General features: G+C 59.0%; 9 protein-coding genes across 26 annotated transcripts; 4 read left to right on the top strand and 5 right to left on the bottom strand.

The window, feature by feature from the left end:
* Window positions 1-12,061: 12,061 nt before the first annotated feature.
* Window positions 12,062-28,923, bottom strand: RRM1 (ribonucleotide reductase catalytic subunit M1). Its single transcript, XM_086739852.1, has 19 exons — window positions 28,707-28,923; window positions 27,835-27,923; window positions 26,143-26,320; window positions 25,548-25,648; window positions 24,842-24,901; window positions 23,242-23,281; window positions 22,841-23,003; window positions 22,126-22,267; window positions 21,456-21,539; window positions 20,672-20,833; window positions 20,012-20,091; window positions 19,295-19,496; window positions 18,581-18,730; window positions 17,395-17,616; window positions 16,921-16,997; window positions 15,924-16,059; window positions 14,624-14,719; window positions 13,611-13,799; window positions 12,062-13,294 (listed from the first exon to the last, which is right to left on the bottom strand). The coding sequence occupies exons 1-19, from the start codon at window positions 28,723-28,725 to the stop codon at window positions 13,106-13,108; spliced, it is 2,379 nt and encodes a 792-aa protein (XP_086595978.1). The 5' UTR covers window positions 28,726-28,923; the 3' UTR covers window positions 12,062-13,105.
* A 9,930-nt stretch (window positions 28,924-38,853) lies between these two features.
* On the top strand, window positions 38,854-42,886 carry LOC147602442 (sodium-dependent proline transporter-like). The gene is made up of 13 exons (XM_086761333.1): window positions 38,854-38,974; window positions 39,206-39,354; window positions 39,490-39,539; window positions 39,751-39,889; window positions 39,968-40,102; window positions 40,216-40,319; window positions 40,472-40,596; window positions 40,773-40,885; window positions 41,257-41,391; window positions 41,527-41,626; window positions 42,110-42,228; window positions 42,489-42,662; window positions 42,740-42,886. The coding sequence occupies exons 1-13, from the start codon at window positions 38,869-38,871 to the stop codon at window positions 42,884-42,886; spliced, it is 1,596 nt and encodes a 531-aa protein (XP_086617459.1). The 5' UTR covers window positions 38,854-38,868.
* Window positions 42,887-45,442: 2,556 nt separating this feature from the next.
* STIM1 (stromal interaction molecule 1) lies at window positions 45,443-127,897 on the bottom strand. 5 transcript variants are annotated; one of them, XM_086739823.1, is made up of 13 exons: window positions 127,639-127,897; window positions 94,650-94,783; window positions 87,378-87,492; window positions 82,641-82,752; window positions 81,354-81,469; window positions 71,065-71,242; window positions 65,504-65,681; window positions 61,331-61,498; window positions 60,162-60,262; window positions 59,474-59,709; window positions 57,418-57,498; window positions 54,596-54,995; window positions 45,443-46,411 (listed from the first exon to the last, which is right to left on the bottom strand). In XM_086739823.1, the coding sequence occupies exons 1-13, from the start codon at window positions 127,745-127,747 to the stop codon at window positions 45,865-45,867; spliced, it is 2,475 nt and encodes an 824-aa protein (XP_086595949.1). In that variant the 5' UTR covers window positions 127,748-127,897; the 3' UTR covers window positions 45,443-45,864. The 5 variants fall into 5 exon arrangements, with proteins under 5 accessions (XP_086595949.1, XP_086595952.1, XP_086595950.1 ...); XM_086739826.1 differs by having other exon boundaries at window positions 54,929-54,995; window positions 127,639-127,892; XM_086739824.1 differs by lacking the exon at window positions 57,418-57,498 and having other exon boundaries at window positions 127,639-127,895.
* A 2,418-nt stretch (window positions 127,898-130,315) lies between these two features.
* RHOG (ras homolog family member G) lies at window positions 130,316-137,232 on the top strand. Of its 3 annotated transcripts, none has more exons than XM_086739846.1 (2): window positions 130,316-130,433; window positions 136,111-137,232. In XM_086739846.1, the coding sequence occupies exon 2, from the start codon at window positions 136,149-136,151 to the stop codon at window positions 136,722-136,724; it is 576 nt and encodes a 191-aa protein (XP_086595972.1). In that variant the 5' UTR covers window positions 130,316-130,433; window positions 136,111-136,148; the 3' UTR covers window positions 136,725-137,232. The 3 variants fall into 3 exon arrangements, with proteins under 3 accessions (XP_086595972.1, XP_086595974.1, XP_086595973.1); XM_086739848.1 differs by lacking the exon at window positions 130,316-130,433 and adding an exon at window positions 135,260-135,379; XM_086739847.1 differs by lacking the exon at window positions 130,316-130,433 and adding an exon at window positions 135,448-135,529.
* A 2,137-nt stretch (window positions 137,233-139,369) lies between these two features.
* Window positions 139,370-156,399, bottom strand: PGAP2 (post-GPI attachment to proteins 2). 8 transcript variants are annotated; one of them, XM_086739835.1, is made up of 7 exons: window positions 156,312-156,377; window positions 153,574-153,748; window positions 152,087-152,339; window positions 148,820-148,926; window positions 141,134-141,242; window positions 140,794-140,891; window positions 140,070-140,424 (listed from the first exon to the last, which is right to left on the bottom strand). In XM_086739835.1, exons 2-7 carry the CDS (start codon window positions 153,736-153,738, stop codon window positions 140,209-140,211), a joined length of 948 nt encoding a protein of 315 aa, XP_086595961.1. In that variant the 5' UTR covers window positions 153,739-153,748; window positions 156,312-156,377; the 3' UTR covers window positions 140,070-140,208. The 8 variants fall into 8 exon arrangements, with proteins under 8 accessions (XP_086595959.1, XP_086595960.1, XP_086595961.1 ...); XM_086739836.1 differs by having other exon boundaries at window positions 148,832-148,926; XM_086739833.1 differs by lacking the exon at window positions 148,820-148,926 and having other exon boundaries at window positions 139,370-140,424.
* A 308-nt stretch (window positions 156,400-156,707) lies between these two features.
* On the top strand, window positions 156,708-194,471 carry NUP98 (nucleoporin 98 and 96 precursor). Of its 4 annotated transcripts, XM_086739811.1 has the most exons (34): window positions 156,751-156,808; window positions 157,704-157,901; window positions 159,986-160,089; window positions 160,790-160,891; window positions 161,141-161,320; window positions 162,034-162,173; window positions 163,221-163,328; window positions 163,970-164,153; window positions 165,702-165,865; window positions 166,621-166,758; window positions 167,309-167,396; window positions 169,095-169,187; window positions 169,596-169,736; window positions 172,560-172,693; window positions 174,001-174,188; window positions 174,949-175,065; window positions 176,479-176,783; window positions 177,625-177,738; window positions 178,446-178,584; window positions 178,858-179,035; window positions 179,383-179,547; window positions 183,361-183,537; window positions 184,303-184,456; window positions 185,707-186,127; window positions 186,940-187,169; window positions 187,481-187,750; window positions 188,366-188,523; window positions 188,778-188,921; window positions 190,407-190,549; window positions 191,097-191,318; window positions 192,243-192,484; window positions 192,724-192,878; window positions 193,319-193,430; window positions 194,010-194,471. In XM_086739811.1, exons 3-34 carry the CDS (start codon window positions 160,017-160,019, stop codon window positions 194,225-194,227), a joined length of 5,397 nt encoding a protein of 1,798 aa, XP_086595937.1. In that variant the 5' UTR covers window positions 156,751-156,808; window positions 157,704-157,901; window positions 159,986-160,016; the 3' UTR covers window positions 194,228-194,471. The 4 variants fall into 4 exon arrangements, with proteins under 4 accessions (XP_086595938.1, XP_086595936.1, XP_086595939.1 ...); XM_086739812.1 differs by lacking the exon at window positions 157,704-157,901 and having other exon boundaries at window positions 156,708-156,808; window positions 169,602-169,736; XM_086739810.1 differs by lacking the exon at window positions 157,704-157,901 and having other exon boundaries at window positions 156,708-156,808.
* Window positions 194,472-195,494: 1,023 nt separating this feature from the next.
* CHRNA10 (cholinergic receptor nicotinic alpha 10 subunit) lies at window positions 195,495-199,698 on the top strand. 2 transcript variants are annotated; one of them, XM_086739829.1, is made up of 6 exons: window positions 195,495-195,585; window positions 197,036-197,110; window positions 197,349-197,494; window positions 197,871-198,025; window positions 198,390-198,922; window positions 199,078-199,698. In XM_086739829.1, the coding sequence occupies exons 2-6, from the start codon at window positions 197,050-197,052 to the stop codon at window positions 199,560-199,562; spliced, it is 1,380 nt and encodes a 459-aa protein (XP_086595955.1). In that variant the 5' UTR covers window positions 195,495-195,585; window positions 197,036-197,049; the 3' UTR covers window positions 199,563-199,698. The 2 variants fall into 2 exon arrangements, with proteins under 2 accessions (XP_086595955.1, XP_086595956.1); XM_086739830.1 differs by lacking the exon at window positions 197,349-197,494 and having other exon boundaries at window positions 195,501-195,585.
* A 10,490-nt stretch (window positions 199,699-210,188) lies between these two features.
* Window positions 210,189-212,697, bottom strand: LOC147602439 (uncharacterized). The gene is given in 4 exon segments (XM_086739851.1): window positions 210,189-211,851; window positions 211,853-212,093; window positions 212,229-212,459; window positions 212,587-212,697. Coding segments are annotated over 4 exon segments (1,629 nt in total). The 5' UTR covers window positions 212,692-212,697; the 3' UTR covers window positions 210,189-210,799.
* Window positions 212,698-223,692: 10,995 nt separating this feature from the next.
* On the bottom strand, window positions 223,693-225,136 carry LOC147602438 (uncharacterized). Its single transcript, XM_086739900.1, is given in 3 exon segments — window positions 223,693-224,438; window positions 224,440-224,899; window positions 225,032-225,136. Coding segments are annotated over 3 exon segments (1,311 nt in total).
* Between the last annotated feature and the right edge of the window lie 637 nt (window positions 225,137-225,773).

Genomic DNA, 225,773 nt, shown 5'->3' with positions numbered 1-225,773 from the left:
GCTGAGCAGAGGGGAAGGATCCCCTCCCTCGACCCCCTGCCCTCGCTCCTCCTGCTGCAGCCCGGGACACCCTTGGCCACCTTTGCTGGTGGTCGACACGCTGCCCGTCAGGACCTTCTCTGCCGAGCTGCTTTCCAGCCACGTGGCCCCAGCCTGGGCTCCTTCCTGCAGCTCCATCCGGTTCCTGCTGGCCCATTTCTCCAGGTCCCCAGAAGTGAGGGCTCTGCTCTCTGCCCACAGACGTAAACTCAGGTCCTGACTAGTCAGGGGGTCCTGGCTGCTGGTGGGTTTAGGGGACGGCATTTGCCCCGGCACCGTGCGAAGGTGGACAAGAGCCCCGCTTGCTAACGAAGACGATGGGGGGACCCAGGTTTGTCCACCGCTGGCTACAGGAGCCCAAGGAAGGAGGCACTTTTCCCTTGTTTACCTGCAAAGTAGCCATGAGCCAAGCAGAGAGAGGTTGGGGCTGAGTAATTAGCCTCAGGAGCTTCCAGCCATCAGCCATTGCTCACTTGCTAATTTTTAATCTCTCCTTCGGGTGAGGTGTCCAAAACAAACAGCAGCTTAACCCTGTGAGTGCTGGGCAGGGGCGAGTGCACCGTCCCAGCGCCTGTACCCCTTCCCACCACAGCCCGTGCCCCAGCCCACTCTCAAATCCGTGTATATTTTAATCCCAGCTCAATCCACACGCTTTGGCAGCGTTTCCCTACGCGGCTGTAGCGTACAGCCCCTGGGGTCCGCAGCACAAACGTTCCCTTTCGGAAACACCAACCCAAGCTCCAGCTCCGGGCCCCAGTCCCTAAAAACGTCCCAGCCCTGGGGCTGGGTTTGGGGAAAGGCTGGCTCTTGATTTTTTTACAAACCCCTGAAAAGTTTGGATTCGGCTGCTGGTGTTCGCGCCAGGCAGCTGCCTCGCGGACCCAGGGGAGCTGCACGAAGCCTGCGCCCCCCCCTCCCCGACCGCGGGGCACTGGAGTGAACCCCCCTCAGCACCGGGAGGGAGAGTGGGGGTCCCCAGAGACGCTGGCCACGGGGACCCAGGGATAGCACAGCTGCCCAAACACACATCCCTCTGCCAAGGGGACAGCCCGCCGCGGGGACAGAGGGGTCCCAGTGCCACCAGTGCCCCTGCGCGGAGCCGGGGCTGTGGGAGGAAGGGGCCCTCGTGCACCTGAGAACTGGCAGGGGCTCTCGGGGCCTCGGGAAGGAGTTAATTGGGAAGGGGAGGGCTGGAAACAGGGACCTGCGGCCGGGTCTGTCCCCGCGGTGCGATGGCCGAGGGGACCTGGGGACGGCCACCCCACCCCAGAGCCACCGGCTCTGGCTCCAGCCGAGAAAGCGATGCAAAATCCCCAGCGCAGCATCCCCGGGATGCGAACCCACTAATTGGCCACAGCCCGGCCACCAGCAATCAATCCTCCTGTGGCCCCGTGCTGTAATTACCATCCAGCTCGTTAGCGCTAATTGGACTACTCCCAGGAAGGGAGCCTGATGGAAAAAAATTAAACAAAGTTCAGTTGCTTTTAACTTTGGCTTGTTCGAAAGCCCAGGGAGGAAGATAAGTCAGCGGGCCCGAGATGTCTTGGAGGGATGCTCCTGGCTCACGTCACCGGCCCCACCGCCCGAAATCTCTGCCCAGGGTGAGGGGGACGGTGCGTGGGGTGCGTGGGTCACCCGCCGGCACGTGCCCTTCCGCAGCCAGGATCGGGCCCGCTCCCCGGGGCACGGTGCAATGGGCTCGCCGCCAGCGCAGCGACAAATTCCAGTGCCTGGCCCTGCTGCGGGGGGTGCTGGGGGGTCCCGAGCCCCCGAGCAGCTTTTCCCCGAGCCAGGAGTCCATTTCCCTCCCTGCGTTTTCACGCTGAGCGCACCGGATGCCAGAGCCAAGCCGTGCTCCGGCCTCTGCTGGTGGGGGTGCCCCGACGTTTGTCTTCACTGCCCCCTCTTTTTTGGGTGCTTGTGACCGACAGCCCCCATCCCAACCACCGCCCTGCTGCCATTGCAGCGTCGCCAGCGTCACCAGGCCTTCGCCAAGCGGGTTTGCGGCCAGGTCCCAGCAGAAAGCGAGGTGGGGAGCAGCCCAGGGTGGGCTGCTTCAGGGCGATGGGGGCCGCAGCAGGAGCCAAGCGCGGGGGTGAGTGGCCGCTTGGCCACCTCGCCCTCCCGCTCCCATCACAGTTGGTGAACTGGGGCAAACCCCAGCAGGTCTGGGGTGGCCAAGGGGACGGGACTGGGGACGGGCGGCAGCAGACAGGGAGAGTCCGGATGGCAAAACACCCCCTTCCCCAGCGTCCCCCTGCGCAGGCACAACCCCGCAGCAAAACACCCGGGAATGGGGCGTCCCGGGTACCCCCAGCATGTCACCCTGGGGACATGGGGACAGAGCGCAGGGTGGTCTGAGCCCCCGGCCCCCACAGAGCCCTGCACGGCCGGCTCACGGCTGCCAGAGCGGAGCGGGCCCGGGGTGTGTGGGGTGGCCCCGGGGTGCGTGGGGTGGCCTCGGGGTGCGTGGGGTGGCCTTTCCAGGTCCCTTCCAGCCCAAACCCCTCCAGCCCCAGCCCCGCCGCGCTTCTGTGGCCTCCAGCACCGCCCGTGGGACGGGGCCCCTCCGAGCGGCTCCGCGGGCGAGGGGCGGCCGAGCGCAGGGCGGGCTGGCGGGGGACGGGGGGACGGGGGAATGGGGGAATCAGCCAGCGCCCCCCCGCCCCCACCTCTTCCCCTGCTCCGGGCCCGGCTGCCCCGGGGACATCGCTGTGCCACCGGGCACGGCACCGTGGAGCGCGGGGGGCACCTCCTGGCCGGGAGGGGACACTGCCACCCCCCACCGCCACCCCCCCGCACTGTCCCCCCGCTCCCGTCCCCCTCCCGGTGCGGGGCTGCCAATGCGGTGCATGTCCCGTGCCGAGCCCCCAGCGCTGCCCCCCCGCCCCCCGGGGTGGCTGTGCCACCCTCCCCAGGCGGACACCGCCCCCGCTCCGGTTTGGGCAGCAGCTGGGGGGGGGGGGGTCCTGTTTGTGCGGGAGCTTTTAAATTGGCGAAGGGGGGTCTGGTTCGCCCCCCCCCCCCCCCAGTCCCGGTCCGTCTGCGGGCGCGGGGCTGCGGGGGGCGCGGAGCTGGGTGCCGCGGCCAGGGACAGGCAGGCAGGCGGTGGCCGAGGGCAGCCCCAACCCGCCCCCGTTCCTGCCGGTGGGGCCACCCTGCTGCACCCCACGGGGCCGCCCGGGAGAGGCCCAGCGAGGGTTGGGGTCCTGTGCCCCCCGCGTTGGAGGGGAACGGCGGACAGCAGAGCCCCCCAGCCCCACGGCTTCACCCAGCGCCGCCGCGCTCCGCAGCATCCTCTGCCCCCTTCGCGTCACGGGACCACAGGAGGGTTTGGGTGGGAAGGGACCGTCCAAGCCCACCCAGTCCAACCCCCTGCCAGGAGCAGGGACATCTCCAACCACATCAGGTTGCTCAGAGCCCCGGCCAACCTGGCCTGGAATGTTTCCAGGGATGGGGCATCCACCGCCTCTCTGGGCAACCTGGGACAGGGTTCCACCACCCTCAGCGTAAAAAATTTTTCCTTATGTCCAGTCTGAATCTGCCTCCCTCTATTTTGAAACCATCACCCCTCGTCCTGTCACACCAGGCCCTGCTGAAGAGTCTCTCCCCTAAGATGCTGTTGGGTTCCCTCTTTCCTCTCAGCCACATCTCGGGGGGCTGCGTGGCCCAGATCATCTCCCCACACATCGTCATGCTGGACGGCAACACCCTCCTCCTCATGGCCACAGGTACGCGGCCCTTTGCGACCCGCTGCACTACACAGCCATGACAACCAGAAAATACCTGTCCCCGTTATCCCTGGTTGCAGTGGTGAGCGCCATCTCCTTTGTCAGCCCCGTGGTGATTCTGGCCTCCAAGGTGCACTTGTCCTGCTCTCATGTCATCAAGCACTTTGTCTGCGAGCAGACGGCCCTGGTGAGCCTGTCCTGTGGGGACACCTCCAGGAACAAGATGGTAGGACCAGCCATGAGAGCCATCACAATCGCCTTCGATTTAGGCTGCCCCCCAACATCCCACCACAGGAAAACCCACACAGCCCTGGACATTACTGCTGGGAGAGTGCAGCACAAAACTCACCACACAAGTGCTACTCACCTCCCGGTCATCTTGGGGACTCACTTGTCTTCCTCGACGGTCTATCGCGTGGGGAAGTCTGTCTCTCAGGACAGGCACAACCTGATCAGTGTGACGTACCTGCTACAGCCACGTGCCATCAGCCCGATCATCCGTGACGTGAGAACCAAAGAGATCAGGGAGCACCTCCTAAAGCTCCTGAAAAGAGATTTGGGGTCAATCCCCTGGAGGCAGCAGCCACCAGCAAGTGGAGGTAACAGCCCTCGATGTAGGTACACAACATCCTGCGCATCGCCGTGGAAATGGAGCTCTGAACACCCGCTGTCGCCCAGGGGAAGAGAGTTCGATGACACGTGGCAAGAGTTAATGACCAGCGCAAGTCAAAGAAAAAGGAAAGCGTTAAAAAGAGGCTGTATGTGCCCAAACCAGCACTTTCCAGCCCCTCTGGACCAGCCAGGCACTGTCGAGCCCCAGAATTTCCCCTCCGCACTCAAACCACCTCCCACGAGGCCCAAGCAGCCATCGCTACCTGCGGCACACCAGTTCCAGGCGAGAGACCCAGGCTGCCAAACCACAGGCTCCCTCCACAGACCATGGGGACCATCTAGGCTACGGTCCAGAATAAGCTCCCAGAAAGCACCCTACGGATGTAGCACAGCACCTGGGAACCGTGGGCTTTGGATGCTCTATGCTGTGGCTTTTCTCTGTCCCAGCGCCCGGTACCAGTTAACAGTCCATGCTGCAATTAAAATAACCTGCCTCTTCCCAATTATCCCTGCTGGAGATCCTGCCAGTTGACCCAAGGTCAGCAAGACAGACCTCCCGTGCTTGTGGAGGCCCTTCCAGACCAGGGGCTGACTGGAGGAGGGACTATATCATAGAATCATGGAATGGTTCGGGTGGGAAGAGACCTTCCAAGGCCATCCAGTCCAACCCCCCTGCCAGGAGCAGGTGCATCTCCAACCAGATCAGGTCACTGGTAGGTGTTCTCCTGGTTGGTAGATCCAAGCGTCTGATTCCCACACACCCCATCCCAGGTTATTCAATGCACAAGAGCGAGAAGATCCCCATCAAGGCGTGGTGCTTCGAAAGCTCCTTTCAGACACAGATGATAAAAATGTTGCTCTCCATATCAGGTGAGGAAGCTCACCAGAAGACTCTTCCCTCAAGTCTCCTTGCCCAGGCAAATTAGAAAGAGTTGGGAAGATGTAGAGATGAGTGAGAGGTTCAACCAGCACCCAACACCCCTTGGTTGCCGCAGGCGCCCTGCACGCACATCCATGGGGCTGCAGGGCTCCTTTCTGGGGGGACCCTCGCTTGCCCCAGGATGGCTGCACCTTCCTGTCTTCTGAGAACACCAAACCAGGTCAGACCAAAGGGCCAGCCCGCGCCCCAGCTCCAGGAGCAAACGCACAGGGGAAAAGGGAAGAGACAGGAGGGCAAGCGGCTGGCAATCGTCAGCTCATGGGTTTGTTGAATCCATGGTAGCGCCGGGCCATCTTCCCCCTCTTCCCCAGGAATTGCTTCGTTCTCCAAAGTGACCACGAGACAAGAGATGCTGCAGAAATAACCCAAGTTACAGCGGTAATTCCCGCAACACCCGCAGCAGGAAAGGAACAAAATGCATGGCGTTGCTGACGCCAAGTCCGTGCTCAAGGTTTGAATCGGTGGTGAGGACACAAGCGCTGGGCGTCGTTCAAAGCCAAAGGGACATACTTCTGCCTGGTGCAGCCGGCCAAGAGGGAGATCTCGGCAAGATCCTGGATCTGTCCTGGATCTCTGCTCCAGTCTGGGATCAGACCCCGTTTCTCTTCTTCCCTTGTTTTCCAGAAGAGCGGCCAAGGACCGAAACACTCACACTCGTCCATCTGGAAGTCAGGTACCCATCAGAGAGGAGAAAACATTTCTCCCTGCACCGAATCACCCTGAAGGAACCGATGCAGGAGCGAGTGGGTAGTCAGGTCCCCGGCGCCTGGGAAGGAGGGGAGCAGGGGACCTGCTGCCAGCCGGGTGGTTTAGTGCAGGAACGCGGTATTTCCATTCACGTATTCGCTATTTTAACTCCATAAAGTTGCCCAGTGTCCTCGCAGCCTTGCTGGATCTCTTGGCTGACACATCACGGGGCACCCAGTTGCAGCCTCGGAGAAGCCAGTGCTTCCAGACCCAGCCCAGCGGCCGCCCACACTAGGCACCACCTTCCCGCGGGAGCCTCAGCCTCGCGGGGTGCCTCAGGCTGAAAGCCAGCGGAAGGATCTGGCCATGGTTGCCCAGCTTTCTCTTTGCAGCTGTGAAAACCTTTGAATTCTTGGTGTGTGCTGTTTTTCCTTTTTTTTTAAAAAAAAAAAAAAAAAAAAAAAAAGCTTTTGCGTTTTTCATCTAAAAAAGTTTCCGATCAGTGTTATAAGAATCTCACCTACTGTCCCACGGTAACACAGCCCCAGGCATCCACAGGGCCACAGGGATCTGTCCAACGCGGGCAACCACCTCTGGAAAAACAAAAAAAAATTTAAGGAAAACCAAAACAAACCCCACAACCCTCTACACCGTAACGCGGGTCCTGACGCAGAGCCAAGGCACGGTAACGGCAGCTCGCAGCTCGCACTGCACGGGACAGCGGTACAAACCGCAGAGGGGCAGCTCGGGGCGCAAAGCTGCTCTGGGCGCACGCTCGGCGTCGCGGCGCGATGACCCTGCCCTGGGGAGGGAGTCGACCGGGTGGTCCCTCCCGGCTCCGTCCAGTCCTCTGCTCTGCAAATCTTGGATTCAAAACGCAAATACCACCCCCTCCCCGCGCCGTCCCTCCACTGCAGCACTTTGGGCGAGGACCGAGTCGCGGTGCTCTCCTCCCGCCGGCTCAGACCGCTGGAGCGGAGGTTGGGAGGAAACGTTTAACACCTCTCGCGGACGCTGAGGCTGCTCAGGTACCTTCTACATCGTTATTTCATTTCCACACAGCCGGGGTTTGTCGAGACACTGCCAAAGGGCCCAGGGACAACCCAAAGAAAGGACGCTGTGCCCACAGCTGCTCCCCTCCAGCTGTTTCACTCAGCTTTTACGAGACCCTTCCAAGCCCTCCATCGTTTCATCCCCGCCGGGCCTCCAAACCTGGGCTGAACTTAACGAGAAGTTCCACCTCTAAACACCGGCGCGCGGGGAGCGGGCGTGTGCGGGAGGGACAGAGAGCCGGAGCCGAACGAGCTGCAAATGAATATTCAACAGAAACAGCTGCACAGCAATATTTTATGCTTGTTACTGCTTGACTTCAGCGCTGCTGGAAAAAAAATCCAGGGCGATGCAAGAACTCTGGGGAATCAGCGTCTTCCCCCCGCACAAACGCCTCATTTTTCATGGAGCGCAAACGAGCCCTGGGCAGAGCCGGGGAAGGCTGCGGGTTCATCTCTCTGTTTGCCATTTCTCCTCAGCGTCTACGAAAAGTTGGGAGGACGCTTTCTACGGCAAGGAAGTGATACATTAAAAATTGTAATTTTAAAAATAGGAAAACAGAGAGGAAAGAACCCTGGGGGGGAAGGATGAGCTCCTTGTTTTCCTGCTGCATTGCGGCTGCGGAGTCAAGAACCTCAGTTACGTTTTATTGCCATAAATTAAGCAGCATCAGCTCAAACACACACAGAGGCAAAAAGGAAAGGAAAAAATAAATCGGGGCTCTTACAGCTCTGCGTGGCACAGTTGTACCAAGCTGAGCCCAAGCGATGGCGTAAAACCTGGGGCCAAAGCCAGCGGAGGGCCACACTCGCCCCGGGGACAGGAGCGGTTTGCGTGACCCTGACAACGGGACAGAGCCCCAAATCCACAGGGTGGAATCCAGCCAAAGCAGGGGAAGGCTCCACGCTTCACGGGGAAAACCAGAGCGTGGTTTCCAAAAGGGGAAGCCCCTGGGTACGCAGCGGGGCAGCAAGGCCGGAGCTGAGCTTGGAGCAGACCCCAACCCTGATGAGCGGGCGATACAGCCCATCTGATGCCGAAGCTCGACAGCAGCGTCGCACACAAACCAGGGCTGGTGCGATTCAGCTCTGCTTGACACCGGCGCGGTCTCAGCCCAGCACCGCACCGGGCTCGGGCACTGCGGCCTCCGACGGAAATGGAAGCAATCCCCGTGAACCAGATCAGTACGGAAATAATGACACGAGAGAAAGAGCCTGGGTCTGTTCTCCTGAGTAAACAGGGAGCTGGAAGGGGCAAACACACCGCTGTTGCCAGGAGGTAGAAGGCTTTTCTAAAGAGAGGGGATGTGTTTCTGTCCGCGAGCACCAAGGGAAGGACGAGGAGCTCAGCTCGCAGCAGCGATAATTCAGCCGGGATGCAGGGGAACGCTGGGTGACAGCAGTGGAACACCAGAAGCAGGGAGGTCCCGGAGCATCCTTTACCGGAGGCCTGGGCGGGCGAGCCGAACGAGCAGCTCTCAGAAATCGCCCGGGTCCGAGCTCCCAGCACCCGTTCCCGCGGCCACGGCGCGCTGCAGCTCGACAGCGAGCGGGTCGTGCCCACACCAGCGAGCGCGTTCCCTGCCACCAGCACCCGGTCGCGAACCGCGGCAGCAGCTTGGCACACACCGCTCGCCCCCGGCCCGCGTTCGGTCACCTGGCAGCGTGCGCGGCACACGCACCCCATGTGCGGCTTCTGCACGGGCGCCTGCGCTCGGCTTTTCTGAGCAACACAGCACACTGCGAAATCCCATCCCGGAGCCGTGAATCGAAAGCTGCGGGACAAAATACACACCGGAACGGGGCACCCGGCGGGGGGAGGCGTGAGTAAGCTTGCTGTGAATAAATGCACTCCCTTTGGCTCCAGGCTGACTGCCAGACACTGAGAGCCCGGATCAGCCTGCCTGTGAAAGAAAGGAGGACAAAAATAAGAGGAAGGCGGCTTTATGATGGCACACGCCGCGTTTAGGAAGCACACAGGAGCCAGGTCGCCCTGTGACCGCAGGGGATGGGGCCCTGTCTCCCAGACGCCCGGCCAGCTTCACCCTGGGTCCCCAAACCCCCAGCGACCACCTCCTGCTGCGGACCCCACGAGCAGACGCCGGCAGTGTCCCGCGGAAGCTGTGGTGTGGGACCATGTAGGGTGATGCTCTGGGATACATCTTGAAAACTGGAAAAGCGAAGTCACTAAGCAGGGTTTCCCGACTCTGGGATCATTTACCAAGGAATGAGTTAAAGCGACGGCACATCAGAGATCCCGTGTTAGGAGCAGCAGGGGAATAAAGAAAGATGCCCAAAGTTACCGGCTTTAGGGAGAAAAACCTGAGAAAGCCTCTCCAGCTGGTGTGGTAAAGAAGTCGGGGTTAATCTTTCTGCAGAAGGGGGCTGGAGAGAACAGAAACCTCCCGGAGAGGAAGGGAGGGCGGTGAGGGCAGCAGCCTGGGACAGCTGAGACCCAAGCTCGCTGCTCCAGCACGGATCCTTATGCACGACCACGGGCAGGGCCACAGCTGCAGCCCCCAAATCCGCTTAAGCCAGCCCGGACTCGTGCTGTGGCGGAAGGACGGTGCGCTCCCCGGCTGCTCCTGCCCACCACCTCCCATCTGTTGGCACCAGCAGTCGCAAGGCGGCACAGCACGCAGCTGTAAAAGCGATTCCTTCTCTGACCAACAAGAAGCTGGACAACAGCTACGCCAGCGCGCGGGCAGCAGCGCGAGCGGCAGCCGGACGCTGCTCTTAAATCAGCAAACATGCCCTCCTGAATTTAAATTGATTATGGCCCAGCAACAAAGCTCCTGCAGGAGTTTCTCACCAAGAAAGTTCTGCACAGGCCCAGACTTCGCTAAATCGCTGCTCACGGGCAGCCACCCCAGACGCAGCCCCAGAGAACCGGCGCGTTAGGGGTGCTGCTGCGGTGGACGGACAGCTGGACGCTTACAGACGTTATCGTGGAGGCGGCAGGTCCCGGTGCTAACGCTCACCCAGATGTGAGGAAGTTCAAGCCCACAGCCGCCATCGCTGTGTCTCACACAGCTGAAGACGGGATAACTCCACCTTCCCGAGGCGGGGCTGCACCGCTGCTGATCGGTCACACCAGCCTGAGGAAGAACGTGCCCAGGTTTGACGCTTTTGGTTTGGGATTCAGCTGGGAACAGGGAGGGCCGCCTGTGCGCCAGGAGCGCAGCCCAGGCAGCTGCTGTCCTCGCTGTGCTTCTGGCCTGGCTCGCATGAATTTCAGCCTTTTGGCTGCAGTGTCCCATCATCAGCAAGAGGCATGCGCCCCTTCCAGGCTGCCTCTCTTAGGACACAGACAGTCGCTGCAGAGGAGCACTTTGGGCCAAGGCAGGCGCTGGTCCCTGCCTCGTGGCCTTGCGTGGTCTCACCATCTCTTCAGCTTTAACAGGACAAAAGGGCAGCGAGCGTGGCTGGCTGGAGAGGCCGCCACTGCGGAGTGCTGCAGGGAAGGGTCTCAGCCTGGCTCTTTGCTCAGGACTCCATCGGACAGCCTGCGCTCAGCACGTCACCGCTGTGAACCCATCAGCCTCCCTCATTCTCCCCCAGCTCCAGGAACCACACGCAGTCAAGCCGCCACCACTCTGGGTCTCTAACATTTAAATATCTCCCCCCCCCACCCCCTTTGTGGCTCAGAGCTATTTCCTAGTGAGCAGCAGCACCTTGCTGTCAAGTGGGGAGACGTTCAAGAGGGAAACCGTCTGTTTAGTGTTGCTCTAGCCCAGCCACAGTGGAGGTAACAGAAACCTGTTTCAGAAAAGGAACTGCGCAGAACTGACCCCACTCCAGCACCGACAGCCCGCTTCCCCAGCTAGCGACAGCAGCTGGGGACTGGGGACACAGCAGCAGGAACAACCGGGCGGCCTTTAAAGCAGTAACAGGGTTTGTACAGGCAGGAGGAGACAGCCCAAAGGCCAGGCAAGCAGTAGCCAGGATTAATTACGGATTAACTGTGCGGGGGAGAGGGATGGTGGCTCCACCGCCCAAAGGGAGCATCAGCACGCAGCGTAACCCTCACCCCGCGCTCCAGCCCCTCTAACCGCCGCGCCTCTCTCCAGCAGGAAGCGTAACCCCTCCTTGCTCTTCCCGCAGACCAGAGCGGGCAGGAGCACCGATTTCCACGGCACTCGTGTTTAGGAGCGCCTCAAAGACAGGCGGCAGCAACAGCAAACTGCAAACACCGGGAGCACAGACTGCAGGGTCGCCTGGGAGCTGCTGGCCCGGAGCAGCAGCCCAGGGGAAAGGACCTCACCCATCCCACCGAGAGCAAACAAGCGAGAGCGCAAGCATCTCCACACCTTCACTAAACCCACCGTTACGGCCTAAACGCAGCTCCTCAGCGGATTTTCGCCTCTCGCCTGTACCTCTCGCACACACCTGCTGACAGCCCGACACGTCGTTTTTCAGTTCTCACCAAACTGTGCCCCATCCACCAGCTGAGGTTAGCATCTTCTGGTGGGGCTTCTGCTTCCCCATCAGCCCTGCTCCAGCCCTTGCCACTCCTGAGCTTTCCAACACTCGCTCAGAAGAGGACTCTTCTAGTCCAAAGGCCCTGTCCCCTCAGAATCTTTCTGGTGAAATTGCTCGGGTGGCACAGCTGCCAGGCGCAGCGATTAGACACGAGTCTTCCCCTGCAAGCAGAGGCACTTCCCAAGGAATTTGCGGTGCTGCCTTGTAACAGAAACCAGAAGCAGAAGATACAGGGCGAGTGCTGGACTGAAAAACCAGACACGAGTTCAAGCCTTACCTCTGGCACAGCCCCGGCTTTGCCCTGTGAACTCAGCACACCTCCTTCGCTCGTTAGAGAAACACAGACCTGGCCCGACTGCAGCCCCGCGCTCTGCTCACAGCCCTCACTTCTCACAGCAAGAGCCTTCAGAGTTCTCGGAAGGAACCGTGTGCAGGAGGCGCAGGGCTCACAGACAAGGTCCTCTCCGGCTGCTACAATCCACTTTCAATCAGAAAAAGCGCTCCCCAGACACCACTGCTCATTCCTCTGACATTCCACAGTTTATTGAGTTCGGCTGGAAGAAAGCGTTCGCTGTATGGTACACAAGTTCAATAAATATTTAAGAACTGGATGACGAAGCCCCATCGCATTAGAGCGGGGAAGGAGGTACACGGGTAAGTAAAAATGTGTTATATTTAGAAGATCACATAACTAGCTGGGGTGGATAAATGCAACTCTCAAAAAAAAAAAAAAAAAGATGGTGTGTGCACTTCAGCAGGCTTTCTGGCCAAGGACAGCACGGAAGCCCTCTACCAGCAAAGCGAGGGATAAATTAGAGTCGGTTTTTAACACAGAACAAAACGCAGGGCAGCAGTTCTGCCATTTCCTGGCCAGAACTGAAAGGGAACATCCACCCAGAGCAACGCCCTGGCAGGCTGGATGGAGACGGACTCTCCAGGTCGCAATGCACCTACCAGTCTGCACCTTTGCAAAGCGTTTTGGAAAGGGAAGAGGAGGGGACCAGGAGAGGACGAAAGTGGGAGACGGGTCTGACTGGCAGAAGTGCACACACTCCAGCTTTCTCAGCTGAGCAGAAATGGTTCCTTTGCCGTGACAGACAGCATCGCGAGCGTACAGCTCCCCTAGCCTGGGGATGTTCTGCTTCCTGTCACAGCAGAGGAAGAGCTATCGGCCAGGGCTGCTTCCTCCTCTGAAGACACAGTAACAGCCTTCAGCAAATGAAAAGAACGCCTGAAGTCCCCAGGACAGGTCTTTAAGGCAAGTGGCCCCAGCACGTTCCCTGTCTGCTCAGGAGAAGTCCTGCCTATGGGGTTCGGCGTAAGCCCACGAAAGAGCACTTCAGTTTGGAGAAAGCCCAGCTACTAAAGCAATGTACAAACTTCTGCACCCTACCCAAACCTGTGCACCACCCCCGACCGGATGGGGAAGCTACAACACACTACTGCCATCACCCCTCTGCCACAGTCCAGCAAGCCTCTACATCCTGAAGTCAAACCAGATGCTTCCATCTTAGCGGGACTCCAGCCAGGGGGAACGGCTTTGCTGGCACTGCAGGGCGGATCTGTTAGGAGCCACACATCATGCACTCCTCCCGGTTCTCCAGGGAGCACACCATGGCTGCTTTATTCCTCTCCTTCTCTTCCTCCTCCTTGGAGGCCTTCTCCCGCTCCCTGAGCTTCTCTTTGTTCAGGGTGAACTGGATGGGGTTCGCAGCGGGTTTTGTCCGCAGATAGTACATGCCGGTCTTCAGCCCCTGCAGAGCGAAAGCACAAGTGTGAGAGCTGGGACCAGCTGGAGGTCAGGCAAGCCGCACGGCCGAACTCCGAACTGCTGCGGCCGGCCTCACAGGGGCATCTAGCAGTCCGGATCAACGGGAGCAATGCTACAAGCACCCGCAGCTTTCTTGCCCAAGAAAGAGATTCCACCAGCAGGACTGGGTTCTTGGAAGGAAACAACCGTTTACCCTTCTAAGAATCAGCGAGACCAACTTTTCATGAGAGAACTTATCAGCCCCCACTCGCTATCTGCGCCGAGCAAGGCCGCCCGCCCGCCCCGCCGCTCCCAGACACCTGCTTCCAGCCGTAGAAGTGCATGCTGGTGAGCTTGCCATAGTTGGGCTCTGCGATGTGGATGTTGAGAGACTGGCTCTGGTCGATGAACGCGCCTCTGTCTGCTGCCATCTTGAGGACAGTTTTCTGGGAGATCTCCCACACTGTCTTATAGAGCTGCTTCAAGTCATCCGGAATCTCGGGTATATCCTGAAAGGAACAGGGAGAGTTTGCCAATGCGGTGCGACCAGCGACTGCCCAAACGTTCGTATTCATAAAATTCTTCACCAGTTGCTGAGACTTCAGCAATCCTGACCAGAACTAAGGCTTTCTGCAGCTGAGCTCTGTCACTGAATCCAAGCTCTCTGTACCGGAAAGCACCCACGCATAGAGAAACCGTCCTTGCTGAACCAGGAGAGCTTATTCTGGGGAATTTGAGAGTAAGAGCTGTTTGCAAACAGAACACTACTGTTTCGTCCTAAATAAGCAATCCAACAGCTCGTACCTGCCCCAAAACTCATGCCAAGCGGGACGCACACGTGACTCCAGGCACAACAGTCACGGCGGCATTTCAAACCCCGCAGCACAAACAATTCACCACACAGAGACCCTTCTGCACGTGACTTCCGGATCGGAACGCCATATACTCGGCTCCTGTCTCAAGCCCGCTCCCTGCTCTGAAATCACCCCTTTAGAATCGTGATGATAAACGGCAATGCAAACATTTGCAGAATCTGCACACAGTGGTGCAGCCTGACCCGGTATTTGCTGCAGCAATAACTGGTAGGACATTTCCACTGGGTTTCTCCACGACACGGGCAGGCTCCAGCAGGAACGAGTTACCACTGCGGTCAGACGCATCCCCTCGTATTTCTAACGGAAATGTCACACACTGCAGCTTTCCCTCCCCGGGCCAGCTGAAGTCACTCACATACAGCAGAAACCAAACGCACCCTGTGGCAAATCAGCCCCCAGCCAGCACTTCCCAGAGCAGCAGGAATCCCTGCGCCCCTCTCCCGGTTTTTCACACGTACCTGGATAGAGCCGTTGTGGGCAATGATCTGGTTCTTCATCTCCTCGTTCCACAGGCCCCTCTCTGTCAGATCTTTCAGCAAGTGCGGGTTCACAACCTGCCAGGGGCAAAGGCCAAAGAATGAGAGCACTGCGCATTCTGCTCAGCTGTACACCCTGCCTGAGGCACAGATGCTTCTTCCACCCCAGTACGCGTAGGTTTTTAAACAGCTAAACGAGACCTTGAACAGTGCCGACAAACCGTCACTCTCCAGTCAGCCTGCGGTGTGCGTGCAGATGGCCAAGGCTAAAACAGCAGGCTGACAAACGGGAGGTGCTGCTGGCCACTGCAGAGCACAGAAGGCTGGCTGACGCCCGGCTGACACCAGCCTGGGGCTGAACTCGTCGGACACCAACGGGACAAGTTACTGGGCATCAGAAATGTGAAAGGGGGCGTATGGAGCTCCCCTGCACGAGGAATGACAAAAGACGTGCGAGATCTTGGCTTACCAGGGCCACTGACCACAACCTGGATTACCAAACACGGGTGAAACAATCAAGACTGAGGTCAGAAGGGGAAAGAACAAGATAGTGCAGGCTGTTTGGGAAGAAAAAAAGAGCAAACTTTGGCTTGCTGGGACGGAGGGTACCTGTCCAGCAGCCCTGCACCTGACCTACACAGCGGAGCAGGTTAATGACGGCTGTTCTGACCCCACCACGTGTCCGATTCAATCCTGCAGGCGGGAGGAAACGGAGCGCCTTCCCTCACATCCATGAGGGGACGGACAGACCAGAGCTCCCCAACAGCCAGATGTTCCCCTTGGCTCACACAGAGCTCCTTGCGGCCTCCAGCCTCCAGAACTCAGATCATTTCATACTCTTTATCCTAAACGACAGACCCCTCTGGATCCGCAAAGCTTTTACACGACCTCTTCAGATCTGTTCAGTGCTTTGCGTACAGCTCTTTCCTCAGGCCTGTGCAAAGCAGAACGGTGGTCTCAGTTACCCTTCCTATAGCACGCATGCTCCTTCAAATCACTTCACTAATCCTTTAGCAAGTATTCCTGCTAAATCCTGAGGCCTCAAAGGTTTTTCCAGACAAAAGCAGCACTTCTTTACAATTCTGCATATTCCCCAGTGACTCCAGTGGAATACGCGAAACTGTGCCACTACAGATGTTCCCCTTGGCGCTTTCGGCCTTCGACACAAACATCTAACGGAACTGAGTTACCAAGGGTGTGGCCTGCCTCCTGTCTTTCTTAGCAGTGAAAGTCATCAAAGGTATGAAAACAGAAAGCTCTTTCCCACAGCTGCCTCGCTTACCTGAAACTCTCCCGAGAGGACTCTGCGTGTGTAGATGTTACTGGTGTAGGGCTCGATGGACTCGTTATTGCCCAGGATCTGAGCAGTCGACGCAGTTGGCATGGGGGAAAGGAGAAGGCTGTTTCTGACGCCGTATCTAGCAACAACAGCCAAGAGTCAGAAAGCTTCAACCAAGGGAGACCAGACAGAAACGACCCAAGAACAGCACAGTTCACACACTGCCTGCAAAGAACCGAGAGGGCCGCTATAAGGAGCTCTCAGCTCAGGCGCTCAGAAACCTCACCTTCTCCGGGTTGGCAAACCCTCAGACTACCTGCAGGAAACACAGGGAAGCTCCACTAACACGGAGGTCAACGTGGAAGCATAACTAAAGCCTTTGCTGTTTTCATCTTTAACCACAGGCTTTCCAAAATTATTTAGCCACGAGAAAGGGTGCATAAGAAAAAAAAAAAAAACAACAAAATCTGTCAGGCACTCCACAACTCCACGGCACCCAGGGAAAACCAAAACAAGGAGGCTGTGAAGAGCCTGAGACCTCTCTGGACACAAGACAGTAGACAGATTTACTAAATTCAAAAATTAGAGCCAAACAAATTGAACAAATTCATTACAGGCGCTCTACGCTTCATTGATTCCTGTCTTCAGGATGTTCAAGGCTCAGCTGCTTTTCCCTGTCAGTGGGGAAAGAGCTCCCAAGCCTGGCTGACTGGTTCACCCATCACCACACCTGTTTAACGGGAACACAAACCATTCCGCTGGTGCATCCGAGAGGAAGTAAGAGCTCAGCTAAACCAGAGTCTAGGGGGGTGCTCTGTCTGGCTTGGAAGAACAACCATGAAACCAAGCCACCCAGAAAACGCTTTTGAAGAAAAATCTCCCGGGGCGGGAGGGGAACACGTAGGGCCATTTTTACACTTGCCCCCTATTTTTGTTGTTAGTCAGACAAAACATACCACATCCATCTGACACCTAACACAACCTGGGCAAGAACACTCACTTAGCAATCTTCTCCTTTAGAGCCTTCCAGTCCCAAAGATCCGACGGGGTGACGTTCCACATGTCGTACTGAAGAATCTGAGGAACAGATTAGGTGCAGATTAGGCAGGGCACGCTTTCCTTCACGTTTCATAAATCACATTGCAAACTGACCTGTTACTAACTGTTCTCTACAATTCAGCCGCAGCGAAGCTCCTGTATAATCTTCCAAACGCTCAGTCTTTTAATCTCAGCCAGAACAGGCTGAGTCTTGCTTTGCTTTTATTGCTCTCTGCACCTCAGTTTAACTTACGCATTTCTTACGGAACTTAGGCGGCCAAGTGACGGAGGAGAACTCAAGCACCGTTTGTACTGCTGCAGCGTTATCGGCCTGAGGTGTTCAGTCACACATCTCCTTCCGTGTCAAAGACAGGCACAGTCACACTGCCCGCTTTTCACAGCTCTGGCCCTGACCCAGGACAGTTCTGGTACTCACTCCTTTGCTGACAGGAGACCCCTCATACGTCTCGTACGGTCCTTGCTTCTCAGCGAGCTCACAGCTGGCCTCCAAAGCACCGTAATAAATGGTCTCAAAAATCTGCTGGTTCAAGCGCTGGGCCTCGGGGCTTTCGAAGGGGTACCGCATCAGGATGAAAGCATCTGCCAGGCCCTGCACACCGATGCCGATGGGACGATGGCGTCTGTTGGAGCGTTCAGCCTGCATGGCGTGCAAGCAAAGAGAACAACTACCTTTAGCAGAACTACACAGAATCAGAGGCTGGAAGGGATAAGGTTGGAAAGGACCTCCGAGAGGAACTCTCATCTGTACCATTGCCTTAACTTTTATGGGCCACCCATTCTGCTGCAACAACCCACGTTCCAATTCTGCCCTGCTCCCCACTGTTTGTTGTTTGCTGGGGAAGGCGTTTGAGGACCCAGATTAAGTTTGTTAGAAGCGATCACCGATTTTAATTCCTCAACCTGCCACACAGAGGGAGCCATGACTTAGAAATGAACACTAAGAACTTCCTGAAAAAAAACAACAGGCCCGTGAGGACATTTAAACTCACGTATTCAAACTGGACAGGCTAGAAAAATCTGATCCTCATCAGGTTTGGCTTCACACTTTGGGCATTTGATTATTTCCTCCTGCAACGCTCAGCTCTGCTGCTTGCCTTTCTATGTCCTCGCAATGCAACAAACCCTGCTCCCCCTCCTCTGCAACAATTACCAACCCTCTCCCTGCTTTCCTTCCAGAAAGCAGTCTACACGCCCTCCCAAAAACAGATAAAACCAACAAGACTGAGTTACACCTTCTTCTTGGGATCTTTCCAGGATCCTTCTCCCTGTTCCACTTTCCACTCCGCTCCTAGCGCTGTTCTGTGCTTTACTGAAATCCTCACACATTAAAAGATTCCAGCTGCAGAACCGTCTCAAGGGGAGGCTTTTTCCACGACTGCTTCACTAAGGAACCGTTCTGAGCTGAAGAAGTCTCTAACAACAGGTCACATCTGCAACCAGGCAGTCAGTGGAACTCCCAACCACCTGCCAAAACAGGCTTACAAAATCCCCGCTGATTCCTTCTGCCCGAGACTGAACTGAGATTGCTCCAGGACAACAGGCCCTGTGTCGCCAGCGCTCGGCACGCCGTCAGCCTCGCACCAGCTCAGCGCGGCGCTCACCTCTGGCACGGGGTAGTAGTTGATGTCAATGATTTTGTTCAGGTTTCGGACAATAACTTTAGTGACTTCAGCTAGCTTCTTGAAATCATACGTGTGCTCTGAAGTGACATACATGTTTAGGGCTACAGAGGCCAAATTACAAACTGCAACCTGTGGAGAAAACACAGCGAAAAGAGGAACGTCAGCCAACACCCCATGCAGAAACCACAATCTCAGTCCCAGAGCACACTCTCTACATGGAAAAGAAGAACCAACACACAAGGCTGGAAAAACGCACTCCTTTTTTCTCCTTTGAGTTGCAAAAAGGGTAACAACAATTCAAAAAGGTTTAGTAGGTATCAGTATCACCATAAAAATGCAGTTCTCTGGCATGGTCAATCCTGTTGCCCGTAAGCCATCCTTCCAGAAACTAAGCCTAACCATTTCTTGTGCTGCCAGAACCAGCAGCTGATCTCAGTGAGATCCAGGCTATATTAGGGCATTTTTGGAACATTTTTTAACACTAACATTACTTCCAACTCCAAGATAATTTAAACAAACAAACTAACATTTCTTGTGGACTGCAGGCAGGCAAGACGGCTGTCCACCTCTTTCAGACTACTCAGGATTTTATGAATACAGCAAAGAGTGCGAGCAAAGCACAACTACCAGCTCAGGCAGTAGAAACTGGTACCTTCATTTACAACAGCCTGGAGGCTGCTGTTCTCCACCCACCTCATCTTTGCTGGTGTACTCCACGATTTCTGTACACAGATTGCTGCATTTGATGGTCCCCAAGTTCTGCTGATTGCTCTTCCGGTTGCAAGAGTCTTTGTACAGCATGTACGGTGTGCCGGTCTCCGTCTGAGACTCAATGATAGCGTACCAGAGCTGCTGGGCCTTCACCACTCTGCGCACACGGCCTTGCTTCTCGTAACTGCAAAAGGGCACACGTTGCTTAATAATTCCCAGGCTCTCAAAAAACAGCAGTGAAAGACAATAATTTTGAACGCAACATCAGGTTCTCAGGCAGGCAAGACCCAGTCACCTCTGAACTGTGCGGACTCCGAACTAGCCACGAGTCTTAACAGCAGGATATCAAGACTGTCCTCATTTAAAGGAAAGCGAAATCTTCCACTACGGCATCCTAGTTGTATGTTGTTTGTAGTTCAAAACAAAGCCATCAACTGCTTTAAGTGGAGATCACTTCAGAATTTCCCCCTACCAAGCTAAAGCAATTGTTCATGCGCAGTTCTACCTTGAGCAGGTCACCGTTTGAAGCAAACAGTAAGCAGACACTCCCCACCTTTGTCCTTTTGTCAGTCTGTCACTGGAACTCACTGACCAGTTAGGAGCCAGCACCACAAACCGGTGCTCTGGCTCCCGGACACCACACAAGGGCAGTTCTGTGAATGGATGAGCACTATTTAAAAGCCTAGTCGCTTTTCTTACCTTTCATACAGCTTCTCAAACTCCTCTCCCCAAACCTCTTCTAGGCCAGGACACTCATTTGGACACATCAAGGACCAGTCCTGCAAGAAGGACAAATATTCAGAGAAAATCCTTAGGCACCCTGTTAATTCAAGGCACTCAATTTCATCAGCAGACTCTGCTGTAAACAGGAACACGCAAACCACACTTCCCATCCTGAAAACCTGGGAACCAGCTCTGCCGGCAGACGTGGGGAAGGTGTTTACCAGACTAGTCAGATTTATTTTAAAATTATGTGAACATTTATGATCAAACTGCATTTTTAGTTTTCAAATGACTGCTTCTCAAGCTAGAACCCATTTTAAAGCAAACGCAAGCAGTCATATGAAGATCAATTCACTGAGGAGATTTTGATGCTTTAAGGAAACTGCAGAGTAAAAATTTAGTGCAGTAGTATCAGTGCGGGCTGCAAGATTAAGCACGGAAGCGAAGTATCACACTGGAGTTCTCCAGCTCCATTCTCTACCTGCCCAGCCGTTCTCAAGTGGGGTGCAGCAGCACTTTCCAGAAGTTCCTTTGCTGCCAGGAAGACGGCGCTGCAACCCTTCGTGAACCCCATCCCAGGGCTCGTCACCCGTTTCACCGTTACCAGGCCTATTCTGCAGCAATCGAGCTTCTTACCTGGTTGGTTTCCACTCGCTTCATGAAGAGATCAGGAATCCAGAGGGCAAAGAAAAGGTCTCTGGCTCGCTGCTCTTCCTTCCCAGTGTTCTTCTTTAAGTCAAGAAACTCAAAGATGTCCAAGTGCCACGGCTCCAGGTAGATGGCAAAAGCCCCAGGTCTCTGATCCATAAAATATAGTCAACATCAGAACAAACTTCCCTTGAGAATAAAATCTCCTGCACTGCTCCTGAGTGGACGCAACACCCTGAACTAACTGGAGCTTAGTTTTAAAGTCTCGTTAAGGCAATTTCAATATGCTTTTTTGTGTTACTTATTGGAACTGGGCCACGTTACTAGTTCCAGACTCTCAATTAAAATTTTTTACTACCAAAACTGTATTTCCTCTGAGTCAACAGGAGCTTGACAAGTCTTAGTTTTACTTACTGAGTCATGCCTCCATTGACCTCTGGGCTATCTGGAGACAAAGGATACAGATCAAGAAGCTTTCTACAGTCTGACACCGGAATTCACTATAGGGCATTCAAGGAGTGACCTCTAACCAGTGCAAGAGGCTGATCTAACACGTGTGTATCAAAAGATACCCCCGCAGGGCAAAATGCAGAGGGCAAGGGGAACACCAGAATATCAACAAGCAGGGAGAAAATGCCCTATTTTAGCTGTGTGTCACCTACAACACTTCACCACCTCACTGCTGTTACTGGGCCAGCCTTTCACAGGGGTGGAAGCTCTGCGGCTGACCTGAGGCCACCCTCCCGACCCCAACTGCACGCAGCGCCAGTACCTTGTTACCACCTTGATCCACGTAACGGGCAGTGTTGTTGTACACCCTCAGCATCGGAACGAGCCCGTTGGAATTTCCGTTTGTCTGCAAAGGCACGGGAAAACCGTCAATACTGAAAAGCAACGGCCTGAAGAGATGGGCCTACATTCTCTGCATGTCTTTCAGCAGCCTGCAAAACTCTTACGCCGAGAGCTAGGAACTGACCGCCCCAATCAGTTCTTTGGTAGTCCCTCCCCCTGCCCTTTTTCTTCTAATAGACAAAAATATATATTAGCAGTCGATAAAACATACCTCCTAACTTCTTTCCTCTACATTATGTAATCTAAAGGCTTGCAGAGGTTACACACACTGTGAAGCAGACATTCACAGAGGATTTTAAGCAGTCAGACATACAAAAAGGAAAAAGGCTAATGCGTGCATGTCTGAGCATATTCCTAGGTTGTTAATACACAAATAGGTTGGAATTGTGCGATCAAACAATGGAATGTGATCCTTTTGCAAGGACTTCTATGAAAACCAACCTTTTTACCTTAGAGCACACTGAAAAGGGAAGGACTACTGCTGTGTCAAACTCACTCGGCAGAAGCAGCATTGATCTGGCAACAGAAATAGAGACATTTCCTGAAACCAGAAGGTTAACCGCTGCCGGGAACACCATCTGCACACTCACCCCAGCAATGTAGCTGCCCGTGGCGCGGATACAGCTCACAGCAAGGCCGATCCCACCCGCAGACTTCGAGATCAGCGCGCACTGCTTCAGAGTGTCATAGATTCCCTCGATGCTGTCATCCTTCATGCACAGCAGGAAACAACTAATGAAAACAAATAGCTTTAGCACACAAAGATTAAACCAAAAAAGTCAAGAAGCATTTCGCCAGGGCTGCAGAAAAACAAGGGTAAATACTGAATCTTTAACATGCAAAAGAAGCAAAACCATAGGTTGCAAAGTGGAATAAAGGACAGTTCTAGAAAACCTAACGGGCAGTAGTTGTATTACTGATACCTGTGTTATCAAAGCAAAACATTTTTAAAATCATACCAGTTATGCTTGCTACTTTCAGCACGTTCTAGAAAACAATTACCAGGATTCATTTTGTAACCTACAGAAGACTGTGCACACAAGTAACCCTTAAATAAAATGAACCATGTCAAGATTTCCATTACCTGTAGAAGCTTACAGACACCTGTGCATTTTTCCCCAAAGACTACACTATATGTCAAGTTAAATTTGACAGCAGCTTCTCAAAACTTCATTAAAAAAATCAAAGAGACACAGCTACTAATTTTTTAAGACATTGTGAAAGGTTTTAATTTAAACAGACCCGATCTCCGAAACCTTATCTTCATCCAGTTATGCATTAAGCAAACTTGGAAGGCAAAGGTACCTGGAGAGCTGAGGCCGGTTGGTGCCTGCGTTGAATAACGTGGGGGAGGCATGGGTAAACCACTTTTCAGAGAGAAGATTGTACGTTTCAATCGCAGCATCAATGTCGTTTTTGTGGATCCCCACCGACACCCTCATCAGCATGTGTTGAGGACGCTCAGCAACTAACACAAAAAGGAAAGGGGAAAAAGAATGTCAGCACGACAGGCAGGATCAGTTCAGACCGACGGGGAGGTCATAGCAGTAAGCTACTAACAGCGTGCAAAGGGCCACTCGAGAGCCAGAGTTTTCACAGAATAAGGCAGGTGGGAAGGAACCTCAGGAGGTCTGTAGTCCAACCTCCTGCTCAAAGAAGAGTCAGCTAAGAGAACCACACTTTAAGCTGATACAGACAGTTCTTACCTTTCGAGTTGATTTTCAGCAAGTAGGAGCGTTCTAGAGTCTTTAAAAAGAGAGAATGCATTTCAGTAAGCATGTCGATTTCAGCTTAAGAAAAACAGCCTATTAACTCCGAAACCCAGCATCTTCATGCCCCTCATCCCACGCTCCAACAGAAGCACCTACCCTGCTCCCCACTCCTCCTCTCGTTAGTGGCACAGGCTATTGGTGACTAATGACTAAACAAAACCTGAAGTGCACTGTAAGACTCCAGCACGGAGGACTCTACGCTTCGGATTACGGAGCGGTGGTGGAGCACGCAGCTGCACGGCTCAGCACTACCTTTCAACCCACAGTGAATCGAGGCCAGAAGACAAGGGAGTGCTTGTTCTCCACACCCCCACCCCCCCTCAAAGGATTACTAGTTATACCACAACAACGCTTCCCAAACAACCTGCACCGCAATCCGCAGCGCTGGGTGTTGGACACACAGAACGACCGACACGGTAAGCCTACACCTAGAGCAGATGCCTTCCGAGCTCGTGCCTAACGGATCACAGCAGAAACTACAGGAGGGGCTGTCAGGAATTGCAGATCTATGTACATCTAGGAACGGGCATCCCCCTTCAAGGTCCCCTCTTTCCCCAGCTGTTGCCACGGCTGCTCTGCTCTTTACGCACGCCAGTTCTTTCCTCATTGCAAACTCCGTCCCTCAAAACAGAAGGCACCACGTGGGGTGCGCTGATGGAGACTCTAGGCAAAGACCCCCAGTTCTTACAGAGATTCACAAGAGCTATCTGCAGCACCCTGTGCTAGGGAAAAGCCAAACGCTCTCCAGCTAACCCTCCGCACAGAACAGCCCGTGATGGGGGGAGCAGGAGGAGATGGTGGGGGCGCAGTAGACTGGACTGCTTGTGGGGGAGATGTTCCGGGAGCACGGCGGACGACAAATGCGTGGGATGACACACCGAAAACAACTGTTACACAAAACAATGGGGAAACCAAAAATCCCTTTTTTGCTTTATTAGGAATCAGATTATTTCCTTGAGGAATGGTACGAGCTGGGAAGCTTTCAACAGCACTCAGTGCTACCTGCTGTGAAACAGTTAGAATCACAGAATGGTTAGAGTTGGAAGGGACCTCCAAAGCCCACCCAGCCCAACCCCCCTGCATGGAGCAGGGACATCTCCAACCACATCAGGTTGCTCAGAGCCCCAGCCAACCTGGCCTGGAATGTTTCCAGGGATGGGCATCCACCACCTCTCTGGGCAGCCTGGGACAGTGTTCTACAACTCGCATTGTCAAAAATTTTTCCTAATATCCAATCTAAATCTGCCTCCCTCTGTTTTAAAACCATCACCCCTCGTCCTATCACAACAGTAAAGATATTACAGCTGCCAAGGGTACGCAGCGAAGCCAAGAAGAAAGAACATGATTCATCCAGTCAGGCAACTGCCTTGTGCAGGTACTCTGTTTCCATAAACCCACTGACGTCCCACCTACTCCGGTGCCCTCCTCGCCCAGATCTAGATGACTCTGCAAGCGTTCCCACCCTTCCCAGAAGCTCAGCTCCAGAGCAGTACCAAAACAGCAGTCTTCACTCTCATGAGTAACGTGATTTTACCTTAAAACCAAAATAGTTGTAGGAGAAGTCTCTGTCATAGATAATGGCGGAATTCAGGCGCTGAGAGGAAATAATGCAGAGAAAAACATTTACAATCAGATTTTTTGTGCCTCACATTAAGGTATAACAATGCTATCACTGTTTGGCACTTCTGGCCTCAGAGGTGTAGTGAAACAGACACCAGATCAGTGGGAATAGAGTAGGGAAGAGCACTTCGCTTGAAACAACAACTGCACAGTTTTAACAATCTTTTTTCCAAGTACAATGCACAGTTGTTGGCTACCTTTTACTGAAGTGTAACTAGACACTAAGAAACACAAGATAGAACCAAAATACGTGACTTCCCCCTAAGAACATAGACCTGGAACAGCTTGAAATCAGAAACCAGACCCCATCTCTCCCTTCTGTGCATACACAACAGATTGCTGCATCAAAACGTACTTTTCTCAAATTAGTCAGTTGTGCTGATCACGGCTACGAGGACATCCAACAGAACAGATTCCACTACAGAAACACCCTTACATGAAGGGGGTTCCTACATCCTCTCTTTTAAACTCTCCAGAACAGAGCAGTTATCACCTGTGCTGGTTTCTGCATCGGCTTTTTGTCCCAAAACAGACATGGCTTACTTAAAAATAAGAAAATAAATTATCTGAACTGGTTTACTGAATTTTTAAAACACAGAAGTGAAAAAAAAGTTACATACGTCTTTGTTGGCCAACACTATGTCTAGAGTTTCTCTGGAGATCATCGGCGAGTGCTTCCCGTTGTGAGGGTTTATGTAGTTGTAGAGATCATCCATCACATCTGCAACAGAAAGGGATTTAAATACACGGACATCCACGGGCCTATACACACAGCACTGCCACGCGTTTCAGGGATTTAACAGGCAGGACTGCCCATCCCCTAAAATACCCCCCTCCAGCACCCATCCCCTAAAATAACCCCCTCCAGCTCCAGAAACGTACAGATTTTCTTCTGCCTGCTCAGTACTATCACTCATCTGTTAGCCCTAAAAACGCACTTCTCTTACGATGGTTTTAAATAGCATTTATAACACATAATAAGCGGGAAAGAAGGTGGGCGCAAGCTAATTTCAATCAGTTACGCGTTTCATCAATCTACTTACACAGGTACTTTTCACAAAACAGGCAATTTTACTTTCCTTGTGACGTGCCTAAAACTCATGTTCTTTCATCTCCACGGCATTTTTAGTTAGCCTGGGCAGTTAGGAACTTCTGCTTAAAGCTCCTACCCCCTTTCTGACTAACCGCTATCCAAGCGCCCCCAAAGAGACTTACCACTGAACACTTTCTTAGTTTCTTTGTGCAAATTGGACACTGCAATCCTTGCTGCCAGGATAGCGTAGTCGGGGTGCTTGGTGGTCAGGGTTGCGGCCGTTTCAGCAGCCAGTGTATCCAGTTCCACCGTCGTGACACCACTGTACAGCCCCTGAATCACTTTCATGGTGATCTGGGCCTGAAAAAGGAAAATTCTGAAGGTTAGCTACCTGCTGTTGCAGAAAAAAAATCCCTTTTCTACTCCGAAATCCCGTTTTAACCCTTTAACATCCAAGACATGCTTCACTATAAGCAGAACTGTTTGCTCTGTTTGAATAGAAAAGCAACTTAAAATATCAAACAGTCTTGGGGAAGTACTGACTCCCAAATTTAAGTAACACTGGGGCAGAAGGGAGAGCGAGGAAAGAGTGAAGAAAGCAGAAGCTGTCAGTCCGGGACCATGAACAGTTTTTTCCCCGCAGACACTTTCCTACAGGCTAGAACAGAGCAGCAGCAAAGTTCACAGGGAGAGAAGTCGGGCTAAAGCAGCACTCGCCTGGAAGTTTTGAAACTCCAAATGGAGCGTGACTTTGTAAATGCCTGATGAGATATGCAAGTGCTACACTTAAAATCACTTCATGACAAGAGCAAAAAATGCCAACCCTGGAGGAGACACGATGGCTTTTGCTCCATGGCTTAACCTAATCTTCATCTGCCAGCTGGGACCTTTCCTGGGAAAGGACTTTTGCACCCATCATCTCCGAAATATTTTCTTCTTTTCCCTCGAGCAGTTAGCACTGATCACAGGAAAAAATAAGAATGCAGTGCTTCACAGAAGATTAGCCTCACTATGAGGACAGGGGTATTAAGAGTCAGGAGGACTAGGAATCTTGCTTCTGTCCTAACATCAACTCCCTAAGTCACTGAGATGAAGTCAGTGTACTTTGTGTTTCAGCAACCACGTCGCTAATGCTCCTCCTCCTCCTCTCCATCTACAGCCGAAGAGCACTACTTTTGGGGTCAGAATAAATGTCAAATATTTTAGAGACGCAATTTAAGACACGAAAACAGATCATTAGATCCTGGAGATGGAAAGAGCCTCAGTTGGCAACTCCAAATGAACAGACTGGGTGGGCACATCCGTGTAAAATTCTCAGAGATCAACGGATCCACGAGGGAGTCACCCTCCGCACAGGCTTTGGAAGGAGAAACCCACACGGGTGGGATCAAAGTGCACTCAAAATGCTACGCAGCTCAAAAAACCAAAGTGGGGACATTATAATGACAGGGGAGATCTGTCAGACAGAAAGGGCACCTTGTTTTACTACAAGAGGATCAAAAACTGCTTTCTGCTTTGCAGATCAAAACTGCAGATCAATCTACCAAAATATGAGAGTTGGAGCAACAAACAACTCTTTTTTAACTACAAGAAGCTTCAACAATGTTTGAGGTAAAAGCAATCTACAGTAGGTAAACTGATTTTCCCCCACCATAGTCTCAGACTCTGTATCTGTGAAGGAAAAAAACCTCAAAATGCAAACAATTAGAAGAAATACATTACAAATGCATTTGCCAAGAGTTCCTGCACAGGCCACCGTGCTTGGCTTTCGCTACGGACAATAACTGGGTAACAGCTGCGCACTGCTGCTGGCTTTTAGCAGAGATCAGCATGGGAGGCAGAGAACAGGACAGCAGGGAAAAGGACAGACTCACAGGATCGACAAAGTCAGCATTGAGCCCGTAGCAGAGCTTCTGGATGCGCGACGTGATCTTGTCAAACATGACACGCTCCTGGCGTCCATCTGTTGGAGAAGAGGTCACTGTCAGAGCAGCTCCCGTTACGACAAAGAACCAGTTCAGCACAGGATCCTCCTACCCAGCTCCTCACGCGAGGAGCCAGCCCTCTTCTGGGGGAACCTGGGGTGGGAGTCAGCAAGGACAACCCGTTCAGGCCCAAGGAGAAGACCGGCTACCCCTCCACCCGGGCACGTTCTTGCTGCATGGTCTGCTCTGCGCAGGATCCCTCACTCAGAGGCGCAGGTCTCGGTACAGTGAGGAAATAAAACCAGGGAGCTCACGGCGCTTCAGGAGGGGCAGCAGCACCCGCTGCGGGGCCGAGCAACTCCCCCCCCCCCCCCAAACCTTTGCGTAAACCCGGTTCTCAGGGCCACCCCCGCAGAGATGGGAACCCCGCTGAGGGCCAGCCCCCCGCGGAGGCGGGGGACCCCTCCTCCGGCCGAGCGCTCTCCTTGAGCCCGAGGCTCACTGCCATGGCGGGGGGGGGTCTCCCAAAGCGAAGTGAGGGGTCTCGTCCCCCACGCCCGGTGTCATGGCGGGAGCTCCCTCCCTCCGCGCTCCCCCCAGTGCAGACAGGGCGCTACTCCCTCGCACCCGCCGCCGCGCAAGCTGCCCCCCGAGCAGAGGGGCTCCCGTCCTTCCACGTCCCGTGAGGGCCCCTCACAAAGCGGGGGGGGGGGGCATCTGCTCACTTGAGGTGCCATGAGAGGGACCCCCCAAAGCAGAGGCAGGGACGCCCCCTCCCCCGGGTGCCGCGGGCAGCCCCCCGCCGCGGCGGCCCCCCTCACCCCGCTTCACGACGTGCATGGCGGCGGTCGGCGTCTCGGCGCGCGGGGCTCCCAACGGCTCCTGCAGCGCCAAGCGCGGTCTGAGCGCTTCCCGCTCCCGCCAACTGCGCTGACCCCGCTGCGCCGCCGTAGCGCTCCACCCCTCCGGCTGAGGCTGCGGGCGACATCTTGTCTCCGGGCACTGCCTCCTTCTTTGCCCGCTTCCCCCACCGCCGCGACTTCAGCGCTGCCTTTCACCGTTACCGGTGAAAGGGCCCGTCCCCGTTCCCCATCCCCATCCCCACCTCTCCCTCTCTCCCCCCGGGAAACACCACCCCGCCAGGGAAGCGCACGCCGCTTGCCCGCTTCCAAGATGGCGGCCGACAGCCCCCCACCCCACGGAGAGAGGCGGCAGGACGGGAAAGGGCGGGTCACGCCGGCGTCAGGGGGCGACGTACGGAGCCCGCCAAGGGACAAAACGCCCTCGTCCTGCGCTAAGCTGTATAACAATAACAATGGCAATTATAATTATACTAAAGCAAGGCCCAGACGTAATGTTTAGTGCGATCCGACAAACGAGAGGCGGTCCCACAGCTCCCCTTCTGCCCTCGCCCTGCACAGAACGCCTCTCCCCTGGTGCAGAGGCCCGTAGGGGCACGGCGGCCTGTGCAGCGACATGGCCCCTGTGAGGGGGCTGGGGTGGGGGACAGGGGGGAGCTGGCACTCTGCGAAGAGAAAGGCCCCAGGGGACACGCAGCCCCCGGGGGGCTCTGAAGGCCGGGACAGGGGGACACTGTGCTGCCATCGTCAGCCAGGGCAGCGGGTGCCATAGCCGAGGGTGACGTGAAGGGCACACAACTCACCATAGAGACCTTTTGGGACCTCAGAAAAGCCCATGACCGCCCTTAAAACATCAATGTCAATGGCATCATGCGCATAATCCAACCCAAAATAGTAGTTCCTCCTACTAACCTACTCTGAACATCTTAGAAATAGGCAGCCGACCAGCAGCTGTGGCACTTGTGAGTCTGAAACAGCGTGGCAATATCTTGTGTTCATGGTTTACAGCACCTTCCATTTCTGCACAGAGCCCGTGAAGTGCCTCTTCGGCCCCCGAGAAGCACGCCCGCCCGCAGGGGACGATGCTGGCCAGCTGAACGCTACACAGCGCCGACTCTGCACGTGGGAAACGGGCAGCTGGGGTGAATACAGCACCGCAACGGAAACCGCAGGTTTTGCACCGCGAGAGTATAACCATCCGATGTGCAAGTTACCCTCTGGCTGAGACGAATCATGTGAGTCTCAGCAAGAAATCCCAGGAGCTTTGGTGGCACAAAGTGGCTGGAAATGCAGTTATCTGTCTCTTCGGGATGGACCACTGTCAGTTCCCACATGAGGGTGTTGATTCCGTTCAGACTCGGAGCAAAAATGGCAGTTACAGGTTCCTCAGCGCCGAGGTTTGCTCAGCCTGATCCCGCTCAGCTGCAGCGAGCCGAGCAGGAGCACTGCACAGAGCCTGGCAGCCCAGAGCGCTCTTAGCTCAAAGGTGTAGCACAGGGAGTTTTTTCAGTTGATCACAAAATGGAAATAAATTCAGGGTTATTTCTCTATTTTATTGGAAAGCAGGCCTACAGAAGGAAAAAGCATGACATTTTGAGCCGTTTGAAGCTGTGCTCACAGATCTTTGCTCTCAAGTTTCTGTTTTATTAACTCTTTTTTGAAAAAAAAAAAACAGTAGTAGGTGGAGCCGTTATTTCATTTCATGAGGATGTGACTGTACGCAGGGTTAAACTGCTGCAGAGGAAAACCAGCCTCCTCCCCTCCGGCATGGCTGTGGTGAGATCAGAATGACCAAGATAAACCCAGCACTGGAGAGGTGACTTTTGGAAGGAAATGTAGCAATGAAAAACAAACTTCCTGAGGCTGTGCAATACTTCACCTCCACCCAGCGCCGAGGCAGCTGTGGCTGGAGCGGAGCTCCTGTGCCAGCAAGTTCCTCTTGTTACTCCTTTTCTGATTCCCACAGTGACTTTTCCTCTGAGCAGGCTGCTTCGTTCGAGCTGTCAGAGCCACAGCGTTTGAGCCAGTCCCAGCGAGGAACAGGAACAGGGACAGCACTCAAAACCGAAGCAAGGTTGCTTCCGTACCTTACATTCACGCAATGTGAAGCCACGACACAAAGGGTCTCATCCTGTCGTGGATCGAGGGGACTGTCGTACCAAGGAAAGCGTGGCTCCCACCGCTTGCCCACATGTTACCTGGTGTGAAGGGAGCTGGGGGTCTGCGTGTGAGTCCACCGCCCCGGCATGCTCTGCAGGGAGCCCAGGATGCTGGCCCAGCAGAAAGCTGCAGGGACTTGCGTGTTCCCTCACTCCAGAGCTGACATGCTGTGTGGTGTCTTGATGCTGATCCCTTTTCTGGCCCAGAAGGTCCAACCTCCCTTCAGCAAGGTTCAGTAGAGTTCAGGCCACTCTTCCAAAACAGCCGTTGATGATGCTGATGATTATGTGTCTGACTACATAGCTGGTAAATGTGGGCAAGTCTCGAGTTCACATCTTCCCTTTGGAGGAGGGGATTCACACTTGTGCTCCCCATCACCCAAGGAGCACTGGCAGGCTGCAAGTCTCCTCAGGACAGAGGGTCTCTCCAGCTCTCCTCATGAAGATCTCCTCTTCTTCCCAGCTCTGTTGGCTTGTGCTGTGCGCTTGTAGGCCCCATACTGGACTGAGGGGAAATCCTGAAGATCTTGACAGTGCTGTGGTGCCAGGCTGCCCAGCTGGCAGCCCTCCTGGTGCACATGGAGAGCTGTCGGCCTCGAGGAACATTTCTGGGCAAAGCACGGGAAACCATGACAGTGAGGGGGAGGCCTTGAGTCATGCACTGAGCTGCACAGAGGTGTCTTCATCCTGCCAGGGACAAAGGCCCGGGCTGCTCTGTGACTCTGGCTCTGAGGGCCTCTGGGCTACAGTGGAAGTTGTGAGTATCTCACATACTTGGGGGTTTCGTATGGGATCCAGTCTGTGAGGAGAAAATACAGATGGAAGAGTCTAATCCTCCGGTTCCTTGTTGTTTTGTGGGTCAAAGCGCACTGTGCTGGTTCCCCAGCTCTGATTACTGCTCCCTCAGCTGCCCCGTGGGACAACTGCATGAGAGCTCTACTGTAAACAAGGCCACCAAAATCACCCAAATCAAAAACACTTCTTCCATTCCCCGCTTCCAGGTGGGATCACGGTTAATCCCCTGACCCAGAAACATCTGTAGAAATGCTGTTCGTTGGCAGAGACTGCTTGGTTTTGATTGTTTCCCTTGCAAGCTCTAGGACTTCGCGCTGCCCCAGGGCTACGGCGGCGCTCTGGCAGATGGCGTGAGATGGAGCCAACCACAGTCCCCAAGCAGAATGACTCTGTCTTCCTTTGGTTTCGTCCCGTGACCAGCTTCCTTTTTGCTCCTGACTTAAGTTTGATTGCAGTCCCCTCACAAAGACTTTAGTCTTTCGGAGGGGGTCACCAGCTTAGCGGGTCACTGGCCAGTTCACGGCCCATTCCCATCCTGCAGAAGTGTCCTCGGTCGGAAAGAGCTGATTCTGCTGAGCCTGTGTTGGAAACCTGTCCCTTCCTCCACTCTCCCTTCCCTGCCGCAGTGGCGGGGGATAGTCCTGGTTCAAGGGTTATTTCCTTCTTCTGAGGAACCTGCTCCGTTCAGAGGTTAGAAACAGCTGACTCCAGCTGCAGCGTGATGGCCGTGGCCAAGGAGAGGCAGGGCCGGTGCAGCGGCCGTGGAAAAATAATAGTGAGAGACAGGCAAAGCTGGTGTGCGGCAGAGGACGGGGGATCTGGCCCAGCGTCCCCTGGAAGATGCAGAGGAAAGGAGGCGGAAGCGCTGACAAGAGCAGAAGATGACTCAGTGCCTGGAACGGGGGAACTGGGGGGAAAAACTGACTCTGCATGGGTGGCTCACAGTTTTAAGCTGAGCTCCTTCAGCAGCTGCTACTACTGCCGACGTGGAGCCTGCGCGCAGGCGGCAGCGGTCTGTCTCCCAGAACAGCCGCACCGCTATTTCTGCTCCTTACTTGGCTGCCTGGTTTGCCCAGCAAACGGGCCAGGAGAGCACAGGAACGAACTGGGCAAAGAGGGTGACAATAACGTGTTTGGGGGATGCAGCCGCTAAAGATAACCTGGAAAGGGAGATGGAGCAGTTCCTGTCCTTCCTCTGCCTGGACACCGCTCAGCTCAGGGGGGACAGTGGACCCCTCTGTGGCCCTTCGCACCGCTCCCCACTCTTCCTCGTGCCTTTATGCCCCTGGCCTGCAGCACCGGGTGGGAGCCTGGCACCCTTGTCCGCCTCCTCACGCTGCTCTGCGGCGGGGTCGGGATGGGCTGCCACGGCAGTGCCCCGGCCCCGGCGCCCCGGTGCCCCTCCTGTGCGGGGCCGTGGCTCAGCCATGGGTGTCCAGGGAGCCCAGCACGAAACCGCGTCCCAGCAGAGGCTTGGAGCTGAGCGGGGCCGCCCCAGCCTGCACCGAGCTCTGGGTGAGCAACGGGTCCTGTCTCACCCCACTGAGCGCAGCCCGGGCCCCAGAGCTCGTACGGAGCAGGAGTGATGCCTCTCGTCCCTCCTGGCTGCAAGAGCAAGCGGGACGAACCGTTTGCGGGGGGCCGTGCCGGCCGTGGTTTGGGGGAGCTCGCGGGAACCTCGTCGCAGCGGATCCCGCGCCCCACGCCGGGGCTGGCCAGGGCGGAGCTGCACCTGGCGCAGGTGAGCGTCCCTCCCTGCCGCCTCCCAGCAGGAAATGTCGTGCAGCGGGCACCTCGACACGCCGGGGCCCCCGGCCCCCGCCACGCCGCCGGAGCCCACGGTAGGACCGGGGCCCTGAGGGGACGTGGCTGCCCTGCCCTGCGCTGCCCCGGGCTGCAGGAGCCCCCGCTCCTGGTGCTGGCACCCGTGGGGTGCCAGTCACCCTCCGCAGCCCCGTCAGGGATGTCTGGATCCTGCGTGGGTCTCCGCGGATCGCTGTCCCTTAGCCGCCCGCGTGCCAGGCCGATGGCCAGCCTTTGGGTCTCAGCCCCGCTGGGTTCCTCTGCGATCCCCCCGCCGCGGGGCAGTGCCCTCCCTCCGTCCCCACGCGTGGACGCCTCCTTGCCGTTTGCCCCGTGGCGGCAGTTTGGCAGAGCTGCCGGCGTTTCTCAGGGTGCGCGAAGCAGCCGGAGCGCGGTGTCCCCCTGGGCGCGGGGCAGGTGTCCCACCCGTCTGGAGGGCCCTGGCGAGGCCGTGGCGGGCGAGGCTGGCTCTGCTCTCCAGGGCAGGTGGGGCTCGTGCTTTTCAGAGGCCAGAACATCCCAAGCCCAGGGGGTCTCAGCTCCCAGCTAAGCCCGGGGAGCGAGGGGACGTGAATGGTGGGGGAGCTGGGGCTGCTCAGCCTGGGGGGGCTGCGGGCTGCCCGCAGGGTGCCAGCCGTCTGGTCCAGCCACGGGGGCGTGGGACGGGACACGGCTTGGTCACAGTGCCAGCGCCGGATGCTCTGGGCTGGGCTGGAGCCCTCACGTCCCGCTGTGCCGTCTCCCCGCAGTGCTGCTGGCTGCTGAGCACCGCTCTTCCTTGGCCCCGTCCTGCCTCTCCTTCCCGAGCCCCCGCGGCCACGTTTGCCGGCGTTTGGGGTGGGGAAGGAGGTGAGGAGCAGGTCCTGCTGAGCCAGCGGGGCAGGACGAATTTCCATCGGGGAAATTCCATCGGTCCCTGTAAACCCGATTGGAGGTGGGTGGGGGTGATAATCACATCAATTGCCCAGCAGTGCCCGTGCCCGGGACGTGGGCGCTGCGGGTGCCTGCGCGAGGCAGCCCTGCGGGAGAAGGGCAAGAGCAGCCCCCTGGGGACTTGATCGTCCCGTGGCAGGTTTACCGCATTCCCTGGTGGCATTTTAACTCCCCGTCCATCATTGCTGACCCCCCGGGGAAGGCGCTGCGCATTTATCACCGCCTGCATTCAAAGCAGCAGGGAGGTGGGTGGCGTGGCCCCTTTTGGAGGCACTTTTCACCACCTCTCTGGGCGATGGGGGACAGGGATGCTGGTGGCAGGGAGCCCCAAGAGGCGTGAGGATGGCAGACGCTGCCGGAGGCACAAGGCAGCCCCTCAGCTCAGCCGGACGTGCTAGGTCTGCGCTGGCCCTGCCATGCCCGGGCTGGCTCCACAAACACACCGGGCATCCCTCCGCCGTGCTTCCCGGCCGGCTCTGGGAGGACAGGCGGCTTTGACGCGGTGCGGGACGCGGTGCGGGACGCGGGGCAGCGCCCGCTCAGCCCACAGCAGAGTTAATCCGCACCTTGTCTCAGGCATCCGCAGACAGCGGAGGGCTGATAGCCGGTGCCTCGCGGGGAGGTGCACGCTGAGGCTCACCCCGCTCTCCGGCATAAACAACTTCACAGGGTGCCGGCACTGCCGGCTGCTGTCCCCTCGGATCAGTGCCTGGAGGAAGCTGCGCTGCGCCCGCGGACTTTGCACGAGAGCAGATATCTCGGTGTCCCGGGGCCGCATGCGGCCGAGAAACCATTGTCCCAAAACGCCCAGGTCCTGGGGCGCCGGTGGCACTGCCCCGGGAGAGCCGCCCGCAGCGCACGCTCCGTCGGGAGAAAGGGACGGGGCTGGGGAATGGGTTTCAGGGTTCCCGCAGCCTCTGCAGAGCGTGGGGCTGGAGGAGCCGCTCTTGGGCTTTGGCGGGGTTTGCAGAGTGCTGTCCCGCTCAGCCGGCCCGTTGCCTCGGGAGCGATGGCGCGAGGCGAGGGAGAGGATGCTACGGGACGGTCACCGCTGGGTCAGCCCCCTCACACCTGGGAGGGGCACTGAGGCACAGGGGCGTTTTCAATTTAATTCAAAACAGGATCCTTTGCTAAACCGAGCCCTCGCGCCCCGGTGGGAGTGAGCCCCGGGCAGCCCAGCCCTGGGCTGGCGTTGCGCCCGAGCTCAGGTCTGGTCTCAGCCGTCCCCTCTGGCTCCGAGCTCTGTGGATCACAACGCTGCTTCGTCCCTCAGCGACGCTCCTCTGCCTCAGCGGTGCTCCCCACGGGGTCCCGCGGCTGGGGGAAACTGAGTCACGGCGGCGCTGGCCTTGCTGGAGACAGCGCTGGGACCAGCGCCACGCGCTCCTGACGCCCTGTGCTCCGTCCCTGCGGGCTGCGTGCGGTCGGGCTGAGAACGGTCGTTTGCATCTGTTGTGACACTGATGCTGAAGAAATTCCCCAAGCAACAACGTCCCCGAGTACCATCGCACCGCTAGACCCCCCCGGCCATGGGCTCCCCTCGCTCTCGTGCCAATCCCCTTCTCTCCCAGGATCTGTCCCGGAGGGATGGGGGAAGCTGCGGCCCAGGTGGCAGAGGGACCTCCAGGCAAGGACCACCTGGCCGGAGCAGCCTTTGCGGGCTGGTTTGGGGATCCCTCCATCCCAACCGGGGTGGCAGGACCTGTGCCTGAGGAGGCTGGTGCTGGTGGAAGGGCTCACAGCCCCAAAGTCTGGCAAGCATCCCTGCACCCACCCTCACCTGCCCGGCACAGGTTTTGGGGAGCCCCACAGCCCCTCGAGGATCCAGCTGCGTTTTTGGGGAGAGCTTGGCCGTGCCCAGCGCCGCTGAGGAGCCGTGCAGGGGTTTCAGGCCGCAGCCAGTGGTTCCTGACGCTTTGCTCCCCTCCGCAGGTCAACATCTTCCAGACAGAGGGTCCGACCGCCCACCCCGCCAGCCCGCCCTGGCCGGGACCCCTGCCTCAGCCTGAGATCCCGGCCCCCAGCCCGCCCCGCCAGAGCTGGGCCGGCAAGTACGAGTTCCTGCTGTCCTGCCTGGGCTGCTGCGTGGGGCTGGGCCACGTCTGGCGCTTTCCCTACCTGTGCTACCGCAACGGAGGAGGTGGGTCCCTGCCGCGGGCACCCGGCCCTTCCCTGGGCACCCGGGCACCGCTCGCTTCGCCCTCGTGGAGCCCAGGAGCACGGGGGCTGCGTGACGGTGCACGGGGTCTGTGCGCTCCGGGACACCAAACATGGGGGATTCAGAGATCTGGGGTCCTGTGTTGCCAGCCTGGATGTCACCGCTGTCATCCCACCCTGAGGACCACAGGGATGGATGCTTTCGGAGTTCAAAGCATCTCCCCGTGCGTCTCCCGGGGGATTTCTGCTCCCGCTGGCGTTGCCCCGTGCTGCAGGGGATGCGTCTGCCTCTGGGGTGAGCCTGCAACACCGGCCCGGCCGGCTTGGGCCAAAAAGAGCCGGTGCCAGGCAGAGCCCCTCTGCAGAGCCCCAGAGAAGGGGGACCAGGCCAGGAAGGCAGCGACCCCCCCGCAGCGCCGGCAGCCGCCCGGCAGCAGGGACCGTCGGGTGCCAGGCGCTGCGGGCTGCGGTGCCGGAGGTGCCCAGCCGCTGTGATCCCGTTCGGTCGGGCAGGAGCGCCCGGGAAGGCGGCCAAGCGGGGACAATGACCCGCCACGCTTCTGGGGCAGGACAAAGGGCGGGCGGCTCAGCGCGTAGTGGTGCCCGCTGACAACACCCTGCGGTGATGCGGCGCCGTGGCCTTGGGCTGTGGGACGGGAGAAACTCCCCAAAGGTCGTTCCTGAGCCCCAAAGGTTGTTCCTGAGCCCCTCACTCCTGCTGCCGCCCTGACGTCCCCCCCTGCACGTGGCCGGAGTGCCCACGTCTTCTCGGCTGGCCCTCGCCCACTTTGCCGAGCCTCCGACCCGCCTTGCTCAGCCCCCTGCCATCTCCCCTTACGCCGGGCATGGCGGAGATCGGCACGGCTCCGCTGCCGCCTCGGGCTCGCCGGCGCCCCGCAGGCTCGCAGCCCACCCAGCCCCGCAGCCCACCCTCCCCGGAGCGCTCTGCCCGGCTTTTACCCCACGGGTTTTCTGCATTTGCTCCGCGCTGCCCAGTTCAACTGGGGATTTGCCCCGGGGATGCTCCTGAAACCGCTGTCACCGCGGTCGTGTGCTAACAGGGGCTGGTTCGGGGCACGGCCCGACGGCAGGCGTGCTTGTGCGGTGGCAGCAGCGTGGGACACGGGACCGTGGGACTCCGACTCGTGTCCCGTGGCCCCCGAAGCTCTGCCCCACGCTCCGGCCATCCCCGACGCCGCAGGCGTCCCCCAGATGAGCCGATGCGAGCAGGCCTGGTGCGGGACCCCCCTGTGCTCGTCCCCGCTGCCCGCCGGGACCGGTGCTCGTCCCTGTGACACCTTGGCGGGGCGTGCCAGGGCTGGGCTGCGCCGAGCTTTGCGCCGAGCTTTGCACCTCGCCTCACTGGCGAGGAATTTGGCCCCTGGAGCAGGGCCGGCTGCTGTGCCCTGCGCTGGGGCTGGGGTGCAGGAGACGTGGGGATGCGGGGCGAGCCCCACGGGATGGGGGGACAGGCAGTCGCGGGGGTTTTTATCCCAAGCCTCGGCCAGAGCTGGGCAGTGATTCCCCTGCAGCGTGCGCAGCGGATGCGGCGGCAGCCCAGTCCCCGAGCGCTGTGCTAACGAGTGTCGGGATAACGAGGAGTCAGCCCCACAGCTGCTCTGTCAGGGGGTGCGGGAAAGCAGGCTTTGAATACGGCATCGCGGCTGGAAAATGCCGCTTTCCAACAGAAACTGGGCCTGGCTGGGGCTGCAAGGAGCAGGATTCGCACCAGAGAGAGGGCGGTTGGTGAGAGGAGCTGTGTAAAGATGGAGATGCAGTGTAGTGCCGGAGGAAACACCGGGACCTGCTGGGGGCACATCCCAGGGCCATGAGCATCCCAGGGCTCAGAGCATCCCAGGGCTCCGAGCATCCCAGGGCTGTGAGCATCCCAGGGCCCTGAGCATCCCAGGGCTCAGAGCATCCCAGGGCCCTGAGCATCCCAGGGCTCAGAGCATCCCAGGGCCCGCAGCACGACTGCAGCACCCACAGCTGCACCCCAGCGCTGCTCCCACTGCCCACCCCAAGCCAGGGCCAGTGGGATCCCGCCAGCTCCCAGCTCCGGCCCCGGCTGCGGGGCTCCAGGGGAACTCGTCTGCTGGAGCCAGCAGCCCCGGGAGCTTTCCCTGCTCCGCTGCATCCTGCCTGGACACGCGTTCCCGCTGCGAGGCCGAACCACGCACGTCCATCCTCTGGGGAGCCTGGGCTGGTGCCAGCCACCCCCCCGACCCGCTGCCCCTCTCCTTCTTCCAGGCGTCTTCCTCATCCCCTACTTCATCATGCTGCTCATCGCGGGGCTGCCCCTCTTCCTGATGGAGCTGAGCCTGGGCCAGTACGGCGCTGCGGGGCCCATCGCCGTCTGGAAGTGCTGCCCGCTCCTGAAAGGTGGGGCTGGGGCCGGGGGCACCTCTCCTCCCTGGCCCCACGGCCACCGGGGCCGGCTGGGCTGCGGGGTGGGCACGGGGCTGGGACACCCCCTTGGCAAGGCCCCAGCCTGCACCCCGAGTCCCGGGGCAGGTCCCCTGCCGCCTCTCCGGCCCCTCGGACCGGTGCCGGGGGTCCGGGGGTGCGCACAGGCGTGGTTTCGCCCCCTCGGCAGCGCCTCCCATCGCGCAGGCGTTGGCGTCGCCATGCTGATCGTGTCCTCCCTGGTGTCCCTCTACTACAACGTCGTCGTCGCCTGGGCTCTCTACTACCTGGCCTCCTCCTTCCAGAGCCCCCTGCCCTGGTCCTGCCGAGCCCCCAGGAACAGGGACCTCTGCCAGGTCGGTGGCCCCGGGCGGGCGGCGCTGTGGGGTCCGGTGCCCGGGGTGGGATGCTGGCGCCGCACAGAGGGTCCGGCTGGGGCCTGGGCGGGGATGGCGGCGGCGGCGGTGACCGGCCGGGGCTGTGCGTTGCAGAACACATCGGGGAGCACCGGCTGGGTCAGCGCCAGCGAGGTTTTTTGGAAGTAAGTCCCTGCGCGGCAGCATCGCTGCATGCCGCCCTCGGCCCGTGTGCGGGGGTCCGGCCCCGGCTCCGTCTCCCCTGGTCCTGGGGGGCCGGGGCTGACCCCCGCGGGCAGCAGTCCACCACGCTGGAGGCTTCGTGAAGGGCAGGGGGTGGGCGAGGTGGGGGTGCCCCATGTCCCCGTCCCACTGACCCCCGTCCCCACGCCGCAGCGAGGAGGCGCTGGGGGTGACGCACAGCTCCGGCCTCGGGGACCCCGGCCCCGTGCAGTGGCCCCTGGCCCTGTGCCTGCTGGCCGCCTGGGCCCTCATCTTCCTCCTCATGCTGAAGGGCATCCGCAGCGTGGGCAAGGTGAGGGGCAGCGCCGCGGGGGCGGCGGGGGGCTGCGGTGCTGGCGGAGCGGGGCTGAGCCCAGCGTGTCCCGCGCAGGTGATGTACTTCACGGCCACCTTCCCCTACCTGGTCATCCTCATCCTCATCATCCGGGGAGCCACGCTGCAGGGCTCCCTCAGCGGTGTCCGCTTCTACCTCTCCTCGGACTGGAGCAGGCTGCAGAGCGCCCAGGTAACCCCGCGCCGGGGCCGGGGGTCCCTGACGGCACCCGTTCCCCCCGAGCCGGGGGCAGTGGGGCTGGCCGGGCCGGGGAGTCCTGCAGCCCCCCGCACCCTGTCCCCCAGGTGTGGAGCGATGCGGCCTCACAGATCTTCTACTCCCTGGGCATCGGGTTCGGGGGGCTGCTCTCCATGGCCTCCTACAACAAGTTTGACAACAACGTCATCCGGTGAGCGGGGCCGGGGCGCGGGGGGCGCGGGCTGGGGAGGAGCGGGGCAGTGGCGGGCAGGTCGGAGCCCCACGGGACCGTGCAGCCCATCAGGATGCCCCCACCTCCATCCTCACCCCGTGGGTGTGGGGCTGGGACACCCTCCCGGGCAGGGACACCTTGGTCATCGCCATCGGGAACTGCTGCACCAGCCTCTTCGCCGGCTTCGCCATCTTCTCGGTGCTGGGGCACATGGCCTGGAGGAAACAAGTCCCCGTGGGCAGCGTTGTCGACTCAGGTGCGGGCTCGGGGGGGGACCCGTGCCGTGCGGTGCCAGGGGACGTCCCGGTGCCCGGCGCGGGGATGGGGCGGGGGGCTGCAGATGAGCTCCCAGCCAGCCTGGTCCCAGCGTGCTGGGCTCGGCCGTGGCACCGCGTCACGTCCTCTCACGCTTCCCTGCGCCTCACCCCGCAGGCCCCGGGCTGGCGTTCGTGGCGTACCCTGAGGCCCTCTCCCTGCTGCCCGGCTCCCCGTTCTGGTCCATCCTCTTCTTCCTGATGCTCCTCACGCTGGGAGTGGACACTTTGGTGATTGTCACCTCGGGCAGCTCCCTGTCCTGCCCCGTGCCTGGCCCTGGGGTGCCAGGTACCCCCCGCCTGGGGCGTGCGGATGGCAGGACGCGTGTGGGCCGGGAGCACGGGGCCGGCGCTGGGGTGGGGGGGGTGCGTGGCCCCGTGCGTGTGGGGCTGCGCTCGAGGCGATGGGGCAGGAAGGCAGCCCCATCCCGCTGGCACTGGGCGTGGCGTGGCGTTCTCCACGTGCCCGGGGGTCACAGGGATGGGGACGCACAGGGGGGCAGTGCCCTGCACAGTGCCCTCCGTGAGGACCGTCCCCTGTGCCCAGTCGGGGGGAGGCAGGGACTGGGACATCGCCGCCACTGACATCCCCCGTCCCTCAGTCCAGGAACATCGAGAGCATCGCCGCAGCCGTCCTGGACGCGTTCCCAGCGCTGCGCGACTGGAGGAGGAAGACGGCGTTGCTGGGCACTCTCTGCCTCTCCTTCTACCTGCTGGGGCTCCTGCTGGTCACCCAGGTACGGGGTCCGCTGTGGTGGGGGGACGGAGGGCTGCGCGTGGGCCCTGCCGTCGGCGGTGCACGTGGCACGGGGTGCCCTGCGCCCACCCCGCCGCCCTGCGCTGTGCTGACCCCGTCCCTCCCCTCCTCGCAGGGAGGCATCTTCTGGTTCACCCTCCTTGACACCTACAGCACCGGCTTCGGGCTGCTCATCGTCACCCTCTTCATGTGCCTGGGCATCGCCTTCTGCTACGGTGAGCGGGGCGGGCCGTGCCGGGGCACGCCGCAGCCGGCGCTGGGGTGTGTAGTGGGGTGCAGCCGGCGCTGGGCTGCGGTGCTGCCGGCCCTGGAGCACTGCTGCAGGGGGCTTACGGCCCGGGGCAGCCCCCGGCTACCACGCTGCCAAGGTTTGGCGTTCTTGGGGCTCGCGGCAAACCATGGCCGGGCGCTGGGAGCTGTGGAGAGCTGGGAGCTGGGGTGGGCAGGGCGTTACCCCCGTCCTGCTGCCCACGCCTGGCTCGGCCCTGCATGGAGATGGTGCAAAGCCGCCATGCGATTTTCCGTGGGCGTGAGGGATGCGATTTCCTCTCCACCCACCAAAGCGTGGCCGATGCTCAGCACCCAGCACCACCACCGCCGGTGCAGCTCAGCCCCAGCACGGACTCCCGTGGGTGTCCGGAACAGGTGCACCCGTGCCGGGGGCAGGCAGGGGCCCGGCCCTGACCCTCTCCCCGCAGGCGTGGACCAGTTCTGCCGGGACATCGTGGACATGATCTGCCGGTGCCCGCCCTGGTGCAGCCACATGCTGGGCTACTTCAGGGTCTGCTGGGCCTTCTTCACCCCCTGCCTGCTGCTGGTGAGCACCGAGCCTGGGGCTGGAGGTCGGCGGGAGAAGAGCTCCTCTCCCTCCCTCTCCCTGCCCTCTCCGAGGGGCAGCTCTCGCCGTGGGTTTGGAGTGGGGCTGCCCCGGCCCCAGTGCCCTCTCGGGCCTCTCTGTGGCTGCTGGAGGGAATTTGGGGCGGCCCTGGGGGTCCCTGCGGCGCCCAGCCCAGCCAAGACCCCCGGGGCCAGGCGGTGCCGTGGCGTCACATCGCACCTCTGCGCTCTGCCCTGCAGTTCACGCTCATCTACACCTTCCTGGACATGTCCAGCGTGCCCCTGCGCTACGGCACCTACGAGTACCCGGCCTGGGGCACGAGCCTGGGCGTCTGCGTGGGCGTCCTCACCTGCCTGCAGATCCCGCTCTGGGCCGCCGCGGCCCTGTGCCGCGAGTCGGGGACGCTGAGCGACGTGAGTGTGCGAGGCGGGACGGGGTACAGGGACGGGGACGGGACGGGGGCTGAGCTCTCACCCTCGCCCGCTCCCAGCGCTTCCAGAAAGCCACCCAGCCCCTGCGCTCCTGGAGGACGGCCACCGCCCGGGATGTGGCCGAGGACGTCATCGATGTCCCGTTCACCATCACCCTGGCCAGCAGCGACTTCACCGTGCCGCCCTACGGCAGCAGCGAAAACTGATGCCGGCCCCGGGGCACCCCCCGTCCGAGCCCCCCGGGAAGATGGGACCCGCTGGCAATGGGGACACGCGCCCGCGGGCCGGCTGCTGGTGCACGTGGCTCCCCTCCTGCCGCCACCACCACCCGTCCCGGCGGACGGCAACCACCGATCCCACCGTGCACTTTAATTCTTTCTCCTGGACACGTTTTGCCCACTCCAGAGGGGTTTCTAGGGGACTCTCCGGGAGCAGCCCCGGCTGCCCGGGCCGCGCGCCAGCCCTTCGCCTGCCCCCGGGTGGGTGCCACGTCTCGTTGAGCGCTTTGGGCGTGGCTGCGTGCGACCCAGCGCCCTCCCGGCGAGGCAGGGCCCAGGCTGGCCGAGCCCACCGTGCCGGCAGGAATGGCACGCTGACCCCCGGGGTGGGCTCCGGGCCCCGCCGCCTGCTCCCGGACGGTGCTCGGGGCCGGCAGCTCCGGCGTGGCTGCTGCCGCTGCGGCCGGGCTGGCTCGGCCCCTTCGCACCCCCAGCCCAACCAGGTCCCCGCTCGCCCGTCGCGGGCCGGGTTTGCAGCCTCGGGCGGCTGCGAGCGCGCAATGCGATTGCTGCTGCTGCAATACATCTCCGTTTTCCAGAGCGCCGTCGCTGCGCGCTGCCGGTCAGGCCGGGCCGAGCTGGGGATGTGCCCACGCGTGGCGGTGCCTGCGGGATGCGTGTGCCGGGTACCCCGCTCGCCCCAGCGCTGCAGGGTGCCCCCAGCACCCCGGGCTGCGCGGCGGCTCTCGTGCAGCGCCAGCCAGGAGCGATGCAAGGCCGGGCTGGATGGGGCTGTGAGCGACCTGGTGCGGTGGAAAGGGTCCCTGTGAGCACCGGGGCGTCCGTCCGCGTCCGTCCCTGCGTCTGGGGCCAGGCCGGGGCAGGGGGGCTGGCGGCTGCAGCACCCACCGCCCCGAGACCCCCTGCTCTGCAGCTGGGGAGGGGCAAGGAGAGAGCAGTAGACAGGGGCTCATAAAATAGACTACATGCTTTATTGGATTTAGAATTTTTATGAAAGGACAAAAAAAAAAAAAAAAAAAATCAAGATTTGGCAGATGCGCCCACAGTTGCCGTTTGGTGGATCCCCAAGCCCTTCTCCCGAAGCGTCGACAGCTCTCTGCCACCGCAAGCAGCGTCGCTGGCCCCCGGCCCCCGGCTCCCGCCCGGGCAGCCCCCGCTCGCAGGGCACCCGCGGGTCCCCACCGTGCCGGCCCCGCTCCCGGGGGTGCCCGCGGCCGCAGACCTGACCCTGGGGGCCGAGCGTGGCGTCCCCCGTCCCCGCGCCGCGGAGCAGCCGCGGGGGAATGCAGGCACTTAGTCATTTGGAGGAATTTGTCACTCATCCCAAACAGCGTCCTTGCCCAACTACCGCCTACCGACAAACCCGCCGTGACAGCCCTTCCCGTGCTCTCCCCGCACGCGTAGGTGCGACGCTGCGGAAAGCAAGGCCCCGGGGGCTTCAGCATCCCGCCCTGCCTCCCCTTCCTCCCCTGCCAGCCGTGCATCCTCCTCCTCCCTCAGCAGGCGAAGCAGCCGGGGACGTGCCGGGGAGCGCTGGACGGGGGTTTGGGACGGCGGGGGCGGCAGGGCAGGGACCCCGGCCTTGGTGGGGAGCTCTGGGGGTCACGCCGCGCGCTGGGGACGGAGCGGGGCTCGGCCCAGTTACTGCCCCGAACTGGGGGCTGCGGCACAGCAGCCCGGGCAGCGGCGTGGGCCGCACCGAGAGCTGCGCGGCACCGAAGGGCAGCAGGGCTGCGGGCTGGCACAGCGGGCAGACCCCCGCCGCCGGCTGCAGCAAGCAGGGAGGACGCTGCCCGCGCAGCCCGCAGAGGCAGCGAGCACCCGGACGAGCCCCCCCCAGCCCCCGGCCCCCGGCCCCAGCAGTGGGAGGGCGTTTTGAGGCTCCCGTCCCCACGCACGGCCTGCCTGGCCCCAGCCAAGGAGAGCCCTGGCCCACACCACTGCTTCCCTCCCGTCCTGCCAAACTGGGAACAGGGACGGGCCCCACACCCCGCGACCTCTTTGGGTGGATGCGGCGGCTGGACCCGGCTCTGCACCCGCACCCCTCGGGACGCCCCTTCCCTCCGCGCTCCCCCAGCACCGCGGGGTCTCCGCTCCTCGTCCCGCTGAGCCGGGCTCTCGGGGCGCCTCCGGGTTCGGCCCCGCTGCCCCCGGCAGCTGCAGGGGCTCGGGAGCGAGGATGGCGCCCAGAGCAGCCGCCCCAGCACCCAACCCCCCAGCGCCCAGGCGCCGGCTCGGCTCCTGGAGCAGCCGGGTGGGCAGCCCCGTCCCACCGCAGGGACCCCGCGGCCGAGCTGCGCGAGTACCGCCACGGGCCGGGCCTCCCTGCCGAGGGCGCTTGGCTCGCGCTTGCGTATCGAGAGCGCACAGACCGGGGTCCCCCCTCCCAACTGTCACGGCCACGGGGCCGAAAAGCAACCGGAGAAACGAGGGGAGAACCGCCAGCGGGGCGCGGCCGGGCTCCCACCGCCCCGACCCTCCCCACAGCCTGGGCAAAAGGTGGAAGAGGCAGAAGAACCGGAAAAAAATAAAAATAATAATAAAAAATAAAATTAAAATAAGAAAACCACATTGAAACCAAAGGCAAAGGCCGCGTGGGCAGCAGAGGCAGGAGTAACTGGAAGCCATGCGCAAAGCCAGGGAGCGCCGCGGCCGAGGGGAAGGGCGGCTGCTCGCTTCGCGGGGAGCGCTCGTTGTCTTCTTTTTATTCTTTTTTTCTTTTTCTGAGAGATCAGGAAATAAATAAGTTTAAATAGCCCCTCCCGCTGCCGGTGGTGGGTGAGGTGACTCAGCGGAGGGTGCGGAGGGAGGGCAGCGGGTGCTGGCCAGCACCCGAGCCGCGGGGTGCGGGACGGGCGGGTGGGCTGCGCCGCGGGTGCGCGGCCGCCCCCGGTCCCGGCCGGTCACGCTCCTGGGCGGGTTTCCTCTTCCCCCGGCTCCTCTCTCTACTTCTTGGGCTTCTTGAAGATCTTTAGGGGGAACTTTTTCTTGCTCTGGCCCAGGTCGACCTCGTCGCCCGTCAGGCTGCTGTCCTCGTCCCCCGGGCTCTTCTTGGCGGCCAGCTGCGGGATGCGGGTGCTCTTGGCGCCGGGCCGGCAGTCAGAGATGGGGGAGGGGGTGTCGGGGTCGGTGGAGCTGGGGCTGTGGGAGCGGGAGGAATCCGAGTGGCTGTGCTTGCCGGCCGTCGGGTGGCTGATCTCCCCCAGGCTGGAGGACTTCTCCATGCCGTGGTTCACCATCATCATCTTCTTCATCACCATGGGGCTCTCGGGCAGCCGCTCCGGCAGGGCCCCCAGGGCCGAGGCCTCCGCGTGCCGGCTGCCGCCGTTGGGCGTGGGCGCGGCGACGGCAGGGTGGCCGGGCGCAGCCTCCTCGATGGACCTGGTCAGCAGGTTGGGCCGGGCAGGCAGCAGCTTGGGCGCGGAGCTGGGGGCGCGCTGGTGGTCGCTCAGGTGCGGGATGGAGGAGTCGGAGTCGCAGCGAGTCAAGTCTCTGGGGTGGAGAGGGCGGAGGGGAGAGAGAGGCCGTTAGCGCCGCGGGCCCGGGGACGCGCGCCCCGGCCCCGCGCACGCACGGATGCAGCGGCTGAGGGAAGCCCCTCGCCGCCCGCCCCGCTCCCGCCGCCCTGCCCGCCGGTTCTGCCCCGCTGCGCGGGTGCCAGCGGGACGGCGGGCGGGCACCCCGGGGACAGCGGCGGCGAGGGGCCGGCGAGCAGGGCTGGCCGGCTGCTGCTGGGGCTGCTCGGAGCTGGCAGCTCCCTGGAAATCGACCCTGCCGGCCCACTCCTGGCCCCCGGATCCCAGCGGGAGCTGGGCCAGGGAGCTCACGGCATCGCCCAGGCCCCTGGGGAAGCGGCGCGGCTGCGAGAGCCGATGCCCTTCCGAGGAGCAGGACTGGGGTGACTTCAGGGGGTTCCTCTGCGCTGGCTCGGCTGGCATCGGTGTGCGCGCATGCTCACCTCGCCCCCGCGAGCCGCGAGGCCGTGGCCTGACCACAGCCCCGGGACAGAAAGCACCGGGCCGACTGTTTCCCCCTTTCCTGCGTGCGAACCTCTAATCCCGGCGGGAGGAACGCGAGGTCGGGCGTCCCCGCGCGAAGCCATGCCCCAGCGCGCGCCTGCCCGCGGCCCCTCTGCGGCACAGCGGTTTGTGCTGCCCGCTCGCGACTGCAGAAGGCGTCGGAGCGCCGCCGCGCCGGCCCGAGAGCTCCGGGTCCCTTCTGAAGCGGAGAGTGGGAGGTAGGAGGAGGGGAGAAACGGGGAAGTCCCGGCTGACTCCTTCCAGCCAGGATCACCTGGGGGGCGCGAGGCTGCTGCGCCCCGGCCCGGCATCCCCGCGGTCCCTGCCCAAACCCGCTGGCGTGCCGTGCAGGCGGGCAAAGCTACGCTGCTCTCGCTATCGCCCACCCCCTCCAGACTGGGAGGCCGCACGGCCGCCCCTGGCCTCTTACCCGGGGCCTGCGCCAGCGGGGGGCAAGAAACACGGAATGGGAGAGGCGAATGGAGAGGAAAGGCGGGAAGAGGAGAGGTGAAAGGGCGTGAGAAGAGACGGGAGGTGCTCACCAGTTCCTCGGCCCTGACCCGCGCAGCCGAGCCCCAGGACGCGGGGTCACTGCGCCCTGCTCAGCACCAAAGCCGCCCAGCACCGCGCGTGCCGGGCCCCCAGCTCCTCTTCTATGACAGCAGCACAAAGAACATGGGGGTCTGGGGGCAGCACGAGAGGCGAGGCGAGAGAAACGCCCTCGCTGCTCCGCACGGAGACTCCCAGGCGGAACCGGGGAGATGCTCGGGGAAAGCGACCGCAGCAGTGCCCCACGAAGTCACCCAGTACGACTGCGCCGGCACCGGGTGCTTGTGAAAGGCAGGAAAGGTCCTCAGATCCCCGCCCTCCGCAGGGCTAACGGCTATTTTCCAACAAAACCCGCCGAATCAGCTCGGGCCCCGTTCACCAGCTCCTCGGGAACACGAGGAGGAAGGGTACCGAAAACCTCGCGGACGGCTAGGGCACAGCCCAAGCTGCGAGGGCCCTGCGGCGGAGCGTCCCTCATCTCCTGCTTTAACAAGACGAAAGCAGCCGCAGGCGTTGCTGGAACAGCCCTCGCCTGCCGCGCGCGCAGCCGAGCCCAGCCGCCGTCCGAGCGCCGGGAGCCGCAGCCCCAGGGGCAGCGGCCGGCAGGGCGAGCGGGATCCGAGCGGCTGGGATGGCGTCAAGTCCCCGGCTGTTCCGAGCCAGCGTCCTGGAGCCCGCCCAAGGGAGACAACTGCCCTCCCACGCGCCGCGCGGAGCCACGGGAGCTCCCGTTCCCCAGCAGATACCGCGGCTCCGCGCAAGGTCACCGCCACGGCTCACGGCCCGCAGCTTTCACTGGGACGACTGGGGCTGGGGCGCGCGAGACCTCGGGCTGCTGCCAGCGAATGTGGAAGCACAACAGCGCGACTCCTCTCCCTGGAGAAAGTTGGGAGCCTCCTGCTCTTCCCGAACGCTTCTTGTCCACGCCAGTGCTCAACGCGCCTGCAAAGCGGGAATTGCTGCCAGGCCGCTCCTTGTGTCACCTCTCTCAAGGGCGGCAGAAGCCATCGCACGCCCAGAGACGCTGCGAGGGCGAGCGGCGCTGAGCACCTGCTCTCAGGGGTTTATTTCCTCCACGGATACCTGGAAAGTGCCCCCTTTCCACGAAAACACAGCCGACTTTGGCCGCGTGGTTTGGCACCAGCCGCGCAGGCCGACGCCAAGTGAGGGGTGGCAGCACCCGGCGCGTCCTCCCGGCCGGCGCTCGCTCCCGGCACACCGAGGAGAGGGAGCGACGCTGCTGCGAAGCTGCTGCCCGTCCTGCTGCCCACGCATCCGCCGGGGGAAAGGCTCTGTCCAGAGCTCAGCCACCTCTGCTCAGCCACCACCGCGCGGGCAGAGGGGCGAGGCCGCGCGGGACGGCAGCAGCGCAAAGCCTGGGAAGGACGCCGAGCTGAGCCAGGGCTCCTCCAGCAGCACGGAGGGGTCCGCAGCGCCCGCTCCGGACTCATTCCGGCCGATCCCCGAGGGCTATGGCGCACAAGCAGAGCGCCCGCTGCTGAGGTTCACCTGACGAAGCCGCTGAGCATCGTGCAGATGCCGCGCGCCTCGGCCAGCGAAGGCAGGTTCAGACAGTAACGCCCGCTCGCTTGAAATTCAGCGCTGTAATTCCACCAGGAATATTCTTTTCCCGTAGAAATGAAACCAACCTCTCTGCTGGCTGCCAGCATCAGAGGTGTCTGGGTCAGAGAAAAGAAATCCTTAAAAAACCCCGGAGATAATAGCAAATACAGCAAAAAATGATTTTTTAAACTGAGGTGACTTTAAACATGGCTTGTCCGTGAGGAGCGAGAGCGTTCTCCCAGCTGAGATCTGCACGCGCCCGTGAGCTCGGGGGCCATCGGGCGAGCCTCTCCCGCTCTGCGCAGTTTTTAAATCCAGAAGAGACAAAAGCGAACCCGCGGCTGCGGCAGCGCGTGGAGCGAATGACGACAGCAGGTGGAGAAACATCCTCTGCTCCAGAAGCATTTTCTTCCGCTGAGCGCAGGCGCTGGGAACCCGATCCTCGGACAGCTGGTCCCGCGCCGCGGCGACGCGGAGGCGAAACGCTGGCAGCTCAGAGCAGGTCCTGGGTGCGCGCCGCCGCCGCCGCGTCTCCTCCTGGCACCGTGCTCACCGCAACAGAGCGTCCCTGGGAGCGAGGGGTCGGTTTGCGGGGTCACTGCCCCGTCGCAGGCTGTTCCCTGGGGATGTCCCGTCCTGGAGCAGGTGGCCAGCACCGCGCTGGGTGCCGCGCTTGGTCCAACCTTCTTGGACCCCAATTTTTCCTCCCTGGGGGCGCTGGCCTGCTGTCCATGGCAGGGAAACAGCCTACGAGCACACTCTGCAAACATCCCAGCGGTGCTAAGCTAGCCCGTTTTATTCACAATCCGTCCAGCTGCACCTCAGGAACACGTTCCCAAAGAGCAGAGGGAAGAGCGTGACCGCTGACACCGGCACGCCAAGCGGCGCGGCAGGGAGCAGAGGCGACCCCGAGCAGCAGCAGCCGCCCCCACGCTCCTCTGCGAAGCCGCGGTTCGGGCAGCCGAGACGCAAGCACGACGTGCCGGCACACGGCAGAGCGCTCAGCACGCCGGGCAGCGGCCGGGGACGACCCACGGGGGCGGCTGGGCCGCTATCCCACCCCGACAGCCGGGGGAGCAGGACACCGAGGCACAGGCAGCGAGGGATCGCCTCCGACCGCTGCAGCGCCCAAGGGCAGGGGCTGATTTTCCAGAGAACCGACCAGCAGCAGCCGGAAACTCGTGCTGGGACTTTTTGTACGGCTTCTGGCAGCTCCCAGAGGCGAGGGGGGAAGGTGGGACGCTCGCTGGCTTTGCCAGAGGGAGCAAGGAGGAGGGGACACGCCCCAGCCCCGCGCCGGGAGAAGAGGGGAGGAAAGAACATCACCAGGATACGGCCGGTGGCCCTGGGCGAGGCTCAGCCAGAAGGGACAGCGTATATCCCGCTGGTTTTCCTGAGGCTCACGCTCTGCGTCGGTCTGGCACATTTCGAGAGGAAGTGCTGGCCCCAGGCACAGCCGGGCTCCATGGTGGAGTCACCTCCATCACAGGAAGGTGCCCGCGGAGAGAGAGCTCCTGCGGTGCAGCAGGAACTGCCAAACGCTCGCCCCTCCCGAAAACCTCAGGCCACCAACTGAGCGTGAAAATACCCGGAGCCTCACGTAAGAGCGCGGGTTTCTCCATCCCGGCCGCGCTGCCTCGGGGCTCACCGCTGGCTTTGTGACCTAGCTGGGCACATGACCTACGGAGAGCGAACCGACGGCATTAACCTGCGCGAGGGCAGGACGCGCGCCGCTGCCGCCTTATCTGCTCTCACCCGCGCTTCCTGCCGTGCCTCTGCAAGAGCCCGCGCCCACCGCAGCGAATGAGAGGGTGAGAAGATGGGAATGGACTGGCTTGGCACGCAGAAGGAGCAGAGAGCAAAGCATGGGGTAAAGAAAGGCCAGTAGCGGTGGAGAGGGGAGAGGGCAGGGGGATGATACAGAACGATACAGTTGGTTTTCCTCCACTCCGCAGCCCGCTGCAGGGTCTCTCCCGGTGGGCTCCCGCTGCCTGCGCAGCGCAGGACGTGCTGCAGGACAGCTCAGGGTGGCTCCAGGGTGCCTGGCGCTAAAGCAGGGCCTGGTCTCCCGGCCTCGCACGGACCTCGCTGCCCCCACCGCTGCCTGCCGTTCGCCGAGAGCACCCAGCGCTGCTACACCCAGCAGCACGCAGCGCCGGGGCCGCCAACGCTCCCCCTGCGGCAGAATTAAATGTGCTGCAGGGCTCAGCTATTCTGCCGCGCTCAGGGCGGCACAGTCCGGGGCTGAGAAAGCCCCTCGACGCAAATCCAACAGCGGCCTCTCCCCTCCCGCCCTGTGAGAGCTGGGAATCACCTCCTCTCTGGATTACTGACGCTCCCCTCGCTGCGGCTGCCGCCTCCGCTCTCTGTTGGAAAAGGGGGCTCTGCTCCCAGGCTCCCCTCTCGGTCAGGCCGGCCGCGGGCACCACTTGGAGCAGGCGTGGCAGCAGAAACCCCTGTGCACGCAGCACCCTCCAACCCCTCTCCCCCCGGGCGCCCTCCCCTTCGTTAACATTAAAGACCACACATCAGCCTTCGAAACCGGAACGGCTCTGACCTTATTTGCCGCGGATCCTCTGAAGCCAATTGCAAAAGAGAAGCAGACAGTGAGGAGTTCGGGAAAGCAACTCGCCGGCCACGCGCTGGCCTCGCCCGGAGAGAGGGGCCCTACCAGGTTAACCCCCCGCAGGCTTTAGCGCAGAGAGGAGCGAGCCCCGAGCCCCTCTCTGGGGGAACGGCTTGTTTGAGACGATTTCCCTTGCGAGGTCTCGCCAACATTGGCACCTGCTGGGTACGAGAGGCTAACGCCATCCAGCAGCCCACGGCACTCAAGGTTGCACTCTCCTCCTACCGAGGGAGCCAGGAATTTTTTGGGTTCCGTTTTCGTCCTTGGCAGTGACTCCCTGGAAGGCCTTTCTCAGCCTCAGCTTCCCCATCTGTTCTGCCTGCCTCTCTGGGAGGCTGCGGAGCTCGAGGGATGCATGGAAAGGCCTCCAAGACTGGTTACATAAAAGAGAAAGAGCAATATGTTGGCTGGTGCCGTGGCACGCCTCGTGGCAGCGCTCCTGAAGACGCATCGAAGCGGGAGCTGCTAACGATGCAGTCTGACAGAAAAAGCAACACATTTGGGCACGCGCTTCTTCATTTCCGTGTTCTGAAATGAACAGAGATGGATGAGCATGGAGTCTGGAGTCGTCCGCTATTGCGTAGCTGAAGCGAATCTCAGGGGAAAAGCTCTTACTCTGCACAACTCCGCTGCCGAATCAATTATCCGGCGTCAGCCGGCGGGCCTTGCTGCGGGGACAGGGAGAAAGCAGCCCTGCCCCCGCCGAGGGGTGACCTGTCAGGTTCCGATACCCCGCTCGGTGCCCGCAGGGAACGAGGGGACCCCAGCGATCCTCTCCTAACGACCTCAGCACCACCGCCTCTTCTGACCGGGACCCCGGAGCCCCACCGCATTTCCCTCGGCCGCTCTCGGGGGAGCCTGCAGGGTTGGGACTTTACCCGGTCAGCGATTCAGCGCGCCGCAGGCCTTGGCCAGAAACCCCAGGTTTACACAGCTCTTCCCGAACCAGCACCTCAGCCTCGGGCTCCGGGACAAGGCCTCTCTACAGAGACAGGAAGGCCGCCGGTAAACAGGGCCTGCGCGACGTCCCCAGCAGCATTCCCAGCTTCTAGCACCCAGACCAGCACAGCCGCAACTGAACTCACGCTGGCAGTAATTAATCTAGATTTTAATTACGCTGCTTCTCGCGACCCCCAAACAAAGGTTACTAAACGAGCCAAGACGCTGCTCTTTAACTGCCCGTTGTGGAGCAGGCGCAGTAACACCCCCCACCCCGATGCTCCAAATCCGCAGTCTGGCTGGAGCCCACAACGGGGACTGCGTAAACGCGGTCCGGAGAGAACCGACGGCACAGACCCACAACGGGGACTGCGTAAACGCGGTCCGGAGAGAACCGATGGCAAAGACCCACAACGGGGACTGCGTAAACACGGTCCGGAGAGAACCGACGGCAAAGACCCACAACGGGGACTGCGTAAACGCGGTCAGGAGAGAACCGACGGCGAAGGGCAGTGGCACCCGCAGGTAAAGGCACAGCGGCACCACGCGCCGGGAGGAACGGAGATGTGGTGACCTGGAGCGTTGTCCTGCCTGGACAAGTAAACACGAAAGGACATTGCCCCTAATGACTTCCTCACGGAGAGACTCCCAGCCCTTTCCCAGAACTCTGCTGCTGACGCTGAGGATAAGGAGACTATTTCTAACTTCACCCAGGAGAACGCACAGACCAGAGCAACGACCTGGCCTGGCCACGGCCACGGGCAGCGGCCTGGCGGGGCCGGGGGACGGGACTGCCCGATGGCCCGTCGCGGCCCTTCCACCGCCCGCGTCAGCGCCGACTGCCTTGCACCCAGCGCCTGCAGCGCCCGGAACTGGAAACCACGCAACCACACACGCTGCTCGCCCCTCGGCCCGGGGCTTACAGCAAACGCCTGAACGGGCGCAGGCTCAAACAGCGTGCCGGAGCTGGGCGCAGGCTCAAACAGCGTGCCGGAGCTGGGTGCCTCCATGGCCCGCGCGGGGCGAGCACCTCCAACGGCCGCTGCCCTGGTCCTCGCTCCGAGGAAAGCCGCCCGGGGCCGACCGAGGAACGCGTCCCTCTGCTTGGGCCGGAGAACACTTCTGAACTCGGGACGGCTGCCGCAGCCTCCCTCGCAGCACGCCAGCTGACCAGACGGGACTCCTGCACCTTCGGCCCACCAGTCCTTCCCTCTCCAGTGCCAGCGGGGGGAACCGGGAGAGGTCAGGGATTCAGGGATGCGGACGATAACCAGCCCCTCGGATCCCGCCGTACACAGTCTCCACAGAGCTGCCACTGAACGGGACCGAGTTAAAGCTGTGATCCAGCAGCAAAAAGCTCCAGCTCCCTCCTCTTCCCGTTATCCAGCCCTTCCTCAGCCAAAACACACCTACGCTTCATCCCCTACCGAAACCGAGGCAGGGAGCCACTCTGAAACACCAAATCCCTAAATCCCGCTTTCTGTAACCTCTTAAAACCAGCGCGAACCTCAAGCCCTCCGGCAGCGCCGACGGCGGGCTCACAGCGCCTGCCCGTCGCGTTCCCTTTGCAATTCGCTTGTGAAGACCCCAAACAAGCCAAGGCTTCAAACAAGGTCAGCGCGTGTTTGATCAGCTGCGTCACCTCCGTTCTCAGGGGTGCATCACCCAAGGAAGGACCAGAGCCACTTATTTAGCGACAACCGAGCGCCCAGGGATTCCAGTTCGCTTAGCTACAGCGGAACAGCAGCACCTCCTCGGTTCACGCACCCACGAGCTGGCAGCTGTGGGAATGGAGCGCGGAGACTCCTTAGAGGGTCTGCTGGCGCGGGAGAGCGGATGGAGAGACAAACAGGTGGATAAATCATGGAGCAAAGGCCCAAAAGGAAAGGGGAATGGAACGCAGGAGAAAGAGCACCCGAGCAAGCACCAGCTCCGAGACACAGCAGGCAAGAGGGAGCTAGAAAAGAAACGGCAATATACCCAGAGCTCTCAGTGCGACAGCGAACTCCAGAGGTGACATCAGGAGGGGGCAGGTCGGGGATGGAGTCCATCTGAAGGAAATAAGAGGAGGTGGTGTGATGGTAATAGGTGGGGTGGACATGGCAAGCAGGAGCAGGTGCGGTGGCGGTGGATGAGGAGCAAGAGGTGGAAGAGGCGGCGGTGGCGGCAGACGACGGGCCGGTGCCGGGGAAGTCGCAACTGAAAGACTGTCCAGAGGAGAGGCTGTGCAATCGACGGAGAGAGACTCTGCCTGCCCGGTACAGGGCGGGCTGGCCCGGCTCGCTCTGGCCTGGCGCGTAACTCTCTACCAACCTCTGAGATCCGTGGGCGTGCTGCGGGTCCACCAGGCGCTGGCGAACGGTGCCGGGCAAGGCGGGAGCTGCAACGAGAGAAAGGGGAGAGCGCTGAAGGCAGCGGGAAAGAGACCGCGCGTCGCATCAGCAGGGAGGCACCGCGACAAAGCCGCCCCCCACGGCCAGGGCCCCGCACCGCAGCACCACGCCTCCCGTTGCCGGACTGCGTGCGTGGGCCGCTGCAGCCGCCCCACCTCGTGCCGCGAGTTACGCTGGTTTGGTGCGGGAGAAGCGATGCGCTGCCGCTGCCGCTGAACATGCCAGATTAACGCCCAGCCGTGAAAAACGCCGCCTGACGTCCCGACACAGGTGCTTTCTGAACACCTTATCTGGCCGTCTGCTCGGAGCAGAAACCGGCTGCGCGATTCATCGCCCAGCCTCGCGTCGGAGCCGCCGCCCCGGCTCCCTCGGCAGCGGGCAGGCGAAGTCGGTACTTTCGGGCATGAATCATTTCATCCCAACGCAGACGTCCCATCGCTCAGGCGCCCCGTGCCTCGGCAGCGCTATCTCCCTGCGCGGCTGGGAAAGGAGCCTCCAGCCATCAGTTCGGATGTAGGCACCGAACGCCGGCGAGGCGCGCTCCGCTCCCGCTTCCAGCGTCGTGTGCCGGCGCGGCTCCCAGAGCTGGGACTGGTGTCAGCCGTACAGTAATTACGATATTAATTGGGTAGCGCAGGCTCTGGCCAGCAGTCCACGCCTGGAAGCGCAGCTCTGGTCCAAAAGCGGTACCGTCTGCTCCCCGCCCGGTCAGTAATTAGCTCACTGATCACAGGGACGCTCAATTGGAAAAATATTTTTCTCTAATTGCAAATTCATCTTGGTTTGGAGAAGCAAATTGGACTGCCTCCCTCAGCGCACTGTCACAGCTAATTAACGGCTTTTAATAACCATAATGATCTTTCTGGCCATGCAGTCCCGCCTGGCAGGCAACAGCGGCCAGGGAGCTCGGCCCGCTCCCTCCGCACCGAGCCCACGCTACCTGCGCCACACCTACACACCCAGCCGGAGCCTCCGGAGCGGGGACGGGGGCACCAGCACCCACACGGAGCTCTCCGCACGCTCGTGCCACCAAGCGGAGCATCCCACACGGAAAAGTAAGGAGCGGCACCCCGCAGAGAGCCGGGCCGGCCGTTTCAGCCCGGCTGTAACTCCCACGCAAGGCGTTCCTCCTTTTGCGGGAGATAAGGTGTTCAGGCGTGTTCAGGATTTCGTGTACGCATAAGCGATGAATGGAAAAATGGGTTAAAAAGGTGAACAGACAGGAAAGCTAAGAAATGGAGAAGGAGAGCTCCTTCGGGAATGGAAGAACCAGCAAACCATGGCTATAAAATCACACAGCCAGGGAACAGGAGGCTCCCGCAGCTCACCTGGTGCTGCAGGATCACTGCCCGGACAAATTCCACGTGGAAGGAGGAACAAGCAGGAATAATTCAGGGAACCTTGCTGTTCCCACAGCCCCAGGGTCCCCCACAGGGCCCCACCGCTCAGGTTTGCTGCACTGCCCATCTGTGAACCTCGCGCTGGAGCTCCTCACACCGTCCACTTGCTGTTTCAACATTTTTTTTCTCTTAAGAGCTCAAGAGCTGAAACGAAGCGGAATCCACTCACACGGAGTCAGGGTGGAAAAAAATCCCTTGCTGCAGCAGAGACTTGTGGTGAATCACCTCCTCTTTTCCGTGATCTACCCCACGGCAAGCGCAGGAGCAACGGCCGAGACCTGGCCTCGCACAGCCACAGCAGACCCTCGCGTCCCACGGACGTCACCTCCAGACACCGCACACGTTTTTATCAGCGTTACCCGAATAACCTGCTCGTCGCCTCGACGGAGACCACCGCCCAGCGAGCCCGAGCCCATGACGGCCGGCGTTCAGCAGCACTCCGCCAGCTGAAAACAGGGGGCTCGGCGTGGCCGGGGCTGGGCACGCCATCCCCGTGGCCCCGGCACAGGGACCGGGGACAGATGAGCATAACTGGCAACAGCGCTCGGTTTACGTAAGGACACGGAGGGAAGAAAGGCGCGGCTGCGGCGGCAGCCCCGCGCTGGGATCGGGGTCAGCCTCGGCTGGCAGCGGAGCGGCTGAGAGCACAGCCCGCGCGGAGAAGGAGGTGGGATGGGAAAGGGAACGCTATCCCCTCCTCGGAGCCTTCCCTGCGTCCTTCACCTCCACCCCAGGGGTAAAACCCTGTTAAAACAACCCTGCAGACTTCATAACTGGATTTTCTTTTAAAAAGCAAACCCCCAGAGCACGTGAGAACTACAGCAAACTGCGATTCTTCTTCATCCCGCCAGACTCTTCCCGGGTTAGTAAAGGTGCCGATGGCTCGGTGGAGAGAGGTATGTTCGTTAGTCTGCCGTGCCAGAAAGGTGGAAAATGTGCGTATGCGTTTTAGTCCAGAAAAAGGGCAGAGGGCAGAAGAAAAAATTCAAATAATTGAAGAGAACCAAACCAGGGTATTTCCAGAGGGACTGATCCTCCGAGGACAGGGACGAGCGGTCACTGAACCTGCGCCCGAAAAGCCAGGCTGCGTCTGGGATGGGCCAGCCGGGCGTGAACGGGAGAGAGAAAAACGTGATTTACTGGGAGAACCATCACACTCAGCAGCATCCCCAGCACATCCGTGGAGGAGAACTCCGTGCTTCTCTCCTGAAGCAGTTTTTGTACACAAAGGAAGAAAAATCCTCTGGGAAGGGCAAAGGCTCCCCTGCTTTGGGAACCGGGGTGCCCAGAGCCTGTTTACACGGAGTCACCGCCCGCAGAGACGCAGATCTGCGCTGCAGCACGGAGGCAGGCTCGCCGCCCGTCACCGCACCGACAGGAACTGCAAGTGCAAGCATCTCGCTCGAGGGGTCCCAAGCAAGGCTCAAGGAAGCTGAGGCCTAAAATCCCGGTGAAGGCTCGTGTCTGGCACAGCTGACACCTTCCAGAGCGTGCGCCAGGCGTTACGGCGCGACTTCGCGCATCCCTCCCGCTCACACCTAGCCTGCGTCTTTGCGAGTGTTGTCTCAGAGCTGTCCGGCTTCGCTTCTAACGTAACTGACGACCACAGGGAGCAGCAGGACATCACCGTCTGTCCGAGGCTCTGCACCTTCCCTTCGCACGCCCGACCCCACAAACCGCCAGCTCCAAGCCCAGCGTTCGCTGAGCCCTGGGAACGCGCGGATACCTCGCTCCTCCTGCCTTAACGTCCTGCAGGCACCCCAGCGCTCGGTGCTGCGCCTTCATCCCCGCACCGCCCGGAGCCCGGCCCCAGCCCTCGCCTCCAGACCTTCACAGCACCTGAGCAGAGCCCGAAATCCCAGGGCAGGGCTGGTGACGGCACGTACGGGCACCTCCTGCAGCGCACGCTGCCAGCCCCGGGACTCCTCTGCTCCTCCCCCCACCCAGTTAAATAGACCTGGTTTCGACTACATCCTCCAGAAAGGGACCCCAACCGGAGGTCACTAAAGAGACTGCTGCAGCAGATGCCGCCAGCGCAGGCTCGCTCTCCCGGCCCGAGCTCAGAAAGCCGTGCTCCAGCCACGTGCTGCTCCCGGTGCCACCCAGGCTTTGTCACAGCGTGTCTGGAACTGCTCTCCAGCTCTCCCATTCTCTTGTGCAATAGCTGGAGATAGGAAACGGGACTTGAAAATGCATTTTTTGAGAGAAGCGAGGCCAAATCTGGGTCAGTTGAACATGGGAACAGCAGGCAGGACTGATTCACAAACCTTTGCAGGAGACCCAGCCTTCGCTGTGTCGCCTTCAGCAACCGAGAGCGATGGGCACAGGGTGACCCAAGCTCAGCCCCTTCCTCCCAGAGCTCCGGGCTCACGGGAGCGGGACCATCCGCCTCCCTCCCCAGCAGCCCCGCTCCTCCCTGCAGGGGTGAGGCAGCTGGTACACCAGCAGTCACCAGTGAAGGGGGAGAGACGCCCACCTCGGTGACCACGACACGCCCAGGAGACGGGTGCTGGGGTCCCGGTCTGTGCTCCGGGCGATGTTTAACAGCTCCTTAGGGGAGGCAGCATCACCCAACACCGCTCCTCGCCACACACAGCGGCAAGAGCCCAAAGCCGTGCAGGAGGAGGGGGCGTCTTCAGCCCCTTTTACACCCCAGACAAGTGCTCAGCCAAGGGGAGAGCGGAACGATGCACTTCGCTTTCCTTTCTCACTTTTGCGCGTCTGGCCCATGCCTTTGGCTTCTTTTTTTTTTTTTGTAAATGCTTAAATTCCGTGAGTTGAACAGAACACCAGACATGATTAAATGATGACTAATAACATCCATGATGACTAATAAATTACCAGCTCTGCTGGAGTTACCAGGCTCCAAGCAACCCCAGCAGCCGTGCTCTGGCACTTACGGACATTCCTTAACGACTAACTTTGCCTTTGGTGGTTTAAAAGCCAGCTTAGACACCTTCACTCCCCCCAGCACACCTGAACTCTGTTCCAGGCCCGCCCCGCGCTGCAGCACCTGGCAGCACGGCAGCCGCCCTCGCCGCGCCCGGCTAGCAGGGACTACGTACATTGGATGGACATGGGAGACACCAGCTCTTCGTCCAGATCGTCCACGTCATCCGTCATGATGAAGTGCGAGGGGTTAGGGCGCGGCGTGCCCATCCAGCCGGGGTCAATGTTGAGGGCTGACGCCAGGCTGTGGATGCCCGGGTTGTTGACGATCTGGAAGCCGCAGAGCAACTCGATCTGCTGCCAGCGATGCAGGCGCTCCCGCAGCGCAGCCGTCACTTCGCTCAGCGCTTGCCTGGAAGCAAGGTTCAAACAAGGAAGGATGTAGGGAATGAAGGAAAGCCACAGCACACATTGAAACAGGGAGACGAGTGGTTCAGCTCCGTATCCTAACACTCGAGGTAACATTCATCCCGTTTGCAGGAACACAGGAATGAAAAAAACCCAGCAACAACTGAAATATCCAGGGATAATCACTTAACAATACCGCAGCCTCCTGAATCCTCATTTGAGAGGGCCAGACCTTTAATTGCTCCACATAACTCCTATTTCCCACTTCCCAAAGATAAAAGCACAGGGCTATTGATTAAAAGGAGCAGGTCCAATCCCAGCTAGCTAACGTCAGCAGAACAAAAGTTCAGCAAAACGAGGCCAAGAGCCCCTGTACGGGCGACAGCACGCACGTGTCCGTAACAGGAGAGGAGGGAGGCAGACAGAAATGAGGGAAGGCATTCCGCAGATACTCACTTTGCAGTTAAGATTTTATGATCCACGTCGTCTAGAGACGAGCTGTGAGCAACGTGGAACGTTCCAAACAGGGTGTTTCGCTTCTTTTTGATTTTTTCAGCCTGGAACATCAACAGAAAAAGGTCACAGGAAGAAGACGACCTTCTGTTTCCTGCAGGAGAACATCCTGGACGGGCTGAGACTGAAATAGTCCGGCAGCTGTCTGCACCCGTGTAAACGGCGCGAATGGGGTTTGTACTGAAGGATGTTATTCTTCCTCACGCGGCGGGCAAGGAACGCGCCAGCAGCGAGTACGCAGGCTGCGGGTTTCGTGCTCCTCCTTGGCTCTCCTCTCGATTTCCCCAGAGTCGGAGGGAACCGAACCAGCTACTGCCCACGGCGAGCGGCTCTCTCACAAAGCCTTGTTCTGCCTTCCCAGCAGCCAGCTATCTCAGAAACACCGTAAGGCCCGAGGGGGGTCAGTTTGGGGAGGTTTTTTGTTCTGGGGCTGGTTTTTTTGCCTTCCCTTTGTGGCACAGTGTATATTCAAAATCAAAGTCTCCAGACACAGCTCTCTGGTCCTTGAGACTTAGGGAAGACAAACCAAGGATGTGGCCATGAGAACCGACACAGCTAAAGGAAAACCACTGAAATGTTAAAACGTTCTGAATAAAAACATATTAAGGCAGATAAAAATTTCTACGCTGTGAGCTCTGACTGCTGCGTACGTCCCCAGAGCCCAACACACGTTACCACAGCTTCCCTGCAGCTCAGCGCTTTTCGGTTGGCACAGAAAATTTTAAGCAACTGGGAACACAGAAATGATTCAGCGCTACAGACCGCGTGCACGTGGTCGAAATCCTGCTGCCCGTGCACATAAATCACCTGGAGTGAGGATTATGCCTAACGGCCGCAAAACCTTCCGCCCATCGGCTGCCCGCGGTGCCGTCACACACGGTTCACACGCCGCGCCGCCCCGCGCTGCCCTGGGCGGCGACTGCTCGGTACCGTTCTCAGCCCCTACTCACACCCCTAGGGAGGTCTGTGCTGCACTTTAACAAAACGCAAATTTAAGGCATTAAAAGGGAAACAAAGAAAGTGCAGAGAAACCAACTCTGCAGGTTCCGTTCCCCGAACCTTTCCCCGCGGCTGCGAGGGGAGGACCCGGGACAAGGCGCTGGGATTCTCACCCCTTCCTTGGCCACCAGCAGCTGCCTCTCCGCGTTCTGTTTCTTGATGTTGTAGTACTGGACCTCCACCTCGTGCGTCAGCTGCAGCCACTTCTGCAGGGCCTCGGGCGCGGCCCAGCTGCAGTGGGACTCCAGCTCCTTCTCGGCGTTCTTGAGAGCCATCCGCACCTGGGAGAGAAGCGGCCGGCATTGCAGCGGCGGCAGGGACAGCCTGCCCTCCTGCAGCGTCATCCCAGCCGCTGCTGCCAACCCCGCTGCTCTGGCACCAGAAAATAGGGGGAAAAAAGACTCCATGCAACTTAGTCTTGCTCATGACAGGGTCATTAGGAGGGGAGAGCAGGACGCACAAATTAGCTAAATGAGAATTAGACTTTAGGTAGGGACATCCCCGGTGCTGCCTCAGCCTCCAGAAACCTCTGCAAAGTTTGCTGCCAGCCGGCGGGTCTGCAAAGCCCGCAGATGTTCCTGCCCAGGCTGAGCCGCTGACAACGCTGCGCAGGCAACCGCCTTTCGGCTCCAAAGCTGCCGAGCCAAGCAGAGGGAGCTTGTCAAGAGACAACCTTCACACTGGAGTGCGATGATAAAAATATTTAGACAGAAAACATGTGCTGCTTGGTCAGGAAAAGAAGTGACGCGTCTGGAACTGGCGGTTTCTGTGGCTTTCTGGGGGACGGTCCTTCCCCCCAGCTCAGTCTCCTCCACGCTCACTCATCCGCTGGAGATGGGAGCAATTACAAAATTAGAAGAAAGTGGGTGACAGGCAAGTTGAAGATACCAGACCTTATATAAAAGCTTTTAGTACTGGAGACCACAGAGAATTAGCACTTCTCGTCTATTTTTACGCTGAGGGTGGTGGGGCACTGGCCCAGGGTGCCCAGAGAGGCGGTGGATGCCCCATCCCCGGAAACATTCCAGGCCAGGTTGGCCGGGGCTCTGAGCAACCTGATGTGGTTGGAGATGTCCCTGCTCCTGGCAGGGGGTTGGACTTTAGAGGCCATCCAGTCCCTTTCCCACCCAAACCCTTGTGTGATTCTGTGCGGAGGGACTGTAACAGACCTGAAGCCTGACCCAAGCCCTGCAAGGAGCTAACGTGTTCCACACTGGAGAAACAGGAGGATGGGGACTGCAGCTCGGAGCGGCTGCGATCCAGGGACAGCACAGTGGCGGTGGACTGGTCTACTCCTCAACCACAGCACCTTGGCACCCAGGAGGGGTAAACGTGGTCATCCGCTCTACAACAGACAAAAGCCAACCCTGCGCACCGTCAAGCCCCCGCCCCCCAACACAGACCTTCGCTGGGAGGAAAGGCCCGGCTACGGCACGGCCAGCTACGCAGCCAGGGCCGCGCACGTCTCGCTGGGACGGTGCCTGCATGATGTCTGTCCCGTTTTCTCTTTCTGTTCTTTAGCACAGAGGCGGTGGGAGCACCCAGCGACCCGCTCGGGCTCTGCGCCAGACCCCTGCCAACGCCCAACGCACGCTCCCCACATCCGTGCTCACACCCACCCACGCCTGGTGCCGGTGCCTGTTCCTTTCCCGCAGAGCACAGCCACCATCAGACCGAGGAAAAGCACTTTTTTTTAAAAAAGATTGCTCAAACTTGGATCTTTTCCCTTAATGTGTTATTTAACTCAGTCACGTCTCACCAAGTCTGGCACAGGCGTAACTTCTAGGGAGCCAAAAGCAGCAGGTTACAGGCAGATCCTCTGAAATCCCGTATTTTATCCTGGAGGACATCTGCACAGCACATCTAGAAGCAGCCAGGTGGCACCAGAAGAGGTCAACTACTTCCATCACTTCTGTGTGATTTAGTCTCGTTGAGCGTAACATTGCCCAAATCATTCAAGAAGTTACAGTTCCGAAGTGGGGACCCCAGGAAGGGCTATTGCTCCCCTCAGACACCAGCGGCACCAGGCACAACTCTGACTACGATCCGCAAGCATCTGGGATTTAGGATTTGGAGAGTAAGCGGGCAGGAAATCTGCCACGAGGTGTTTGGGGTAGAGGAGTGCTCGGAACATTGACAGGAACAACGCTTTTACAGAGCGCTGGAACAGGGAAGCGGTGCAGAACAGCAGCCAAGGACCAGGGGTGGAGACGAGCAGTGTCCAAAACACAAACCCTCTCAGTTCTGCAGCGGAACCAACGCAAACAGGCATTACTGGTGCGTCTCCATCTGCCTGCGAATGTTTCTGAGATCACATTGTGATCACTAAGAGCAACAATTCAAGGAGGAACGGCCTCTGGGTCTGCAGCCCCGCTGGGGTCGTGGTCTGGGGGAGGAGGACCTAGTGAGGAGAGGGGGTCGGTGTGAAGAACCCAGTACCAGAGGGTCTCATCCCAGAAATGCACCGCTTCTCCACCTCACACGCCCGCCTCCCGTAGGAGCTTCCAAACCCTCCACTGTCATTTCAAACAAGGTCTTGTTTTAGTATTCCCTGGGACATAAGAGGATATTAAAATCAGGTGAGGTTTACGGTCAACGGGAGTGACTGGTTAATGTTATCCGTGGTCTACAGCTCGCTGGGACGGTGATCGTGTTACCATCACACGGTGTGGGTCAGGCGGGTAAAACCAGTACTCACCAACGCCGCCCTCCCGAAGGCCTCTGAGGAACAACAGAGCGGTTAGGTCACCTCCGGCTTTCTGAACAAATGCAAAGTGGAGGGGGAGGAGGAAGGGACGAGACCCGCCTTCTCCAAAGGCCAGGAGCAGGTCGGGTGCGAGGGCTGGGGGTTGGAAGGCCGCACAGCCCGATTCAATGGTCCGCACCACAAACCGACCGAATTTCTGGGTGCGTGAACGCGGGCGCCCCAGCGCGTGTCCTGAAATGGAGCCCCCGGTGACTTTGTGGAGAGGCTGGATGAGCCGTTAGGAGGAAGGACGCTGCATCACGGGACCGAAGGTGGAACCAGGCACCTGCCCATGACGGGGCTGTCGGCGTTCCCGGCAGGAAGGAAATTTGCTGTTTGCTGCCTGTTTGCGCGCCCGGGCTGCGCTCCCCTGGGTGCCTGGTTACCTGCCGCCCGGGACCCTTGTCTCTCCCTTGTCAGGGGAAACCCCGGATTCCTGCTCTGTTTTCTCCCCCATCCCCCGAGGGAGCGCAAAGATTGGGCACACTCGGGGTGGGAGGACACGCCGATGGCCTCAGAATATCCATGGGTTGCTCTGCTCACACAGTTCTGGCTCCCACCACTCCAGTTTAAACTGGTCGACAAACTGAAGGCAGATAAGAACTGTCCCTGGGGGGAAACAGGAAGCAGCGACTGGGACTGCTGGGACCTCCGACTGGGACTGCTGGGACCTCCGGCAGGTTTGGGCAAAGGGCCGTTCTGAGGTGAATTCCCAGGTGCTGCTCTTCGCCCTCCAGCACTGCCGGCAGTGCATGAGCAACCTCCTCCTCGACTTCCCTTATTCCCCACAGCTTTGTCAGAGGGCTCGGGCTTTGGGGAAGGGCTGGGAGTGCTTTATCTGACCGGTGACAAATTATTTTACAACTGCTCTGTGTATCCCGGGCAAAACGCGTTTCATTTCTGCCAGCAGCAGCATTATACCAATATTCTGTCTAGGCCTACGTTACGATATATAACCTGGAGACATGTTTTTCTGCTAGTCTGAAGTTAAAACTAATGTTTTTGAGAACGGCATACAAACTCTAACTTTGCAGTCCAGATTCTCAGCTACTGCTACACTTCCTTGGAAGGAAATTTCCCTTGTACGCCTCTCTGATCCACGAGAAAACGTGGTAAGCACAACCAAACTCATCATGAATCTCTCCTAAAACCAGTACAAAAAAAAAAAAAAAAAAAAGAGCGAGCTTATGGTTTGGAGGGGGAGCTAGAAGCCAGAGGGGGGGAGGAGTCAAGTTCAACACCTCTCCTCCCGCAGGGCAGGCCGGGCGCCGCGGAGGCAGCGCATCGCTGCCGAGACAGCGCCGGCGCAGTCCCTGTGCACCAGCAGCACTGGCACACGGTACGGGGGACGCGGAGCAGCGCAGGAACACTCGGATCTTCTCCTCCACAAAGGAGAGCGCAAAAGCACAGGCGGAAGAGCACTACAAGCAGGAGATCGCTGCATTGCTCAGCAGGGTGAAGAGAGTGAGGAACTGCCTCCTGCTCTGGCTGCCACGTCTCGTGTGTAGGCGCCTGCATCCGCGCCTGGCTGAGCCCTTACCTGCTCCAGCTCCTGCTCGGCGTATTTCTGCCTGCTCAGCTCGTTCTCCGTGCCCTCCCGCAGCTCTCGCAGCCGGTGCGCCTCCTGCTTGGCGATGCTGATCTCGTCCTGCAGCTTCTTCTCCAGGTGCACCTTCTCCACCTCCACAGAGCGATGCTCCTCCTGAGCCTTCTGCAGCCTGCAACACACAGAGCGAGAGCCCAATGCCGCGCATGTCGCGCTGCCCGCACGCGGCCGGAGGAGACCGCAGCGCCAGGGCCGGCCAGCCACCGCCAGACCAGCCCTGCTCTCGTTGAGTCTGTGCTGACGGCAACGGGGATCTGCACGGGGAAAGCCAAGGAGAACGCTCACCCTGCCCGGGGAGAAATGAAATTGTCAGCTCCACAGTCTCAACTTTATTTCATTTATTAAATACTCAGTACGCGTTGTCTTAATTTCCCACAGCACATCCAGATTTCCTTTATAAGCCTCAAATTAATTTGAATTTCAGAGTTTCTACCAAAGTTTTGCCTTTAATTAAAAAAAGGAGGGGAAGATCTGCCCGAGCAGGTACGACCACCCAGATGGGATGTCCCCGTGCTCCCCTTGCAGAAGCCTTCAAATTTAGGCAAGTCTTCGTCTTGCCTGGAAGCTATTACTTTTCCCCATGACAGAACTACACCAGCAGGAACGACACAGGGAACAAACCGTAACGCCAGATTCTGGGTACCCACGCGGGACGGGCCGGCCGTGCAGCCCGGAGAGCTCAGCCTCTGAAGGAGGCAGCACCCAGAGAGGTTCCAGGGTTTCTGCGACGGCTGCGTTTCAGGGAAGCTGCAGCAGTGTAAAGCCAAACCTCGCACAAGTTCAGGGAGCCCAAAATTGCATCATGAACGAGCCTGGACCACGAGGGACCGAGCTGTCCCAAAAAGGAGGGGAAAGCCTCTGGTTGCTGCCACCCAAGCAACCTCTCATGCCAGCAGTGCCTCTTAAATACAGTGCCAGACCCAGGCGCTTCGAGAGACACAGCGACCGGCAAGGAAAAGGGGGAAAAAAGATTTGCCAAACGTTTGGTTGAAATGGAAGGAAGAGATTCACTTCACAATGAAAAGTCGTGTTGGGCAAGCACTACCAGGGAGAGAAATGAGAGTATTAATGGGCTTCTTGCAAGAAGCAGCCTCGTGATTCAAATGACAAACACTTTTCTGCTTGTTTTTTTTAAATGGTGGCCACAATGAAACCCTGGATCATATCCTGAGGAATGGGGTGCCTCCACCTCTGGGTAACATCTAATCGAGATGCAATGAGTTTCCAGAACAGGTACTTCCGCTACTGGATTGAACAGAACGGAGCGCTGCGGCTTACGCTGCCAGAAACCAGCATCAGTCTACCAGTCCCACCTCTTAACCATCAGCTTCTCCTCCAAAAGTCTCAGCTATCGCCGTCTGAGATAAATCAATAAAACCTGGACAAAACCACAGCAGAGGCAACGCTGTTTTTAACTCAGACCGACCTGAGACAACTCCTGTTTTCTGCCACGAGGAGCAAAGCTCTGCTCCCACCCAAACCAGCCCCTTCTCCCACACGCCCGTCCTGCCCTGCCCAGGCAGCTTCCCTACGGATCGGTGGGATCGGATAAAGTGCCCATCTCCGCTGAAGCCACCGGCACCGTCTGTGAGGTCAGCAAGGCAGCAGCTTACCCAGCAAAACCAGCAGCAGCTTAGGGCAGACAGATTTTCAGTGACCAAGTAGAACTATCTACAGAATGAAAAGAAAAAAAACCCATCCTAAAACCCCAGACTGAATCATCTTAGCCAGGAAAAAACATTTCAAGGTCATAAAATCTTCTCCCACTCAAGATCTTCAAGGTTCCAACTGGAGAGCAAAGCCACGGAGCGACGTGTGGGCAGACAGACGAGCCGGGGCAGGAGGGCTGGCTCCGCGCGTGCCGAACCTGGGCTGTAGTGACACGCAGCGTCTCTCCGGAGGGCGCCCCGGGCGGCTCCTGCTCATCCGGGCCGGCCGGGGCCCAGCAGAAGGGGAAAAGCTGATCCTCGGTCGCTCCCCGCAGCGCACGCAGAGGTGTCTGTTGCCCTCCAGCCTCGGCCGGGCTCTTGGCGAGACGGAGCACAGCCCGCGTGCGCGCAGACGTCCCGCGGTGGGACCTGCGCGGTGGGGACCCGCCGCTGCCTTTCAGGTCAAGAGCGAAGCCGCTCGCTGTCCCAGCCACGGGCTCCTCTTCCTCGGGCCCCCCTCGGCACACAGCGGGCCATCCGAAACGGATCGGGCGGGCTGGCCTCTCATCAGCCAAGGGCTTGGCTCCCTTCTTGGCAACGGCTCGTCTTTAATTTACAGCTCTGCTGAGAAACTCAAGTGTTTTCCTCCCAATTTAGCAGACCCTTGCCAAGACATTCCAAGCTTTCAGATAAACCCACGCTCTCTGCCCCATGCATCAGCGCTAAAGCTCTTCCACGCTCGGGCTGCAAGAATCCCAAACCACCAAAATATCAGTTTAAAGGAGAAATTCCGCTACACTGTGAGGGAAGAGGGAAGGAATTTTACCCTTCAGATCATTCCCAAAGGCACTGTAATATCGTACTCTCCCTCACCACCATTTTTTCCTGACAGCAGGGCCCGTATTTCCTTATGTTCGTTATGGACAAGACGACGTTTTGGCTGTGCATTCCCGACCAAACCCAGCCGATTCAGCCACCCTGGCTTCACGCGCGCCGAGCTCCACGAGACGACAAAGCCTTCAGAGCTGCACCTGCAACGAGGGCAGGAGATCCAGACCCATCCAGGGGCTTCCCAATTCAGGAGCAGATCTTCAACTCAATCCGCAGGTTGGCCGTCGTCAGTAGGATGCCCCAAGACACAACCTTTTTTATTTCGATGGTCATTTAATTGACTGGAAAGTGTCACCGGTGAAGGATGTTTTCAAAAGGTTTTTCAAAGACGAACAAAAAATGGGGTTTTGTATCAATCTTCCGCTCCCAGCTCTTCACGAAGGGTTGATGTATGAGCGTTGTTCATCAAGTAACCGCGCTAGCAGCCAGTAGGCAACTGGAAAGGCATTGCCCGCCTTCTGGGGTCTGTTCAGCACTGAACTTCAACGAGCCAGGAAAAACGGTGACTTCAAGCTCTACAGAGCAACTTCTGGAAAAGAAGTTTCTGGGCAGAACTTCAGAACAAGTCCATGGGAGCTGGTGCTGTGGGTAGCTTTCCCCGCTTCTACAGTGGCAGAGGAGCGCAGCGCAACCTCACTGGGGCTCAAGGATGAAGAAGCAAAGGTGTATTCCCCGCTTCGGAGGAGAATTAGATCAACCCCCTGCCAAGAGGCCCCACAAGCACCAGAAACTCACCTCCCACCTCTGGAGCTCCAGCCCGGTGCCCTCCGCAGAGGACAAACCCCCCAGCTGCCCACCCTGCAGAAACATCGCAGGCTGCTCCGGCTTAGGACTTGAGCTATGCTTAGCGCACAGGGTTTTGTGTTTCTTCCTCTCTGGCTTTAGAGCATTAGCTGAGCTTCCCAGGCACCTCCACTTGTTTACGGGGCTCTGCCCTCGGCAGCGGAGCCCAAGGTCGTTCCCCGCACGGCACGGTCACCGCAGCCGGCGTCTGGACCTCTGCTGTGATCTGCTCTTCAGTGACCCCAGCAGAGACCTCCCGCCCAGCCCTTCCCAGATGTTGGGAAGGGATTCCTGTGTCCTTCTGGCTGCAGAAAAAAAATAATTCTTTTTCTTTGGGGTATTTCCAGCCTGTAATGTAAAATCACAGAAAGCTGTGTGCAACCAGCTGTGCTTTGGAGCCGGCTCCGCGGCGGGCAGAGGGGAATGCGCTTTATTCTGTCTGTGCCAAAAAGAAAGCCGGTCACGTAGCCGAACCACGGCACGAGAATGTGCCCAGCCTGGCACCATCACCTCGGTGCTCTCAGGTGTTCGTCCTCCGCACGGACACCAGCTGGCACAACCATACTGAAGAAGAAAGGCTTTCAAGCAACGCCCCGAAGCTCTCAGGAGCACACACCAAGAAGCCGGGCAGCACTTTTATGGGTACGTTGTGCGGTTTCCAAAGGCTCAGCTGCTTGCAACAGTCTCCACGGCACATTCACCTCCTCGGATCCTGGTGCGCAGGTCGCTCGTCACACCGCCCGTCAGTGGCCAGCACGCGGAGCTGGGGCCAGGCGCCGCTTTTGGAGAAGCCACTGGGAACGGAGCCATCAGCCAAATTAAGCTTATCCTCCCCAATTACACTTACAGCTAATGAAGAATCGTTACAGCCCAAGACTACTGTGCTCTGGCATTTGCTAAATCTGCCCTTAGAAACCTTATTGCCAAAAAACCCCACCGGTTTGTCACCAACAGCCGTGGATGCTCATTTCTTCCCTAGAAGACCCCTGTGTCTACAGAGGCCTCTCTGCAGCCCGTGAGCAGCTCTACTGGAACCATTACAATCCCTTCTGGGAGCAGAGGTCACATTCCTGAAGCTACAGTATTTTGCCCGAGTGCTTAAGAGTTCAACTACTCGTGTGTGACACTCCAAAATTATTTCTTCGTTCTTCCCAGGCAACGCTCCTGGATCTAGGTACCACCGTGCGGGCAGGGAGGCAGGGACTCCTACACACAGCTCACGGAATCCGAGAGGGATGCAATTCCGCCGTTCCAGCACGCGTTTTCCCCGTCAAAAGCCAGAGAGAACAGGCGATCAGCCGGGACAACAAACTCAAAGCCAGCTGGATCACCTGACGCTGCTCCAAGAGGCTCTGCCTCCCCTCCAGGTACAGCCGGACGCTGGCATTTTGGAGGGTCGGGATCCTGATCCACTTCCAGTGTGAGTCAGACTGGCAGGAGAAAGCACTGCCCCTGTATCATTAAACGTGGTAAATGAACAGGAAGCACCTATTTGGAACACGACAACGCGCTCAAAAGGAGGAGCCCCCCATCCGTTTTGCTCAGCTGGATGTTTGGCCTCTTAACGCAGCGCAGTTCTGAGTGTGGGGAGGGGAGCTCTCACGCGCCAACAGCAGCAAAACTAAGCAGAGTCGTCTTCCCAGAAATTCCAAAACTATTTTGTGAACCAGTAATGACCATCTGAGCAGAACTGGAACTAAACAGACAAAGCACAACATAAAAACAGCGCGGAAAGGAAACAAAACTGCATGGGAGCACTTACGGCTGCGCCCGACCGCGCGCCAGCGTGCGCTGGAGCCCCTCTCACAGCGGGAGACGCTGCTGTCGGCCACTGTCACCTCGCTCGGGTGGCTTCACCGCCACGCTCCAGGACTGCAGTGAGGCGAGGGAGTTTTTAGCACCCAGGCCTTCACGCAGCACAGCACAGGTACCAGTAAGCAGCACGTCAGCAGCAAAGCGCAGGTCTGCGTGTCGCCTGGTAACGAGCAGGGCCCCGCTGGCGCTGCTCAGACGGCTGGCAGGTTTGCTACGGTCGCGCCGGAAGTCACTGACACCAGGTGACTGCCACACAGAAGCCCGACGGCTGAAAAGAAAATCTTTCTCCAACCTACATGAGGAATAACCTCGTGGGAAAGATCCACAGTTGAGGGCTTCACGGACGCATGAACCTACCTTTCCTGAAGGTCGTGGAGAGACTGCTCAGCTCGGTGGAGTCCCTCCAGGTCCTTCATCATCTTCTTCATGTGCTCCTTCGAATAGCGGTTCTGGATGTAGGCGAACCAGCAGCCGCCCACGCCGATGACGATGGACACCACCAGCATGAAGTCCTTGAGGTGGTTGTGACGAGTCACTGGAAGAGACCAGAGAGGTACTGAATTCTAAAGAGCACGATGACGCGCTGCTTCACCCGCACCAGAGCTAGGCGTAGGAATTTCAGAGCGTGTCAGACCGAACTGCGAGCCAGGCTTCACACAGGGAAAAGATGAGCTATGCTGATTTTCAGGGGGCAAAAAAGAACCTTGCCAACATTTGTTCCATTTGAACGGGGAAGGCAAAAAAAAAAAAGTCTAGAAGGAAGATTAACTTCAAAATCTTACAGACACAATTTGCCTGGCAATATACGGTACACGAGGGCCCTCCCACAGGAACCTCCACAGCAGCTGCGCGGGTTTTTAAGGCAATAGAGATAACATTGAACATAAAGATATAAAAACTAAGAAGAAAACAACTTCATTGGAAAAAAAGAACAGGTCACAGAGATGGAGCAGATCAAGCATGAGATTGTCAAGCCGTAAAACTTTCCATCAGAGCCACAGCTCAGTGTGGAAACCCCCTTCGGCAGATCGCACACCCAGCCACTCAAAACCCTGCGGATGCATGTGAGAGAGCGGAAGTAAACAAGCGGGGGCTGAAGTGCTAAACAAGAACCAAAACCGTGATTCCAGCAGAAATATTTCACTGTTTACAAACTAGCAAATCCCCAAACAAGTGTGTGCTGAGAAAGCTAAAAATGAGAACGGGCAGCTAAGTCAAGCTGGCTGCGACTAAACGTTCACTGTCCGCTGGTTTTAAACTAAAGGAAGCAGATTCAGACTGGATGGAAGGAAGAAATTTTGTACCCTGAGGGTGGTGGAGCACTGTCCCAGGGTGCCCAGAGAGGCGGTGGGTGCCCCATCCCTGGAAACATTCCAGGCCAGGTTGGCCGGGGCTCTGAGCAACCTGATGTGGTTGGAGATGTCCCTGCTCCTGGCAGGGGGTTGGGCTGGGTGGGCTTTGAAGGTCCCTTCCCACCCAAACCCTCCTGTGATTCTGTGAAACGAGGAATCCACACAAATCAGCACAACCAACAGAGGCAAGGCAGCCCGGTATCCTAGCTTCACCGAAATACGCTGATGCGACACCATGGGCGTTCTGCACACAGAAATGTGAGATCTTCTGGGAAACGTGAGAACTTCCGGAGCAGTGCGACTGCCTGAAGAACACAGGGGAAACCCACAAACATTACGCACATGCTGGCAGCGAGGCTGGCTCCTCTCTGTAGCCGCATTTCGGCGAAAGGCGCAGTACCGGGGTGGTGGCGGGAGGGACGGGAGCTGCCCCGCGTGTTCACCCCGAGGTCGTCGCGGCTGCTGCGCCAGGGCATGAGCAGGCTTCCCCACCACACCTGAGAAACGTTTTCCCTTAAGGCACGATGGCCGTACAACCCCGGGTGGTGCAGCACATCTTCCTGCGCTTTCCATCCGAAGTGTGGCTACGACGAGAGAAGTCACCCGGGAGAGACACGAGCGAGGCCAGGGACTCCTCGGAGCTGCAGGCCGGCCGGTTAAACGACACCCCACTGCACCGCTCGGCACGTGCTTCTGAGCGGAGCCTCCAGCTGAAGCAGGCTGGCACCGCGGCGTGTTCTGCGCCAGCCTCCCACTGCCCTGCCTCCGCCCGCGCTCTTCTCCCTGCGCATGGACCGACAGCGAAAAGCGTTCATGTCACCCCCACAAACAGGCGCTCGCAAGCAGGTGTGCTGCACGTGAAACGCAGAACGCTCCCCAGTTTCCCGTGATGGCAATTCTAAGCTGCTGCTCAATCCCCTCTGCGCACCGGGCTCAGGGCTGAACGCGGCTGGCTGCTCCAGCTCAGCCCCAGCACCACCAGTTTATCACGGTACTCACACCGCTTAGGCCACCTCTCCCCAGCCTCACGCTGCTTCGCTCCATTTTTCTCTTCCTGACCGGCTTTCTAGGCCGCGTTAAACTTCAGGCTGGCGGTGACCAGCACACGGCACGGCTGGAGCGAGCCGTGCCGGCGCAGAGCAGCGGGTAATCGCTGCGGGGCCCAGGCTGCGGCCAGGGACCGGAGCTGCTCCCGTTCTCCGGGAGCGGTGCTGGGGCTGCCAGGGAACCCCCCTCCACTGAACCTGCAGTTCCTGATGCCAAGGAGCAATCACCTCCCCCTTGGCAGGAGCAGAGGAATAGGGTTTCACCAGAAATTGGTTAAACGAAAATCACAGCTTAGCAATCCTGCTACAGCTGATGAAGAAGCGTGGGATATTTTTACCTTAGGCCAATATATATTTTTTTTTAAGTGTGCCATTTACCTCTGGAATTTTACCGAGTGAATCTAACCTACCGCTGAAAAACAATCCAGAAGCCACCTGCCGCTTGCAGAGTCTCATCCCCAGGCAGCCATGCCCCTCAGCTGCTGCTCTCCCAGCCCGCCAGCGCTCGGCTGCGGAATTAACGGCTTCAACGCAGACAAACAACGCAAACCCGTAATCCCAGCGCGGGCAGGAAACCCCGCGCGCGGTGCGGGGACGTCACGGCTGTTTGCACCCTGAAACGCAAACTGCAGCAGCGCACACACCTGAGGAAGAGGAGGAATGGCGTCCTCGCTGGAGACAAGCGCTCCTGCAAACGCGGACCCCTCTCAGACACCTGTGCCAGCGAGCTCCTCCGGGAGCTGCATCTTTTTCAGAAGCACATGAAATAGCTCAGAAACCCCAAATATCTCAGGAACTCGGAAATATCCCGAAGCTCAACCCTGACTGCTTCTCAGGGAGCCAAGCTGCTCCAGCTACAATCCAGGTAGCACCGCTCCCGCTCCCACTCCCCTCCCTCGCCGGCTCTGGTCTCAGCCCTTTCCACCAGCGCTCGGCAGCGTTCTCCCAGCACAGCCAGGTCCCGCAGCAGCCCAAGCCGGGCTCTCCGTGCAGCTCGGCAGCAGGCGGGAGGGCATCCGGGGCAGGAGCAGAGCCCGGCAGCGTCCTCCCGCCCGCGGCACCCCCAGCCCAGCGGCTCCAGGGAGACCCAACCCACCCCGGAGCCAAACGGGGAAAGCCAGTACTGGGAGGCAGCACTGGGCAGAGAGACCGAACAGCTGGGGTACGGGGAGCTCCCCGGCGTGAGGGGTGACCAAAGGGTGACGGATGCCTCAGCAGGTCACTGATCACGACAGGACATGGGGTAATGGCTTCCAACTGGAAGAGGGTGGATGTAGATGAGATGTAAGGAAGAAATTCTTCCCTGTGAGGGTGGTGAGGCACCGGCCCAGGCTGCCCAGAGGTGGTGGGTGCCCCGTCCCTGGAAACATTCCAGGCCCGGCTGGAGGGGGCTCTGAGTGACCTGGTCTGGCGGAAGGTGTCCAGTTGGAACTGGATGGTCTGTAAGGTCCCTTCCAAGCCAAACTGTTCTGCGGTCCCACCATCACAGCTAAAGCACGTGTGTCACATCAGCAGAGCTGGGACCAACGGGGAAGAGCACCCAGGGAACAGGCTGCTCACCTGGGAGGTGGGAGCCTGAAGATGTAAGGTAGAGCACATCGTGGGATGGGGGGGCTGGGGGGCTCCCCAGCAGCCCTGCACGGCGGAAGGACAGCGACGCCTTTCCCCTGACCACAATGGAGGGGCTTTCCCTGCGGGGGGAGAGGGACAGGGCCTTTCTCCAAAGGTGCAGCAGACACCTCTTATCACCACCGCCTCCCCTTATCTTCGCACGCGCCGCCATGCGATCCACCACCTAATGCACCACAGAAGAGTTCAATCGTCCTTCGAAAACATCGTAAATTCAACACTAAAGAAATAAAGAAGATTAATACTGGCCCGGTTTCCCATTCCGGACGGATTATCACAACATCCTCTTCCTACGGAGCAGACTCTGGCAAGTCGCTGCACAGACGTAATTGTGGATGTCTTTTATTCCGCGTTTGGGGAAGATTGCTAGGCTGACTGGTTCAGATGCTTTGCTCTCCACCCACCCACAGCCGTTACAGCTTTTCTGCCCTGGGCCGTTTCCTCCACCGCTGCCGGGGCCCGCTCTGCCCAGCGCAGCCGCCTCCCCAGCCGCGCAGCGCAACGCCCCGGGCCAGGGCAAGTTCAGGTGTTGCTCAGAGAAACGGCTGCCAGCCCCACCTCCAGCTGAGCCACCTCCCGCCTCCGTTCCCAGCGCCAGCACACCAGCACTGCGCAAACACCCGTCCTCTCCAGCAGCGTTCGCTCGGAGCGAGCGGGTGGAAGCCCTGCGAACACTCAGCCTGGGTGCCAGTGCAGCCTTTTCGCTCCCTAGAACTTCCCTCTGTGAGGTACAGGTTGGCCAGGACGCAAGCCTTCACTCCTGGGAAGAAATGCGTGGGCAGCAAAGGCCAAACAGCCCAGCTGGCTTTTCTCCGCAGGTCTTCTCCAAAGAGAAGGGAAGGGCTCCCAGACCGCGGCAGAAATCCGGCTGCTTTGAGCCAGGAACCGGCCTGTTCCCGCCAACTGCAACCAGCGCCAGCACGCCCGTCTCTAACGCGCACCTCGGTCACTGCCTCCAAGCGATCCCCAGAAGGGTAAATGAAAATCCAGTTGGAAACGCAACTACCCTGCCCGCTGCTCGCCTGCTCTCCCACGCTGTGATAGCTCCCGGGGTGCAGCAGGTTCAGCACGTCGCCTCGAGAGCGGGCAGGCAGTGGGATGAAGCGCTGCAACTTTCCAAACGGACTTTGGGAAGATAACGAGGAGAAAAAAGGACAAAAGAAAAAGTACAGCTGTTACATCTTGTCGTAAACGTCACCACTCAAACCCCAGTACTTGCCACAAACTACCAGTTACCGATCCACAACCGCAGCTCTCGGCACCATTAACCCAGCCGTTCCACACGCCGGCGCTGCCGTGACGCAGCCCTCTAAAGCGGGATGCAGCGTCTCTCCCGGCCTGCGCTGATCTCTGCTTTCCTCCCAGGTGCCAGCACAACCGGAAGGCCTCGCTCAGATCCCAGGTACTGCGCCCGCTGCGCAGATGGGAAACGAGGTCGCAGCAGAGGAGCCTGCAGCCGCAAGCGGGAGCCTGGCCCGCGCACCGCACGTCCCAGCCTGCCACAGCCAAACCCCGAACGATTTCCCCAGCCCTCGGCGTACGCACGGCACGTACCGCTCCAGCTCCACCAGCCCCCCGGGGACAGGAATCGCGCTGTCTGATCCTCGTGGCGTGCACCGCCGCCGCGCGAGGGCCGGACAGGCGCTGCCGACGTACCGGTCTGTAACACGCGCGGGGGCTCCGTAAAGCGCTGTGACTCACGCGGGGCTTGTCGCGTGGGGAAGCGATCGAACTACTGCTCCCGCGTGCAAAAGCCCTGCAGAACAACGGCTGCGGGACAGGGCACGCGTCTCCAGCGCACCGAGGGCCCTTCCAAGGCAGAACAGCGGGAAAGACCGCAAGCGATGACAGCAGAGGGGTTCTGGCACCAAACACCTTTTCTGGGAGAGCTCCTGCCAGGCACAGCCCCACAGCGGCGCTCGGGCCAGCCCTGCCCGCCAGCAGCCACGCTCGCGCCCCGGGCTCCGCGCACGCCGCGGGTCAGGAGAACCGGGACGCGCCCAGCTCGGCGACCCGCTGCGCAATCGCCGTGCGCAGACCTGCGTCAGGCAGGAAAGGATGGCGTCTTCCACGCGTAAGGGCCGTCCGTCACCGCCGCCTGCGCAAGGCACGGGAGGGGTCGCTCCCACCGCGGCTGGCACCGGGTTCTCCCCCCGCCCGCCGCCCAGGCTCGTGCTCCCACAGCGTGTACCGGCTGCCGGCGGGGTGACCCTTTGGGGGTTGCACCACCAAGGCAACGCGAGAGAATCCTTCTACTCTCAGTTTCCCTGCTGCTTTTCAACTTGTCGCACGAGAACTTTGCGTTACGTTAGCTCTTTAGCCTCGGTACCCAACGCCCTGGGCAGGGGCAAGGCGCACAGCGAGGCTCTGGAGCTGAGGTTTTACAGCCGACGCTCAGATTGTTTGCCTCTCGTTTATTGCGACTTAAATCAGGCTGCGTCCCGCCCCCGCCTGCGGCCGGGCGGGCACGGCCTGTTCTCCCCGCGCGCGGGTGGCCTGCTCCGCTCTGCGGCTCCTGCGCCGCCTCACCCTTCGCTGCCGGCACCCGCCACCCGGCCAACCCGGGCGCGCCCGCGCTTGGAAAAGCAGCGGGAAAAAGCAACGCACAGCAGGGCAAGCTGATTTCTATACCTGTTTTCTTTTCTTTTTGGGGGAAAGAAGGAAGAGCAGACACAGCTTTAGCAAAGCAGCAGTTGTTACGCATTGACTGCAAGATCATTCATGTCACGTCGGGTGCGCAGCCCTGCCTTCGTTTTATGTTTTAAAGAAGCGAGGTAAAAAGTCGTACGGCAGTAAAACTTAACAGCAACCTCAGGTTTGTTAACTGAGGTTAACAGTTAACAACTTAAGTAAAGTGTCCCACCACAAAAGCTACAAACTCAAAGCCTCAATTTTCCAACAAAAGGTTTCCCAAAGTTGTACTTTGCGAAGAGAAGCAGGTTGGATTTCTAGAAAACGGGCAGTTGTACAGCGACTCACACAAGCATCGCTAAAATCAGAGACAAACCCACACACCCGGTAAGTTCTGTAGGGGTTACTTACAGTCAAGTTGAAATGTCAGAAAAAACACCCAGAGGAATTGCTAAGGTTTTCACTTCCCTGTGTGAATTAACTGGAGCGGTGACGCCCCGTTCCTCGTTCCGCAGCAGAGGGTTTCAGACGTGGAGAGGGCAGGGGAACCTCAGGGTCCAGCACTGGGACAGGCACCGCGCCCGCCGCAGCAGCCTGGGGGGGCTGCTGTAAGCACGACAGCATAAAGCCAAATACAAAACCACCCCCGTTCCTAAAAAACCCAGCCAAGCTAACAGCTCTGTACATCCCCTCGCGCACCCACAATTTTCTGCCCATACCAAGCCCCAGTCCTTTCTCCAGTACTCGAACCCTCTTTTTGCCGGCTAGTGGACCCGCACGATAATTGTGCAAAGAAACTGTCAAAAACGTGCGGATCGGATTGTCCGTGGCAGCGGGACGCCGTCACACCAGCCAGCCTTCTCCACGACTCCATTTCCTGGCTCCGCAGGGTCGGAGCGATGGCTCCTCAAGCAGCGCCGAAGCCACGGAGCGAGAAAGCGACGCGGTGCCGCTACCGGGCCTCAGGGAGTCTGCTAACGGGACAGAGCCGCTCCTCGCCCCGGGCGCAGGTAATCCAAACACAATCCAGCTCACTGTAAATATTTAAAGTGGATGGTAAATCTCACAGCGATAAATTAATCTGGTATTTGGTTAAGAAATTCTATTGCGTTAAACAAATAATGATTCAACGGATCTCAAAGCACTTGTCAAGCGCGCTTTTAATTCTAACCAAGCGCTCGATCGGAAGGCACGCGAGGAAAGCCCTGCTTTGTCCACGCGGAGAGCAGGCACCCAGGCACCTAAGGAAAAGCAGCCCAGGTCAAACCGCTCAGAAACACCCAGGGAGTGCCACCTCCCGCCTGGGAAACAGCTCCCTTGCCAGGCACTTTCCACCAGAAGTATCTATTGTTTTTAATTTTACTGCTTGTTTTCGTAAATTCCCCTCTCCTGTTCCACCTGAAGCTGTGGTACTTTGTGCTGGATAAACTCCCGGGCCGCAGGAACAGGGGACACAGACACAGAAGCAGCAACGGCTCCATCCTGCGTGGATTGTAACTTCCCCGTACTCCTCTGCGCTTGGACTGATTGCAGAGCTGCCGCCCTGCAGCGGGGCAGACCCATCTGAAGGAGGACACGGCACGTCCGGAGCCTGGCGTAGGACATCAGACCTCGCGGGATCATAGGAGCCCACCATCCGCAGGGAAAGCGGGCAGGCGCCCCACTCACCTACCTGACGCTGGGTGGAGGCTCTGCAGGAGATGGGAACGAGCTCTCTGGGCGCGGGGTGGGACGGAGCTTCGCCCAGCTTCACGTGTCAGAGCGGGGAACTGTACCTGCTACGGGCGCTACAGCCCTCACCGACTAGGCGCCTCTGGTTTTAGGAGCCTGCAGGAAGCAGCCACGGGGCTCCAGCCCAGGCTGCTTTTACGTTAATGCTTTTAGACCTGCGCCGGGCAGAAAGTTGCTTCAAGAGAGAAGACAAACCCCTGAAATCCTGCACCTGCGTGCCCCGTCCCGCTGCCAGCGGCTCCCCTCCCTCACCCGCAGAGCTGAGAGCAGACCGCCTCGCTGGCCATCTGAAGAGAACCGCGGGAGGAACAGACCTGAACCGAACCACTAAATCTGTCACTGTGCGAACGCTGCTTCTGCAGCTCAGGAGGTCACCCAGCACTTCCCGAAACGCTGACTGCTAACGGCTGCTGAAGCCGCTGCTGCGCAATCCATTCCTTACGGGATCGGTTTGGATAAACAACTTCTCGCCATGCACCGCAGCATGAACTGGAGAGAAATCCATCCAGTTAACCACAAAACAGCAAGCGTTACCTTCTAAAAAGTGTTAAACCTGTACTCCAGCTGAAAATTTAAAGCGTATTTCCCCTCTTCACGCACCCGATACGAACGCAGATCGCAAAACCTGCACCAAACCCTCACCGGCCTGAAGCAACCCCAGCAGGACGGCTCGCCGCACGCTTTCATCTGCCTGACCGGGGAGGTCACGTTCCAGTGCCGCCACAGCCGCGCGGCGAACAGAGCGCCTCAAACGCGGAGCACGGCATTAACCTCCAGCCGTTACGGGCGGTTTGCCTTGCCATTTACTGGGCATCCAAGAATGGCCTGGAAAACGCCCTCTCCCAGCACAGGCGTTACTGGGCTCGAGCCTTTGTCGGGTGAGCTGCGACTCACCGAAAAGCTTTGCTTGTAACACAGGCTAAGTGTAAATAAAAAATAAATGTATAACCTAGGCTTCCATTCACTGAGCTCTCACCTCTGCCCAGCCCCACAAATCTCACGTGGTTCACTCTGCACAGTCAGTTTTCCCAGGATTTGCCTCGCTGCACCTTTTCTCAGGAATCTGGACACAGACTGAAAACAAGAAACGACTGTGCTAACAGTTGGATTTAAAAAAAAAAAAAAAAAAAAAAAAAGAAGAAGAACTAATGAGCCTTATCGCTCTGCACTGGCCGAGTGCTCGGCAGCCTGGAGGCAGGGCTGGAAGAAGGCCAGAAAGCCGGAACGTCTCCATCAGGTTGTTAGCACGGCCGCGTCCCGCAGAGCAGAGGCGCATCCCATCTGCTGCTCCAGCAGCGCGCTGCCGCAGAGGCTCACAAACATCCCGTGAAGAGCAGAGGGAGCGCCGAGGGGTATTTTTGATGTGGAAAGCTCCAGCCGGCAGCAGTCAAAGCCGGGGGAGGTCCTGGGCCAGAGTGCGCCCAGAGCGTTGTGTTCGCACCGGGGTAAGGAGGCCGCCCTGCGCGCTCCTTCCAAACGCCCCGCTGCGGGGACACAACGGAAAGAGAAGGAGCAGCGCCGCGTACGAGGGCTCGGATGGCGTACAGGCCACACAGTCTGCTTTAAAAACCTGTCTCACCTGCACGGTGCCACGCAGCAGCGGGCCCTGACCGAGCAAGGCTTCTGCTCGCCTCACGCAACAGCTAAAGCCCAGGCAGCCGTGAGCAGGAGGGAGAGAGATGAAAGTACCTTTAATAAAAGGCAGCAGACGTGAGCCAGACCGAACAAATGCACCAGGAGCACCCCGAGCAGCGCCGAGATAAACATCAGAGGCTGCGAGACCACGCCAACAGACGCCTGTAATCAGCATCAAAGGAACGCAGTCCCTCCTGCTCGTCCCAAACGCCTTCCCAGCCCGCCCACGCTGCTGCTCTTTGTCCAGGGGCAGGCAGCCCGCGTCACCCACGGAGCCCCGGGCCCCGCCGGCAGATCCCTATCGGGGCCGGCACAAAGCTCCCAGGCGCTCAGCGCCACAACGAACAGGAAGGACGGGGAGGTTTCGCCCTACGGACACGGCAGATCCCAGAGATGGAAGCACAAGCCCAGCGGGCAGGACGCCTCCGGGCTACGGAACTGCTCCCAGAAATCCAGCGGCAACCTGTTCCTGCTTCAGGGGAAATGCGTCAGGGATGGTTCACCTCGGCGAGGCGGCGGAGGGCAAGGTTTGGCTCACACAGACCCATCTCTGCTGTGCGATACTGAGCAGACGCAGATCCTCCTGATGAGCAGCCAGAGGCCCTGGAGTTTTGGTACTCACGGAGAGGAGGCCCGAACAGCACCGTGTCCAGAGCTTTCAGCTGCAGCTTCTGCCTGTGGCTTCGATCCGTCATCTTCAGAACGCTTCCCATCATGGTAACGTTGTTCACAGCTAGCCTGTAAAAAAATAAAACTATTTAAAAAAAAAAGAAGCAGGCATGGTCGTATCCATGGGGATTAATAACTGACCAAAAATAGTGACATGGAGACTAAGGAGGAGAAATGCAACAAGCAGGACCTGAAAGCTGCCTGCACAGGCTACCAGGACAAAAGAAATCCCCCAGACATTGTCAGCTCTGCTGTAGGGTATCTCTGTGAGAGGCAAGCAGTAGTGTCTGGCTTTACCTGGAGAGAGAAGAAGCCAAGGCCACGCCTATGTCATTAATCCTGCAGCCTAAGGGACTGGTTTCATACCGGAACTGATCTTTCGGTGTCCCACCAATCACTATTTTTATTTTATTTTTTTTTTACTCAAACCTGCATCGCCAGCCTTTGCCATCTCAGTACGCAGACCGCGCGACCATACCTCTCCCTTGGAAGGAATGTGGGCACACCATGCACTGCCTCGAAAACTGTATTTTGCTCCCAGTTAATCCTGCCCAGTCAGCGGACCAGCCCCTTTCCAGCATCAATAACCTTTACCCAAAAATTGCGCTGAGTTTTTCAAACCTGTTACGAGTTTAGGCCAGCTCACAGCCAGGGTTTCTCTTGAGGAACACAAGGCTTCAAAGCCTCCTTTGGCGGAGCATGAAGGGCCGCGAATTAACACCAGCACACCCCAGTGCTGGGTGGTGCAGAGATACACAACCAGCAGCCGTTGAACTGGGAATTTAAATGCCATTTAGATGCAAGCCAGAGAGCAGAGATGCTCTGAGGACGACGAACAAGGGCAGAGAAGCTCCCCGACCGGGCTGGGGCTCTGAAGGAAGGCTGTGCCAGAGCCACACAGCCCAGGCCTGCTCTGCTCCAGGGCAGGGTTGTGGCTCCACACACGCAGCTCCAGGCGTGGGCAGGTGAAGCCCAGCACACAAACCAGCAAGGCCAGCATTCACGACCACGCAACTGGGAGCGTCGCCCACAGCAGGCACACACTCGCCTGCAGCTCCATCGCTCCCTCCAGACAGGGCTGCAGCAAAGCCGAAGCCTCTGAAGGGAGCCGAAGCGGAGCAGGAGTCCCATGTGGCTCTGTCCACGCCGAGGAATCGCACGCGGTGCTGTGAGCCGCCCCCGATCGCTTGCTCCCTGGCACGCACCCCAGGGGAACAGAGACAAGGCCGCGCGCACTGACCTGGGCATGGCGTGTCCGCTCAGCTGCAGCTTTCTGAAGGTCTCTTCGTACTGCGGCAGCTCGACGTAGGTGATGAGCCACTGAACCACCTCGTCTACCGTCCAGTTGTACACTGCAGGAGAGGCAGAAAACAGGCACGCAGCTTAACATTTCTGCAGCGTTTGAGCACATTCCTACCCCGTAAGCAGCGGGCTGGGCTGGGGACACTGAATCCCTGTGGCTCTAGGATGAGAAATAATCCCCCGGGATATCCCGGCAATCCTGCAGGTCCTCAGCCTCCACCTGACTGCCTGCAGGATTATCTTTGCTACTCTGTTCCACGTGTGACGGGCTGCTAGGGACTCAGCGCGGACACCACGGGCTGCCGCGCGTTTACCCTTACCAGGCACCATGGCGCCGCGCGCGAGGAGCGGGGCTTGCCCGGCGGCAGCCCCTGACACAAACGTGTGGAGGTTGATTTTACGCTGCGCTTCCAGCTCCCGAAAGAAAGGCACGCAACGAGGCCACCAGACAAAGGAGCGGCCCCAGCCAGCGGGCACGGCCTCACCGGCAACGCCACCAGCAGAGCCCGCGGCCGAGATCCTCCGCGGGAACCCCCAAAGCACTGGCAGACAATCACTGGAATCCCTTCATTTTCTGTCATCCAAGCGACGTTCTGTCTCCAGACTCCCACAAAGCACGCTCATCCGCACCGCACGCCCCAGCCCCCGGGGCGCCGAACGCGGCTGGCGTACCTGGCCACACGCTCTGACCGCCTCGCTCCCTCCTCCAGACCCGCGGAGCGTGTGGGCATCAGTGAAAAAACCGCACGTGGAGAAACACTGTGAGAAAACGGTTGTAACAGCTTGGGAAAGCGAATCGCGGGAGGAGGTGGAGAGGTGAGCAGCCCAGGCCGGCCAGGGGAACTCTCCTCCTTAACGCCTCACCTGCGCAGCTGGGATTATCTTTGGAGCTGACACACGGCTCCAAGGCCACAGACAAAGCCTTGGAAACAAAGCTTCTGCCTTTGCCACTCACTTTTGGCATACTTATAGCAATGCTATGAAGGTGAAGGAAAAAAATCAACGTATTTTCAAAGAAAAGCAACAGATTTTTTTCACAGGACAGAGTGGGGGTTGCTGGGCTTTCATTTATCAGCTTCTGGCTTTGCTCAGCCCAGGCCGAGCTCTGGCCGCACTCACCAGAGCAACCAGAGCGCCGCGCTGGGCATCGCCCACCGCTGCCGGGCACCGCCCACCGCTGCCGGCCACCGCCTCGCGCGCCTTGGGCCCAGCATCCCTCCGTCCCTCTCTCGCAGGCCCGTTTTCCGCTGGCTCCGAGGGCTGCAGTGCCGCCGCGCTCAGAGCTGCACCGCCGCTTCTTAAATGTCAACAGTGAGTCGTCTCACAAACATGGGAAACATCCTCCCGCTCACTCCAGCCCCTGAACGCTTTCAACGGAAAGGCCAGGAGCCACAGCCAAGCTGAGCAGGGGGGAGGAAGACTCGAAGAGAAGGTGCCATCTCCACGGATGCTGGCACCATGACTCACGGGTGCGGGCTGGCAAAGGCACGGCCAGCAAAGCGCCCTCGCTGACAGGAACTCCCTGCGGCTGACGGTCCTGGCCCACACACCGCGGGAAAGCCCTTCCGTGGCCAGAAGCGAGGTGTTGGCGCTGAAAGGGGCCAGGGAAGCCCGGTTCCTTGGGCGGTGGCATCACCGGCGCCCGGCCGCAGCGGGACAGCAGCGCTGCAGGGCACGGGGTGGGACAGCCCGGCCACCGCACACGGCCATGAGAGCCCGCCGAGCGCCTGCCAGCTGGGGGGGGACCGGTGCCCATGGCGGGCAGGACGCAACGCGGGGTGAAGGCCTGGGGGCGGTGAGCTGGGCCCAGGAGGGGCCCAGGCCTGGCAGGGCTCCTCCGTTCCCCGCCAGTGATGCAGGCTTTGTCCCGCGAGGCTGCTCCGTGTCCCCACGCCAACAGCCGCCGCCCCACAGCCCAGCCCTGCCAGGCCCCGGTTCCTCTGAGGCTCCCAGCTTCTCTCTCTCTTTTTGGATCTTCCATCTCCAGCGGTCCTTACTTTGGGAGGAAATCACCGAGAAACAAGCCGGCAGCAGCAGGCAGCATGCCCCGGTGCAAAGAGGAGCAGCTCCTCTGCTCTGCATCCTTGCCACAAAGATCTGATCTGCTGCTTGTGCGCTCGCAGCCCACAGAGCCAACGGCGGCCTGGGCTGCACCCCCAGCAGCGTGGGCAGCAGGGCGAGGGAGGGGGTTCTGCCCCTCTGCTCCGCTCTGGGGAGACCCCAGAAACTCTGGTTTCATGTTGAGGGTGGAGGAGCACTGTCCCAGATTGCCCAGAGAGGCGGTGGGTGCCCCATCCCTGGAAACATTCCAGGCCAGGTTGGCCGGGGCTCTGAGCAACCTGATGTGGTTGGAGATGTCCCTGCTCCTGGCAGGGGGGTTGGGCTGGGTGGGCTTGGACGCTCCCTTCCCACCCAAACCTCTCCGTGGTTCTATTACACTTCCGTGGCTTTGGTAGAGCCGCGCTTACTGAGGGCTTTATCTATCAAATCCCACACCTGGTAAGAACATCACAACAATTTTTGGAAAACCAGGGGGCAGAAGCAGCCTTTTACCTTACACAGCTGACCAGGAGCAGCAGCAGGGCCGGCAGGAAAAGCACTCGCCTGAAAACGGACGTGGGAAACGGGCACAGCTGCCCCGGGCTCCGGTCCCCGTCAGACCTCCCGTGCGTTTTCAAAGCTGCGTTTCACACCCGCACCAAGGCGCGGATCTTTTCTACAAGCCTGATCTTACTAGTTTTGGGACTTGGGTTCAAAGGCCAAGGCCAGGCTCCTCACGAGGCCATCCTTCAGAAACCGGAATTTATTTTCTCAGCTAGACGCGCAGAGCGATGAGAAAGGGAAACGGGCGCGGTACTAAACCCGAGCCAAGTAAAGCCGCTGCGCCGCAGCAGCTCTGCCCAAAGACGCGGCAGGTCCTGCGCGTGCCAGAAGCAGGCAGAGAGCAAAAGCAACCCAGCAATTAAGGGACCTGGCGAGTATCATGGGATGTTCTCCTCCATCCCTTAATGATTTCTGCCCTTTCCCAGCCGACATTACAACATACCTCAGGCGAAGCCGGCTGTAAACAGCGTGCGACAGAATAAACACGTCTTACAGACGGCTTCCCTCGGCGCAGGAGACAAGCGGCTCGTCAGCACCGTCCCAAGCTGTGAGAGGTTGGCACAAGGCCTTTCAACGCGTGGCTGCCCATCTCCGGGGGACAGAGGGGCTGGTCCTGGATAAACAACCCCAACCTCAGAACCACCGTGATTTCAAAGCGCCTTTCAAACGCTGTACCCACGTGTTCACGTGATTCTGGGATCGTGAGGGGGTAAACCATTCCTTAGAACGTATCTACACAGCGCTTCCAAAACACCGAGCACACCCTACCCCACGGGATGTGCAGGCTAGCACAAAAAAATCAAATACAAACGGAACAGGACACCAGTGGGAAATGGAAAGCTTTGTCATTTATGAGTTGATCACAAGATTAAAATCCCATTTTTCATGTGATGGGAGCTGATAAAATCACCTGACCTTGGAGGGCAGGGGGAACAGAAAAGACTGTGAGTGAAGGGAGGAGCAGCAATCAAAAGTATCAGGAAAAAACGATGTTCCACGTCCGGAGAGTGACGTAACGACTAGCGGAGTGGAGAGAAAGGGAAAAGCGCAAGAGGAGGAGCAAAGGGCAGCCACTGACAGAGAACGGTCCATGCCACAAAGACCCGAGACACCAACCTGACCTGCACCAACACAGCGCTCACCACGCGGCGAGTAAACCGAAAGGTACCACACGGTGACCCCTACAGCTCCGTTTCGCTCTGTACCCCCCTTTCACCCCCCGAGGACATTTCTTAGCAGTACTTCTGCTCTTAGGATAAAATACCTTTCTGTAATGAAGCCTCAAATTTGAGAATAAACAGTTTCTTAACCAGAAAGAAGAAAGAAAAATCTGTTTTAAATCTCAAAAAAAAAAAAGAAATTTCACAATTCTGGTCGGGGGAAAAAAGTGAAATCGTGCCTTTTCCCGACCACCCGCGACACCGCTGATGTCGGGGCAGCCCGCGCGCTGCAGCCAAGGCAGCAGGAGCAAGGTTAAAAGTTTCTTCCCAGACTCAGAAGTTTCAGGCAGTTTCCCACCCGCGACGGAGCTTCCACCACCCCCAGGTTAAACGTTGCGATGAACAATCCTGTTTCTTAGCCGCTTGCAGCTCATTTCTACCCTGAGTGTAGTTATGCACACTTCCAGTTTTAGGAGCTTTTCAGGCTCAGCAAATTTCATCTCAGGAAAACAGGACGTGTAGGAGAACTCCCACACAGCTGTACCGAATATTTAGGAAGCTATTGCTGCACAAAAACACCGGCACAAATCGGGTATTTGAAGGAGAACCTGGAATGGGGCAGTGGTTGGGCTACGCTGACAGACATTATGGGGCAGAGAAATGAAACAACAATTCATGCTCTTACGGCCGTACCCAGATGCATCAGCAGTTGGGAAGTAGCAAGACCCAGGAAACCCTGAAAGGCCCCCAGAAAGGAACCTGGAAGACACTTGTACAGGGCAGCACGAGCAGCAGCGTGGTTCTCCTGGGAGGTACCCACACGGCTGCCAAAGCTAGAGGAAATCCCAAGGGTTTATGGCTTCTACGGCACAGGGGGCGGAGCGGGCTGTCCTGTTCTGCTTGGTTTTTACCTTCAGATGTCTTCCAGGCCTTCCAGAGATCCTCCACACTAATGAGCTTGTCTTCTCCGTGGAAGGTGCTGTGCTTGACTGTTGGGTCATGATAATTCAAGTCTTCCCTCAAGAACTAGGAGAAGAATAAACAGCGGGATTATTCTCTGGTTCATCTTTCAGAGAGACGAGGAACATTAAAAAGAAATCTTTCACCTGTCTTCCTCATTATTACATCCACAGACTGTCACACAATAATTTCTACGGCAAAGTCCTAATAAGTCTGAGATGCAGCATCTCTGGTCTTTTAATCTCTGATTCAAATCACACGATTTCCCTAGTTCACAGAGTCACCGGAGGCTTTGGGTGGGAAGGGAGCGTTAAAGCCCACCCAGTCCAACCCCCCTGCCAGGAGCAGGGACATCTCCAACCACATCAGGTTGCTCAGAGCCCCGGCCAACCTGGCCTGGAATGTTTCCAGGGATGGGGCACCCACCACCTCTCTGGGCAACCTGGGACAGTGTTCTACAACCCTCAAAGGAAAGATTATTTTCCTAATATCAAGTTTGGATCCACCTCCCTCTATTTTGAAACCATGACCCCTCGCCCTGTCCCAGCAGGCCCTGCTGAAGAGTCTCTCCCCACCTTTCCTGCAGCCCCCTTTGGGCACTGGGAGCCGCTCTCAGCTCTCCCCGGAGCCTCCTCTGCTCCAGGCTGAACAGCCCCAGCTCTCCCAGCCTGGCCTCGCAGCAGAGCTCCTCCAGCCCTCTCAGCATCTGCGTGGCCTCCTCTGGGCCCTCTCCAGCAGCTCCACGTCCTTCTGCTGTTGGGGGCTGCAGAGCTGGACGCAGTGCTGCAGGGGGGTCTCACCAGAGCAGCTGAGTTGCGCTAACACGTAACACCATCTCTTACAGACCTGCACCTTATTCCTAGCTGAACGCATTGCCAGTTGCAGGATTTTATTCTGCCACCTTTTGCTCAGTAGCCCTCGGCCAGCAGATCTCTGTGCCGGGCCGTGCTGACAGTGAGCAAGTCAGCGTAGGAGCTGCAGCCCCTCGTTAAGGGAAGGATGCTTTCCAGCATCAGACCGTTCCGCTTGTTCTTCGCCTTCACCGACACACCAGCGTGAGCAGCCACAGCGTTCCCCCAAGGCACGGACACACGTATGGCAGCGATAATCCTTCTCCCCTGCCGCTCCCGCTCTCTCGGCGCAGAAATCAAACTCGCCTTGTGCCGCCTGCGCCCCACCTTGGGGAGACCCCCGGCCCCCAGAGCGCCCGGCGAGGGAACGAGGGAGCACTGCTGAGCCCGAGCACGCCGTTAGGAATCCCCCTCTCCGGGGAATAACGCCAGCTGTACACCTGGGAATAAGGGGACAGGCGCTGTTACGAGGAGTGAGCGCTCCGAGATCCACCACAGGCAGGGCACAGCGAATCACGGCGCGCGACAGAAACAGTACGGCGGCGCTGGAGAGAGGGGAAGGCAAACGGCAGGGTCCCCGCTGCGCCGCTGCTCTGGGGAGAGACGGGTACGGGTCAGCAGGCACCGGAAAGAGGGAAAAAGCTTTTTCCTGAGGAGTCAGGGCAGCAGGTGCTGGCGTTCCCAGAGGGGTCTCCGGGTTGGGAGAAAGGGAGCGGGCTGGGCCGGGCAGCAGCCACCGCCGTCCCACAGGGATCTCGGCCCGGAGCCCGGGGATCGCCCGGGGATCCCTAAAGGTGGAATACAAAAGCCACGTCAGACAATAAGGGAGGACATAAGCTGTTACGTACAATCACAGCGACGCTTTTGAATTATCACTACTTCAGCTTTCTGTAACTTTGCTCCCTCACTGCAGACACCTGCCGTGGGGTCGGCCTCCCCATTCCACCTCTCTCCCCACACGGCCGACCCCGCGCGACCGGACGAACACCACGGGCTGCTCCTCGCCGCGCGGCGGAGCCCAAAGCGGGTTCAGCGGGCTGCAGCAAACCTCCCCTCCCGACCTCGCGGGGGTTCGCCAGCTGGAAAGCGCCTTTGGGTTCCGTCAGACCTCGTACTTGACTGCACTAAAGAACAAGCTGTAATTTTATATATACACACATACAGCTACAAAACACACACAAGGGCACTTCTGTAAGCACACACGCACGTTAAAGCGTTACGCAGGGGTCAGCTCCCGCACCAGCCTGGCAGATCGGGCTGTGCAGCACCTCTCTGCAGGACCTCTGCGGACTTCTGCTCCTGGTAAGACCAGCCAGGACGTATTCAGTATTTCTGCTCAATTCATTTCAACGCAGATAGAGTCTAGTCAATTAATAAAACCTGGGCTTTTAGGGTTCTAAACCTTTCTTGGAATTATAATATCACAAAAAATTCAACTAAACGGCACAATGGAACCAACTTTATGTCAACCGAGCAAGAACGTAAAAAACCGTTACTAGATTCGGCCTGCAGCTCTGAATCAAAGCTGGAACAAATGTCATCTACAGGAGGCGAGGCATCTCCACCGCAGGCTGAGCCACGAGGGAAAAATCGATCTGTATCATCAAGAATCGATCTGTATCATCTGCATCATCATCATCATCAGAACAAACAGCTAAGGGAGAGCGCGAGGAAGACCGAGGAGACCCCGCCGCCGCTGGGCCCGCGGGCAGCAGCGAGACGCCGGTGGGCCGCTGTGCCAGCCCGCGGCGGGGGGGGGAGGCCGCCGGCCCCCTGCACGTTAACTCGTGACTGAGAGGGAACGCGGCAATGTCACCGGCGCTGCGCGTCGCGGCTGCCAGCGCCCGCCGGCCCGCGGGACCAGCTGCCGCTCGGTATATTTAGCTCGGGGAGCAGAGAAAGGAAAAGTGATCTCTGCTGCTTCCCCCAGCGCGCCATCGCCACTGCGAACCCCCGCGACTCCACGGCGGGGACGGCGCTGGCTGCGGGGAGAACGTCTCTACGGACACGCGGGGAGGACGCAGGACGGGCTCTGCGGGCTGGAGGAGCCGGGCTGCACGCACCAGAGCCCAGGAAAAACCCAAAAACTCGATTTTCCCTTAGCATCTTCTGGGGAAAAGGCAAAAAAGACGACCAGTGCAAACACAGCAGTTAGCCAAGCTCTGCTGGGCACGGTCTCGGAGGCGAAGGCTTCGGCCGGGCTGCCGGTGCCGCGTGGGCGCCTCGGCTCCGCTCCTGTGACCCCAGCCAGGAAAGGGAGGTGTTTCCAGCTGACCGTGACCCACCAGCTCCATGCCTGGTACCTCGGACATGTACCACTGCCAGCCACGCTTTCGCCAGCCTCCGCACGCCGCCAGCCAGCACAAGCCCAGAGGAACCCCCCTCGCGCAGACCGCAACGCGCCCCGGCCCCACGCCAGCGGCGCCTACATCGCTCTCAGAGCCCACGTTCACACCTCCACCCACCGACGCTTCTCAAGGCCTACAGCGCTCCAGCCCCGATCTTCTTCCCAGCGGAGGACGCTCCGGAGACCTCGCGCCCGCGGCTAACTGCTGAGCACACACACGACACGCATGCTAACACGCACAGACATGAAGTGGCCACGGGATCCCAGATGTCCAAAACGCCAGGCACAGGAACCACTACACAAAACCAGTGACCTAATGGTGAACCATTAAAAACCAGCACTGCAAGGTGTTGAAGATCCTGCTGATCCCATCCCTGCAGACACCCAAAACTGAGAGTCCTGGGCAGTGGGCTCTGGGGGGCCCTGCCTGGACAGGGGTTGGACCCAGACCGTCTCCAGAGGTCCCACCAGACCATCTCCAGAGGTCCCACCAGACCATCTCCAGAGGTCCACCACAGACCAAAGAGGTCCCACCAGACTAACTCCAGAGAACCACTCTGACCAGCTCCAGAGGTCCCACCAGACCAGCTCCAGCCTCAGCCAGTCCATGAATCCACAACGAGAACAGAAGGAAATGCAGCCACCCAAGAGTCTCACCACCAAGTTCAGAGAAAGACAAACCGTGATCACGCCATCCAGAAGCAACGGGAACAGAACCACCGCTACAAGCAGAGGTAATACACCCAGTCCCGGCTGAAGCCACCCACAGCTCTGACCCCCACAGCCGCCTGGGGCAGAAAATTGCCCGTTTTGGGATGAAAACACTTTTTATTGGTGCCCTCTGCTCACGGGCGCTCCGGCCCCAGGTTTCCAGCCAGCGCTGGAGGCTCTGGGAGGGACCCGCACACCCCCTTCAGAAAAAACAGCTCCCGAGCCTTCCAGGAGTACACAACCCCGTTGGACACAGGGGCCTCCATTCTAACTCCCCACCTGCCGCGCCCCGTGACCAGTACGCTCCTCTCCACCCCGGAAGGGGTGAGGAGTTTGAGGCGCAGGGGTCCCTCGGTTAAGGCAAACCTGTTGTCTCGGTGCCTGAAAGCAGGCTCAAAGACGAGCAGGTCCATGAGGCACGGTTTTCTGGAGGTTTTTAATCCGCAGAAACCCCAGCTTCTCACCAATCCCCGTGTTTCCCCCCGAGCCTCCCTCGCTGCTGCCCCGGTGCCACCATCCCTCCTGGGCACAGCTCCCAGACCACTGCTCTGAGGCGCTACGGCGAAAACCCAACCAAGCGACCGCGGAGCTCAGCATGCACCGCTTCGCTCAGCTCACCGATCTCAACACCTGCTCCGAGCCACCCATTTCCAGTGAAGCTGCAGGAAACTTCTGTCTCCGAGCCCTCTTTCCCGCTAACACCCCGACCGCGGGCAACGGGAGCGGAGGGTCGGCGGAGGCAGGGGCTGAGCGAGCGATAACGCAAACCCTCTTTCTGTAGGACCCGGGCTGACGGCATCTGAGAGGCTCGTCAGCGGGACCCCGCCCCAGAGCTGCCCCTACACAGCTGGGGCCGCGCTGGAGCGAGGGCGAGGAGCGGAAATAGATCGCTGATTAGCAGATGTCCCCGTGAGGGACTGCTCTTCCATTTCAATCGAGGTCACTGATGTCATCTCAAACTTCATTGAAACTTCGCTTCCAGCAAGGAAAAACACAATGATGGTCGCTGGACATCCCTGGCCTTCCTCTTATCCGCGACGTACCTACAGAAGCTTTTCTTGTTGCCTTTGATGTCCCTGGCCAGATTTAATTCTGTCGGGGCTTTAGCCTGCCTCACCTGATCCCTGGCTGCTCAGACAACATCTCCGTATTCCTCCAGGCGACCCGTCCTTGCTTCCACCCTCTGCAGGCTTCCTTTTTGCTATTTAGGAACGTTTCTAACATCTTGGGTGGTTTTTAGTCAGAAGCATCTCTGCTTGAAACCGCAGGAGAGCTGCTGGGACCACAACAAACGACGCAAGGGGCTCGGAGATCGCTCTGGTCCAACTGCGCGGGGTGTGAAGACGGCCTGGCAACGGCAGCCAGGCAGCGATCCGACGCCTTTTCAAAAAGTACATTTTGTTACTCACAGGATGGCAACATCTGTACTGTGAAACGAACGGGTAACGCGTCCCTGCTCGTACAATAAGGTCTCAACCTGTCCTCCGAGGGACAGGGCAGTGTTTGCGCAGGGAGACATAAAACGCCCAACCCTAAGGGCGCAGGCTCAGCCTCGGTTTAACAGCAGGCAAGCGGGGCGCACGGAGTGACGGATTGCCTGAGGGCACCCCGGGAGCCGGGGAGAGGCAGAGCTGCAGCTCCAAGGCAGTGCTGAGCAGAGAACTGCCTTCAGGGAGAACAGCACACCGTAGGAAATGCAACTGAAAGCTTTTCATTTGTTTTAATTACCCCGTGAAGGGGGATTTAGGCAGAGGGACCGGCACTGCAGCCCAGGAACAGCCAGCCAACGCCGCTGGCTCCTGACAAACAGGGTGCCCAGCTCCAGGCTGCCGGGCCACGGCCCTGGGGACTGGCACCGCCCTGAAACCGCGGGGCCCTTGCGATGCCTGGATTTGCCCAGGAAACCGAACCGTTGTGTTAGCTTAGGGGGAGATGTAACCTCCCTGCATGGCGGTTTGTCTGAGAACTGGGAATAAATCCCCCTGGAGAAGGGCTCGCCAAGGACTGCCTGTTGCGCTGCTCTCGGAGGACAGTGCTGTGCGGGCTGCCACGCGCTTTCACCTTGCCATCCGCATCACAACGTGGGGACAAAGAGGTGTCGTTTGGCCCAGAAGCAGCAGGTGACAATGCTGTAAACTCTCAGCCCCGCACAGAGATATCAGGCTCTCCCACAAGGCGTACAGAACGCATGCCGCCATCTTCATCAGGCCCGAGGTGTGGCGGGCGCGTTCCGCAGAGCGCCACAGCGCAGCACGCGTGACTGCCAGCCCCTCCGTCCTCCTCCGGCCGGGCGCACGCTGGGTACCGCCTCACCCCTCAGCCGCTCCTGCCTCGCCTCCTTCCACCTCCAAGAACCCAGCCCATTCCACAGCCCCCGCTCCCGGCCCAGGTGCAGGACGCCGGTACGAGACCTACACCGCCGCCCTTCGAGCCACCCGTCGCCCTCCCGCGCCCAGCGGCAAGGCCAGGACCAGCAGCACATCCCAAGCTGGGCAGCGGTTTCGCTGTGGATCGAGGGATGGGGAGAACTGGGATCCTGTGACTGGCAGCAGGTCCCTTCACCAGCCTGCTCCCTTTCAGCTTCCAGCACTTTGAATTTCCTGTTCAGACGCCAGCAAGACAGAACTGCTCACCTTGAGCGGGGCCTTGGAAACGAGCACCCACTGACGCCGAGGCAACATTACAAACAAACAAACAGCTCTCCCCTCGCCAGTAGCCACTTGTTTCCATCGGTGCTTATGTAAGGAAAAACAACGGTATTTCTCCTCAATAAAGTTATTAGCTGGTATTTCCAAGGCCAAGGCAATACAGAATTGTTCCTTTCTGCAGCAGTTTGAGCTAGGTTGGGGGAAGAACGTTGTAAAGTCTGTAATGTGAAGGAGGCAGCAGCCAGTGTACGTGCTCAACAGTGGCAGAGAGGCTCGACCAGGTTTCAGAGGTGTTTCCCAACCCCGTAATTAAAAAAGGAATGAAATAATAACAACGATCATGTAAACTATTCCAATACTGGAAGGAGGTTAATCTTCTTCTACACACAAGGTATTATCAATTTAAGTGGCTCGAAACCCCCAGAACAGAGGGAAAGCCACAGACACTGAAGATTAGAGTACACTGTTGGGTCAGAAACTTGGCTCAGGATGGGACACTGCCTCCTCTGCCAGATGAGGAGCCAGGCAGCCAACAGCCCAAGAGTTTGCACACCTGACCGTCGGGCACCCCGCCACACCGGCACTACCCGCGAGGAGAGCGCTGCGCAGGCTCCCTGCGAGAGCGGAGCGCTGCACGGCAGGACGGCACAGCCGCCGAGCACTGACCTCGTCGCTCTCCTCCACGTCCACGTTGCCGTTGGCATCATCGTCCATCTGCTTGTGGATGTTGCGGACGGCTTCGAAGCTGAGCTGCTCGTCCTCATCGTGGCACAAGGGCTGGTCGATGCGGCAGAACTCTGCTGAGGAAGAAAATACCAGCGTTAGGCAGCCTGTCCCAAAAACATCGCCGCCGTGTTTTCTCACCAAGCTTCTCGTGTTTGAAAAGCCCTTGCTGAGCGCTGGAGAAAGCAGCCCAGTGCCGTCACTCGCAGCAGGGCTACGTGCAACAGCCAGTCCTGCGAAATCCCCAAGAGCAAAGGGCAGGCCACGGCCTCAGCCAGGCCGCTCTTGCCCGGATCAGCTTCTCCGGCATCTCCGCCGCCCCGGCGCTCCCGGCACTCCCAAGGCAGGTCTCGCAGCCGGGGCTGTCCCGCGCCCCGGCGTGCCCAGGACGCCCCGCTGGCAGGGCCGCGGAGGGCTGCAGCTCCCGTACCTCTGCTTCACGGCTCACCTGGAGCCCGAGAGTGCCGGCACAGCCTGCAGCGGGGGCACGGCGAGAGTGAGAGCTGGATGTTCGTACAACACGGCAATGTAAAAAGTCAGCCTCCTTCCTGACTATCAAACGGATTTTTCTGGCTGGCTTTCACATATTTTTCTACATTTCAAGACTGACGCTTTAAATTTTGCTGCACGCCTGAGCCCACGTAAGCACCATGATCCGTCCCTTGTACAGCACGGCTGTGTGGCAACACGTGACTCACCACAATGACCGCAGACCAGCGACAGAAGCGCCAGTGCCACCAGTGCCAGGTGCTGCAAACATCCCCAGGGGTGAGCTCTTTGTGTGACGTGCATTAGGAAAAAACCCTTTTCTTTCACAGAGGCTGTATCAGACTCACTGTAAGCAGATAACGATTATAAATTATCGAGGGGTGACCACTCGGAGATTGCTGTGAAAGCAGTTTAATAGCCCCGCGCCAGGAGCAGAGGCCATGGGCACGCACTGGAACGCAGGAGGGCCCCTCTGAGCGCCAGGAAACACCTTTCTCTGTCAGGGTGCCCGAGCCCCGGCACAGGTTGCCCGGGGAGGCGGTGGAGCCTCCACCATGGAGACGCTCAAACCATCTGGGCACCGTCCAGCTGCGGGCAAGCGGGGGCCTGGAGCAGATGGACCCTGGAGGCCCCTTCCCACCTCAGCCAGTCTGGGATTCTGTCACAGCCCCCATCTCCACACACGCAGGAACCAGACCGACCCCGGCTGATGTCATCATGCGCATTTCCCGATTCCCCAGTGGAAACCCATCCCTCGGCCCTCCTGGACTGGGAGAAAAAGGAAAACCAGCCCTGACCGTCACCACACGCCTAAGCTAAACGGACCACACACAGGTGCAGCCCGGCCTCAGCCCTGCTCCACGCGCAGGTTCTGCTCCACGCGCAGGTTCTGCTCCACACACACACCCCGCGGTACCTGCCAGCGCAGCTTGAGCTCAGTGCAGCCTCAGCCACAACCCCACCTGCTCCTAAACATTTGTCAGAATCAGTAAAAACAAAACACAACACAACCCACTCCCCCCAAAACCAGCCCACCACCAAACCAACCAAAACCCACACACGAACTGGAACGCCATGCAAAGGTGAGGCTGTTTCCTGCCTTCAGCTGTTGCTTCTCCTCATCTTACACCGAACGCGCGGCTCACACCCAGCTCTACTCCGTGTATCCAAACCAGGAGACTGACTAAAACACCGGGGCTCTGATTCTGAAGAACGTAAGCCAAGGGTCAGGAATGTAATTTTAACTTTACCTGTCTGCAGGAGAACAAATTATGGCCTTCAAAGTCACATTCCGCTTGAAACAACGTCACTCAAAACGCTCTTCGATGGGTGTCAGCACCGCTCACAGCAGACCACGGCCTCGTATCACGCTCGTAGCCGTTATTTCTGGGGTGCGTACAGAAATGTATACACCACTGCATTCAACATCTCACCTTAGATCTGCACCAGCACGTTTCAAATACTGAGCTAACTTCATACACCGAGGCATAATATCGTACGCCACACATTGCCGGGGTTGTGGGGGCGGTGTTTGGTTTTTTTGTTTTTAAAAAAGGTACCACGCTTGTGTGCAACGCCAGGAGCACTGCTCGTCCCTCAGCGCTCAGAGAAAAGTGACAGTCTGAGGTGCTTGATGAACCATCCCCAGGAAACGTACCTTGGGTACGCAACTGCGCCTTACTCCCGCGTGCTAAACCGCCATCGTGAAACACCCAAACGCATTCACACCGCGCTAACGACAACGGGTAAGTACGGGTCACTGTCACTGTCACACCCCCCCTGTGCCCCAGGGGGTCCAGAGCACCCATCCCCGCCCCAGGGAAGAGCAAAAGCCCTCAAAACTGCAAAGTAAAAAACCTTAAAAACCAGAATTGCCCTGAAATTTCATGTCTGGTCTGTCCTTTAGAGTTTTTAAGAAGAACACACTGCTGATCTCCATCACTGGGGTCAAAATTGGTCGACAGGCCCGTAAAACCTGAGACACGGGTACAGCAGGCAGCTACACTGGTGGAACCCGCCAAGTTTCTGGTACGGCTTCTGTGTGCGCCCTGCTCGTGCACAGAGCCGATCAGAGTTCTGTTCATACCTAGAAGTCTCTCTTTTACAAATCTTGTGAGCAAGCCGTCCCTCTGGTTCTCCAGCGCCAGGTCCGTGACTTGGGGCGGCTGCAGGCCGAGCCCCGGCAGCCCACGGCCCGGTACGGACAGCCTCGGCCCTGCCGCTCCTACGCGCAAACCATGGGGCAGCCAGCCCCTCAGACACAGCGCTCCCCTGCAGCGGCCTTTGGCACCCCAACAAACCCTGCTTACCGAGGGGAGGCACCCAATCTTGCCACAAAAGCAGGATTTTACAAACAGCCTCTCTGACGTGAAAACTTCGTCGTCTTTCAGGGACGTGCAGAGGCAAGCGGACTGCGGGCAGGACTTAACGCCGGGAGCGGACGTGCTGTACACACACGGCTGCAGAACAGCACCGAGGAGAGACGAGGCCCTCGCGCCTCAACCACGAGCCCTCGCTGAGGGATCCCAACGAGAGACAGGGGGTGAGAGATGTACGCAGACCTCGGGGAGTACGGATGGCGTAGGTAACGCCACCGCAGCGGCCTGCCCTTCCACCCACCCCGTATGCGGCCGCTCGGGGCGCAGGGTCGGGTCTTCTTTGGAGACTTCTTTCTAGGAGGTTGTGATCAGTGACAAAACATCTTCCTACCAGAGCACTTCTGCGAGTTACAAGGACGGCCAGGCCCAGAACCGGCACAAGTTAGCGGGAATTTATAGGTTTAGTTTCATTATCTAGAAAGAGAACAATGATGATGATGATTATGATGCACAATCTCCTTCTACCTTGTTTAGTTGTGGAAAAAAAACCCAGGAGAAAAACGTAAAACAGTTTACCTTCGGAAAAACCAGACCCACTGCGCCTCCCTGCAGCGGGGCACCCTAAGAGGCCTCGTGCTGCTTTATTTCCAAACACAAAGATTCATCCACCTCTACCAAATTTCTTCACATTTAAAGAGCCGTCTTCTCTCTCTCCTGTCCAAACCACCCCACACACTCCCTGCTGCCCATTCACCCTTTGCTGGCTTCAGTTTAAAAAACAAAAACTTACGCAGAACTGAGTAAATCAGATCATTTCAAGTTTGCCGGCAAGAGCACCCCACACAAAATGTTTTAAGAAACAGAAAAATCCATGAAAGGAGCGACTCCCCCTCTGCTGACAAGGGGCTGTGCCCAGTCGTTGGACACGGAGCTGCGTCCCCACAGCAGCTCCCTCGGCCGGGCCAGGGCCTAAAGGAGACCCTTCCCTTCGGGTCCAGCACGGCAAACACCGCGCCGGGCACGCGGCAGCAGGCTCTGGCGGAAGTTTTGGTTTGCCACCTTCATTAGCTGGAAAAGAAGGAAACAAGCGCCAGAACACGCTGCTCCACCTGATCGATGTGGCAAGAGGGCCTGGCCCATGAGGGAGGCCGCTTGTGTGTTCCCGGAGAGGCAGCGCTGGTGTCCCGCTGCTCCGCAAACCTCGGGAGTTCATTCCGCGCTAAGCCGTGGCTGTCCGTAGGGCCAGAGAGCCCAGCGGCCTGCGAACCAGTGACCCGAACCAGCCAGCGAGCTCTCCCTCGCCCAGCACACGGGGCGTCCTCTCCCCCGCGCTGCTCCTGGCCAGCTCCCGTCAGAAGCCAGCGGAGATACGGGACGCCCGGACTCACGGAGCCTGCGGCTGGGCCTGGGAGAAACCTCTGGTTCAGCATGGCACGGCAGGCGAAGCGGCAGCCACGGACCACGCCGCGGCAGGCGGGGGGGTTCAGGAGGCGAGGTCAGTGTGGCAGGCGGGGGGTTCAGGAGGCGAGGTCAGCGTTTCCCTGCCCGGGCGCGCCAGGAAGCCTCCGCTCTTCCATGGCACGTGGGCTGGCAGCGGGACTAACGGCACTGTGAGGCGTGGCCACAACATCGGCCACGCACCTCACAGCAGCCAGGGCGAGGCGACTGTTCCTCTGTGTAATTCTTGTTGATTTTAATTGGCAAGGGAGAGGAACCTGGCAGAACTATTTTCAATATTATTGCGTGCCCTAACGTCAATTTGTACAGATTTTGTCTTCCTCTCCTACCCTGCAAGAGTCGTCTCCATCGTCATTGCAAAACCAGCTCAGAACTCGGGGCTGGGCCGTGTCTGGCACGGTTTGCGGCGCCAACCTCAGGGACAGAGCCAGGACAAGGAGTCAGTGTATTTGTACTGCCCTTGGACTCAGCTTCAGAAGGAAAAACGAAATCAGGCTGAAAGATATCTCCCAAAATATTAAGGGATCATCTTGTGCTGAGCCTGTGCTTATTATCGCAGCACTGAACGCAGCCAGGCTGGGCCAGAGTTCAAGCTGTAGGAAGGAAAGGCCGTTGCTGTAAGAGGGGCGTTCGTGCTCAGCGACGCTCTCACAGCCGCCTAACCCCTGAGCCCCAAACCGGGTCTGTCCGAGGGTCCCTCCAGCCCCCGATCTCGTGCCAGCACCAGGACAGTCTGTAGGTATCTGCAACACAAACGCTGGGCATGAGGCCCAGGGGAGAGCAGCAGAAAGGGCAATAAAGCAGCGAGGGCTGTGCTGATAACCACGCACACAATCCCAGCCATCACGCTGGTAAATAGCGAGGAATTTGTTGTCTGCATCAAGGCCAGGAAAAGCCTGGATAACACACAAGAGATTTAATCGGCAGAAGACCCTGCAGTGATAACAGCATGGTCATGAGGGTTCCCGGACAGCACGGGCCATTCCCTCCTCCCCAGGGGCCATTCCCTCCTCCATTACCATCTCAATGCCGGAGCTGTAAAAACGCCCAAAACAAAGAGCGGCGCCAGCAACCTTGCCCAAGATTTACGGAAGATTAGGCGAAAAGATCCTACCACAGGAGCCCTTGTCTCCTAAAGGCAGACAAAGACGACCCACCCAGAAGCCAGGGCATGTCCTGGCTCCCTAGACCGGGTGACAGTGTAAGTGCGGGTTTAAGAGCCTGCAGGCCTGGCCCGCCATGTCACACCCAGGGACACCCTGCGTCAGGCCGCTCGGACACAGCGCCTGCGACGTTCAGCGAGGGAAGGCCTTGAAACGAGAGAGAAATCGGTTTTGTCTAACGAACACCCTCCAGACGGCCGGCACTGATTTTTCACTTTCTACAGAGACGCTTTGCAGTCTGGTCCCCGTCGCCTGTTCTTGGGTGGCAGAGCACACCAGGATTTAGGGGTGTGGCTGCTGGACCCCTGAGGCACCACCATCCTGACTCCCACCCCACCTCTTGGAGTCATCAGGAGTCTTTTGTCTCTTCATCCTGCTTTGTGCCTCCAGTCCCGTTCTTATCTGCCCACTACCATCTCTGAATAGCTACAGCCTGTCCCTCCTTTCAGGACAAAAAGCCCTTTCTGCCCCATGGGTGTCCTGACGGCCTGCTAACCTGCGGGCTATCAACCCAGCCTTCCGTCCCTTCTCCCGCCATTGTTCCGGATGGCACCCACCCACCTTCGCCCTCGGGGCTCGCTCTGCCCAACGAGGGTATTTTGCAATCTCCACTGCAATCTCCAAGGAGCAGAGGGCCGGGGGCCTGTTCCCTCCTGGACGGTGCTGTCATCCCTCTGGGTGCCGCCACCTAGGAGATCACGGACAGGCACTGCGGCCGGCCTAAGTGCTACAGCAGACCAGGCGGAGCTGGAGAGACGTCCACCATGGAAACAGTTCGGGCTGGTTTTATGAACAGATTAGAACGTCCTACGACATGTCGTAGGAGAAACGATCCTTTCCAGTCCTCTCCCTCCGCCTGCTGCAACCGCCTTGTCAGCCCCAGCCCACTCCGAAGGGGCTCGAGGCAGGGACCCAAACTGGAACACCAGAAAAGGCACTTTGCCTCACATTTATTATTTTTCAGGTGGCCAAGCACTAGCACAAGTTGCCTGGAGCGGGTGTGGAGTCTCCATGCACGGAGACGGTGGAAAGCCAGCCGAGCACGACCCTGGACAACCAGGTCCGGGTGACCCTGCTTGCGCCGGGGCGGGGAGGCCATCTCCAGAAGTCCCTGCGAGCGTCAGCCACTCTGTACTTCGGAGCATCATAACCCAGATCTTCCCTTTCTCCCAGGAGAGTCTAACGAGGACTCAGCCTGTTTCATCCCAGGTTCTCTCCATTTTCCTCTTCGAGGTCCCACGATCTCTAATAACGCTGAAAAGCTGCGTTAACGCCGTCACAGCCCACTGCTCCCAGTAGCACTGGGCTGTACAGCCAGAGCAGCCACCGAGATAGGATTAGATAGTGGTTTAATTACAAGAATTGTCATTTACATAACTCGGTTTTATAAACACCGGAACGGCAGCCAAAACAAGCCTTACATTAGGGGAAAAAATAATTGTTTACATATTTTACTAATATAAACAAGGACTCAGCTTAACTTCCTTGCTCAGGGTTCCTCCCCTAAAACTCTCGGTTTCAATTAAAAAAAAAAGCCAAGGACAACGTCAACACTGTTTAATGCTGCTGTTAAAATTTATGTAAGGAATGCGCCCAGATTCCCACCCGCCTCGAGGGGTGAGGAGAGGGAGCAGCAGCACAGTGAGCGAGGCAAAGAGGGCAGAGGCACCAGCTCTCCAGCGCTAATTACCAAAGAGCAGAGTTTGACGAAGCCATGAGCGTATCCGACCATTCCCAGGGTGGTAAAAGTAGGCAGAGGATTTTTATACCACAACGTCACACCGCACGGCTGGGTGGTGGTTACCACAGAGAGCTGTCAGCCTCCGCTCCGTGTTTAACGGCAATACTCGTCCACAAACGCATCTCAAAATTCACACAGAAACCCTTTTTTTTAAAAAAGGTGAATTTGTCACAGAGAACGGGGATTGCAACACACGCTCGTTCCCTGTTCTGTCTGAGCCAGCTCCCTTCCCTGCGAGGCGCAGAGCGTGTCTTGCTCCGAAGGCAGCAACGCGCGACTCCTGTCACATCACGGAGTCACCCACAACCCACTGGCACTGCAAACACGGACCTGACCCATCCTCCCGCCGCCCCCGGAGCCCAGGAACGGAGCGTAGGAATCCAGCCGGGTATCTCACAGCGGCTTTTGCAGGTGGAAGATTCCAGCGGGAGGGAGTTTCACTGGGAGCAGACAAAGGGGAGCACTCAAGCAAGCTCACTCAACGCCACTGAATTATTCACATCCTCCCGCTGCTGCGTCCCTGGGGTCTGTAGTGGACAGTTAAATGGAAATTCACTGGAGTTTTTCACTTCACTTCACTTCACACAAAGCACCTCCTCAGGTCACCACCCATCACCTTAAGAAGGCACAGGAAGGAATTAAGCAGTGAAGTGGCATTGATTTACAGTTGCTAGCTCTTAGTCCATTAAAAATGCAAAAATTCTTCCACAAATGGGCATCTCTCCTCGGCACAAGCTCAGCATTCATTTACTGCAGTTAATTCCCTCATCACCGATTGCAATTAGCCTTCGTCATCCCCTCCACGCATCAATTTACTGGTTTAATACAGCAAAGTTTCATCCCATGCCTTCCAAACATAAGCTAGCAAGGGTCGGTTTGGCAGCACCCTGTAAGGCGCGGCGGTTTTGCCCCGAGTCAGCTGGAAAATACCCGGTCGGGTCCTTCTGCACGATGAGCGGCAAAAGCCAAAAAATGCCACAGGCAGGAAAAAGTTCTAACGAGCTTAAATAACCAGAGATTGGGTTACTTCGTAATAATAATAAAGTGAGTAATCTGACCGCTCACACACACATATTCGGGGTAATTAAACCGGTACCGAAGGGTGACGCCAGCCAGAGCTGACTTTAGGGATGTTCCCCGCCCAGCCCGACCGCCCGTTCACAGCCGCTCTTCTCAGAAGCACCTCCACGGGAGACAGCTGACGTCTCTCTGACCAATTTACATCTGCTCATGGTGTGCCTTACGGGAAAACTGCAGCAATGGGCCAGCTGGGGACGGAAAGAGCCGATACCTGCGCTAGAAAACATCAGCCACCGGCTAGATAACCTCTCCTGCCTCAGTTGGCTGACGACACCGAGCTGTGTGGTGCCGTCGACGCGCTGGAGGGGAGGGATCCATCCAGAGGGACCTGGGCAGGCTGCAGAGGTGGGCCCGTGCCAACCTCACGTTGGTCCTGCCCGTGGGTGGGGGCAATCCCAGCACAAATCCAGGCTGGGGGGGAACGGATGGAGAGCAGCCCTGAGGAGAAGAACTGGGGGTGCTGGGGGGCGAGGAGCGGGGGGTGCCCCGTCCCTGGAAACATTCCAGGCCAGGTTGGCCGGGGCTCTGAGCAACCTGATGTGGTTGGAGATGTCCCTGCTCCTGGCAGGGGGTTGGACTGGGTGGGCTTTAACGGGCCATTCCAGCCCAAACCCCTCTGTGACTCTAAACGCGGGGGGTACAGCTGGAGAGCTGTGCAGAAGGACCCCGCAGCAGAGGGAATCGAGGGGCTGGCAAAGCCTGCGGCACCTGCTCCCGATCTCCAGGACCAACACCCCTGCTCCGCAAAAGGACAAGGAGATCGTCACACTGCCAAAACCCAGCCTTGCAGATCTTCTGAAAGACAAAGTCAGGAGGAGTGGGAAGCAACGGATGCCAATCTGAGCACCCCTGAGACACGAGTCAGCGGCTCCAGCCAGCCACAGCCCACGGCACGCGGCTCTGAACGCTGCGTGCCGCGCACCGCGATGCACAACCAATAATTATTTTGTAAGTGAAAAAAAATTTGCTAAAAGTCAGGAAACCACATAATGCATGAGTGAGTCATTCCTGCCTGAAAAATTAGAGACGCCAAGGAAAGCTAAGAAGAAACCAAAGGAAAACCCGCAATCTTTCTGCCGTTCCATCCAACCGTCCCTGACCCACGCGAGCCGGCGCCGCAGCAGCGCCTGCCCAAAGCCAGGGATTCCCAGTCCCCAGCTCTTGGCACTCCAGTACGTGACACACGGTGCAAAAACTACTGGGAGCAAGAAGAGCTCAGGGTACATAATCTCATGTTGCAGCAGAAGCAAAATTTTTGGTAGCTTTCAGAAGGCGGCGGAGAAACAGGCGATTCCCCTCCTGCTCCCAGAGCGTTGGTGACAAACGCCTGACACCCAGGCAAACATTCCTGCTCCCCCTACCCAGGCCCCAGGCCAGTCAGCACCCGCCCCAGGCCAGTCAGCGACCCCAGAACAATCCGCTGTGCGGTAACGGCGTCAGTTAAACCTGCAGGATCACAGAATCATGAAATCACAGCCACGGAATGGGGCTGGGAAGGGACCGACTCATCCGGGCTAATCTCCGGCCCGAAGCGGCTCCGATCAGGGCAGGTCCCTCGGGATGGAGACCTCACCGCCTCTCTGGGCCCCTCCGGTATCTGACCACTCTTACACACATTCTTCCCCCTACATCTGGCCGGGGCTCCCCGTGCTGCAGCCCCTGCGCGCTGCTCTCCTGCCAGTGTCGGGCACCCCTGGGGCGGCTGCAGACAGCGGCAAGGTCTCCCCGTGCCCTCCTCTGCCCCCATCCCAGTCCCAACCATCCCAGTCCCAACCATCCCAGTCCCCCCACCCACCACGGTGGCTCTGCCAGACTGGCTCCAGCACATCCACACCTTTTCTGTACTGGGGAGCCCCAAAGAGGGCACGGTACCCCCGGCGCAGCACCAAAGGTGCCTGCCAAAGAGGAGGAGCAGCTCCTGGGACCCCCTCCCACCTCCCTCACCACAACTTGTCTAAAAGTGGCGCAGGTGTGGCGCGTGGGGACGCGGTTTGGTGGGGGGCTCGGCAGTGCTGGGTTAACGGTTGGACTCGATGACCCTGTAGGTCCTTTCCAACCTAAACGACTGTGATTCTGTGATCCTCTTCTGCAAAGCTGCTTCCCAGAGAGTCGGCCCCCACCCCGCGCCGTTGAGCGGGGTTCGTTTATCCCAGATGCGAGACTTTGCGCCTGCTTCTGTTAACCTTCAGGTTCAACCAAGGATCCCGGCAGTCCAGGTCCCTGAGGGACACCTCTGCCCTCCAATGCTCCCGCGATCTCATGTGACCTGCATAGACGACAGCAATTTGCAGTCAGCTGCTTCCCAGGTTGAACCGTGCTGCTGCCCAAAGGCACAGAGTAACGCTGGGGGCACGGGGAGGGACCGGGGGGACACCACCCCGCACCCGTGGGCCTCAGAAACAAAGCTGAGAACTGCTCTGGCTCCATCCACCCCGACCACAGCTCTCTTCTGGAGGCCAACGCTAGGATCAAAGGAGATGCAACACTTCAAAGACCCTAGGAAATTAAGGAGAGGTTAAACGAGGCCGAGGTATTCTGCAGGCCTGGAAGAACACAACGTCAGTGCTGTGGCCACGTCTCCAAAAGCAAAGAACACGCCAGACCAGCTCAAAGCAGAGCCATTCGGCTTCTGAGCAGCGTGGAGGTGGGACCCCGTGTCATCCTAGATCTAAATGAACCTGTACCACCAGCATCCACCTAACCACAAATCATTTCACCCCCTGGTTTTCGGCTTTGGCTAGGATGTGGTGTTTCGGCTTTCTTGCCTGGCTGTTTTTCCTGTAGATGTGCTCCTGATTACTAACATTAGGATTGCTTCCAAAAGTCATCTGCAAAGTCTGGAGGCTGTTTATTCATTCTAACTGGGTTCACAGGAGAAAGTGTTCGCTTCCTTGTAGACCTGCATCAACCTCACCAGGAAAAGCAGCTGCAAGCAGCAGCAAGCTCAGGCACCACGAGCAGCTTCTGCGTTGCAGCTACTTGTGTTTCTAAATCTTGGCTAATTTTACATTTGAATACCGAAGGGTGTGTCACTCACTTGTACCTTCATGCACAGAGCTCCTACACAGAAAGAGGCACCAACGGCACCACGGCCGTGCCAGCTGAGCGCTGGTATCTCCAGGCTGCAGGTTCCGCCACCTCTGAGCCCCGGTTTCCACGTCCGACTGCCTCCGTTAGGAAAACACAGCCCTAACACCCAGCCGGAACGTCCCCTGCTGCGACCGGCGCTCACCGCCTCTCGCCCCGTCCTCGCAAACACAGAGTCTCGCTCCGTCTCCTCTGTATCCTTCCACTGCATCAAGCAGCGACCTGCTCTTACAATTTACAGTATTTCACCCTGACGTGTCACAGTGAGTGACTTCTGACAGGAAAAACATCACCCTTACTGCGAGAGCTTTCTGCAAAGGGGTTGCTCTTCGAGGCTGAACTGGTTTCTTGCTTATCCGTACCTCACTCGGCCCCGTGCGGCTGGTGGGACCGGGCAGCTCCCAGCCCGGCACAGAGGAGTTGTCAGTCACGTTGGTAACGCTGGAAGGAAGCGGTTAAGTCACCCAGTCCATAGAAACATCTTTCTACTCTCCTTCTCTTCTCTCTTGCTTATTTTTCACAGGACGTGAAAAGAGAGAAGAGAAACAGCACCCTAGGCCTCTGCACCCCGAGCGGATGCCCGTGTTCCCAGTGCCACCAGCGACTTTTCCCGTGCAGCTGGACACTCGTAAGCTGTAAAGCTGTAAAGACGACGACTTCAAGCAGAGAAAACCTCCCTGGATTGCTCCTAAAGCCGAGCGCGCCTGCCCACGCAGGTACCACAAACTGAAGGTGCCGAGGGAGATTTAAAGCAGCTTTCAGTGAAACGTGCTTGCTTCAGAGAGGAACGGCGGGTGCAGGCATGCTGTACGGGCGACGGATCGCTCCCAGCCCAAAGCGCAGCTCCCTCAGCCTTCCCGCTGCAGCGAGGAAAGGAGAGGGAAGGCGAGCCTGCTCCTCACGAGGGGAGGGCCAAACCCTTCACTCGAGGTTATCCGTGGTCGGGCCAGCAAGCAGAGCCGCAGGCAGCGGCTCCAACGCGCCAGCCAAGCCTGCCTGCCTTTCACGGCTGGATCTCTGCAAAGATTTGACATCTTGAGGACAAAGCGCTCCAGACCCAGGCAGCTCCTCTGCCCAGAGACGGTTCATGCTAACAGACTCCCATCACGCTTTATTGAATTTTCAACTCGTTGCTTTGGGGAGCTTCCCGAACCCCCAGCCCCTGAGCCGAAATCCCGTCTGCCTCGTCTCACGGACTGGGACAGCTGAAGGAGGAACAGCTTCACGAGTGTGAACCTCCTGCTCGCACCGCCTGCCCTCCCCCTCCTCTCGCAGCGGCCTGGGACTGGAGGACCCCCCACAGCCGCTCTGCAGACCAGCTTCTGCGTAATTAACTCAATTGCAGCAGCACCGTTCCCCTGCTGCCATACAAGGACAGCTTCTCCCAATTTTACCCTTATTTATCCCTCATGTGCCTCACCAAGAACTGATGATTTACATGTTCACAGAAACTCTGAAGAGCAGAAGCCACGGTGACAACAGCCCTTGCTCCGTGCCGCTGCAGAGACGGCGCACGCTCCGCTCCGTGGGCCTTCGGTACAGCGAGAGGGAATCGGCGGCTGCTCACAAAATAAACCAAGCGAGGGAGCGTTCCTCGTGTGGGATCACTCACTGCCGCATCCAGCGAGCTCATCGGAAACGTATTCCTGTAGCTTAAAACACTTTTGCATTTACAGGAAAGTGCCGCTCCGCAAAAATACCCAAGAACAAGACCTCAAGAACAGTATGCAACTACTCGCCTGACTTCTTCAGGGAGAAAATCCCTTCCTGCTCACCCCGTTATCCCCCCACTTCCCCAAACTCAAAAGTTCTCCAACGCTTCCCGTGAGCATCAGGCCAGCGGCAAAGGGGGGTCCCGAGGGTGGCAGGCAGCCAGGGTCACCCACGGTCCCAGCAGCCGGGGGAGGAGAACGCCGACAGCACGGGGTGGGAAGGGGAAGAGGGCGGGGAGAGGAAAGCAGGAGGAGGAAGTGGCTGGGCAACAAAGGACGCAGATCTGCAGAAAGCCCAGGTTTCGTTACGCCGGGTGCTCGCAGACCCGTTCGGTTCTAGGCGCACGATGGCGACAGTCGGGAGCCCTGGCACAAGACCGGGACCCGGGAGGTGCCAGGCGCAGCCTCGGCAGCGCGCTTACAACGCGATCCCACCAGATCTCACGTTTACCACGTCAGAGGTGACAAAAGGAGCGAGGGGTGAAGGTACACGAGGGGAAAGCGGCACCATTCGCACGGACGCTGCAGGAGAGCATTCACCGAGCTCCCGTCCGGCGAGAGGGAGGATCCCGACCTCGCCACAGCAGCCCTGCACGGCAGGGAAAGGCTCTTCCCGGGCAAGCCCGTCCATCCTTTTTCTGCTAGCTGTAACTCCAAAAGCTTAACCTAGTCCCCGTGTGCTCCACTCGCCCTGTGACAGTCCCTGCCAGGAGACAACGCGCAGTGCTCGGCGCAGCAGAACGTACAGAGCAGCAATTAGGAGCGGCAACAGCAGCAACATTAAAACAAATCTCTTTATTCGTAGGTAAAGACTGTTCACATGAGGGAAATAAGATTATTTTTTTCCTTTTTTTAACTCCTTCCTCCTTATCAACCAAACCTGTTGCCCAAGCAAATAAGACGCACTTCGGGCTACGTCAGCTCCGAGGCCGGCTTCCCCACGGACCCGACCAGCGCTCGCCCAGAGGAAGCAACGCAGGGAGGGAGGAAGCCGCCTGCCAGCCCAGCCTCCGACCAGCAGCGATCCACGGCTGGAAAACACCGCGCCGGCGACCGGCAGGAAACGCGGACGGCCCGGGAGGAGGCAGAGCCGTGCCTCCCTGTCCCTGCGCGTACTCTCCCCGCTCACAAACCCACGGGTAACGAAAATGAGCACAGCGATGACGACGCGCGAGCAGAGCCAGGAGAAAAGCAGCTGTTGGACAAATTATTGCAAACAGCAACAATCCCAGGCATGCCGTTCTGAGGCTGGCCTTCCCAAATTAGAATTCTCCTGGCCCTAAAGCAGCCACCTTTGAGTAGAGAAGCAAAACAAAAACTAAAACCCCAGCCGGGGCAGTACCAGTGCACAGGCAGGGAAGGCGTGCGTGGTGTCGGCACAACGCCGCCGAGCTCGGCCACCACGCTGTCGGTAAATCTGGCTGCCCGGCTGGAAGCTGAGCTGATGCCGCCTTACTAATAAAGGTTGTTACTAAAAATAAAAAAGGAGGCCATCTCAGTTCAAGCCAAAAAAAAAAAGAAAAGTCTTGAAATGACGCAGTGTGGAACATGGGTGAAGCTGGGTATTTTATGCCCTGGTTTGCCATGCTGGGAAACGGAAACGCTGCTCTTGGAGGCCAGAGCGGGGGATTCACACCCGCAAAGCACAAGTAATACATTTTATAAAGTCACTTTTTTTTTTTTCTGTAGGTGACCACCAAAAGAGGAACTTTATAGAACAGGATGGGGAGAAGAGCACTGAAACCACGAGGCTCGTCATTCCGGAGGCTCCCAGCAGCACTGACGGCACCCAGCCCGGGGCAGAAGGGGACACCCAGCCCACGAGACGCCTGCGCTGCCGCCTCCAAGTTACCGAACCGGGACCGCGAGGCTGGCTGGCTGCTTTCCCCGATCCAGCGTCCACACCAGGCACGCAGAGCTCAGTCGGTTGTCGGGAGCGAACCTCAGCAGCCCGCTCACAGCCCCAGCGCCACCGCTCACAGCCCTCCCCTGGCCCCGGCGCCGCGCGAGACCGACAGCTTCTGCCAAGCGCCAAACCGCCGGGAGCGCGGGAGCAGGCGCTGCCAGAAGCGGGAGGAAAGGAGGAAACACTTTTCAGCAACGCCAAGCTGTTATTCAGTCAGCTCAGCATCTTTGGAAACCTCGCCCTTCGCTTGAAAAAACGCTCCCGAGGCTCCAGGGGCCAGCTCCCAGGCCTGGCGTGCCGGCAGGTCAGAGGACGCGTGGCTATTAGCGCCTTCCGGAACAGCGGCAATTTCAGAGCGATCCCAAACCGCTCTGCTCCTGCCCCGAAGACGCTCCTTCAAAAAGCATCTGCAGTAGTGAAATGGCTTTAAAAGGCAAGCTGACAACTCATTGGACAATGCGCGCCTCATCTTCCCCGCACAGGAAGGGTTCCAGCGTGATGCAATCTGTGTTCCTCTCCAGCATTTTAAAGCAGCGTTCTTGTAGAAGCGGCCAGAAAATGCCAAATTTTTCCTCGACCAGATACCAGGGGTCACCCCGGGCCGGCAGCTCACCTCTTCCCGCATCCCTAAGCCACCACGTAGCAGCTGGCTGCACGAAGCGACTGGAGAGGACCACCACCGGTTTTAGATCACGCTGCTGTCCGAGCGCGGCCGCGCTCCCGCGGAGGTGGGCAGACGGGACGTGGTTTTAGGGGAAATCAAAGCAGAAGAAGAGAGAGGAGGCAGCTTTCCACGTCCCAGTCAGCCGGGGCGCGGGGCTGGAACGCGCACCAGCTGCAGGGCAGCACGTTAACGCGGCGCTCGGCGTTAACCCGGACCGTGCGCGTGCCAGCCGTTACCGCCACGCCTGACCAGAGAAAGCCCCGTCTGAGCGCACCGGCAGCCGTCCGGAGAGGTGCACCACCGCAGGAAACGCCAGAGCAAGCGACAGACGGCAAGGCTGCAGCCAGGCAACTTCACAAAGTCGGTGTGAGCTCCCCCGGGACAGGGAGCATCCCACCCCGTCACCACCTCAGAGCACCTCCATCCTCCATGCACCCCGCAACTCAAACCACCCCCCCGCAGCCCCTGCAATCGTTTTTACCTCGTTTGCTCCCCCGGTCTGACGGCTCCCAGGTAACGCAGGCTGTCAGAGCAAACACTGCGTGCTGCGCAGAAACCCTCCTTTCACCTTCCCAAGGGGCTGAGCATCACTGACAGATTTCCCCCGTGTCACAGCGTGGCAGGACACACACGTTTACGTTTTCCTGCGCCTCAGCAAAGCGAACACTAACGACGCACGTGCTGTACGACACGCGTTAGGTTTGCTATTCAAACCCGCACAATGGTTAACGTACCTCCCAGCTCCTGACCTCCCAGCTAGCTTTCACGATCAAAACGGCGCCATCCATCTCTTCGTTATTTCTAGGTGCCACGGACGGAGAGCACCATTCAAAGCCACCCTGGGCACAATGCCAGAAGACTGGAGTTGAGTTTGACCCCATTCGTCATGATTTCAGCTGAACAAACAAAAATCTTTTTTGTAACTACTTATGCGCTACGAAACTCGGCCCGCAGAGTTCCGAAGGGAAGGATAAGTCACATATGAGTTGGGAAGGGAACGGGAGTGTCTGGTCCGAGTCCTCGCCCCGCAGAGTTCCGAAGGGAAGGATAAATCCCATACGACTTGGGAAGGGAACGGGAGTGTCTGATCCGAGTCCCCGCAGCAAGCGGCCCGGGTGTGCTTCCACGGCACAGCGGGTGCTTGGGCGCGCGGAGCGGCACGCGGAGGACAAAAATATTCAGACTTGTTCTTCCTCACTCTTCAGTCCTCCACGGAGTCGGGTTTACAGCTCAGGTGCGAGCACCGCACGGCAGCTCCGCGAGCAGAGCCTCGCGTCACTAAGCGCTGGCCAGGCTCTGGTTAAAGAACGATTCCCGGCAGAACTTTACACTCGGTTTGGGATTAGGGAAATTGTTCCCCCCTCCCTCACGTACCTTCCCAGACGCGCGGGTGCCTGCAGCGCAGCTTACGGCTGGCAGGCCGCTGAATCAGAAATTAGAAATGGAAGAGACGCTAGCGCCCGCACTCCGCGTCCTCCCGGCCACGCCGGCCGTAGCCGCCCCAGTACCAAGGGCTGGATGGACTTTAACGGGAACCTCGCGGATCAGAAGAGGCTCCTTAGAATGGCAGTGTTCTTATCCAGGAGATTTGTCCCTACAGCCAAGCACTTCAAGTGCTGAAAAGACAGAGGTCAGAATATAAATTTCAAGTTGAATCCAACGGCAGCTTATAACAGCTTCTGACGAACACAAGTAATCAACTTAAGTGTCCATTAACTGCGTCCAGAAGCAGAACACTTAATTTATGTTTAACTGAATTATAGACTACAGCAATAGGAGAGGCTATTCAAGCTACGTACTTCTAAATAGTCTTGGCTTATTTTTAAAAATTATTATTCCAAAACACTTACAGGAGGGACCACGACTTTCTGCATGACTTAAACCACCAAACTGGAGAAAGATAGCAGCTTCCAGTGTCCACCTTAAAAATACTGTGATAACGGCACAAGTATGGAGAGACTAGAACACCACCACTATTGTCACAGACCGCTCAAAAATAGTTACATCCCAACAGAAAGATGCTTCTGGTCTCTTGAAAGAGACATGAAGAAGGTAATTACGACGACACGGCCAATACAGCAAGTGCCTGCCCTGCTCTGGTCCGTAAAGAGTGAAGATTTTATGGATCTGGGGCTGGACAATTCCACGGAAAACGTACCCACACTGCTGAACGAGTTTCAGGGAGCTGCAGCAAACAAAGATTTCAGCCTGCTCAGTGCCCGTGCCCCAGCAGCACGTAAAAAGAAAGAAACGCACAAAATCTTAACCCCAGCCTCGGTAATGCCAGCCTGCCAGCCCGTGCTGCAGCGGCTGGCTCTGCTCAGCACGGCCACGGTTCTGAAAAACCTTTGGGCAAACGTCCTCAGCTCCCCCGCGGCTCCAGCATCCGGCGATCCCCCGGCCGCGCAGACGGCAGGCGCCTGCCGAGGGGAGGCCCACGGCCCTTGCTGGCCTGCTGAAGTTGGCCGCAAGAGATTAATAACTGAGGGGGGCACCTGAGCAGACCCTCGTTCGCCTCTCCTTCGGGGAAAACTGCTGCTCCTCAGCCGGTATTTCTGCGGGGACGAGAGCCGAGTCCTGCCCCGCTCACCCACCGCAGGGCTGGCGGGACTGGTGCTGTCATGGGGAAGCTTGCACTTTTTGGCAACTTCACTTGGGGGGAAAAGAAAGCATGTATGCTGAAAAAGTTTGTTTAAAAGTTTGTCTAATTTTTTCAGGCTACAACAGCTGATCTGGGAAAAGAAGAAAAAAAGAAAAAAAAAAAAAAAAGGATGTATTTTGTTTCTCTCTATAAACTGTGTCCCGCCAGCGCCTCTCGACCGGTACAAGGCCAGGAGCACTGCCACTGGACGCGCTGGTGATATTTCCTTCCCAAGAGCAGGACTATCACCTCTACAGCATTTCCGCACACGCCGAGCCAGGAAACGAGTGCCTAAGTTTAGCAATCGCTGGCTCCGGATAAAGCTCTCCTAAGTCCCTTCCATCTGCTAGAGCCCTGCCTCGAAGGCAGCGGGTCGTTGAGCATCTGAGGCAGAAGATCAGCACAGCAAAACTACGACAGTTTTAGCGGCTTTTACCCTCTGGGCTCTTTACCAGCTACTACGGCTACGCAGGAGCGGAAGAGAGCTGTAGTGCTCATCTTCAGGCCGCCGCGTCGCACGCGCAGCTCGTTGGCCTCCTCACGGGAGCACGCGGAGGGAGAAGCAGCATCCTCGGCCTGGCCGCGCTCCCTCCGCGCAGCCTCCGGCCCGGCTCGCTCCGACGGGCGACGTCCCGCTCTCGACGGGCTGAGGCTGCTCCTCCCTCCCTGTGCCTGTCTGATGAAAACAGAGCTGCTTTTTTTGTTAACTGGTTACATTTGATGGTAGGAGCTCTGGAAAAAGACTGCTCGGTTCACGATGACCTACAAAGAACTATGCCTTTACCCCGTATCTGATTTTTCTGAAGTCGTCACCAGCGAGCGGCGATTCCTTGCAGCTCTCCCGGGCAGACACGGTCTCTGCGGGGACTGGCGAGGCGGCAGCACCAGGATCAGAGCAGAGAATTGTGTTTGCTAAAGGCGTAACTTTGGCTACCAGTAAAATTCCCCGCCCAGTCCTAACACAAACACAGGGGTGTTTGAGGAACACCGGGCTGGACCCTCTGAACCTCCTTTAGTACCTCACTGAACAGAGGAGACGCTCTCGTCTCCGAGTCCTCAAGCAGAAAATATTACTTCCAGCATCGGCAGAAAGGGGAAAAGGTGCAGCAAGCTCTCACCTCTGTTCCAAACTGGGCGACCCTCCTGCAGCTTCCCGATCCCGTATCAACACTCCCCGCCACCACGGCCGGTCTCCTTCCTCATCTTCAGCACCAAAGCCCTCACGTGCGCTTTACCAACTTCCATAAACACTCTAGCGAACAACAAAACCCTTTTCTTCCTCCTTTCCAATGCAAATTTTCTCTTTTTGTTAGGACAGCTGTATTCTGGTGAAACATCCAGGAAACCACACAACTGGATTTGCATCAGACGCTGGGTTCGGCACAACAGCAAACCTTCATTAAGCGCTTGGTAACTCCAAAATAACGTAGCCAATATCAAAAAAGCAGACCTCACGCCAACCCCAGACACCGCTCCCATGCAAACGCCGCACGGCGACGAGCACGGCGACAGGGCGGCTGTAAAACGGGTTTATAACGGCAGGATCTGCCGTTCATTTACGTTTCGGATAAATAATGGCAAGCTACCGGAAGGAGACTGCAATTAGAAGCAACGCAATGCACTCTCCAGCATTAGGTACAATTCTTCGGAATTTTTTTTTTTTTTTTTTTTTTAAATCTGGGACTGGTATTGCCACTAGCCAGCTCCCAAGCCTGACGGCAGGAGACAGGTCCAGAGTGCGAAACAAAGGCCTTTTCTCCAGACCAGCTGCAGGCACCTCCGGTCCAGCCGACCGACAGCCCACGCACGTCCCGAGGCACAGGTTTGCGTGCCGGGAGCACGGGGCAGCCCCGCTGCCGTGCCGGAGCGAGGGCAGCCTTGGCAGCGGGTGTGAACCAATGTCTGTTGGCTTTTCCTTCGGTTCTCATCCACAGACACCCGCTAAAGCTACTACGGATGAGAACTTACATAAAAAAAAGAAAACGGATTTACCTCGCACCCCACTCTCATCAAACACACGACCCTCAGACGCGCGTTTAAAGGGCTGCCCGGCTCTGCAAAGCTCAAACCCACACACAAACCGTTTTCCACAAACCCTCTTTGTATGAGGGACCAGGAAAATAGGTGTGGAAAAAGTTATCGAAACGAAGGGAAACCGTTCCTCTCAGAAATCCGCATCCCGGCGGGACACACAGCTGCTGCCCACCTCACCAGTCTGAGCCCCCCACCCCGGCCTCCTTGCTGGCTGACGAAGGCTTCACCCCCCAAACCAAGCCCTTCCTCTCTTTTATCCTCTTTGTCCATTTAGCATAAACGCAGCGGCTCTGAGACGCCCAACGCCACGAGCGAGGGCCTCCAGACAGAGACGCGGCGTGTCGCCGGGCCCCGCTGCGAAACCCAGGCGCAGGGCGACGAGCAGAGCACGGCGTGCGGCTCCCCCGGGAGCACAGCCTGGGAAACGCCGTTCGTCCACCACCACTGGCTGCCTCTCCATCTGGACGTGGTTCTGACGGTGTGGGAGAGATCCTGGGAAGGGAGCTGACCTGGCAGACCAACAGATTCACATCAAGGTGCTAAACTGATTTAGAAGCCAACGCTGATTTCAGAGAACTCCTCCATTACCAGTTGCCTCGTAGCCGTGCCCAGGAAATGATGGATGTCCCGCCGGCCGGGCCACCAAGCTGACATTTGTGAGAGGGTTCAAGTCCCTGCTCTGCCAGATGACTTCCTGCCTGACAATGATATCTCTGCACCTCAATCCTTCACGCGAAACAGCAGGGCCCCCCCGTCCCGCAGTGCCGAGGTTAAATACACCAGCGAGCGCGAGGAGCTCTGAGGAGCCGAAGGGACGTTCCCCGTGCAGCCGCGTGGCAGGCACTGGAGAGAAGCCCCCTTTGCTCTCACGTCCTCTCTGGACTTTACCCAAGGAGCAAGAGTTGGGTTTTGGGTTTTTTTTCTACTCTTACCTGAGTGAAGGGCAGTTTGAGAGTTTCTCCCAACCCCAACGGAATCACAAGTACAATTGCAAGGGTGAACAAATCACACATTTCCAGTTTTCTGCCTCTCCTACGCAGAGCCCAGCAGAGCTGGTTCTAGCCGCGGTGCCGGAGCCTCCTCACGCTCCCGGCACAGCCTCGCAGGAGGGGACAGGGCAATGGATCGCAATGCTGGGATCTGGGGCTCAGGGTATCCAGGGCGACGGACCGCAACACCGGGATCTGGGGCTCAGGGTATCCAGGGCGACGGACCGCAACACCGGGATCTGGGGCTCAGGGTATCCAGGGCGACGGACCGCAACACCGGGATCTGGGGCTCAGGGTATCCAGGGCGACGGACCGCAACGCCGGGATCTGGGGCTCAGGGTATCCAGGGCGACGGACCGCAACACCGGGATCTGGGGCTCAGGGTATCCAGGGCGACGGACCGCAACACCGGGATCTGGGGCTCAGGGTATCCAGGGCGACGGACCGCAACACCGGGATCTGGGGCTCAGGGTATCCAGGGCGACAGACCGCAACGCCGGGATCTGGGGCTCAGGGTATCCAGGGCGACGGATCGCAACGCCGGGATCTGGTGCTCAGGGTATCCGCGCAGAGACTGCCGGTTGTTCCTACAACAGACCTGACTGGGTGGTGCCAACAGGCCGGGCCAGAAGGTAGCCAAAGGCTACGGAAAGGAGGAAAGGCTGGGGTGAGCCACTCCCCAGCCGGGAGCCCGCCGGCTGAGCCGGTACCTCCTTATAGCCCGGTCACAGGGAACAGAAAAGCATCTCAGATATTTCACCTTGTTAGGCTGAGCGGCTGAAAATAGCCACAAGATGAAAAACAAACCAGTGGGACAGCTTATCCAAAGCGTAATGCTACAGCAAACAGCGAGCCGGAGGCAGGGCGCAGGACGAAGGCTGAGCTGTCGTCTGACTTCAGCTCTCGGCACGCGGAGCTCCAGAGCGGTGTCAGAAGACAACATCACCTGTCTCTGCAAAGGGACATCTCATCCAGCTGCCTCGACCACCCGCGGAAGGGAACGGTGTTTCCGGAGAGCAGGTCCTCCACCTAACACGGGCGGACGAAACAGCCCGTCGAGGATCTCCCGCCCTGCGGCGACGGCACCAGACAGTTAAAGATGCAACCTCTAAACGACAACCTCCAGGGGTTGAGCCTCACCCTTACCAAGTCACAGAAGCACGAAGCATTTTTTCTCCTTTCCTAAGAGGAGAAAAAAGGGAAAAAAAAGATGTGGGAGAAAAAAATAAGAAGAGGTCCCAGCTGCCACTTTTTATACCAACAGCTGTAAGCAAAACTTTGGTAGAATTCATCCTGCAGTGCGGGAGAGGTGCACCGAGTGCCCCCAACCAGCCCTTTCCACCCCTTTTCTTTGTTAATGATACCGTGAATTAAAGCAAGCGAGAAACGGGAAAACCTGTTTATCTACAAACACGGAGTGCAGACCTTCGGGACACCGCGCGGCCCACAGGAAACCCCCAGGAGCGGCACGACCCGAGGCGTGCACCGGGAACGCTCCTCTGGTTGCCAGTGACGGTGGCCGTGGCCACCTCTGCTCTGCCAGGGCCAGGACAGCACCGGAGGTGGCACGAGGACAGCCCCCTCACCGTCACCGCCCCACCGAGGGGTCCCTCTGGGGACCCACAGGGCTGCCAGGTGCGTTACCGTCACAGCACACAAGCGCGTCAGCATCTTCTAAGTTAATTTTCACACTCCCCGGTTTCACACCTCCTGGAATATCTCCTCCTTTGTTCCGAGGGCTTCCAGGACACAGCTTAATTAAACCACTCCTCCCAAAGCCAGCCAAGCTGCACCAAGTGCCATTTCAAGCTGTCACCCCTGACGGAGGCTGAGGAACCTCTTCACCTTCCCAGCACGGCAGCGCAGGGTGGCAGCTCGCACCTCTGGGGACGCCCGCAGCCAAAGCCAGCCCGGGGGCTCCCCTCACACCGGGGGCTGGGAACCTAAAACGCCACGCTCGCCCTCCGAGACCACGGGGGTCTGCTACAGAGCAGAGAGGCGCGCTGCTCCAGCAGAGCCCCGTGCATCCCACACCACCTAACCCCTGCAGAGTTCCCCCGAGCTGCCACAGCGTCGTGTCTCCGTCCTGGCTGAAGGTGCTGGGGCTGGCCCCGCGGAGGAACCGGCCCACGCCCTCCCGTGCAGAGGGACAGAGGGTGCAAGGGTTCACAAACCAGGCAGCCAAAAGCATGGGCACAGACAAGTCGTTCTGTTCCGATCCCTTCCACAGTTTTCAAAAGAAAAAAGGAAAAAAAAAAAAAGATTCTACTCATTTTGTAGTTTGAGGAACAGACACACGGTGAAACCACGGGGAACACCGAACCGCTGTCGCCTTTCCGGAATGCTCAGAGATGACCTTTAATCAACTCTTTTCACATAAACGCTTTATTCCCCATTCGTTTTATTTACTTCCTACAAGCTTAATGCCACTCATGATGGGTCCGACAGGGATCCAGCAGGAGCAACACCAGAAAGAGGAGAAAGCTTACAGGCTCCGGGAGGACCCGCGTCCCCGTCACCGTGGCTTTTGCCTTCGGCAATAAGCTGCGCCAACCGCCACCAGCCCCCAGCGCTACCTGCCCGCCCCAGCGAGCGGGGAGAGCCGCCGCACGCAGGATTAAGGAGGGATAACGCCGCACCAGCCGACTGTCCCGGGGTTATCCTCGCCACGCTTGAAACCCCGGAGCTTTCCAACGACGAGCACAAGGCCTCCAGGCCAGCACAGGATGCCATACTTGGGTTTTTTTGCCTCAAAACTGCAAAGCAGCTAGAATGAAAAACACTCAGGGAAATTTAATAGCAGCAGCTCCTTGGAAAATAATATTTTCAGAAATTATTTCTCCCTCAAAAATAATTAGGTTTTATCCCGCATCTGCCTATCTATATCAAGGAAAAAACAGCTTTTTTCCTTTGGCTTACTCACACGTTAATTATGTGCTGGCAGCCTTACAGATCTAAACATACGCACTGCTGAGCAGCTTTAATCCTGAATTATTTCTCCCCTCCCTGCAATACAAAGCTTAACTCGACCGGCGAAGGGGCAGACTGTTCAAACAAGCAAGCTGTTCATTTATAATTCAGACGAGGAACATTCTTAAAGTTCTCGTGTTTATTGTGTTCCCGTGCTCCGGGAACGGCAGAATCTCAGGCACCGGAGCTCAGACCCCGAAGGAATGAATTAAACTGACCTCAACGCTCAGCCCTTTGGGGAAGAACAAGTAAGAAATACTCAGCGACAAAAAGAGCGTCTTTGCCTGCAGAACGTGGGGCGCAAGCGTGCGTTTGCTGACAAACATCGCCGTTTCCTATCGGATTGCTACTGCTTCCACCTTCCGAAGGCTGGCTGGGATGGGTAGAGCCGCCCGAATTCCAGAGTCCCGGCAGAGGGGAAGGGACGGCGCGATTAAGGCGCCGCAGAGCCCCGTGGCCGGACCACAAAGGAGCTCCCGCTGGCGGGACGGCAGCTCCGAGGAGCGCGCGGAGGTTCCCAGAGCCGGCCCGCGCAGATGTCCGCCACGCAGCGAGCTCGTGCATTTTCCAAAGTGGAAAAAATGGGTTACTTAAAAATAGGCCCATAACCCAAACAAACAAGCATCCTGATACTATTTCATGAAGATAAAACAAACAAGCAGGGACAGTTCGCGTACAGAACCACGTGCAATTATCTTAATGACTTCCGTACGTTCCTGCGAGGATTCTCGCAGCGGCTGCAGAGGCGGGCGCTTCGTCCCCTCGCTGCCAGGAAAACCAAACGCTGCGACGCGGGCACAGCGGTGCCATCGCTGCGGGATCGCCCCGCTCCCAGCCCTGCAGCGGGGCGGCACAGCCACGCTCATCTCAATACACAGCCGCACCGACCCCGCCGCGGCAGCCAAGTTTGACGTTTAATCAGTTTTAGGAAGTGAACAGAAGAATTCACCGGAAACGCTTCCAGCCCGCTGCCCAACGCTCCGCTCCCAGGTGAGCCGCGCTGGCACAGCGCTGGTTTTAACTCATACGCTCGCAGTGTGAGGCCGAAGGTCCTCGAAGCCCCCGCGTGCCACATGAGTAACGAGCAACGGCTTAATTTAAGAGTCCATCATCCGCGCCTGCCTGAGGACTGGCATCGACTGCTAAAAAATGAACCGGAGTACGGAGGTGCCAGAACATTAATCACGCGGGGCTGCGGGGGCTGATGAAAGCGAAGGGAAAGGGCAAGTCAAAGCCCTCCGGAGACCCGCCTGGGGCGGACGGGTCAGCGCTGCCCGCGCGCACGGACCAGCCCAACCGCCAGCAGCCAGCCGGAGCCCCCCAGGAGGGGTGAGGAAAGAGAAGGGCCCCAAGGCCGCGCTCCGTAACAGGGAGAGAGCGGACGAGAGGCCAGAAAGCCGCGTTATTAATAGCCCTGACGATGCTGTAACGAGGGGTTATCGGATCTCCTCTCCCAGCCCAGGACCAGCGGGATTCCCAGCTCGCAGGGCAGACCTTCACCCAAAGAGGGCTTCACAAAGCCCTGCCTGCCGCGTCCCGCGGGCAGCCCTGCCCCAGCGGTATCCGCAGCGCGGTCCAAGGCAGCCGCACCGCCCCGGGCAGACGTACCCCGCCGGCTACGAGGGGGCTCGTTCCGGTGGTAATCCCAGAGCTGCCCCAGTCAGAACCACCACGCCCCAGTCCCCAGCTTGCTCTGCCTGCTTAGGAGTTTAGGAACAAAGCTAGATAGGGAGGAATAAAGTAACACTAATTAACGAGGTAAACAGGTTTTTCAACACTAATAAGCTGCACAATTAGGACTTTGAAAAACAAAACACGAGGCCGGTTACACTCAAGCAGTGCAGGCAGCAGAAGGGTCACCAAGCTTGGCACTGAACCTGGCCGTTGAGAACACTACGGGACAAGTGCCACCGCCGGCGCCTTTTTTAATCAGCGCAGCCTCCAAGTTGAATAAGCAGAAGGAGAATTTTTAGAAGCAGAGGGACAACCTCATGGAAAACTATCGCCTTTCAGACAACCACCTGCTCGTACACCCTCCTTGTAACAAACAAATCCACGTGGAATTACACCAGGATGCCCTTCTGCTTCCCTTCCCTCACCAAAACCCAGGCAGATCCGGAAATAAAACTCACCGCACGATAGCGCGGTTTGCCCCGCGGTAGCTAAAGCACAGCGTGCACGGACAGACATCTGTCCCCTGCCCGGAGGAAGAGGAGGTGAGAGCACTTAGCGAGCGGAGAACTATGATGTACCGGTGTCCACCACGCAGCCCACGAGCCAAACACAAACCCAGCAGGCAACAGAAAAGCGATATTTTTTTTCCTCCTTACTCCCTTTCAGACGAGGCACGCTCCGTTTCCCCACGACCACCAAAGCATCCCAGAGCCTGCCGGCCACGCCCTAAGGGACGTCAGGAGGCCTCAGCGCACGTTTATTCCTTCATTCCCTCCCGAGAGGAAAGGACGGACGGGGGATTGCTGCTTTGGGCTTCCCCACGTGCACACCTGTACGCGTGCCTCGCCTCAGGAGAGGCCAAACCAACAGGCACAGTTTTTGCAGAGATAAAGAAAATCCGCCACAGTCTTTGTTATTCCCAGCAGGAGCTCGTTTCAGGACTGCACATTTACGGAGGAACCTGAGTCGGGCCTTGATCCGCACGACGAGCGACGGCCGTGCCAGAGCTGCTGCAGGCCGCCACGGACCGCGGGGGACGGAGCGACCAGGGCGTTGTGTAAGGCACAGCCCTGAGAAAAGAGGATTCGGCGATGAAGACACCGAAAAGGCTCAGCAACCGCAGTCGGTCTCTGTTTGCAGTCACGTGCCGGGTCTGTTTTCTCCTCCAGGCATCTCGGGGCCGCCACAGTCGGGCACGACACGAGGTCACCCGCATCCCTGCCCTGATGCTCCGGCCTGCGCTCCGGCAGCGCAGCCTCCCCCCCCGCGCTCTCCAGGCGGCCGAAGTTAAAGTCAGGCTTTTCTCTCCCACTGGGATGCGGTGAGGGCGAAGGCCGTAAGTGGCTTGGAAAGTCTGAACACGAGCTTTGTACGTACTCAGTCCGGCACAGCTCCTGAGAAACAAACGCTCCAGAGAGCTCACCTCCAGCCCAGGCCAGCACAGAGCCTCCCGGCAGCGGCAACGCTGCCCCTTTCCAAGTACCACCTGGGCGGCACACGAGGCGTGAAGAAAGTTGCTTTTCAAAGTAATAAATAAATACATTTAAATGAAAAAAGAAAAAAAATCCGCTCTCCGATCCAGCTGAGCATCGCTCCAAGTTTCTGGGCCAGCACAGGGAAGGGAATCAGCAGGCGGGAGCCAGGAGCTCCCCGGCTGCGCTACCAGCCCCAGCGCACGGTCGTTCCAGCCAGCCCCGCTCCTCTGCTACACGAGGCCGCGCTTTGACGCCAGAAGACAACCTCTCCCGCCCTCAGAACGGCGATTCCTCGAGAGGAGTTTCATTTCTAACCAAGTAAAGGCTGTGCCCTCCGCCGAGGTTTCCAACCGAGCGGTAACGAACAGCTCCTGGCAGAGCGTTCCGAGTGTTCTCCAAAACCACTTTTCGTCCCCTGCCCAGCCCAAAGCTGCTACTCGCGTGTGCAACTGCTGCTCAGCGAAAGCGCACGGAAAGAGCTGACTGCAGCCGACGCAAAGGGCACAGCAGCAAAATCCTTCCAGTCCTGGAGGTGAAGACTCCTTTAGAAAACATTTCATCGCAAAGCAAGACAAGCGTGGCAGGTGCCATTTCACCAGCTCCCCCGTGCCCGTGGGAAAGGCGGGGTCAGGAGTCTCCAGAGGGACGGTGCGCTCCGGCAAGCCGGGTCCTGCACCTCCCCGAGGCCGCGGGCCAGCGCGGGAGGATTCAGAGCTTTCCAGCACCCGAACGGGGGGATGAAATCCTGCAGCGGTTCTGTTTGCACAGCACCGGAGTTAACCAACACCAGAGAGCCGCCAGATCACCGGTGTCCCACTTAGCTGCTTGTACCAACACCGCTGCCTTTACGCTGATCTCCTGACCTCAGCTGATAAGCCTGTTTCCGAAGGCAACGCACAAAAGCATCTTACGGGCTGCAGCGGCTGAAATCAGAGGCTCTGGCAAAGGAACAGAGGACAGACGTGGATTTTGGCATTTCGGCGAGCGACGTCAGCTTAGCACCACGAAACAAACGCACTAACGCAATGTTTCCTTAACTCGGCAGCCAGCGACGGCAACGTTCACATCGGCAGACAAAGAAGGAACCACCCGCTCGTGGGGTGCTCCCACCCCGCAGGACTCCGAGCCTCCAGACGGCACCACCCAAGCGCACGTTCTCCTCACGCCTCAAAGGCGTCACCGTGATTTCGAAGCCCCAAACGCATCTCTTTGCGGCGTACAGGCTTTGCAGGAAGGGCTTCGCTTTCAATACAGCCCCGCGCCTCCGAGTGACAGGACCGCGGTGCTCACTGCAGTGCCTGGGCACAGCATCCTCATCCAGAAATGTCTTCTCCCCTACCAAATGAACGCCTGGTTAAAAGCCGGTGGCTGTGGCCCCCCTTTATCACGCCTTGTTAACACCCATGCTCCTTGGTTCTACGTCTGGCTCAGGCTCTGAGTGCTGCAGGCAGACAGTAGCTCTGAGCACACGCTTTCAGGTTTTGTGGTGATACCATCTTAATACTGTCATAATTTGCCTTCTGGTAACACACTGACCCCCCCGGCCGCGGTGAGAACCTCGCGTCTTAAACACCACTGGAACAGCAGCAGAGACGACTCCAGAAGTCTTGTGAGCGAGGAATCAGGACAGGGAAGCGGGAGACGGGCACCGGCAGAATGAGAAAGGAAGGGGAAGAGGAGCCCTTGTGCCACCGTGTGAGTACATGCCAAACCCTGCCCCGTGCCACCGCCGCACCAGGGCGTCCAGCCCCTTACCGGCCCCCCCGGCGCACGGGGTTTGCGTCGCCCGGAAAATGAGTCAATCTCATCGCGCTCTCCAGAGCCCATCTTTGAACCGCTGCAGGAAAGAGACGGGAAATCCAGGCCAGGATCCCCGGTCTGTCGAAACGATGCCAGAACGGGGAGCCAAACGAGGGCCCAGGCCTCCCAGGCCCCGCGTCCCCGCGGATGGGGGATCACGGGCAGCAATCCCAACACAAAATGAAGTGGGGCTGAGGGGAACGCGGAGCGGCACTGTTTCCACATTCCTGCAGGGAGAGGGAGCAGGTACGACTCCAGCAAAGCAGAGAGCTGCAGATGCAAGGCACCAGGACTACGGGAACCAGGAAGCAGTCCCAGTCACGCGAGGCCCGGCCCCTTCGCAGTCGGTTTTCCTTGGATCTCCTACAAACACACCTGAAGCCCACCCCGACGGCCCCAGCGTTGGCAGCGGCAGTGACGTTTCACTGCCCACCCGCGCCGCTCTGCACAGAGGGCAATCCAGTAAAAAATGAAGAAGAGCAACCTCACTGACACCGGTTAACGTGATTTAATGAGAAGCAGGCTACTGAGCAAACTTACTGTTTTTACTGAGGTAAAGTTTAAAAACTCTTGACCAAAATAGCTGATGGTGCACGTACAACTTTGGAAAAGCATTTGCCGTAACGCCAGACTGTTCTGATAAGCGCTACTGCCAACAGTAAAGTGAACAAAACCTGCGATAAATAGGTCAGACTCGGGCGACTGACAGATTCCAGCAAGTAACTGGAAAGAGGAAGAACCCACCAAGTAATGTTTGTAACGCGAGGAGCCTCTCTTGGCCCTTTAGAGCGGGGGTGTACGAACGATCCCCGGGCTGGACGCTGCGGCCAGACAAATCGATGCTAAAAATAACCGCAGCGGGTGAAAACAATGACAGCAGAGTGACTGCCAGCACATCCTGCGCCGCGGCGGGGGACCGGCCGCCTTCACGACACCGCGTTGCTCTGAAACATGCGTTCGAGCGCAAAACCAGGCTGCCGGGAGACGGGGCAGGCCGAGCGCCTCTTGGGGTCCGCGCTGCTCCGGGGTGGGACCGCAGAGCGGCTGTCCGGGGCCCGAAAGCACACACCACCTCTATGTCTTGCGAAATGGCTCCTGCGCTTTCGGCGTAACCCGGCTTACATCTGATACAGGCAGGAAAAGATCAAAGATTAAGCACTCACCAGCAACGTTTGCCTTTGAACAAGCCAAAGCCAGGAGAAAATCTGGTTTTCTCTGGAGTTCAGTCACCAAATCTAATGTTCTTCCACGGATCAAACCACCCCTTTCAAAATCTTACTTAAAAAAAAAAAGGAATACCTCAGGAATCAGAAACAAACCGATCCTCGATAAAGCACGCCGATGCATCCCTGGAGCGTGCACAGGAACCGCAGGAACTGCGCCCAACGAGCAAACACCGCTAGAACTCACGCTTCTGCTCTCTACAAACAACACTTCCCTGCACCTCCTGAAAAATTTCTCTTTTCCAGGGAAAAGTGACGGGTGCTGCCAATTTTTTTGCCATTAAAATTATGTTATGTCCAAAAAAAAAAAAAACAAACCAAAAAAACAAATGAACCCTTTCACTTTCAGAAATTGTGAAAAATGAACCCTTTCACTTTCAGAAACGCACCAAACACCTACGCCTGGTTCAGGATCAGAGCCTGTGCGATCGCAGATGTGTGCGCAACCAACGCAACCCTCGTGTTCCGCTGCCAGGGAACACGCGAGGGAAAGCGTCACGTGCTGTCTGAGGACAGTCGCCGCACGCCACCGAGCACCAGCCCTGGAAGCTAAAAAGCAAACGGCCAAGCGATCTCAGAGGACGCGTTAGCGTTAAGCTGCGTTAGCAGAGCGCAGCAAGCGCCGCTGAACATCCCAGCTACCCCAGCAAGGGACGCAGCGCAGCCCCGCCGCGAGCCACCCGCGTTCGGAGCCCGCAAACCCCTTGCTGAGCGCCTTCGTCTGCACATTTTGGGTTTCAACCCGTAACCGGCCGTTCCCTTGCACGGCGCCACGCGCTGCCCTGCAGGTTTTCAAACCCACAATTAGCTAGAACGTGCCAGCCGTGAGAAACCAAGGGTAAGGAAAAGCACCTCTCTTGCAGGAAAAGCCCAGCTGTAGGTGGTTTAATTAGAGGCCGGGTCCCCGGAGCGCTCCCGGCCTGCCTGCCCGGCCTCTGCTCAGAGAGAAGAGCAACTCAGCAGCTGAATCACCAGGGCTGCCACACTTCTGCAGGGCCTCCAAAAATAACTCATCTGGAAATTCCTTGGAGGCGCAAACCTTGCTTCATCAGAAGGACGGCAGAGATCCAGTTTCCTTAATGGAGCAGACTGGACATGAACCGGCCTAAGGGTTTAGGATCACGTATGAAGAACATTAAAAGAAACTTCTTACGGAACAGCCAGCATGCACTCGGTATTAGGAAAAAAAAAAAAGTCACACAAATGATCACGGCGCCGAGATGAAACAGCCTGCCTGCGCAGGAACCAGACACCGAGCCCCCGGTCGCTCGCGCGGTACCGCGGCCGCAGGGACTCGCCCTGCTCCCACCGCCGTGCACCGACTGACCCGCCCTCTTGGCAACGCCGCTGCCGCGGCTTCCATCCCGATCGCCGCCAACGCCCGCGCTGGCACCCTCCACCGCAGCCAAAGCCCGCTCGCGAGCTCCAGTCCCGGCCCCCGCCAACGCAGCGGCCCGAAACCTCGGCGAGGCGGGGTGCCAAACGCGGCACCTCCCCGCCGCAGCCCGCGTTTCGGGGGGCTCACCGCCTCTTCTACCGCCCTGGACCGGCACGTCTTCCCCCGTGGAAGCCGGGGCCAGGCAGCGCTCCGGAGCGGATCAGGCTGCGGACGAAGGCGGCGGAAGAGCAGAGCCAGGCAGATGCTGACAGCTGTGCGAAAGTCGCGCTGCGAGGGGTGGCTCGCACCCAGGCCGGCAGCGCTTCGCCTCCGGCGGGAGCCACCCCTCCACACGGCAGCTTACTGCTCCACCCGCGCTGCGCCCCGGCCACGGCTCGCCGGACTTCTCGACGGCGTGCAAGAGCTCGGCGCTGCCGCAACGGAGAGCGGAGGGTCTCCGCCCCGCCGCCGCCAACTGAAGGCACGTTTCCCCGAGCATGGCAGCTCTGACCTCGGGGACCGTCACAAGGACACACAGCACGCACCCGTGCCCACGGTGGCTTCGCCGATTCCCGGCTCCTCCGCGGAGGCCGGCTCTGGCTGCAGGGGGCCAGCAAAGCTTGGGTCTCGGGAGAAAATCCACCCGAGTCCGGAGGGGCTCGGGCTTCCCCTTTCTTTTTTTATTTTGCTGGCTTTGGGATGGAGGGGAGGGAAACAAGGGGGAAGGCAGACTGGCTGGCTGTGAGGTCTCTGCAGCCCCGCTCTCCAGGGCTGAGAGGTGGGAAAGGCTCAGCCGCCGAGCAGGGCCACGCAGCCCTGGGGTCCCTCACCCCCCGCCCGCCTGGGAACGGCCTTAAAATAAATAAATAAATAAATAGAGATGAAAACAGTGCCATTTTCTGAACACAGTGTCACGACCCCAAACTCGCTGCAAAGCACTCTCGTTAGCCCACAGCCGGAGCCCGTCACAGAAACAAACGCGGGCTACTTCTGGCCCTGCGCCCCTTGCCCCGAGGCCGGGACGCGGCTGCAGCCCCTCCTTCCCAGTAACCCCAGCAACTGCCCCCAGCCCAGCCCAGCCCGGCCCGGCCCGGCGCGAAGGGGGCCGCGGCACACGGGACCGGTCTCACCTGCGATGGCCGCCTCGTCCAGGTGGGAGCCGGGGGGCCGCTCGCCGCGGCCCTGCTGCAGGAGGAGGCCGCACAGCACCCACAGGGCCGCTCCCCACCGCAAATCCATCCCCGCGCCGCCGAAGCCCCCGCCGCTGTCAGCTGCTCCTCGGCATCGGCCCCCGGGCGCTGGGCCCGGCCGCTCCGCTCCTCGCTCCGCCGTACCCCGCAGCTGAGGGGGGGTGGCCGGTTACTTCCCGGTATTCCCGCCCGGGCCCGGCCTCCCGCTGCCCCGCACCGGGCAACTGCCACCGGGCTCGGTGCCGGCCCCCCCTTCCCCCGCTGTGGTCTCTCCCGGGACGGCCTCCCCCCCGCGCCCCGCTGCAGTGGTCTCTCCCGGGAGAGCTCTGCCCCCCCCCCCCCCCCCGCTGCAGTGGTCTCTTCCCGGGACAACCCTGCTCCCCCCTCCTCCTCAGCGTGGTCTCTACCGGGACACCCCCCTCCGCCCCGGTATAACCTCTCCGCTCGCTCCCCGCAGCGGGCTCTCCCGGGACACCGCCGCAGTCTCTCCCGGGACAGCCCGCACCCCCCCGCCGTGGCGGTGGTCTCTTCCAGGCACCCCCCCGGCCCCCCTCCGCGCTCCGCCGCGCACCGGGCCCTGGCGCCGCCGCGGCCGCACGCTCGGTGACAGGGGGCGGAGCCAACCGCCGCCGTGCGAGTCCCTCCGCGGGGCGGGACCGCCCCGCCGCCCGACCAATCAGGGGCGAGCAGCTGGCCACGCCCCTCACACTTCCTCCCCCCCCCGCCTCCGCCGGGCTCCCCGCGCCCGCAGCTGAGCCGCAGCGCCCTCTGGCGGGCACAGAACGGGAACGCCCAGGCTGGGCGCGGGCTGCTGGCGAGGCGCGGAAGCTAAGCAGGGGTGCCTGCGTGTGACGCCTGGATGGGTGACCTCACTGAGGGCATCCCGCCTCCAGCCCCGGAGAGGGATTGTCAGGGCACCGCGGCTCACCAGCACCCCGGCTCCTCAGAGCACCCCGACACATCAGGACAGGGCCCTTTTGATGCCCGAGTGCCCACGGTCACCCACAGCCAGGCCTGGGCTGCCACACGATTGGTGCCATCGAGGCTCGTGGCCACCGGCACCCAGAGCCCACTGGCCACGGCGGGGGGGACAGGAAGGCCCAGGGGCTGTTTTACGGGTCCATTCCCCTCGGCAGCGAGGCTGAAAGCGAAGCTCCCCGCAGGGATCGGATCTGGCCCCACAACCGCCTCACGGCCACTGGAAGCCAAATCCCATCCCGCTCCAGCCCCGCTGCCCCAAAAGGCACCGCCCTGGCGCCGCGGATACGGGGCGGGGGGCTTGGCCCGGGGGGTGCCCGGGACGGAGAGCGCGGCTGGGCACGCAGGGAGCGAGCAGCATCGGGGGCCACGGGCCGCTGCCAGGCTGAGGGGTCCCGGTGGGGTCCCAGCCACGCTGCTGCGGGGGGACGTCCCGGGTACAGGCGGCCCCCCATGGCTCAGACGCACCCTGCGATGAGGATGGGTCCCGCACGGGACCCCCCTGCCCCCGGGGGGGCTGTGGATGCTGCCTCTGGGGGCTGCTGGGAGGGACCTGGCCCTTTCGGGGACCCCCAGTTTGGGGGACCCGGCCTTTGCTGGGACCCTCAGGGTCTCCTCCGGCCCTGACCCCGCAGGACAAGGCCGTGCTCAGGGGGCCCCAGCCCCGTCCCCAACCCCACCAGCCGGGAAGCCCAGCACCTCTCGCCCCAGCCCGGCCTGGGGGGCTGCAGGGCCCCATCCTGCGCCGTGTCCCAGGGGCTGGGCCAGGACATGCGGGGTCCCAGGGCCCCAACCCTGCCACAGGATCGGCCCCCGGCCTGCAGCCCGGTGCTGGGGAGGGGGCGGGCTCCCGCACCCCCCCTCTGGGGCTCTGCACCCCCTGCCCGGGGTCCCGCACCCCCACTCTGGAGTCCCACACCCCCAGCTCAGCTCTCGTACCGTCCCCCCGGGATCCTGCACCCCCCCTCACCCCCAGCCCAGGGTCCTGCACCCCCAGCCCAGCGTCCTGCACCCCCCCTCAGGATCCTGCACCCCCAGCCCAGGGTCCTGCACCCCCAGCCCAGCGTCCTGCACCCCCCCTCTGGGGCTCTGCATCCCCAGCCCAGGGTCCTGCACCCCAACCTGGGGTCCCGCACCCCCAGCCCAGCGTCCTGCATCCCCCCTCTGGGGCTCTGCACCCCCAGCCCAGGGTCCTGCACCCCCAGCCCAGCGTCCTGCACCCCCCCCTCAGGATCCTGCACCCCCAGCCCAGGGTCCCGCACCCCAACCTGGGGTCCCGCACTCCCACTTGGGATCCCACACCCCAAACTCAGGCTCCTGCACCCCCAGTTTGGGGTCCCGCACCCCCAGTTTGGGGTCCCACACCCCCAGCCCAGGGTCCCGCACCCCAACCTGGGTCCCGCACCCCCAGCCCAGCTCTCATACCGCCAGCCCGCGGTCCCGCACCCCCAGCCCAGGGTCCCGCACCCCCCCTCCCGGCGGCATCCGGACCCCGCTCCGGGCGGGGGGCTCCGGGGGGCGATGCCGAGGGGCGCGGGGCGCCGCAGCCCCCGGGAGCCCCCAGCCCGGCCCGGAGGAAGCGGCGGGCGGGGGGGGGAAGTTTCTCCGCGGGCCCGCCCGGGGCGGCGGGGGGAGGCGGCCGCCGACTTCCTCCTCCCCCCGCTCCTTCCCCCCCCTCCTCCTCCTCCTCCTCCTCCTCGTCCCGCCGCTGCCGCCGCCGCCGCTCCGGCCCCGCGCCCGCCGCGCCATGTCCCGGGGTGAGTGCGGGGCGGGGGGCGAGGGCCGGGGGGGGGGGTCCCGCTGCCGGGGTCCCGTCCTGACCGGTACCGGGATCGGGACCGGGGCCGGGCCGGGGCGGCGGGAGGAGCCCCGGGGGTGCGGAGCGGGGCGGGGGGCTGCGGGGGGCCGGGATGCTGGGGGTGCGGGGCTACCGGGGGGTGCGGGAGTCTGGGGGTGCGGGGCTACCGGGGGGGTGCGGGGTTCTGGGGGTGCGGGGCTACCGGGGGCTTTGGGGGTCCGGGGCGCGGGGCTGGGAGCGGGGCTGCGCGGGGAGCGGCGGGGCTGCGGGGGCTGAACCGGGACAGAGCGGGACAGAGCGGGACAGAGCGGGGACGGAACTGACCCGACCCGACCGGCCCCGGCCCCCAGCGCCCCGGCCCCGGCCCCCGCCCTCCCCCTCCCGGGGCGAAGGGCAGGGCCCTGCCCGGGCTGCACTGCCCGCCAGGGGGCGCTGCGCCGCACTGCACGCGCTGCACTGCATCCGCTGCATCCCCTGCACTGCACCCGCTGCATCCCCTGCACTGCACCCGCTGCACTGCACCCACTGCATCCCCTGCACCCACTGCACTCACTGCATCCCCTGCACCCACTGCACTCACTGCATCCCCTGCACTGCACCCGCTGCACTGCACCCACTGCATCCACTGCCCCTTGCACTGCATCCCCTGCACTGCACCCGCTGCATCCCCTGCACTGCACCCGCTGCACTGCACCCACTGCATCCACTGCACCCACTGCATCCCCTGCACTGCACCCACTGCATCCCCTGCACCCACTGCCCCTTGCACTGCATCCCCTGCACTGCACCCGCTGCATCCCCTGCACTGCACCCGCTGCACTGCACCCACTGCATCCACTGCCCCTTGCACTGCATCCCCTGCACTGCACCCGCTGCATCCCCTGCACTGCACCCGCTGCACTGCACCCACTGCATCCCCTGCACCCACTGCACTCACTGCATCCCCTGCACTGCACCCGCTGCACTGCACCCACTGCATCCCCTGCATCCCCTGCACTGCACCCGCTGCATCCCCTGCACTGCACCCGCTGCACTGCACCCACTGCATCCACTGCCCCTTGCACTGCATCCCCTGCACTGCACCCACTGCATCCCCTGCACTGCACCCAGAGCGCCCACTGCTCCACTGCCCCCACGGCACTGCACCGACTGCCCCTTGCGCTACCCTCTGCACTGCCCACTGCACCCACTGCGCCCCAGACACCCCACTGCAACACCCACTGCACCCCCTGAAAGGTACAACCCAGCACGCTGCGGGGCACTGCACGCACCCTGCATCCCCTGCAACACCCGCGCACGGCACCGCACTGCGCGCGCCCTGCAGCAGCTCCGTTCCGACACGCGCCGCGCCTCACTGCAGCGCCCGTTGCAACACCGCCCGCCCCGCGACGCCCACGTCACCTGCACCCACTGTCACCCGCTGCGACACGGGGTGCGCACTGCAACGCGCTGCCACGGGCACGTGCTCGGCAGAGGCCATGCGGCCGTGCCCGCCGCAGGCCTGGCGCTGTGTGCCGGATGGTGGGGCTGCGCCACGACCTCCTTTTGCGCACCCCTTCGTTTGGGGTCGCCTCTGGAGAGGGGGCTGCGTGCAGGGACGTTGTCCGTCGGGGCTGAGCTGCGGCGGGTGTCTTGGCTGGGGTGGGCGGCGACGGCGGCGCTGGGGCGGCGCGGGTGCATTTCTGGTGATGCCGGGCTGTGTCCGAGGCCGGCACAGCTCGTGGCAGCAGTGGTGCCGGTGTGGTGTGGTGTGCGCTTCGCTGCGGCCGTAGCGTCGGGAGGTGCCAAACTGGCCCGGTGCTGGTGTGCGGGACACCGTGCTGCGGCTGCGCCTCCGCTGTCGGTGTCAGCGGGGCTGTTTTCTCACCCGCAGGCCGTGCAGCGTGGCCTGGCCTGGCTGGCCCCACCCAACCCTCATCCATCCCCTAAATCCATCCCATCCCTCATCCATCCACTCATCCATCCCCCAAATGCATCCGTCCTCCCATCCAAATCCATCCGTCCATCATCCATCTGCCAAATCCATGCATCCCAAGCATCCCCCAAATCCATCTATTCCATTCCATCCATCATCCATCCACTCATCCATCCCCCAAATCCATCCATCCATCCCCCAAATCCATCCATCCTCCCATCCAGCTGTCGTCCATCCATCCCATCCATTCCCCCAAATCCGTCCATCCCTTTCCATCCACCCCCCCCCATCCCTCGGCTGGCCCAGGATCCCCCCGACGCCGGCGGCCGCTCTGGCTGACGCCGGCCGCGTCCCACCGCTGGCTCGGGAGGGGGTTTGCTGGCCGGGGCCGGCCCTGGCCGGGGGCTGCTTGTCCGGAGCCGGTGCTGCCGGCACGAGGGGCTGCGCGGGACCCGGCGGCAGAGCTCACCGGCCGGGGAGGGAAATAAAATGAGGAAATTAGTCACGACGGGCCCGCAGCTGGAAAAATGAGGAAAATCGAAATCCTGCGACTCAGCGTGGCGGTTATTTCAGCGGGGACCGCAGGGCCGGGCGCAGAGCGGGGGTACGGGCGCCATCGCGCCCCAGGCCACGCCGCGCAGAGCGGGGACCCCGTCTCGGCTGCGCCAGTGCCGAACCCACGCCAGCACCGAAACTGCCCCGCTCCCCGGGGCGCGCAGCCGGCGCGCTTGGCCCCGTGGGGTCCCTGCTCGGTATTTACAGATTTCATTCATTTCCTCTTTCTGCCGGCGGCAGCGCCGGGGGGGCCGTGCTGCGCTGCCCTCCCCGCAGAGCCGGGGCGACCCCGGCCCACCGCGCCCGCGGACCCCCAGCCCTGCAGCCCCAGCTCCGCCCGTCCGGGACGGTGGGGGGTGCCTGCGGTGGGAGTGGGGTGCAGGGTGCCTGGGGTGGGGCGCGGGGTGGGCCGCGCGCGGGTGCGATGCGGTTTGCGGGGCGCAGGGTGGGTGCGCCGCCCGTGGGGCGTGGGGCGCAGGGTGTGGGGCGCAGGGCGCGCGCTGTGGTGTGGTTTGGTCAGGTTTGGGTGCCGGGCCGGCGGCAGGAGGGGACCCATGGGGGTCCCTGCCCACGGGGGTCCCTGCCCTGCTCCCCCGGCGGAAAACCCCGCGAGGGGCCGCCCTGGCCGTGGGGGCGGCGAGCCGGCTCCGCTTCCCTTTTCCGCCGAAGCGGAGCTGAGTCGCGCGTCCCATCCCGGGGGTGGCGATGGGGCGAGGGGGGGTCACGGCGCGTCACCTGCAGCCCTGCTCGCCCACCGGCCCCGGCACCCCGGCACCCCACGTCCCGGCCGAGCGGAGGGTGGCAGGGGTCCCGCTGGGGCGGGGGTGCCTCTTCCTCTTCCTCCTCCGGTTCCCTGCTGCGGGGCCAGGCCGTGGGGCGCGGGGGCCGGGGGGCCAGGCCTCCTTCCCCCCGTTTCCCGGTAGCAGCGATGCTCTCGCGCCCCGGCGCAGCGGTCCCACCGCCAGCCCCCCCGGGTCCCCCGGCCGCTTCAGGGGTGCGGGGTTCGCGCTCGGCCTTCGCTCCCACCTCAGCCGGGTGATGGCACGCGGGACGTGCTGTCCCCATGTCGCGGCCCTGGGGGACCCCGGCCCGGGGGCTTGGGGGGTGCCACCCGCGGGTGGCAGCTCCTGCACCCCTGGTTTGGGGGGTTTTCTCCCCCCCGGCCCGGCTGAGCCCGGTGCCGCTCGGTGCACCTCCCGCCCTGCCCACGCGCTCCCCGGGGACTCGGCCGCTCCCCGGGGCCCCGCGGCGAGGACGGTTTTGCAAAGAAAACCAAAAGCTCGCGTTTAGGAATAACTGTGGGGGCTTTCACGAAGCGCAGCCCAGTTTGGGTTCACGTCGGCCGGGGAGCGGCTGGCTGCAGCTGCGGCCACCCAGCGCCTGCCGGCCCTCGGCCCGGAAGAGGGGGGACCTCAAATCTGAAATGGGAACGAAAGTGGCTTTCCAGGAAAACTCTTCTCTGCGCCGTCTCTCCTTCAGCCTGGTTTATCCGGAAAGGGGGGAAAAAAGCTGCGGCAGCACTGCCAGCTACCGCGGAGGGAGAGCAGGGTGCCCGTGCCCCCCGAGCCTCGCGGAGGGGGTCACGGGGCCAAACCGGGTCAGACAGGTCCCAGCCGGGTCCCCGCCATGGTGCGATGGGGGCGGCTGCGTCCCACCCTGGGGGGTTTGGGGGTACCCCCTCCCTGGCCCTGTGCGGAGCGAGGGGATGGGCGCGGGACGGAGGGGACGCGGGGGCCGTGGGGTGCCACGTCCCGTGGCCCCAGCGCGTCGGCGTGGTCCCACCGGTCCCAGCGGCAGGGAGCGAGCGGGGTGCCCGGGGCCGGCGGGACCCTCGGGTTGGGGCTGAGGTGCTGGTGTCCGGTGGCGGCGTGGGGCAGCAGGGTGGCGATTCCACGCCCGCGGAGGGTGCCTGTCCCTGGGGTCGGCCCCACACGGCCATGGAGGCAGCTCGGGCTGCCGTCGTGCCGAGGCCGAAGGCTGCCGGGTGTTGATCTGTGAGCCGCCTGCATTCCCGCGCCGCACGGGTGGCCCGGCGCTCGGCCGGCTTCGCGCTCGCAGGCTGGAGACGCGGGACTCCCCCCGCCCCGCGCCCTGGAAGCGTTTTTCGCAGCGGGGAAACCGAGGCACGGCGCGGGCCGGGAGCCAGGAGGGCGGGGGTCAGCGCGCACCCGGCCTCGCCGGGGCAGGAAGCCGGGTGTCAGGGCGGGAAGAGGAAGAGCGACTTCCCCATCCGAGCGGGCAGGGTCCGGCCCGGCGGCGGGGGCTCGGGGCGGGGGGCACGGCCCCTTCGCCCATTCCCAGCCGCGCTGCCCCGGGGGGCTCGGAGAAGGGCGGTGTCCCCCTAGCCCGGCGCTCCGGGCCCACGCGCCATCCCCGGCCCCTCGGCTCCCTCACGGCTGCCGCGCGTGAGCCGCTGCGGAGACCACCCTCCCGCCGTGAGCAATCCCCTCCGGCGGCTGCTGCGCCGGGCTCGGGGGAAAGGGCCCCGCGGGTGGGCACCCTCCCGTCCCGGCACCGCGCGGTGCCCCCGCGCCCCGGCGGGGCTCGGCTCCGGCCTGCGGCAGGAAGGGGAGCAGGATGCGGCTGTAATGGCAATCGCAGAGGGGACGCGAGGAGGGCGAGCAGGGAAACGCGCCGGGCGGGGGGATAAACACAGCTGCCGGAGCGGACGTCGGCCCAGCCACGGCACCGTTCGGCCTTGGCCCCGCTTGGCGTGTGCGGCACCGGGGCTGGGGCGCGCGGCGGCAGCTCACGCTCAGCCGCAGCCCAAATCTGCCCCTGGCTGCGTGCCCTGCTGCCCTCCGTCCCGTACCTGGCACGGCACGGCACGGCATGGCGCACAGCAGGGCACACAGCATGGCACAGCACAGCACAGCGCGCGGTGCTGCACCAGCCTGGCCGTCCTTGGGAGCATCGTCCTGGGGACGACGCGGTCCCGGGACACGCCAGCCACGGCAGCACACGCGTGTGCCGTGGGTCAGGGGACGCGGTTCCCCATCGGGCCGCTGCGTACCACGGGGGCTGCGGGGGGGATGCACTGGGCGGGAAGCGAGCGTCAGCCGCCCTCCTCCCCGCACCCTCCGGCCTCGGGGCGTCCGCGTGGGGGGGACCACGGCGATGCCAGCGCCGGCGCGTCCCCCTCCCCTGACCCTCTCCCCTCCCGCAGGCTGCTGAGGGGGACGCGAGGGACGCCGAGCCGCGGGGATGCAGAGCATCAAGTGCGTGGTGGTGGGCGACGGGGCGGTGGGGAAGACCTGCCTGCTCATCTGCTACACCACCAACGCCTTCCCCAAGGAGTACATCCCCACCGTCTTCGACAACTACAGCGCCCAGAACACGGTGGACGGCAGGACTATTAACTTAAACCTGTGGGACACGGCCGGCCAGGAGGAGTACGACCGCCTGCGGACGCTTTCCTACCCCCAGACCAACGTCTTCATCATCTGCTTCTCCATCGCCAGCCCGCCCTCCTACGAGAACGTCAAGCACAAGTGGTACCCGGAGGTGTGCCACCACTGCCCCAGCGTGCCCATCCTCCTCGTCGGCACCAAGAAGGATCTGAGGAACAACCCCGAGACCATGAAGCGGCTGAAGGAGCAGAACCAGGCGCCCATCACCACCCAGCAGGGCGTCAGCCTCTCCAAGCAGATCCGCGCCGTCAAGTACCTGGAGTGCTCGGCGCTCAACCAGGAGGGCATCAAGGATGTCTTCACCGAGGCGGTGAGGGCCGTGCTCAACCCCGTCCCGGCCAAGCCCAAGAAGCCCTGCGTCCTCTTGTGACGGGGCGGCCGGCGAGAGACGATCCTGCCCCAGCCCCCCCGCGCCGCCGCCGCCGGAACCCCCCGCCCGCCCCCCCGAGCCTCGCTGTCCCCCGCCCGGGACAGCAGGAGGGGGCCGCCAGCCCCACGCCGCCAGCTTTAATAATACAGACCTCGTTTGCACTAACCGGCCGTGCGCCCGGGGGCAGCGGGGCTCCCCCAGCCCCCCGGGACCCCCGCCCCGGCCCCGGCTGCCAGCGTTTGCTTTTTTGGGTGACGCCTCTCCGGTCCCGGCACAGAGCGACACTTCCTGAGAAGGGGACGCCCGCGGTGGGCGAACCCCGCTCCTGCCCCGAGCACCCCACGGGGACCCACCGCCCCCACCCCGAGCACCCCACGGGGACCCTCCGCCCCCACCCCGAGCACCCCACGGCGACCCCGCGGGGCTGCAGGGGGAGGCCCTCAGCCCCCGTGCCAGCCCCGGCGCTCGGCCGCCTCCGAGCACCCCGCTTGGCGCGGCCCTGTCCTGCCCGGGGGGCTCCTGGGTGGGTGTTAGGGGTGAGCCCAGCCCCGGCGAGCGCGGAGCGGTGCTGCCGGAGGAGCGCGTTCCTGCGCCGGTTCCTGCGCCGGCCGGGGCCGGGCTCCGCGGGGCGGCGGGACGCTCCTGTAACCAGCCGCTCCCCGAGTTGCTTCTCCCTAAATAAAGAGACCTGCCCAGGCTCCCCGGCTCCTGTGCTGTCCCGCGCGCGCCCAGTCCCCCGGCACGGGGACGCCCCTGCGGCCACCCCGGGGGGACACGGGTGCCCCGTCCCCGAGTGGGGCTGGGACCCCTCGCCCTGCCGGGGTCGAGCCTGGGGTGCCTGCAGCAGCGCCGGGGGTGGGCGGGGGGCTTGGGGACACTGCAGGGGACAGGGATGGGGACCGTGCAGGAGGTGGCCATGGGGCCATCGCACCGGGCGGGAGTGGGGACACTGGGGACGGGGACACCGCAGGGGTGGGCACAGGGGGCTGCAGGAGCAGGGTCCCCTCCTGGGGACCCCCCCAGCCACCACAGAGGCGCAGGCTGAGTCCAGAGCCCCACGGCCCCGTGCCCGGGGGCTGGGGCGTCCTGGGGGACCCCGCATCCCGTGGGCGAGCGCTGAGGCCGCGGCGAGGGACTGGCAGCAGCCCCGGCACGTGCTGGCCGGCGGCCGGATCCGGCAAGGCCTGGCAGGGCCCCCGCTGCCGCGCACACGGGCCCCTTGTCCGGCCCGGGGCCTTCCTGCAGGAAGGGCAGGGACCCCGCGCCCGCCACAAGCCGCCTTTGTTCCCCGCTGCCGTTTCCCGGCCAGAGCCGGGGGGCCGCCGGGGGCCGGCGTGGGCGAGGGGTGCCGCGAGGCAGGGTGGCCGCGTCCGCGTCCCATCCCGCTCCCCGTCCCAGGGCCGTGCCTCGCCGGAGCCTCGCGGGGCCGGCGCAAAGCCCCTGGGGCTGGGAGCGCAGCGCTGGCGCATGGCCCGGCTCGTCCCGGGGGGCTGCAGAGTCCCGCTCCCACCGCGGGGATCCCCGTGGCCGGGTCCCGCTCCCGCTGCCCGGCCCCGTGAGGGCTGTACCTCCCTCCCACCGCAGCAGCAGGACCTGACCTTCATCCCCACCATCATCTGGAGGGGCTGTGCTGGGTGGGGGGGTCCCGAGTCACCGGCGCCCGAGGGGCCGTGCCACCCCACAAGCCCCCAGGGCCGGGGCTGGCGGCGCAGCGGAGGTGGGTGCCACGGCGTGGGGCTGCTCAGGGCAGCGCTGGGGGGCTAACGCAGCGCTGGGGGCCCCCCCATCCCTCGCTGGGACGCCCTGCGCTGGAGCACAGACCCAGACCCCCGTCCCCAGGACTGGCGGGGTGCGGGCAGGGCAGGGGTGCACCCCGGCGGGGTACGGCGCAGGACTGGGGACCCCGGGGCGGGATGGCGAGCGAGGCAGCGGGACGCAGCCCTGCCCCGGCCCCGCAGCAGCGCGATGAGCTCATGGCTGCTCCCCTCCCAGCTGCGATGAGGTCAGGGCCCCGCCACGGCCCCGCCGCCCCGGCAGGAGCCCCCCAAAAGGGGCAGAGAGAAACTGAGGCCCCAGGCAGCGCCCACGCCCCCTGCCCAGCCCCAGCGCCGTGTCCCGTACCCCAGCTGCGCCCACCCCAGCCCTCCTGCGCCCCGGCCCCCGCAGCATCTGCAGCCGGGTCAGTGGTCCCCGGGGCCGGGCGGGGAGCGGAGCTGCCGGCTGCGGGGTGAACTCAGCCCGGGAGCGCCGAGCATCCCGCCCGGCTCCCTGGCCGGCTCCCAGCCTCCCCCAGCCCCACCGGGCCTGCCCCGGCCTCGCCCGGCACGCGGGGTGCACGTCCTGCACCCCAGCACCTGGGGCTGACGTCCCACACCCCAGCCCCAGCACCCAGGGTCCACATCCTGCACCCCAGCACCTGGGGCTGACGTCCCACACCCCAGCCCCAGCACCCAGGGTCCACGTCCTGCACCCCAGCACCTGGGGCTGACGTCCCACACCCCAGCCCCAGCACCCAGGGTCCACGTCCTGCACCCCAGCCCACACCCCACCCTGGCCTGGTGTCCCGGGACGGGATGGGACCCGCTGGCCGCGCTGGGGCTGCGCACTGGCCGGGCTGGGTGGAAGCGGCACAGTTCACTGAGAGCTCACAAAAATACTCAGTGCTTTATTTCCACCCCAAAAACCATGGCGCAGACGCTGCCGGGGGCAGCACGCCACACGCATGCAGGCATGGGACACGATGGAGCCCGGCACAGCGTGGCTCACGGATGGACACGCGTGCGGCAGACCCGCTCGACGGCCGCCGGCCGGGGCGCCGCGGCTCATGGCGCAGGAGGCTCTGCCCAAGCCCCGGCAGCGCGGGGACGAGCGCTGGGACGTCCCAGGAGCCACCGTGGTGGCTGCCCTCACCCGAGGGGCAGCTGCAGGGACCCCCTCGGTCCCTCACGGCCCAGCGTGGCGCGGGGTGAGCCCACGCAGGCAGCCAGAGCAGCGGCAGCAGCCCCCGGCCACGCACGGGGGGAGCGGAGGAGCCTGGGGATGCCGCCCGCACCCGGCACCCCTGCCACAGCAGCCCCCCGTGCCCCGGCAGCCAGAGCCCGCAGACGGGGGGTGACCGCCAGCACCCTCCCCCCGGGCAGCTCAGCATGGCCGAACCCCCGCAGCCCCCAGCTCCGGCCCTACGGCACAGCAGAAGCCGTGCGGATGTGGGAGCGGGGTCCTCCAGCGCCGGCCCACTGGCCCTTGCTCCTCAAACTGGGCTGGAACTGGCGCACAGCACCCCTGCCAGCACCCTTTGCAGAGCAGGAGAGCGGGGATGCCCTCAGCATCTGCTGCGCGCCGTGCGCCCCCTGCATCGCGCTCTCCCGCCTCGCTGCCGTGCAGTCTGCGCGTGGGCCGGCACCTCCGGCGCAGGCGTGGACGGGCCGGGACCCCGCCGTAGCCCCGGAGGGGAGAGCAGCCCCCCCGGCCGCAGCCCCCGCGCTCAGCCCGGAGCCAGGACGCAGGCGTGGGCCCGGCTCTGCCCCAGCCCCAGCGCCGCAGCAAAGCCTTCTGAGGAGCCACGGCTGCGGGCTGCTCCGCTCCCGGGCGGCCCGAGAGACGCGGGGCAGCCAGCGCTCCTGCTCCCGACGCTGCCGTAAGCTGCGAGGCCCAAAAGGCCGCCAGCCCTTTCCGAGGACCTTGGCCAAGGACTCCCAGCCTGGGGGGAGGAAAACCGTGAGCCCACCCAGCCGAAGCAGGGGCAGGGCCAGGCCAGCCCCCCGTGCCCCGACGCTGGGAGCAGAACCCTGCTCTGCCGGGAGCACCCCCCAGCAGGTACCTGCCCCGCTCTGTCCTCCTGCCCAGCCCAGCAGCCGGCAGGGAGCCAGGGCAGGGGGTACTGGCCTCGAGGGTCCCCAGCAGAGCCCCCAGCCCCCCCGCGAGAGCTCCAGGCACAGCCAGGACCACACACAGACGCTCGCGGGGCCCAGGACGCGGGGACGACGCTTGCGGCAGCTCGGCGGTGAACACCCCGGCCCCAGCGGCGCGCGGCCGGCTAGAAGTGCTTGTCCTCCAGCAGCGAGCTCACCACCAGCTCCTTGTTGCCGAAGTCCCAGAAGGCAGTCATGTGGAAGGCCATGTTGGAGAGGACGACCAGGTACTCCAGGAAGGCGAAGATGGTGTACACTGGTGTGGGAAACACAGCAGGTGAGGGGAGCCTGCAGCCAGATTTGGCCCGGGGGAACAGGGCGCGCGGCGGGGGCTCGTCCCCTGCTTGAACCCGGGCGGGAGGAGAAGGCCGGCCGGGCGCTGTCCCTCCCGGGGAGCTCTCCTGGCCTCCGGCCGGGATTTGGCAGGCACGGTGTCATCGGGCCCCTTCCCCGCACAGCACGGCGAGGGGCGACGGCAGCCCTGCCCCAGCCCCTTACCTCCGGGGCCGCAGTACCAGTTGTGGTGGAAGTAGACGCACACGGCAAACGCAAACGTGATGAAGGTGAAGAAGAAGAGCAGCTGCTTCCACTTGTAGGACTTGCGCTCCTGCAAGAAGCCAAGAGCGGGGTCACGGCCCCGGCCGGTCCCCGGTGCCCGCCCCGGCCCCCTCGCCTGGCACGGCACGGACCCGCCGAGGCCGCGGGCGGCTCGGCCCTCGCCCCTGCGGACGCTGGAGACGCCGGAGCAGCCGCCTCCACCCGCAGGGAAGCTCTGCCCTGGCCCGGGAGCCCCTCTGCACCCCAGCTCCTCGGGCACAGCCGTCCAAACGAGGACCAGGGGCCGTCCCGGCCGCTTCGGCAGGGCCGGGACCTTGGGGGCGCGTGGGGGGATGGTGCCTGCGTGGGGATAACCCGGGCTGCGGCCCGTGCTGCCCGGGGCGTGAGGGCAGGCCGGCGTGGGGGGCTGCGGCATGCTGCCAGTGTTTCCCGGGGACTCGGTCCCGCAGCCGAGCAACGGGAGCCACGGGGGCCTCCGGCACCGTCGCACACCAAGCCACGCGGCCGCCGGCCAACGCGGGCGACCCCGGAGGCAGGAGCACCCGGCACGCGGGGCCCTCGCAGCTCCCCGAAGTTGGGCCAACGGCTCTACCAGACGGCAGATCCCCCGGCTGCGGAGGGGGCGGCTGCAGGTGGCCCCCAGCTCCCCGGGCGCTGCCCAACCGCCCCGGCACGGGGAATTCACCGGCGCGCGCAGGCGGCGGCAGCCGGCGCTGCGCCCCGTCGCTCGCAACTGCACCGGGGAGGAGGAAACCACATGAAGGGGCGGCAGCTAGGGCGGGCGCCGTGCCGGAGACGTCGCGCGAGCCGCCCTGGCACGGGGGGGCCCCATCCTGCCCCCCAGCACCGCCTCCGACAGCGCCAGGGGTGGGAGCGGAGCACCGGGCTGTTCCCACGCCCCGGCAAAGGGGGCCGGCCCCCTCCCTCCGTGGTGGGCTCCCCACCCCACTGCCCCATCCGCCCTGGGTACCGGCTCCAGCCCCCTCCTCTCCCCTCCCATCACGCTGGGCGCTCTGGATACAGAAATAAACCGAACGCTCCGGGGCGAGCAGGGAGCCTCTGCAGCAGAGGAAGCCCAAATCGCGCCCCGAGGCTGAAGAGGACAGGGGGAGACCCCAACGTCTCCATCCCAGCGCAGGACGGAGGCCACCCGCCCCCCGAGCCCCAGGGCTGGAAGGAGGGGGCCGGCGCCAGGCGCGAGGGCTGGGGATGCCACGGAGGGCCCAGACACCGGCGGTTATTCCTCTTTCGGGTGGGAGGGGAATTTCCCCCTCGTCTGACGTTTCGCGTGAGACAAAAACTCCGTTTTCAGGGACTGCTGAGAACGAGGAAAATTTAAATTGCCCCATCACATTTTCCATGAGCCCCAGCCCGGCTCAGCCAGCCGCCCTGCGAGCACAAACAGGTCACGGCTGGGAGGAAAACCCAGAGCGGAAGGACGGCCTCGCCGTCGCCTTTGCCAGCTGGGGACACGGGGCCGACGCCGCCGACACCGCATGGGGTGCCGGAGGGTCCCTTCCCGCCGCAGCTGCCGAGGGTCCCCGTCCCCAGCGGCTCCCGGGACCCCGCGCGGGCGGCCCTGCCCAGCGGGAAGCAGGCGGCCAGCGGCGCTCAGCGGCGAGGGTGCGGGGCCGCGGGGTGGGGCGGGCCGCGGTGCCAGCCCTGGAGTTCAATAACAATGAGGGGCCGGGGCCGGGGCCGGGGCGCGATGTGAAGTTTCGCACCGGAGACGCGGGTCACAGAACAGCCTTGTTTTCATCCAGGTCTCGCGGCGGCGGAAACGGTTGCGCTGCGAAGCGGCAGCGGTTTCCTGCGCGGCGCAGCAAGGTGAGCGGCAGCTCCCCGCTGCGCGGAACCGCACCGCGGCGTACGGCAGTGCCGCACCGTGTCACTCCAGAAAAGACTGGGAGAAACCCTTCAGCGGGGCCTGCTGTGACAGGACGGGGGGTGATGGGTTTAAAACAGAGGGAGGCAGATTCAGACTGGACATAAGGAAGAAATTTGTTACCCCGAGGCAGCCAAACCTCCTGGGACGTCCCCGGGGATTGCAGCAAGAGGCCACGGGCAGCTCCTCTCCAGCGGGAGCTCCCGCCACGCTGCCCGAAGCACGGCAGGCCCGTTCCTTCCTCCTCCTCCCACCCCAGGGCAGGGATAACGCTCCAGCTCCCACATCTTCCCCACGACCCCCGTGCCCCTTCTCCTCCTGCTGCCTGGGCCGCCTGCGCTGCCGCAGGGACCGTCCCGAGGAGCAGCGCACGGCGCCAGACCACGAGCTGGCGGCTGCCGAGAAACCTCTGTGGGCATCTGTCCCGGCACGCGCTGCCGCCCGCCCCCGCGCACGCCGGGGACCCACCAGAGGCAGCTCTCCGCTCGCCGGGCCCCAGAGGCGCAGGGCCAGGGCGCTGCGGGGCGGCTGCTCCTACCAGGCCCCCTCAGGGGTCCCGCGGCAGGACGAGGGGCAGCAGGGGGGAAGGAGATCCCCGGGTTAGCGCCCTGGAAGGGAGCTGGCGGCTCCAAGCAGCCTGGCAGGAGGCTGAACCTCCGCACTCAGCTCCCTGCGAGGAAAAACAGGGGTAAGAAAATCCCAAGGACGCGGGACGAGCGACTGTGAAACGCTCGGCGCACGCACTGAGGCAGGGAGGGCGGTTTTCCAGCCTGGAAACCTGGCGGGAGAGCAGTGCACCCCTCCTGCCCCTGGACGAGCCCTGACCCTGACCCTGAGCCTGACCCCGACCCCAAGGTTAACCCAGCGCAGCGCAGGACCCGCTCCCCTGCGCGGCCGGGCAGAGGGACGCCGCGGCACAGGGACGCCGCGGCACAGGGCTGCTCCCACGCCAGCACCGGCTGCCCAGGGACGGGGCGCTCCCAGCTCCCCGGGCCCTCGCTGGGGCTGCCGGGCTGGCAATGCCCAGCCGCCAACCCCGGCCTCGCAATTTCCTCCTGGCACGACAGACCGGGGCGCCCCACGGCCCCCGCAAGCCACCCCGGTTCCACGCAGCCCGCCGCCCCCCGAGCTGGGCCAGCCCCCCGTAGCCAGACGCGCGCCTGGCCCAGAAAACCCCAGGTGAATTATACCGAGCCCAGCAGCTCGCGGGCCTTGAGCCGAGCACCTTCCCTGCGCGCACAAAGGCGAGGCGGGAGCAGGCGGCCCGATGACGGCGGAGAGGAGGAGGCTGGCCGCACCGCGCCAGCCCGCTTGGACAGCGCGGGACGCCGCGTCGTGCAGCCCCCAGCCCGCGGAAGGCGCCCAGCGTCCCCTTCCCCCGTCCCAGGGGAGCCCCCAGCCCCGCAAACCCGGCTGCGAGGGCTGGAGGACGGCTGCTGCGAGCGGGCAGGCAGGGAACGCCAGCCAGGAGGCACAGAGCCTCCTGCTCCTTCCGCTGCTCCGCAGAGGGACCGGGACCCCGCAGAGCTCACACCCCGCCGGACAGGGAATGGAACGGCAAAGCGACATTAGCTCAAAACGCAACAGCTCCGCTCGCCCGGGCCCTCCCAAGCGCCGGCTCCGCTCCCGGTGCCATCCCTTCCCGGGGGACCGGCAGCACCCTCGCGGCTGCGTGCCGCACGCCGCTCCCGGCTCCCCCTCCAGCGTTCCTGGCTCCCCTGCGGTGAACCCAAAGACGAACCGGCCCAGCACCCAGAGCTCGGGGCAGGGATATTTATAGAGAGCTCGCCCGAGCCGCCGCCGCCTCTCCGGGCTGCTGCTGCTCGGCTGCCGGCTGGGTGACGGCGCTGCCGACGAGCGGGGCTGAGACCACGCGCGTCCACCGACCCCGTTTGCGGGACGCTCGGTACAGCTGGGAACTCGGCTCAGCCGTCCCGCCCCGCCAGCGCCGGCACAAACGGCTTCACAGTGCCGAGCGGGACAGGAGCGCCAGGCGCAGCGAGTAGGGCGCCCGCCAGCCCCACCGCGCTCACGCAGCCGGGGTTTGCAGGCGAGCGGCGCCTCTGCCTTCGCGCTTGCTGCACGAGATGCTTTCCAGAAGCCGCCAGCCCCGCCGGCACGCCCTGCAGAGCGGGCCGATGGCGGTCTGGGCCGCTGTGGGGCAGAGCCCAGCGAGACCCGGGACCCAGCTCCAGCGAGGGGCCTGAAGCAGCCAGCCCGGCAGCCACCGCGCGCACGTCCGCCGGCCGAAACGCAGGCGCTGGCGCCGCCGGCCGCTGGGGCAGGGGGAAAGATGTTTGCAAACAAGAAGTGAAACTGCTCTGCTCTGCTGCACCGCTCATTGTCTTCGGCGGGGCAGGGCCAGCTGCGGACGGAGGGTTTCAAAGGGCACGCGGCCGCGCGGAGCGGGGAGCGGCTGCCAGCCAGGGAGGGCAGCGCCACGCCAGCCGCGGCCGAGCGCGAAGGGCTGGTGCTTCGGTCACTCCGCAGCTGGAGGCTCTCGGGCTCCATTTCCCCTTTTCTCCTGAGCCCTCTCCTCCTTGGCCCCTTCCCCTCCTCCTCCCGGCCTGCTTTCTCTTTTCCTCCCTCCTGCAGAGCTCTATTTTCCTTTCTCGCTATTTGCCACCTTGCAACTGGAAACCGCCCGTACTTCCCCATTACGAACAAGTTCCCCAGCACCTTCCTGCCCTTGCAGAAAGGCAGTTGCAACACCGAGCCCCGACGAGCACGAGGCTTTTGCAAGACCAATTCCTGTCACTCGCGCTGAAACTCGGGCAAACCTGGGGAGCTTCGCCCCCTCCGCCAGCGCTGAACAGCGGTGCCAGCCGCGGGGCCTGGGAAGGGCCCTTCCTCCCTCCGCAGCCCCAGCGCGGCCGCCGAGGGGGCTGTGCACGGATCCCCCGCTCCCTCCTCCGGAATAAGCTGGAGGAAGGCTGGGTCCAGCCTTCCAGCTCCTCACACGGAGTTTGTCCCGGAGACAGTCCCAGGTTTGGCTCTGGAGAACCTGAAACCCTCTGGGGACCCTCGGTGGCTTCCCCTGCTCCGGTACCCTCTGCCAAAGAGGAGAGGACGGGACAACGCGGGACCAGAGTCGCTCCCCTCGCCGTCCCCTCCTGCCACCGCCACCTCCAGGGCTGGGAGTGGCAGAGATGAACAAAAAGCCCCACAACCGGCACCAACGGAGCCAGAACCTGGCCCCAGGATGTGGTGACCTACACGGGGCTTTCGCCCTGCCCTCCCCAGCGCTGCGAGCCTCCAGCCCGGCCAGCTCAGGAGGCGCTGCCCAACTTCTCCCTGCTCCTGCTGAGCCCGGCAGTTCCCACCGGCCACTCGGCTCGCGGCCAGGAGAGGATGTGGCCACAGCATCGCGCTCGCCGCAGCCTCGTGCGGCCCCGCCGCCCCTCCCGTGGCGAGCCAAGCGAGCCGCCGGCGTTGCAGGAGCCGGGCCAGGCTGCCGCCGGCCCCGGGAAGCGGGCGTGCAGCCCGAGGAACCCAACAGCGGGATAAGCCCAGGAGACCCTGCGTGGCCCAGAGGAGCCGTGGCCCCGTGGGAGCGATCCACAGCCGGAGCCCAAGCGGCACATCACGGGACGCCGAGGGAGGGACAGGGCAGATCTGCAGGGCGACGATAAGGGCCAGCGCCCGCTTATCAAAGGATGCCGCGCACGGCCGGCGGCGTGTGAAGCCCTTGGCCCGCTTCGTCCGGGCACATCCAATCTGAGAGCCCCACCGCCGCGCAGGGCTTTCCTCTTGGGAGGAACTCACCCGTCGGGCGACAGCTCCATCTGCCGACACGCAGCCCCGCAGGGAGCCGGCGCAGGGGACGCCACGCTCCCGGGCAGGGGCTGACAGCCTGGCTCCAGGTCAGGGCTGGCCCCAAAGGGGCCCTCGCTCTGCGGGGTGACACCCCGCTTTGGGGGGCTCCCCTCCGTCAGCAGGGCCTTTCCAAGGAAGCCATGCTGCGTGGTGGCACCGTGCAGCAGCCCCCAGCCCAAGCGAGTCCCGCGGGACTGGGGGGGGCAGGTTTGCTGTGCCCCTGGGCCCGTGCCCGACACAAACGTCACGGCCTGGCCGTGGACGTGCGGACACGCAGGACAGGCACTGGACGGCCATGCCAGCGCCTCGCACCTGCCCTCCTCAGCTCCGCGGGAGCGAGCAACGAAGCAGCCCGGGCGGGCGGCGCGGCAGAGGACGGCAACCCGCAGGCAGAAGCAACACGTACCCAGCGCCGCCGGGGCACGCGGGCCGAGCTCAGCCCAGGGAACAGCCGCTGCGCCCAGCTCACAGCTGGCATCTGGTTTTGGTTTTGCTCCCGCGAGCTGAGAGCGGGACTAGCAGCGCTGCTAACGCGCTGCAAGCAAAACTCACGGGTTTGCTGCCACGCCGCAGCCTGCAGAGGTGCAAGGCCTGCAGAGCGGCGCTCCCCAGGGCTGACTGCTGCTCGGGGAACTGCTGTGCGAGGGGAAGAGAGGCAGGGGCTTGGAGTTCCGGCCAAAAAAGACAAGCCAAAAAAGATGAAACAAAAAAAGGAAGCCACGGGAAAGCTGCCAAGGAGTGACTGCCGAACTCCCGTATCACCAGAGACAGCAGATCGCTTCCCAGCGAGCAAGGGGAACCCCAGGATCTCCAAAAGTCCCTTCCACAGGGCACCCTGCAGCCAAACAACTGCTGGAAGCTGCTTTTCCAGGTCTCTGAAATCAGCCAGCCCGGGGATGGGCTCGGTGAATTGCCGGAAGCGGACAATAAACAGACGTGATGGAGCAAAGCCTCAGCCAGGCACTCTCCGTCTCTCCGTAACTGGCTGGGCAGACCCCACACACCGCGCTCGTCCTGCTCCTCCGCGGGCAGCGCGTCCGGGCGGACCCCGAGCACAGCACCCACCCTGCCCTGGACACCGTCCCTTCGGAGAGGCGTGCTCCCAGCCCTGGGGTGGCGGCACACAGCTCCGACAGCTTCCCCTGAAGGTCTCTGCTTTGCAAAGAGATCCCTCTCCTGGGGCAACACAGCCAGGGAGCCCCGGGGACCCTCCCCACTGCGTCCTGGGGGCTGCGGGGATCAGCTGGGCGAGACGCATCCCCAGGAGAAAAGGACAGAGAGGTCCGGGAAGCCCAGAGACCCAGGCAGAGCCCAGCGTACAGGAGGCACGCACGTGCAAAAGCAGCTTTCGCACACGGCGTTTCACCGCCGAATGTCCCGCCCTGCCCGCCTGCGGCTGTGCCGGTGCCAGAACGAGACCCGCGGCCAGCCGGCGCGGCAGGCCAGCACGCGAGACCCGCGGCCAGCTGGCTCGGTGGGAGCGCTCAGGGCAGCGATTCCCGGAGGAAAGGATCGCACCATGCCTGCCGCCCGCTGCTGGCGGCTGCTCCCAGTTTGTGGGACCAGCAGATTCCCGGTTTCCCAGCACAGAGAAGCCAATTTCAGCTCAGAAACAGGCATCCTCCAGCAAGGAGAGGGGGTCAGCAAACCCACGCCCCGCCGATACTAATGAGGTAGTTTTCAAATGCCAGCTCTGAGTGAAAACTAGAAAATAGGAAATTAAACGATTCCTCCCCACTTCGTCTTGGTAAACCACAAATCTTGGTGATGGCGTTTCCCAGTTCCACCCGGCGGTGCTAACTCCTCCAGCACCCGCTTAGGGTTAGGTCACAAGCAAGCGACAGCCAAAGCCCTCCACCGCCAGCCGAGAGCCCCCTCCCCAGCACCCAGCGCCGCACGCGGAGAAGAAAGGAAAGTTTCTGTACCTCGGGACTTACTGTGTGTTTCTTAGTCATTCTCCAGAGGATGCACGTCAGGAGCATGTGGCCCAGAGCCGACGTGATAAAGACGATGAAGGCATTTTCGTGGATCGCTGAATCAACAAGACAACAGGTTTCCTGTTAAATCTGAGCCAGGAGCACCAGGGGAACGCGGGGCAGGCTTGGGGAGGGCGAAGGGCTGCCTTCTGCAGGACGCGGCCCTGCGGGGAGCCCCAGCACCCGGGAGACGCTGCGCACCAGCACGAGCAGCGGTCTGGGGACCAAGGTCTTTGCAGGAGACAGGCACGGCGCGGCTCTGCACCGCTGCGCCCACGCAGAGAAGGGGAAGGGGGCTCTAACAACAGAGCTGCTCCTGTGCGCCTTGCACCCCCCCAGAAGCCCAGGGCTGCAGGGGGATGAGAGTTGCTGGCAGCCTTATCGCAGAGGTGCCAGGAGGGCGCTCATGGGCTCTGGCACCCGCTCTGGCAGTCTCCGTTGCTGCACAGGGCTGTAAAGCTGAGAAACCCCGGAGAGCAGCTCAGCACCCCCACTGCCGCTCTAGGGATGGGGAACCTGAGGCACAGGACGGGGCTCTGCGGAGTAAGCCAGTCCCAGACACAGAAAGGGGCATCTTCTGGCCTCCTGCGTTATCCACCTGCCCATCAACCGTCACCAGCCTCATCACCGAGGCCACCTCGCGTGCCGCTGAACTGGCACGGATTTTGGGTCAGGCTGGAGCAACGCTAGGCCGGAGCAGCTCACGAAACCCCAAAGCCACACACAAAGCCCATGCAGCTTCAGGCGAGTTATTTTCAAACTAGTGCCTCTGTTTAAAAGAGTTTCCCAGCCTCCTCTCCAGGAACCGAACCACAGGCCGATTCCCCACCACCTGAACGTAAGAAATGATCTTCCCTGCTTCCCCGCTCGGTTCCAGGGCAAGGAAAGCCACGCGAAGCAGCCGTCAGAGGTGAAGGCGTGAGCAGTGCCCTGCAGAGAGGATTAACCTGAGCCCGTTCTCATCTCAGCACGGCAGCTGAGGTCTGAAACTTTCCCCACAAACCTGAGATTAGTCTGCAATAAGGATCTGAGAAAACTGGGCTAGCCTCAGCTCGCAGTGCGGCTTTTGCCCAGCCGCTCTGCCGCACTTCAGTCTCCTCGGAGCCGCTGGCCATGGAACGGGGCGCAGGCAGAGCCATCCGGGTGGCAACGCACTTTGGGGCATCCAAACCCCAAGAGAACATCCAAATTCCTAAGGGCACGCTCCCAGCCCCGGCGTGTCAGAGAAGCCCCGTGGGCAGGTTGCTCTGCAGTCCCCTGCCGTGGTGGGGGCAGCTGGGGGGGTGACGGGGCGCCTCGCCGTGGGGGACAGGGAGCGCTGGCAGGGGACAAGGAAGGTGAGCTGGAGAGGAACATCCCCTAGATCACAGACCCCCATCAGCTGGAGGTGCACATCCAGCCATCCCAGCTCCCCGAACTCTGCGGTTTCCAAACCCGCTCTGGCCCTACAGCTCGAGGTCACCACGTGCTGCGCTCCCCTCGAGGAGCACACGCTTCCGTGACACTCACCAAACAGGACTTGGGGCTAACTTCTGTTTAACCCTGCCGTGGCCCGGGGGTTCAGACCAGACAGCGCGCTTTGGAGGAGCTCCATCCTCACCCCGAACGCCGGGGAGGTCCTTGGACTCTGCTCATGACGCCGCAGCCCGGAAGCCAGGGAACACCCAAACGGTGGGAAGCTTCATCGGACCGACAGCCAGTGTGCCAGCGCCAGGCCCTGGCACGGCCTGCTCCGGGCACGGCTCCCGAGCGACGAGCGGGTGGGCGGGAAGGCAATAACCACCGCACCGGAGAGACAAGAAGCACCTGGGGGCGGGAGAACAAGGCGCGCACAGCGAGCCGTCAGCTGTCCCGCCAGCCCGAAGGGTGCTGGGGCTGACGCGCCTGCTGGCTGTTTTTCCCCAGCAGCCTGCCCGTTGGTGTGCAAACGCCTCCCAACACCCGCTCTGAGAGGGAAGCAGCACTGCTCCGTGCTCCCAGCGCGACACCCCGCTGCGCTGGCAGCGCTGGGCTGGAGGGAGCCCCACAAACCATCCACCCGATGCTCCGCACTGGGGCTGGACCCCTCGCGCCCGCAGGCACGGTCCCAGCTGCCCGAGGGCTCCGCCGGCCGTGGCCCGTTTCCAGCTCGCTGCTCTAAGCGGTGGCAAGGCTTCCTGATTCCCACGGCATCTGCCCTTCCAGAGCGTTTTCCTCACCCACCGCGAGTCGGAAGGTGCTCCCAGCGCAACACCAGCTGCATCCTGCCCCACCTCGCCTCCCTCGCCGTGAGGAAACAAACCCTCTTCTGTCAACCTCTCCTCACCAGCACCCCTCCAAAGCTCAGAGCTCTGGCCCGGCCTCTCTTTTTGCGAGACTCTGTGACTGCACCCTCCAGCGCGGTCCCACAGCCGGGCACAGCACCCGCCACCATCACCCTCCAGCTGCGCGCAGGCCAGCGGACACAGGGCTCTCCTGCCGCCAAGTCGCAGAGCAGAGCTGGGTTTGTTTCCGCTGCAACAGCACCACCGTGCTGGCTGCTGGCTCCGCGTCCTCCGCAGCCAGCGCCGCTGCCTCCTCCAGGTCTCGGGGTGGGACAGCGGCTGGACACCATCGCGGCACTTAAACTCACTCCAGACGAGACCGCGCCAGAGGAAGGCGCTTCCCAGCCTGCCGTGACCGCATTCTGCACACACCGATTTAACCTGAAAAATTCTGCTTTTATTCCCAGGTCAACACAGTAAATCTTCCCCAGACAGGTTTGTGGAAGGGTGTTGAAAAGGCAGCTGGAACGCAGCGCGGGCGGGCAGCCAGCTGGGAGCCAAAGCCAAAGCTCAGCAGCGGAGACGGAGCGGAGAGCAGGGACGGAGCGGAGAGCAGGGACGGAGCCTTTGCTCAGCGGCGGTGAGACGCGCTCAGCGTGGCCTCAGCACACGAGTGGGAACAAGCACTAAGGTCTGATCCTAGGCTTGACGCAAAAACCCAGCCTACGGTTTTGGCCAATTATCAGCAACCGCGAATTTTAGGAAGAACACGGCTACTTGCACGTTACGGACACAACTTTGCTCCATACGCACCAGTTATAACATAAGAGATTTTTTTTTTTTTAAACTGTTTTTCCCTCCAGACTGACTACTTTCGAAACAGTGGCGTGAAGCAGAGCTCTGCAAAGCCTTGGCAGCGCGAGCAAGACCCCCGGCGCGACGGCCAGCGCAGAGCGCGGGAGGAGCCACCTACCGTAGTTTTCAGAGGAGGACACGTAGGTCAGAATAAGGAGGGCGAAGTTCTCGAGCAGGTTGAGCAGCAGGTTGAAGTGGCACAGGCGCAGGTAGCGCGGGTGCGAGCAGTGGCAGCTCTGGTAGTGGTTCCAGTAGGCCACGGCCACCAGGAAGCGGGGAGCAGAGTGGAGGCCGATGCAGAGGCGCCAGACGTACCGCTGGGGGGTCTCGCCCCCGATAGCGGCGCTGATGGAGGGGAGGTAGTTGGGGACCTGGAAGAGAGACAGCGGGTGTGGGGAGAGGCAGAGGGAGCGTGACATACTGTCCAAGACACTAAAACTGCTGGGTTTTTTTCCTAAATAAGTTTATTCCTATTTCAAAAGCAGGGAACGTAAGGTGGCAGAACCCCAGTCCATCTCGCAGCCCTGCTGGGCCAGCCCCCGGGGCGCCCTGCTCAGGGTCCCACTCGGCTTTCTTAGCATTATCCCTTTGACCGTTATCCCTCCCCTTTGCTCAGGCTCGGTCCCTCACGTGTTCTCTGCCCCCGGGTTTGGGGCCAGAGGAGAGGAGGGTGCGCGGCTTCGTTAGCCCAGCTCTACGGGAGAGAGCAGCAGGCAAAGACAGTGCTCGGGGGGAACGTAAAAGCAGGAGAAGCACCAGTGCAGCCCCAGAACAACCCCCAGAGTCTCACAGCTCGGGGCCTTCCCGAGCCAGCCAGCACTGCTGTGCACCAGGTGATCCATGATCCAGGATCCTGCTGGGATCCCCAGAGCCCACCCAGACTGTGCGCCCCCAGCGCGTCCTGCGGAGAGGCGTTCCCAGGTCGGCCAGTCCCTGCTCGACGAACCAGCTCCGTTGTGGTTCTCTTGAACCTGCCGCCTCCGCACGACGTCCCTGCTCCTTGTGCTGGCAGAGGGGTGCAGCGGACCCCCGCCTGCCCTCTCCAGGCCAGCCACGACCTCAGAGGTCTCTGCCTCGCCTCTCCCTGCTCTCAGCCATCGTCTCCTCCCGCGCGCAGCTGAGGAGCCCTCGTTTCACCACCCCAGGAGCAGGAGCTGCCCGACACCTCCGAGCGTCCCTGCTGCCCCGCCCCATACGCACACGCCGTGAGGAGGGGGCAGAACCGCACGCCGGCTGTGCACTTTCCTTATTTCACCAAATCAAACTGCCCTGGCGCTTCACTGCTCCGTCGTCCCCCTCGGCAGCCTGCCTCGTCACCCTGCTCCAGGATCTTGGCGTCACCATCAGCCTGTGTCACCCCACTGCACACGGGCACGAGGAACAACGCAGACCCCAAAAAACCCTGGGGTGATCTCCCGCCGGTGTGAGAATCACCACCCACTCCTGCCCTCTGTTCCCAGCCTGTAAGCAGCTGCTTATCCGCGCTTGTGCCACGTCTGGTGGGAACGCCTGGAAGAAGAGGGGATCCCCGCCACCCCTCCGGCTGCCCCAGCCAAGCAGCCACGACCTTGGAGGACCTCGCGTTTTGCTGCGAGAGTCGCTTACCCCGCAGTGGGTTGCTGTCGTCTCCTGGAAGTGGAACAGCAGAGACCAGATCACACAGAAAAGGAAACCAAACAGCGGGCAAAACACGGTCCCGACGGCCAGCGTGGTGAAACGGAGGCGGAAGAGGATCCCATCTCGATCCAGGGGCAGCGGCACCTGTAACATCTTGACGGACCTGAAAACAAGCAAGCAAGCAGACATGTGACAGGGATTCCCTCTGCTCCTGCAAAGCGCAGCCCCAGGCAGCCCCGGGCACAGATGCACGGCCGGCAGAGGAACCGGGGCAGAGGCGGCCTCCTCCACAGCCGCGCAGCCCTAGGGCGGGCACCGGCCGCGCAGCCGAAAGCAGCGTCCCGGAGCCGCAGGAAGCCCCGGGCTCACGTACAGCAGCAAGCTGGGTCGGAGCAGCGGCCGCACACGGCGGGGAGCGGCAGGCAGCGGAGCGCGCGGGCAGCGGGGCGCACGCGGAGCAGGGCTGTGCCCTGCTCTGGACCGCGAGACCGATCCGCCTGGAAGGGCACGTGAGCTCTTTTCGGCGGGGTACGTCTATCCAGACCATTCCCGGCCCGCGCCGGGAGCCGCTGCACGGGACAGCGCTGACGTAGCAAGGGCGCTGCGTGCTGCCCGCCGCGAGCTGCGGCTCCCCCGGCGCATCCCCAGCCGCCCCCGGCGCCGTCCTCACTGCGAGCGCGCCGCAGCCCCGCATCCGGCACCGTCCCAGTCAGGTGCTCAGCCCCAAGACGGGCAAGATTCTACCTGCAGGACCAGGGCCCTGCGCAACGACACAGCCGTTGCCCGTCAGGCCAGACAAGCCCAGACAATCCGTCTGTCGCGCCCAGCAGCCCGCCTCCGGCCCAGCGCTCTCCCCCAGCTCCCTCCCAGCACTCGCTGGCGGCTCTCCTGCCCTCAGCCACGGCTCTTCACCCTTTCCAACCTTCCCGCGCGTCCTCGGCCGCGGCCCAGCTGCCCCCAGGCCGCCGGGGTCAAAGCCACGTTAAATCGGACCCGATCATGTTAAATCGGACCCGATCACATCAAATCGGACCCGATCACGTCAAATCGGACCCGATCATCGCTCGCGCCTTCCTTCCAGCTCTCCTCCCGCCGCGCCTGGCCCTGACTTCTCCCACCCCAGTGGGCTCCCCCCCGCCTGGGGACAGGGGCCACCAAGCAGCCCAAACGAGGGGCTGCGACGCCCTGCTCCGAGCAGCCGTTAGGGATCCCTGCCCCACCGCTCGGGCTCCAGGACAAGGCCGATTGATAGACAATCCCCGCAAAAACCAGTTACCAGCCGGGGCAGGTGTCTGGGCCACGGCCCCAGGGCGGCACGGCCGCCCCCGTGAGCCCCCGCAGGGCAGGGACGTCCCCGCCAGCGCCGTGGCACCCCACACAGCTGGGACGCACAGCTCGGCCCCTCGCCCGGGCTGCGCTGCGGCGGGGCTGGCGTTTGCCTGCAGGACGAGAGCAAAGCGAAAGGGCAGCTGTACCTGCGCCTGGGGGCCGGCGCCGCAGCGAGCTGAGGAGCAGGGGGAGCGGGATCCCGCGCCGGCCCAGGCTCCCCTCTCTGGCACGCGCCCCCGGCAGTGACCCCAGCGCCGAGGGGACGCCCCCGAAGGGCAGGGCAGGGCAGGGCAGGGCAGGGCTGTCGGGGCAGCCACGCTTCCCGCAGAGCGAGGCCCGGGCCGGCCGGGGGGACGAGGGGAACGCTCCCCCGACGGGGGCGTCAGCCACGGGGACGCACCGCACACCGTGTCACGGGGATGTCCGCGGGGGACGGCCTCACGGTGGGGGGCCACGCTGTCCCTGCCGTCCCCAGAACAGCCCCCTCACACGGGTCTGGCCCAAAGCGGAGCAGACAGAAAAGCCGGTCTTTTGTACCGCGCGCCGAACGGCTCCGAGCCTGCCCCGCACCAGAGGCCTCCCCCCCAGACTCCTCGCGAGACCCTTCCCAGGCACCCCACGTGCCCCAGAGACCCCCCAGGTCCCCCAGACCCCCCCCAAAACATCACCCACTCAGCACCTCAGACTCCCCCTCAGCACCCCACAGGACCCCCCCTCCAAGTACCCGATACCTCCAAAGCACCACCCCCCGCTCCTGGGCGCCCCATATTCCCCGAGACCCCCTCTGGGCGTGAGCCACAGCCCCCCAGGACCTCCCAGTGCTGCGGTTCCCACCCCCCATTCACTCCAGATCCCCTAGAGACCCCTCTGAGTACCCCCAAATCCCCCCCAGGACCTCCCCGTGCTGTGAGCCCCACTGACACCCCCCCAAACCCCCCCCCCCATTTCCCCCAGGACCTCCCAGTGCTGTGACACCCCCCCTACCCCCCCCAGGCCTCCCAGAGACCCCCTCCCCATTCCCCCCAGGACTTTTCAGTGCTGTGGCTCCCCCCTGACACCCCCCAAATCCCCTCCCCATTCCCCCCAGGGCCTCCCAGTGCTGTGAGACCCCCCCCATCACCCTACCCTTCCCCCACACTGCTCAGCCTCCTCCGCTCTGCTCCATGTCCCGGCCCGGGCCCGGTACCGGTACCACGCCGCCTCCTCCCCTTCCTCCTCCTCCTCCTCCTCCTGCGGCGGCCGGCCCCGGCCCCCGCCCCCGCTCCCCCGCCCCGGGCCCGGGCCCGGGCCTCGCAGCTCCGCAGGGCCCCGAACAAGGCCTGGGGCGGGGGCGGGGGAGCGGGGGCGGGGGCCGGCCGCCACGACAGGAAAAGCCCCAGGCCCCAGCCCGGCCTTACCGCCCCCCTTCAGCGCCTCCTCGCGGTCCCTTTAAGACACAGCCCCGCCCCCTGCACCGCTGTACGTCAAGCGCGCGGATTGGACCGGCGGGGGGCAGAAGTTCCCGCCTCTGACGTCCCCGGATGTTGAGAGGCGCTGCGGCCCGGCGTTCTGGACCCTTCCGCAGCGTTAGCTCCACCCCCTCTGCTGCATCGGGCCAATCGGCGCTCAGAGCGCGGAGGACGTCAGGCGTCGCGTTGCCCAATCAGCGAGAAGCGCTCGCTGGTCCCCGGGGGAGAGAGGGAGAGCTGCCTCGCTTCAAAGGGCGGCAGCCAATGAGAGCGCTGGGGGGCGTCGCTAGCCAATAGGGCGGCGGCGCGCGGGGGCGGCTGGGAGGCGCGCGGAGCGCGCTGTGACGCAGCTTCCCTTGCCCTGTGAGGCGGCGGCGGCGGGAGCGGCGCGGCGAGGGGCGGCCGGGCCCGCGCTCCCCCTGCGACCCCCGCACCGGGCACCGGCGGTGAGCACCGCGGGGGGGCCGGCCCTCCCCTCCCCTCCCCTCCCGGCCCGCCCCTGGGCGGCGCAGCGGGCGCGGGCCGTCCCGCGGCCTTTGTTCCGGAGCGGTGGCCCGGGGCGCCCGGGCCCGCTGCGGGCGGTTGGGCCGGGCCGGGCCGCGCGGGGGGACCGCTCGGCGGCGGGGGGAAGGGGGTGCGCGGGGGCCGGGCCGGCCGCCCGGGGCGGGGTGGGGGGCGCCGTGCCGCCCGCGGTTGGGGGAGTTCGGGTGTCTCGTGCCGGGTTGCGGCGGGGAGGGGGGGCCGGTAGCCGGGGGGGGGGGTACGGAGAGCGGGGGCGGCCGGTGGAACCTGGGCGGGCGGTGGGGCCGGGGCCTTCGCTGGGGGGTGTCCGGCGCCGCCCGGGAGCGTTGTTCGAAGGCGCGTTACTGGGCGAGCGGCCCGGCCGCGGCCCGCAGCGAGAGCCCTTCCCCCGGGGGCGCGGGGCGCTGTCCGGCAGCCTCCCCCCGCTCCGCTGCCGCGGTGTCCGGCGCGCGGGACCGGACCTCGTGCAAACGCGCGGGTCTCGTTAATCCCGCTGCAGCGCCGGGGCCGCCCGGGGCGGGGGCTCTGCGCGGCCCCGCGGCACAGCCCGCGGCGCGCCTGACGCTCGCAGCACCTTACCCGTCAGGCGGCCAGCGGCGGCGTCCCCCCGCGCTGCCGGCCCGGGTCACAGGGGCTCTGGTGCGTCCGCGGCGCCCCGCTTCAGCTTCGGCGGGGGGTGGGTAGGTGAGGAGGGGTGGGTGTCGGAGGAAAGCAAAGCTTCACGCTCTGGGGGAGGCTGAAGGCTTTTAATGACTCGTCTGTGCTTTGGAAAACTGTGCTTCAGATTTGTTCTGAACTAGGGTTTGGTGTTTAACGCAGTCCTCGGCGTACCGGCTTTGAAAAAGCGGTGGCGTGAATAAGGGCAACAGTGAAGAAGAGAGGCTTTCCGGATTGCAAGTAAGGTCGAGAGTGAGAAGATCAAACAGCGTGCAGCCCTTGTGTCTGGCCTTCAGGGAGAGTTGTTTAGGGAAGACGAGATGAAAATCACCCGTAGAAATAGAGAGGAGCGTAGCTGAGGTGGGTGCCCGGAGTTCATGGAGTGCGTTCGCATCAAACAGATAACATTGATTTTCTGGGTGTTAAAGAACAGGCAGGGTTTGTTTCGGGTGCCCTGCTGGGTGGGGTAGCGTAAGGGAGAGCAGATCCTGCGGCCAGGGGGTGACGGCCGTTCCCGGAGGCCACGCAGAGTCGTGCCGGAGCACCGAGGTTGGATCTTGAGGAACTGAACGGGCAGTGGCTCTGCGTTCTGTCCCGCTATCCCAGGCCGGGTGCTGCTGGAAAACAAAAAGCAGCCTTGGCGCCACGGAGGCGGTGTGCTTACGGAGGAGGCGCAGGCGCAGGCGGGGGGTACGTGGCAGGGCTGTTTGGGAGAGGGGCATCAGGAGGGGCTGTGATGCGTTGTGGGGAGCAGCCTCACCCCGCAGCCCACGGCAGGGTCCCGCGGCGTGGCGGGCAGCTCTAGGTTAGGGCGCTCCGCCGGTTTGTCACATCGGCGTTTGCTTTCCTGTGCCGGAATCGTTCCATTTAGACCGCTCTTACTGTGCGGGAGGACGTCAGCGAGGACGCGTGTGTGAGTGGGAAGCCTCCTAGCACCGCAAAATTGGGACGTACTGCTGGATTTGCTGCTGCTTTGAGTAGCCGAAGACTACCCAAAACGTCTTTCCGGTTCCTCGTTAACGTAAGCGTCGGACACCGACGTGCTCTTCACCGAGTCTCCGGCCGCGCTGGGATGGCTGCGGGGGCGTGGGGGGTGGCTACCACTGCTCCCAGTCCAGGTTTGGCTGATCCCCGAGGGTGGGACGGGGGTCTGGGAGAACAAATGCTGCCGACGTGATGGGTGGGCAGATGGATTTTGTGGCTCGGCTCTGGAGTACGTGCAGCTTCCCGTTGGTTAGAAGAAGGGTTGGAGTCAGGGAGCTGGCAAAGCTGGGCAGCAGTAAAGGTGTGGGGTTTGAGGCGAACTGAAATCGTTGGCGACCAAATGGAGAATACTTGAGAGAGTTTGTTGCTGTCCTGGATGTCGAGCCTGCTGCAAAAGCTAAACGGAGTTTGAAGAATGCTGAAACGCTGAAAGTTGGTGTGTCTTCGTGTCAGACGGTGTTATCCTGCCGCGATAGCGAGCAGTGCTTCGTGAATATGCTGGGTATGGGCCGTGTCTTGGAGTTTTCGGAACTCCTTAGCGCTGCGCCGCTGTGGGGTAGCGAACGCTGCCAACAGGGAGGCTTTTTCTGGGCAGTGTTGGGGTTTCCAGTGGTGGAGCTACCGGTTCCTCTGGCTGCCGTATGGTGAAGGAGCCGCCTGGATTTTATTTGAGCGTGACTGAAAAAGCTGTAGCGGTGTTTGTGCTTGGAGAAGAGGCTGGAGCGAGGCGGCGTTGCTGAACGTGTCTGTGCACTGAACAGCGGGAGTCGTACGGGCGCACTGGGCCCCTGCCTGGATGGGGTAAAACTTCGCCGGACAGGATTTAAAAACGCCAACTCCTAGAACGCTGAGTTAAGAAAATCCCGGTGCGCCCCGTGAGCGATAAGTGGGAAGCGGATGGCAGGTGTATTCCTGTAATTCTTGTGCAGCGTGTTTCCACTTCTCTAGTTTGAAGTAGTTGGCGAGTAGGGCTTAACAGAAAATCGGCCATGGAAAATCCTGGGAGCGTCACGGAAACGGCTGCGGCGCGGCGCGGATCCCTGTGCGTGTTCCTAGGGAAGCGTTCCGGTGGCGTGGCCTTTCGGGTGTTGGGATGGCGGAGCAAAACTGGCTTCGTGGTGCCTGATGAGGATGAAACGTAGCAGAAGGGGACGTGGAAGCGCTGTTAGCGCTGGGGGTTCTGAGCGTTGTGCGGAGAACGTGTGGATCGAGGGAGCGGTTTCGTTTATTAGCTTCCTCGGTCTGTGAGACGCACGGAAAATCTCTCTGTGATGAAGGGTGGAGGGCAGCTTGCTTGTGATACCGCAAGTCCCTTTCAGGGTTCTGGTTCTGAATTGCGTGGTGTGACGTAAACCTGCTGTCGTGCGTTTTATGGCTTGATTGCTTGTGTCAGCAATGAGGACGATGAAAAATGAGTTTTCAATGTAAGCTTTAAATAAACGCTGACTTCTTCTTTCCAGATCTGGGGGAGAAACCCGATACATCCTGAAAATGTTTAACAAATCTTTTGGAACTCCGTTTGGAGGCAGCAGCGGCTTTGGGACAACCTCAACTTTTGGACAAAGTGAGTAACTCCTCTCGGCCGCCCCTTCAGTACTTCAGGTGTTTGTTCCTGGCAGATGGCGATTCCTGGTGCTGCTGGGCTGTCCAGCTCGCTTTGCGGTGAATCCGCTGAGGAGCCCTCGGCTTCTCCGCTAAACAGGCGTTTGGTCTGGGTGGATCCCGGGGTTCCGTGTACAGTCGTTGAAACCTCCTTTTATAAAGGAGCGGAAACTCAAATGCCGTCTTGCCAGGGGAGGGGGAAGGATTGTTTCAGTCAGGGCTGGAATACATTGGGAAGACTTGGAAGGAAAAAGCACGTGATCTGAGGAGTGTCTTCTGGAGATACGCGTTGTAGATACCGCAGTGCGTGGGTATAAACTGGCGCGTGTGCCCTGTCTGCGAGGAAGGAAACAGCCATTCTGTTTGTATTGCCCCAAAACCGAAGTACGAGAAGAGCAACGTGCGGGCGCCATAAAAAGTGGCGGAGGCCTTGCGGAGGAGTGTCCTTGCGTTCCGTAGAAGCGGCTGACGCAGATGCCGTAGCCTTTTGCTTCAGGGGCTCTGTGCAAGTGTTGATTGTACCACTTCACCTACCCCAGGCGCTCGTGTGTAGGTAGTCACGCACGCTTCTTTTGGGAAGTTGAAAAGGCAGTGACAGCATTGAGTTTCCAGTACGCGTGTTTAGGATGTGGCTTCGGCCAAACTGTAATGCTGCTTTTCAGATGCTGGCTTTGGTACCACCAGCGGAGGAGCGTTCGGAACATCGGCCTTTGGGTCGAACAATAATACTGGAGGCCTCTTCGGGAGTACGCAGACAAAGCCAGGTACTGTGCTGTTACGGTTGTAGTGCAGATCCTGAGAGAAAGATGTTACTAAAAAAAAAGGAGAGGGGGAGGAAAAGGAGAAAAAAAAAAAAAATAACCCCAAGCAACCATCACTAAAAGAAACAACACAAGCCAAACAGACACCGCCCCTTTCTTCCAAAAAAAACCCAAACAACCCACCCCAAAACAACAAAAAATCCCCAAGCAATTAGTGATTGCAAGTGATTACTAGTCTGTTTCTGTCTTCAGGAGGATTGTTTGGTTCGACTACGTTTAATCAGCCGGCCACCTCCTCCACGAGCACTGGCTTTGGCTTTGGAACGTCGACTGGGACGTCAAATAGCCTGTTTGGAACCACCAGCACCGGGGGGGGCCTCTTCTCCTCCCAGAATAATGCCTTCGCGCAGAATAAGCCCGCTGGGTTTGGAAGTGAGTAAAGCTACCGCATCTCTCTTGAGCGTTGCTTGTTTTCCTTGACTGAGGAGCGCAGAACGCTGCTGTGGGCGTGGGTCTGATAGCAGCGTCAGTGTGGGGTTTGGTGGGTGTTTCTCCTGCGGGATATGTGATGATGTGCTCCACAGGAGCCAAGAGCGAGCCTGATAAGCTCCAAAATCTGTGGCTACGATTCTAGGCGTGAGTTTTAAAATAAGTTGATTAAAGAAAAGATGGTTGACAGGCATTTTCCGTTCTTAAATATCTTTTAGTGCTGCTTGACTTCTGCTTTTTATTCTGCTGTTGTAGAGCCGTTATAGTTGGTTTTGCTTCTGGCACTAGAGTGCTTAAAGTGCCTCTTACCCTCTACTGTAATCTCCTGAAGCAGAAGCAGGTTTCTCCTCTCAAAAGAGAAGAGAAACCTCACTGATTCCCTTTATACACGTAACTTTGTTCGCGTTGTCAGGAGGGGAATGAAGCTGGCTGCTGTGGCTGTTCTCGTATTTCCTGGGGTGGTGAGCTAGGCGCAGTCTTCTACAGCAGAACATTGCATTAGCAGGCTATCAGTTTCCAGCCCTGCTGCAATTTACTTTTTCCCCTAGCGATTTCTTCCATTTCCAAACTATTTTGTAATTTGAGTAAAATGTTTGGGTTTAAGTTTTAAAATTAAGACTTGTTTTGGTACTGATTTTTTTTTTTTTTTTTTAAAGACTTTGGAACCAGCACCAGCAGCGGAGGTCTCTTTGGAACCACTAACACCACTTCCAATCCTTTTGGGAGTACGTCTGGCTCTCTTTTTGGCCCAACTAGTTTTACCGCTGCTCCAACTGGCACGACTATAAAGTTTAATGTAAGTTCTGGTTTTCCTTCTTAATCAAGCCTATTTACTGTAGGAAGCATTAAATTTTCTGGTTGCTGTCTTAGTCACTGAGGTGAAATTTAAAAATTAGTAGTTTGCATGGAGCGTGCGGTGTTCTGAAATGATTGGAAAACATCCCTGTAGTGGAACTGTTGCGGTGCAAATAGGATGTCTAATTAACTCCAGAGAACTAGACTTCTTTTTTAATTTAGTCAGAATTTGACAGACTTCTCGAACAGCGTGGAGTAATGGCCTGTCTAGGCTTGCTAGGTTTGCAGCTGTGTTAAACCAGCTCTTAAAAGCGAGCCTTCTCAGGAAGGGGGGAAGTGCCACAGAACTCGGGGTGGTCAGTGCTAGGTGCCAACAGCAGTAGGGGTTAAAGACGTCTTGGAATGGGTCAGAATAAAAGCAGTTCTCTTATAAATCGGCCTGGCTTTGGAAATAGAAACGTGAAGACTGATAGCCTCTGCCTTCTGGATGACTTCCCTGCAATAAAGGGTTGAATAATGTCTTGAAAGTTCTGTGGCGGTTGAACGTGGAGTGTGGCTCGGAAAGAAAGCCGTCACGGAGACGGGGGGACCGATATCTGCTGGGAAGAGGCGTTCTCTTTCCCAGATACTTCTTCATGCAAACCTCAGCCCTCTCCATTTCTGGACTGAGCTGATTTACCAGACTGAGACTCTGGTGTTTCTGGACATGGACAGAGCGGTGGTGATCAGTGGTCTGAGTGCTGTTAATACTTTCATAGTACAATTTAAAAGATGAGGGATAAGGAGATGCATGCGTAGCTAGAGGCTTTGTACCACAAACGTGACTACTGTTAAAGTGAAACTGAAAGCTGGATTGCGCTGCGTTGTTCTGAGTGTTACTGGGTGAATTCGTTGCTACTGAACGTGCCTCAGCGCTGGGCGAGGCCAGGGCTGTACAGGCGACAGCGGTACGCTGCTTCCGTCCTGTGCTGAATCTGCCGAGAGTGCTAACTGCATGGACAAAATCTGTCTGGGTGTTAACCTGGAACCTTGCCCTCTTCTCTTGCAGCCCCCCACCGGCACGGATACCATGGTAAAATCCGGAGTCAGCACCAACATCAACACCAAGCACCAGTGTATTACTGCTATGAAGGAGTACGAGAGCAAATCTCTCGAGGTCAGTGAGTGTTCAAACATGCTTGTCTTGTTTGGCTGTTCGTTAGCGCTTATTCTGACTGCGATGAGCATCTTCTGTGCTCGTTAGCAGGAGTACAGCCTTCAGTATCTGCGGTGCTCACAGGAGAGAGCTATTGTCGAGGAAAACACCTCGCGCATCGCCATGTTCGTTGCATTTCTTTTTAAATGCTTAACACGGCAGTTTTTGTAGGGCTGAAATTCCATCTTGCCGTGTACCAGAAGGGCACGAGATCCTGCTGTGAGCAGTGCTGCGCTGCTGAGATAAAGGCAGAATCTTGGACAAAACTCAGATGTTTAATATAAACTGCCGTTCCCAAACGTGTAACCCTGAAGCCTTGCCATTCAGGTTGAGTTACTTGATACTTCAGAACGGGTCTTCTACTCAGAAGATCTGAAAAAGCTTTGAGAAGTAAAACTGAAGGCCAGACGTGAGCTGCAGAGGTACATCTAAGTTTAGATCCTGTTTATGGTGTCCTTCTTAAAAATGTGGGCGTACAGGCTTTTCTTGATACCTTCATGCTGGAGTTGGCCTGAATGCTGTGTAAACATGCTAGTGACGCTGTTCTAACCTTACCCCGTGTAAAAAGAACCTGTGAAGAGAACTGGATTTTCCTTTACTAGGAACTCCGCTTAGAAGACTACCAGGCAAATAGGAAAGGGCCCTCAAATCCTGTAGGAGCAGGAGCCACTGCAGGCTTGTTTGGGTCTTCTACTGCCACATCAAGCGCAGCTACGGGACTTTTTGGCTCTTCTACTACTAACACAGGCTTTTCGTACGGACAGAACAAAACTGCTTTTGGAACCAGTAAGTGCGGCCTGTCCCCTGTCGTTACTGTGACCAGATATGCAAATACTCTGTTAAGCTGTGTAAAATCCTGTCGTGAAAACGGATGAGGAAACACTGGTGTGAGCTCAGAATTTCACTAGTTGTGTTTCAGCATTCAGTAATCAGGTTCTGTACCGTAGAAATCTCTACTTACTTACTCTTCAGGGACTGCAGGCTTCCTCTGCGTCCCCCAAGTGTTGCTGGAAGACAGTGGGCGAGTAAAACAATGTGAGGTAGAACCCCCAGGATATTGCTAGTGATCAGGAGGGTGATGGCATCACTTGGTTAGTGGTGAGGTCGAGATTCTACTTCTGCTGATGAGGGAGCATACATTCCCTGGGTATGGCCGGGTTAATTTAGAGTAGCCTAACTAGACTTCGCCAGGTGCTTTTCTCCACCGTAGAGCAGAGTGAGGGTGTGGACTTGTCATGCGGTCCTGGTTTCACGCTGTCCATTTTGGCATTCCTGGTCAAAGAGTAAACGCCAGGTGTGAAGTAACCACTTCCCGTGAGTGCTTGCGTGTCTGGTGGCCGCAGGTCGGTTGTGCTAACTGATCGGTGTACCTCTTTGAACTTGGTGTGAGCCACATTGTGCCGAAAAGTTCAAACACAAGTTCTGTTGTTATTAGCTTCTGCTGCAAACCTAGAAGTAAGTAGGCATCTGTGTTTGTGGAATTAGACTGTAAACAGAACATCAGAATCCTGCGGTCCGTAGAAACAGAGGTGCTCTCGGGGTAGAATTGTCTGTTGTTAATGACAGGCTCTGCTGGGCTGGATCTCTGGCCTTGCTTCAGGCCTGCGTGGGTTGAGCTGAGCTGCTGTCCTGGAGAAAGATCAGGATACAGGTGGCCGTGTTCCTCTGCACCCCGCGAAGGTGTGGTTCGTTAAAATATAGGGACTGCCCAGCCCCACGGCTTTGCTGGGCTTCCTGCGTTTCCTGTGCAGTCACCTCCAAAGAAAGCACCCCCTTCTGCAGGGACAGCAGCGGCACTTGTGCGAAGGAGCAAAGCTCTTGTCTATGCGTGTCCCGTTTTTACCACGCATGAACAGCCCTTTTCCTTCAGGGAGATAAAGGGAGAAGGAGTTTGAAGTTCAGGCAGAAGTTTCTGTAGCAGCCGTGTGGATTGTAGAACAGAACCGCTGTGTAGGGCACTGGCTGCTGCCCACGTCTTCCCAGTGAGCTCTTGTCAGGCGCTGGTGGCACAGTTGTCTGTGTACGGCGGAGGACGAACTGACCGTATCAAAGCCGGTGGCTCTTTGGTCGGTGCCCTCTGTGAGGTAAACTTGCTGGTGCCTCTTGGGTGTTACGCTCACGCTGACTTTAGGCCGAGGAGAGCTTGGTGAAGGAATCTGATACAAAGCACTTCCATGGGAGTGCAGACCCCGTGCTGCGTGGATGGCGCTGCCTGTTTTGCTGTCCCGTTGAACCAGAGCGTCTTTTTTCCTGTGTGAATGTGTGGGTGTGGGGATGTAGCGTGTTTGGAGAAATACTCGAGGGGTTTTTAACCGGTGTGTTTATACGTTGTAGGTACGACTGGCTTTGGAACAGGAACAACAGGGGGGCTTTTTGGTCAGCAGTCTCAGACTACGAGCCTGTTTAACAAACCGTTTGGTCAGGCCACAACGACGCAGAACACTGGCTTTCCGTTTGGGAATACCAGCACGCTGGGGCAGCCGAACACGAACACAATGGTAAGAGGAGTTGTTGGAACCCTCAGAGGTGTAAGCTGTGCTGTAGCTGCTCCAGCTAGGATACAGTGATTCAGATCTTCCTCAAACTGCAGTACAGCTTCATAAAAGTAGGATGCAGAGCTTTGAATGCTGCTGCCTGAACTAACAACTTCTTGCCAGTTAAAATTTTCATCCACGATAACTGGACAGCAACACAGCTTTTAACAGATAACTTTTCTCGTTCTCTTCTTTAAGCAGTCTGCTCTCTATCAGTTAGAGTATTTCTGATCATGTTCACGCAGGTAGTACAATTCCATTGCTGACGTTATGTGGGAATTCATTAACGACTCTGTACTTTCTGGTGACTCACGAGCAGCGTTCATGGGCTCATTTGGTAGAAAGACGCTACACAGCTGTAACTTGTGGCATAGCTAGGGGCTTTGCCTCCAAATACACCAAATTCTTTCTGAGTATATTGTGACTTCTCCCAGAAAACCCTGTGAAATGGTTCTTTTCCATCTCCCTCGCTCAAAGTGATGAGGAAATTGCAGTATCTTTTTAAACTTGGAGCATAAATCCGTTGATTATTTTCAAATTTCCTTTTCATAACTAATTTTTTTTGAGAATGTAAAGCTTCTGAAATGCTTTTCCCCCATCTCTTTCCCCTCGGCAAAGGGGGTAGTGTTTTAGTAACTGACTTTGTGTGTTGGTGTTATCATCAGTGCTAGACTTGGAAGAGTGTTGCAGCATTTTCTTAACCTGGTTCCTCTTTGTAGGGGCTCTTCGGGGTAACCCAGCCCTCGCAGCCTGGAGGCCTTTTCGGAACAGCTGCCAGTACAAACGCTGGTACTGGCTTTGGAACTGGAACTGGTCTTTTTGGACAAGCGAACACAGGATTTGGTGTTGGCGGTTCGGTATGTCTGCACCTTAATCATAAAAAAACGTAATAATAAAAAAGGGAAATAAAGCCAAATGGCTTAGAGTCATGAAAAGCGTTAAGGCACGAAAGTGGCGTGAAGAGTTAAGATGCCTGAGATGCAAACATAGCGTGGCTTGGTGTGAACTGAAGGATATGATATGTGTGTTGCAGAAGGACTTTGTTTAACGAGTGATGTCCTGAGTGACAAAAGACAGCAGGAGAGACTGCACACCTCACTGCCTGTGTATTGCTAGGGATGCCTCAGCGTAGTGTTGGAAGTACGGGCGTTGAAATTGTGATAATGACTTAACTGAAAATGAACCTGATTCGTCACATTTAGCCATTCTGATTTTAATGCAGTGGAAATAGCTGTTTCCAGAGGGCGCTTGCCGTGTACTGGTGCACGGGGCTTGCAAATAGCGCGCCGCTGCTGGGAGTCTGGGTTCTGTGGTCTAAGTTGCCTTTGGTGAAGTTCTGCTTTCTTGCCTACAATTCTTTTAATATCAGTCTGTCAGGTTCCCAAATTCCTGTCTGCTTCCTTTCAGACCCTGTTTGGTAACAAGCCTGCTGGATTTGGAACCACCACGACCAGCGCTCCCTCGTTTGGTACAACCACAGGCGGCGGGCTCTTTGGTAACAAACCGACCCTGACTTTAGGAACCAATACACACACTTCCAGTTTTGGCACATTTAAAAAGGGGGATTCCAGTCACCTAAAGCCGTACTGCATATACCACACACCTGGCTGCTGCGTATCGCGTAGTAAATGGTGATGAGTGTTAAAATTCTCAGGTAAGCCGTGCTTCTGGTGCAGGCTGCTGCAGGGAAGCATCTTGGCTGCTGTTTGTACCTGTCCTGGTAGTACTCCGTGGCTCTAGCAGGTAGATAGTCAAGAACTGCTATTTCAGTGAGTGCTCACAAGAAGGTGGAATGGAAAACTCCCGAAATCAAGGAATTTGTGCAGTGTAGAGGTTTGTTAAGAGGCTGTAAACACGCTGTGGTTGCAAAGGAATGCTGAAGGAAATAGGGTAAATCCAGAGGTATCTGTGGCTTGATGGCAGGGATAAGGTGATCCTACACTTGAGTGAGAGTGAAAGGAAACAGTCCCAGTTCAACTGGTAGCCGTTGTTGTCTTTCACGGTGTGAAGGATCAAAGTCCTGAGGAACTGGATCTTGTGTTAATGTTGGCCTCTGACGCTAATGTTAGCGGACTGGCGTTGAGTGACCGTGTGATCAAGCGGGAGAAATGTGGAGTGACGGTTCAAATAAATGACGGTCTTCCTTTCTTCTTTCGCCAGACTTCTGTTGAGATCTGCTTTAGTGTTTTTTCTTGACTCTGAGAGCAACAAAACTGTATTTCTGAAAGTGAGCAGCAGTGGGTTTAGATTCTGACATCTGTCCTCTTTAATTTTAATATCAGCAATAAAGTGTAAAACACCAGCCTACCAGCATAGTGCAGCGGGAGGAAACGGTCAAGGTCTCAGACTGGCAGGGCAGCACCTTAGCAAGCACAGGTTTGTTGTGTTGACCGGCCTTGGGCAAGCTGTTATCATGGTGTTTGTGAAAGTTGCTTCCAGATCCCTTGTACTGTGCTCCGCGATCTTCACAGCCACGTTAGTTCGCGTGGTGACGTTGTTTGTGGGGAACAGTACTGATTGTAGGACCTGTTTTTAACTTGTCTGCGTTACTCGCAGCGGTACAATTTGTAGGAACAACGGAGTTTGGTTCTAAGGGGTTTCGGGTGTTCGTCCATGATTGCAGTTTTCTAGTTGAACTCTGTCTTTGCACACTAACCAACCATAGAGTGCTTTAGTGATCTTCAGTTTAAGAGCTAGTCTGTCTCATGTTAGATTTGGTGGGTTGTGCTCGGCTGAGTTAGAGATGTGTCCTTGAACTGTGTTCTTGTGTGAACCTGAGCTGTTACCTGCTTTGGCGGCGAGAATCAGAACTGCGTGTGTGGTATAAGCAGTATGAAGTGGGGTTTGTGCCTTCTGGGCAGCTGGGAAGCCGAACACATTTTATTCTGTGCCAGATTCGGCATGATCATGTCCATTCTGGCCTTAGTAAAACTCTGGAGTTTGTAACAAATTGAAAAGCTTAAGGAAGCAAAGCAGTATTGTTCTGTACTGAGGTTTTCAGTGTTGTGTTCGTTGAAGTCCCTTCTTGCTGTTTGTCAGTTTAACTTCCATTGTTGGAAACGATGTGTGACGTTTGCCCTTCACTGTGGCAGGGCTGTCTTTGAGCCAGTGGTGCTTATTTATATAAATATATGGGTTTTAATTTCATCTCTAATAGTGTTAGGTTAACGAGCTGCTGTTTCTGTTCTTGAAGGTTTTGGTACCAACACTGCTGGAAATAGTCTGTTTGGAAATAAGCCTGCAACTGGGACGCTGGGAACTGGACTTGGAACAGGGTTTGGGACAGGTAAGCAGCTTACCAGCTTATTTCATGTCAGCCTAAGCGTAGTTCTCACTTCAGTGCTAATACAGTCTTGGCGCTGCTTGCGAACGCGAATGTGGTAAAGGCTGTAGGTGTTTTAGCTTGAAGCCATGGATCTGTCTCAAATCAGAATCAAGCAGAGCTTGCTCACGCGGTGCTAAGTGCCCTTCTAGAAATTGTGGGCAGCATGGCTAATGGCTCCAGAAACTGGTGGTGTCCTCTGTGTTCAGAGCCTCTGGTCTGATCATATGAGGCTTGAGCGTCTGTAGCATTCGTGGACGTGTTTAATGTTTCTGGTGGTTTAATAAGTAATCGATTCTTTGTGGTGGGATAAATTGGCTTGTAAGTTTGTCAGAGTCTTGTGGTAAATGACAGTCCTCTCTCACGCCACAGCTCTAGGGGCAGGACAGACGTCTCTGTTTGGAAACACCCAGCCTAAACTCGGCGGAACACTAGGAACAGGAGCGTTTGGAGCACCAGGATTCAATACATCAACAGCTACGCTGGGCTTTGGAGCCCCCCAGCCTGCTGTAGGTGAGTGTACGTTAACCCGAGTTCATTGCTGCCTTGTTTCAGATGTGCCTGACCGCAGGAGCACGTTACACCTGAATGCTTTGGAGGGAAAAAATGTTTGAGCATCTTCTGTTCTCAGTAGCAGTGGAGACCATGTTAATGACTTTCTTTTTTTGTGCTGATTATATGTATAATTTTAAGTAATTCAAGGCTGCTTACCATCGCTAATAATTGCGGCTGTTTTAGAGCTTCGTCTTCAAGATTACTAACATATTTCCCATCATTGAATTTGGGGCAGCAACAGTAGGTGCTTACAGAAAATAAGGGAAATGTAGCGTTAGCTTCTTAGTAATTCCAGGTAGGAGAGCTGGAGGGACTTAACTAGCAGGCATGCTGTGCCGTTGGCGAAATGAATGGTCGTTAGATTCAGGCACTTGTGCCTCCTGTTTGTGAGTTAGAATGTTTACCGCTTCCAGCAGCGTTCACCCTGTTTGGCAGCTCTGAGCCTTTTAAACGAATGACGTACGTACCTGATGCTCGAGCCTCCTGGGGCTGCGATTTTGGGAAAATTGTTTTAAACTTGGGGCATGAGTTGTGGGAAGACAGGCCCAAGAAAGCTGGTTGATATTCAGGGATCGTCTCCTCCAAGCTCAGGAGCGTTCCATCCCGAGGAGCAGGAAGTCAGGCAGAATGACAGAAGGCCTGTGGATGAAAGACGACCTCCAGGTAAAGCCAGGCTGCAGGAGGCATCACACTCGTAGGCTCTTGTCCTGCTGGGGAACTTCAGCCTCCCCATCCGCTGGAAAAGCGGCACAGCAAGCTGCAGGCACTCCAGGAGACTCCTGGAATACGTGGAGGAGAACTCCTTCAGCTGGCGATAGACAGCCGGAGCAGAGGGGACGCCATGCTGGACCTGTTGGTCACCAGTGCGAGTGAGCTAATCAGTGACGTCCTGACTGGTGGCGGCCTGGGCTGCACTGCTCATGCACTGGGAAGGTGGCAGTTTGGGGAGAAGAGGGTCAGGCAAAGAGTAAAGTCAGGACCTTGAATTTCAGAAAGGACACTTCCAGCTGCTCGAGGAGTGAGTCAGTAGGAGCCCCTGGGTAACTCCCTTGGGGACAGGGGAGCAGAACAGAGCTGGCGGATCTCTAAGGATGCGTTCCACAGAGCGCAAGAGCTCTCGATCCCCAGGTGGAAGAGAGCAGGCAAGGAAGGAAGAGACCGGCACGGCTGAGTGAAAAGGAGACTCCTGGGAACTGCCGACCTGCCAGCCTCACCGCTGTGCCTGGCAAGATCACAGAGCAGATCCTGCTGGAAAGCATGCTGAGGCACATGGGAAATAGAGGTGACTGGTGACAGGCAGCACGGCTTTCGTTTTAAACTAAAAGAGTGTAGGCTTGAACTGGATATAAGGAAGAAATTATTTACACTGAAGGTGGTGGCACACGGACACAAGTTGCCCAGAGAGACGATGGATGCCCCATCCCTGGAAACATTCCAGGCCAGGTTGGCCGGGGCTCTGAGCAACCTGATGTGGTTGGAGATGTCCCTGCTCCTGGCAGGGGGGTTGGGCTGGGTGGGCTTTGAAGGTCCCTTCCAACCCAAACCATTCTGTGATTCTATGAAAGTGCAGGCACAAAAAGGAAGCATCCAGGAGGTGGAAGCAGGAGCAGGTAGCCTGGGAAGGATCCAGAAATGACGTCCGAGCATGCAGGCATGGCTTTAGCAAAGCCAAAGCACAACTGGAGCTGAATCTGGCCAGCAATGCCAAAGGCAACGGGGGGGGGGGCTTCTGTACGCGTGTAGGTGATGAAAGGAAGAGTAGTGGTGGCTGATTCACCTGAGGGTCATGCTGCCATCCACGTGGTCCGGGACAGGCTGGAGAAATGGGCTGGCAGGAGTCTCATGAAGGTCAAGAAGATGTGCAAAGTCCTGCTCCTGGAGAGGAACAGCTCTAGGCACCAGCACAGGCTGGGGCCACCCAACTGGAAAGCAGCTTGACAGAGAAGGCCAGGAGGGTCCTGGTGAGCACCAGACTGACCACAAGCCGATATGTTCTTGTGGCGAAGGCAGCCAGCGGTGTCTTGGGTTGCGTTAGGAGGAGGGAGGGGGCCCTTCCCCTCTGCTCAGCACTGATCAGGCTCCACCTGGAGTGCTGTGCCCAGGGCTGGACTCTCCAGTGTGAGACACGTGGACATACTGGAGAGAGTCCGGTGAAGGGCTGTGAGGAGACTGGAGCATCTGTGCTTTGAGAAAGGGCTGCGAGGGCTGGGGCTGCTCGGCCTGGAGAAGAGACGGCTCGGGGGCTCCCATCCATGGTCATCAACGCCTGCAGGGATGCTGCCAAGAGGAGGGAGCTGGGCTCTTCCCAGTCATGCCCAGTGCCAGGAGCAGAGGCCATGGGCACGTGCTGGAACACAGGAGGGCCCCTCTGAGCACCAGGAAACACCTTTCTCTGTCAGGGTGACCAAGGACTGGGACAGGTCACCCTGCTTGAGCAGGGGCTAGGAAAAAGGTGACCTTCAGAGGTGCCTGCTTCTGTGGGAGAGCCCGGTGGGGCGGCATAGAGGAGGGGTCTCGCTGGTTAACGTCTGCTCCACTAAACCAGCTTTTGCTCTGGGAAGGACCGGTAGTCTCAGAGTCTCCTCTGGACTTCCTTGCAGGCTGTGTCTGACAGTAAGCTGTTCTTTCTCAGAGCAGTTTTGTTCTTTGGGAATGCAGAGATTCGGTCTGGTTTTTCTGGAATTGGAATTGAGATCGTCTGATTGGAAGGGTGGTCGTTTCTGCCTATCTTGGTTCTGTTAGCAAAACTGTGAAAACTGAAAAATGATGTTGTGTTTATAGCTCTGACAGACCCAAACGCATCAGCTGCCCAGCAAGCGGTCCTTCAGCAGCATCTCAACAACTTGACTTACTCACCCTTTGGGGATTCTCCGCTCTTCAGAAACCCCATGTCAGACCCGAAGAAGAAAGAAGAGGTGAGTGCATGTGAATGTGAAACTCATTTTATGGGCCAGCTTAGAAATGGCTTTAATTTATGTTTTGTGCTCGCTATCTTCACTTAAGTACGCAGTGAGCTGCAAAATAAGTTGCAGTCTGTATGCTCATACTGGTGAGTGGCTTTTATGGTCTCCAGTATGCAAACTGCTTGTTCTGTGGCTTTGTTTGCTGCTTCTGACGGCATCAGAGCCTTGGCTTTGGCGTTCTTGTTATGCTGGCTGCTGCTCGTTGAGGATAACGATGGGTAATTGTCTACGCTTGGAATATTTTTAGTGTTACCGTGAGCTTTGCCTATGGCAGTCTCTTGCCCTGTTGGCTTGTTTTAAAAGACAACAAAACAAATACTTTTCAGACTTTTTAAGGGATGTTATAAACAGCTGCTGACCTCAGCAGGTTCCAGGGGGTTCCTGCGGCACACTAGACCCACAGACCCAGGGTGTCTCCTCTCAGGCTGGTGGACGTCGCTGTGGCTCTCCCGTTTGTAGGCGCGATCCGTTGTGAAGCTGAGCGCGCGTCCCAGACGCGCACGCACAGAGTACACTGACACGGCTGCGCAGCAAGGCGCTGCCTTCAGGGTCACCCACCTGTAGCACTGCCAGGGCTCCCATAAAGCACAAGCGTATGCAGCCGAGTCCGCTCCCTGCTCTCTGGCTGGTGAAGGTTGACGTTCCCTGGTGAAAGCACACATGCTCACAGTCTCCAGACTCGCCTGCGTGTTTGCAGATCCCTCGAGCATTAGGGTGGCCCCTCTGTCCGTCCGATAGCCCTGCCCGGATCTCGAGCCCTCTCCCCTGCCCCACGGAGCAGGCTAGGCCAACTTAATGCTCACTGCAAAACGCTGCACGTGCTCCCTCACTCATTTCATGGGACCTTGCACTACAGATCCCTCACCGAAACCCCGGCAGGACCTCCTCCTTGTGAGCTGGTCCAGCTTAAAACTTGCTGGTGAATTACACACGCAGGGCCCCACACGTGAGGTTTGGGGACGGTGGTGCTCTGCCTGTCCCCCTCTGCCCTCTCCAAAGCTACGCCTGTATTTTCTTAATGGCCCATCAGTGAGTCACTGGAGACTTCTGGTCCTTGGTGTTTTTTCCGTGTCCTGTTGTCTGCCAGCTTTGCTCTCTGGTTTTGGTTGCTTCCCCTTTGCATTTCAAAGATCTTTGACTGGATAGCCTTAACAAAGCCAGGCGCTCTCGCTGTCCACAAACCGTCACAGGTTTTGAAGATTCCAAAAGCGATACAAAAAGTGGTATGAAAATTCAAATTCTACATCTTTTTGTTTCAGAGGCTGAAACCAACTAACCCAGCAGCCCAGAAGGCCTTAACGACACCCACCCACTACAAACTGACTCCTCGTCCAGCGACCAGAGTGCGACCAAAAGCTTTGCAGTCGGCTGGCTCTGCTAAATCTCAGCTCTTTGATGGTCTTGATGACGACGAGCCGTCCCTATCCAATGGTGCCTTCATGCCAAAGTTAGTTTTTCCTTTGTATGTGTTGGAGGGAAGAGGTGGTGCAGGAATCTTCTCATCAGATTAAGTGAACTCCTGTATAGAGTCCTAAATTCCACAACTGTTCTGTGACCTGGTTCAAATATGAATAGCAATAGCAGGCTTTTGAAAACCATTTTGTAACTTTAGTGAACTTGGTTTGTCTTTAATTTAGCCTGAACAAGCGGTTAGCTTTCTAGGGAGAGAGCAGGGTGTGGAATTACTCGGTGTTTTACTGGAAAACACCAAATGAACAGAAGATCAGAAGGAAGGGATACTCTGACTTCAGTTGTAGTTGGTGTAGATGTTCAGTGATGTTCAGATTGCCGGCAGTGAACCCAGCCCAGCTGTTGATTTGCTCCTGAAGTGACCCCGTAGCGAAGAACAACCTGCGTCTGTGGGCCAGGCTTTCTCTGCAGGGCTCTGTGCTTCTCCTGGACAGCGCTGTTCTGTAAAACTGATCGTATGGGACTTACTGAACTTGGGTTTGAAGCTTTCAATGACTTGTGCTTTTTACACTTACTCATAAACCAAAGCCTTGAACGGAATTCCAAAAAGAGTTTTAGTATCTCGGCTACTGCACTGCTCTTACGGAAGAGTTCACGTGTCCGGAGTGTGGGAGCAGATCTCATCCAGCTGGTCCCCACTCCCTGGAACACAGCAGTTAAGCGTGAAATAGATATTAATGCAGTGGATATATCCAAATTTCTCTTTGGTGTTTGTTTTTTTTTTTTTTTTTTTGTAGGAAGAGCATCAAAAAGTTGGTTTTGAAGAATCTCAGCAGTAGCAATCTGTTCTCGCCTGTTAACCGTGAAAATGAAGACCTGGCTTCTCCATCGGAGTATCCAGAGAATGGAGATCGGTATGTCGGTTCGTCATGCGGGTGTTTGTACGAGAAGTGCAAACTTGTTGTACCTGTCTCTAAATGATTATTAGTAGAGTGGGTAGTTATTTTCAGGGATGGTGTCTTAGCTATTCATTGGAAGCAGCTTGACCTGTTGTGAGATCTGTTTCCTCCTAAGCTGGCTCTGTATTCTTCCTGTGTGGTCACATTCCGATTCATTCCCTCCAAAATGAGCAGTTCAAAGAGGAATGAGTTCTTTTCTGGACGTGTCTCTCTCCATTCCCTGTAGCGAGAAACTAGGCCATTTCTTGAGGGGAGTGACAAACCTGACCCGGAGGTGAGAAGATCTTCTCCTTCTGCTTAGTCCTCCTCAGTAATGTGGGGATTGCGAGGAAGCTCCAATATAATGTATTTTCTGCGTGTTCCGGTCAGGAATCTCTAGGGTTGCCTCTTCCTCTCCTCCCACAAATGGCTCAATGCCTACTTCCTCTAAAAATCCGCAGCTGTATTTCAGATGAACTCTCTTTTACTCAGAGGCTGGAAAAATTCCTGACCAGCTGAACATCTAGATTTTAGTTAAAGCTGCTGGAAGTAAGAACTGATTATAGAAGCGAGGAGCCTTGTTTCTGACCACGTTAGTTGATAACGGGGCAGGGGCGTTTGTTAGCTGTGTTGCCAGCAGCCGGGTGCATCAGGCAGCTCTCTGGAGCAGGTGTTTTGGAGTGACTGCCACAACACTGTTCTCAAGTTTGATTTGGTCATGGTGCTTGCAAGACTTTAAAACAGTGTGTATTTTGGACACAGAGGCCTGTAACAGCCTGGTTCACAAATCCTGGCATTGTTGAGGCTGGAGGCGACCCTGGGAGGTCTCTGTTCCTCAAGCGGTCTCAACACTGAATTCAGATCTGGTCGTTGTGGACTTTGTCCAGTTGGGGGTCTCAAGTATCTGTGGAGAGAGATTCTGCAGCCTCTCTGAGTCCCTGTTCCGATGCCTGACTGTCACTGATGTCCTTGTTTTAATTTGACTGTTGTTTCTTGTCCTGCCACACATCTGTGGAAAGCCTGAATTTAGCCTTGGGTGTCGGAAGGCTGCTATTACACCCTGGTGCAAGCCTGTTCACCGGGCTGAGCAACAAGTTTCGCTCGAGCTCTTGTCACAGAGCATATGCCTTAGTCCCCCAGCCATCGTGGTGCCTCTCTCCCGGTCTTAGCAGTGTCTGTCTTGTAGTGGGAGCCCCAGATTAGACACAAAATGGCCGAGGTGGTCTAGCAAGAGTGGAGTAAAGGGGAATGATTGCTTCCCTCAGTCTGCTGACTCTGCACTTCGTGTGGTGGTCGTGTTTGCTTTTTGTGTGAAAAGACACTAGGATTTCAGTGTTGACGTGAGTCCTTTAAAACTGAAGAATTCAACTTTGTTCTTTGTTTCTTCAGGTTCTTTTTGTCGGTACCTCCTGATGAAAACCACAGGCAAGATGGAGAGCGAGAGGAGGAGGAGGATCATCACGAAGTGACTAGGTTCTACACTAACCCCATTGCCAAGCCCATCCCGCAGACCCCGGAGAACACCGTGCACAAACACCAGAACAGCGTGGATGATACCATTGTGGCTCTGAATATGCGGGTGGCCTTGCGAAATGGTCTGGAAGGGAGCAGTGAAGATGCTTCATTCCATGACGATTCCCTTCAGGATGAGCGTGAGGACGAGCCTGAAACCGTGCATCATCTGCATCCTGCAGGTTAGGCCGTGTGCGGGGGCAGTGGATGTGTGGTTCCCGGCCGCGCTTCAGTAAAGTTCGCTTTTGCTGATTTAGGCTCCCAGGTTTTTCTGTTTTCCTTTCCCTCCTCTCTTCTTCAGACCTCCAGTGTTTTCAGTATTCTCAATTCCAATCTCAGGGTGTAATAAAACTGAAAAAGAGAAGTGTGAAAATACTATGAGACACCTTCAGTACCTTTCCCTTAACTAGGACTTTATAGCTGGGGAAGAGGTGGGGGTGTGTGTTAGGTTTTTTTAAGCTCATGAGTGGTCTGGGGAAGGTGAAGAGGAAAAGACTTGATTGTCCTTCCAGGTAATGTGTGGCATCTAATGAAACCAGCAGGTGACGTGGTCAGAAGAAATGTATTAGTAAGCCCCAGTGGCAAGAAGTTGTAGATGCAAAAAGCTTTTGTGGAACTTCAAAGATCATTAGACAAATTAATAGATGAAAAAGCATTGGAGACTGCTGCATGTAAGAGATGCTGCATCTTGGTCAGTGGCTGCCTGGGCTCCCAAATTCTTAGAGCTAGAAGAGCGTTTCTGTCAAGTGCTGCTGTATTTGTTTGCAGTTTTCTTTTTGCCTCCACATCTGCCACTGATCTCTGATGGCAGGTTGCTAGGCTGGAAGAACCCGGCGTAGCAGTTGTCTTTAATTTGCTGTGAAGGCTGTGGAAATAAGGTGGTTTGATCTCTGTTACACTGATTCTCAGTTCATTTTGGACCTTCAGTTGTCCAGGCTTGCAAAAGCAGTGGAGTGAGGCTCTCGAAATGCCAGAGTTGAGAAGTTGCTGTCAGCCGAGTTCTCAGTGATGTCTGTGTTGCAGGAATTGTCCTGACGAGAGCGGGCTATTACACCATCCCGTCCATGGAGGAGCTAGGCAGGCTTACCAACGACAGAAACGAATGTATCGTGACAGACTTCACCATAGGCCGCAAAGGTGAGCACATGCAGCCTTTCTCGTTGCTTAAGGCTGAACCAGTTGATTTTAAAGCTGTGGAACCTGAATCTGAGTTCCGTGCCCTGGGTGGGATTATGAACAGCGCCCTTGCGTTGTGAGCCGCTTGCATCAAAGGCTTGTGATCGTCCAGATCGGCGGCTCTAACCACCTGTGGTGTGGGATGACTTGGAAAGCTTGAACGTGAAAAGAACAAAAGCGCCTGCAGCTTTTAAGACGCTTGCTGTCCTTCAGGATAAAGTTCGTAAATCCCAGACCCGCTGGAGCATTGGTGGAAAACCGATCATCATCGCTTCCATCTTAGCTGCTGCCTGCTTTGGAGCTGACTGAGCTCTAGCAAAGAGCCTTCAGCCCAAACTGCACTCTTTACTGCTTTTATTTTTAAAAAAATCACATGCTGTATACTATTTTTAAAATACTTTTCCTAAATGTGTTGTAAAGCTGAGGGCACGCTTAGTATTTGTGTTGGCAATATGAATAGCCAAGTGGTAACACAAAGCTTCTCTGTGCTAAATGATTGGCTATAAAAAAGTTGATAACATATTGTCAGTATTTTCACACTGGAAGGAGGAGCCACTTGTGCTTTGTTCTGGGGACGTGACAGGTCTAGGGGTTCGGCAGGGAAAGGAGGAGGTTCTCTGGCATCCGCTGTTCATGGACAAATCGTGGCGTTTCGGTTTGTTTTGCAGGCTATGGATCAATTTACTTTGAAGGAGAAGTAAATCTAACTAACCTAAATCTGGATGACATTGTACATATCCGTAGAAAAGAAGTTATCGTTTACCCTGATGATGAAAGAAAACCACCGATCGGTGAAGGCTTAAACAGGTAACTGTTAAATGTGGCTGCGTGGGGGTAGTGGCTAGTCAGGACGTTTTTTGTAATACTGACAGCCTACTGTCAGCAGCTGCCAAGAAGTCCGAGCGAGCTGTGTGTTCAGGCTGCAGTGCTGTGTGGTTGCTAGATACCTGACAGTTTCTGAACCAGAAGTTGGGTTAAAAGCTGGTCTGAGCCTGCAAGCTCGGTTCTCGGCTCCTGCGCGTGTACATAGCTTCACCCCAGAACCCCGTAGTCTCTTACCCTTCTGTCTGTCTTCAACAGACGAGCTGAAGTCACCTTGGATGGAGTCTGGCCCACGGATAAAACCTCTCGTTGCCTGATAAAGAGCCCTGAGCGACTGGCAGAGATGAATTACGAGGGCAGACTGGAGTCTGTGTCTCGGAAGCAGGGCGCTCGGTTCAAGGAATACCGCCCAGAGACCGGCTCCTGGGTGTTCAAGGTGACGTCTTTGTTCTAGCTGTAAAGTGATTTACACGAGTATTGGAAGTAGGCTGAAGTCAGAATCTCCTGAGAACTTAAAATTCCAAAACTTTGCTAAATTCCTGTAAACTGCCTCAAATCCTTCAGCTGTAGTGCAGACGGCCCTCGCCAAGCTGATCCAAACTTCTCTGGCTTCAGAACTGCGTACAGCAGCTGTTCTTGGTCTGTACAAACGCTGAATCTGTTCCAGGTGTCCCGGCCGCTGCGTGAGGTGGGCAGTAATGCCAGCTCATCGTCCAGGCCTTTCAGAAGTGGGTGTGTGAAATCTCTCTCCCATGATATGACGTTTGCCCTCTCATCACACAGGTGGCACACTTCTCCAAGTATGGCTTGCAAGATTCGGATGAGGAGGAGGAAGAGCATCCTTCAAAAGTGGACACAAAGAAGTTAAAAACTGCACCTGCGCCACCCCCAGGGCACCTGCTGCCCCAGCAAATGACCCTAAATGGCAAGCCAACGCCTCCGTCTCAGGTAGAAGGAGGACAGTGACTAGAAGGGAATTAATAAAACGAAATGTGAAGGACAAATGCTGCCTGGGGAGGGATTGTTGAAGTAGCAAGTAGCCTGCAAACCGAAGAGCGAAACCTTGCACAAACTCAGTTAGCTCTTCTGACCTCTCGATGAGTGCTTGCGTGTTCTTTTTCATTAAGACACTTGACACTTCATACTAGGATTCGTGGGGATGGGAAGGCTTTAAACTCTTGTTTCGCGTTCAGATTCTGCTCTAGCCTGAGTCTGGCCTATTTGCACCACTTAGGGAAGAAAACTTCTTTTTGTGAATATTGGCTATAAGCTATACAATTATAGTGCCGTGTGCTGGTGCTTTGAGAATGATACTGTGCATTAATTTGCCTTTGCCATCATTTAGTATGCAAGACTGTATGCTTTACATTTTAAGAATGTGCTCTATTTTTATTAAAAATTACTTTAAGTCTGGTTACATGCTGGGTTTTTAAATGTATTTGGGATGGATGTGAGTGCTTCTAGAGCTCTGCAAAACATCCTCAGTGGTTTGCCTCTGTCTTACTTAGGGAAGGTAGCGTAACCTCTTACGATCTAACGGTAATTTCATTTTTAAAAATCCTTTTTACATGGTTTTAAAGGTTAGTCTAATTGCAGCTGATAGTCTTGCATTTTCCAAATGTCATTGACTTAGGAGCTGCTTCGTTGCGGGTGAAAAACCAGGCAGTTGGGGTGTGCAGGCAGGCTGAGTGGGGGCTCTTCGGGAGCTGGACGGGGCTCGCAGAGAGGCTGGTGTTGCGGTGCGTAAGAGGGCTCTCTGGTTCACCCTTCAGTGATCTGTGAGCGCAGTGAAAGGCGATCTCTGAGCTTGCAGCTCACTGAGGCATGCATCGTGCGCAGGGCGCTGCTTGGCGCCTGGCCAGCGTTGGTGTGTCATCTCACCGCGAAGCGGAGGAGGACAGTTTTATTTCTGCAGCTCTGAAGTCAAAGCGTGGAAAACAACTTAAGAGGCAGTACTCTCAAATAGGTGGAACGCATTTTCCTGTTGTCTTTTTGGGTTTTTCTGTACTAAGCCTAGTCCTTTCAGAACCAGGAGACATTCTAGCAGCATTTTTCTTCATTTGCCATTGGCTTTGGCTGACTTCAGAGCCCTTCTGGACACGGGACATAAGAAATCACACTTTGACACTGCTTGTGCAAAAGAACGATTTGTTTGCTTTTGTGGTAGGAGAACATTAAATCAACTGGGAATTGCTTTAATAGTCTCTGATCTAGTTGTAACTTCTGTAGAAACGCCTGAGCCGCTCCCGCTCTGCTGCTGTAGGTCTCCGTGCGGGTTAGGGGGCGCAGAACGAAAGGTCTGGTGGCAGCGGTTCAGACCCCTCAGTACAGCCCGTGCTGGTGCGTTTCAGGATCCCCGCGGCGGGAGTCCTCTTCGCCACTAACGGCGCAGTCTGCTCTTTGAGAACACACGGCTGTAGTGACAGAGCAGGTGAGCCGCCACCTCTGGTACGGGTCCTGGCGTCACAGAATCCCAGAGTAGTGTACAGCTGCTGCTTCAGGGCTCCTCCTGGCTCGCCGGCTAATTAAAACCTGCTCGTTCACCCTGCTCTCGTAAAGTACGTTCCTGAAGTGTCTGCATTCTATTTGAGAGGGACACGTGGCTGGCTGACAGACTTGCCTGTGCGTACCGCCTTTCCATTTTCCTCCCTGCTGCTGCTTGGGGCTAAGGGGGTCAGAGCTGATGTTTTAAGCAGTCGGGAGTGCTGGGGATACGTGTGATTTATTCAGGCCTGTCTTACAGATTCAAATGTGCTTAGCAAAAACTTGTCCTGGTTAATTAACCTCTTTGACTCGCATACCATTAACGAAGGTTTTCGTTTCTGAAAATAGGGGAAAACATCTAGCTTCATTTCCCGAACCTCTTAGAAACTCCTAGTATGGCTTAAAAACTTGCCAGCCTCTTGGTGTGTGGAGCGTCTGAAAATATTGTCCTTTGGTCTCTTGGAAGCATTTAGGATCCAGACTTGGGGGTATTTTCTTCCCTCACTGACTTGAATGTTAATGAATTTATTAATGTTTCGATGGCCGCAGGAAATAGTTACACCAGGGACCTGGCTGCATTAAAGCACAATGAAGGGAGCGGCAAAACTTTTGTGTTTGTAACCACATTTTTGACTTGTAAATCTGTTTCGCATACTCGGATACCACAGGCTAGGGCTCTTCCGTGTCTGCCATTGAGTTCTATCTTTACAGACCCCCTGGCTCATTTTATCTGCCTCATCTGATCACCTTCATCGCGTTTCTTGGCTGATTCTAATGAGCTGGGAAGCAGCTGTTTGAATGTGCTCTTCAGCTCCCTAGCGCGATTTCCCCTGCGCTGTCTGCCGTGGTTTCCTTACTCATAAACATTGTTCCAGAGCGTTGCTCCAGCGGTCTGTACCTTCTGGAAACCAAGTGAGCTGGAAGGATGAATCTTTCACAGGACGCTCGTGTCCAAGCGACAGGAGTGGTTAGACTGGAGCAGAACCAGTGCTCTGGAGCCCAGGTTTGGGGTTGGAGCCCGTCAGGAGCCACCTGAAGGCCAGTCAGCTAACGTGGCGCAGGCTGGTTACTGCTGGGCCAGGTTCTTCTTCAGGCTGGCCTGTTAGCTGCACCATCAGCAGTGAGCGGTGTTCTCCAGGGGTTTCTGTCCTGTCAGACAGGTCCTGGTAGCAGGGCTGCCAGACAGCTGAATGGCTTGCAGGGCTCTGTCACACTCTGCGGTTTGGTGCCGGCTCGGGGTCTCACTGCATCCCCACGGTCAGCAAGCTGGGCAGAAGTCGAGGTGCCGACAGCGTCAGAGTTAATTTCTGGTGTCTGCTCGTTGTTCGTTCCGGCTGGGGTGCAAGTCCAGGTTGTCTTAAGCAGTTGAAGGTGCGTAGAGGTCACTTCAGGCTCATCACAAAGGTGATGCACGTGATTGCCTTCAGAAAAATCATAAGTCTGATTCTTCCTCCTGCCTTGGACTGGCAGTAGAGATGAGAAGTTCAGCTCCAGATGGGAAGAGAACTGTTAGATATAACTTTTTAGCTGTTAATGTGCTAGTGATAAGTAGCATATCATTGGAGAGACCCCACCACTTTCCAGTCCAATGACAGTTGTGTCCTGGTTTAAAATTTTTTTTTAACAAAAAAGGATTTCATACGTGTGTGCACACGTACTTTGTGACCCAGTCTTACACCATCTTGAAGGGGTTCCTGTCCAGCTAAAACTTCTGTTAAGTTCTTTGTGGAATATCAACTCTACTTTTAACTTGTACTACATCCCAGCTGGGGAAACAAAGCAGGTATTGCAGTGTCTCATCTGCTCATCGGCCACCAGTGACACCACACAGCCGTGCTGGAGAATCACTGCTGCTAAGCTCATTGCTCGGTCACCTGGACCGTCCCGGGTTGAACTGAGGCACGAGAACCTTTTCTTTGCGGGATAGCATTTTGAGGGAGAAGCGGGGGAAGGCGGGATGCATGCTCTCTTCCCGTTTGTTGGTGACATGAAAAATGAAAGCAGAATAGTTTCTTCAACGGAATGGCAGAACTTGGTAACCGCAGGAGGACATCACTGAACTGTGACTTCTCCTTCACTTTAACTTGCGCTGTACGTTACAACGCTGAAGAAATGGGAACAGGTTATGTATCCGTCTCTAAAGTTAATGCGGAGGCTTGACCCAAGCAAGGGAGTACCGCGCTTCGCTTGCAGGTGATTGGTGAAACTGTTAAACGCTCTCTCTGCAAACCATTGCAGTCTGTCGTTGTCTGACGTGGCCTCTGCCTGTGTCCGCAGCCCCCCGAAGTGGAGCAGCTGGGCCGGGTTGTGGAACTGGACAGCGATATGGCAGACATCACGCAGGAGCCTCCCCAGGAGTCCCTTGCAGAAGACAACATGCTAGAAGAGCAGGAGGCAGTGCCTGCTTCGACCCACATCGCGTCAGCCCTGGGCATTAACCCCCACGTCTTGCAGGTGAGTGCCTCACGGCGTCCCCTCTCTGAAAGAGGACATGGCGATAGCTGTCGCTCACTTCTCGGTTTGCTCCCCCGAGTGTGTGTGTATACCGGCGTGGAAGGAACTACAGCACGCCTCTAGTGCCATTAAAACTTGAGCGCGAGACCTCTGTGTTTCTGTGGTAAACCTCTATGGCATGGATAGCGTGATGCAGAAATGAAAATCGCCCCAAAGCGAGAATTCCCGTTTCAGAATCCTGAGCTGTAGGCAATGTGAGCAGCTAGACAGTACCTAGGCAGGCCTGCCTTGGGTCCAGTGTGAGGAAAACAAGGTAATGGGATAACTGGTCTTGATTTGGGTTTTGGTGTGAGTGTTTTTATTTGTTTGGTGGAAGGATAGTACCTGCACACTTGTGGGCTTCTGCCTGGGATTTTAGCTTGTAAGGAAAGAATAGTCCTGGAGTTATTACTTACTGAAAAGCAAGTAGATAGAGCGAAGATCTAAGAAAACATGATTATTTTAGGGCTTCACAGCCATCCCAACGAGTACTGTGCCACTGACTTAACTGATAGTTTGTAAAAGTTTATGGTCAGCTGACAGGCTTGCTCTCAGTGCTGCTGACCTGTGTGCCTTCGCTGTTACTTGAAATATTGGTGCCAGGGGTGTGTTGGTCATGTGCAACAGCTGGGAGCTCTTTGGGTTGGGAAGGGAGCTGATGAGATCAGCTAGCTGCTGCCGAGAGAGGGGTTGCTGACGCGCAGCCATGAATTGTCACCGTTTTAGATCATGAAAGCCTCCTTGCTTGCTGATGAAGATGATCTGGATTTGATCCTGGACCACTGTCCTGGGAAGCAGCCTGCCAAAATGGATACTTCTCAAGAGATCTGCTCGCCGAGGCTCCCTATTTCAAAATCACAGGGACAGAAAAGATACTCAGGTATTGTGAGAAACCACATCCGCGTGAAGGAGAGTTTAATTGTCACGTTAACAGGCCAAAGCCCGACCCTGACTGAAATACGGTGTGCTGCGGTGGGTTAGCCCACCAGCCACGCTCTCGCTGCCCATCCTCAGCAGGATGGGGCGAGAAAATTGGGTAAAAAATGGGGTGAGATAAAAGCAGGGAGGTTTTCTTGCTACCCAAACCTGTTTTAACTGGCAATAAATTAATTTTACTCAAGTCAAGTCTGCTTATCAGTTACTGTCACCAGCAAAACAAAGAGAAAAGAAAACACTTTGCTACCCTGCCCCCCCGTTTCCCAGACCCAACTTCCCTCCTTCATTGCTGACTCCCCTACTCCTCCCCACGCCGGCGGGGCAGCAGGGGTGGGGAGCAGGGAGCTGCAGTCAGTCCACAGCGGTTCCTCTCCGCCACTCTGCTTCCTCACGCTTTTTGCCTGCTCCAGTGTGAGTCGTCTCCTGAGGGCTGCAGGGAAAATACCTGCTCGGGTGCTGGAGCACCTCTTCCCCTCCCCTTTCTCTTGACCTGCTGCTCACACTGCTGTTTGCGCTTTCCCTTTTCTGCCTGCGTGGCAGTTTCTGCCCTTTTTAAGTTCTCAGGGGCACCGCTGGCATTGCTGGTTTGGTTCAGAGGTGGCACAGACTGCCCTGATGGGCTCAGCTCTGTCCAGCCCAGGGCTGCTTCTCGCAGAGAGCACCCCTGCAGCTCCTCTGCTACCAAGTACCTTCCTGTTTACGCCCCGTGCATCCGCTGACTGGTGATCTCCGTAGGAGTAATTCCTCTCATAACAAGCATGGAGTTGCTTCCTGATTTAGATTTTAAATTTCTGTGATTGTGAATGGGCGGACCTGAGATGTTCTGTGGAGACAGCTGTGGCCCTGCTCCTGTTGGCAGCAGTCGGTCTGCTTTCCCTGTGAGCGGCTTCTGTTCTAGTGGCCTGACTGTGACAAGATCTGCTAAATTCGTGACTTCTTTGGAAACTCTGGATTTGGGGGTGAGACTGTATGTGTACTGCTCTTGGTGTAACGTCACTGGGTGGTGCAAACCGGCTGGGTTCTGCGGTTCCCAGTACTGGGAATAACCCTGCTTAGCTGTGCGTTACCATCACAGACCATGGCGAATGCTTTCGCTGGCTGCTCGAGCTGAAACGCCTTTAAAACATCAGCAGTGTCCCGCTGGAAAGCGAGGACCCCGTTCACTTAAACCTTCTTCTTCCTTCCTCCCTCTAGTTGGTGGCCTGCTGCAGTCCAAATTTGCCAACGTGCTTTTCCAGCCACCAAGTGCAGCTCTGCAGGATTTCAAGGGACCAAGGACTTTGAGCAGTCCCCCTTCTGTTGCCCTTTGGTCAGCGACTTCTCCGTTAGCGTCTGCGTTCTCTGTGCCACCATCAGTCCCTGAGGTACAGATGAAGACAGTCGGTGTCCGCAGGCAGCAGGGGCTTGTACCTCTGGAAAAGTCCGTCACCTACGGAAAAGGGAAGCTGCTGATGGACATGGCACTCTTCATGGGGCGCTCGTTTCGTGTTGGTTGGGGACCCAACTGGACACTTGTCAACTGTGGAGATCAGTTGAGTGCATCAAGTGAAATGGAAGATCTTCAGTGTGAGTCCGTGGAGTACGGATTCCTGCCAACTCCCATTGCTCCAAAATCGTGAGTAGTAGTTCTGGCAGCACTCTCAGTATGGTTCTGACACACTCTCTTCATATTGGAAAGAATCTTGATTGTAGGTCAGTACCTTTTTGAAATTCAGCTTCATACTCGTCCTGGTGTGCAGAAGTGGTGCAAGATCGCGTTAGCTATGGAGATTCCTTCAGGTTGCTACTTGACAAAAATCTGTATCTCAAAGACCTGGAATATTGTAGTCGGAGTTATTTTTTTAACAAGTAAACAGCACCATCATCCACCAAAAGGTTAAAGAGAGAAAGTTCAAAATTGTTGTCCGGGAGCCTTTAACCTGCTGTTGATTCTCCCTGAGGATCTGCATTTCCTAAGAATTTTCTTGTTTAGCTTCTGAATTCTCAGATGCCTTCAGTTCTGCTTGTATATAAAGCAGCGTAGAGACCTTTCCTGGGCTGGGTGACTCCACACCTAAACTTGCCTGGAGTGTAGCTAGGCGTTCTACCATGTAAGTCTTCACAGAAGCTTGTTCGGTTGATGTTCTCCAGCCTATCTGATTTGCTGGCAGAATGAGGTGTGCTCACAAAATGCACTGGGGTGATGGCCTTCTGAGTGCTGGAAGCACCCAGTTCAGCGAGGTTTATTTGTCAAAGTCTGGTTCTGCATCCCAGACTGTAACCAGGTTCTTCACGCCTAGCTGTTGAGCTTGGACCATGCCTTACTGTCTTTGTCTTAAAATGAGGACGAGCTGCACAGCGCAGCTGCTCCCTGGTGGCTGCAGTTCACTTGCATGGAAGACAATTCAGAACGTTGCTATGTGGTTTTGTCTTCTTTTTTTCCTCCAGGCTCTCGGAATCCTCTTTCAAGGTTCATGTGGAGAAGCTGAGCTTAGAGCAGCGGAAGCTGGACAGAGACAAACAGCTGTATCTCATCCCTCTGGAGATAAAGCTGAAACACAGCACCGTCCACATGGATGAACGCTGTCCCCTTCTAGCGCCCAACCCGGGCGTTTCTGCCATCCACGACTACGCTGACTGGGTCAGGGGGGCCTCCGAGGACCCTGCTGTGACAGAAGGTGAGTGTGGAGTCATTCTTTTCCCAGTGGTGATAGTGAGTCTGGAAAACTGTTCAGCTCAGATTAATTTCAGTTGCATCAGAGCCGTGAAATGGGAATAAAACAGAAAAATTGCCTGTACCTCAGCGTTGTTTCCGAAAGCGTAAAGGTGGTTGGTCAGTTTGGGGAGCTGGCTGACTTCCTGCATTGACTTGTAAGAGCAGGATGTCCTCTGACATCTCCTGTGAGGTTATGCTCATAATCCTACCCGAGCCCTCTAAACACTCTCCTGTACGCTGTTACTCCTGCTGACTGGGTAACTGTCCTGACAGCTGTTGTGAAGCACTGGTGCTTGACGTGGACTTTATGCGAAGCGATCTGGGGGAACCTGAAGGAGCTGGAGGCCAGCTTGGAGGAACCCAGTGAGTACGTCCTAGCCCTGGAGCGCAGGAAGGCCTTCTCTCGCTGGCTGTCGGAGACTGCTGCGGGGCGAATCGAGGAGGAGGTCTCTCTGTCCCGACACGGGAATCCCGTAGAGGCTGTGTTCAGCTGCCTTACTGGGAAGAGAATCGGTGAAGCCTGCAGGCTGGCACAGCAGTCAGGTAGGGTGCTCGCATGTCTCAGCTTTTTGGGGGGAGGAGGGAGGGAGGCGCATAGAGAAGGGAAACTTTGAGAGCCGATAGTAACCGGCCGCTCTGGGTACAGAGCTCTCCCACGCTGGACAGCCGTGGAGGTGGGAGCTGCTCTGTCCGCTTGCTGCGCGAGCACCTGGTGCTCTTTGCGCTGGCTGGCCTCGGCCGGCCTGCAGCTAGGAAGTGGTGTGGTATTGCATTCGGAACTGGTGTTTTGCGTAGCATCTCCTTTGAAAGGTGTTTTTAACTACTGTTATTTTAAATTGAGCTTCTCTTAAGCATTAAGCATTTGTTTTAAAAACTTATGTTTTCAGAGCCTAAAGGCTAGTTTCATTTGGTCTTTCATGTCAACTCAAATCTTGAAACTTCTCCATTCATTTGCTTCCTTTGCGGGGGGAATCTGTCCTTCCCATTCCTTTGTCTTCTCACGCACGCCCCCGTTCTGGGAGGTGTTTATGGAGTGGTTTATTTCATAAGAAATCTTGCAGCTGTAGGCTGATCAGAGTGCCCACACTTCACAGACGGCTAGCTGTGGCCCCGGGAGGCGGGAGGATTTGCCTGATGTGCTGTTGTCTCCCGCTCCAGGCGACCACAGGCTTGCGCTGCTCCTCTCCCAGCTGGCCGGCAGCCAGCCCGTGCGGGACCTCCTCACCATGCAGCTGGTGGACTGGCACCGGCTGCAGGCAGACTGCTTCATCCAGGAGGAGAGACTGCGCATCTTCGCCCTGCTGGCAGGAAAGCCTGTAAGTTCCCTTACCGGGCTTTTTTGTCACTGACTTGACTCCCCCTTCCTGACAGCAGGATGTCTGAGCTGTAGCGCTCAACCGTAACGTGTGGCACGCAGCAGGACAGGAGTAGAAGGTGGTGATGGGTTGGTTTTTTGTTGTTTTGTTGTTTTGGTTTTTTTTCCCCAATGCAACCTCTTAGTGCTGCATGCCCGGTAGGTACCGACCGTCGTGAGGTAAGTTTGACTAAACTTAGCCATTTGTGTCTTCAGGTGTGGCAGTTATCGGAGAGAATAAGTGTCAATGTGTGCTCACTGCTGGACTGGAAGCGCTGCGTGGCTGTCCACCTCTGGTACCTGCTTCCCCCAACAGCCTCTATTTCCAGGGCGCTTGCCGTGTACGAGTCAGCGTTTCAGGTACGTGGGCCACGCCTGGGTAAACGGAGATCTTGCTCGCTGCCACTGTCTGCCACTGCGCTCGGACCTCTGCCGGCAGTCAGGTGTCGCTGCGCAGGTGCCGAGTACGGAATTGCGATGGGTTCGTTATTCCAGTTGTCACAGCGTCGCGTTCCGTCACCGCTTTAATGCTGAGTTTTTGCAGCAGTTGCCTTTGACGGGAACATTCCTTCCCCAGCTTCCCCACCGAAATGGGGATAAAGTACTGGGGCTGAACCTGCTGGTAATTCCAGTCGTGCGAGAAGCTCGGGACCCGCTCCTTAGGGTGCTCAGTAGTGAGCTGTCTGGAGCACGTCTCCTAGGGATTGAGTGTTCCCGTTGTTTGACAGCGGGACGGAATCGGGAAGCCGGGTGGTGGCCAGCAGCAGGAAGGCCGTGTGAGCTAGGTTCCAGTCAGGTCTCCTGATGTGCCGATTCACGCTCCTGACATCTGAAACAGCCTTTGCCAGCCCGTACGCCCTGCTCCGCGCGCTGGTCCTGCGGCAGACGTGGAAGCTGTCTGCAGGCGGTGCGCGGCTGCATGCATTATGCAAAGCCTTGTTTGTTGCCGGAGAGCTGTCGGGCTGTGTGCAGGACCACAAAGGGTTCTGTTGAGAAGGTGTTTAATGATTTAACCACAGGTAGCTCAGCCCTTGATCTGCGTGCCTCTGCGCACTCGTAATCGCTGCTCGCCTAATGCTGCAGGAAGAGTCAGTGACCTTTGCTGTCAGTGCAGCGCGTTCATCCCTTCAAAGCACCGGGTTTTAGTTTTGTCATCACCTGAACTTGAGACAGCGCTGCTGGCGTAGAACGTGGGGGTGCTCTCACCGCAGCCCGGTGATGGGGAGGAGAGGTGGCTACAGAAAGGTGGGAAACAGTCGTTTCCCAGACTGCACGTGGGAGGGAAAACGGGAAACCAAGGTGGAGCGCTCTTCCAAACCCAGCTCTAGTGCTCTTGGCAGCACTGAAAGTGCCAGGAGGGCTTTGGTGACCCTGGTTAGGTGGTGTGAGACACACTCGTCTGGTTAGTGCCCTCTAAAACTGGTCTGGTCGACGCAGGACGAGCTCGGTGCCGCTTGCTGAGCTGTCCAGGCTCTGCTTCATCACGGAGGGAGAGGAAGCTTGCAGGGATGCCTCGTCTTTCAGTCCGTCAAGTCATAGGTTTTTCCAGCTCTAAAATCAGTCAGAGTGCAGGTGTGTGTGAGAGCTGGCTGTACCTCCACGCAGCGGCTTCTGAGAGCTCGGTGCGAGATGAAGGGAGTCCTGCCAGAGCATTTTGGGGCTGGGTGTTCCTGTTCAGCCTCGTGTCAGTATAGTTGCTGTGTGAGTTTTAGCTGCGGGGCAGCGAGCGCACCTTGTGCTTTGACGCAGAAGGCGCGCGCGCGAGCCTGCTGCGCTGCGTGGGATTCAGAGGGCAGCTTTGTTCGGGGTGCTGTCTCTAAACTGACTGTTGAACTGTTTCTCCAGAACACACCCGAGGGTGAGAAGTACGCCTGCTGTCCTCTGCCTCCCTACCTGGAAGGTTCTGGCTGTGTAATTGAAGAGGACGATAATGCAGGAAGACCTCTGAGAGACGTCTGTTTCCATCTGTTAAAGCTCTACAGTGACAGGTAGGTGGGTAAAGAGCTCAGCAGCTCTTCAGAGGAACCTTGATCGGCCAGTGACTTTCCTGAATTCCCGAACCAGGGCTGTGAAATCCGCTTTGGCGGTTGCTGAACCGCTGACAGCCGTCAGGAATCTGCCTTGGTACGCTCTCAGAACGTGGTGACGCTGTCACTGCTGGTGCTCGTACGATGGAACTTCAGCTTTGGAGCACGTTTCTGGGGTTTTTTTCATGTGTTCTGTGTCTGAAGAGCGCAGTAATCATGCTTCCCTGTAGTTGCCTTTTTTGAAGGCACTGAGAAATCTGCAGGAGGAGCACATGCAAAGGAAAGGTTGTGACAGTCTGATGCAGAGTCAAAAGAGCAAAAAGGATTTGAACAGTTGCACCTATCTTTCTTTTTTACTTAAAAAAAAAAAAAAATGAACCCCACACCCATGTAAATCACGTACAGAATAATTGGCAGTGGGTGAAGGGAAGGAACCAAGTAGCACTGGTTTCTGGTGGGGCTATGTGGACACCAGTAGCTATTTCTGTGGCAAATGCTTTCCCCGCAGGCACTACGACCTCGACCAGCTGCTGGATCCCAGGAGCGTCACGTCGGACCCTCTGGACTATCGCCTCAGCTGGCACCTGTGGGAAGTGCTCCGCGCCCTGCACTACACCCATCTCTTCAGGCAGGGCTGGGGGGTGCTGAACGCGAGCTACGCGGCCCAGCTGGAGAGCGAGGGGCTTTGGGAGTGGGCTGTCTTTGTGCTGCTGCACGAGCCTGACACGCAGTGAGTGGAAGACTTTTTTTTAATTTATTTTTTTTTAACCTTGAAAAGAATGCACTGCCTGTGTTGGAGACTGCTGCGTATACTGTAATTAGCACGGCTTCTCACGTTGAACTGCAACTGCGCAGCTGGAGAACTTCATGGCCCTTGTAAAAACTGCGTGCTGGGATTAGAGAGCGGTGTGAATAATTCTGCCTCGTCAGACCCTTGCGCGATGTTTAATAGCGTTGTGTTGTGGTGCCTGCAGCTCCTGAGCCGTGCTACGGAAGCCGATCGCGGAGTCCCTTTGATGTCCTAGGGCTGTGTAGCCGGGCTGTGGCTCAGCGAGCTGACGATGGGCGAGAACCCGTCCCGGAAGCAGCGCTAACGCAAAATGTTGGCACGGTTCCCTTGGGCCACGGGTGCTCGAGAGGAGAGTTTGGGAATCGCCAGGATGCGTTTTGCTTGCATTGTAAAACACCTGCTTAACAAACACCTCTCTTGAGCGTGTTATAGCACCGCTTTTCTGCAAAGCCGTCCCTTGCTGCTGAGGTTTACAGGCACCACCGGTACCTTGCAGCAGAGCTTGGTTCCAGCCGGTAACCTCAAATAGAGCCCGTGTGTTACCTGCAGGGGCCTGCGTCATTCTGGGGTGGTTCTACGCTTACAACGTTGAAGGTGTTACAGAACGCTGGCGATGGTTTTTGGTGGTTAGCCTGTACTGAAGTAATTCAGCTGATTTTAGAGCTTTGCTTGATATCCTGTGTCCGACTGTTCAGGGCCCGGCGAGGCCGACTCTCGCTCTCTGTTACGCTGGTGCCATCACCAGGAGGTATCCTGCAGCTCACCGCTGCTCGGTCAGGCCTCGGCCGCTTCTACTGAGCGCATCTTTGACGGAGCGGTACGAGGGATTGCTCGCCGGAGTAACGCCTTCTCCTCTCTCCCCAGCATCCGGGAGAAGGCAGTGCGCGAACTCTTAAACCGGCACTGCGTCCTCTCCGAGACGCCGGAGTCCTGGGCCAAGGAGGCGTTTCTAACGCAGAGGCTCTGCGTGCCCGCGGAGTGGATTCATGAGGCAAAGGCGGTTCGAGCCAGGATGGAGGGCGACAAGCACAAAGAAGCCCTCTTCCTGTTCAAGGCCGGGCACTGGAACCAGTGTCACAAGCTGGTCGTCAGGCACTTAGCCTCAGGTCAGCCTGCTCTCCTAACTTGTTTTCATTCTGTCTTTTGAAGAGCGCGCGGGTGCCCTGGGAACAGAAGCCACTGGTTCAGTAACAGGAAGGGGCAGGTCGTGGTCCTAGCAGCAGGGTTCGCAGGGAGCGGCCGGAGAGAGTTACACAACTGGGAGTGCAGTCCGTCAGCTGCCGTAGCAGTCGGTGACTCGCAGTAAACCCTTCTGCTCTGTTACTGACCTGCGTGTTCCCTTCAGATGCCATCATTAACGAGAACTACAAGTACCTGAAAGGATTCCTGGAGGACCTTGCCCTTCCGGAGCGTAGTGCGCTCATCCAGGACTGGGAGAACGCAGGGCTGGTCTACCTGGATTACATCCGTGTTATCGAGATGCTGGACAGAATTCAACAGGTAACAGACACAACCAGCTGGGTTTTGGTTTCCCTGCCGTTCGGAAGCTCCTGCAGAGCCTGGCTTTTAGAATAACCTCTTACCGGCCGGTCAGCGCTGTTCCACCTCTGCAGCCGCTCCCAAACAGAATGTTTGCATCCCCAAAAGTACGGATGGGGTCGATGCTGTCCAAAATGCGGGTGCTGCCCTGCAGACGTGCTCTGCGGAGCGTGACACTGCGACAAGTGAGAGGAGGAGCAGAAGCAGCAGCGAGCGGGGTGGCTGCGTGTCAGTCCCCTCTAATTTGGCTCTGGGCCTCCCGTTTCCCCCCGTTCAGCTGCTGACCGCAGGCAGGGTTTGGCGCGGTGCCCCCTGTGGGGTAGCCGTGGGTTGGTGAGGGGGCAGCGTGGGCGCGGCGCCGGCGTTGGGTGACCGGGCGGGCGGCTCTCGTGTGCTTGCAGCTGGACTGTCCCACCTACGAGCTGGAGTGGCTGCACACCAAAGTGACGTCGCTGTGCAACAGGATAGAGCTGATCCAGTGCCACGCCGCCAAGGACCGCCTGGCTCAGTCGGGTACGGTGACATCGACGGCCAGCAGCCCGCTGGGAAAGCCGGTTTACAACTGGCCCAGACGGGCTGGCGCCCGGGCTGCGGGCGCATCGTCCCCATGCGCGGGCTGAGGAGGAGGCGCTGGAGGGTGAGGTGGGCCCTGTCGCTCCAGCAGCCACCGTACGCGCAGCCGTTGGGCCTCCCTTCGGGAGCTGTGGGCGGCTGACGTGGCATCCCGTGTCCCGTCTCTTAGCGCCGTCTCCTGGCGAGCGGCAAGGCGTCGCGTGCACGCGTGGTTTTACGGTGCCGCACAGCACGAGCGCGCACGCGGGAAACGGGGCTAAGGAGCAAGGCTGAATTGTTGTTGAACTGATGGAGAAGGTGTGTGTGGAGCGAGGAGATCCGCCGCCGGAGCCCAGAAAGGCCAGGTCCCACCAGGGCGCGGCTCCACCAGCCGGCCAGGTGCCTTTGCTCCAGAGCGTCCTGCCGGATCGCTGCTCGGGTTCCCCGCTCCGCAGGGTCAGCTCCGAGTGCTCGGGCGCCAGCTCCCGCGCCGGAGCGTGGCGCGCAGCATGCGGAAACGCCTCTTCCTGCTCTTTCCAGATATGGCCAAGCGCGTCGCTAACCTGCTGCGGGCGGTCCTCAGCCTGCAGCACGCCCCAGAGCCCGTCTCCGACCCGACGCCGGACACGCAGCGCGTCCCGCTTCGCCTGCTGGCCCCCCACATGGGACGGCTGCCGATGCCGGAGGACTACGCCTTGGAGGAGCTCCGCGGCCTCACGCAGTCCTACCTGCAGGAGCTGACGGTGGTGACTCACTGAGGGATCGCGGTCCCTTCCGCAGACGGACAGTTCTACCCTTTGTTGACCCTTACCCTTGCTCTGAGGGCGGACGGCCTCTCCAGCCGCGCAGGGTTTTCCGCAGAGGTGTGAAATGGCGGTGGTCTGTTGGGCTGACGCAGGAACGCGTGTCACCTGGGGCAGCATCGAGACCGGCGGGACCTGGCTGGCTGGCACCCTCACCAGACGACGTTGTCCCAGACCCAATAAAGCACCTTTTGCCGAACCTGGCTGCAGGTTGTGCCTGTGGAGGGGGGCACGGTGTGGGCTTCGTCTGGCAGATCCTTTTCCCTCCTTTCGCTGCGGCGCAGAGGACGGTGAAGCAAGTTCTGGGACAGTTTTCCGTGGGCAGGCAAACGGCTGCCAGCTGGCGCCTGGACTGACGGCGGAGGCTTGACGTTCCAAGCTTGCTCGGGGGGCGGGTGGGGGAGAAGAAACTGCGGTTCAGAAGTGTCTTTGCCTGCGCCCTCGTGTTACGTTGGAGACCCGTGAGCATGTCGTTTCTCTCGTTTCTCCCTCCTCCCGCTCCGAAAGCAAAGCCAACGACGTCCCTGCCCCAGGAGAAGGGGAGGTGGCACCCGTGCTCGTGCCTTACGGGGCGCTCTGCGCCGCGCCGCCCGCCGAGGACGGCCGACTCCTGGGTCCCGCGTGCCCTAAAGCCCTTCCAGGACTCCAGGCTTCTGCTGGGAGGGGGCAAATGGCCAAACTGCCGCGGAGGCCACCTGCCCCCGGAGCAGAGCCGCCCGGCCGCCCCTCGCGCGCCCTCCCCTCTGTGTCTGTGTAGCTGGGTCACGTCGAGCGCAGCCGCCGTCCAGCGTCAGCGTCCCGCAAGCCACCCGCCGCCCGTGCTGCGCTCTGCTCTGTGCAGGCTTTACTCCTCCTGTGTTTAGAAACCGACTATTTTTGGAAGAAGAAAAAACAAAACAAAACAAAACAAAAGCTGTCGATGGGCCTGCTCCGCCGGCAGGGTTACTGCCGCAGCACCTCCTGCCGCAGCCACCCGCTGCTCCCCGCCGGCGCCCGCCAGCCCCCTGCGCTGCTCTGCGTGGCTCACCGAAGGTCTTTATGCATGAGGATTGTGTAAAGGTTTTTATTAAAAAAAAAAAACTATAAATAAATGATCTAGATTATTTTCCTGTCTTTTTGAAAACAATAAAATGTTTATAGTATTCCCACCGGTTCCTTTGCTTTTTAAGGAAGATTTCCGTTTCAGCCCGAGGGCTGCGGGGCCGCTCGTGAACGGTCGTGGCGATCCGGAAGCCTTGGAGGAAAGCGGGACGGGTTCGAGTACAGAAAAAGTCACCCCTGTCCCTGAGGAGGGTGAGGGGAGCGACGGGCGGGTGAGCATCGCAGCCTTCGCAGGGCTGTGACGGAGAGCGGGGCTGGAGGAGGCCGGACGGCGCTGAGCAGGGAAACGGCCTCGCCCGGGAGCGGGATTTCTGGAAAGGGGGAGGGAAGGGCCGGGCTCCAGCTGCACGGCAAACGGAGCGGGGTGTTTGCCCGTGCAACAGGCTCGTTGCAGGCTGAAAACCGCGTGTGCGCGCCCCAAAGGGGTTAAATTTAGGTATCCACCCTCGGCTGGGCACAAAGCCTGCCTCCCGAGCTGAGGTGGTGCCCGGTGCCCACCGTGATCGTCTTCATCCGCCGGGGCCGGGGGCGCCGCTGCCGGTGCCAGCTCTCGGGCACGAAGCGCCGAGCGAGCAGCGTCTCCCGGCCCCGCGGGACGGCGGCCCGGCCGCACCGTAAACGTGACACCGCGCGGGGAGCCGGGCCAGTCCGGCCGCGCCTCCCCCATTATCCTAATTGCCTCCGCACCCCGGCTGCTGCCGGGCGGCTGCCCCGGGCGGCGGAGGAGCGCGGCCGGGATGTCGGGCGGGGGATGAATAATTCACCGCCTGGAAACAAAACCCCCAGCCCTGAGCCGAGCGGCGCGCTGCCTGGCATCTGCCGCCGGGGACCGGCACGGGCCGGCTGCCAGCGAGGCGCCGGGGCAGCGGCGTCGGCCGGGGCTGGGGGGCGGCTCCGGCACCCCTGCGACCGGGACCTCTGCCACGGGCCGCTTTGTGTCCTGGCTCACAGCCCGTAACTCCGGGGACTGCGTTCTCACCGGACGGGAACCATCTTCCCCCTCCTCCTCGATCACGGAGAGCGGAGCACAGGCGGTCCCTGTGCCCCGGGCTCCGCCGCCGCCGCCCCCGCTCCCCCCTCCGCCCGCTGCCCCGGCCCCGGGGGGCTTCAGGCCCCGAACTCGGCCGGGGCCCGGCTGCGGGCGAGGACACGTCTCCCTTCGGCCCCGGGCCTTCCTTCTCCGCTTCGCTCTGGGCCGGGACTGCGGGGAGCGACCCCCACCGCTGCAGCCCCGCGGGCCGGGGCCGCCCCGACCGGGTGGGTTCCAGCGCGCGGAGCTGCCGGCCCGGAGCGCAGCGAGGAGCCCCCTCGTCCCTGCGCCCCGCAGCCCCCCGCGTGGCCCCCGCCACCACGGGCCTGGCCCCGGGCTGCCGGGCAGAGCCGGGGGCTGCCCGCCGTGGGCGGCGATGGCGCGGGGTGCCGGTGGGCGCAGCCTCGCCCGGGCCCGGGCAGCCGGTGGGCACCGCGGCGCTGCCGGCAGCGGCTCAGCACCCGGGCTCGCCCCGAAAGCGGAGCTGCACCCGCGCCCCGTCCCGGCGCCCTGCCCGGTCCCAGGCGGGGCCTCCCCGTTACCCCGCCACGAGGCTGCCGGTCCCGGGGGGGCCGTCCCGCAGCCCTGACGTCACCCCGCCGCCTGCTCCCCCCCCGCCCCGTGTCCCCCAGGACCCGCGCGCAGGATGGAGCCCGCAGCTCGCCCGCTCGTCGCCCTCTGCCTCGCCGGCTGCCTCCTGGCCCTGGGTAAGCGGCGGGGGGGCGGGGGGCGCTGACCCCCACCCGGCGCCGGGTGCGGGGAGAGGGTTCCCCTTTTCCCACGAGCAGCAGTGGGAATCCCTGGGGGGGGCTCGGCGGTCAGCGGGACGGGGGGCTGGGGGGTCCCGGCGCCTCGCTCAGCTGCCGGCGGGTCCCTGCGGCCGGGTCCTGGGCGCCCCCGGGGAGGGGTCCGGCCGCAGCCCAGCCCCGCTGTGGGTCCCCGCAGGCTGCCGGGGGGCTCGGGGCAGGGTCGCCTACAAGCTGCTCCACGACCTCTTCGCCAACTACTCCAGCGCCCTGCGCCCCGCGGAGGACACGGACCGGGCGCTGAACGTCACGCTGCAGGTCACCCTCTCCCAAATCATCGACATGGTGAGCGCTCCCGCAGCCCGGCCACAGCGGGCCCGACCCGCCGCGCTCCTGGCCGCCCGTCAGCGGGGCTCTGCGCCCCCCCCCGCTCGACCCGCAGCTGCTGCCCACCCCTCGAAACCAGCCCAGGCCCCTCAAAACCCACTCAGCTGCCCCCAGACGGCTCAGCGCTCCCTAAACCAGCACAGCCCCCCCCAGATGAGCTTGGACAACTTCAAACCTCCCTACCCTCCCCCCCCCCCCCCCCAAACCCAGCACAACTCCCTTGGGAAGCAGTTCCGGACCCGTGCAAGAGGCACCGGGCTGGGGGCCCGGGGGGGGGCAGGCGGCACCGTGTCCATCCCCGGTGCCCGCTGAGCCCACCGCCTCCCCCCGGCAGGACGAGAGGAACCAGGTCCTGACCTCCTACCTGTGGGTGCGCCAGGCCTGGCGGGACGCCCACCTCAGCTGGGACCAGGACGCCTACGACGGCATCGACAGCATCCGCGTCCCCAGCAGCTACGTCTGGCGGCCCGACATCATCCTCTACAACAAGTGGGTGCCGGGCCGCCCCCGCGCCCCGCGCTGCTCCCGGAGCCGGGACGGGGGCTCAGGCTGGGGCGGGGGGGGCTGCGCGAGGGGTGAGAGCTGGGGGGGTCCCGGTGTGGGTGGCGCAGGGAGACAGTCACCACAACTGGGTGACAGGGGGCTGGGGGGCGCGGGGGGAGCCGGCACTGACTTGCCGGTGCGGACGTGCCACCGCGGGGGTGGCCGGGGCACCGAGCCCCCTCTTTGGGGGACAGGGTGACGCGGGGGGGGGGACGCGGCGCTGGGGGCAGGCGCTCGGCCCCAGTCCCGCAGACCCTTGCCCCGCTTGGGGCTTGGGGCCGTCCTGGCTCCACGGACGTCCCTCCCCCAGCGCCGACGACCGCTTCGGTGGCTCGATGGAGACCAACGTGGTGCTGCGCTCCGACGGGCACATCACGTGGGACTCACCCGCCATCACCAAGAGCTCCTGCAAGGTGGACGTCTCCTACTTCCCCTTCGACGGGCAGCGGTGCCGCCTCACCTTCGGCTCCTGGACCTACAACGGGAACCAGATCGACCTCCACAACCGCCTGGAGACCGGGGACCTGACGGACTTTGTGGAGAACGTGGAGTGGGAGGTGCTGGGGATGCCGGCCACGAGGAACGTCATCACCTACGGCTGCTGCTCCGAGCCCTACCCTGACATCACCTACACGCTGCTCCTCCGCCGCCGCGCCTCCTTCTACATCTTCAACCTGCTCCTGCCCTGCCTCATGGTCTCCTTCCTGGCGCCCCTTGGCTTCTACCTGCCGGCTGACTCGGGGGAGAAGGTCTCGCTGGGGGTGACGGTGCTGCTGGCCCTCACTGTCTTCCAGCTGCTGGTGGCAGAGAGCATGCCGCCCTCCGAGAGCGTCCCGCTCATCGGTGAGCCTCCAGCGTGCCCAGGGCCCTCCCGTGGGACCAGGGCGTCTGTGCTGGGGTGATGGGCATCACCCATGCTGGGGGGGCTGCTGTGTGGGGAGGGGGGCGCAGGTCTCTTGGCCCCTTGGCCACAGCATCACCGCGCGTGTCCCACACAGGGAAGTACTACATCGCCACCATGACGATGATCACGGCCTCCACCGCGCTGACCATCTTCATCATGAACGTCCACCACTGCGGGCCAGGGGCCCGGCCCGTGCCTGCCTGGGCCAGGCGCCTCATCCTGCACCACATGGCCCGGCTCTGCTGCGTCTACGAGGTGGGCGAGAGCTGCAAGAGCCCCCGGCGGGCGCTGGGCAGGCGGGCAGGCAGGAGCGACGCCGGCGTGCCAGGGAGGAGCCCCAGGGAAGGGGAGATGGGGGCGGAGGTGGGGGGCTGCCCCCGGGACCGCTGCCTGTGCCATCACGACGGCCTGCTGAGGAACGTCGACTACATCGCTGGCTGCTTCCGGCGGCACCGAGCTGCCCAGCGCCGGAACGGCGAGTGGAAGAAAGTGGCCAAGGTGATGGATCGCTTCTTCATGTGGGTCTTCTTCCTCATGGTCTTCCTCATGAGCGTGCTGGTGCTGGGCAAAGCCGTCTGACAGCCCTGCGGACCCTCGGCCCCCCTGCCCCCCCCCTGCGCATGACCCCCCCCAAGATGGCGGTGGCTGTAGGGACCCCATGAGGGCGGCTCATCCTGAGTGGCCCCCGGGCCCCCACGGAGCTGCAGGGTGGGAGCTCCACAGCAGGACCCCTGCCCCAGCCGGGGCTGAAGGGCTGAGAGGTCCCAGCCCCACGGATGGCTGCGCAAAGGCGCGCGCCCACCTCCCTCCACCGCACCCTGCACCCCAGAAATCCAACAAACGGGAAATAAACCTCGGAGCACGCGGCCTCCCTCTCCTGCCTGGGGGCTGGGGGGTCCCAGGGCCTCGCTGCCCCGGGGAGGGCTGCGGCACTGGGTTGTGGTTTTGTTTGGTGACGGGGGCCTAAGGTGGCAGCTTCTGTAGGAAACTGCTAGAAGTCGCTCCCCTTTGTTCAGTGGACTCAGCCGGGCCTGGGGCAGACCCGCTGCTGGCCAAGGCCGAGCCGATTGGTAGCAGAATGTTCCCTGATAACGCCTCTGCGATAACGTATTTAAGAAGGGGAAAACAGAAAAAAAAAAAAAAAAAAAGAAAAAAAAGGGAGCGAAGATGTGAAGCAGCTGAGAAGGGGGCAGAGAGGGGGAGGCGCAGGCCTTGCGGGCCTTGCAGCCCTCACCCTCTGGCCTCCCGCCGGGCGGAGAAGTGGAGAGGAGATGAGATGTGAAGAGACCCTGAGAGGCGGCTGCCAGCCTGCTGTGAAGGATTTCTTGTGAGAGGAACGGCTGCAGACGCCAAGGTCAGTGCAGAAGGAGGGGGAGCAGGAATGCAGCTCCTGCCCAGAATTCCCCTGCAGCCCGTGGAGGCCCCTGGAGGAGCAGGTTGTCCCCCTGCAGCCCGTGGAGGCCCCTGGAGGAGCAGGTTGTCCCCCTGCAGCCCGTGGAGGCCCCCGGAGGAGCAGGTTGTCCCCCTGCAGCCCATGGAGGTCCACGGAGGGGCAGAGATCCACCTGCAGCCCATGGAGGACCCCACGCCGGAGCAGGTGGAGGCCTGAAGGAGGCTGTGGCCCGTGGAGGCCCCGCTGGGACAGCTGTTCTAGAGGGACTGCACCCCGTGGAAGAGATGACCCACGCCGGAGCAGTTCCACAAAGGACTGTGGCCCGTGGGAGGGACCCCACGCTGGAGCAGGGGAGGAATGCGAGGAGGAGTTCTCCTGATGATGAAGCAGCAGCATGAAACAACACGTAATGAACTGACCGTGACCCCCATTCCCTCTTCCCCCTGTGCCGCTCGGGAGGGGAAGGTAGTAGAGATAATGTTAAGCCCGGGAAGAGGGAGGGGTGGGGGGAGGTTATCTTGTTCCCTGTCTCATTCTCCTGCTAATTTTAGAAATAAATGAATAGTTTTCCCCAAGTCGAGTCTGTTTTGCCCGTGACGGTAACTTTAAGGATTTCTCCCCGTCCTTATCTCAAACCTCGAGCCGTTTTCCTTATATAATCTCTCCCTGTTCTCTGGGAGGGTGGGGGGAGTGAGCAAGTGACTGCGTAGTCTGGTCCCGATCGGGGCCAAACTATGACACAGGCACCAGCACCAGCCAGCGTCGCTGGGGCTGCGCCTGGGGGGCCAGCAGAGAGGTGTGGGACCCGCAGGGACCCTTCTCTCCCCTCACAGCCCCACGCAGAGCTCCGCAGCGGAGGGAAGGCTGGGCAGAGCCCTGCCCTCTGTGGACGTGGATGCACGCAGAGATCCTGAGGTGATCTGGAGATCGATCCAGAGATGATCTGGAGATCCAGAGGTAGCGAGATCCAGAGATGATCTGGAGATCCAGAGGTACCGAGATCCAGAGATGATCTGGAGATCCAGAGACACCGAGATCCAGAGATGATCTGGAAATCGACAGTGCTCTCTGTCTGACTTCACTCGTTCCATTATTTGGTGTATTCTTTCTGCATCGTGTTGGATGGTAATTAAAGTATTTCAGCCACTTTCCTGGACTTGCTTTATCAGTCTCTCTAAATTCTCAGGATGCAGAAGTTCCCTCACCAGAGCAAGAGTCATTCCAATAGGGGTGGGCTGCCAATCTTGAATCAATTAATGAGTAGGGCGTATCAACTGATAGGTGATGGCAGGAGCAGTATAATTAAAATCACATCCTGTGAGACTAACAAATTACAGATGCAAATATTTGAATGGTTACTCGTGTCCACTATTAGGTCATCAACTCGTACAGGATCACAGCGAGTCCTCAAACAAACACATCCCATCCTTTTCGCTAAGCTCTTCCCATTGTGGTCATGCATTTGCCATAAGCCGTTGGCTGTTTCCTGAAGTGAGGGGAGAAGATCTTAAAGGGTTTTGCATTTTGTTCAAGTCACCGGTAGCCGTGGCGAGTTTGCTCTTTATTATCTCAGGATCTATACTGTTCACAACTCCGGTCCTGTTCCCAGTGCACCAGTCAAATCTCTCTTTGTTCTCACCTGGGTTCTCTCATATACCCATGTCATTTCAGAAATGGTGTGCAGGCCGGTTGAACAGTGGAGATATTGTTCTGCACCGGTAGTTCAACTTGTTTAAGAGGAGACCACGTTGGATTAACTGTTACCTGTTGTTGGCCGACATATTTAATTGCACATGGCCCTGTTGGATACACGCATAGTTCCAACTGCTGGGGCTCTGCAGAACTTGCTTCAGTAGCCTGAGTCAAAGCAGTGTAAGTAGGAGGAGCAGTGGTCCTTTTCGGTGTCTCTAACCGAAATCTGAAAGATAAAGCTTGCTTCTCCTTTTGAGTTGCCCCCAAACATACAATAGACACTGTTTGAGTTACACTGAAGGGATACCAACAAATCTGCTTTCCTCTGCATGCCATTTCACCTACCTCGAATCCCAGTTCCCAGCTGCGGGAGTTCCTGACCGTAATCTGAGTTAAGAGAGGAGGTGGATTACTGACATTGAGGAGTCTACAACCTATCTGAGCCTCCTTTCCTTCTTCAACCATCCAGGTATAGACTGAACCTATGCTTTCTTCTCCAGCTGGCTGCAGTGTCATGTTGTCATTATACACTACAACAGTTGCCAAATTCATCCCTTTCAGATCTTTTCCCTCACTTCCTGTATACCCAAAATGAGCACTTGTCCAAGGCCATTCCCAAGCACTCACTAAGTTACAGTTCAGCAGAGTCATGAGAACGCACGTCATCGTTTTTGGATGCGAAGCTTTAATGGTCCCACAGATCCCGAAGATTCCCATCGTGGCTTAGGAGCTTTCTTCTCTCTGGTGCGATGCACCCATGAGATCTGTTCTTTAATCTTGATCGCTGTATGGGATGTCAGCAGCACCTGGAATGGGCCTTCCCACTTTGGTTCCAAAGGTGAGTCTGCAAAGGACTTAACACACACATAATCGCCAGGTTTAACATCATGCACCGGCCTATCAAGACCTCGGGCTCTGGTTCCTAAGACCAGTTTCTCTACCTCTTGAAGTTGTTTCTGCAAACTTATCACATAATCAGATAACGTTTCATCTCCACTCTGAGTTGATATTCCTGCCTGTATGATATAGGGCCTCCCATACAATATTTCAGAAGGACTCAACCCTTCTTCAGTTCTGGGCTTCATTCAGATCCTTAGGAGTGCCAAAGGTAAAGATTGGGGCCAAGATAATCCGGCCTCCTGCCCTAGTTTTACAATCTGTAACTTAATTAAGTGATTCATCTTTTCCACTTGACCACTTGCTCGTGGCCTGTATGAGGTATGTAACTGCCAATCTATTCCTAAGAGCTTACCAACTTGTTGGACAATTTTTGCAATAAAATGTGGTCCTCTATCTGAGGAGATTGTTGCAGGAATCCCGAATCTTGGTACAATTTCTTGTAGCAGTGCTTTAGTTACCTCCCTGGCTTTATTGGTTTGGCAGGGGAATCCTTCTGGCCAGCCTGAAAAGGTGTCCGTCAGGACCAGCGGATATCGCCACCCCCCTTTTCTTGGGAGTTCTGAGAAATCAATTGGCCACAGCTGCCCTTGATGGTTTCCTTTCCCCATTTGTCTGAGTCGGGCTTTGGGTTCTGCAAACATGGTTCACAGTGCTGTGTCACCCGTGTAACGGTGGTGTAGAGGCTCCGGGCAGCCGTACGCTGACTCAAGTACTTACACAATGCTTCAGCTCCCCAGTGGGATTTTCTGTGTTCTGCCATAACCACGGCCCACAATAATGCAAATGGAATTATTATTCTGCCTCGCGGAGTCTTTGCCCACCCACCCTTCTCTATTTCTGCACCTAAATCTTCAACTGATTTTCGATCCTCTTTGGAATACCTGGGTCCACAATCAGTTTGTATTTTACCATCTGGGACCAAAGACCGCACCTCCAATTCGCCCCTCTCAGCCGCTCTTCTGGCTTCCGATCCATAGCATTGTCCCATTCCTGCGCGGTGTTTCCTTTCCGATGAGCCTTGCAATGCATGACAGCCACTTTTTCGGGTAGCTGCACTGCTTCCAGGAGCCTGAGAATTTCTTCAGCATGTTTTATATGTTTCCCTTGGGTGGACAGGAGTCCCCTTTCTTTCCGTATCGCCCCATGGGCATGGACTACCCCAAAAGTGTATTTGGAGTCCGTCCAGACATAAATCTGCTTGACTTTAGCTAGTTCCAACGCTCGGGCTAAAGCTATTATTTCTGCCTTTTGTGTCGCAGTATTTGGGGCAAGGGCTGCAGATTCTGTTACCTGATCCATAGTGGTTACCGCACACCCTGCTTTGCGGACGCCTTGTCGAACAAAGCTGCTTCCATCTGTGTACCAAGAGTCTTCAGCATCTTCCAGCGGCTCCTCTTTCAGGTCCGGTCAGCTCGAATAGACTGCTTCAATCGTTTCCAGGCAGTCATGCGACAGCGGTTTTCCTGTGGTTCCGCTGAGGAAAGATGCTGGGTTGACGATGTTAGTAACCACCATTTCCACACCACCCTGTTCCACCAGAACGGCCTGGTGTTTAAGGAACCTTTGTGGGGAGAGCCAGTGCCCCCTTTTATCTCTACTCCTGTGGATACAGTATGAGATATCAACACCGTCATCTTTTGGCCTAGTGCCAATTTACGTGCTTCTTGGATGTTTAACACCAATGCTGCTATCGCCCTTGGGCAGCTAGGCCAACCTTTACTTACTTCATCAGGTTGTTTGGAGAAGTATGCCACTGCCCTTCTGTATGGCCCCAAGTTTTGGGCTAGGATTCCCAGGGCTATTCCCTGCTTCTCGTGAGAGGACAGCCAGAATGGCTTAGTAGTATCTGGTAACCCCAAGGCAGGGGCATCCATTACTTTCCTTTCCGGTTGCTGGAATGCTTTTTCTGCCTCTCCATGCCAGGTGAGGTCCTTTGGATTAGATTTCAACCGTTCACAGAGTGGCCTTACCAAGAGTCCATAGTTATATATCCATAGGTGACACCATCCCATCATTCCTAAGAACGTGCGGAGTTCTTTAGCTGCCTGTGGCCGAGGAGTCGGACAGATGGCCTCCTTTCTTGCTGTTCCTAGGGCCCTTTGTCCAGCAGTTATCTCGAATCCGAGGTGAGTCACCTGCCGCTGAGCCACCCGCGCTTTCTGTGGACAGTCTCAATAGCCGTGAAGTCCAAGGGAATTTAGCAGACTGACTGTCCCTGTTATTCACAGTTCTTTTGTCTCAGTGGCTATCAATAGGTCATCTACATTATTCCATTTCCATGTGGTCGCTCCCACCGCTCCAAGTCTTTAGCTAATTGGTTTCCGAAAAGAGTGGGGCTGTTCTTAAACCACCGTGGTAACACAGTCCATGTCAGTTGTGTCCTTCTTCCAGAATCGGCGATTTCCCATTCAAATGCAAAAAGCAACTGGTTCTCTGGGCTCAAGGGCAGGCAAAAGAAGGCGTCTTTCAGGTCCAGTATGGTAAACCAGGCCAATCCCAGTGCCAATTGAGCTAATAATGTGTACAGGTTTGCTACGACAGGATGCAGATCTTCAACAATTTCATTAATAGCTCTGAGGTCTTGTACTGCTCTGTCATGGTTTTGTTTAGTAGGGGGGGGCTAAGGTGTTAGCTTCTGTAGGAAACTGCTAGAAGTCGCTCCCCTTTGTTCAGGGGACTTGGCCAGGCCTAGGGCGGACCCACTGCTGGCCAAGGCCGAGCCGATTGGTAGCAGAATGTCTCGTGATAACGCCTCTGCGATAACGTATTTAAGAATGGGAAAACAGAAAAAAAAAGAGAGAAGAGAAGATGTGAAGAAGCTGAGCGGGGACAGAGGCGCAGAGGGGGAGGCGCAGGCCTCATGGGCCTTGCAGGCCTCACCCTCTGGCCTCTCGCCAGGCAGCCGACTGGGCCCGACTCAGTCCAGCCCGGCTGCAAGAAGTGGAGAGGAGATGAGAAGTGAATAAGATGTAAAAAGGATCCTGAGAGGCGTCTGCCAGCCTGTTGTGAGGAACGGCTGCAGACGCCAAGGTCAGTGAAGGAGGAGGGGGAGGAGTAATGCGGCTCCTGGCCAAGATTCCCCTGCAGCCTGTGGTGACGACCATGGTGGAGCAGGTTGTCCCCCTGCAGCCCATGGAGGTCCACGGAGGGGCAGAGATCCACTTGGAGCCCGTGAAGGACCCCGTACCGGGGGAGGTGGATGCCTGAAGGAGGCTGTGGCCCGTGGAGGGCCCGCTGGGACAGCTGTTCTGGAGAGACTGAACTCCGTGGAAGAGATGACCCACGCTGGAGCAGTTCCACGAAGGACTGTGGTGTACGGGTGGGACCCCACAACGGAGCAGGGGAGGAATGTGAGGAGTTCTTCCCCTGACCATGAAGAAGCGGCGTGAAACAACGTATGATGAACTGACTGCAACCCCCATTCCCTCTTCCCCCCTGTGCCGCTCAGGAGGGGAAGGTGGTAGAGATAATGTTAAGCTTGGGAAGAGGGAGGGGTGGGGGGAGGTTATCTTGTTCTCTGTCTCATTCTCCTGCTGTTTGTAGTAATAAATGAATAGTTTTCCCCAAGTTGAGCCTGTTTTGCCCGTGACGGTAACTTTAAGGATTTCTCCCTGTCCTTATCTCAAACCTCGAGCCGTTTTTCCTTATATTTTCTCCCCCTGTTCTCTCGGAAGGTGGGGGGAGTGAGAGAGAGACTGCGTAGTCTGGTCCGATCGGGGCTGAACTACGACATGCTCTGTAACTACCACCCGACTTTCTGACCGGTGGAACGGGCGTGCTCCAACTCACGCTCTGTGTACAGCCCATGGTTGATAAACCGGCTGGTTATGGGTCGGATTCCTTCCCTATCCTCTGTCCCGAGGGGCTATTGCCTGATTCTTACAGGCCGCGCCCCTGGTTTGAGTCTGACTACTACTGGGGAGACATTTTTTGCTTTTCCTGGTATTTCTGAGGCCCATACCCCCGGATATACTTGGTTCTGGACTTCCTCAGGTATTACTGAGTTAACAGGAGTATCCGTATCTATGAGGGCCAGACTCAAAAGTTCAATTAGCTGCTCATCTCCCACTCGGAGTTCCACTTTTCCTTTTTCAAATTTTATTTCCGCGTTTAGCTGTTCCAATAGGTCTCGCCCTAATAGGGGTTTTGGTGAGTTAGGAATATATAAGAATTTGTGTATTCCCAATTGTTTTCCCAATTTAAATTTAAGAGGTTGCAAAAAGTACGCCTTCTCACTTTGGCCAGTAGCTCCCCGTAACCTTACAAAGTCGTCAACCATAGGTGTTAAAGCTTGGTTTAAAACCCAAAATGTTGCCCTGGTATCAACTAGAAATTCTATATTCTGTTGTTGTTTCCCTAGCTTCAATATAACCGGTGGATCTGCTAGGGTGGATTCCCCAGGTCCCCGTCAATCTTCTTTGACGTGGGCCTGTATCCTTCCTCTCCCTTTTCTCTTTGGACATTGACTTTTCCAATGTCCCCCTTGTTTACACCACGCACACTGGTCCCTTTCCAAAGGTCTCCTGGGTCCCACACCTCTAGATCCCCGACTCTCCTGTAGCACCACTACCAGCATCCTTTTATCCTTCCTCCGATCCTCCTCTCCTCTATTGCTAAACACTCTCCAAGCTTCATCTAACAGTCTCCAAATTTCTGCTCTCTGTCGGTCTTAATTTCTGCAGCTTCCTCCGAACATCACTTGCTGCCTGTCCTACAAACAGCGACACTGACTGCTGTACTCCTGTTCCGACCCTGGGTGCAGAGCAGTGTGTCGCCTCACAGCGTCTCGTAACTTGTCCAAGAATTCTGAGGGGGTTTCCTTCGGGCCCTGTCGAACGGCATATAAGGCTGAGCAGTTAATTGTTTTCGGGATGGCCCATTCCATTCCTCTTGCAACCCAATGCCTGTATTTATTCAGTAATTCCATGTGGGCACTTCTATTAGGGTCCCAGTGTGGGTCTTGTAAGGGGAAGTGATCTTTCATGTCCTCTCCCGTGTTCTTAATTTGGTCACTAGCTAAGTCCTGGGCCGTTTCTGTCATGTGTTCCAGTAGCAATTGGATACCATTCCAGTCGGGATTATGTTGTTTTATTAGAAACTGGAAATGTTTAGTGACCCCTACAGAATCACTCCTGTAGGTTTTTGCTACTGCTTTCCATGTTTCACGATCAAATGAGGAAAAGGGGACCTTTATTAAAACAGGGCCTCCGCCTGGCCCCACCCCTCCCTGAAGGGTGCCTGTACCACTACCTGTTCTTTCTTTCTTTGGGTGCGAGAGGATACTGGACTATCTGGAGGGTTTTCCAAATCGGAACCTTCATTTCCTCCATGTTGTGCTCCTACTGGTGATTTATAATGCTCCGGCAGGTCTCCTATCCCAGGACCCCTTATTTTTCCCAACTTTGTACCTCGCTTTCCTTTTCCCTCTTTCTTATTTTCCCTTTCCAAAGCCATCACCATTGGCTCCCGTGGGGGTGCTAATCCACAGTCCATTTGATACTCGGGATGAATTCAGAGGATGAAAAACATGTCCGCATACAAGACCTCATCCCATTTCCCTTCTCTCCTCAAAAGCGACATCAGTTGCAACAAGGTATTATAATTCAGTGTTCCGTTCAGTGTCATCATCTAATTTATACAAAGACCACCATGGATTGCAATATTTTATTAAAGTCTTGTTGTTCACACTTCCCCCTGCGGCTCCCCGATCTCCTTCCAGGGAGCTGAAACGCAGCCCAGAGGGCTCCTTTTCACTACTCCGCCGCTTTGTTTGCCTCCCATAACACTCTGCTGATTCCTCAGCCAAAGAATACAGCCTGATTAAACTGACAACAATAACACCTTAGCCAGCCCAAAGACACAAGGGCGTGCTCGCCCCACAGCAAATGCACCGCAATTCAAGACTTCAAGACAATTACCGAGATTCCTGCCAAGACGATTACTGAGATTCCTGTTTCCCGTTAAAAAATAATGTACTTATGACACTTAGTGTGAACAATCAAGCAACAGTGATGGCACACGTCCGTGCTCCACACCAAATAAACCCAGCACTACTCCGCTCTACGCTTCCTCCCACATACCAGTGGCGTTCTTACTGATTCCTTACACCTTGTAAGTTTCCACCAAGCTTGTCTGAACGCCTGATTCTATCCCGGTCAGGCCAGTTCCCTTGACATTCACCACATAAAAATAGTCCCCAAACCGTACCTCAGTGTTCTGTTTACAGCCAAAGCATTCAAAAGCATATATTGGGTTGCATGACAAATCCTTATGCACGTGTACAGGACAATAAGGGGTTAACAATCGGTTTGACTAACATGGTCTCGAAGTCTATCATAAAGTCTATCATACGCTTCGTCCGTCTCCAGCCGCTCTCCTCATGGAGAACACGGAACTGCGGATCAGGACTCCACACTCGCTCCGCAGTCAGACTGCGTCTCACTCACTCACCCAGCTTACTTCAGACAGCAGCATAAAACATGAACAATACACTAAAACACTCATCCCACAGCCCGCGGTACCGGACACACCAAACTTCTTAAGTAGACAGCCTGTAACGACCATCATAAATCAATTACAGCCGCAATGATATCAATTCCAGGTCCCACGGGTTACAACAAACGAACGATAGCTATCCCACACAGGGCTCCCACACTCCAGTGAGAAGCACTCACATCACTACAGGGACCCACGTACTGCCGCAAAGTCGCCACAATGACCCACGTAGTGCCCTGAGGGATTCCCGCAAAGTCCGCCCGGTCTGGACTACCCAGGGGCGAGCAACAGCTCCTTTTCCTGGCGTAGGACGTCTCCTCACGACTTACAGGTATCCCCTCTCCGACATCCCTGGTTCGCTGAAGGCCCTTGTCTACTCCCGCACTGATCGGGCGAGGGAGGGAGTTCTTCCGAGGAGGGCTCGGGGCGCACCAAAGATGTCCCACTCTCAGCCGGTCCTGCGGTCGAGCAGAGAGGGTCCCACCTGGGTCGCCAAATTGACGCGCAGATCAAACCCTAAAACTCGGAGAGTTCTAAAGCAGGCATGTTTATTCGGCACAGGGTGTGTGAGGAATCGCTCCTCCAAAAGCACGCACACTGACAGCACATTTTACCCAAAATTTATCCGGTGCAGGTACACATATCCATAGGATTGCACAATTCAGACATACATGTGCATAAGCGAGGCGGGGTTATTAAAAAACCACTTGTGTTAGCATTTCAGATCTGTCTCTGGTGGTCATTCACTTCTTCAGGGGTCTGATCTTCCTCGAGATGAACTTCAGTCATTCACCCATGCTCTCCTTTCACTTGGGGATTTCAGCAGTTTCCCGACTTCTGACCGAATTTGTGGTGGAACTAACATTCCCTCCTTTGCTAGACATATCAGTCCTTGACAAATACCAGTTTCTTGACAAGTACCAGTCCCTGAGAAGCTTCAGTGAGTTTCAAGGCAAACAGGATTGCTAGGCATTGTCTAGCAGTCTCCTAAATGAAGCAATATTTCGCAGACCGTTAATTCCCTGTATCATTCTTCCCAGTTCTCTCCCCATCCTCCTGCTGCAGCCCGGGACACCCTTGGCCGCCTTTGCTGGTGGTCGACACGCTGCCCGTCAGGACCTTCTCTGCCGAGCTGCTTTCCAGCCGCGTGGCCCCAGCCTGGGCTCCTTCCTCCCCAGGGGCAGCGCTTTGCGCTTCTGCAGCTCCATCCGGTTCCTGCTGAGGGGGTGCCCCACGGCCTTGCCCAGCCCCACGGCCGCTCAGCAGCAGGGGAGCTGGTTGCTCTGCTGGCTGCAGCGCTGCTGCCCCGGGGCCTTGCCGAGGGAACGCGAGGGGGCTAGAAGCAGGAGGTCCACAGCGCCTTCATCCAGCCCCACAGCCAGGTGCAGCCCTCCCGCAGGCACCGTCCCGCCTTGCACAGGCCTGGGGTCACCCAGTCACGCCCCATGGGGGTGCTCCTGTCCGAATTCGTGGGGCTGCTCCAGCCCGGGCCCATGGACCTGCTCCTTTCTGGCTCCACAGGGCTGCTCCTCTTCCCTGCCGCGGGGCTGCTCCTGCCCAGCTTCGTCGGGCTGCTCCTGCCCAGCTGCGTGGGGCTGCTCCTGCCCAGCTCCGTGCGGCTGCTCCTCGCCGTTGCCGTGTCTCTGGCGGTGCCCTCGTCTCCCCCTGCAGCCGTGCGCACCTCCGCATCCAGGCTGGTGGAGGGCAGGGAGGGCTCCTCGGGGAGGGTCCTGCCGCAGGCCTCCCTGCAGCCTCCCCCCAGCTCCCGCCACTGCCCCAGCTTCCCCTGCAGCAGCTGCCGGTGCTGCTTGGCCACTGCCTCGGCGTACTTTACGGCGTTGACGAAGTTGCGCAGCAGCTGCCTCGTGGTCGTGCTCATGGGTGGGTGGCTGCTGAGGGGCAGCTCCGCGTCCTCCGCATCCGCAGGGACCCGCTCGTGCTCTGGCTCCGCCAGCGGAGGGTCCTGCCCGAGGGCTGGCCCACGCTCCTCCCACGGCGCCTCGAGAGCTTTGGGCGACCGGGGGGGTCCCGAGGAGCTGAGTGCTGCCAGCTCCGGCATCGCGCCGTGCCAGGGCTCAGGGAAGGAGTAGACGGAGCCCCTGGAAATCGAGCTCCTCCCCGACAGGGAGCCCGTGGAAGAGGAGCTGTTCTCCGAGAGGGAGCCCACGAAAATTGAGCTGCTCCCCGACAGGGAGCCTGCGGAAGAGGAGCTGTTCACCAACAGGGAACCCAAGGACTCCATGGAAGCCAGTGAGGCCTGCGGGGACAGGCGCTTTCTGCTCAACGCCTCCGCTCTGGCCGTGAAGGGGAGGAAACGGAAGAGGCGCCTCCACATCCCTGCCGTTCCGCCGGCACCTGAGGGCAGTGCTCTCTTCTTGGCTGGCGAGCAGGGCTGCCCGAGGGCTGGTCCACGCTCCTCTGACGGTGCCTCGACAGTTTTGGGCAACCGGGGGGGTCCCGAGGAGTTGAGTGCTGCCAGCTCCGGCATCGCGCCGTGCCAGGGCTCGGGGAAGGAGTAGACGGAGCCCATGGAAATCGAGCTGCTCCCCGACAGGGAGCCCAGGGACTGCATGGAGGCTGGTGAGGCCCATGGGGACATGCAATCGATGTTTGACATCTGTCTTTGGAGCCTGCAGGGGCGGAGAGGGAAGAGACCCCGCTGCACCCCTGCCCCTCCGGCGGGACCCACGGCAGCAGCCCCTCCGCGGCCGGCGGGCAGGGGCAGGGCACGCGGTGAGGGTCTGGGGGCCTGCCCCAGCACTCACCACATTTCCCGGGTCAGCGTGGGGATCTTCACTCCGGCACTCGCCCTGGAAGAAGCTGCCGAGAGAGGACACGCAGTGAGCGGCCGCCACCCCCCGGCACAGCCCCAGCTCAGCGCTGCCGTGGGGCGCCGGCCGTTTGCGGGGCGCTCGGTGCCAGGGCCGCTCACCGCTCTGCTCCTTCGACAGGGCTCTCTTCGCTTTCCTCCACTGCTTCAGCTGCTTCCACCAGCGCTGCAGGAGCCCCAGGACTTGGGTGAGACGGGAGCAGCTCCCGGCCCCACCCCGCAGCCCCCCACCCGCCCCACCCCACCCCACGCCGTCCCGCACCACAGCGCACAGCGGTGCAGCCGCCACCTACCCGCACCCGCCTGGGCTGCAGCACGGCAACGATCAGGCTGAGCTGCAGCACCAGCACCAGGAGCGCGAGCAGCTCAGCCGCGCTGGGGATGCTGGAGAACCCCATGGCCCCGGCTCCCCAGTGACCGCCTGGGTCCCCACTGGCGGGACCCCCAACAGTGCTGCTGCGGCAGAGCCTGAGGTTGCTGTCTGCCGAGACGACGTCCGACCGCCGTGCCCACCGCCCGCTGTCTGCTCCCGCGGGGCGTCCGTGCCCCTGTTCCGGGGCGGCAGGCTGACACGCCCCGCACTGTGACACCACAGGGCTCACGTTCCCCTCGGTGACAACACGGGGCAGGCAGAGCCCCGCGCTGCGAAACCGTGGGGGCCCCGCACCCTTCCCGGGCTGGCAGCGCAGGATGCGCGGGGCTCGGGAGGAGCTGGGACATCGCTGTGGGAATGAGCGACGGCAGCTGATGGAATCCCGTGCTGGCTTCTTGGCCACGGCTCCCGTTCAGCCGGCTGTCTGCCAGCACCCCCAGGTCCCTTTCCGCCGGGCAGCTTTCCAGCCGCTCTTCCCCCAACGGGAAATAAACCTCGGAGCACGCGGCCTCCCTCTCCTGCCTGGGGCTGGGGGGTCCCGGGGCCTGGCTGCCCCGGGGAGGGCTGCGGCACTGGCACCAGCACCAGCCAGCGTCGCTGGGGCTGCGCCTGGGGGGCCAGCAGAGAGGTGTGGGACCGCGGGGTCCCTTCTCTCCCCTCACAGCCCCACGCGGAGCTCCGCAGCGGAGGGAAGGCTGGGCAGAGCCCTGCCCTCTGTGGACGTGGATGCACGCAGAGATCGCGAGGTGATCTGGAGATCGATCCAGAGATGATCTGGAGATCCAGAGACACCGAGATCCAGAGATACCGAGATCCAGAGATACCGAGATCCAGAGATACCGAGATCCAGAGGTGATCTGGAGATCCAGAGATACCGAGATCCAGAGATGATCTGGAGATCCAGAGGTACCGAGATCCAGAGATGATCTGGAGATCCAGAGGTACCGAGATCCAGAGATGATCTGAAGATCCAGAGACACCGAGATCCAGAGATACCGAGATCCAGAGATGATCTGGAGATCCAGAGGTACCGAGATCCAGAGGTACCGAGATCCAGAGGTACCGAGATCCAGAGATGATCTGGAGATCCAGAGATACCGAGATCCAGAGGTGATCTGGAGATCCAGAGATACCGAGATCCAGAGGTGATCTGGAGATCCAGAGACACCGAGATCCAGACAGAGACCCATCGATACCCCGACGCGGGCAGCGCTGGCTGGCAGGGCCCTGCTCCCCGAGCCCTCCCAGTCCCTCGGCCTCACGTCACCGGCGTCTGCCGCCCTGCCCAGCCAGGGGCAGGCTCTGCCGCAGCCCCCCGAGATGCGCTCCAGCGTCCGGTGACCACGGTGAGGGCCCCAGGGGAGCGGGGAAGCCCCTGTCCCGTCCCCTCTGGGCGCTGGCTGCGGCGAGATGGCGCCCGGCAGGGATGGAGGGATCTGCGCCTCGACGCCTTCGATGATAAATACGCGGGGCTCCGCTCGGGAAGGGGCGAGTGGCCCCCAGTCGCCTCTTGCCCCTTTTGCCGTTGTTTTTCCTCGCAACTCCCATCCCGCTTCCTCACGCCCTCTCCTTGGTCACGCCAGACAAACCCCAGCGCACCCCGCCGCGCGCACCGCCTCTCTTGAGCGGGGCAGCGCTCACGCCCAGTAGCGGAGATGCTGCTCCGTCCGGGTGGGGAGCAGGACCCGTCCTCTTTCCCTTGCTGGAACTCCCGGGACAGCTTCTCCACGGCCCAGACAAGGGAGGGAGAGAGATTTCCCTCGGCTTGCCGCAGGCGGCCACCCACTTCATCCGCCCTTGCTCCCTCTCCGTCTCTCCAGCGCAGTTCTGCCCATGACTCGGCCTATCCCGACGGGACGCTCCCTACAAACTCGCGCCGCATGGGCCGTGTGCACGGGACTTTTCCGGATCTTGGGGAGCTCCGCGCTGTCCGGGGCGCTGTAAATCATCTCCAGCGCCGCTGGATCCCGCAGGTCGGAACCGCCGGGGCCCGGGCAGATCTGCGGGTGAAATTTTTAACCAGCCGTTTAATAAAGGCAAACATGTTACATGACATAAACGTTGAAAATTAAATACCAATACGAGGTGATTCTTGCTAACTGTAGTCGCATGGGTTAGATTTCATATGAAATCTATTTGTCCGGAGAGGGAACGGGAATCTCAGAGATATTGTAATACCTTGTTTGTTAGACGTTAGCCCGGCACGTCTCGGGTAGTTGGCAGGAGTGGTAGAACCATGGCAGGTCCCAAACACCACCTGTAAAAAATAGGCCCTGAGCCAGCATTTTGGAGACAGAAACTCAAGGACAACGCGACCTTGTGCTCAAGACCACAAAATGGAGATTTCAAGGAGTTCAGCCAGCAAATTCGAGGAGGGGTTGTTCTGACGACCCCCAGGACCACCAGAAGGCCCTCAACTCAAAAGCCTGAGCATGCACAAGGGGGTGGGGAACTATTATAATGATTTCTCGGGAAGTTAATGTTTTTGTATAACATTTCTCGGAAATCTGGTGAATATGTATAACAGGTGTGCGTCTAACCTGCGCTGTTGATGGAACAGGCGCGCACGCTGGGTGGAGCGATCCCCCGTGCGCCCAGCGCTGCAATAAAGGAGTGCCTGCTTCTGAACTTCTCCTTGCTGTGAGGGAGTTTTATTCCGGATTGCGGTAGCAAACGCGCGCGGGTGGAGAACCGCCGCGGTGCAGAGGTGGCGGCTGTGCCCAACTCAAACACAAACCAAGGCCGAGCCGAGCCCCCGGACCCCGCAGGCACCCACCCCGGGCCCGTGCTGCGCCCCTGGGCCGGGAGCCGTCCCAGCGGGGACCCCCACGCCAGACCCGCCACCCCCTGAGGGCCAGCGCGGCCGCGGGGCGAGGGTCCGGAGCGGAGCCGCAGCGCCCAGCGGCCCGGGGGGGCTGCGCCGGGGGGCTCGGGTGCGGGAGGGCTGCACCCCCCGCCCCGCCACTGCCAGCGCCCCCCGCCCCGTACCTCCGCACCCCCCGCCGGCCGGGGTCGGGCCCCGCACCGCGGACACGGCGAACGCGGGCTTCCCCGCATTCTTGCGGGGGGGAGGGAGGCGCGCCCCCGCGCTCCCGGGCCGCGCCGCGGGGGGGGGCGGGAAGGGCGCGCGCGGGGCCGGGCCCGGCGGGAACGCCCGCTCCTCCCCCGGGCGGCCGGCGCCATCTTGGGCCAGGCCGGGGACGAGGGCGGGCATGGCCGCGCCGCTGCTCTGCCCCACGCCGCCGAGGACGCGGGCAGCCGGGGCCCGGGCAGGCTGCGGCGGGGCTGCGGAGCTCCGGGCCGCGCTCGGGAGCGGTGGCGGCTCCGCGGGGCTGCTCCCGGGCAGGGGCTGCTCAGAGGAGAGGGCGCGGGCAGGGCTGTGCCAGCACAGAGTTGCGAGAAACAGCCACTCACCCTGAAGACTTGCAGGGGACACAGGCCCCGGCGCAGAGCGCCATTGGCGAGTCGGCTGCGTGGAGCGCGTCTCCCGGCAGAGGCCCCGCCCCCCAGTTCACAGTTACAGTATTTATAACCTGTCCCGCCCCCCCGCTCTGCCCGTCTCCTCGTTTGGAGCTCACAATCGACACTCCATTGGTCACCCACCCCGCTCGCGGCAGGTGCTGATTGGCTAAGCGCATTCCACACGCCGTGGCGCGGGTGTTAATTGGCTAACGGCATGTGAGCGGTCGCTCCTATCGGGAGTTGTTGCCGTGCCCGTGGCCATCAGCCCCCAGCCCCCAGCCCCCAGCGCGGTTTCCCGCCCTTGCTCGCTCCGCTGTCAGACGTCCTTCGTGCAACCTTGCGGCCCCGTCCAGCGGGTAAAACCTTCAGTCCCGGCAAACCCCTACGGCAAGAGGGAATCCTGCCAAACACGTGTCCAGACCTCAAACAAGCCTCCCAAATACATTTTACAACTTTAAACAAACCCTAATACATTATCTGCACAGTTACAAAGCATGGCCTTAAGCACAACCTTATGCCCTTCTCTCACAGCCCCCCCCCCGTTTGTTTTTTTTTGCTTAAGCCCATACTTTTTGCATGAAATCACGTAAGATCGATTGCAGTTTTTCGTCTTGTTCTTCTTGCTTCCGATCTCTTCAGCACCGTGACTTTTCGGCTGTTACCAGTTTGGGGTTTGTCGGCATACTGGTTATTTGCATTCCTTCTGTTGTACTGGTCACGAGTCCTGTAAGACAGGGGAGAAGCGTTAAACCAGCCAGTGCACATAACAACAAGAATCCCACCTTTTTCCACCACAATATTCCCATTAACCCTTCCTACCAATCTCGGCCTAACATCGGTTTCCATTTTCGGACTGGTATATGAGTGAGTTTTCTAATATTTTGCGTTCTCTCAAGCACAGCCTGCCTACTGTCATCAATTTTTAAGCAGCAGAGATGTTAAATTTTCCGCACACCCCTCCTTCTTCTGCCAGTAGTGTAGGGCCAGTCTGTTTTGATAAACTGCCGCCCTCGTTTGGGTTTGCTGTGTGTTCAATAATTCTAATGCTGAAGCTGCCCCGGTTGGATAAGCCCTATGGTACAGGTTCCTTTCCAGTCCAGAGGTAACTTAAAGTAAGCCCTTTTCCCACAAATCCAGTATAGACCATCCGGTGCTGTCCAATTTCTTGCAGTTTCTTTTGGATTCCTCCAAAATTTTGATAGTCCTGCTATTCCTTGAAATGGGTTGTCTCCCGAACAACTGAACAAGCCCATTTAATTGGAATTAATACAATCCCCTGAATTTTCCCAAGACCAGTATTCACTGGCTTCTCTGGGCAACTACCTTTTTGTGGACTTATTCTTTGTAGACCCAACCTCTAAAATTCTTTTACAGGGCGTTTCCCCTACCCTTTTGTTAAATTTAGCTCCGTTTCGTCTTATGCCTTCCTCACCAATGGTTTCTGAAGCTAACACCCATCCGAGAGGTCGTTTATCTTTCACTGAAGTAACGGGGTGATTCCACTTAAGAATTTGGAGGGGACCTGAACTGATTCCTTTCCATGGCCATTCTTCACTCATTAGAAGATCCCCACAAGCCCAACAGTAGGTAACCTCCAATTCTCCCTCTGTCCTTTCAGTGAGATCCACAAACAGGTTCTTCCCTGTAAAGGGAAGTCCTAATGGCTTCTGCTGCTTCTTTCTAGTTTTCTCATATACCTGGCTTCTAGTCTTTTCCCGATTTCTCATCACTGTGCCCCCCTCGCCCCCAAGGCCCCGACAGGTTTCTGAACCAACACCTCCTTGGCTTGATCCTGATATCCGTCTCCATCCAACATGCCCCGTTGCCTCATTTTAGTAAAACAAACCGGTGGCTCTCCATTAGGGCATATTGGTTCACCATGACTCCCATAGACAGTTCCTTTATTTTCAACTTTCCAGTAGATCTGTCCTGACTCACTACACTCTTGGGGCAAGCCATCATAACATTTCCAGTAAAGGCAGGTGTGGTGTGTAAAACCGTAAGCGGATTCTCTTCCCCAGCGGATTGTTTGAGAACATTCTGTACAGGAGGGCAAGGCTGTTGAGAGATGCAGGCATACGCAGAGGATCCAAATTACACTAGATCAAGGTCTGGTACAGCATATATTTCCACTTCCCATGCCTATTGCATTGCAGCCAACAGTAGGGTTTAGGTATCTTCCTAGTGGCAAATATAGGGGCTGATCCAGTCTTGCCCTCGATCCGCCCTCTTTTGTGCCTGCGGAATTCCTTGCCCTGTGCACAGAAGGTAGTGGAGTTTTGTATTTAAATTCTTCCACTACTTTCTACTACCAACACCCAAGTCGTGTATCTAGTCTCCCGTTCCTCTGGCCCAACGATGGGATCACATTGGTTATATTGATTATACAGAGCAACTGTGACCCCCAATTTTTGGTATCTCCAATTATGCCCTCTTTACTTGAATTACCTATTATTGACGACCCTGACCGGTCACCGTCGTTCTTGGGGTAGAATATGCAATTCTCTGGATTTTACCTTTTAAATGTCACCTTAAGAGGGTTGCTTCCCTGCGTCACAGTCCAGTCTTTGGAAGGTGCTTCCACTGGTCCTTTGATTCTGGTTATGTGCGTCCACCCTCTTTCCTTTGTTCTGACCGCCGTTTCTGTGGTCAGAAGCACCTGGAAGGGACCTTCCCACGCTGGGGTCAATGCATCACCTCTCCAGGACTTCACCAGTACCCAATCTCCCGGTCTTACTTGGTGTATAGGGAAGTCCAGGGGCGCTGTTTGAGGCAACGATCCTTGTTTCCTTAAGTCTATGAGAGACAGAGATACTGCACACAAATAATTTTTAAGATAGAGATCATTTATCTCAGGGATGGGTAACCCCTCCTCTTTTCCCAAATAAGGTGAGCCAAACCACATTTCATAGGGAGATACTCCCAAGTCTTTTCTGGGAGCAGTCCTAATTCCTAACAGTGCCAGAGGCAGACGTTTGGTCCATGGTAACCTCGTTTCAACCGTTAATTTAGTGATATGCATTTTAAGGGTGGCGTGCATTCTCTCAATCCGCCCAGAACTTTGAGGATGCCATGGTCTATGAAAATCCCATTGTATTCCTAGAGCCTGACACACGCTTTGTAGAATTTTTGAAGTGAAATGAGTTCCCCTGCCAGAGTCTATTCTTTCTATTATACCATATCTAGGGATGATTTGTTCCGATAGAATCTTTTCAACATTTGAGGTTGTGGTGGTTATAGTAGGGAAGGCTTCTACCCAGTGGGTGAGGTGATCTATTATTAATCAGTGTAAATGGTTGCTTTTTCGTCTTTGAGCAACTCTAGGGCTCGCTTTAAGGCATATAGTTCACAAGTTTGGGCAGACCAACTATCAGCTAGCCTTCCCTTTTCTACTGTGCTATTTTGTTCACCGTCCACTGCTGCATAACCACTACGACGTTTTCCATTAATGTATTTAGAGGATCCATCTACAAAAAATCTTTTTCCTTCAAACAGTGGGGCCTCATGTAAATCTTCTCGGACTTTAGTCTGGTATTCAATAATATCCAAACAACTGTGTTCTGGAACTCCTTCCTCAGTTTCCCCGTATAGGAACTGGGAGGGATTTACACTCGTATCACTGGTTAAAGCTAAATCATCTCTTCCCATTAGAATAGCCTCATATTTCAGAATCCTTGAATCCGTTAACCATCTCCCCGATTTTTGACTCAATATTGTTCTGACTGTGTGTGGAGTGGACACTATCAAAGCTCCTCCAAAAGTCAATTTTCTGCTTTCCTCCACCAGAACGGCTCCGGCAGCTACAGCTTGCACGCAAGTTGGCCGCCCCCTTGAGACAGGATCTAACATTTTTGAGAGATAGGCTATGGGTTGCTTCCGGCCTCCCCATACTTGAGTCAGTACCCCGTAAGCCATCCCATTTTCTACACGGACGTGTAGATGAAAAGGCTTTTCTAAAGAGGGAAGGGCTGGGACGGGTGCCTGAATCAATTTCTTTTTAAGGTCCTCAAATTGCTGCCGCCCCCCTTCAGACCACTCGGGTCTTTCCTTTTTCTCCTGCTCATATAAGACTTTAACATGCTGAGTGAAGTTTTCGATCCAGAGTCGGCAATAGCGACCAGGCCTAGAAACTTCCGTATTTCTCTTTTAGTTTTGGGAAGTGGCATAGCAATAATACCAGAAATACGTTCTGGGTTTATTCTCCTTCTCCCTTCACTTATTAAATGTCCCAGATATTTTACTTCCTTTTCCACAAAATGCAATTTAGCCTTTGAGACCCTTAGTCCTTTTCTACCCAGAAAGTTTAACAACTGAATTGTAGCAGCCCAAACCTCTGTCTCTTTCTCTCCTGACATTAATAAATCATCAACATACTGGAGTAATTTAATTTCAAGGGGCAATTTGAACTCCTCAAGGACTTGTTCTAATGCCTGTCCAAATAAATTTGGAGACTCCGCAAACCCCTGTGGTAAGGAGGTCCACTGGAACTGTGGTTTTCTCCCTGTTGTGGGATCCTCCCATTCAAAAGCAAACATAGCTCTACTAACTTTTGCCAGAGGGCAAGTCCAAAAGGCATCCTTGAGATCCACCACACTAAACCATTTGTGGTTATGGGGGACCTTGCTCAATAAGGTGTAGGGACCAGGCACTGTTGGGTGACGCACCTGGACAATTTTGTTCAATTCCCTTAGGTCCTGTACCAACCTAGAACTCCCATCCGCTTTCTGTACAGGCAGAATGGGACTGTTATAGGGGGACATACATGGTTCTAGAAGCCCATCTTTAAGAAGCCCCTCAATCACTGGTTGTAACCCTTTCCTCCCTTCCAAAGAGATAGGATATTGTTTTACGCAAACCCGTTGGCTCCCTTCCTTTAATTTAATTTTTACGGGAGATATTTCCAATCCCCCTCTGCTTCCATCCGCTACCCATACCATCGAGTTTATTTCCCTTTCATCTTCTGTTGTTAACTCAAGTAACTTTACCATCATTGATTTTCCTCGGGGACCACCCCCACCCCCAAGTGAATTTGCAAGTCTCGTCCTAGTAAATTTATTCCAGCCTCTGGTATCAGTACTAAGTCTGCTACAACTTCCCTATTATTCCCTTGAATTATTACCTGTTCAATCACGGGGACAGGAAATCCTTCCCCTTTTACCCCCAATTACCTCAGTGGTCTGTGTTCCCTTTTCACACCCTCGCGGAATTTTGACTGTACTTGATTTCTCTGCTCCAGAATCTGCCATGAATACAAATCCCTCCTCCTGGGGTCCCGATTTTAATTTTATCAAGGGCTCTCCGTGATACCTAGACCCCAGGAGAGAGAGCCCCTGACACCCCTAGCTTTGGGAATAATCTCCTGATTCCATCACCTGGAAGACTTTAGCTTCCTTCTGGCTCATCGGACATTCCCTTTTGAAATGTCCTTCTTTTCCACAGTAGAAACACTTTTTAGGACCAGTTTGCCATTGGATGGAACCGCTTCCTTTCTCCTGGGGAGTGTAAGAACTACCTCTCCCCCTTCCACGTTCCATCCCCCTCCCACTGGTTACGGGTCTCCCTCTTCCTCCCCCTTCCCCTGTTTGCCGCTTTATTATTTGTTCTACAGTTGCCACCATCAATCGGGTCTTAGCTTTTTGTTTTTCATCGTCTCTTCTAACCTACACTTGCTGTGCCTCCCGCAACAAATCATTCAAACCGCTACCGTGCCCATCCTCCAGCTTTTCTAACTTTTTCCATGTATCTGGCCAGGCTTTAGTAACAAAATTTAACAATTCCTGACCGGCATTAGTTTCAGGATCAATTCCCGAATACTGTTGCATGTTCCTTCTAAGTCTCTGTAACGAGGCTGTGGGTGACTCATCTTTCTGTTGTTTATTTTCAAAAGCCTTTTCAAAATTCTGTCCTTCCAACACAGCTTCCTCTATTCCTTTAATTACTAATTTTCTATAGTCTGACATATTGTTTTTACCTTCGCTATTATTCTGATCCCAATTAGGTCTTACCACAGGAAACTTTGGAACCCTTCCCTGAGCATTTGATGGATTGTGCAGGATATTCCTGCCCCCAGTGCCTAAGCATTCCCGGGTGCAGGATATTCCCTCCTGCCCCCGAGCATCCTTCCCAAAGGACTGTCGGGAGGTATGCTCGGAGAGGACTACTTTGGTCGACTCTTTCGTCACTCTCCCCTTTCCCGTCCGGACTTATTTCCTGTATTTCTGCGGGACACCTTTCACCCGGAACCCTTTCCCTTCGTCCCTTCACCGGCTGGTCACATCGCGGAGAAACGGAATTGCGATTAGAAGGACTCCGTGCTCGCTTCGCAGGCAATTCTGCATCTCACTCAGACACTTTCAGTCCTGCTATCCCAGCCGCCCGAGTATTGCTTAACATCGATTTTCTTACACGGGTCCCGTGCACAGAAATTGTCAGCTGCTGCGCGTCAATCTGTTGGCACCTACCTTGGGCAAGGGGAGCCCCGTGTGTGGGATGGCTTTTGCTCAGGGACCTGGGAGTACTTGGTGCGTGACGCGGGAGCGTGGGGAGGTCCGATGTGTACCTCAAGGAGATCTGATTTTAGGTGAAAACAGGCACTAAGGACTGTTCTGGAGGGCTGCTACGGCAGAGGGAGCCCAAAGTCCTGGGCTAAATGAACTCAACAGACCTTGGAGGGGTGGCCCAGAGGTGGAGGGAAGGAGATCTGCGTGTAGGCGTGGCGTAGATGGCATGGAAGAAGGGCAGGGTACTGCCCTGGTTTGGGCAGGGACGGAGTTCGTGTTCCTCTCGGTAGCCGGTGTGTTTTGGGTCTCGGATGTGAGGAGTGTTGGTAAGCACGCTGATGACAGGAGTGGTTGCGAATGAGCCCAAGGACACCGGCCGGCTTCCCAGGTCTCGCTAACGGGCAGCCGCAGGCAGCTGCGAGAGAGACAGACAGAAGAGCTGACCCGAACCGGCCACAGAGTGTGTTCCGTGCCGTCGGCGTCGCGCTCAGAGATAAGTGGGAGGGGGGAGCAGCCCTGCCTCGCTCGCTGGCATCGCGCTCTCTCCCTTGCTGGCTCCCTCTCGCCCCTCTGCTTGCTGCTCCGTGTCGTTTCCGTGGCCGCTGCTCGGGACGGGCTGTGTCGGTCACCGGGACAGCGGGCGGTGAGGCACCGTGCAGTGGTCACTTGGTTTATTTTGGTATCCTCGATGTTGTTGTTACTGCCATTTCCCTTTGCTGTGCTGGTACACCGTCTTCAGCTCAAGCCACGAGTTTTCCTTTCTCCCAGTTCTCTCCCCATCCTCCTGCTGCAGCCCGGGACACCCTTGGCCGCCTTTGCTGGTGGTCGACACGCTGCCCGTCAGGACCTTCTCTGCCGAGCTGCTTTCCAGCCGCGTGGCCCCAGCCTGGGCTCCTTCCTCCCCAGGGGCAGCGCTTTGCGCTTCTGCAGCTCCATCCGGTTCCTGCTGAGGGGGTGCCCCACGGCCTTGCCCAGCCCCACGGCCGCTCAGCAGCAGGGGAGCTGGTTGCTCTGCTGGCTGCAGCGCTGCTGCCCCGGGGCCTTGCCGAGGGAACGCGAGGGGGCTAGAAGCAGGAGGTCCACAGCGCCTTCATCCAGCCCCACAGCCAGGTGCAGCCCTCCCGCAGGCACCGTCCCGCCTTGCACAGGCCCGGGGCCGCCCGGTCACGCCCCGCGGGGCTGCTGCTCCTTTGGTCCCTGGGGCTGCTCCTCTCCAGCTCCGTGGGGCTGCTCCTGTCCGAATTCGTGGGGCTGCTGCAGCCCGGGCCCGCGGACCTGCTCCTTTCTGGCTCCACGGGGCTGCTCCTCTTCCCTGCCGCGGGGCTGCTCCTCTCCGTTGCCGTGTCTCTGGTGGTGCCCTCGTCTCCCCCTGAAGCCGTGCGCACCTCCGCATCCAGGCTGGTGGAGGGCAGGGAGGGCTCCTCGGGGAGGGTCCTGCCGCAGGCCTCCCTGCAGCCTCCCCCCGGCTCCCGCCACTGCCCCAGCTTCCCCTGCAGCAGCTGGCGGTGCTGCTTGGCCACTGCCTCGGCGTAATATACGGCGTTGACGAAGTTGCGCAGCAGCTGCCTCGTGGTCGTGCTCATGGGTGGGTGGCTGCTGAGGGGCAGCTCCGCGTCCTCCGCATCCGCAGGGACCCGCTCGTGCTCTGGCTCCGCCAGCGGAGGGTCCTGCCCGAGGGCTGGCCCACGCTCCTCCCACGGCGCCTCGACAGTTTTGGGCGACCGGGGGGGTCCCGAGGAGCTGAGTGCTGCCAGCTCCGGCATCGCGCCGTGCCAGGGCTCGGGGAAGGAGTAGACGGAGCCCATGGAAATCGAGCTCCTCCGCGACAGGGAGCCCAGGGACTCCATGGAAGCCAGCGGGGCCCGCGGGGACACGCGCTCCATGTTTGACATCTGTCTTTGGAGCCTGCAGGGGCGGAGAGGGAAGAGACCCCGCTGCACCCCTGCCCCTCCGGCGGGACCCACGGCAGCAGCCCCTCCGCGGCCGGCGGGCAGGGGCAGGGCACACGGCGAGGGTCTGGGGGCCTGCCCCAGCACTCACCACATTTCCCGGGTCAGCGTGGGGATCTCCACTCCGGCACTCGCCCTGGAAGAAGCTGCCGAGAGAGGACACGCAGTGAGCGGCCGCCAGCCCCCGGCACAGCCCCAGCTCAGCGCTGCCGTGGGGCGCCGGCCGTTTGCGGGGCGCTCGGTGCCAGGGCCGCTCACCGCTCTGCTCCTTCGACCGGGCTCTCTTCGCTTTCCTCCACTGCTTCAGCTGCTTCCACCAGCGCTGCAGGAGCCCCAGGACCTGGGTGAGACGGGAGCAGCTCCCGGCCCCACCCCGCAGCCCCCCACCCGCCCCACCCCACCCCACCCCACGCCGTCCCGCACCACAGCGCACAGCGGTGCAGCCGCCACCTACCCGCACCCGCCTGGGCTGCAGCACGGCAACGATCAGGCTGAGCTGCAGCACCAGCACCAGGAGCGCGAGCAGCTCAGCCGCACTGGGGATGCTGGAGAACCCCATGGCCCCGGCTCCCCAGTGACCGCCTGCGTCCCCCCCCGCTGGCGGGACCCCCAACAGTGCTGCTGCGGCAGAGCCTGAGGTTGCTGTCTGCCGAGGCGACGTCCCACCGCCGTGCCCACCGCCCGCTGTCTGCTCCCGCGGGGCGTCCGTGCCCCTGTTCCGGGGCGGCAGGCTGACACGCCCCGCACTGTGACACCACAGGGCTCACGTTCCCCTCGGTGACAACACGGGGCAGGCAGAGCCCCGCGCTGCGAAACCGTGGGGGCCCCGCACCCTTCCCGGGCTGGCAGCGCAGGATGCGCGGGGCTCGGGAGGAGCTGGGACATCGCTGTGGGAATGAGCGACGGCAGCTGATGGAATCCCGTGCTGGCTTCTTGGCCACGGCTCCCGTTCAGCCAGCTGTCTGCCAGCACCCCCAGGTCCCTTTCCGCCGGGCAGCTTTCCAGCCGCTCTTCCCCCAACGGGAAATAAACCTCGGAGCACGCGGCCTCCCTCTCCTGCCTGGGGCTGGGGGGTCCCGGGGCCTGGCTGCCCCGGGGAGGGCTGCGGCACTGGCACCAGCACCAGCCAGCGTCGCTGGGGCTGCGCCTGGGGGGCCAGCAGAGAGGTGTGGGACCGCGGGGTCCCTTCTCTCCCC

The sequence above is a fragment of the Chlamydotis macqueenii genome, chromosome 1, assembly GCF_036417535.1.
Source record: "Chlamydotis macqueenii isolate bChlMac1 chromosome 1, bChlMac1.mat, whole genome shotgun sequence".
NCBI classification, from domain to species: domain Eukaryota; kingdom Metazoa; phylum Chordata; class Aves; order Otidiformes; family Otididae; genus Chlamydotis; species Chlamydotis macqueenii.
The sequence above is the reverse complement of the archived record's forward strand: the minus strand, read 5'-3'. Positions and strand labels throughout refer to the sequence as shown.

Coding starts and splice junctions, on each gene's coding strand:
- RRM1 (XM_086739852.1), bottom strand. Junction 22,268..22,840: donor AACCGGCCTCAGCTCTCCAG/GTACCTTTGCCT, acceptor TGTTTTCATTAG/TTGTTTCCTGCTGTGCATGA. Junction 13,800..14,623: donor CCCACAACGGCTCTATCCAG/GTACGTGTGAAA, acceptor TGTTCCTTTCAG/GATATACCCGAGATTCCGGA.
- LOC147602442 (XM_086761333.1), top strand. CDS start 38,869: ATGCTGCTCATCGCGGGGCTGCCCCTCTTCCTGATGGAGCTGAGCCTG. Junction 39,355..39,489: donor GGAACAGGGACCTCTGCCAG/GTCGGTGGCCCC, acceptor TGTGCGTTGCAG/AACACATCGGGGAGCACCGG. Junction 42,229..42,488: donor TCACCCCCTGCCTGCTGCTG/GTGAGCACCGAG, acceptor TCTGCCCTGCAG/TTCACGCTCATCTACACCTT.
- STIM1 (XM_086739823.1), bottom strand. CDS start 127,747: ATGGATTTGCGGTGGGGAGCGGCCCTGTGGGTGCTGTGCGGCCTCCTC. Junction 94,784..127,638: donor GGACGAGGCGGCCATCGCAG/GTGAGACCGGTC, acceptor TTTCTTCCTCAG/CAGAGTTCTGCCGCATCGAC. Junction 61,499..65,503: donor CCGAGCAGGAGCTGGAGCAG/GTAAGGGCTCAG, acceptor CTTCTCTCCCAG/GTGCGGATGGCTCTCAAGAA.
- RHOG (XM_086739846.1), top strand. CDS start 136,149: ATGCAGAGCATCAAGTGCGTGGTGGTGGGCGACGGGGCGGTGGGGAAG.
- PGAP2 (XM_086739834.1), bottom strand. CDS start 153,738: ATGTTACAGGTGCCGCTGCCCCTGGATCGAGATGGGATCCTCTTCCGC. Junction 152,340..153,573: donor CGACAGCAACCCACTGCGGG/GTAAGCGACTCT, acceptor TCTCTCTTCCAG/GTCCCCAACTACCTCCCCTC. Junction 140,892..141,133: donor CTGGTACTGCGGCCCCGGAG/GTAAGGGGCTGG, acceptor TTCCCACACCAG/TGTACACCATCTTCGCCTTC.
- NUP98 (XM_086739810.1), top strand. CDS start 160,017: ATGTTTAACAAATCTTTTGGAACTCCGTTTGGAGGCAGCAGCGGCTTT. Junction 187,170..187,480: donor GGACCCTGCTGTGACAGAAG/GTGAGTGTGGAG, acceptor CTGTCCTGACAG/CTGTTGTGAAGCACTGGTGC. Junction 193,431..194,009: donor GGACCGCCTGGCTCAGTCGG/GTACGGTGACAT, acceptor TGCTCTTTCCAG/ATATGGCCAAGCGCGTCGCT.
- CHRNA10 (XM_086739829.1), top strand. CDS start 197,050: ATGGAGCCCGCAGCTCGCCCGCTCGTCGCCCTCTGCCTCGCCGGCTGC. Junction 197,111..197,348: donor CGGCTGCCTCCTGGCCCTGG/GTAAGCGGCGGG, acceptor GGGTCCCCGCAG/GCTGCCGGGGGGCTCGGGGC. Junction 198,026..198,389: donor GACATCATCCTCTACAACAA/GTGGGTGCCGGG, acceptor TCCCTCCCCCAG/CGCCGACGACCGCTTCGGTG.